Source organism: Myripristis murdjan, chromosome 1, assembly GCF_902150065.1.
Source record: "Myripristis murdjan chromosome 1, fMyrMur1.1, whole genome shotgun sequence".
NCBI classification, from domain to species: Eukaryota; Metazoa; Chordata; class Actinopteri; order Holocentriformes; family Holocentridae; genus Myripristis; species Myripristis murdjan.
The window spans coordinates 14,617,105-14,857,824 of NC_043980.1; the positions used below are offsets into that span (position 1 = coordinate 14,617,105).

The window sequence follows — 240,720 nt, forward strand, 5'->3', positions numbered from 1 at the left end:
AACTCTGTGTGTTATTGTAGGATTCCTTCCCAGAGTGGGCAGAGCACACACAGAAAATGCTTGTTTTCCCTCATCGATTCAAACACAATCTATCTCAATGGGGCTAATTCTGTTGAGCTTCAGGAGATGATTTCTCCTGAGGATATGAAAGGAGAGAGAAAGAGAGAGAGAGAGTATTTTAGAGAAAGTATTTTACATGACACGCCGCTTACATCCCCTGTTGTAGTGCAGGGGGGACTAACCACAACTGTTACCAATTGGCCCTGGTGTGACTGTGTATAGAGGGGAGTGCTTGGTTGCCAACCAAAACACACACAACTCTGGACGTAACTGGAACTTCACTTGGCATTCACCGCGGCACTCTGCATGATGATACAACTCAGGGCAATTATGGTATTTACAAGAAGTTGCGCAGTCTTGGAAGAGTTTCTTTAACTTTTTTTTCCCTATTTCTTTCTCGTCTCACCCACTTATTGTAAACAAACTAAACCCGGGGGTCTGTGGGGAGTGAGGATTAGAGAGAGTCTCACTTAAAACCTCAAAGTTTTACCAGTTTATAAACTGAGCGCAAAATCTAGTGAGTCCAGTTGAATATCTGCCAATAAAAAGAAACAAAGACAAATAAAAACACTGAAATGTGCAATTTCTGTATCAAAAAGATGAGCCTGAGCATAGAAACAAAGCTAAAAATGTGTTTGGTCAATCAGGCAAGCAAAGAGAGAGAAGAAATAAACACAGCCACTTTCTTTTGCTAACAACCCTTGAACATGGCGATAAAAAATGAGGTGTCAGTTTATTTGTTCATAATGGGCTTTCTGTTATTGTTTAAATATTCACATTGGTGATGAATAGTTAATGACCGATTTCTACTGTGGGGTCCAACACCAACAGTTCACGGACAACCACTGCATTTTTCACCCATTGCCCAACCAGCCACAATATGATACATCAGCAACAGATGAGTAATGAGCCACATTTCTCTTAAATGCATTAGCAATATGATACACAGAAAGCCTACGGAAGCAAACAAAATGGGCAATGCTGCCATCAGTGGGGAGCACTGGGGATTAAATCAATGTGGGTAACAATTGTCCCGTTTCCACTGAAAAGCTCCAGGGCCAAAGTTCCTGGTGTTCTAAGAGGGTTCTGATGGCAAAACCGGTAGGCTAAGCTCTTCAGCGTTTGTAATTTCTCCGCACCCAAAGAAAAGCAGCCAATCAGTAAACATGAAAGCTTTAATTGTCAGAGGCGTCGGTTTGAGATTTAAGAAGTCTGATCGCACTAAAACAAAATCTGTAGCAAAAGTTGCTTTTTATTTCTATGCATGGTCAAGTTCCTGAGGCTGCAGCTCCTGAGTTGGTATTTGTCGGCCGGGAAAAGGTGCAGAGGGGCCTGCCTGGGTAAGATGAGCAGCTGCACTCTCTGTTTATGCATGGCTCCAGCAGCGTTTAGCAAGGAGCCAGAGATTCTTGTCAATACCCCTTGGAAGCCCTGAGCCACGTCCAGAGGTGTCCAGCAACCCTGGCTCTCAGCTGTACAACATACTGGCTGTTGATGAGTTATAACTGAAGAGAAGATACACCCATCTGGTTTACGCATGGTAGGACAGGGACATCCATGTCCCAAGGCGGGAAGCACTGAACATGCTGCACAGCTTCCAGGTTTCAACTGGACCGTCACTTGGAATTTACATTTTTATAACACAAACTTAGAAACAAAAAACGAATATCCAAACATGCCTGGATGAAATGAGAAACCAAGTAAGCAGTCTGCTGCCACTTTAAGTTTCTTTGTTTCTTTAACAAAACAAGAATCTATTTGAGTCCATGTGGCTCATTGTTTGTTTTCCAAAACCAAAAAAATCAACAAAAATCAAACAAAAATCAAATGACTAATGGTACATTCAGCAAAAACTGGGACTGGTTCCTCTGATGCAACATGAGTAAGGGACCAATACCCAAGTTTCACCAGAGGAACATGAGTAAGAGTTCATGTTCTATCGTGTGCTACCAGAGGGACTGGTAGAACCGGAGCATGAAAACACTTACATGGGTAAGGGTTTTTGTGGACAGTTCCTGTGGTGGCAAAGGGGTAAAACTTGGCACAGTACATATAATAATACATAGCGCTGGGGAAACTTGCTGCTAGACTTGTCCCTTGCCCCTGTGTCAAAGCAGCAATGACCCAAGAGCCCAATGGATTGATGGCAGAGTATGAGCATGCATGAAATCCTTTCAGACTTCTGTGAATACTTCAAGTGAGTAATAGCATAACCCTATGGAAAATCTGTGAGTGAATCCATCTCCATGCATTTGCCCATTTATGTGCACATGTGCTGATATGGTCTGAAGTGAGGGCATTGCTATACACATAATTTGCACTTCCAGCATCTGGTTCCCTGACGTGCCGGGCCACATTTGTACAGATTAGTCTCACTGCTGGACATCATTGGCCCCCCGGCCCCAATGAATCTATCGACCCCACCAACTGGACTGACAGGGTCCCCCAGTCACTTTTACAGGATGAAGTTACCTTTCACTGGGTGATTAGAGATCTCCCTAGAGTAGCTCTGAGTATTGTTAGCTCTAAGGAACATGTTTTCTTACCTGGCATCTACTGTCTACCGACCTATCAACCACAAAGCCCCTGAGCCTGAACCATTTTGACAGTCTATGCAACATGACCAAATCTTCACAGTGTGGTCAAATTATTTGGCCAAAAAAGGTGGTCAGCAATCTTGAATTACTCAGTGCGACAGAATGGCAGACAGGCATTTAGAAGACCCTGTGTTGAAATACGTGCTCCAAAGAATTTCTGGCAGTGTCAGAAATTTTGTGGCATAATCATTCAGTGTTGCCAGGATTACAATGTGTTTACAACTCAGGTCTACTGAGAGACCACTTAGAACACACCATGACAAATGTAAACAACCAACATGTTGACGGTAGGCAGATGCAGATTGCAGACTGCACAATGGGCTGCCTCTCAAAGTCAAGATTCTGTACTTGTGTTATGTCATAGTCACCCACGCAAGAGTAAACGGCAACTAAAACTGCACTGTCTATGGGAAACTTTAAGTTTAATACTTCCACATCCCAACCCTTTGTGAGCAAATCTGAAAACCAAAAACAAGTTCGATGTCCATGGGCAGTTTCACCTCTTTCCTACAACAAAAGTCTTCTACATTCATCCCGAGATCCATCATCATATATGATGGACACCAAGAAGAATCACCAGCTGATGAATGACTTTCCCAAAGTTCAACCTTGGTTTGAAAGATGATATATCAGATGAAAGGGGAGCTGGAACTACAGACTGGGAGGCTGATATGCTGTTGTTCACTTCTTTACTTGTACTCTGTATATAACACTTGTAAGTAGAAAACTTAAATAAAAAAATTGGGACTGCTAAATTCAAATAGAAGAAGGGGTCTAAATGACAATATGCATTAATAGGTGGTTTGGAGGCACTTGAACTGCAAGTCCGCTGTCACTGACTTGTATGGTGTCATGTCAACACTGGACCACATATCTGTTGTTAGTGAGAAGAGCCCTGCACCACTGACCAAGTGTCTTCCCTTCTAAGTTGACTATATATGTTGGGGATGGCGTCTTGCTGAAATATTATTGGCTAGGAGGCTCATACTTGTGATCTATCGTTTCAATCATTTCCTTGAATTAACTTTTTTCCACTGTGTGAAGTGGCATCAAACCTTCAGCGAGGGTCGCAGCAGTGGTGCATTTTTTCAGCCTTGCACTGTTTCTTTTATATTTTGATGATTTGGCAAATGCACCAATAACTGTTGACTGGTGGTGGCTGGTGTCGGTGCTGGTGGCTGTTCTCTCCCCCAGCTGATACCGAGTCAAGCCGAGCAAACTGTGCGGGGTGATGGACTCTGAGGTCCTTAGTCATCACTTGCTTGCAGGAAAGACAACATATGGTCTCATTTGAATCCTTTGGCTTCCATTTTCTCTAACTTTAAAGCCAAAATATTGCCAATCTGGCGAGCTAGCATTCTTCTTAGAAAGTAAATCCTCCATTTCTGCATATTACAGAGCTGCATGCATGTCTACATCATGCTGCCAGTTCCACGTGCATTTCCTTTCAAAATAAGTCCAAAAATACCGTAACAGCTGTTCAATATTTGATACTGTGAAAATATTGCAAATGATGGCAAATATTGCGATATTTGATAATATCTAACATCTGCTCAAGCCTAGCCTGAGTGGCTGCATTATGATGAATCCCCCAACTTTCTCTGCAAGATGTGCCCATAAGCACTGTGATTGGTCAAAAAAGCCCTCAACCAACTATAATTCTAAATGTATTATATATTTCTGTGCCCACTAGCAAGAGCAGATCCGTTTAATCATCTAGCCGACTAGTCATGCACATCCCTACTATTACTTTCTGCTTTGTGAAATATTGATGCTACCACACAGTACTGGGTCAGAGAGAATGTATCCCTGAATAGAGGAAATCTGGGCCTTTACAGGAGCACTGCGTGACTAAAATACCACTTGTGCTTTTCAAACACTCTGGGTTTCGGATTCTGCAAAGACTGGAAATGATCAGCATGCTGCACACAAACAAAAAACAAGCGAGTCACACTGTCATCTCATGATGCAGGCTTAATAAAAACAAAACCTCATCAGCAGCAAGAGATGTCATCAAGACCACTAGGCATGTGTTAACTGTAATTCAATAGGTTTTCACAAATGTGGGCTTGGGCTGTTCAGGATGGCTGGAACCTATCAGTGCATTTAAGATAGTTCATTAAAATCGTCTCGCAATGTCATCCACAGACAAATGAAAAACAAAACCTTAAAAATGACAAAACAATATTAAGAGCAATGTGAAGAATTTACACCACTTTATCTGATCTTCAGTTTCCAAACAGCTATTCCTGCCCTGGGTTGCCAGATTCACCAGCATCCTCCCTCCCATGGCCAGCTGCCACTGAACAATGAGAGTGATGAGCATGAATTGAAGCTGGAAGTCTACTGCATGCAATTAATAAACAACTTGCTTACGATATCATCCTGGGATGAATGAAAACAATTAAAGAAATACTTAAAATTAATCCAATTAAAAAGGCCACGTCAAAAAAGGCCAACACCAATGACAATATTCAGTCTGGTTGTTCTTTCTCCATTAGTTTGCCAGGGCTAGCCGGCATCACGTCTCTTATGGCCAGGTGCCACTGAACAATGTGTGCATGATGAGCATGAGGGTGCCAGCAGCAGCCACGTGAGGCAGGGACCACCCTGTCACTGGCACGGCACCTCCAAACCAGCCGCTGTTACACTTCATCACTAACATCACACTTCATTAGCAGGGACACCCAGGAGAGGGGGGACATATTGAGAAACCAGTAACTTTAAAAAAAGTACAAGTTTGAATTAAAAGTAGTCAAGCTCCTATGCAATGTAAAAACATCACTAATTAGTTCAATTATTAGTTCAAGTACTATTTAGTTTTAAATTTAACCTAGACTTGCAAGATCAAGTTGCTAAATTTTCACAGTTCTTGTAAATGTAAAAGTACAACTTGCATAAATATAGTACATTTACTGATTAAAAAACTGAATCACCATTGACTTTTTTTTGTTTGTTTTTTTGTTTTTTTTGTAGGAATTATATGCTTTTGGTACACTGACTAGATCTCAGTTACATAATTTGGTTATATGTTGTACATGTGGATTATTCTTTTCCCTAAAGATTAATCAGCAGTGACATTACTAGAGACCTGAGCTCTTACTGAGCTCTTACAGCTCTCACTGTCTATAGCAGAATCCTGGCAAGGTCTCAAGCCAAAAATAGCAACTCATTTCTGAGACTGAACATGGCAATAGCATATTATTAGAAGACAGATGAACACTGTCCCTAGTGCCCTATGCATATCTATAAGCCTGTTTCAATATCTTTCTCTAAAAATGTTCCAGCCTGTAAGAGATCACAGTCATTGTACACTCTTAAATCAAGCGTGTTTTTTCAAACATAGATACCCCACTGGGCCCGTTGGTGGTGCTACAGCGAAGGTCATGGGGTCACGAAAATTGCCCGGTTTCATCCTCTAAGCAACATGAATGTTCGGTGAATCGCCGAATTTCATGGCGATTCACCAGACTGATTTTGAGATATGCTGCTCTGGACCTAACTGCTGGCCGACCAAGCCTCCTTCCAAGCAGGGCAAAAAGAAAATTTATAAAAGAAGTGCAAGATGGTGAATTTCTCACTAACTAAGCAACTCAGCTCAACTGGTCTAATTGAAATGATCTGAGCCTAATAACCGAACATCCCCCGTGGAGAGAGTGGAGCTTCCCGGCAGAATCCTGGCTGGCTGAGTGACTGCAAGGAGTTATGGGGGGACTTTGATCTGCACGCCAGACCCTGTTTCACTCACAATGCACTCACACGCACGCAGACGCATATGCTCCCATGCACAGACACTGACACAAAGACACATGTGTATGCACACACAGGCACACCCTGACACGCAAGCACATAGACACAGGCACACACACGCGTACGCACACACACTTCCCGGATGTGACATGCTTCCGACAGGCGCTTGGGTCCCAGACTGGAGAGGAGTCATCCCCAAGCTGACTGTTAACCCACAGTGGTGTTCAAGGGAGAACAGGAGTAGTGAGAAATGCAGAGCCGTAACACCCATGAAGGAGATGTTTTATTGTGGAAAACTGAGTCCACAGCCAGCTGTTATTTATCTACTCAAGAGTACTGTTGGGATGTGGAACATCAAGATTCAAGATTCAAGGTTTATTTGTCACATGCATGAATGTACAGGTACAGCAGCAGTGAAATGTAATTGCAACAACTCCGGCACTGTGCAAGTAAAAAATAAAATAAAATAAAATAAAAATACAAATAATAATAATAACGGTAATAATATAAAAAATAAAGAAAATAGATAGAATAAAGATAAAATAGAAAGAATATATACATTCCTATATACAATGACCGACTATATACAATCTGAACAATATACAAAAGGTACAAAAGTACAAAAGTACAAATAAGTAGAGGGTAAGTACAAATGAGTAGAAAACTGAGTTGCAAAACCCTGAAGAACATCAACATCAACTCACTGTGCTGTTGTTCAGCATGGAAACTGTCAGATAAGGTAGGATCAGATTTTAGTTGATATTACTGGGATTGTGGCTCTCAGTGGACTTTACTATTGTGATCATGCGCTTTGCATGAGTGCCCTTTGAGTTTCCCTTTCAAGCATGTAGTCCCAGTAGTATAGTAGCACCAAAATGCAGAGTGTTTCCAGTATGTGTCAGAGGATCAAAGTCTTGATATGTGGCAGCTCTGATAGAGAAGCCTATCAGTAGCATGAAAACAATAAGAGGCAGTTAATGAGAGATAACAACAAACAGGTCAAATAATTAAACCTCCGACTTCAAACCACATTCAAGTGCTATGTTATCTTTGAACTCTGCTTGAGCACAAATTTATTCATGGCAAAACAAATTTATGGCGGTATTAAACTGTTGTTTAGATGCCATGTAGGTCGGCAACATTTGCGGCTAACCACATAAACATCTGATACATACACATGGTGCGAGCAACTTTCAAATGCCATGTCCAATTTTGGCATAGCGCATAACAAGAAGCCTAAATGTGATTAAATGCTTTATTTTTATGGCGTATGTGTATCTAACAGAGAGGGAGAGAGAGAGAGAGAGAGAGAGAGAGAGAGAGAGAAAGGGATGGTAGATGAGAGATGAACAGTGATACAGGCAGATATGGGAATGTTTGTCATACCAGGGTGGCACATGAATTGCTCTGCCCTAATTGCTGAAAATCTAGGCAGTGTGTATGTGGTGGATTTGGGCTAAATGTGCTCTGCCAGCGGAGGCCAGAATAAATGTTTGGCCAACAGTGCGGCTGAAACAACTTCCCATCCTGAGAGGAAACAGCCTCCCACATAGCTTGTGGACAGCTAGGAGTGGTGCAGGGCACTAAGCAAACAGCAAAAATATGACGCAACAAGACCACATGCTACAGCGTGGGCCACAAAGCACTCAAAAACATGGCCTGCCACACACACTACACACACACACACACACAGAGTAAAAACACATGCACATACATTCACAAACATACACAAACACACACACACACACACACACACACACACACACACACACGTACCAGTGTGAATATGCAAGCACATTTCTAGTCTCTTTCTCACGCACACAAGATACACAAGACACATGAGTGACACAGACCAACACTAACAGTACAAATCTCATAATCACACAGTGAGGAAGTCTCACTGAGATCTCTACACGCTGCAGTCATTTCCACTGCAGCTGCACCTACAGCTGTTGTGTCATTACCCAGCATACCCAGCTGATGAGGGGAATGAGGAGGTGCTGATTACTGGTGGAGAAGAAGAAACCTCCTCAGAGGGATTAAGCAAATTAACAAACTCTCAGTGAGATCCTGGGACTTCCTCCCAGTCCACCCTAACTCGGGTCACTCCATCACCGCAGCACATCCATCCCACACAAGGGAGCACACAGAGTTAAAATGAATCACTTCAGTTGGTAGGTGTGAACGCCGGGAGTTTGACTGAGGCCGCAAACTCTACTGCCCACTAGTGGGCTTATGTGTGATCTGCAAGGAGCAGCAGAGCCAGGAGACCACTGATTTTAATTTATGTGACTTTGTATTTTAATTGCTTTAAGACCGTGAAAGAGCACGACACAAATACATGAATCACTACAACAGCAGTAGCTAGAAGAAGAGCTAGATAAAGAAAAAGGAGAAGGAGAAGAAATGAGTTATTGCTTTTCCTTTAGTGTTACGGCTATTATTATCTGAATTGTACTGGGTGTAATTGTACAGAAATTCTACATATTGTAGATATTAATAACATCTGGAATATTTCTATCTTTCAGATGGTCAGAAAAAAATCATTAGGCAGGCCACCTAAAGATTTTATATATTGGTGTGGCTGCTTGTATCTCCTCAGTTGTTCTGCCACTCTTCTTGCTTGAATCAAGTAAAAAAAAAAAAATAGATGGCAGGCACTCAAAAGAAGGGAATTCGTTACAGCTTCACTTAAGCTTTTCACAAGGCAGAGATTATAAATACAGTATATAATGGCAGATAATCAATATACAGATGCTTAATGAACACACCGTCTGATGCAGCTTCTCTCACACACATAAAGGTAAACCTAGTGCAGTAAGGACACTGGTTGAACTGGTCATACTACTAAGCACATTTTTTTTGACACATTGTGGATCCTCTCTGGTCCACCAAAAAAAAAAAAAAAAGAAAAAGAAAAAAAAAAAAAACAAGGGTCTCATCTCTATTTAATTTCTAAGATGTTTCATCCGCCCTGTATGATATCGTTCAGGTCTGTGCCCACATTAAAAGGCTTATAGCACAGGCCGACTGAATCGTGGAACAATAGCAGCCTGGAAACAAAATGGGAGGCTGGTATTACGCCAAGAGTGTAACAGATGAGAATGATTAGATAACAGATCAAAAGCCTCTTTTAGGGGCACGTGTCTGTTCAAGCGGCACGGTCTGTGTAGCACTCGTAATACATAAAATGGACTTCAGCACTGTACATAAAAAAAGGCCAATAAAGGGCCTCTCACTTCATTTGTGAGGCAAAACGGGGGTTTGAAGACAGTTTTTGTAACACTATTATCCCGGGCTTGCCCCTCGTGTTCAGTAAAGCCTGTGAGTTGTGTCTGATTACACATGCAGGGTTATCAGATAACAGATCAAATGGATGGGAGACAAAGGATTTCCTCTTTGTTCTAGAAAACAGATAGGTAGCACATTTTACCGATTGATTAAAGCCTTCTAACAATTGTTTCTTTTGGAACAGACTGATTGTAATCAGTGGTGATGTGTCGCTTTGAATGTGATATGATAGGTATCTGTAAATGTTTTCAAGACCTGTTTGGACAAATGAATCATCCTCATCAAACACCTATTGAAACACAAAAATGAAAGGGAGGGACATTCATTATTTTGCACTTCATACAGTACTGAAAGTGCCTGCCTCCTCAGAAATGCATTTCCACAGTACAATAAGACATACTGTCGTTCTATGGAAGTTGACATTCACAAAAAAAAAAAAAAAAAAAAAAAAAAAGTTCTTAAAAAGTCTAATGTGTGCTCAGTTCAGAGTAAGCAAAGCAATCAAGACAGCCCTCACTGACGCAGAAAACGCAGACAAATTGTCTTCAGAAATGTGTTCTGAGGGCTTTGACAGCACAAACAATTCCACGATGGAGTGTAGACCATGTGTGAACTGCATGCTGGGCCTGTTTCAGCGGTTCAGACTAACGTGTATACACACATATGCACATACACACACATACATTCAAAAAAACATTTACACATATATGAACATGACTCGTTCCTCACATCCTCCACATGTTCGCTTTGGTGACTAAAGACGCCGTTCAAAGAGCTCACCAAGGACGCTAATGCTAATGAGCCAGCACTCAGTGAAAACATGAGGAGTCTCGTCCACCCTCTCCTTCTTCCCTCTCTTACTTTAATCCTCCCTCCCCCCTGCCTCTTTCCCTCCTTTTCTCTGCATCAGCAGTGATGAATGGCTTTAAATGAGTCCCTGATGTGTGATTCCAACAGGCCGAGTTCTTCCAAAGCCACTAAGGGAATAATCTCTCTTTCTCCCTTTTTTATCCCACTCTCTTTTTCTCTCTTGTCCCATTTCTCATTCTCTCCCTTTCCAGTCCCCAAACTCCTTCTTTCACCCTCTTCCTCCCTCTATCTCACCGCCTCACTCCCTGCATGAAATCCTGGACTCCCTCGCCTCACTGCCTTTGCACTGTGCATCTGTAAGATTAGCCCACCCTGAGTTCTACCGTGTTCTATGTTTGTGTATGTGTGTGTGTGTGTGTGTGTGTGTGTGTGTGTAGCTCCTGCTGTGACACCTACCTCAAACTCCATCCCATCTCTAACTGGTCAATGGCCTCAGAGGCCCTCATGCTGATATCAGCCTGGCCTGTGTGCCAATCACAACCTGACAACATGTGCTGGACATGTGGTGCTCACTTGCAGCACAAACACAGGAATTTACATTCACACATCCACGAACACAGACTGCAGGCCGCTAAAGAACAGATGTACATATATGTGCACTTACACACAAATGTGCTTGTACGCATAAACACTTAAAAATGTCCCACAGACGAAGGTGCAATCTCTCCCCCATGCTGAAATGGGAACCACGTGCTGGCTTTGGGTTGAGGAGGAGTTTGTAAAGTAAGTCCTTCCACTCATTATGTGGGATGACCCATGCTACCCTGAGGCTGAGGGGAAGGCGAAGCAGCCCTTCGCTCGTCGGCCCTTTGAATGTGGCTTCCAAACCAGAGCGGTTAGCAATTAAATAAACAGAGGGGGAGATTTGTTCCCGCTGTCACTTGCGTTAGCCAAAAGGAACCTGCCGGGCCAAGCCTGACTCAAGCCAAGGTACCATTAAATGGCGGGGAATCCTTTGCCCCGAGCCAAAGAAACTGGCAGCTGAAATTGCAGAGGTTCCTAACCACGAGCACCACCAACACATATGGCTAATGCGCTTCCTCTGGACAAGTTGGTTGCAAAAGCTCTCTTGGGAAAAATTACAGCACAATATCAATACCAGTTTGCCGTTAAATTGTACACATACCACACACGCTAGGCAATTCTCCTCAAAAAGCCACAGCAGTGACCTGGCTGTGTGAGTAAAATAGTCAGATCATAACTTCCTAAGACTGTGAGCAGGTAAGCCAGCAAGTTAATGCTAACTGGGAGACACTGGAATATCCCTAAAATGACTGACTCCATGATACATCCCACCACACACCAAGAACAGCGAACTCTCTGCATGACTGACAACAGCAAAGCAGTGAATGTAAAAGATGCTGAAGCTGTCATTACATTCATGACTATTGTTATTATTAGTATTATCTTTTTTTTCTTAAATATTATTTTTTGGGCATTTTTGCTTTATTTGATAGTTACCGTAGGAAGGCACAGGAAAGGCAGGGGAGAGAGAGGGGATGATATGCAGCAAAGGGCCTGGGTTTGGATTCGAGTGAGCTACCGGGCACCCCATGATTTTTTATTACTGGGTTGTTTTGATGTTGAGTTTGATTTGGAGAAAAGGTGTGCGGTGGTCGAAAACGAAATCATGATGCTAGAGAATAAAGAGCTGAAAAGAGTATACTGCTTTTATGTACCGTAATGGAGATCAAGTGTGTCATGGCACAAAGTTGTGAAGAGACACAAATGGTATGTTTTTATCAAAATGACGAGTCAAACAATCTTGTGATGGAATGATTGTGCTTGCGGTCACTTGCTATGATGTAAAAACAGTGGAGTGATACTTTTTCTCTGTTTGCATTACCAATCAGGTATGCTCAGCACTGAATCTCCACCGTGACAGAACCAAGGACTTGGAGAGTGCTACCTCAGTTGCAAAGCCAGACACTCAGTCCCTGGGGAAAAAAGAGCAGGGGTAAGGGTTTTTGGTTCCTCAAAAAAGTTCATGTGTTCCAGGAACAGTTCCTCCAGTGGAAAAGGGGCATTTTGTACAGTAAGGTGTAGGATTTTCTAATTTCACTAATTCCTTGTTGGGAAGAGCAATAGTGTAATACAAGTGAATCCTGCATGTCAAAAAGAAGTACTAATACTTATATTGGCTGCATGTGTATGGAATATCAATCATTCTAGTCTGGAGATGCTACAGAACAAAACTCAAGAAGGGCAATGTTGGAACTGCACTCAAGCTTGTCGGTGTTATAGTGAGAGGTGTTGCTGTAAATTAAATTGCTGCAATGAATGGCCAACTGTGGCCAACAGAAGAAAGCTGTGGTTGCACGGAGCAGCTCCTAGGTGCAAATTGTGTTTAACTATGTTAAGTGTCAACCGTGGCGTTACTGAAACGGTCAGTAATATCTGAAACAACTGATGAATTTTTTTGTCCTAGGCAAAACATAGATTGATTCAAAGGCCCAAATGAGACTAAGCAAACTTTATGATGCGAATAAAATCATGCCTCTTGAAACAGCCATCTAGCTGATGTGTGGATTGTTAACAAATTCAACAGCACAGACAATCTGTGATCAGAAAGCATCACTGTGAAACACATAATGCCAGCTACACGCCCTTTAATGTCTACAAAGACTGTTTAAAAGAGATGGATTACTCAAAGACCTGGTAATGAGACCAAACCCTTCAAAGCACACACACACACAGCCTGAAAAACATTTGTTTCCAAGTGTTGTGTCATCCTCGGCTTTAAAGATGGTGGTGGGAAAGAACCGGTGAAATCATGCCTCCCTACATATTTTCCTTCCTTGTTAGTGCACGTATTTTCAGGGATAAAATGCACAATTGATAGTTTGAGAAAGAGTCTGTGACTGCCAGGCCTAGTGGCTGAGCTTGTTGCGGAGGATGGATAGAAGTACTGAGTGGAGGGGAGACAACCTCGCCCAGTCTCTGAGCACACTTGCTAGTGGACATCTGGATGTGATTCAGGTCTGGGCTCAGGAACCCGCCGGACCACAGCAGATGAGCTGAGCCGGGCCCGCCACACCTCCGTCCTGCACCATACTGTATATTGGGCTGTCCTGGGTGCCTGTCTCCACTAGATACCAACTGTGGCGTGTGAATATATGTCTGTGCATGTGAGTAAGAGAGTGACAGACAGAGAGCAGAGATGGGGGAAAGTTTGAGGGGGAATCATAGCTGTAGTCTGCAACTCCCCATCATCTTCAAAATCAAACACAGAAGCTATCAAATGCCTGTGTCTTCTCTGTTCAAAATCAGATACCAAAAGGATTCAAAGAAATCACCCACCACACATCTGAAACAGCACAATGCAAACCTATCAGCACACATTTCAGCAGCCAAACGTGCGCTCGACTTTGTTTGTTAGAGGGCTGCTGGAACCAATGTTGTGCTAAAGGGGCAATACTGTTCAACAGCCATAACTTGCCATTTCACGCAAAATAGCCACATAAAAGTGTTGGCGCCCATTATCACGCAGATGAATGTTCATTTGATCCAGAGTGTTTTGGGGCAGCCAGATTTTAATGTACTTAATGTAGTTTAGGACAGAGAAGAACCTTTAACTGCTGCCACGCTTGAAGCCCTTTCATGGTGAAGAGAACCAAATCATTAATGCACACTTCTTAAAATTTAATTATACGAGGCACATACCATTGCGCTCCATTTATGTTGTGTGTTTTCAAAATAACATGCTTTTTATCTGCCATTGTGTTCATCGACAGCAACAAATAACCACAATATTCAATGTGTCAACACCTGCATGCTTGTCTGGGGTTCATGACATTATCCGCACTGAAAAAAAAAATGGTTGTGGGAAAGAAAATGTCACAAAAGGAATGTGACTTAATGAGAATTGTAAAAGTCACCTATTACTTTTGCAGCTCGCTCTCCTCTGCTATTGCCATACATCAGCTTTCTCATCCTGGAGTCTGGGAATTTCTGCCACTGGGTTTTTAATGCAGGACCTTTCCTGCTAACAGTTGTCACCAGCGTACATTTATTCCAGATGGACTGAGGCAAATCAAAGCCATGATCTACTAAGTGAGCCTGCAGCCGAATAAGCAGAAAATACCTCCTGCATGCTTTACAGCATCTATTAAAAATGCAATTAAAAAAGAAAACCTGCCTATATACTATAGACAGAAATTTTTAAAGATGCTCAATTTTTTACCTTCTCTTTACTTGTTACCAGTTTTTCAGACATCCAAGCCTCTCCAGGATGCAGGATGCTCTATTACTAATACAGGTTACCAAAGCTATCTTGTACAACTTGTAGTGCCTGATAATAAGGCCAAAAACCCCAAACTGTGCAAAGTACTAAGCAGCTCTAAAATGCATTATACCAACAATGAATCCATCAAAATGCAGGCTTAATTTCTGTAACATATGGGGGTGTCTTAATCATTCCCAGGTATGACCACTTTTTCTCCAGTGTCACTGAATAACACTTCTGAGTGTGTGACGGGGAATGACCGATTGGCACTGAGCCACCGAGCCCGCAAAACCACATACGGAAACGTTCAGACAATAATTTTTGTGGGGCTTTTCACGCAAACCACCACAGGCAAAAGTCCCAGAGGACTCACATACTCAGTGTCTTTTACATTTACATCAGTTGCTGGTTATGATGCTACTACACGACCATGAAGAAATTCTACAGCTTGGAACCCAATGAGAGGAATATAACATCATCATCAATTCTGAACATGTCAGAGAGGAGTATGGCATAATCTCCAAACCAGCTGCTGCTGAGCCTTTTCTCTTAGGTTTTAGCTGTGCTCTTGCAATCAAATACCTGCTCTTCTCTAATCTCCATTAGAAATCAGATGTGAAGGAAGCAAAAGACAATCACCGTCATAAAAAAAAGAAAGTACAACAGATTGCAGACAGTAAATAAAGCCAAACTTAAAAGAAAAACACTTTCTGGGTAAAAAAAAGGAGCATCAATCCACTGAGGGAAAGCTGAAAAAGCGTGATTGATGAAACCACCTTCAGATGTTTTTCTTTGGAGTCTCAGCATGCTAATTTCCTCATGGTGCCTAAACCGGCTCATTCATCACTCAGCCGTCGCTAGTGTGACCCAAGTCCCTCGTGTCATTGTCAGCCTCCTCCCCTCCACGACTCCATCAGTGTGACACCACCAGGCCTCAGACAGAGATGGATGCCAGGATGGATAGATGTAGAGAGGAGGAGACGAGGATTCATGATTGATTATACCCTGGATAGGATGTGTAGCACAACAGGTTGGCCTGGTGACTAGTGTTTTATCCTCTCATCCACTGGCAATCTTTTGCCATTCAATCACAGAGCAACCCATCAATGTTATGTTGGAATTTCCATTCACAATCCCTCGAGCAAGGTCTATCTGTTCAGTAGGTATAGACTGTTGCTTGAATGTCTTTCAATTTAAAGAGTATAAATACAAAAAAAGTTGAATCTACAGGATGACAATTTTAAGGTATAATATGATTGTAGTAAGTCTGTGGTGAGCATAATAAGTGATAATGAATATACATGGATGACTAGTATCATACTTTACTGTCTTAAATCTGTCCACCTGGCAATATACCAGGATCTCTCGACTACAGAGTTTCCATATGAGTCACGACCTGGAAAGTGACTGAATCTTTCCCATTAACCGGCTATGACAATCGCTGAGAACTGTACATGTTGTACGTTACCAACATCATTAAACTGGGAACATCTCATCAGAGGTGACCAAATATGGGCTCAGGGCTTTCTGAAGTTATACTGGATGATAATGGGAAAACATGCACACCTGGATTGTACTGCACAGGAAACAGAAGTCCCTGAAGAAATTAAAGCTTAGCTCATCATTTGAGACCTGAGCCTCACAAACTCTGGATGACTGGTTTAAGAGTCACTCGGCCTGGAAACTACCAGAGGCATGATTCACCATAAAGAAGAGCATTTTCATTTCCAGTTCATTTCCATACCTATATTGCTGGGACTTAACAGTGGTGAGACAATTACCACTTTACTATCCATACGGAGAGCATATTGAAATTAACAAAAATGCTTGTCTTAAGGGTACATATGCACACATTTTACCTGCCTCAGAAAGGAAAAAAAAATCCACATCATTTCTCAGAGGTGTTTCAAGAGCCTGCTAAACATGAAAGATATGTGGAAAAGGCTTCTACAAAATTACATACAGCAATACTGCATAGTGTGTGTCAAACATTATCTACCCTTCATATACAGTTCTCAATCAATCACAAAGACAAGCACCAGTAAGTCAATCTGGTGGTTAAACAAGATGATGCTCGCTTTCATGGCTCATTGCAAGCCTGACATTCCTCTGATGACAACACTTCTTAATATCACATCATGACTCTTGCTGCATTTCCACCCGTTTGGAAAACACTACTCACTGCCACCACCCTCACTCCCAAAAGGAGTGAATCAAACAAACAATAAATCAATCTGCAACCCTTACCACATTCTGACTTTCTGCTGAGTGCCATCATTAGGATGGTTTATTTGCTCACCGAGCGGTTTCTAAAAGCAGGGCCTAGCGGAGGGCTGTGTTCTCTGGGGTGGCTGCTGATGTCACTGTCCTCCAGCAGTAAGAGCCTCTCTCCTCTCACTCAGCTGTTTATTTGGAAGACATTACTGCTGCCCAACTTGGACCTTCTACATACTCTGCTGGTGTAGGAGCAAATCAATGATCTAATTACTAGCCAAACTGAAGTCCATCATAGGAGCAAAGCCATTTCTACTGGTTTAGTTGCTGGCTTACAAAGAGAAACAAGATTTAGTTCATAGTGCACTCATACACATCAGGTGTGTCAGCAGGGCTGGGCTGGATCTCTTTTATGGAGGTTTTTTTGTGAAAGCACCATCCCTACTGTATCATCCCGGTATTGATTTCGAGCTATTCGGTCATAGACATCTCGATACTTCATTTTGTCCATATCACCCAGCACTGTGTTAGGGTGTCTTGCTGTGAGAGCCGATTCTGAGCACCAAAAGGTCACAGGCTGAGCCACTGCAACCGACATGAGTCCAATTACAGCATGTGGACAAAATAATTTAAACACCATATGAAAAGGGACTTGGGTTTTTGAAAAATAATTGAACATTTACAGAAAGATCTGGAGCACCAAGTGTCAAGATTTCTACCTCGTTTATACATCAAAAGCTGTTACTGAATGCTTCCCTCTGTCTACAGTGAATTCAAGATTTATACTTCATCATTTCAAGACAATGGAAGCCATCCTGAAGGCAAAATGACCTCATTAGTCCATCATTTTAATATACTGTCAGGTGTTTCTGTCATTAAGTCTGCTCCTTGTAAATCATGTGCTGACTCACTTTTGATAAGATCAAAATGAAATTAACTTCGCTTGCAAATACTTGTACACAGACAACACAAAGACTAAGTCACTACCAAGTCATGCAATAAAAGCAACCTTTTTTTTTTTTTAGTCTCCATGTCTCAGACATACCAACAGTGCACATGTGGTCAGACTGGTTATAGCTAGTACTTAAAGGCACATATCTTTAAGATCCAACTAAATTTGTTCCAGAAGGCCTCAATCTAAATGAGGGTTTGTTTTTTGACTTGGATATACACACTTGGTAATTCTGTGTTCTGTGTAAATTCTGAGAGGAGCTGCCTAGCACTGCCATGAGTACTATTATCAAACAGAAAAAGACTGGACATGGTAAGGGCATGGCTAGGATATTCAAAGTGAGAACACGTCTGCTAGAGCTGTCGCAGGTTTGGGGTCTATTTATAAAGGTCTGGAGGTGGAGGAAAAAATACCTACCAAATGGCAGTGACTTAATTCATTTGAATGGTTCATGTGTGGTGAACTCTGAGGGCCAGATTTAGCTTAGCTGGAAACTCCCGCTGATGATATAACTTTGAACAGCCTGAGAGGGGTTGGAAAATAAATGAACTCATCATCCATGCATTTGATTAGCCTAAATATATTATGGCTGACCTTGATGAAACTGTACGCAAGAAATAAGCAGGCAGATACACCTGAAAATGAAGGTGTATTTCTCTGTTTGGCTACATCACTATATATACAGTACATATGGCCCCTGGACATACCAAGATATACCAATGAACAACAGAGCGGGAGTTTTTACAGTGCATAGCCAACTCCGAAGTTGCAGCATCTAACCGCCAGTGAGCTTGACAACACAATCTAGGAGAATCCATTCAAAGCCTGGCAAGTGAGGCAATTCTTACCCTCTTAAAAAAAAAAGACATAATTTTAACAAGCTAGCCACTGTCTGTCACTCACAACCACAAGGCATTGACATGGACTGATGTCATTGTTCCAGGCCCCAATCTGAGAAATATCAACACCAATAAAGTCAAACTATGTTGCTTTTAGGATGGGGAAAAAAGAAAAAAAAAAAAAGTTTCTGCTGATGTGAGCTATTTTATTTAGTATGTGCTGGACAGTTTTCTACCACAATGAATTTGGAAATGAAAATAGACTAGTCTTTTCTCACATCATGTTAGAGATATAAAAAAAAAACCTGATGATAGCACAATTTATAAGTAATTTTAGCACCCCCCAACAATTGACTTTCTTTCTTTATTGTGTTTGGTGAGTAAGATCAACTGGAACAATCTACTGTTTGGATTGTTAGATGCCATAATACAGAGCTTGAGAACTACAGTAGTCAGCCTGCTCACTCAGTTCTGCATCACAGTCCATTTTGATCCACTTGAAGCAGAGAGGGGAGCAACTGGGGGCTTTGGGTTCATGTCTAACCCTCTGAAAAGGGTCATCTTCCCAATTGACCTTAGTGGGAATTGTTACCTGAAAAGGAAATGACTGAAACCACCACTGCGCTTGGGTCATGAGCTAGGCTTGAGCAGCCAAACTACAAAGAGCTTAATCTATTTATAGCAAAACACTGCTACAGTACAGTGATCAGGGGGGAAAAAGGAACCCTACAAGACGGAAAGACAGTCGGACGCCAAGGTTACGTGCCAATTGTCAGGATCAACAAAGAGTCTTGCCTTTCCCTCGCTTTATAACTTAAATCCATTTTCCTGCCTCTCTGAAAGCATTAAACTATCCCCTTACTTTTTACATTGTCGATTTTGTCATTTAATACAAGCAAGAAATGCAGCACCTACAAAGCTGTCCAAAGCAATAACCCAAGTAATTTAAGTACAAGTCTGAAGGAAAAACATTCCAGTGATTTTTCTTCCGTATGCAGAAAACATTCATTGAGCCTCAGTGTCTCATATTAAGTCACGCCGTGCCTTAACGAACTGTATTTTACACATTGTATATTTCAGTGTAGACATAAGGCCTTACATAAGGATATAAAACGTAAGAACACATCAGCTATATTCTGCACATACCAAGTTAAATACCAATGTGAGTAAAGGCTGAGTGGCATAGCCTAAAGAGATAGAGTGGAACATCATCGTTTCAAAGAACATACTGTGGGTTATAACACACCGAGTTAAATTTGATATCCTAATAAAAGCACATTACACAGTAAGCATGACCACACTGATTTCTTGCTTGAAACGTTGCGAAATAAGAAAAGACAACATTTTAAAGATTTTAACTGCATTTTTACTGGACTAGAACATGGGGCCAAAGCAAGCCAGACAAACCCCAAGAACAATTACAACACATCCTTTCAACACAGCAACACTCACACTGTAGTAGCTTAAACTTTTAAACTGTTGCAAATGAACAAATATCACATTTCAGTTAAAACAGTCAATTCGATACTCTTTTAGTGGTGCTCATATACTTGCGTGTGTATCTTGCTCGCTGCTGGTGCTATGCTGCATTCACGTCATGTGGAGTCATTATTGCTTCAGTTTGAAAGTGTAAATATAACTGACAACTGTGACATTTCATACTTTGAACCTCCGGCACTGGTGGATTTGCTGTTAAATCTACTGCTTGTCCTGACACACTTCCACAATTTGTGATGCAATTGCGATCCCAAATTCCTGCATATCATACTTGTAATTACTGCTAGGAGGTTCATGTTAAGAGTTTTTACCCAGTCGGCTGCTTGTATTTACAGATCATCAAACAAGTAGTCAGTTTGCAGTGAACTTACACTGGGCTCTCATATTTAACACCACAATATATACAAGTAACAGGTGATCGATAGACACTTGATGTAGGATGGTCCCAATGCACTGTGAGTGTTACTGTACTGAAAGGACATGTTATTATCGTGTTTTGGATTCAAATGTCAGAGAATACCTGTTGGTTTTGTGTGTGTGTGTGTGTGTATTTGACACCGATGGCAAACTGGCGGTGTGAAAGCTTTGCAGTGAAATAAGTGATGAAATTTTGAGTTCAATAAATTGTCATGATGGTAAAAACTAGGAAAATAATGTGCAGGATGAAAATAAATGAAGTATCCTTTAACGCCTTACCATACATTGTGCAATTTCAGATGTTTAAAAAGACTTCAAGGACCTACAGAAAGCCTTACCAGAAAAAACATGGCATTTTAATGATATGGACATTCAGTTCCATACTATGAGTAGAGGTCTTTATGGATTCATATGCTGAATCATAATCTCCCTTACTAAGAACACACAATAACATTGACAACATTGTTTTTTTATAACATGCGATGAATAAATGAATGAAAACCTTTATTGCACCTAGGGTAATTCTGAATATGATATGATTCCAGTATGATTAAAATTACAGTAGACCAACCAGTGACCCCACAAAAATTACTCTATGAAGCATAGGCATAATAAACCTAAATTCAACCAAAAATAAAATCTGCCATAAATAATATTTAAATAAATTAATCAATATTTTAAAAAAATACTCACAAAGACAAATCGATATATAAAAAAAAATACTCTCTGAGACTGAATAGAAAAGAATAATGCTCATATCTGTGGTTTATTCTGGGCATTGTTTCAGCAAAAACTGATCTTTTCCAGGCATACTTGTACTATAACTCTAAGACGTCAGTGATATCAGCCCTGCAGGACACACCAGTGCAGTGACTCTCACCTATAGCATGGCTGGTGGGATGCCCCAGAGACCTCTAAATCAGGCTTGGGGAACCCTGGAACGCGCCCAGCAGTGAGCAGGCAACTTCTTTTCAAGTCCTACCGCAGTTTCAGAATCTATGTCGATGAGGTATATTCTCATTTTTCAACCTGTCTAATACTTTAAGGAACCACGAGCTGTCCCATAAGTCACCGTGAGGGGATGGTGACATGACACACAGTGCGGACTGATGATGGGAGTCAAACAAAGAGGGGAGTGGGAGACAAGATGGAGGGGCGACAAAGTAGACAAAAAAGGAAAGAAACAGAGGGAGGTACAGAAGAGCCACAGAAGGCCAGAGGGCCTTCAGGCCCTGTTAATCACTGTCTGGTGTCAGTGGGCCTTGTGAACTTCAAGCCTGGCTGTAAATTTGGAGAGAGATCCAGTAGAGACTGTGAGGTTCTGGGAATGGTCCATAAGGAGATCCCTGTCTACAGACTATCTATCATGCATACGGTTGCCCCCAGGGACCAATTACATCGCATGTGACTTGAGTATTCTCTGAAATAAAGACCAAAAAGTGTACGTATTAGGTATTATTTGTCTGATATCATGTTAAGGTGTTTGACTATAGAGGGCAGGTGGAATTACATGAGGACTCTTGCAAACATGCAAGCTTTGAGTTTCAACAGATGGAGCCGATTACAAGACCCACAGGCGACAAAGGAGAGATACATTGGGCCATTACAGAAATAGAGAGTTCCCGCCAAACTCATAGTGAAATGTACTTTGGGGACTAAGACACAGGAATAGTGAAAGGCAATTTTTAATCGGGGCCAAAGCTCATTTGCCCTTTTGCTCACATGTAGTGGAGCCGATGTGATTCTCAGTTACAGTTCTCCCATCCCCTGTTCAGGTTCATATTATTGGAAACACTGACGCAAGCTGAAAAAAAAAAAAAAGACAAGAAAAACATACCGGTCACAGCATTAAAGCAATGATCCGTCCCTAGTTCAATAAGGTAAGAGGAGAGCAGGCTAAAACAATCAGCTTTGCCTCTCTCTTTCTGTCTCTGTCTCTTCCCCTCTCTCATCAGTGTCAACCAAAATCAGCCAAACATCTGCCACTCCTTCCCAGCAGAAGGGAGGCTCATTTGTTTCCAAGATCATTCGATTATACAACCTCTGGAGTTGTTTGGGTACATCTGCTCAGACAGGATATTACAATGACTTCTTTCCCAATGTGAAACTGGTCATCAGAATAAAAACAGACAATGAGCAAAGGCTGTCTGTATTGTGGGTGTCTGAGGCGCCTCCAGAACAAATATGAATGATTGGCTAGAGGTTTCTCACAGGAATATCAAGTCAATCAGACGATCAGTCACACTTAAGGAGAACCAATATATTCATTATGACTTTGTGTCTGACATGGTCCATTCATTTTATAAAACCAATCGCACTGTTGCACTCCACACTAGATATCAGCGACTCCATCTGTCGTCTATCTCTCACATGCAATTCGTCCAGGCCCGTGCTTTTTAGCATCAAACACAAATCATGGTCTTGAGAAAGGTTACATATTGACCGAAACATTGGCCAAATAAATCAATGCAGTGGTGATATTGTGCATGTAGAAATTCTAATCATGACTGGGTTTTTCAAGCAGACTGACTGACTGATCCTGCACCACAGAAAAGACTGCAAGTAGTGTGTGTGATGCTCTTTATGAATTTCAAGCACCATGTCATCACTTTCAACTGAAGAAAAGGAGTTGCTCTACCTTGTAAATGCTGAAAGAATGAATGAAAAAAAGAAAGAATGAAAGAATGGAGTCACTCAAAATAAAGTCCAAGGCTATTAATACAAAGTTATTTGTTTTGAGTGACAGAATTATTCAGACAATATAATCTTTTGTTACTTTGTTTAACTGAGGTTGATCTCACCTTGTTTAAAAAAAAAAAAAAAAAAACTGCAGATATCTCTCACTAATGAGTACAATGTCAATACAACTGAATTTCTGGTTCTTGTATGGTGTCCTAGTTCACTTAGGCCAAACTGCCAATCAGAAAACTCTCTCCCTCCACCGCAATACGCTGCCAGTTCAAATCGCTGAATCAGCCGGGAAGCTGCTGAGGAGCATCAATTGGGTGTACTCTGTGCAGGACACAGCACACAGACTAAAGGAGACCTCCGGCCACAGATGGCCCTTGACAGCCAGACAGAAGCCGAGGAGTGACCATCGGCTTGATGTGTCAGACGCTTAAAGTGACATTTGGCCTCGATGAACTAGACCTTGAAGGAGAAATACCAGGTCTGTGTGACAGCCTGGATGCTGAATGCAGGTTTTCCTTGCTTGCTAATAAAGCCCATTCTTGTTATGACGATAAGTAACAGAGGAAAAAGCTTTGGGCTGGTAGATTAACACACATTCTGGAGTACTACTGGTAGCAGAAGTAGTTGTAGTGCTAATCATAGTACTAGTAATGGTGGTAATATATCCAACGTGTGATATATGGAACCGTGAGTACATACATTTTTTACCTTGAGTGGCCCTAGCAGGAATAGAACAGAAAGTTACTCTACTCCCATGTTCTACCCATTGCACTTTAATGTACTACAGTAACTGGACTCACTAGAGAAAGGCTATACTCAGAGAATGACACCTCACCTGTGAAACCAGGCAGACTGACAACATCCTCATACCATTCTCTCCCCAATGAGAAGGACTAGTCCAACTTGCTGCAAAAAAAAAAAATTCTGAAGAAAAAAAATCTGAACAAGGAATGGCTGAAACTCCAAAAGGACAAGAAAACATGGAGTCTTGTGTGTCTGCAGCAAACAGCGTCCTGCGTCTGTGAAATAACACTCTCAGGTCTTGGCCCACTCACTGCTATGGTCTTCTGAGAGCAATGCATTAACGGATCTGATTGTTCTGTGGTTGACAGATGATCATCCCCAAGTCTTCTTGTCTCAAGTACCACTCTGGAGAGAAACAGTCTAGAGCAATGCACTCCATTTCAAACAATCCATTGTACCTGTGACAGAAGCTATTTATGGGCTGAGGAGAGGCAGTTAGCCAACAATAATTCAAAGCGCCATTAGTGCAGAGAAGATTTGATTCCACAGCACAGTGCTCTGACAGTGTCTTCAATGCATTAAAGCAGCACTGGGAACCAGTTTGCTCTCCCCTGTGAGGAGTATGACATGAATCCCAACAGGGTTTAACTAAAAAAATAACAATAATCAGCTAAACATGGTCAAGACCTCAGTACATGGTGCGTTGCAACCATATGTGTGTGTTTGGTATTAATGCTGGCAGTGTTGGTGGGGAAGCAGGATTACTATCCAGCAAGTCACATAACTGAGTCATTCCACTGTGGAACAAGTATGTCTGATTAACTTGGTATGCAACGTGTCTGGAATTTTATGAACCAAAATGCACAGACACGCACACCCAACACACCAACACACAAGCAAATAACTTTACCATTATGTTGATCAAGCTCGTTGCCAATTTCCTGGCCCATTGTCTTCTGCCGGCTGATGACTTCTGCTAGTGCGTCCAAACCAGCATCCTGGGCTGAAAGACAGAGGAGAGGATACCTCTTTACTATACATCTGAACAAAAGACAGAAAGAGAAAAGAGAAAGAAGCAAGAAGCAAGATTGAACACTGCAAGAGAAAACAACATTTGGTGTGACCAGCACTACACGTATGTGCACAAGAATGTGTGTCAAATTTAGCAGTGGGGTAGGAAAAACAATAAAGACATGCTACAATCCCTTTTCAATAAACCAATTGTAAGGAGGGAGCAATTTACTGCACTTGTGATTTCACAGGGCAACCATTTGGGGAATAGGAATGACAGGCTATTGGGGTCCAGCTCAGTGGATACAGTGCCACATGTGAGTCATTCAGTACTTTACCCCACTCAGCCTTACTCCTGTTATTACAACTGCACCAGGCCAGGGTGGAGAGGCGAAACAGTGAGGCTGATCGGCAAGAAACATTTAAATAACTGAGAAGAGAAGAGAAGAGAAGAGAAGAGAAGAGAAGAGAAGAGAAGAGAAGAGAAGAAAAGAGAAGAGAAGAGAAGAGAAGAGAAGGCCTCTGTAGGTCTCTATGTTTGACACACTCACTGCCACAGGAATTTGTTATGACCGCAGGTTCAGGCGCTCACCATTACCCAGCTCCACCAGAAATACCACTGGGGAATAAAAACCTCTATGTGGTTTGGTTTCTCTGTCTTAACAGGAATCTCTCATCCCAGATTGACAATAGCCAGAGCTGTAATGGAGACGTAGCAGAGAAGTGTCATATGGAGTCAGGTGAACTGCTGTCTGGGTGTCCGGGCCATGTGGGAGCCATTCAGGAAACAGGAAAAGCAACGAGGGGTCAGCTTATAACGGCTAGATATAAATTATGTCACCTTCCAAGTGCGTACATTGTTATGGTCAGTACCATGCGGTCAGTGTCCTGTTGTATTATCTTTTTGTTGCACCTTCCAAACTATATAACCACTATTATTTGACTGTGTTTAGTTAGTACCCTTCACATATAGATATATACAGTTCATGCATACAAAAATACATACATACAAACAAAGTGATGTTATACACATAAATTTGCCTTTTGATACTGCATGTAGTGCAGACCCCAACCAAGGATATCTGGTATTTGCCTGATGTGACTGACATGCAATTTTACTCAACTCCTCCTGAGCTCGGGACCAAACTTTGGTCCTTTATGATGGGAGTGTAACTTTAATGATACTCTGCACAGCTCCTTTAACTCTGCATAATCCTGGCCAGTTTTTTCAGTCAAGTGTGCTGACCTTCAATGATGCGCTGCTGTTGCTGTTTGATCTCTCCGAAACTCAGACCCTTGGTCTCCTCAGATTCATTGATCAGCCAGGGGTTAGTCGTCCCACCTCCACTTGCTCCCGCTCCTCTATCCATCAGTGTTGACCTGTAAAATGTCGGCTTATAAGTGCTCGATTTCCAAAACCTTTCACTGTATTTCTTCAACTCAGGAGTTCTTTGGAAATCATCACATGGACAAGATGGCCATCACAAGAAATGGGAATTTGTTGTGTAAATGTGTCAGTTTTCATCAGTTGCTGTTAGCAATAATTCAACCCAAAAACAGTGTATCAACTGTTGAAGCATCAGCGAAAAATAACACACACTCCACACACAATAGTATCAGATGGTATGTATGGAGCAAAAGTGCCCCTTTTGTCTGTCAATCATCATCCCAGCACACAAGTCTGAAACACTCATCATGCATCAGTGACTTTTGGCTACATAAGTAAACACAGGCAGTATGCCTGGTTGGGATATGAGCACAATGCACATGTGTACAGTCCCTGCAGCAATCACATCTGTACCACGCATGTTCCTTTTCAAATATCTATACTGTAAGCTTTTGGACATTTATGACAACACATAACATCACAAAAGCCTTTTAGATCAGGCACAAGGTATTTATTTACACATTTTGCCGTTTCTTTTAAGTATTTTTGGAAGTTGAGAAAATGCCAGGTTAGCTTATTCAGCATGTACACAGTGTATGTTAATCTGGCACAGGCCTGTAGGTTGTTGTGGGGGTTTTGCTCTAGCATAGTGACAGACCAGAGAGCCTTGTTGTTGTACTGTGCTAAACACTGCTGTGTGGTTTCGAGCTTTTCTTCTGTTAATGGCTTAAAGCTGTGTCTCAGACCCCCGGAGCTGTCTTGTGGTGATGGGTTCAGGGTCTCTGTGTGAGGCTGGATTTAACCATGTCTGCTGAGAGCAAGTCGTCTGCTGGTCAAGCCCAGGAGAAGTGACCAGAGCCACATGTAAGCCCATGTATGACTCAGGAAATGACAATACTGAGACAGCTGTAACTGAATGTTGTGGTTTTCCTGTCCAACTAAAATATTTCAGTCTCTCACTGACTTATTTGAACCTGCATATTCAAATGCAGAAAAAAAACACAACTTCTTAAAGTGATGGAAGGGCATGAACTGTAACTTTAATCAGTGTGAAACCTAACAGTAATGGGTCAAAGTTTTGGTTTATCTCTTCTTTTGTATGACCAAATGTCTATGCGTAGATCCAGTTTCTGTGCACTTATTTCGTTATGCAATGACTATTTAAAGCTGCTCTTGATGTGGTCAGTAAAGCCTTACGAGACCATTTGCAGTTGCGTCTCCTTGCCATGGCCAGAGGCTGATACCATCAGGAGAGTAGGTGAGACAAAGCATTTGACATAATCTCTCTGACATGTTTGATTACTATGTGACTGTGTGGCAGCCCTCCACTTCCTTCATGCTGGTGCCCAGTGTGTGAAGATCCAATTAACCAGTCAGTGGGAGCGCCAAAATCAGTCAGGCACATCTCTTGGCAGCTACAAAACACTAGACTGCCGCCGGTGGGGCCTGAACACCAAGGCCCTGACTGAGTGACTTGGACAGGAGAGATTTAACTAATTACAACTATTTCCAGGGCAATCAAATATAAAGGAGAGGTTACTGAGTAGTGGAGGAGAGGTGGGTCCAAAAGGTGACAGGGTGAACTAAGCCTTCAAATCAAGGCGCCATGTTCTCTTTTGCCTTGTCTGAAATAGAGATGCTTAAAGCACACTGTTTGAGGGACAGATTCAACCCCTCGGCAACCCCCAGTCCCTTTCCTTTAGCTGTCACTAAAAAAAAAAAAAAAAAAAAATGACCGGCTTAGGCTGCCCAAGCATGGCCAATCCACCCCCTCCCATATTCTGTCCACAAAGACCACACAGTGGGAAGGGGTGCTACTCACAATCCCAACTTGCCCACCACACATCACTGTTAAAATTCGGTCTCATTGAGCAAACTGTACAACCACATGATTGTGGTTTGCCAATTTGATTTTTTTTTTTTTTTTTTTTACAGCTTCTTTAATGTGTGGTCTATACAAGATTAAAGCCTGTTTAAAGCACTGCTAAGTAGCTCAATCCCAACATGAAAGCCTGCGGAAGATATCAAAAGGAAACTGTCTCAGATTGAGCTTTAAATAAAACTGCGCCTCCCATCTCATAATGTGCTGCAAAGAAATTCAATCGTTCTGTAGTTCCTGCGCAGTGAAAATGTCAGGGTAACAAAGGTGTGCCCGCTGAAAAACACCCTCATTCACAAAACACACAAGAAAAGATGAAAGAAGTCAACAACACTAATTCCTTTTTCTGTCCCACACTACTTCCTCTTTCTGTCCAAATAAATATCACCTGGGCCTTGGAAGGTCCGACCTTACACAAAGTAATGACTGCCTGTTATAAAAATTTTCCTAAGATGTCACATCGATTTGAAATCATTTGCTGAGGGGGATATAAGTTGTGGCATCCGGTCCTACCATTATTAGAAAAAGTGCTCAGCGGAGAGCTCTAAACTGTAAACTCATTCTTTTCAACCTTGTTAATCAAGCACACTCAATATATGTATGTATGTGTGTGTGTGTGTGTGTGTGATTACAGGAGGTGCCAAACGTGTGATCACCAGTGCGAGGCGAGCAAAGCTCTTAATGAAAAAGAATTAGAAAAAAAGTCAACTGCCCCGCTAAAATGGCAGACAGACTTCCTTCCAACTGATAGCAGAGGGAGAGGTCAAGGTGCATGGGTCAAACCGGATGTCCAAAGATTTTGCACAAAAAGTTAGTGACCGGTGACTTATCCTCAAAGGGGAGCACAGAGCCTGCAACCCCCCTGGTCTGGGACATAGTTAAGAGGGTGAGGATTCATTATTTTTAATTGGACAACTGGCGCCAGATATTACGAAAAACGGCTTCAGAGAAAAATCACAAAATGAAAGTTAGGGTCTTGTGACTGAGATGGGCATGGAAGTGGTACTCTTATCACCAAGGGATGATGTTGAGTTTGGCTCTACTGACACTGACCTGCAGAGACAGAAATAGATTCAGTGTGGACAAATACTCCCATGATTTGTTGAACTAATTAAGCAACAATTTTGCTCTCCCAACTTTTTTTTTTTCCAAAACCATAGAGCCCCAAGAAAGCCGCCACTTATGACAATGATGTTGTGAGTGGGCTATTAAGGGCAGCAGTGTGGTCTTGTGGTTAAAGAAACAATCCGTCAAACAGATGGCGTGTTCAAACCCTGCATCAATAAATATCCACCCCGCTGCGGTGTTCTTGAGCATGTCACTGAATACCGACTGGCTGGGAAATGTCAAAAAAAATGATTTCCCCTTAGGCGATTAATTAAGTATCGCATTACACATACATACTCGAAGCCTCCCAAATCTTCCATATTTGCATCCAGTGGCCTACTGGAGGTAGATGTAGCTCAAGTCTTGTAGCATGAGCCAGCCCTTAATATTAAGCAATGCTTTATGAGATTTGTAAAACATTTTTTTTTTCATCTTTTGCACTTATTAGACATTCTGGACAACATCAGCCCACTTTTTAATACCTTGAAGGATCAGGCTCTGTGATATCGCCCCTGAAGGTGGCATTGAGGTGCTTCTCCCTGGTGACCAAGTCATCGATTAAGTTCTGCCTCCTATCAGCCTCTGACTGCATTCTGATGAGGCCAAGTTAAGGTCAGGATAACACTTCAGTAACAGTGGAAGGGTGATGCTGCCAACACTGATCTAAGGTGAGTTTGGTATGAATCTGTTAACAGTCAAAGTTTGTTGAAGGGGAACGCTTCAATGGAAAGGGTGCAACTTTCAAAAGACTCTCATGCCCTCTATAGGAACAAAATTGTCACTACAACCTAAGGCTAGTTACTGCAGTAAAATCTTGTAGTGCACTATGTAATCCAGTCTCATGACTTTCAGGACTTGTGATGTGGTCAGAGGAAGGATACATGCGTCGAGATGATGATGATCGCAGCAAACTCTCTCTGAGCTGGGCAATGTTCTGCTTCAGTTTCTGCAGCGACGCACGAAGGGTCATATTGATCTAAGAAGACAGAACAAAAACAAGAAAAAGAAAAAGAAATCCACACCAGTTGTTCTTGAGTCAGTGGAATAACATGTTACTTATAGCAGCTTAATTGTGGATGTAACTGCGGACAATATCCTTACCTTTGCAGGGTTCCCCCCGGTTCTCTGTTGCCTGTTCCGCTCATGGATGTTCTCTGCTATTTCTTGCGCCAGGCGACATGTGGCATCATAATTCTGTAACCTGTAGGATAATTTAGAATAATTATAGAATAATAAGACTAGAATGATTTTTGGATTAGATTTATCATGACAGTTGACTTGGCATTTTCATCCCCACATAAAGATAGCACTGTCACAGAAAAAAAAACACGTCAACATGTTAGCTTATTGACAATAGATCTGATCAGAATCAGAAATACTTTACTGATCCCAGAGGAGATTCAAGCAAAAGTTAAATTAAAAGACACAGAAAAGGAAATACAAAATAGAAAAAATATGCGCATTGCAGTAATCCTACTTTGTGCATAAATCCTAATATGTACCCAAAAAAGGATGCATTATATAACAATAAAAATATCTGCTTTAATTCTACAATAACATTACAACAATACATACGGAAATATGTACACAATATCTCAGTAACAACAATTAAAAACTTCATCATGTCTTCAAACCACATTGAACAACGCTGACACTATCTGATTTTGGATCATTTTAGCTGTTTCTGACCGAAATATATGTGCTGTGGTGATTTCTAGTATCATGCCAAGTGTCTTAAATCACAGCTCGTCATGTTTAACTTCAGTTCCCCGTTCCATCAAGCCTGACAGTCATCATGTGACATTTTTGGCTTTGGCTTTTCCTGATGCTAACATTACAAAGCTCCTATCTGGTCGGCGCACAGGAGGGTCTCAAACACTAAAAAAAACTTCAGAGAGAGTCAAATAAAATAGTTTTTGTTGGAAATGGAGTCAGAATATCAGGGTGCTGTTAGCTTGTTTATCGCAGGTGTGCAGACAGGAAGAGCTAGCAAATTAGCTAGCATGATAAATACTGCGGCTGTCCCGGTTTAGCTGAGTAACTATTTGGTCGCATTAATTATCCAATATCCATTATCGAGGCTCTGGACCGGGTGACTTACCACGGATCTTGAGACATTGTGGACAGAAACGGCTACGATAAAAACCCAGTTTGAACCATGGAAACTTCTCTGCTAATGATCAGCAAACTGCTTCTTGTTTGGGTGTGACGTCAGTACGGCAAGCTGCGAGGAACAAGTCGAGCCAGCATTAAAAACATTATGACAGGTACAGTTAACTCATCAACACATGTTTATCCTCTGCATTCATTCATTCGTTTATTTACGATAATTTTTTACCTTCTTTTACATAAAAAAAATACCTTATAATATAGGTTTCTATTGGACATGGCAGGCAACAACCTGATCAACGTTATACAATGGAGGGACTTGTGAGCAAATTACCATAAATAAATGCTTTTTTTGCTGATTTATGATGTTGGCTCAAGGTGGTAGGTGTTCACCATATTATAATGATCACTGTGAGGTCATAGTTCAGTCTCCTGTTTGTTTACCACCGTGTCACTGCCTCAGAGGAATAATCAGCTCCTGTAACCTGCTCACGTCAAAATGCCACTTATTCTTAAAAACTGAGAGGATCTTGACTCTGAGGATGGCTAAGGGCTCATGCCACTTTCTGTCCCTGCTTAATTAAGGTGAAAAGGAGGTGGCTTGGTAGGAGAAAGACTGCGGGGCATCTGTCTTCTAATGATATAAATAAACAATTAATGAAACACTCCACTCCAGAGCATTAAGTCTTTTTATGTTTTTTTTTTTTTCCTCCCAAGATCAAGAACTTAATTGTCATTCTGCAGGTACAACATAACAGCAGTTGCCAGTCTCAAATGGTGCATTTATCCTTTTGGAACGGTTTTATGCTGTCAAGACATTTAAAATTAGATGGATGTTGAATGGATTCAGTCCCAGACTGTTGCGTAGAGTCTGGGCCTTAGTCAAGTGAGCTAACAGGATGCTTACTGATCTCAGCATTTTTAAAAATACATAATGGATATCAAAGTTAGAACATCATTAAGTTGTTCTTAGTGTGAAAAATGAAGTACAAAAAAGGAAATAAATGTTTAACACCAAAGTTTTCGATAGCACACCAACACCTGTAATGGTATTGTATTTAAATGCAAGGGGACAGAAAATGATGCAGCAAAACAAAAAATGTATACTCACTCATCTGATCCCAAAGGTCCATGACATCTGATCTCATTTAACAAGTGACCTGACATGACCCCTACCCTCATGACACCACCATCTCACCAAGCCAGTCACCTTCCAAAAAGTGCAAACTCACTAAAAGTAAGATTAGCAACAACAAACCTGGAGAAGACACCATAGACACAACAAAGATCAAAGAAGCACCTATGACCAACCTACGTCACCTCTGTAACCTTTTAACTTCCTATGTCACCAGTGACCTCTTCACCTCACTCAAAACCACACCGCAAAAAATCTCTACCTTTAGTCAATTAGCCTTAGTCTTCAAATCTTGATTTTCCTTAAAATGTGGGGGGAAAAAAATGACAGTGGGATGAGATAATCCCACGTTTCCAGCGCTGATCAACTTGTGTCCAGAATTTTCTTGGATCAAATATTATTTTCTTGACCTCAATGGGCCTCCGTAATCTGCCTTATTCTGCTGTGTTTCAACATATTCATACTCATTCCCAGAAGATTATTGGTCAGAATACTGTTGTCATGTCTCACCAGCCACATGGAATCAATGGACATCCTGAAATTTCACCCACACAGTTTAAGGAAACAACAACAACAGCAACCAACTAATGGATTTTCAGCCTCAAAACCCCCAGTCCACCCAGTTCATGACCAAGAGCTTTCTTATTTATTCAAATCAAAGCAGAAGTTATTGTCCATTTAAATATACGTATTTGATACTGTCCACTCAGACAACTCAGGGTTTGCGAATGAATCCCAATTCCCAACATCCATCATTTTCTACCCAGATCCTTTCCACCTGTATTCAGTAAATAAACAATGTTACAATATGTGGCAAAAAGAAATTAACACCAAAACAACATGTCCTGATCAATAAGATCCCATAAAGCACTAGAAAACCCAGTCACCTTTTACTATTTAAACAACAAAGCAGCAGTAGCAAAGCCAAATCCGCCAGAGTAAAATCTCACCACAGTATGTTATCGATCAAACACACCACCCAGTTTCACAGAGGAAATATCAGACTCACCCTTCTGCGCTTGGCATGGCACATCACTTTGAACGGCCATCAAAGTTCACCTGCCAAACATCAGACGTCTTTTTTGAACATCCCCCAGCACGGCTAACTGCTGATCATCACGTATGGCTGCACACAATTTAGAACAAAGCAATAACAATGGGCCGCAGACTCCCATTCTCCACCAAAGACTGGTACATCTATAGTATAGCAGAAATCAAACCCATCACACTGTCATCACACAGTAACACTGAAACAGAGCAGTGAGCAGAGCTTTGATCGTTCATCATGGAAGAACAGAATAAAAGACACAAAATGGTAAACTTTTATCTGTTGTGTCCACTGCCAATAGTTGGACTGACCTTATGTGTTCACCCTATTTCATCTGTTTGTCAGTTTGCCTATTAGCAGGATATTTCAGAAAGTTAGCAGTGGATTTGCGTGAATCTTTATTGAATGGTTGGTCGTGCATCAAGGAAAAACTGATTGCACTGCTATTTCAGTTTATTTTCCATGTATCCAAACTAAAGGCGCTTTGGCCATGGTGCATTACTTTAAAGTAAACAAAAGAAAAATGCTATTAAGTTCTGTAGCGTGAAATGAAACACACATTTACAAATTAAGTTATGCATCCAAACTGCTATTAAACCATTTTAACATCTTTTAAAAATTAAATTGTGCAAAAAGAAGGTGGATAAACTGAGTTTTAAGTGGGTTTGCCTCAAGGAAGAAATCAGCTCCCTGCCAGCCAACAGATCCTGTGGCACCATCAGTTTATGAAACTGTATAATTTCCTATTGACTTTTACAGAAATGGAAGCTATGAGAAACACAGTTCCCTCAAGAGTATTTGAGCTGGTTACAAACCACACTGCCTCTGGAGCACATTTCATAAGAAAATCTAATAGGCTGTAAGCTCAAATGGAGTCTCTCTACTTGACAAATAATGTAATAATAAAGATATCAGTGGTTTTATTCCAATGAAAAACAGAATGACACCAAAAGGTAAACGTAACTTGGGCCCAGATAAATTATTAAATTAAATGATCTGTGATTTCCGTTTTGCATGGCCTTTCTATTTCTGGGAAAAGAGCAGGGTTTGTTATAGCTCCTCTATTATCCAATACACCTGACTTTCTGTTTCACAAACGCTTCTTCTCTTTTTTCTCTCTCTCTGTTTTTGTTTCTGTAGATGTTTATTCTTGCGTACCAGTATGTAACATTCTTGTCATTGCTCCTCACCACCCCGCTGGAGCTTTTGTGGAGTTGCACAATCTTCTTTTGCATAACCTTGTTTACTACAGCTGTCATTGTAGGGGTGTCGGCCTGGTGCGTGTGGACCGCTAGAGTCTCAGTCTTACAGTAACAGGTGTAATCATCATCAGTATCCTTTCAAGCCAAACCTGCATCACTCTCTAAGATAAGACTGATAAGACTCTTATTGATGTCATTTTATGATTCCACATTCAGCCTCTCTCACTCAGTTGTGTTGATATCCTTCTCCAGTGGTGTTTTAATATCTGATGATGATGCTTGCATTAAACTCACTTTCATCCCAGTTTCATTAATGGCTTTTTTTTTTTTTTTTTTTTTTTTTTTTTTAATATTTCTTACATTAAAATAATCAATAGGAAGAAAACAGCATTGTGGAGGGATCATATCTCTCAGTGTTTTGCTCTACAAGATTCTCTTCTCTCTTACAAATCAGCCCTCGTACTAAGGCAATTATTTTTTTTATTCCATTTTCATGTAGTAATTGGTGAATAAATGTGATTTTGATTACATTCTGGTGAATCTGATTATTGTTCAGCCGGGGCTGCACATAGTTTAGTTGAATCAATTCTTTGTTCAAACTGCACTGGTAACACTGCCAAAAACTCTCGGTCTGTCTCCTTTTCCAACTCTTTTCATCTCTAATCATTTAGCAGAACCTTTTATTTAGACAAAAAACACAGTTTATAGTCTGGTAAACTTAACCAGATTAGAAAAGGCTACATCAATGTGACTCTATCTATTGAAGAAACAATGACAACAAAGTCTAATATTCCACTGCTTATCTCATCAGATAGTCAATCATATGCTCTTTCACTCCCCAAAATGAACAATATTCAAAGCACATCTGCAGTGTCACAACTATAAGTAATGCTAGGAAAATCAAGAAGTTGTGCAAATAAAATTAAGTGTTTAACTGCACTTGTTTCCTGACTGTCTGTGGATCTATCCATAAGGCAAGAATAGTCACTTTTTTGCTTGTTTCTGTGTGTAGGAGTACAAATTCTGCCACCATATAGTGATGGAGGACCGCCATGATTATTTTATATTATGGTATTTGTCATAATATCAAGTGACCTTGCCCCAGACAAGAAAATCAGATAAAAACAGTGCCTGAAAAACAGTTACGGGAAGAAGCTTTTGCTTGTGTGTCTGTTATTTCAACCATGCTGTTTATGTTTTCTGTGAATTGTGCTCAACCATTGCATTCATTTCTCTTTGTCATCATGCTATTTGTTTTTATAATTCTTACTTTAATGCAGGGCCAGTGCAGACCTGGCTAAAGGATACATGTTACATCACCTTACAGTTCCAAAAACAGAAGCAAATGTTGTCCCGTCACAGTGATGATTAACACTTCCTTAATGATTAATAACAAGCCGTGACCCGCATCATCTGCCAAGGGTCATGAACTCGAGGATCAAGTTTACATTGGGTATCAGTGGTTAGAATAATTTGTATGTTTACTGTGAGTATCCACAACCCAGGCATGCAGGGGGAGAATTTATAGAAACAAGTGAAATGAAAATGGCAGGCAGGGCAGCCCCAGGAGGAGGAAGTACTGAATTCTTTTGTTTCCCTGAATATGAGGGATGCACATTTGACAGATGAGGATGAGGGAAATGTGCCTCAAGTGGTGTCACAAAAAGCAGTAAAATATTTGCCAAATGAGAGAGCTGTTTAATTAAAAAGCTAAGGAAAGGCTGGCAGGTCACACAGAAAATGAGGGTGCCAACGAGTTCACAGTGGTCATCTTTGTAGTGGTAAATATCTGTCAGTACTTTCCAGTCAATATGCTGACACTCACAGTTTTTACGTACAAGAATATATATGTCATCCCTGCCTTCATGGAAGTCTATATGTAGGATCAAAATCCTGCCCATAATAGTACTTTTCTTCACTCAAGGGGCTAAAGAGTTTGTTTTTCCACTCCATTACATGGGGAGCCCACATATGAGATAAAGAACTTGTAGAGGTTTTCTGTTTCATACCAAAACAATGCCTGTGTTTAGATCAAAACATATACCTGTTGTGTGCAATAATAACCTTTGGCAGAATTCTTGGAAAAGACTCATCTGGCATTTGGATACTACGCATGAAGCCGTTTCACAGAACCACTGGAGGGCGGTTCTCAGAGATCAAGACCAATATCAACTGCATCATTTTCTTTGTATTTGCTGGTGCCCCTATAAGACTGAAAACTGAAGCTAAGAACCCCTGAAAAAAGTGAAAAAGTGAAAAACTGAAACTGCTATATTTATTTAAAGTGCAGCAGCCATGAACGGCATGGGAATGTATTTCTCTATTTTTATGATGACATTTATTTAGCCTATTGTACCAAATGTATGTGTATCTATTTTTGTTTGTGTATGTATGCATGCGCATGTATGTGTGTGTGAAAGGGTGACAAAGTTTAGATACACACATAAACACTCTGTATGTGTGTGCGTGTGTGTATATGTATGTAAAATATAAACCCAGCAGTTAACATGTAGTGTGTCATAGTTCACCCAAATGTCAGTGAGGAGAATTCTTTGAAGGATGCTTGATCAAGTCACGTGTTTGAAATCATTTTAGTCTGTCATGTGATTTGGATATTTTTATTCCAGGTATTTTTATTCTGATTACAGTGACATTTTGGAAGATGTCCATAGATAGGTTACTTATTTCTGAGAAGGAGACACTTCATGTTGCCAGAGTATAGAGACAGAGAAAACAGTGGAATTTTCCACTTGCAACACCTAAAATGACCACAAACAAGCCATACCACTATGATCTGCTCACATGGCCACAGAACACGGCCTTATATAAAACCCCCATGCTCAGGACGGTCAGCTAGTAAACAGTACGACAGACGAGACGCTATATGCTCTAATTTCTTTGACGAATACAAGTTATCATGATCCATGTCCCAAGAATGCCGGAGTTTTCTAACTGTGGGACTATGAATTTAGACTCTATGGACACAACAACTGACCAAGACCTGAGCTCTGCAGCAGGAAGCCGAGGCAGGCAGAGGTCTCACTCCTATTATAGCCCAGAGGATGCAAAGAACTACGGTCTGCAGACTAAGACAGAGGAAAACTTCCTTAGGCCTCGCTCCAGGTATGTTTTCAGTTAAACGTGAGACTTTAAAGGACCTTGAAGGCTCTCTTTTCTTTGCATTGTTTTCACTTGATCATGTGACACTGGTTAAGACTTATGTATGTCATATGGTAGCATGCATTATATATAACACAGGTTTGTAGATTTACATTTCAATACTGTAACAAATTTGGATGATTGACCCTTCCCTGCACAAAGAAAGGGACTGTCAACAAGCAAGCAATACTGAACCAACTGGTCTGCAGGTCCTTCTATAGCTATGAGACATCAGAGCTGTACTCCGACTGTGCAGAGGGAAACTCAAACAGGTCCGGAGTCCCGGAGCCGAGGGCCAGCTCCCTGCAACAGTATGAAGCAACCAAAAAGGACAAGAGGGACGGAGATGGGATGATTATTCGGCTCACCTCCAAGAAGTCCAAGCCTAAATCCAACAGGCAACTGGCCTCCAGAGACCTTAATGGTATTGAAATCACATCTGAAAGGACATAATGTACATTTTATGCTCTCCAAAGGAAAACGATTTTTGGAAATTTCAGACTATGTTTACCCTTCTGGAAAAAAGGATCTACTAATGCATGAACATATGCTGATTTTATATGTCATAACAACCGTTATTATCTTCCTGTGCTCAGGCAGTAGAGGCAGCCTGAAGTCAGTTTCCATGATGACCATCTCAGAGTCAGACAACTGGGAGATCAGCTCCAATTCGGGGATGAAGTATGGACAGTTTGTGGACTGGGAGAAGATTGACCCTGAGGCTGCTGAGAAATACCAGCGACTCCTGAAGAGTGAGCACCAAGAGATGAAGATTATGGGCCGTCAGGGCTTCTGGGCTATGCCCCATACATTGCGGGCAAAAGCGTACTACCACATCATCCATCACATCCACTCCAGGTTAAGATTGTAAATTTTGAATTTAGTCAAATCAATATTTGAAAATGAATTAAAATTAGTTTTATAACTGTGCATTCACATGTTGCGACCCTAGACATGGCAATTTTGAAAATATAACTTTTTCACCATGTTATTTTGTATAAATTTATATTTAGTCATTCAAATGATCTAAATGTGAATTTATTTGTTAGGTGTGCAGCTCCAGACAGAGATGTCTACCAAGAAGTTACCAAGAAGCTCTTTGGAGAACAGAAAGTCAGCACCCACCCTGTCCCGGAATACATGGAGGGTGGAGAAATACCCAGGTACTGGCTATGGGACTATACTGGCTCCTATACCATCCACATGCCACTATATGGAAAATTAGGGTATCAGGAGGGTTAAACACTGAGTCAAATTCATGATAGTGATCACAGCTGGCCAAGTCCAGCCTGCTGATAAATGTTGTGAACCTTGTATTTTCTGGGAAAAGTAACAAAAGCATTCAAAACAAAACACAACAAAAGCATGAAAAGAATAAAACACTCTCTGCTAATAATGTATTGTTAATTGAAAGCTCACTCTGGGAGCACGTTTGCTCAGTGGTTAGCACTGGCGCATCATAGCAAGACGTTCCTGGGATCAAATCCCAGCCAGCCCGGGCCCTTTCTGTGTAGAGTTTGAATGTTCTCCCCGTGTTTGTATGGGCTTCCACCAGGTGCTCTGGCTTCCCCCTGCCATCAAAAGACAGGCCCAATTTGTAGTTTTGATTGATTGCTGATATTTTTACATAAAAGCAAGCATTGAGCAAGACATTTCCTACTCTTTCCACATCCAGATACTGTCTCAACAAAGCGGGCCTGAACTCTGTCAAAAAGATCCTTCTTTGCCTTGGCAAGTACTTCCCAGACATGAACTTCTGTCCCATCCTCCCTGCCTTGGTCTCCCTCATCCTCCACTTCAGCGAGGATGAAGCTGAGTGTTTCTACAGCATTAGTCGACTTATTTCCTACAAAGACCCCAACAAGCGCTACATTGACCAGACCTTCCTCACCTACCGTGCATCTTGTATGACCTTTGGAGACCTGGCTAACAAGTACTGCCGTGGCATCCGCAAGCTGATTGCCAGCTCCGATCAAAACCTTTTTGAGTTTTACTCTGACTGGATCATGTGGATCTTTGCTGACCTTCCCTTCACCTACGCCATCAGAGTGCTGGATGTCTACCTATTGGAGGGCTACAAGGTCCTCTACAGGTTTGTTGATGCTTCTCAATATGTAGGTCAATATGTAAAAACTCTAAACTATGAATGTATAATTTCAAGGCCGTTTCATATGAATGACAAACAGTAAAAACAATACATGTATCCTCTGTAGGGTAGCCCTGGCTTTGCTCAGCCTCTACAAAGTGTCTGTGTCATCGCGGGTGGCAGATGTGGAGGACTTCAGAAGAGATATGAAGAGCTTTGTGCAGAATGTAGCGCGCCACTGCACAGCCGAGAAGCTTCTGGAAAAGGCCTTTATGATCCAAATGGCCACACGGAGAGAGCTCAACCTCCTTTTCAATGCTAACATGGACTCACTCATGCAAAAAGGTGTCCACATCCAACAGAAGAGGTGGGTGTCAAGAAAAGATGTAACAAAGCAATCAGTGAGCGGCGTTTTCTCCAGCAAAACTGGGCCTTAAATTAGTGCATATGTGCAGTTTCACCTGCTGCAGTAGTGGAGGTAAAGCAGAGTAGAGGAGAAATGAACTAGATGAACTAGAAAGAAAATACATTTCTCTACAGTCATTATGGTCTTGTGCAGGTTACCTTAGGCACAAATGGCTGGAGCAGTTATGGCTAATAAGGCTTACATGCCTATCACTCAAACACTGCAATAATGTGATATCGATCCTCACAGCTTAAAACTGTAATTAACTTGATCTACAGTGTTTTTTTTTTTTAATGAGGAATGGCAAAGTTTTGAAAACTGCTGTCATTAATAAAAAAAAAAAGTGTTCACATTTCTCCTATCTGAATCCCATAATTTACATCATATTTGTTGTTTTGTGTTCCTCCAGGCAGGCGGTGCAGATGGTGGACTTCAGCACCTTCAGCTCCAGTGTTGTCACGAGGACAGAGATGAGAGTCGTCTGGGCTTGGATACCTGAGCGCTTTGCCCTGTTCAGTCCCATTAGGCTGTTTAGCACAACTGAACACAACAGAAGCCTGGACTCGTAAGTGACAATTTTTAGTCACTGAAATCCTTCTGACAAAGCATGGGATTGAATTATGGTTACAGATATTGGTTCCTCCCTATATTCCAGGCCCTCATATCTTTCATTCTGGTTTCATGTTTGTCTTTTGTGAATTAGGCCAGTTTTAGTGACCATTAACTACTGAAAGCAGCATCTTCCATCAGTGAAACACTGACCCTCAGGTTCAGTTACAACACAGAAAAAAGACTAGCAACATATTTGATTATGTAGAATAATATCTGAAGTTGAAAGTTGCATCTCCCCACTGCAGTCATTTACCATTCTTTTGTTTATTTCATCAAACATTTACCTCAAAATCACCACATAAATTTTCTTTTCTTTTATTTTCTTATAATGCCAGAGAATTATCATTAAAATGTCAAGTTGTGGCATGTTAGTGAATTATCACATGGGCATGGTTTTCCTCTTTCTTACAAAATGTTTTTTTTTCTCTCTCTCTCTCTCTCTCATAAAGATTCTACTCTCATGTGGAGGGACATGAACCAACGGTCTTAATTCTCAAAACTGTGGATGAAGAGGTAGCTTAATTTTAGATCAGAAATTGTAATCATTGGATACAGCTAATTTTTGTTAACCAGTTCAATGTTTTCCCTTTCTCCCTTGCTAAAGATGATGATGATGATGATGGTGGTGGTGGTAGTACTATATGACTGAAAATGTTTTGTTGCCCATTTTGCAGGTGTGTGGTGCCTTCCTGTCAACAGATGTGATAGAAAGAAGAAAGCATGACTCTGAGGGACTCACATATTTTGGAACTGGGGAGAGTTTTGTTTTCACGGTGAGAGATATTCAGTCATGTTCAATTTAGCTGAAACAAGTCAGTGCACGTCTAAACACTGGGATGTACATTAATGTAACGTGTTGCACATTGTGTGAGTTTCAGGACTCTGAATAAAATTCCAGTGAGCATTGAACAACAAATCTAACTCTTTCAGCTTCGCCCCAGCATGGAGCGCTACCAGCAGACTATGGTCAACATCATGACCAGGAGACTTTCGCCTCAGCAGGTCCGGGTCAGCAGCCGTGTCTCCAATGGTGACAAGTCCCCCATCGCCTCCACCACAGTCAGCACCCTGACCTGTCCAGCTGGGACCCCGCAGGACCCCAGCTACCTAACCATCCCCTTCACTGCCCCCTCAGAGGAACCCCTGTGTGCCAAAGAGCCCAAGAGACCCAAAGAACAAGGACCTTCCATGTTCATAGCAGGCAGTGACAGTCGGCTTGTTATCGGTGAGTTAAGTGAACATCATGCAAATTGTGTCATGCAAATGATGAGAGAGTTCTATAGAATAAAATGGAGAAATAACCCTGACTGCTCATAAAACCACAGGTGTATGAATATTTGGAGGCGTACTCCCTCTCTATTTTTAGTTCTTTACTTTCTTATTTTATAATACAGTTATCATTTTATTAATATTTTAATACATTTTATTTAAATTAATTTTATCTCATTTCCCTTTATTTAATTCCTTGGTATTTATCTATACCAGAGTTTGTTCAGTCACAAGAATGTTGAGCTATATAGGCATAGACAGGCATTCCTCCACTGAAATATGATCAATATCAAGTAGAGACATGTTTCTGTACTTGTTTTATTGTTTTGTTTTTTTTTTCTTTTTAAAAGTTGAATGAGTAGGATTTGTCGGTTACAGTTTGTAAACATTCAAAGTTGGCCCCTCCTCCCTGACTAAGCTATCCGCCGGTAGCGAGTTTTCATGTCCTAGGATGGCAATGGAATGAAATGACAGCCAACCCTACATTCACTTTCACTGTCTTTCACTGCTTTATCTACCTGGCGTTTCGCCTGCTATAATTCCTTTTTTCCGTGGTCCACATCCGCGATTTTCATGGCTTTCTACAGGATGTTGTGCTGTTGATCTGGCACAGCGTGTTTTTATTGGCTGGCAGCAACACACCCACTGCCTTTCCAAAGGCTGACGCTTGAGCTCAGGAAAACAAGAACATCCAGGCAAAGGGCAGGGTCTCAGCAGATAGACACGCCAACACACACTTCTAGTGGGTCATGAATCATGAGTGATGATAGAAAGGCATTGTTTTTGCGTGAATCTATGCATTATTTTTTTTAGGAAAATGCTGCTCTTTCTGCCTTTAATGTCTTCTTCATCTTCATCTTCACTTTCTGACACACGGAACTGGGACCGAGTGGCAGAAATAGCCAACCGCCACCTCTAATGTCCTATTTTGTCTAATTATAAAACATATCACATTGCATTTTTCTGTACAAAATGTGCAATATGAATAAAGACTGACTAATTGGTAATTGTGTACAGTGATGTCAAATGGCAAGAGGATTGTGTGAGTGCAGTGTTGACATGGTGTTTTTCCTGTGTGTTTCCCGTCCTCTCAGGTGGTGATGGAGGCCACGCTCTCTGCCTACATGCAGACCTTGAGGGAGGATCCACTGAACCCTGTGACACGTTCAAGAGCATTCCGCTCTGCAGAGGACAATTCAAAATCCAGTCCCTTGAAGTATGGGGCATCCAGAACTCTATCTCCTTCTCTCACTGCTTCTCCTCTCAATAAGAGAGAGAACAACTCACCCACCTTTGAGTTCAAGGTCAAGAGTATTTTAATTTTTCTTGATCTATATTCCCTGAACTTGATTTTTTCTTGATGTTCAAATATTTATTTTCCAAAATGCATATTACACACACATTATGGAGCACTTGAGTGAGACTTGACCTGTTGACTAATTAGATGAATCCGTTTAGTCTCATTATGTAGGGACAAAGATATTGATACAAAATATAAAGGATGCAGATTTTTTATGATTTGTTTTATATACCTTGCACTGTATTGTCTGCAATTTATCAGCATTTGATAATTAAAATAATTAGTTTCATGCACATTATATGATGAATGAATGCAGGTTCTGTTTTCTTGTCTGATTCACAACAACTTTATATCTTTTAGTGTATGCACAACACAGACAAAAGCAAAACAATCCCTAGAATTCGCATTGATATTAGGAACAGCCATCAGGTCAAAATCATTAATATCACATTATCAAGACAGAATATGTAAAACGAGTATAGTATACAGGGTATTTATGTGTAATTACCTGCTCACTTGTAGCTATGTGTTATTTTATGAACAGTATATGCACTTTATTTTGTGTGATTACAGAAAAAGGCTTGGGTACATGAGTTATTCATCTTCCTTTATTCTTCCAGATCGATAAATGTCACTTAAGCAAGTTCATATTTTATTAGTAGGATACTGTTAATAATTCATTTGTTTACATGGTTTGAATTGTGCTTTGTTACATTAAGAGATCTATAATATTAGGTTATTGCATGCTTGGCAATCTTCACTAATATAGCTGCTCAATTATTGAAGCTGTTATTTTCCTAATTTTGACAATCGAACAAGTGACAACACATTAGCCAAGACTGTAAGGGCTCTGACTGGTGGTAGTTGTTGTCGATTTTGTTTAAATACACCAGGTTGAAATTGGGTTATTGTTGTTCAGATGATTAAAATAAGCTTGATAATCTATGCTGACGTCAGCTGTTACTTGTTGCCACTTGCCATAAAAAAAGTAAATATTCCAGTATGGGCTGAGGGCATGTGAACAGAGTGCAGAATAAAGCTGAACTGTAAATACATATGAGATTCATTTTATTTAGCACAGAATGCATGATTTAGCAGGTTAGTAAACCTTTAGAAAATGTTAGTACCTTTAGAAAAATAATTAGTTTAATTTGTAATACCACTGAATTTAAGAATTACTTTAATTTGTAATACCATTGAATTTTATTATAATCTTTGGGGGCATTTATTGTTTTCTATAAAAAAAAAAAAAAAAAAAAAAAAAAAATATATATATATATATATATATATATATATATATATATATATATATATATATATATATATATACTAGTCATAAGAATTGTAGATCAGAGAAAGATATATATATATATATATATATATGTATATACTAGTCATAAGAATTGTAGATCAGAGAAAGAGTTTTACCACTTGAGATATTAGAAATAACAACTGCTATTACTTATTTGTATAACCATATTTAGTGTTAACTGGAATTCTGACAGTTTATTGATTTTTAAATGGAATTATATACAGAATATATTATTATTTTGTGATACTGTGATTTTGATGCAATATTATGATTGTTATTGGACATTATCTGAACCAGTTCAGCTGGCAGCTACATCACTGTTCATCTTCCTTTATCGTTGCAGAAAAAAACAATCCTCTCTTTTCTCAAAATATGTTAATACTGAATCTGAATAGTGATTTGTGGGTGCAAAATGTGTGTGTAATCATGCTCACTCTGGCAAATGCACACACAATTTGACCCATTTTAGACATTTTATTTTCAATTGCCCCTGAGGCACAGACGATGGGGACCCACCTTAAACAAGACTCTCGACCCATTTTGGGTCCCTGATTTATGAAACTGCCTTCAGGTGGTGTCGAAAATATTGCAATCATGAGTTGTGAGCGCATTTGAACTGATAAATCTCAGTTTCTCATTATTCCCAAGATGAGACATACAGTTGGTAGAGCTTAGTAACAAGGTACTAGTACACCTGAACCTTGTACTCAATTCTTCTTCACCACGGCTACTGCTGCTCTAATGGCACTGCAGGGTGGGAAAAGTGGGACCAGACCAGATCTAATAGCGGATATTTTGACTGTGTGAAACTGAGAATCTAAGTTGGGAGTACAGGGGAATGAAGAGGCTGATAAGACAGCAAAAAGGACCATCAACTGGAGGGACCTCTGAAAGTACTGTATGGAAGGATTGAGTTTCAGAGCTTAATGCAACATGGAATTGCACAGTTACGGCATAAAGAATGGCAGAACAGAAACAAAGGCAGAGTTTATTTTTCAAAATTACCAACACTGAAACACGTGTCAAATACAAGAACAGGGAGGAGAGACAATGCAACTAGGCTGAGACGGTTCAGTGTGCACTGTAACATGGGCTGGCACCGGTTGGTGGGCACCCGGATGAAAAATGCATCTGTGGAGAAACTGTGAATCCTGCTTTGATGGCATGCACCAAAATCACACAGAAAAGACAGATCACAGTTCACAAAAATCAATACTCAGCACGCAACATCAACCACAAGAATTGTTTAATTTTTTGCCCATTGCACTAGACTCTAACAGAGGGATTTTGCTCATTTAATGAAGTTCTACACAGGACCTACGGATGACAGCAAAAGGCCTTTGCACCCTGTGATCTGCCGCAAATTTCATCATCAGAAGAAGAATCACCCTTGGCGTAGAGGCGACAGATGCACCGCTGGCGATTTGTTTTACTAGGATGGCGAAGGCACGATCCAATTGACTTTCATTCATTATCTACAGCCTTTACTGAATCTTAGCCATGACCAACTTATACTCAGATATAACCATAACCTAACACTAACCCTAACCTTAACGCTAACGTTAACCAACAAGGCGAAATGACCATTCAAAATGTAAACAACTAACTTCGGCATCCTGGGGAAAAAAATTAGCGCACCGCTGTCCGAGTCTGACGAACACTGGAAGGAGAACGAACATCGATGCGAGTCCCATCGGCTTGTTAGCACGCTGCTACTTGCTAGCCACAGGTAAGACACTGATTTCACGAAAACAAGTCACGCTGTGGATAAAAGACGACAGTGTCACCGCTATCAACGATTACCACAATCGTGAAATTCGGCCTCTTTCACAACCGATGAAGATAAAAGCTAGGCTAACTTAGCCAACGCATTAGCTACCTATAAGTTAGCGAGGTGTGTGTAACGTTATCCAGCTAGCTAATGGGCTTCAGTGTGGAAAGCCCTATCTGCAACTTAGCTAGCTAACCTTTTGGCTACAGTAGGTTTCGGTGCAGAGAGATCATACCAAAGTCCTTTGATACCGGTTGTATTGATTATCGGCTATCGATAGCGTTACGTGTCTAATAAAAATGAATAAGGATGTTATTACGAGCCGCTCCTCGGTTCGGCGCTGAATACAACATTCATTGCTTATTAGTGGTTAAATAAAAGTAAACTTTCAACATTGGTCCACCCACCATCTCCTTCCACCAAAACACACCGTGGTGGGAGGTGAAAACCACCAAAAACTAATAATAAAGCGCAGCTCCTTGGATTATGTGAATGCCGATTGAAACACAAGACCATAACAACATGTATCATTAAAAATAATTTTGTTCAACCGGGCATATGTGTTTGTCTTTTAGTAAGACAACATAAAACTGATGGATTTTTGAATGGATTTCTGACTTTATCCACAGAGGAGAAAATGGATCGTATGGGGGCTGATCCTAACTTGGACTGGGTGGAAGACTATCACACAGATTTGCCACTAACGTTGACAGTGTTTAAATAGTTTCAGTATACGCATTATTTAAGGTTATTGCGGTAAGATGTGGTTATTCAGGACAGCTAACATAAACATGATGTAGTCCATATGCTCTGGAAAGACGAAATAGACTCTTTGAAGCACAAGCTTGAACCCAGTGAGCTAAACAGCTAACATTAGCCGTTTTGTTTACAGTACATTAGGTCTCCTTCACAGTGATTTGTTAGTACTGGAGATGGAAATATTTCAGAGTAACGTCAATGATTAGCGGTTGTTTTCAGCAAATGCTAAGTCATACAAAAAGTTGAAACATCACTGAAGGAGCAAATTGATACAGTGATGCTATTGTGTGTTTACTTTTAGTTTTATTCATCAAAATGTGTACTTAAATTGAGAATATTTTACACCTCAAATGGTCTTTCATGAGTTTTAATGTTGGTTTTACTTTTCCTTCCTTCCATTATAACACATCTATTTTACAGTCATATTTTATATTTTGTTTACTGCTTAACTGGATGTTTCATCTCTTTGTGGTCACTTTGTATAAACTGTTTCTTCATCTAACTTACATGAACTGTGCTATATTTTGATAAGTATCATGATCAGGATATGAAATGACCTATATTAGGATATGAGATGTAGGTCATATCACAGTGCTAAGTGTGACCATTATCTTTCAGGCAGTAGTGCATATTTTTCCACTATGGGCTGAGCAGCAGTAGTACAAAGAAGTGACTTAAATGCTGAGATGCAGTGACAGTCCTTTCATGAGCATAGTTCCAGTTATTTTCAACCCAGCTCCTCTTTTTCTAGTTTTTGCCATCATGTTGATCGACCCTTACAGCACTAAGCACTTCTGGTCTGTCATCACACTACCTTAAAACTGGGTGAGAAATAACACACACTTACTTTTGAAATGTATTTGGCCAATCTGTCATGTCAAATAGTTAATCTTATGTTGATCCTGTAGGATTACTTGATGGTTTGTTTCCTAATGACTTGTGTCACTGTAGCCATGATTAAAATGATTGGTCTACCAATGCCAGTAAAATCTCATTTTTGTATCAAACTTGGCAGATTAATCTGTAGGCTGACATTCCACCATGTTTTGTAGAGCTGGGGAAAAAAAAAAAAAAAAAAAAAAAAGCATACAGTTTCTTCTCCATTTTGGACCAGGTGCTGTGATGTGTAGCCTTATGTTACTGTCCCTGGCTGCTCTCTCAGAAGTCAGCGTAGGACAGGGTCAAAGTTCAACAAATTTGACCTTTGAGCACAGCACTCTAGCGGTCTAAGTTCAAATGGATGGGAGAGACATGCGCGAAAGGCATTTTCTGCAAACAGTGTGAATGCCCCATTAGACTTTAAATAACTGTGGTTACAATAAGCAGCCTAATGAGTTATTACAGTGCATCACAGAGACAAGATGGTAAAATCAGGCAAAACAGAGGGTAGAAAATAGTTTGTTGCTTCAGCTTGGAAATGTTGATGTTTTTAACAAGATGGAACATTCACATACAAAACCACTCCCATTTACAAATGTAAACTCTTGCTTGTCTTAAGATGATTCTCTTCCTGTGGCTGTAACTGATGATTTAGATCTTTATGCAGGACTGACAACATTGGTGGTTTCCTTGTCATTTTCACCAGTTGCCATACTTCTGCCATGATTCCAGCCGTGAGATAAGGGAGATCACAAAACTTCACACACATCCTGCCACTAGGAGATTGTCATTAATGTTGTTTTTTTTTTTTTTTTTCTCCAGTTGGCAGCTCATATTTCTGATAAAGCTGGTGTGACCTGAACACAGCATCACAGAACTTATGTGCTTTACCTACTGATGATGGTTAAAATAACATATTTAATACTATAATACACTCAAGTGTCAGCCCATGGATAAATGCAAAATTAAATGTAGGCAAGCCTCATTGCAGTGTTATTGTGTTGAAAAGGATTTAGGGTTAGAGTTAGTGAGTTTCCAGTGGCCCCCTTCAATTGTATTGGGCCGCAAGTTAGACGTATAGACCTCTAGAGTTAATAGTTGACGTTCTTATCCATATAGTCATATCTGTTGGTCTGTTCGAGTGTAATACACCCACCAAGTTGGGGCCACTAAACACTTCCCAGAACAAGAGCTTCATTGGGAGTGTACTGCTCCAAAATGAATGAAACAGATATAGACCTTTCAACGTTGTGTCACCGCTCAAAAATGTGTTGTTTACTGGTCTAGTTCCACTCTACTAGTTCTATTACAGGGAAGGATTTATGGATCAAACTTGCTGCATGTATTGAAACAATAAATATTATAGTATATATACTATATTATTATCTCTGTATTATCTCCCCTGCCTTCCGCCCAATGAGCGCTGGGATAGGCTCCAGCAACCCCCACAACCCTTGTGAGGATAAGCGGTTTGGAAAATGAATGAATGAATGAATAATACTATATGGTTTAGGATCAAACTACCTCTTAATGGTATTTTAATCAAAATTTGTCAGCATGATGGCAAAAAGTAACAAAATAAAAAAAAAAAGCATAATTCTGCTTTAAAGTTTTAGTTATCCATTCTAAGGCCTCTAACTGTGTTACCTCTGTTTTAAAAGACCACCCCTGAATCATCCACACTAATGTTATTTTCCAATTTGTGTGTGTGTGTGTGTGTGTGTGTGTGTGTGTGTGTGTGTGTGTGTGTGTGTGTGTGTAGGCTACATTCAAAGAACCATGGGCCCAGATACTTCATCTGTGCTTAAAACAGAGTCTTCAGAGGAAAGTAAGTATTGACAATACTATTACATTTTAACATTTACCTCTTAGACATTTACCCAGCAATAACCAATATTCTAAAAAAACAGTAGCAAATAGTGGATGGATGTGAACCATAGTGTCTTAAATTTTTCCTATAACCACAGAATGATCATGTGCAAAAGACAGGTAGCGCTTGGTTCAGACTGGATGCGGATCTGCCACAAAGCGTAAAGTTACATGGATGCAGGAGCTTGGCTGTTCACAGCAGCACCGTATTTCTCAGCACTGGTTACACGCAAATCCTCTCCCTCTGTCCCTCCCTATCTCTCTTACTGTGTGCTTTGTCTCTCTTGCTTTCACTCTCTCTATTTCTCCTTTCTCTTTTCAGCTTTCTCTCAGTTCTAGACACAACACTCCAGTGTGTGGAAGAAGTACGTAATTTAATGATTGAGTCTGCATGGTTCTTATAGTTGGACTGAGTTTTAAGAACAATTTCAGTTGTTGCTTTAGACATACAGTAATGCTGTTGTGTCTCAGACAGAAAACAATGTGTTTTCAGTGGAGATGGAACTAATTTGAAAAGAGACATAATAACCATGCAGACTGTATTTTCTAATGTATTCTCTTCAGAAACAGCAGTGGTACAGTGTCCAACAAATACAGTTGATGGGCAGATTCTGAAATTTCATTAAAAGGCGTGAGAAAATCAGGGGAAAAGAAAATAGACTCGGCGCTGTAACTGGCGCATCAGATCACATCTGGTCTGAACCGTCTAATTGGTTAACATTAGCACTGACAGGAAGTGGGCTTCGCTTTGCAGCACTTCCGCGTCCCATCTGAATCAACTGTAACAAATGATAACGGGTTTTTTTGGGCAATTTTAATGAAAAGAGGTCAACGGATAACATTTAGTGGGGAGAGAGTGACATGAAGTAAATTAGCTCTTAAAAAGAAATGGAAGAAGCTATGGAAGAGAAGAGACTGCTATCCTGGCTGTAGTGAGGTCAACATCAAGGAAACAGGAGGGTAAAGAGGAGAAATGACTAGGTTCCTGGGAGGCTTGGGTCCCACTTTTCCTCATAGCTCACTTTATCTGAATCATGTTGGTAGTAGCTGATAATTATGTCCTACTCATTGCATTCAGGCAGTGTGATTAAAGAAAATCTGATCTTATTTTCTGATTGTTCCTCAGGTACTGGTGAAGTTGTCGTGAAGGTTATCTCCGATTCAGAGTCTAATGATGCTCCAACTCGCTCTGCATCCAAGAACCCAAAGCAGCCAGAGAGCAGCATTTCAGACAGATGCTACCCCTGCTCCGTCTGTGGCAAGACATTTGACAGACCATCAAAGCTGGAGAGACACAAACCAGTGCACACAAGGAAGCCCAAGACTCTACATCAGTGTCAACATTGTGACAAGAGTTTCACACAGCTGGAGAAGCTTATCCGACACCAGAACAACCACAATAGGACAAACAAGCACCCTTGTCCTGACTGTGGAAAAATTTTCAACAGGCCATCAAAACTAGAGAGGCACAAGCGCACACACTCAAAGAAACCCAAGGTGCCTCATCAGTGTTCATACTGCATGAAGACGTTCAGCAAACTGAACAAACTTGTCCGCCATGAGCGGATGCACACTGGGGAGAAGCCTTTCCCTTGCTCAGTCTGCGGGAAACGATTCTCTGACTCAGGTCACTGCAAAGCGCACGAGAAGACGCATGACGAGCAGCCGGAAAAACCTCACTGCTGCCCAGACTGCGGGATGTGCTTCTTCAAAGCCTCGGAGCTCCGTCGGCATTTCCGCTCCCACACAGGAGAGAAACCTTTCAGCTGCACCCTGTGCGACAGCTGCTTCTCCCGCTCAGAGGGGCTCAAGAGACACATGCGGAGCCACACAGGGGAAAGACCGTACAAATGCCTTATCTGTGGGAAAGGATTTTATTCCCGACAAGATCTGAACATTCATGGCTTAACGCACTCAGGAGAGAAACCGCATCTTTGCCCGGTGTGCGGTAAAGGCTTCTCGCAGCTGGGCAATATGAAGGAACATGAGCAAAATGTCCATGTTAAGTCAGAGAAGTATATTTGCAATGAGTGCGGTGCAACTTTCACACGGTACAAGTCATTGACAAAGCATCAGCGCACCCACACAGGAGAAAGACCTTACCTGTGCCTCACCTGTGGTCGCAGGTTTTCATGGAGTCATTCTCTCAGTAGACACCGGAGGACGCACACACACAGGCAGATGTCTATGGACACATCCAAAGACTTGTTAAGCTTTGAAGGGCCTTCTGAGACGCCCACTAGTTAAAACGAACAGAGATGAAAATCCATATGAAAGGTGATGATAAAAATTTTTTCTGCAAGTAATTTTACTGGAGCAGAAGCCGAGATAAGATTTGCTTGTTGTTTAGCAGTAAGATCAGGACTAATCTGAAGCTAAGTGACTTTTACTTTTTGCATTTCTTTGTTCATTGTAAACAAAATATTAGTGAGAAATGATTAGCACAGGTCTCAACACTAACCTTTGTTTCCACCAAGATTTTTTGTTATTGGCACCAGCGGACAATATTGTGAAAACAACTTTGTGGCCCAGAGACTCTTACGCTGTCTGTTGATATGTCAGCTGTTGAAATTATGTGCCTAGATTGTCATCGTGTTGTATCAACTGATAAACATAAATCATTTGCCCAAATAAATACTGAAATAGGCTATGTTAGACAGCTTTGTTCACATCCTTTTGTACCAGAATTTTGCTAGAACTGCACAATTTAAACCTTTTTCGTAAAGATAAATTAATTATCTATTCCTGATAATGAAAAGGTATATCCCAAACAACCACAGGAGAGCGAGTCTGCTTCCTGACAGACCTGAAAACCTTCACATTTCACATGCAGCCAAACAACTGACAATAGGTAAAGCTAGGTCAAATCTGTGCAAGTGTATCATTAATGGCGAAGCAGGGCCATAGCTTAAAGTAAATCTGAATAATTGTCTAATTGACAATACTGGTTAACGTTAACATCCAATATCCTACCTCACTTTGTCTATACTGTCCTGTCTGATAACACTAACTCCTGAAACAAGCTCAATTTGGGGGATAACTTAACATGTCATTCAGAAATCAACAATATGTGTGTGCCTTGAATCAGAAATTGATCCAGAAATAGTTAATAGAGCTGCATGGGGGCATGGGGGCTCACTTGGCCAAGGTGCATATGAGTGCAGAGCAAGGCCAAAGTGAAATGTAAATGATTTCTGCTTGGGTTAATGTAATACACTGGCTTACTGGAACATCAGCTTGAGTTAGCAAATACCAGCCAAAATCCAAAACATGGCTTTACCTTTCCTCCTTGGGAAATTATGACAAAGAAAGTCACATTCAGATTTGATTGAATTTTGCTACTGGCCATGCTAGGAAAACACCACCACCACAAACAACAACAACAACAACATCAGAACAACAGCTGCTGGAAAAAATAAAATTTGACCAAACGGTTGCACTCCGGAGTCCTGTCAGTAACAATTTTCTGAGTGCATATCAAGAAGTAGGCTATAAAACGAACTACCATTTTGGTTTCTGTGTTTGTAGCAGTTCAAGTGAATGTGGGACTGTCTGGGGCCCTTAATGTTTTAATGATGTTTTGTAGACAGACAGATATGAATGATTCTATATGATCTGATTGTGTTCTTTAAAAGGACTTAACAATACGCAGTCACATTTTTTATATACTGAACTGTATTACACATTATAGAGGTACAATTATTTAACCCTATCAGTTCTCTGTGTGATATATTACGTACATTGTAGCCCACTATTAATAGACATCCAGACACAGTGCATTCTCCTAAGGTTTACTCACATTAGTTACACCAAACAAAGGATACTTAACTGTAACAGGCACCCTAGATTATCAAACAAGTATTCAAGTATCACTGTGGTCACCTGTATTTTCATTTGTGCTGGTAAGTTGCATCCTGCATTAGATAAATACATTTGCATAGAGGTGGTGCACAAGTACTGTCAGAAGTTAGTTTAAGAGAAAACACGTACTTCAGTTGCCAATAAAGTAATTTCATACAAAAGTTTCTGCCATCACAGCATTTATTTTGAACTGTTGACACTGTCCTGGTTTATGATGACAGATAGCATTACCTTTTTCATTTTGAGTTTTCTTCAGTGGCCACTGCAAAGTTGAGTTATTGTTCACACACAGGCTCTGAAAATGAGTTCTATGCCCGGACCCTATCACAACCACAACCAGCAAAAATTACCTCATTAACAGCCCCATGATACACGTTGCTGAAGTAGCCTATAATATCAATTAGTAACGGGAAGTCAGGGAATCTATAGTACAACAGTGTTTAAATGATGAAAGTGACTTCACAGCTTTTTTTGACAAAAGACTTGATAGTGTTAAGTACTATTAAGTTTAAAAGAACCAACTATTAAACATCCTCAGATAAATGTAGGTCTGTGTTGCATACTTAACACACTTATCTCTTTTTCCACCACATTATACATGGTAAATTTACAAGAAAGAACTCAAATTTATGAGAAAGAAACAAGAAAATCCTGAGATTATAAAGTCACAAATTTGTGAGAAAAAAAACTCTGAAATTATGAAATTAATGTAAATTTATGAGAAAAAACAAGTTTATGTGAAAAAAGAGATTGTAAAATAAAATCAAATCACAGTCACAAATTTACGAGAAAAAATGTTTCTCATAAATTTGTTACATAAATTTGAGGGTTTTTTTTCTCATAAATTTACCACTTTCATCTTAGAAATTCCCCCCATTATTCCCCTGCCTCAGCTCCATATTTCTCTCCCTACAATGGCCCTAATACACCGTCGTAAGTTCATTGGATTTCCATGGTCAGATTGTTTTCTCCATCATCACGGGAGAACGCTGCCTTCAAATGCCCTCTCTAAGCTCTCAACCTGACCAGTAGTAAACGACTTTCTGCAGGTTCAAGAACTATTTATTGAAAATAAAATCGACCATGTAACAAAGGTCGCTTTTGATGGCTGATGTATAATGTAGAAAAGAAGCATCACGGGGCTAATTTGCACTACAGCAGAATGAAGGGGTGAAATGTGGACCACGTGTAGTTGGTGTCATTAGCCAAGAAAAAAAAAAAAAAAGGTTTATATATAATTTAACATTACATTACTTTGCAACTGGGCAAAGGCAATAAAAGACAATAATAATAATAATAATAATAATGATAAAAAAGCCTGCTGACAGTTTTATGTGACCCTTAGAAACTGAAATAATTTCTATGATGTGACCTCATGTGCTTTCATGCGCTTCAAAACTGATATTTCCGAAAGTACGGGAAGGCAGCGTGATGCGGGTCAATCGGCCAACAGGCCCTAGTCTGTTGCTAGGAGACGTTTGTTTGTTTACTGTTTGAGAGGTGCTAGCCCGGTTCGGCGAAAAATTCAACGTGTAACTTGCATATTTTAAAATCGAAACAACTGATTCAAGAAAGTGGAGATAGATATTTATCTGAACCATGGCCACTGATGCCAAGGAAATTTCAAAACTTGAGCTGGAGGCTGTCATCGGGTTCAACGGTGAGTTTCAAATTACCGTCACTTGTAACTGAAGAAAAACCTGTGCAAAAAAATATATGCGAGAGATAACGTTAGACCTGTAACGCTAATTAACTTGTGTGGGTTGTGCAAAATGTCTGGTTTTCTTGTGTATGTTGACCAATGTGTTGACTAACTGTTCATGACTTTAAAATTAGTTAGCTATCAGCTCTCTGTGCTCTGTTCGGCTAGCTAAGTCGCCCATTCTTTCATGCTTCTTTATCTCTGCTATCACAACAGCATCATGATCACAGTGTTTTACCTTTCCGCATCTTAAAACATGGTACACTACATGTTATATTGTGCTGCCTTTGGTTTGATCAGGGTATTTGCCTTCTGGCCTGAGCGTCCATCCAGACAGAGAGCACCTGGTCTATCCTCTGGGCTGCACTGTCATACTGAAGAAGATCAAAGATGGCAAACAGGAGTTCCTGGACGGACACACGAACAATGTATCCTGTGTGTCAGTGTCCAAAAGTGGATGCTACATTGCGTCCGGACAGGTCATCTATATGGGCTTTAAGGTAAGCTTTTTCCCTTATGTGAACTTTTTGATATGGTCTAGATCCACTCTTCAGCTTCAAATCCACATTATCAGTTCTAGTCCGCCCTTTTAAAGTGGACTGACAGGTAGAAAAGCAGCTATTAGTTTTGGCAAGCAGGCCTTTTTTGCCATTCAAGGGATGGGAGAAAAGTAATTGCAAGTCTGTATCAATCCTTGTCACCCTTATCACTTGTCATGCTGTGATTAAATCTGTTTTTGTGCAGGCTGATATAATAATCTGGGACTATGCACAGCGATCAATCTATGCCAGACTGCAGCTCCACAAAGCCAAGGTGGAGGCACTTTCCTTCTCTCCGAATGAGAAGTACCTGGTGTCGCTTGGGGGTCAGGATGATGGCGGGTAAACATCTCGTCTTGCTTGTGCCTCCCTCCCTGATAATCAAAAGATAATTGAATGCTTGTCAGACAGAGACAAGGAATGGACATGGGTTATGAATTGAAATGCAGGCCACCAGTTTCAAATGAATCATGCTATATCTCGGCACTCGCTCTAAATTACAGTGTTGCCAACTTAATCTTAAAAAACAAGATTTCAATAGCAGGGTGTTTGTCAGAGTAAACAGAACATTACCATACACAGTCACTTTATTGAATGCTCTTTTTTTTCCACAGTAAAGCATATATAGTGTTTTGCATCAGTGTTTCTGCTGGAGTGAAAATTTAACTTTAATTATGGATATTCACACCTTAGCTTCACACAACAACAACCACGATCTGCATCTTGCATTATGAGATAACACTAAAGAGTAAGGGATTGGGAGCATTGCACCGGGTCAATCATGAAATGAAAATGATTGCAGTGAAGAGAAAAAAAAGGAAATGAATGTGAAAAACAATCAGGTGCTCTTCCAGGATGAGGGCAAACAATTCTAGATAATAAAAAAAATGACTGTTTAACTCTCTTATGAATGAAGTCCACCTGTTCAAACAGTCCAAAAATCCAAGGCACTCTGATTGTGACTAAAAGTAAAATCGACGAAGATAGAGCGACGAAGATGTGAGATGATGAGATCATGAGTTTAGGTGTAATGAAGACCCTGATGAAGACAATGTAGTCAGAATGAATTGGTTAGTATCCCATGCTGAATAAAGGATTTTTTTTTTTTTTTTCACAATCAGACTGCCTCGGATTTTTGGACTATTCCTGAGAGGTGGATTTCATTCATGAGACAGTTTAACTGTAATTTTTCATTGTTGGTGATAACATTAATTGCCACAAATTAGCTGCATAGCAGTACAGATATTACACTTGCTGATAATGTTAAGTGTTGTATCTCCGTGTGTATTCAGTATAGTTGTATGGAACATTGAGACCAAGCAGGCTATCTGTGGGAGCCCAGCCTCGTCTACCAGTGCCGGTCACTGCCTCACCGTACAGTACTCCAACACAAACGACAACATCTTCGTCTCTGCCGGAAAGTGAGTGTGTGGCGTCTTCTGGCATGCAGTAAATCTAATTTAACTTAGTTATGAATACATATTTCACTCGGCTCAGAGGGCTGATGAATAAATGTAACCTTCACTTACTCCAGTATAGAATCACAAGACCTTCAGTCAGCAATCTCAATAACAGAGCATAAAAGCTGAACGCCATATACCTTAAAATCTCTTTCTCATGAATCATCTTCCCTTGCCATAGTTGCTGTCGTTTTCCTTTTGCTCTCTCTGTAAACTTTGTTGTGGTTGTGGTTTTTGAAATCATTGTTGTGGTTTTGGGCAGTGGTACACTGCGAGTCTGGGAGCTGGACGTCCCCAAACGAAAAATCAGACCGACTGAGTGTCAGACTGGCAAACTGAAGAGGTCTTTCAAATGCATCAAGGTGAGGCTTCTTTCACATCATTTTGTCTCCCCTGTTGGTTATACTGATTTTCATTTTCTGGTCCATTCTGATACAAAATGGCAAATGCAACTTGGGTTTAAATCTTGGTTGTAACCATTGATTTATAACAAACAATAAGAGTAAAAGAGTATTTACAAAAAAGTATATAAGTAAAAGTATATAAGAAGATGTAATAGATCAGTGGTTGTAGCAATAGACTAAGTATATTGAAGGACTGGTGGTACAGATCACATGGTGAATCCTCTGTGAGCAATCATCTGTGATCAGCTTGGGGTCATTGGTTTGTGGTTTGCTGATAGCCCAGCACGTTTTCGCAGGCTCCAGCACAATGGGATATTGTATCTTTCATTTTGAATTGTTCCTAACTTATTGCACATTAGGTCTGGTAAGACAACATAGTGCTGCTTATGTTGACCCTTTGATATTATTACACAGATCTCAGAGGATGATCAGTTCATTTTCTGTGGCACGACCAGTGGAGACATAATGAAAGTCAACCTGAAGACGGGGCTCCTGAACAGCTGTGGGCCAGTTAAAAAGAAATACAGCCTGGTAGGTCAGCGTGCACAGACACTGTGCTCTAAATTGGGTTCTGAGAAGGTAATTTCCGCAGTTGCTCATTCTCGTTTTCTCTGATAATTTGATCTCAGTGGGACCTTTTACTGCAGACACAGACCTGATTGAACTGCACTGCTGCTGTACTGTTCTTTGGGGAACATACAGTTTCTCATATCATGTCATATTATACAGTAGATCTCATATCATCTGGGAAAGTAACTTCTTGTAATCTGTGAATTGTTTAATATGATAAACAGCATCCACTAGCGAAAAAACACAATTATCCTCTTCCATTTATGAGATTAGTCCTTTTGTAAGTATACAATTCATTTGCTTATTAGTTAGTTTGTTAGCATCCAAAGTCCATTAAGTGTTTGACTTTCAGGATTTTGGAACTGCTGCTGACTTAGTGTTCACTTCCTGGAACCCTTTTCTTCCACTCAGCTGCATTATCCAAAAGCACTCACTGAATGACAACAGTAGTTTGGCTGGCAACACCAGCTGATTAAACTCTTTCAGGGTTGATGGGTCAGGTAATGCGCAATGCATCTAGTGACCTAAACATTAGAGCCAGGAGTATGAATCCAGAGAGGAGTGCACTCCCATGTTCACTGTGAACTCACAGCTTTTTTTGGAGCCATATCTTTAAACGCTGTGCTTGTGCCTCTGTTTTTGCAGGGTGTCAGCAGCCTAACAACGCTGAAATCTGGGGACCTTCTTGTGGGCTCTGGAGCTGGGCTCCTCACTCTCTGCTCTGTAGATAACTTCAAAATTCTGAAGTGAGTTTTGAAATTATCCTGTGCGTCATCCTCATAGCTGAAAATAATCTGGCAGCACCTGGTGAACCAAGCCATTTTTCCCTCTAACTACTTCTGCTTCTTTTTTTCCTTCTCCTCCACATCAGGGAAGTCCAGCTGGAAAAAGGAGTGACCTCTATTACTTTGAGAGGAGAGGGCCAGGAGTTCTTTGTTGGGACAGAGGCTGCTCAGATCTACCGCTTCAGCTTCAAGGATTTCAAGGCTGAACTCATCTTCACCAGCCACAACAGCGCTGTCAGGGATGTGGCCATCCCTTTGTGAGTGTGAGACAGACACCTCAGGCTGGAGACAGGAAAAAAATCAGTCATTTACTATTTTATTTATTTATTATTTATTTTGATCCCCATTAATCACTACCAAGGTAGCAACTACTCTTCCTAGGGTCCACACAAGTAAACATTACATCATACCACAAAACATTACATCCTAAGGAAGCAATATATAATCGGTTAAACATTTAATACAGCTCCAAAATAATATAGTATCACTAAGTGTATACAGCACCTGAAAAGATAAAATGACAAAAATGAAGTTCCTCGTTAATTATCATATAATCTGATAATATGCATGAATGCATATGATGAAAGCATATTTACCTACTATTGCTATTGTAGTCGGGACCATAAACCAACCAGAGAGAACATTATGGGCTATTATGATGCTTTTTTCCCCCCTTCAGTTTCATTATCACACTATGAAAGATGATGATATTGCTGTAGAGTTTGCAGGAGGATATAATTTTTGTCTCAGTTTGAAACTAGTTACCTTAATCACTGCCTAATGGTGAAGCTTTTCGGGGGAGATAATATAAAGCGCACCTGTATCTCCTACAGTGATTCATGAATTTAGTATCCCATTCTCCTCACTAGAGGGCGATGTATGCATGCTTCATCCATAATGTTATCCATGTCAGTAAAACAGTTCCTATTGTCTATGCAGAAATGGGTTAACTTCTCCTTTCTTCCTCAGTTTTTATATTGTGTGCATTATGTATTGAATAGAACTGAGTCACGTCACGGATGCATAAAGAGATAATTTGTCAATATGCTCTCAAATTATGACTTGCATGCAGAGTGTCTTAAGGGCTACACAGATGAATAAGCCATATCCCTGTGCCTCCTTTTAGTTAACTGTAATTCCACAATGCGCCCTCTCTCCCTCTCTCCCTCTTTTCTCCCTCCTCTGTTTCTCTGCCAGTGGTACGTCTGAGTTGTTTGGAACCTGTTCCCAGGATGACATCAGGGTTTGGTACAAAGACAAGCCCAAGGAGCTGTTGCGCATCACTGTGCCCAACGTGACCTGCAATGCCCTGGACTTCATGGTTGATGGACGGAGCATCATTAGTGGTGAGTACTAAGGAGAGGCGGCTGTAGACAAGGCATGGGCCTGTGTGGGATATTATGTTTTGAGTTAATAATAGTCCCAATTCACTAATTCACTCACTCACGGGCTCAAGATCAGCTATAGGTGCTATTTGGACATGCTGGCTTACTGCTTCTTATGTAGCAGCACGGGTGGAAAGCTTAATCCGACACGCATCTAAAATACAGCTAAAATTGAGCTATTAAGCCGCGTGCACAGGTGGTCAGTCATCTCACCGGTTATCTTTTGAGTTATTTATTCATCTGGTCATTTTGCTTTGATTATGAATCGTATTGCATGAGGATTCCCAGTGGAGGTTTGTGCTTGTCACTGTGCTTCCCAGTGCACATATCTCAGATGGCAGCATCACTGTTTGGTGTTCCATAAAGGTGCCTTGACTCACTTCACTTTTCAGCACACATGGCCAAATAAATAGTAGATGCTTCACATCTATGACTCCTTGTTGATAACATATGATAAGCGATATAATTCACTCTGGGTTTCCCAGCATGGAATGATGGCAAGATCCGTGTGTTTGCCCCGGAAAGTGGCCGACCGATGTTGATCATCCACAATGCCCACAGCATGGGTGTGACTGCTATTGCTGGCACCAGTGACTGCAAGAAGATCATCAGTGGAGGGGGAGAAGGACAGGTCAGTAGGTATTACAGTGATGTGCACATCATGTGTTAACTGGGGGCAGCTCATTTTTTTCTAAGGAAATGTTCATTCATTTTAGGGAACGTCTCTATGCTCTCTGCAACTCTGCACAGAGATTCATCCTGTTACAGCAACATACTGACTGCTCACTTTTTCACAGTACATACTAACATACATGGTGCAAGGACAACAGGATCTGACATACAGTGCTGTGGAGTGGAGAAAATTGCACCATACACAGCCTACATTCTCAGTACATTGCGCATCTGACCAGTGTGGCATGCAGTATGGCTGCAGTTTGACAGACTGAAATGTGCAATAACTGACCAATAAACATTGATCTTCTGTGCCCAGATCTTTAAAATGGCTTATAGGAGTCAATGATGGGAATCAGTTTAATTATTTTGGTTGAATTACTGATTATGCAAAAAAGTGCATTTTGATCAAAATGCAGCATATGGTGTGAAATGGATCTCCTGTGAAGTTATACGAGTTCTCCTTTTGCTTTTTTTTTTTTTTTTTTTTTTTTACATAGATCCGTGTTTGGGAGTTGCAGCCACATGGCCACCGGCTGCTGGAGACTATGAAAGAGCACAAGGCCACTGTCACCTGCATCAAGATCAAGAGCGACAACAAAGAGTGTGTCACTGCCAGCTCTGACGGTGCCTGTATCATCTGGGACTTGGTGTGAGTAACCCAGCTGCAAGGACACACACTCGCGTTAATACCTGGTGTATAAATACATACACCAGCGTGAACGTTTATCCTTTATAGGAATTCATTCCTGTTTTTTGAATGCATAATTTGCTCTCTTTGGCATCACACGTTCATTTTCGGTGGTAGACTGATATGACATACTCCACCGGAAAGCTGAAACTATCTCCACTACCTACGTGCTGTAATTAATTAACTCTGGATTTACGCCACAAACTCATAAAATGGATGACTCATAAAGTTGATCTTGCTGAACTCATCCGAGTTTGTTTTGCTGGGAGCACATGAGTTGACTTAGTGGAGGAAAAGGCATGTTATTGTGGTTTTAAACACTGACTCACATTATCATGTAGAAAATACTTCTAACATCATACATAGCTGGAAGAAAGAAAGCATGACAGTGGGAAGTGTTGCCTTTAGGTTTCTATGAATCAAGTTAAAAAGCCTGAAATCCTTGGGCTTTTTTAGAGAGGAGGATAAAAAGTTTAAAAACTCTGATGAATGTCCATGTTTTTGCTACATGTATCCTTTTTAATGAACAAGGCCATTCTTCCTGGCTCTATTCATCAAGTGTGCCATGGATTTCCTTTGCACACTACCTAACAAGCTGATACTGAGAAGAGCACCAGACAGACAAGAGTCCAAATGAATGTGGATTGGCACCTTGTCCGGTCAAGCACACCGTGACTGTGAATACTTCTCCATAAAGAAAACAGCATATGTGATTGTGAATGACAGATTTTCAATCACTAGGAAGCTTACTATCAATGTGTGGATTTTCAGTGCCACCTCCAGACCCTCTTATACTAGCAGCTCACACTGGAAAATTGGATGCCTTAGGAGTATGAGCCTTCCTTTTTGGTTAATGATGCAAGCTAAATCTTGCATGCTGTTTTTTTTTTTCTTCGATTCATTAACGAAATGAATTCACAAGATTATCTGGTTTGTGCGGTTCTTTTCTCGTTCGCTTGAAAAAAACAGTGTGAGACCACCTCTGCCACACGTGATTTTTCTACACCACCACCATACAGATGATACTCACTCCTCCTCCTTCCTCCTCTCTTTCTATCCCCACCTTCCCTCCCAATCCCTCTGCTCCTGCTTGGTCTCTTGTAGGCGATTTGTGAGAAATCAGATGGTGCTCGCCAACACGCTGTTCCGGACTGTGTGCTACCACCCAGAGGAATACCAGATCATTACCAGTGGCACTGACAGAAAGGTGTGTTTTGGAGATGCTCAACTCTCATTCACTACTCATTGCAGTAAATGTCAAACATTGGCTATGATACAGTGGCCTGCATTTCCAGGTGGTTCCAAAAGGCGGTTTTGCCAAAGAGTATGACAAACCTCATTTTTTTCACTTAAACCTTTCTTATTTAAACCCCACTGTGGCACCCACATCCATTTGGTCCCATTTCCAATTCCCTAACCATGCTGAAAACAGAGTATCCCCTCCTCTCAAAAAACTGCCCATGTATCTTTGCCTTATAATTTGTTTTGGCTGGTTTCATACACCCTGGCAGGTAAGAGCCACATTTAATATTTCATAAAAAGGTTTGTTGTGGAAAGACTTGGAGCCCTCACTTGGCCAGATGCTCTCTGGAGTTCAAAACTCGCCAGTAATGTCTTAGAGAAAAGAAAATGTTTCTGTACTTGATTCAGGATCCCTCAGGGTGCAGTGAGACTGGCACTTTACAGTCATAATCTTGATCTCTCATTATGTTTTTTTTTTTGTTATTATAATCTCTACTCAGTGAGCACAAGAGAGAAGCTTGCCGCTGTGTTAAAATCAGCACGGGCCGATGTAGTGAAGCCTTTCACAATCATGCATGCATGCATATCCACAGATTAGTTTGAAAAGCTTGTAATCTGTTTCTCAGCTCAAGGTAATTAAGGCTTTGTGTTAGCCGGCAGTCACTCTGGCAAAAGCACTCAGCGTTTAACGCCTGTTGTTTTGTTCATAATTGGTGATTGTTTGTGATTAACTCTGTAGCACTCATTTACGAGGTCAGAGGTTGACAATGGCAGAATGTTAGATTTCTTGAATGTGCACTTCATCCACACCGTGAGAACCCAGCCACACACTAGACCCATATTGTTAGCCCAACTGCATGCTGAGACGTAAGGACAAGTTGTACTGATTAACACTGTGGATGTGTTGAGTGAGTGGAGGAATGGCGAGAGAGACAGAGTCAGAGAAGGAGAGAGAGTGAGAGAGAGAGAGAGAGAGAGAGAGAGAGAGAAGAGAGCACGCTGGCGTTCGTGTCTTCCTGCGGATGCGCTTATGCCACCCAAGTGCCAGCGTGCCAGATTCACCATCTGCTCATCCCAGGACACAGGCACTCTGTCTGGGAGAACAAATATCAACGCTTCCATCACTTTCCACCTCACCCCATCCTTTCATCCCCACCTCGTGCCTTTATGACTAAACTCACATTAAGTAATTCAACAGATCCTGCAGAGCTGAGACAAAGACAGCAATAGAGGCTAAAACAAACAACCAAAAAAAAAAAAAAATAGACAAAGGAGGGAGGTTGTTTATAATGAGAGATGAGACAGTATACTATACCTGTGTGAAGGATGAATCAGTTCTTTGAAGGTGTGCTGAGTGGAGGGCTCTAAAGGCAGAGACTGAACTCTGCTCCAACACTGGGAAGTATGGAGACAGAACAATGTGGCGCTGCTTCTGAGGTCGGCCTCTCTCTCCTGTGTTGGCAAGCCTTTGTAACTTTGTTTTCCCCCTGCTTTTTCATGGCCACTCATAATGGTTGAGCGCATTGTATTGTTTCCAGTCCTGTTCCAGTTATTGTAACGGTGTTTTAATTTGCCTTGAGCTTAATGTGGCCCTGACAACTAATATGGTTGAATTGCAAAGTAGTACCCTTACCGGACAATAGGAACTTTGCAACATATTCAGAACCACAGTTTGAACTCTGTTTTTACAACAGAGCAGTTGCCCACTGAAACTGTTAGCATAACATAATCATTTTGCCTTTGTTTTGATAATGTCCTTGAGAGACTCAATTAGAAAAAAGGATTATTTTCTCCCAAGAGGTACATAAAGAGATTAGTGTGGTAAAATACTCTGTGAGTCGTAGAAACAGGAAAAATGGAAGCTTGCACAAACACAGGCGTAATAGTATTATGTAAACAGTATAAATATAATCCAGGACAGATTAATAACAAAAGGTACGGTTACAGATTATACCTTATATTATATGTGGCCTATTGACATTAATAGAAACTTGCTAGCTTGTAATGATGGCAACAAAGATGAAATCTTGTGAAACAAAGTGTGCAGTAGAGGTGACTCTCCCCCTCTGCTTGTTGATGCTCTGTTCCCTGGTTGTAAGGTGAGCAATGCTAACAGTAGGCCTGACATTGCAGACTTGCTACCCTCACTTGCTACATGTAATTAATTTCTTGGTGGTCCTTGCTGTGGCTGTGGGCCAGTTTCCAAGGATGGGGTGGACGAAACACAGATGGGCCAAGGTAACTCACACAGGTGGGAGTCTCTAATAAGCTGCAGAAATGAGATGAGGAGGGAGAGGTCGTGACTGTGGTGAAGAAGAAGAGACTGAGGAGGATGAGGGGAAGAGCAAGAGGTGAAAAAGAGGATATACACAGTATATGTGTAACGAAAATTCCTTCTCCCATATGGGCGGTGCGTCAGTCTTCCTCATTCTGAAGTCATCCACCAGAGACGTGGTAGGTAAGGGTTCAGGTCTCAGTGTCCTCGAACTGCATGCAGGCCAAGAGGTCCCAGTGGTGCAGTGCCTTCACTTTCCTCTTTCAGGAACTTGGTAACTCTCCAGCTTCTCATTTTCCGTCTTGGTGTCTTTGTCACTTGGAATCACTACATCATTCTGTTCTGTTCCTTGTACAATGTCTGGTTGGATGGCCAGTACACATTTTTCTGCCAGGCCATGTAAGTCCTACTTGATCCACTACTATCCTCAACCTATCATTCTCAACCTGGGACCACCTGGGCTTTAGAGTCCAGCCCTCAGATGTTCCTGGACAGATGTTCATGATCCCCACACCCTGGTTGTACCACTCAGTGTGTGCTGTTCCCACTTGCATTTTGCACCTTTTTCTCAGTAAGTCATGTATTGACACACATGCACCTTGGTCTGCTGTTGGTGCTCTTGAAACGTTTCTCATGACCTGTTTATCTGGTCAATCTCTTTGGACATAAGCCCTTGTTCAGCAGCATCAAGGACTGCAGCTAAGGACATCCTACCATCTCTGATCACTATGAACTTCCTCCTAAGTCGTCATTACCTTCAGACTTAGGAGGTGGCTTGCTGTGACTTGTCTTCCTGATCTTGTAGGATCACTGCACCTGTGGCATATACAAGCTCATGGGTTTCAGTTATGGTGGTAATGGGAACTGTGGATAAATACCTTCTGAAGAGGTGCGTCATTCTGGATTCAAACCTTATTCTGATATATGGCAACCCATATCCGGCAACGTGATATATATATTTAATACATAGTATACATTAATTACACAAAGAAATCTAAGAAGTAAATGGTAAATATTACTTTAGATAAATGAATTGGCATATGGTACAGCAGTAGAACATGAAGCCCTATGTTCTTATGTAACACTGAGTTAAGTAAGGAAGATTTAAAAATGATCCTAAGGTTTTCCACTTGGTGATCAGAATGAATTATTCCTTCCTCTGGTAGCTGCTCTCTTTTTCTAAATGATGTTTTACACAAAACATTTTGTGGGAACTTCAAAAATATCAGCAAGCCACTGCATTCCATTTGAACCATTCCAAGGAAGGAAAATGTATTCGAACAGCCCAGACAGAAATGTTACTGTGTCTTGTAGGGACAGCTTATTGCTTTGAGAGTCATTCTGCAATTCCGAAACTATAAATAAGACGCTTTTTTCGCTGAGCCTTTTGTTTCTCTTCCATTCCATTATAACAAACTATATTTGATATGTCTGCGTGAGATTACATTTCCCCTTCTATAATGCATTATAGCTATGGTGTTGTGCTGAGAAATGAAATCCAGTCTCAAAGGCTATTCTCATAAATGGTGGCTTACCCTGAACAGCTTCATGTAATGTGAACTCTTTGTTGCTTTCACAATGAGCCAGTGTAGTTCTGTTTCATTTAGCTTAGTCACATTCAATACCTGTAGGAACTGCTGCCATTTGTATATAGGCAGACTATTCTGTTGAACATTACGGTCAGACTATATAAAGATTCTCCTGTAATTAAATTTTAACTTTGCTGTGTAATTGCCTTCAAGAATGGAGTAAGTTTGAAGCGCATTCTGTTAAGCCGCAGTTTCACTAACTTTGAAATGACTTCAGGACTTTGAACACACAGAGGGACTCAGAGCACTGTCAAGGTGTGCCACTGAAACTTCCACCAGACACTCCTTCACACAGGGTGACTCATAAGCTGTATTTTAATGATCTTAATGATCCATCTGTCCCTTCATTTACCGTACTGTGTTGATGATCTGTCCTATAAATAACAAGAAAGGACCTCTTGGTGTGTGGTATTGTGATGTTACCGCTACTTGTGCTATAAATACCTTCAACTAAAAGTTACCTTTTGAGAGCCTTGATATTTTGACAGCTAGAGAAGCCCAGGGGACCATTAAATCTCATTTAGATCAGCAAACATGGCGTTAAAAGTGGTGTATGACAAGCTGATAGACTCTAACCATAGGTCCTCTCGTTTGCATAGAGAATAATAAGGATAAACTGTGAAGGTACTGGTGTGAGGACAAAGACAAGCGACTGCATATAGTACCAAAATGGTAAATAGGTTAGTATGTGATTAGTGAACGGAGTGGTGTCAACACAGAATCGTTGCTACATGTGTTGTCTGTAAAGTAAGTTTATAGTAGTGAAATGGTTTCTCCACACAAATTTATTTAAACTCTCAATGGCAATAATACTGCGCTACAAACTGTAGCAAAAATAACAAAAGGATTGTGTATCATTTGTGATGCATAGTTGATTTTCCCTCATTGCCATGTTCCTTTATTCTTATTTAGATGAGGTATTACGCCTCAAACACTAAAGCAAAGAGACTGCATAATATCACTGTATGCACATATTTTATTTTTCATCAACGTGGGCTTGTATCGCCCACCCTCTTGGGTACTGAGTCTTCCTCAAACAACACCGACTGACGCACAAATACAGTATGTATAATGTATGATGCCTGTGAATGTTTCTGACGGTTTCTCTCTGATGTGGTGTGTTATTCTTCCCTCCTCAGATTGGCTACTGGGACATTTTTGACGGCTCGGCCATCAGAGAGCTGGAGGGTTCCCAGTCTGGGGCCATCAACGGCATGCACATCTCACAGGATGGCAAACATTTTGTCACGGGTACGAGCAGCTAACTAAATATCATGTGCAGGCTGCCTTATGTTTACCACTCTGCTCCACTGTGTGACCTTCAGCATGATACACTTTATCTAGTTAGGATATATTTTACTAATCTGTAAATTCTCATGGGCACATGGGTACTCATAAATATGCAGTCCTTTCTTACTTGCCATTGCTTCATCGCTGATTATGTTGAGTGAATTCAAAATGTGTCTGGCCTTTTTGTAAAGATTGTCTCGATTTTTTTTTTTTTTTTTGTTATGGCACTATGTCTTAAAATGAACATATTTCTCTTGATCTTAGCATTCTTGCATTGTTTGCATGAGCGTTTTTATCCTCATGTATAGTGCTCTCATTTTCATCTGTACTTACAAGGGGACGAATACTTTCCAAACATTTTCTTCAGCTTACTGGTATCTTTTGACCCTTCCGTATCAGGTGGAGATGATAAGCTGGTGAAGGTGTGGAACTACCAGGACGGTGACGTGACCCATGTGGGGGTGGGCCATGGTGGCAGTATCACCAGTGTCAAGATCTGCACCAACAGCCGCACTTTAGTCAGTACCAGCGCAGACGGAGCCATTCTTCAGTGGAAGTTCCCCCATCACTCCTCTTCCTCCTCCTAACAGGATGCATGGAGCCCTGGAGGACAGAGACTTTTGAACCAAACACACCACCAAACCTCTCCCAAACACAGCTGACCCCATTCTTACACTAATATTGCAGAGCAAATTTTTACATCAAGGACCAAAGGAGATAAATGTCATTTTAACTAAGAGGCAATGGCTGTAGTGGATCATGTTTTTCCACCTACAAAAGAACATGATATGCAGACGTGATAATATCATGCTTCTTTTGCAGTGTGATCTTAACAGTGGCGATTCCCCACAGGTGCTGAATAGATGGGAATTCGCATAGTGCCATCATGAATATGAATTGATGCTTCAAGGCACTAGAACCTAGTCTTCAAATCAAAGTGTCTCTACTGTACTCCTCTAGACCTTTTGAGAACAACACAATTGATATGAGTTCTACATGCTTCCTCAATCCCCATACATCTGAATATGTAAAGAAGAAAGGCTATATTATGCAGTACATTAAATGCATATTTCACTCGGATATGATTCCACCCCGTTTGCTGCAGCAGAAAGAAAGGAGATGAGGAGGAGGCCCAGATTCCTGGCCACTTGAGCACTCCGCTGCTGTCAGCTAATCTATCACCGGCGGCTCCCTGGGGGACTCCAGTTAAAGAGGGAACGTACAGGAGACAGACTCTGAATGTCTCTGCTCCAAACCCATTCCCCTCACTATTGTTCAGAATGACTACCTTAAATAATTAATAGCTCACCTCTGCTACCCCCCAAAAATGGCAAACCTGCAGTATATACCCAATTTCCCCTCAGGAATCAATAAAGTATTTCTGATTCTGATAAACCAAGTCAGCAAAAACAACACGGGTTTAGTAAAATAGGGCATCTCTGTGCACCCCGTTTCTGCCCTGGTTATCAACAGAGGGTAATTGTAAGTGTGTGTTGTCCTTATAAGCAAGAGACCCATAAGTCACAGAATGTCACAGAATTATGTGTCTAAATGCATTGGTTATGGCAGTGTACCATGTGTGCATGTTTCCCTTCCATGGTGGTATAAGGAATATTGGATGGGGTACTGACCATATATTTCAATAAATTAGAACATCTAGCCCTCTAAATTCAATCTTTGGTTCTGGTGAGGTGTGAAATTAAGCTTGAGCTGATAGAATCTGAGTAGTACAAAAGCAGAAGTTGAATCCCCATTGAAAAACAAAACAGCACATACCATGGCCGGCCCACTGGTTTTCCAACATTCATTTTACTCCGTCTTTAGAGCTTCTATGGTGCAGGTAGCAGTGTCTATGTGTGTGAAGAATGTAGCTAGGCTATTTTAGGTTACATCTGTTTGGGAGTGGTGATATATTAAGTAGGCATGCTATTTCAGCAGAAGGTGCATATAACTGTGTTCAACAACCATGCCTAGATTACCAACAGTGGAGCATACCCTGGGGCCACAGACCACCAAGGGACCTGAAAGCCCCTGGTTTGCATATTGATACATTTGTAAATTTGCAATGTGATACAATATGTACTTTATATATTGCAGTATCTCAGCTACCTGTAATACATGTTCATTGGGCAAGCTTAGGATCCTAAACACTGCAATGTATTGGGCACTTGACTGCTCATGCACTACATACAGCGCGGAGTGGTGTCTGCTGCCCACAGTGAAGCAATGAGCCGACAGTTGTCATTAATGTTTCCCCTGGCTACCAGTGAATACAGTACATAGCCTGATCCCTTTCCGCGGCTGTTTGGGCAGGTGATGTTATGATTGGTCATACAGTAGGGGGCGGCTGAAGGCTAGAATTTGTGACACTTTGAAATGACCACGACTTCCTTGTTGCGCTCTCAGTTAACCCTCACTGAAGCGAAATGAAAAAAAAAAATAAGGACTGAACAAAGTGGTTAATGTATACATTTCACCATTTCACTACATTCTTGTGCGCTGTGTAGCTGTCGTTTCATTATAAGAAACTTCTAATTTAGGTTAATTAAATTCATCGTGGGAGGGCGGGCGTTACACAGTCCGCCAAATAGAAACTTACTCAACCCAGAAGGACTGACTGGAGAGGAGAAATGGAAGGAGGGAGGACGGGAGGGAGAGAGAGTGAAAGATCGCCAGCTACAGCGCACGATCCAGCGCTGAGAGCCATCGATGAGTGAGTGTAACTGAGCTTATGGGAAGGGAAGGAAGCAGCTCATCTCTGTAGTTCCTGGTGAGCGCGTCACCATTAAAATACGGGGATCGAAGACCATTACGCACTGGGAATTGCGGGAATGTCAAGGGAATTATATTAGTGATTATGTGCCTTATTGGCACCAAGTCGGTGCCACCTCAGTAGTAGGTCTCCAGAGAGAGGGAAAAAGGAGGAGGGGTAGACAGTCTGGCAGACAGGTGCGACTCTACTCCACAGCCGCTGTCTCATTTTCTCCTGGTCCCGCTCAGTTAAATAGCCATGGATACCCGCAAGGAGAACAAGGTAAGAAAACAGCCAATGAAGCCCAAATCGACGAAGCGTAAAGAGAAGAAATACAAAACCGCGAGGCTTTTCAGGAGGAAATCGTTGAGGTCTGTCGGGAATTTTATGAGCAGGATCCTGAAAACTTTGGGCACTTTGGCGCACTTTGGCGACGCGGAGCCGCCGGACGCAGAGGACGACGACGGCGGCTTCGGGCAAAGCGCCTCCTCGGGGGGGTTCAAAGACGACTTTCCGCAGATCTCCAGGGAGGGTACGGTGAAGAAGAGCTCCACCGTGTCCTCATCTCACGGCTCGGTGAAAGACAGGCTGTCGTGGTGCTATGGCGACAAGACGCCCGGGGTGCTGGGGCTGAAGAACCACGGCAACACCTGTTTCATGAACGCCGTGGTCCAGTGCCTCAGCAACACGGACCTGCTGGCGGAGTACCTCGGGCTGGAGCAGTACAAGTCGGATTTGTGTCTCAGGAAGGTGAACGGGGTGGTGAGAGGCGAGGAGCCGCAGACCACCAGGGGAGAGGTGACCGAGCAGTTGGCGTCGCTGGTTCGAGCGCTGTGGACGCTGGAGTACACACCGCAGCTGTCTGTGGAGTTCAAGGTGAGGACACAGACGGCACTAGTTGTTTTTCTATTAAATTTATTGCTGACAACTCTGCTGTTTATTGTTTATGTTTGTTTGTTTCACCATTAGTCATCTGTCGGTGCACAATAGCCCCCCAGTTGACAAGCGACTGTACTGCTTTGGCAACATTTCTTCGCTGCCATCCCCGTAATGCACAGTCGGACTGACCTGAATTGAACTTCATTTCACATCGGCCTCTCTACATTTTTTGTTTTTCCTTTGGGAACTGTAGCTGGTAAGGTTATAAGGCACAATCTTGTAAGTTATAGAGCCAGAAGGTCCTTGCTTCTTGTTATGATGAGCGAAAGCAGCGCTCAGAAAAAGTACCCTATGCCTCTGGATACTACTTCTGGATAAATTACAGCTATGCACACAGCACTTTACTTGATGGGTGAAGACATCAATTAAGGAATGACTTGACCTTTTTTGCACTATAACTGGGCCATGGGGCAAAATATGACGCTTTCCAATTGTGAAACCAAAATTAGCATTTGACTGATGAATCACACCCCTTCAGAAACGTTATTCACTGTACCAACAGAAGCGGGCCAACGTTTACACGTGGGGCTTTAGAGCACGCTCACCATGTATCACTATATTTAGGCTATTTATATATTTTTCCTCACAATCCCCCAGCTACAAGTAGGCCGATTTACCTCAATTGTTACAGTACATAGTCATTAATGCTTTGGCACATGGCCTGCGTCCTGCGCACTCCTACTGCTCAGCTGTATGGTTTCCAGCGCAGCACTCACGTTTAGAGGATTTGGGGGATTTGCGAGCAATATTACAAACCGACATTGTCTCAGTTTGTCAGTGAAACAGATATTTGAATGAACACAGAAGCACGGGCGACTTGTGTATGAATGTAGCTCACAAGACAGCGGTCTATTTCCGTGAATTAAAGCGCACAGGTAGCATTTCTCCACTCAGGGGGAGGAGCCGGCCAGTGGTCAAATAGGTGAGGCAGACCTGCAGTAATAAAAAAACAAAGCTCACCTCTGTTGCGACACTTTGCCTCATGTATGTTCACCAGCAATGGTAATGCGTGTGTGTGTGTGTGTGATTCTGGCTACATCTGTATGCAGGCTACCATGGCCTTGCTTGGTTAGCCTGCCCTACATGCAGCACTTCAAGGTGGCTGGTCTGCATTCCCTGGCTGCCTATACCTGGGATTATTTCACATGCCAGAGGGCGTGCACCTCCTCTCTCTTTGCCCTGGGCTAACAGCATGTCAATGAAACCCTGCAGCCAACCAGCCAATGGAACAGGCAAACTGCAGATACTTTTGAAAGTGGTTTCATATGGACACACATGTAAATTATGTGAGATCAAGCACCACTCATTTTATTTTGTTCATTCATTCATTCATTCATTCATTCATTCACTGTAGTCTCAGTCTTCACAAACATACATATTGAGTGTATAATTCATGCGTGCGTGGAGGGGTTGAGAGCTTATGGTGGCCGTGTGCATGTGTGTGTGTGTGTGTGCGTGTGCGTGCGTGCGTGTGTGCAAGAGTGTGTGTGTCTGTCAGGCATTCCTCTTCCTAACACAAATTGTGAAATGCATGCCCCAAAACTACATTACCTCCACACCATTACACTTGTCAAATCTAAATAAATCAAATCAGCCAGTGAGTGGAGAGTGCGTGCTCATGCTCACATGCACAGAGACACACTTACACGCACACACATACACAGTTAAGACCTCCTGATACTTCAGCCAGCCAGGTGTGGTGCCAGGCTCAGGCCCTGTGTCAGGGCTACAGGGTCCAGAGCCTTCCCTCTGGGCTTATTGAATGACACTCGAGCAGTAGGCTGACTGAGTGGTGACTGCTCTGTTGCATCAACAGCCTGGGGGACGTTGTAGGGGAGTATGGGATGTGCATGCACACACATGCACTAACAAACAATCACACAGGCGCACACACATACTCACTGCCTCTTATTTTTGGCCACTCAGTACCTCTTTTAGCAAGATGGGTTAGTGGGAATGAGTGTACAGTGGAAACAGAAGATATTTGTGTGAATTTTTTAGCAGTGACTTAATAGCACATGTGTGAAAGATAGAGCAGCATACTCCAAACCTATAAGGAAAAGGGAGTACTTCATACTTTAATAATTCAAACTATTCATGTTTTGAGAATACAGCGCCAGTTTCTTCAGAAAAAGCCAGCACACACACCATCCTTTTGAAAAATGAGCACCTTAATTCCAAGGTTGATAGTTGTGTCTTCTGAGAAATTAAGGGGGCCATGCTGAATGTCCCCTCAGGAAAATTCAAAGATGAACAGCAGATTTCTAGTGTGAAGTGCAGTGAAGAAGAGCTCTGCAGTGTCTTGTCCCCGATCTGTTAAAGACAAAGAGTCTTGGTTCAGTGGATCATTAAAACTGAGTACCTGCATACATGTAAGATTTAAGAAGCAGAGATCACTCTTGTCATCCTCAGTGAGCTTACAGGAGTGCCTGCTGACTCTGAAAATCATTCAAGACTTGAAAAGGAAAATAGAACAAGGCCTTGAAAACTTTGTGAATATGGATTAAAGACCTTGAATGTAGAGATCGGGAATTAATGAATTTATTATTTATCGGCCTTCAGTTGGTGTTTGCACAAAAATATGGAATTTATTCCTTTTGATTTCAGGACATAGGTTATGCATACAATGCAAAAGATGTGAAGCAAATGTTCCCTTGCGGGCCTTACAAACCTCCATCATCTCACTCTCATTCATTTAATAACCATGTAGTAATTCCGGGCCTCACCTTGGCTGCATGTCTCTTGCAGTGAGACAACAGTCCTCGAACTTTCACAGCTACTTTACAAGTGACAGAATGTGTGATTTCATCTCCGTCTCTCCTATTAAGGCCATGTGCAACGAGTTGAGTTTCACACAGTGGCTGGTATTAGTCAACCAAATTCTCATCCGTTAAACTGAAATGCTTCTTAGCCCTTGAATTTAATATTTGAATGGGTCACTCTGTTTTGAACAGAGGTTATCACTCCCTCTTTTATTTTCCTCTAATACCTCTCATCTCTGTTGGCAGCGATAAAAGGAAAACTTGTCCTTCACTCCCACTTTTCGCCTCGCCCCATCACATCAATGCAGTGATTTCTGTCTGGCTGCTCATCCCAGGGTGAAGCTACAGAGAGGATGTTTACTGTAGCAAAAATAATTCTAGTGCATTTAGTGTGGAAAAGGAAGACCCCCCTCCCCTCCGCCGAGACAGCTCCAGTGGTGCGCACTGGGAGAGAGAGAGAGAGAGAGCGAGGGAGAGAGTGTTTCTAGAAAACAACACAATCTTCCCACCTGTGATACACAAAAGAAAAGACCCCCCCCTTAGCCTGCGATCAGAAAAGGGACAGACAACTTTGACAACTGATCATTATCGCCAATTCTCTCGGTACTTTAAAAAAAGGCAAAGTGCTGCCTTTACTCAGGCGGAAAAGCATTTCTCTGAGGTGGGGGCTCTCTTCATACTTCAGCTGCTTACTTTTCCTTGTTTGTTCAGCGTCTTCTAAACTTTTGTTATTTTTGAGATTGAGATTAGGAGTGAGTAGGAGCCATGAGCCTGTGAGTAGGAGTCACAACAGTGTCTCCACTTTAGCATGAAGATAGTAGCGTGACTTAAGGCGTTTTACAAAGATACAGCGGGGAATTCAGTCAGCATCTAAAGTTTGGGTGTACTCACATATCTCCCGGAAGAGTCTGACTTGAAGATGGGAAATAGGTTTTCCTCTATTTTCTTAGCGTGCTATGTTTCACTCCAGAGTTTACAAACATCACAAGCAAAAATACTTGTGAAATCATACTGAGCTGTTACATAATGCCAGTTTTTGGATCAAAAGTGTAGACATTGTGTTTCGTAGTGTAAACAAATTCTTCAATCCGGTAAATTAAATTATTAGATTAATCTATTAATTAATCTAAAAGCCATTCACTCCCACAGGTAGTTTATTCCCGTGGACAGTGTTAATGATGAGAGAAAGGTCCTGTGGGAATCAGTCTTAGGGCAGCAGGGTTACATGGAGAAAAATGGAAGTGTCACCTCAACACCATCTTTGGGCATATGGCCTCACAGTAACACCGCACTCTGACCTTTCACCAAACATTCAACCCTGACCTGGCTTCCTTCAACCACGACACACATACTTGCACATGACCATCTCACCACCGATAACATGCTGTTCAACTGTAGGACAGGGAAGACGTATCAATTTGGCTCTATAGTGATCATAAGGGGTCACATATACCCTCTGTATTCCATGCTATTCATTGCCATACAGTTTTTCTTCTTGCGTAGGTCTATGGTAGGACTGGGTGATATGGCCAAAGAAAATAAAATCTCAGTTTTTTTCAAACACTTCTTGATTCATAATTTTAATCCTGAGTTTTTCTTGTTTTTTTTTTTTTTTTTTCGGTAATTGCTACTACTAACTGCTGGGAATCATTGCAGGCATGATTATAAGACTAGTGAGTCACCCATGATTTTCTGGGCATGCATGTTCTGTGTACCTGAGTGAAGTGGGGCTGATTTGATAGCGTGCTCAGCAGCTATTTTAACATTGTAACTTACATAAATCTCAATTTTATGATTCAGCCAGTTTTTGCATCAATTTAAAATGTACACTTTTTTATCGCCCAGCCATAGTCAAGGGTCGAGTGGCATATTGATGTATCAATATTGGGATATAAGATAAGATATCGTTTGGGATTTTGGATACCATAATATTGTGATATGGCATTCATGTTGTCTTTTCCTGGTTTAAAGGCTACATTACAGTAAAATGATGCAATTTTCTGAATTTATTTGACTTTTCTGGCTGTTCTCCCCAACAATGTCTTTATTGATTTTCGTAATGACTTAACACACACACACACACACACACACATGCAAACACACAATGTCTCTGCCTGTGTGACTCTCTCTGCACAGTCAGTAATGTCTTTCCTCAGATTTAGCTGTTCTATTATTTTTTTTCTACCTGTTAGGTCATCATTTCCACATTCCTAATGATTGTTTATCAAAAATCTCTGGTGTGTAAATACCTTATGAAAGCACCAATAGTCATCCTTTCAATATTGTCACAGTAGTGTGATAGCAAGATATTCAGTCACAAGTAATGTTATATTTGATGTTCATGCTCAGATATTTCTCACAGCCTTATGTAAAATAAATAAAATAAAATGCATCCCATCAGACAGTACCCAGCCTACCCGCTTAAGGTAGTATTGCTGAACTGCATGACCTGAAAGGGTTCTTTTGTTTACAAATTAACATTTATTACCTTGAAAGGCCCCATACACAAGACAGACTGACGTGGAACTTGTTATATAAATCCAACTGTACTTGCAAATTTGACACATTGGCCTGACGGGGATGTTACAATTAGAGATTAAAGGCTGCATCATTCATGGGTGCTGGCATGTTTACTTGTTTACAGAGGGAACTTTGTCCTTTTACAGTATTCACCAATGGAAGGCTTACTGAGCATGTATGCCTTCTCTCAGCTATGCCTTCCTTTGCGCTCCAGGCCTATAAAGGATTTAACAACACGGTAATGATACAGAAACTACTTCAAGAAGTTGTCCAAGTCACGGTAGCGCAGAGGAGCCTGAATTCTCACTTTTTACGCTTGACAGGATGCAGCTCTTTGAGGCCAGAGGAGCTCATCTCAGGCAGCAGGGAAGAAGAGGCCTGGTGTTTTAAGTCGGCTTGTTTGTTCTGGGAGTGCAGGAAGTGTGTGACAGCCAAGCAGGGCAGAGAGACGGATGGTTTGTTTGCCTTTTCTTGTCTCTGCTCTCCTTCAAGAGCCACTCTCATTCTCACTCTCAGTGGCGAAGATGTATACATTGTTTGTAGAAATACACATGCACACACACTCACGCTGGTGGGGATGTGTACCACCTGGACTGTCTGTGCCACATTTGTACACTCAGCCTGCCTTCCATTTTAGATTGATTGTCACTGCAAAAGAAAAAAAAAAAAATGTAACAAGTCATTTAGTCTCATGTTCAGTCAAAAAATTCAATCCCACTTGTTTCCTCTGCAGTTAAACATTTTTTTTTAGGATATTTTTTTTTCTGTGAACAAAAACAAATATGTTGAAATAAGTTAAAATTAAGCAGATAAGTGCCCTTGTGTCAAGAAAATGACAATTCTGGAAACAAGTTCATAGTCCACAGACAGATTTTTCAGTTTTAAGAAAAATAAGTTTACAACACCAATTTGCGATGAACTGACTTGTTAAGATGAAGATTGCAGCAGGGTAAACAGCACCAGGCCTAAAACAGGCAGGAGTTGATAAGGTTGTTTTGTCTCTCAATCATAAGCGTAGCAATCAGGCCATTCATATGAAGGAAGTGGATCAGAGATATGTAACGACAGCGATATATGTAATGTGGCAGTTGTTTATGTGAGCTGGGCAGTGAATATATTTTCTCGCACACTTGTAAAACACGAAGTTTGGCAGCATATGGCTGACAGATCCACTGTGTGTGTTTGGAAACAGCATGCTTTTCCACGACTCGGTGAGCACTACCTGCATCACTGTGACAAAAAGCAATAAAGCAAAAGAGAAGTGTCTACACTGTATTTATGTAAGCACAGCAGTACGAGAGCGTTTTCCACAGATTTATTGCCCCCCAAACCCATGATTTATGCACCCAGCGAGAAGCGACATGCTGTAGAAAGCCATGGGAATAAATCAATCCTCATAAGTCTGGTCTGCAAGACCACGATCACCCAATCATGGAAGAGGGTCTGGGACGACCTTCCTACTTTATCTTAGTGAAGGAAAGTGCATGGATATGGCACATAACTATACATACCCGTATATATTCCTGCTGCTCTTGACAGATACAGCTTCCTACCCTCCGCTGTGCACACAACAGCATATTTACAGCCTGAGCCGCGAGTCCTCAGTGTATCAATTTCTCAGTTTCAGCAGAGCCCGGGGAGCCTTTCCCAGGCTGTAAACCATTCAGAGGCGATTATTTTCATCGCATCTCATCCCCTCTTATTTCTTCCTGATCGCCAGTAAATCCCACATTGGGGACGAGTGCGGACGCCAGGCTTTGCTCAGTCTCAGCTGGCTGGCACCACTATTGCAGGATATCCAAGCTTCTCAGGGTCCTGGACCGAATGAGTCTCTGAGTCCAAGATGCTGAGTTCCTTGTGTCATCAGAAATACGTACCTGGGTTTGTTTTCTTCTGGAGGTGAATCCTAGGATGGCACAGGAAGGAGCAGGCTGATTAGTTTGGAGCGGGTGTGGTGGGAGGGTTTGTCTGAGGAGCACGAGAAGCAGACAAGTACAGGTGCTACATTGCCTGCATGTATCATCTGTATATACACACACTCAGTTGCCACTTTATTAGGTCCACCTGTACAATCTAATGCAGTTCAGTGCAACAGCTCTGCCATAAATTCTACCTTTTAAGAAAGTTTATAAAGTCAAGTTTTTGCTGACATTGTGGGGAATGTGTGAATTTAATTCTGTGTTTATTATTGAGGTTTTAGTTCGCAGAGGTCTTGTACTGGACTCCATAATATTTAGAGGTGTTTCTAATTTTTATTTATAGACATGATGGGGACAGAATATTAGAAACACATCTCAGTAAAATGCACTCCAGTACAACAGCACCACAAACTGTGAGTTCAATACCAAACACAGAATTGGATGAACACCTCTGTTACTGGGACAAAGGAAAACCAGAACATTATGGGCATTGTAAAAGTAAACTTTATGGCAGAACAGTTGTATTGGATTGTATTAGATCGTGCAGGTGGACCTAATAAAGTGGCCGCTGAGTGTATATGTGTGTGTGTGTGTATGTGTGTGTGTCCTCCAGGGGTGGCAGGGGTGGTTGGAGCTTAGCTGGGATTGATTAGTGGAGTGAATGGATGGCTTGGGATTGATAGAGAGGAAAGAAAAAGAGAGAGAGAGAGAGAGACAAAAACAGAGGTGGAGGGGTGAGAGAGGGGAGAGCTTCAGACAGAGAAATGATGGAGGAAAAACAGAAAGATGGAGAGAGAGAGAGAGGTAGAGGCGGTAAGTGATGACTGCCCTGCGTCTGGTCTGGTCAGACAGCAGAGGAGAGCTGGCAACACCAGGCCGCTGAAAAATGAAACAGCAAATGGATCAGCCAGTAATGATAGATTCTATCCAGCCTCATTCCAGCCACACCTGTAGGGGGAATGGGTAGTGTGTGTGTGTGTGTGTGTGTGTACCTGTGCACTGCCTCTAAAGGTTCTGCCCCGTCATAATTTGTCAGCAACACTCTCAGTCCGTCACTGAGGAATCCAGCCGGGCCTGTTTGGCAGGCTGGAGCACGATGAGGTGAGGTGGCGCAAATGGGTTTTTGAGGGAGCGACGGAGGGTCATTTGCTTGATGTATGTTTATGGTAAATTCCCCGTCCTGCCAGCACTCTGCTGCAGATCCATCACTGTTTACAGAGTGGGAAGATGGACGGGGGAGTTGGGGGTTAATGGTGTGAGGTGAGGCAAGGTTAGCGAGACGGGACACTGAAACAGACATCCGAGTCTGGAGGCAGGCCGGCATCTGCTGAGTACCAGGAGGTCGTGAACCCTGTTGTGGAGACTGTGCCGCCTAATGGCTGTGTTCTATTTTCTGTCTTTCTTTCTTTCTTTCTTTCTTTTGATGGGAAAACAGAGGATTAAAAAAAACTAAAAAAAAAAAAAAAAACCTTGACACACCCAGGAGTCAAACTCGATTTTACTTCCTGGAGTGATTTGTACCTTTGTTCACCAATTTCATGCCCTGCAGACTGGTCAATAGTTCAGTGTTGATGCTCCGTGCTCCCTCGGACTGACCCTCAGCTCACCTTTATCTCTACCTTTACCAGCACCCAAGTGTTTGCTTGTCAAACAAGATCTCGCCAGAGCAGCGGCCGGGCCAACTTTGAACATCGCTGGAGTGTTTACAGAGAGACCTGATATGTCAGCTATTCTTACTTTGCCCTCTTGTCTTCCTCATTGTTCTCCTCTTTGGTCATTTTTAATTTTTTTTTAGTTTTTGCCTTACACTGCAAAAAAAAAAGAAAAAAAAAATCTCCATCTTAACAAGTCATTTAGTCTCAGTTGTAATAATTGTATTTGTTTCCAAGCAGTTTCTCTGTTTTCAGGAACTCTCTCTCTCTCTATTTATCATCTATATCGGTGTGTGTGTGTGTGTGTGTGTGTGTGTGTGTGTGTGTGTGTGTGTGTTGAAACAAGGCAGAATCAGGCGATAATAACATAATACTTGTTAAGCCAGCTTTGCCAATTCACTCTAAACTTCACTCTAAACACGGAGGCAACATGGTGCGTTTCAGCATTAAGACTCCTGAAGACAACATGAAGCGCAGTAAAACCTAAGTGAACCTGATATGTGCCACACACACACACACACACACACACACACACACAAACACACACATACACCCAAACAGAGAGAAAAGTGAGAGGGAGAAAACAAGAGAGAGGGACAGAGATAGACGAAGCAGAAAAGTCATCCTAATGAAGTCATGACCTTTTGATGTCATCAGGCATCTGTTCCTGGACACAGCAAGACGACGGCAACCTTGGCAACTCTCTCTCTCTCTCTCTCTCTCTCTCTCTCTCTCTCTCTCTCTCTCTCTCTCTCTCTCTCTCTCTCTCTCCCTCTCTGTTATTCAGTCCACAGCTTTGAAAAGCTCTGCTGCCTCGGTTTTCCGCTCTCTCTTTCTGAGGCTGACCACAACTGAGTTGTCCTTTTGAAAGGCAGACAGACGAATGCTTGTGGATCTGTTGAAGCTTGGCCAGCTTCGCTCTCCTCCCTCCTCCCGTAACTTACTCCATCAGTCCCTCTCTCTCTCTCCCTCTCTCTCCCGCCATCCATCCATCCCTCCATCCCTCTGTCAGTGCTGCCTCATTGTGATGAAGCTCATTAATGGGCTGTCTCTGTCAGGTAAAAAGGGAGGGGGGCTCCCTCCTGTGTTTATATTTAGATACAGGGATACTGGAGGTATGATGTGGTGATTTTTAATGAGGTAAGGAGCAGTGCCTGGATCCTGTCAGTCACACACAGGGAAGGGGGGATGCGTTTGGGCAGTGCGGCGCTAATGCTGTGATTAGTTTTGTGTGTCACTTTCTCTGTCCGACTTATAAACTGCAAACTCCCTCCTCATAATTGAATGAGACAGAGTCTGTGTTTTTTTTTCCTGTTTAACACCTGTCAGCCTCCAGACATCTCCCGTGTGATTCATCTCCTGGGTTGTAACATATTACAGGAGGAATGATTTCTCAGACTATGGTCGGGTACCCCAAGAGTAGATTTTTATTATTCACATGAGCCAGGCCTCTCTGCTGCCTGTAATAGCTCTCTCAAGAGATTATACAAGACAGTACAGGGTCTTAAAATCTTACTTTTCTTAAAAGAAAGAAAAGATTAAAAAAACATCACTGGGGTGAGTGAAATAAATCAATTTGTTCAAAGAATGTTCTTGAATCAAGTGTCATTCTTCTTGATGTTTATTGAGTGATCTACCTTATTATGACTTTTTACAAAAAAAAGTCTCTTTTTTCAAGAAATGTGTTGAGAGAAATGAAGCTGAATTGGATACAATCAGAATTATCTCACCCACTGGTTCAATCTTTCATGGTTTTAAGAAGAAAAAAAAGACAAGCTTATGAATGGCTCATTGAACTTCTATTTTTTTTTGAATGTGTAGGAAATGAATTTTTTTGCTCATTTCTTTTCCTGCCTCAAAGTGTTCAAGACCCTGGGGTTTAGAGTTGAAGAAGTGGCCATGAGCTTCGTTTCCCCACAGGTGACCACATGTACCAATCAGATGTAATCTGATGCAGATTATTGTACGATTGCTTCATGTATCCATAGTGATCTGGTGTGTCCTCACGTGACAGTGTTTTGCCCGACTGTGAAAATGACCAATGTGAATATGACCTTATGAGAACTTCACATATCAACAGTGTTGGGACCAATTACTCACAAAACTAATAAGTTACAATTACTAATTACTTCTGTAAAAAAGTAATTTTGATTACTACTCAATTACTGCTGCAGAAGAGTAATTCAATTACTGGGGAAAGTAATTTTTATGATTACTTTTTTTCTTTTCTTAAATCCTCTTATTAATGCACATATTTTTGCGTTGCTGTTGCAGTGTGGACATTGCTGTCAAATTTCATCTATCATTGTCTGTTGGGCACGTTACTTTGAAAAAGTAATACATTATAGTTTAAAGTAGTGACGCCAGCTTGTCCAGGTAGGGAATTGAACCCCCGGTCATCTGTATGGCAGGCGGGGATACGATCCGCTCTTCCATCGGGAACACATACGCTTCTTGTAATTTGTGCTCAGTCATTCTCCATGCATGTTGATAAGTTACGAAAAACTGCAAAGTCCGACCGGTTTGAAAATTGACACACCGCTTTTTCTCCACAAGACGCACATTTTTTGAATAGGATAATAAAATAATAATAATTATTAGTAGTAAGTAACGGCTAGTAACGGCGCATTTTATTGTCAGTAACTGTAACGGCGTTGTAACGGGGGAAACAGTAATTTCTTTGATTACTCGTTACTGATAAAAGTAACGGCGTTAGTAACACCGTTTCTTTGTAACACCGTTACTCCCATCACTGCATATCAATATGAAGTGACGTTGTACTGAAAACTGCAATGATCTTTTCTCACGAAGAGCTCTTCTTTTCTCCCTGGCAACACGTCTGTCGTCTGAGTAAATTTTCTTTATTATATGATCTTCTCACAGCAAAATCTCTTCCAACAGGTGCTGCATTAAGTGACTCTGCATTATGTGATGACGAGGGAGAACTAAATTATTGCCTAGTCGTTACCTCTCTAGTTTCTTCCCTCCACTTCCAAGCTAAAGTGTAACTCTTACATTACAGATGAAAGTGTGCATTCCTCTTTCAGGCAACCCAATCGTTTTGTTCATTTTTTTATGTATCTTTTCATCACTGTGGCGCGCACACTACACAAGTGATTGCAGAAAAGGTACACTAATTACATCATCTGTCTCCTGGGAGGACGCGGCCGAAGTTGAAGCACAGCGGCTACTGTTGTTGTTGATGATAAAAGTGGACCTTAGCCTGCTGTTCTTACCACGTGTGCACTGTTTTGTGCCAGATAGAACAAAAAATGTGGACCAACGGTGGGCAGCATTGATTGCATATTTTGCAGAGAGAGTTGTTCTTTACCTTCCTCTCGCACTCTCATTGGCTTTTGCTCACTGCCGCTTCAGGGGCTTGTCGTAGACTGCTTTGAGAGCGCTCCAACTACAGGAGCACTGTGATTTTTTTTGGCAGCTTAAGACAGCTCTAAGACGGGTCTGGGACGTGTCATTGAACTGCTCAGACTGCAGGAGCCTCGGTGACCAGCATGAACACCGATTTGTCTCCAGAGTTTCTCTGTGACTGGAAAATCATGGCTAAAATCTTGTAGTCTGAGCCCGGCATTAGCTAGATGGTCCAGCAGGATGCCCTGGCTGTGCTTAGTGAATGACTCTTTAAATCGCCCTAAGTGACAGATTAATTTTGACGTCTCTTTTCTCCTCAGAGTATAGTGTCCAAGTATGGCTCTCAGTTTCGGGGAAACTCTCAGCATGACGCCCTGGAGTTCCTCCTGTGGCTCTTGGACAGAGTCCATGAAGACGCCAATCCCAATCCCAACAACCACAGCAGCAGCAGCAAGACCAAAGCCGCCGCCAAGGTAAGGCCACATCAGCCACATGTAATCAAAATCATCAGTGTTAGGACAGTGAGCGGGCCTGTTTTTACTGTTGTGGCTGTGACATGGTCTTACGTGCTAAACACAGCAAATAATGTTCATATAATGCAAAAAAGGCAAAAAAGGCAAAACCTACCTAGGGCCCACAGTCCTGATATGATTGTGCTAAAGGAAGAAAAGTGTTGTCTTATGCATGTGCCTTTTAAAATGTAGAGAGACAATCAAGCACACAAGTCAGAGGAACTCAAAGGCATAATATTACAAAGAGCTCACAAGAGTGAATCTGTGCCAGATGCAATTGTCATGATCAGCATTGTGGGACGAATAAGCACAGGGAAGGTTTACCCATAATGCAGGTGATATTTTATTACTATGTTATCACATTTTGCTCTGAATCCTAAATTGGACTGCACAGCCACACACACAGTAAGTCACGAAATGCTCCTGCGTCTGCCTCACTCTCCCAGCTCGGAAAATAGATTTTTACATCAAGTTCATCATCGTTTTATGAACATTTTATGTGGATTTTTGCCTCATCAGTATTACATGTGGGCGAAGCTGAGGCGAAAGATGTTCTCTGATGAATTTAACTGTCTCCTATAAAACTGAGTTACATGTCCTTAAACATGACTGATGAGCTCACTAGAAGGAGGAGAAGGAGAAGTAAGTAATTTTTTAATGCTGTGAACTGATTATCTTTTAGAACATTTCTGCTTGGTATTGGAATCATATTGTAGAAACTTTAGTGACAAAAAAAAACAGAGGAAAGTCTGGAGAAAGTGGTAATAACATGCCTCAAAAGTCAACAGCAAGACTCAAAGTAATACAGCTTGACAGCACGGGCTCATGGCACATACCTTAGCCGTTCGTCCTTGGCACTGCCCTGAATAATTTGTTCAAATTCAATGGGTGAAAAGAGCCCGAATAGCTTTAAACAGACACAGTAAGAGAGGCATTCTGTAACAGAAGTGCACCATGATCCCTGCCTGTTAAGATCAATTGACAATTGCCTTTTCAAGTCAAGGCGGCTATCATCTTAACAGGCTTAATAATTTGAACTTGTTATCAAAAGCTCAGGAATGCTGACCTCACCGGTGGCAAACTCTATTGCTGTCCTCCTGTTACATGAATAGAATAGCACCGGGCTAGTTTGTTTCATCCTTGTCAAAGAAATCAATTAACACACATTCACAAAAGCAGAGTGATTTTCTATGGGAGAGTCTGAAGCCTCTTTGAATCCCTGCAACCCCAAAGGTCCCCGAACTGCGCTTGGAACGGAGCTTTTGCTATGAAGAGCCAGGCTTACAGCGCCCTGAGTGCTGTTGTGGTTCTTATACCTGCAGGTTTCAGTGGTCACCCATTGGCCCTCGGTCTGAAATGAGCCTTTGTGTGGAGTGGCACTTCTCCTGTGAGATGTAAAAGGAGAGGCTTGCTGAAGTGGCAGGCAGCAGCCTCTCCCCCATGTCTTTCCCTCTCGCTGTCACCCTCCTTTCCTTTCTCCCTCGCTCTGTGATGTGGGATGTTCACCTTACAACCTAACCCTGGGAAAAGAGCCAGGACTGGACCGGATACAGTGAGACAAACTGAAAGGCAGACATGAGATGACTGAGCTGAGAAGTTACTCTTTTTCATGTTCAGGATCTGAAATTAACATCCGCCAAGCTCCAAATGTTGGTAAAATATGTGTTTGGTGGATAAATCAATAAATAAAGTTCTCCTCACACGCTGGCTGGTGATTTTTTGAGACGAGTGTCACTGCTGGCCGCCGCACACTCTGTGTGATGGTGAGCCAGTCAAATCACAGCAAAACAGTGGCTCTGCATCAAACAGGCTTCAGATTGGCTTTTTGTTACGCTGCACTACTCAACCCAGTGGTGTCTAAGCTTCTGTTTCTCCCCTAGTCGGATGGTTAACTAGCTTGATGCAAGTCGAAACACTTTGTTCTTCTGGCAGCACGAGGCAGATGTGATGCCACCAAATGAAATAACAAATACAAAAGACATCCACTTTATAAGCGAGCGAGCAAATTTTAAGTTAATCCTCTCAATCTGCTCCTCTGTTTTTATTAAATGTCTCACTCAGTAGGTGATTTTATACACAGGATAAAGTAGCCTTGAAAATGTGCAGACGGTATTTCTCTATGAACATTTTTGCCAGTAAAATTATCCTTCTGGCAAGCCACAGAGTAAATTTTGGACACGGATCACAACTCAATCATTGCCTGATTATTTCTCAGCTGTAGTTAGGAATTAGATCTCCAGTGCTTATCCACAGATTGATTTTTGGACACTTAATCTATGGCTTTAAAACTTAAGAAAAATGTAATCCATGGCCTGACCTATGTGTGTGTGTGTGTGTGTGTGTGTGTGTGTGTGTGTGTGTGTGTGCAGTGTGATTAAATGCTGGGCTTGAAGGCCTACTCTGATCCAACACTCACTATGACAAACCCCTAGTGTTTAATTACATTTACCAAGTGCCATCCTGTTGCTCCCATTGGGTGTCGAATTTGGCAATAGTGCAGTTTGTTGTGCCTCAACTATGGGACCAACGCTGCCAAAGGACCTCCAGTGCTATTAGTAAATGAATGCTCTTATGAACTGTCACTATGTTGCCACCCAATGCCCACCCTCCCTCTCGCACAATAGCACTAATAGAGGCAGTCTTTATGCTACATAAACAGCTTAGGGCCGTCTCTCTCATTAGGCTGCCAGTGAATCACAGCATCATAAAGCGGGTCTTTCCTCTGCTGCTGCCACGAGGCAGAGGAGAAGAAAAAGAGGGGCTTTTACACACCAGGAGGGAACATCTCTGATTTTCCAAAATGAAATCCTCTTCTCCCTCCCTGTCTCCCCTTCTCTGTAAATGGATTTTATTCATTTAGCCAAGCACACTTTGGCAAATACATACCACTCTTGTCACGTCAAAATCCCCTAACTCCATTTGTAGTGATTTTCATGTTTTAACTTGAAGGATTACATGACCCTCTGTGGGTTCCTCTGTGAGGAAATGTGACACTTTCAGAACTCCGTTGAACAAAATGAAAAAAATACCTCATTTTCAAGCTGCAAATGAAACATTTTTTTCCTGCTCCATTCTTAAAAGTTAGACTTTTTGAGGAACCAGGGGTTTCGCCTGACAGTGAAGATATACAATGAATAGACAAAATATTAGTGACATCTTCCAGATACCATGCTGCAGCCTCCTTTGCACAATCTGCATCTCAGCTGACTCAGAGCTTAAAAATCCTTCTCTGACTTGTCTGCTTTCTCTTTATCTGCCTCTCTTCTTTTATCATTGGTGTGTATATACATTCAGTGTATGCATACACATAAATATGCATTCAAGTGTGTGTGCATTGATATATACAATACTTGTGCACATATAACCACCCACTCACCCACACACACACATACATGCACACACACTACTGATGGTGGTTGCATGCAGAAGCATTGCAGTGTAAGGGAGCTTTCACACTTACCCTGTTTGGTCTGTTTCAGTCAGACCATGTTGGGTTTACTCTGATAGTTTGGTTTGTTTGGAGAGGTGAGAACATTCATTTGAACTCTGGTTTGGACCAAGCAAGCAAACCGTAGTCTACCCAAAAGGTTTGGACTTGGTCTGGTTACAGTTGAACCATGGTGTGGTTTGTTTCAAGTGAAAGTGTAATATTAGACCAAAACTATAGGAAGTGACTGTAATCTAGCACGTCTACAGACCAGTCCTTCGTTCACACGTGGTCTCGACAAGAGTTCATATTCCTCATACTGAACCTTGACATCACAATATGTCTCTGATCGTTTGTTCTGCTTTTGGTCTGTTGTTGCAGTACGCTGTTGTGTCTGGACCTGGAGTTTCCCTCCTAGAAATTCTGTGCAATAGATAAAGGACCTGCATGACCGCTTGGCATTTGTTTGCAAATTCTGGTCCATTTAAATCAGGGCCATCTGAACATTAACTGGACTTAATGCAAAACGCCACAAAGTAACAACTTGATGCCTCAATTGGACCAAGGAAGTGGACTGTTTGGTGTCGACGCACCAATATACACTGGGCTAAAATAATGTGTAAGTGATAGAAGTGCAGCAGTTCTCATTATCTCTGCCAAACGGTAGTCTGCAGGCGATATTACATTTGGTGTGTGTGTTTTGTATCTGTCAGCAGCTAATCTCACATACTACTGGGCCTATCAGCCTGATACTCAACACCTTTGAAAAACGAGGACCAGAGAAGGCAGGCAGAGCCCCTTTATTTTCACATCTTCCTTCTTCTCCTGTTAGGTGAAAAAAATTGTGTTTTTTTGTTTTCATTCTCTGTGCTTTTAGGGTTAGGGTTGCTGTCCTACTGTGCCTGTGTTTGCTCCGATCATTGGTGAAGGAATCCAGGACGTACGTGACGTATGCGATGTTATTTTAATTTGTGCTCTTCTTGTTTCTGTCACTATGACCTTTGCCAAAAGAAAAAATGGTTCATGAGCCATAGGCACCTGACCTGCGGTTTAGGAAAAAGCGAAACTCGAGAGACGCTGGGAGTTTTGCTCAGCACATAGGGTAGCCTATAGTCCTATACGCAGCCTGTAGCCTGTATGCAGGCAGTGCCTCCGTATTTTCTCTTCTCCTGTTACACAAAAAAACAATGTGTTTTTGCCTAGATCTGAGCAGCAGAGAGGTGGACATACATATGGCAGAGATCTGTGCTGTACTCAGTTCACTCCTCTAGTTCATTCTTTTTTACCAGAAGCAGTTTCTTTGATCCACTGGTGTTCGTTTGCTAGAATGTTCAATAATTACTTTTTTGTCAGGCAATGCGATACACACTGAATGTAAAAAAGTAGCATGAACATATTCCTGATATTGAGTTGCAGCCTCTTTGGCATAACTCACATCTCACCTGTCTCAACGCTGAAAAATCCTCCTTTAATTTGTCTGCTTTTCTTTTCCTATGTCTCCTCCAATGTGATTATTAGAGATTTAACTGGAGAAATCAATAAAGGATCATGGTTTTAAGTGGAATTCACCTCAGTGAACTTGTAAAAAGACTAATATTTTGTATTCAGTCTAATTCAAACAGGTAAGCTGAGACGAATTTGGTTATAACTCCAACATTTAGCTCTAAGAAGTAAAATTCGACCCAGTGGAAATTAAATAAAGTTCCTGACCTCACAAATCTGCATTTTTTTTCCTTTGGATAAAAGGCATCTTTCAAAAGGGACATATTTTTAGTGCTTTGGAAAGGTACCTTTGTTGTCTGTGTCAAGTCAGTGTCAGTTCAGTCAGAGTCGTGAGTGGATGGTTGAATGAGATCCATTGAGGGAAAAAGAAGAAGGCACATCATTTCTCGGAGCCTCAGAAGTCAGATGATAATTGAAGTCCCCTGGCAGAGCAGAAGGACAGAGAGAGAGAGAGGGAGGGAGGAGAGAGAGAGAGAGAGAGAGAGAGAGAGGGAGAGAGAGAGAGAGAGAGAGAGAGAGAGAGAGAGAGAGAGAGAGAGGAGAGAGAGAGAGAGAGAGAGAGAGAGAGAGAGAGAGATGGAGCGATGGCCGGGTTGAGCAGCTGAAGGAGAGGGAGTCAGGAGGTGACTTTGATTGCTTTGTCTGTCACCAGAGCCTGGGAAACAGGCGTCTGCGACGACACAGGTCCTGCTGAGCCGACAGAAACTTAGCAGAGTGTCAACACTCTCCCTGTCTGCTTCACGGACATTTGCTGAATGGCACCTTGTCCTCCAGCTCTCCCATGACACATCTTATGGGCTAATGACCGCTTGCTCCTTATGTGTCCTGTGTCCTGCATGTTTAAATTTTTGAACGTACCACCTCATTGCATGTCTGCTGGACAGGATGCAGTGGAGAGGAAGATGATGATGGTGATCAGAGAGCACTACATCATATCCTGCAGTCATGTGGTGTCAGATTTATTGGGTATACAATTTTCTCACACATCAACTTGCCCATTTGGGTCATTTGCTCTCTTGTGCTTATAGTCACATTATTTGTGACGCTGACCATAGCAGAGCCAGAAAACAGCGCTCGGCTTTTTCACTGGACAGTCATATAAATACCTCAGGAAACTGAATGCTGCCACTCCATATTTATTAAGCAATGTCCTTGTCTTGTAAATTTGTCATTGTGGTCCATTTTCAGCTTTATTATATGCAAGGTTCTTATAATTTTTATTTTCATTTCATTTTGACTTTTTGTTTTCAATTTAGTTTATTTTTAATCAGTTTTCAAGCCAGCTTGCTAGTTTAGTTCTTAATTTTTGAAAATGCTTAGTTTCAGTTTAATTTTTATTAGTTTCAATGTTAGTTCAAGTTCAAGTTTATTTAGAGCCCAATATCGCAGTTTACAGTCCCAAAGGGCTTTACATGCCCACATGTTTACAATAAACAGGACAATGCCCCTTAACTTAATCCTCATAGAGGTAAAAAAAAAAAAAACTTTTTTGTAATATGGAGTATTTGTCAGGGGTGAGATTCAAAAAGGTCTGAAAAAGTTTTTTGTAACAAAAGCTCAACAAAACATCAGACCATTTTAAAAGATATAGTCACTGAGGACAGAAGAACAACCAAATAAACTGACAAAGATGAAAACAAAAGACATTTTCTCTATAAATGTATTTTATTTTAGGTAGTTTTGTAAACACACAATACAGTCTCAGTGAGTTATCATTTTTTTGTCTCAAGTCTCATTTGGATTATTTTTATTACAGTTAAGGCAAATGTTTTTTCACACTTAGTTTTCATTATTTCTTTAATTTTTGTTAACAATAATGACCTTACACAAAACTGATTCTATGCTCCATATTGGAAAGGGAAATTACATCACAAATTAGGTGAATTGTGCTGCATCTGGAGTCCTGTTTTCTATGACTTGCACTATAAACATCATGTGAGAGGGTGCAGATGCTTCCTGGTTGGAAACTAAATCCAAAATCTAAATCCAACATCTCGTGAATGTACGGTTAGCGAGCTGAGCTGCAACCATCCACCATTCTCCTGATCTTGCCCTGTTTTGTGATGTTTAGCTAACTTTTCTCTGACTCTTCATTAGCCAGGGCAAACCTGTGAGTAAACATGAAGAGCTTAATAAACATCTTATTTCTTTATAGCCAGTGATCGATTTGGTCAAGGCACTTTAACAAGGAGAACGGGATGCATGTCAAATAGTGGGACACATTAATTAAGTTTGCCAACAAGAGGACAGCTCTTCAACATTGTGAAAGGCGTGCTTGGAGCGAATGGCTCTTTGCTTTGTACTTCCTCAACTTTCTCCTGACAGAGTGTGCCTTTCCTGCATGTTTGTCACATCCTTTGACAGCCTGCTCATATTGTGACATTTTTGAGGTCTCATTATTATTGCAGTCATGATCTATTCTCCAGGGAAGTGTTGGAATAGTCGGGGAACAAGTATAATGAGTGCCTTTTAATACAAGCACATTTTCATGGTTGTGTTTCCCCACTCTACAGTGTTCAAGGTTATACATCAACTTCCCTGTAACATATAGAGCAAACTCCCACACTGCTCCCATGGAGCAGACTCCAGCCTTCCTTTATGGAGAGAGCTATTGTATCTGTGATACATACTGTTCAGCTGGGACCTACCCTGTGGCACAAGTATTGTAATTTTCTCCTACATTATAATACTGATACATACTGGGGAATGTGCAGTAATACACATGAGAGAATCCACCAGAGTCACTCTGTAGAACACACTCAGGCCTCGTTATGAACTGTGCACTGTGGTTTTCAGTGGGTGATGTAAATTTGGGCATGAAAGAGGGTGGCATCCCCTCTGGTTAGCTCATCATCCCTCTTGTTAACCACATTAGAAAAGTATGTGGTAGAGGAAAATAATGATGCATCAATCTTTAATGACCTTTGTTGAATTTGAACCTACATCATGTCTCAGGTTGCACGCTTGCTGTTGTTTCCTCGGTGTGGATCTAGCTAAATAAGTCAGTACAATTATGGGAATTTGTCTTGAGGACACTGGTGCATCGATATATTGACAACTCCCATAGCAGCAGAAGTACATTCTGGCACACATGGTGCAAAGACAGCAGGACCTTAAGTTATATAGCTGACTGAATTAATATGTAGCTTTCCACAGGACTGGAAAGAGAAATAAAACATCCTACTTAAAGAGATACTTCACAGAGCATGGGTGGGATTTATATCAAATACAAAATGCCTTCAGTCCCTGATTAAGAAAGTTTGACCCACAGTTGTAGGAGTTTTAATCATGGTAAATTTATATTCCAAAAACACCAGCTATCTCTGATCCACTGGGAAAAAATGGGTCCATAATTTATGATATTACAACAGCAAAATGCTATCAGTGCTATCAAAATTCTATCCAGCTCACACTTTTCATGCTTTGTAAAAAAAAAAAAAAAAAAGTCTCCAGTATCCAGCTGTTGTAAAATAATGGGCCCAATTTTTTCCACTTTTTCCATGAGTTGTTCCCAAACTTTTGTTGAATCAGGTGTCATTTTCTTGGCTCCAGTGGGGGAGGGTGAGAGGTTTGCCCTCTAGGGTGCCCCCTCTATCAATAAATAGAAATGATACATTTATATTAAATTAGATAAAAAATAATAAATTATAATAAATTGTAATAAACTGGAGGCAAACTTCTCCTCTAATGGAGAAGTGCCCTTCCAATGGATAAAATGTGATGCAGAGCTGTAAAGGCTGTCTCTACATGTGTGAGGATGTGGGAAGTTTTTTAATGGATGAGCCTCCAGTGGAGAGAATGTGATGTGCTGCTACAGGACAGGTGGCCTTACAATGGGAGAAATGTGAGGTTCGCCAGGTGCCTTATTGATGAAGAAGACTCAGAAGGTGCCTTTCCAAGTGAGAAAACACGATGAAGTGCCCTTGCAATAGAGAGGAAGAAATACCAGTGGGGAAAAAAGAGATGCAAGGTGTCCTGTAGGGCAGCTTTCCCAAAATGAGGCTGTGACGACAGTCTAGGGCTGCCAACAAATAGTTTACAAAGTATTTGGCATACGTTTTTGTAAAGGCCCAATAAGTTAGGCTAATATCTTGCAAGTTGTAAAGTTTTACCAATTATCAAAGACAAATGTATGTACACTGCAAATGCTTTAATAGAGAGCTCTATCACATTTTTAGCCTTGATGCTTGGCTAAGGAGCTAGGCAACTTACCTTGCTTTGTTAAGTCTATGCTAACCTCAATTTGGAAATCAAGCGGAAATGTAAAAATCCTTCCTTAAGGGAATTATTTGAGAGTAATTTGAACAAAAGCCTGTAGGATTTTTGTCATGGTTTTGTGTTTCTTGTGTTTTGGTTGGACTCATGTTTCTGTTTTCCTGTGTGTTTCCTTTGCCCAGTTCCCTTCATTGATTTCACCTGTGTCTTGTTTGCCCCTCCCAGTTCCCACACCTGTCCTGAGTCTGTTAATCATCACTGATTGTTCTGTTCCCTCCCAGTGTTTCCCTCGGCCTATCCTCTGTGTTCTCCTGTCTTGTGCTCCAGCCCCTTCCCCAGGTGTGTCTTGTTAGCTTATTAGTCCTTGTGTATTTAAGTCCTGTTTTCAGTTCTGTTCCTTGTCTGGTCATTGCCTTTGCTGTCATGTGTTCCCAGTATTCCCTGCATTTCCAGAGTTTCCCTAGAGTTCATTAAATATTTTGTTTTCTTCTGAGCTTCGTGCCTGCTTGCTCCTGCGTCTGGGTCCGACCAAACCTCCACACGTTTCAAAGTTTGGTGTGACTTGCTTTTTCGCTTAATTTAGGAGTAGGTTTAGCATTGAACTTGGAGCCCGAGGCAGCTTGTGTTTGACAGGACGGCTCCAGAGCTGCAGCAGTATCGGTGGAGGTAAAGATAAAGGATGTACGGCTGTACGTCCTCTCACTGCTGGCTGTGTATTGGCTTGTGTTTCAGAGCCTTAGTTTAGATTATCACTGGGAGTCTGGTGCATCTGTATCAGTAACATAGTCAAGAATGCTCATTAAAAAGTGCCTGAAACATTTAAAGACATTGCCTAGTTTTTATATTTGGGTTTTATAATTGGAATAATAATTAAAAAAACAAACAAACCCTATCCTGTTAAATTGAAGAACAATATATCTTGTTTGCATGATGTTGAGGAGGGTTAATGCCATTCAAGGCAAAAGGGCCGCTGGTGCTGTGTTCTTTTGTAATACAGTTATTACATAACATTAGATACAGTACGATTATACTCTTTTTGTTCCCTTTTTGTTCTGGATGTAGATTATTTCATTATAAGTGATGCCTCATAGCTTTTTGTGTGCTGGTGGGACCGCCTGTTGTGCAGTAGGTGCCCTTTTTTAATTTTTCGTCCCAGCCCTTCAAACAGCCTGAGTGTGCCACTGTCTCTCAGTATATGAGACTACGGTACTATAAACCTTTGTTTGTGCAGCATACCTGCCGTACCAGCTGTGTGACCAGCCAAGCAGCTTCACTCAAGGAACGTTACATAACACAAAACTGTGAACACAAACTAAGGCAGCTCAGTAATGTTAATCCTCCTTCCAACGGGAGCTCGCTCCACTCGCCCGGTCAGTCGCTCGCTTCACTGACGCCACATCAGCTCTGCTCCTGGTGGGATAACAAAGGGGGGAAAGAGAAATCATGGTTTTCTGCACAATGCCTCTTCAAATCAACCTTTTTTCTTTCCGTCACATGTGATGGACAATTTAAATTATTTAAACAGAAAAACAAACTAGATTTCAAGTATGCAAAAAAATCATCTCAGTGCTATCTTGGCTCACGTATGGCCAGAAAAAAAAAAAAAAAGGAAACTCGGGTATGGAATGGCAGCCAGCAGTTTGTCTTTCAGCAAGTGTTAGAAAAGATGTAGGAACGGATTTAGTGGCTACAAGTGGGAGAAGCTTTCTCTTAATCCAGTTGTTATAAAGCCAAACATAACCGCTGCTGCCAATGAGCCGTGGCACATAACATATCCAATATCAAAGGTCAGAGTCAGACTCAAATAACTTGTGCATTTCATTCCTCCCCTAGGCTTCAGCAGTACCTCTCACAATATGAGAAAGATTAGCTAAGCTACTCTGGATATCTCGGGTGAAAAAACCGAAATACCTCAAACCAATAAACTCACGCTTCAGATTATCAAAGAGTGGCATAAATTTCCCAGTGTTCATGGAGTTAGCACACAGAGAGCAGTTACATTCAGCCCGAGGCCTTCTGTGAGTGGGTTTTGGAGCGAGTGCTTTTAAAAAACCTATCCATCTCCCCCAGTGGATGGTAGCGGGGTTCCAGGTTTGCCAGTGCAACAGTGCCAGAGCATTATGTATGCATTATTCCATCTTAAATGTCAATAATGGTTGGCCTTTCTGCCCTGGGAGAGATGATTGTGGAGGGAGGGAGAGAGAAAAATCCCCCGGCTTTGGAGCAAACTGCTTAGACTTGGAAATTCGGTCGGCCGAAGTGGTGAAGCGAGCCAGCCCTCGTATCGACAGGGACGGAAATAGTGGGTTTGATAGCCCTTCATGCAAGTTTGGCTCGTGGTCTCAGGGGTGGGGCAGAGAGCAGGCGATTGGTGATTGAGATGAATCAGCTGACAGGTGGGGCGACGGGAGGGGGTTGATGGGTCCTCGTCCATGGCTGTCATCAGGGCATTAATGCGCCGATGTCACATCCACCTCCCTGGTTTCTGACAAAAAAATATCATTGCCAGTGCTCAAGATGTCAGAGCAAGATGTATTTGGTGTAAAAAGTTGAAACAGGCATAGAAGAATAAAGAAATAAGCCACAAGTTGATCCTGCGTGACTCCTAGTTACTCTGAAATCACTGTAAAACACTCTCAAGTGGCTCATTGCCATACACAACAGCAGTAACTCAGCATCACAAGGAAAGAATGCACAAGTTCAATGAATAAAAAAAAATTATTAAAAATATATCTGTAATAAATCAATCACCAAGAAATATAGTTGTTGAACAGCCGCCGAACAAGGAGGTTGCTAAGCGATACCTACGCACTGGTGTATTAATTTGCAGTTACAGGGCCACGTTGTTCATTTGCCGGGTGTTTTACAGCAGCTCTTTACTCCATCTGTGTTTGGCTTTGTTGCTGCTGCACCATTTATTATTGTGTTATGCTGTTACATTTACATTTTCCACCACGTTTTCTCTGTGTGTAACACTGATCTATGTGTATTTGTATCTGTTTATATGAGCATGTGTCAACCGTGGACACGATTCTCCCCTTGGGACAAAAAACATACGGACAAACTAATTTCAAAAGTAACTCTGTCAGAAAAGCAGGCTGGACCTATCTGTTTGATAAAAGCCTTTATTTCACAGACAGTTCAATAATCCATAAGAATATCCATAAGAACAAAAGAGTTCAGTACAGTCTCGTGGACACTGCCCCCTAATCACAGCAGATTGTACGCGGTCAATGTGGCTAAACGCTATAAAATGATCAGTGCATTTGACTGCAAACATTCATGAGTACCTGGAGTATTACTGTCTTTGTTATGTGGCCTGATATTTAGAATGACGACATAATTACAAGCTGGCAGGAAATCAATGTTTGCAAATTTATGGCATTTTCAGAATATTTCCACTAGCACTCAGGCTATGTTGTGTTGACAGGTTGCCTAACCACAGGGGGAAAAAAATGTCCAAAATGAGAAAATGTTTCAGATTTGAGTCATTTAAGCATATCAAAATCTTGTTAAACATTATTTGATCACCAATATATAATAAGTGACTCTTGAGACAGGTGCAGAGAGGGGATGTGGAGTGGATTAAAAGCTGCAAACAGACTCCCACATGCTGTCTCACTTGCAGCGATACATTTATTTGTGACGTTTCGGTGCTAGACCTTCATCATAATAATAATTACATACATGCATACATATTTACATACATACATGCATACATAAATGCAGAGTAAAACAAACAAACAAACAAAAAAACATAATTTAGAGAGCTGATTTTATGGAAAAGAGCCGTTTATTTTACTGTTGATCCCAGCTTAATGCTCTACATCGCCCCCTGGAGCTGGCCTCATCTGTTCTTGCAGGTGGAATATCTCTCTATATAGACAGCCTCTGCTGTAACTCTAACCCCACATTGTTTATTGAGCTAAAAGTTTAGCAATGCCACTCAAGGACTGATCGAAGTGAACCTCTCCACACGCAGCAGAAGCCCCCAGCTGCTGCCAGATGGCACTTCCAGCCCCGCGTCTTGTGTTAGCATCACGTCCACGGTGTGTTGTTGTGTTGCGAGGCCTTCAGACACCGTCCAGCTGCCCTGCCGTTGCACTCGGCTCACCTCTGCCCTGCCTCCAATCTCACACAGGTTACATCAAAGAATCCTAACCCCCACCAGCACCACCGCATGCCGGCCAGCAGCTCGATTTTAACGACAAGTGACATTTCTGAGATGCCACAAATTCCACCTGACTGAGAGAGGTGCAGAGGGAGAGGGAGGGGGAGCGTTTTCTTGAAAGAGATATGTCCTGGATTTCTGTGACAGGCCGTTCTTTTTGGTGCCTTTTTTAAAAAGAGGATCTTGAAGCACATTGCCGGTGTGTTGGCTTTTGTTGAGCGCTTATTACCCTTTAGAGCGCCCACAATCATTTCATCTCTTATTTTACGGCTTACATACCCAACCAAGATCGAGAATACCTGTGTTGTAGGAGCGATTGAGAGGTTTTAAAATCTTTATCAGTGCAAAACAGTCTGCACAGAGGGGACTGGGTCAGCTAATCCCCCTCTACTACACTACTGTCTAACAGGTTTTGTACTGGAGGGAGGGGTTCAGCAAAAATCTCAGCTTTCTGAAACATTTCTCAGCATATATTTCTCCCTCCTCTTTCCTGACATGCCTTCATTCATAATTCACTTAGTCTGTTCAAGTGTATTTTTTAAAGCCTCTTTCCTGATGCAATGTCTTGATCTATCAGCTAGTGAGGGAGGAATGACTGAGTGGGTCCTCTCATCCTGTCCTGCCCTTCCCCATCCACTCCCTTGCAACTCTATTAGGCTTTCATTGGGATGAAAGGTGGTTTCCTTGTTGGGGTTTGTGGTGCTGCATATCGAGGAAAAAAAAAAAAAGAGAGAGAGATGTTGTTGACTTTGTGGTTTCCGTGCCCTGTGAATGAATTTGTCCAACTCCGGCAGCCATTTGTATTCCTTTGTGTCACCTTCTGAATTGATGCCATCTGCATGCCGCCAATAGATTGCTCCCTCTGAAAAGGCTCCTGCTCACTTGGAAATTAAGATGTCTGTTTTTTTTTCCTCTTGACTTTTTAGCCGTGATTTAACTTTCTATCTCTTCAGAAATTCATGGAAGCAAATAAACGCAAAGAGACAAAGGTAAAAAAAATAATAAAGAGTCAGAGAATAAGGAAGAGGAAAAGACAGGTGGGGTTTTTGTGCTTCAGTGTGACAGCACACTTCTACAGTAGTGGCACGTTGTTACTGTACTGCATGAGTTCAAATCCCAGCCTATGCTTTGCTGACACACTGCTCTGCTTTTTCTGTTGTTGTTTTTTTCACAGTTTTATCTCCAGAGAAAAATCAAACAGTACATTTAAAAGGGATGATTCCTTTTAAGAGAGAAATAAGTACACAATTCTAATGTTTAAAGCGGCAGTAGCAGAACAATGGGTGATTGCGTGAGAGGTTTTTTCATAGGTGAGAGGAGAGGATCTGCAAAGGGTGCACATGGCTGATTGCAGTGCACTTTCATGGGGTGTGTGTGCATGTGTGTGTCTGTGTACGAGTGTCTTCGCACACCAATTATCTCTCTCGAAAACGGGATGGGTTACAGAGTCACAATCATAACTTTGAAATCTCTACCACAGGATTCCCAGGCTCTTCATCCGGGCTCTTCACAACTCCAGGACCTAGAAACAGTTATGAATATCATAACCCCGGTCGGGAAGCACTTCTAAATCATCCCTGCTCGACAGGAGTGTCATTTTGAGGCGAATGGAAATTGTGCACAAATATTATTGTGAGGGGAACTGAATATTCTTTATTTACCCTTCTTAGCCCTGTAGATATTTGATTGGGCCTGAGAAATTGGACGTGACTCAAAGAGTGTGCATTTTCTGAGCCTGAATCTGAAAAGAAAGCCCAAATTCTTGTCACGATTTTGTCATGAATCAGCTGAATAGGTGGCAGCAGTCTAACCTGATGTTTCTCTAAGTAACAGCACGGTGGATCAGTGGTCAGCGATGTGGCCTCCTGGGTTCAATTCCTGGCCGGCTGACCAGGATCCTCTCTGTGTGGCGTTTGCATGTTCTCCCCGTGTCTGCATGGGTTTCCACTGGGAGCTCTGGTTTTCTCCCACAGTCCAAACAAACACATGCAGGGTAGCTGACAAATTGGACACTCTAAATTGCACCTGGGTGTGAATGTGAGTGTGAGTGTGTTTGTCTGTCTGTGTCTGCCTTTCAGTGGACTGGCGTTGTGCTGGGATCGGCTCCCGCCCCTGCAACCCTAAAAAAGATCAGTGGTTTGAAGTTGAATGAATGAATGATTATCCAAATAAATATCACTTCCAACAAACTGCATACTGATATTCTCTTGATAAATCAAATTTCATACATTGCTACTTTTGAGGTGCTAGTCCCGAACAGTTACAATTGTACAATTGTATCTATAGCGTCCCCCTTCCCCACATACATACACATAGACAGACACAGCCTTACTCACACAGACAGACACACTGACAGACACACACTAATACACACGGAGATTTACAAAAAGGACAAAGAAGAGACAAAGACAAAAAAGACAGGGTTCCTTAAATTTAATGGGCACTGGGTGGTTTTGCGGCTTTTCTTCTCTGCAAAGCTTCATAAATTGGGCTCCAATTTTTGTTGAATTATTTCTCTTTGTTGCTGTTCTTGGACATTGTCTTTTCAATACCCAAATAATTTTTCATCAAATAAGTATCATTTCCATGGTGTGCCTGTGTGTTTTTTGATCAGTGAGTCTATTTTCTTATTTGTGAAATCTAGAACCAAATCTTCCTTAAACCTCAAATCGGCTCTACAAACCAAGAATGACAGCTCAGTTAAAAAAAAAAAAAAAAAAAAAAAAAAAAAAAAAATCGACCAGCCCGGATCCATCAGGACCCATCATCAGTTTGGGCTCATGATTCTTCTGATGAGTCTTCCCCGTAGTAGTAACCAGGCTCGCCAGATAGACTCGCGGTATAGACCCCCCCCACACACACCCCGTCCCAGCCTGCTCTGGGATGGGCCTTACAGAAAACCATTGCGACTGAAACGCTGTGCCCCGGGAGGCGATGAATAATTAAACGTGTTCTCTCAGGGGGCAAAACAGCACCTCAAAGGGAAAGACAGAGGTGATCCATAAATGGCAGCAACATTAGCCCGGGGATTGATTGATGCTCAGGGAGGGCAGTGGGTACATGCTAGTTGACCGCCTCCTGTCCTCTCCACTTCCCTGTGTCCTACTGCTGTCCCTTGTGTGTGTGTGTATGTGTGTGTGGTCATGTGTGTGACAACGGCTGGAAGAACTTTGTCAAAGCATCCAGGATGTGCGCTGAGCTTTCAAGCCTTCTTTTAACATGTTTGACCAGAAAAAAAAAAAAAAAAAAAAACAGACAGCGATGCCCTTGCGTGCTCTTTGTCTTCCTGTCTCTCTTTCTCGTCTCTTACTTTTCCTTCCCAGTTTCCCTTTTAGTGTGCTTCATTCCCCTTTTGGGTGGATAATGTTGCTTCTGCCCTCGTTCCATGTACTTTCAGCTCCCCAGCCCTTGTGCACGCATGCACACACACACACACACACACACACACACACACACAAGCGCCTTAGATCAAGGTACAGTAACTCAGAGGTGGGCATCACACACACGCTGCCACCAACCTTCAAGTCGACATTTACTGTAAAAGGCCTCTAATGGATCCTACTATGCAGATTAAATATTCACAACGTTTCTTGGGAAACATTTGATTAAATACATTCATATTTCAAAAGATGTCCTTTAAATAGTTTGGGAACATTTGAAAGATAACCCTCTTAGAGAGAGAGAGAGAGAGAGAGAGAGAGGGAGGGAGGGAGGGAAAGAGAGAGAGAGAAATAGGTATAATGGAGGTGAGGGTAAATTGCGAAGCATGGGCAATGGAAACAGGAGCCTTTTCAAAATGAGCTCTGCTTAAGTCTTTGAAGCACACATCTTTTGAATTTAACGACCAGCGCGCTCCATAATTTTATATCCTTTTTTATTTGGACAGTATTGAAAGAGGTGAAAGCAAAGTCTCGGTCCCCTAATAGGCTCGACAGGTGTGTCCTTGATAGGATATGAGGAATTTAAGTGGTCTCTTTGCCTCTCTCTCTCTCTCTCTCTCTCTCTCTCTCTCACACACACACACACACACACACACACACACAAATACAGACAGAGCAATATAGCTGAATTTGTGTGCTAGTAGGAGACATGTTTGCATTTGCTAAGATGGGTGACTCATACATCTTTATATAGTTATTTATATAATGTGATATTTAATCCATAACCATTGTTTTTGGTCAGTGGCTGTAAAACAAATCTAATCAATCCAATATAACATAATAATAATATAATTGGTTTTCCATCAGCCTTTTATATCAGGAATAAACTCTGATGCTGGTTTCTTCTTTGTGAACACTGCGTAAAAATTAGTCACTGAAAACTGAGCAAAAGGGATTTTTAATGACACAATGTGCTACAGTGTTACATAACAATGGACTATCCAACGTGATATGATACACAATAAGACAGTAGCCTATATGGTACAATATTTGAGACGTCTTTCCCTCCCTGTGAAGTTATTGATCGTGTAACTATGTGTACAACGGCTGTGGCTGCATGGCAACACAGACTCAGGTTTTTCCTCAGTTAAATGATCAAACACAGCATGTTGTTAAGATGGAGAAATACAATTCAGAGAAATCAGTCTATATCTAAATGCAGTTTATGGAAATGTATGTAGATTGCGTAGTTGTGAATGAATGTAAAGCTCTTTGAATTGAATTGATTCGAACAATGCAATGTGAGAGCAAAATTGCCACAGCCACTGTTAATTTATACAGTGGAAACAAATTGGTCACTGTAAGCAGATTATAATGATTATTATAACTGTTTTTTTCTTTACTATTCTTGCAGCTGACCACTTAATTGACCTATGTATAATTATCACATGAATATAAAACAATGAAACAGACAGTGTTGCTATAAACTGAATTTTAGTGACTGAAACACTCACTGAGATTACACAGATAACACTCAGATTACAAATTAAATTACTGTATAATTCAAATAGAACACACTACAGAAACTAAAACGTACCATAAAATTCCCAGAGGCTCTCGACTTTAGCTTTTTCATGTTCTCCTCTGCATGTCGGCTATTTCACTGTATTACACGTAGACTTACACTGACTTACACTAATTAGACCCAAACTCTGGAAGCGTGTGACCTCGGTGTCGAGCGAGAGCCCGCCTGCCTGCCGGAGCCCGACCGCTCATACCTGCTGGAATAATCACGTAATCCAAGCCTGATGGGATTCAGACTAGCGGTGGTTAACCAGCCTCATGCACCACAACAACTTTTAGCTTTGATTTGAATGTTTGATGTAACCACATCGGCCAATGAAAGGGACTCTGTGTTTCATTGGGACCCGGCCAGTAATTCATGTTTTACGGTAGCTCAAATGATGTAGACTAAAAGGCTGTAGACTAAAACAGTACAAACCCAGTAATGTCAGTGATACAAATAGTAAGTAACAGCTTGGTGGTGGTTTATGTCCACCTAAAATGAACACTGTAAGTACTTGATTACAATAAGCGAATTATTTAAACATCATTTGTATAGGAATGATTCTTTCCCAAGCTTTTCGATCCGTATAATCGATTAATCACTGGAACTGTGATCGCTATAAGCAGTTTCTACTGTACTTGCGTCATCACCTGCAGGAAAGACGTCTCTCGAGAGATGGATCCTCTGTAAGGAACTGATTTTTTTCTGCGTATTGACCCTGGCTTGGCTCTCTTCTGTGAGACTAGCGAGACACGTGAAGAGGTGGCAGAGCATGGCTCGTAGGCAGTTTCCCCTCTCGAAAATCAGCTGGAAGTCTAATACATGGTGATCAGTCGAACTTTTACCTGCCCCACTTTCTCTGCTCCAAAAAAAGGTATTGACTCAACTGCAGCCCACGTTCACTACTGTGCTAACATCCCTGTAGGGTGTTGAATTTGCATAGCCGTTTTATGATAAGGTAGATTAGATGATATATCTGGAATTAGGTCTCTGGATTTCGGAATAAGATCTCCAGGTTTAGGAGTAATTAACGCTGGGATAATGATACCTGATGGCTATTAATAGCCGAAGTTGTCAACTTGTTTAAGCCTGACAGGCAGGTAGCGAGGAAAACAGCCAATCTGCCGCGTACTCCCAGAGGGCTCTGTCTCTGCAACATTGCTTTTTCATACTCGTAACCGTCTGCTGTCTTCTGGGTAATCAGCGTTTGGTAGTGAGAACCCGGCCCACTGACGTGCCGGAGACTGAAAGGAGATGCGCAGGTGCTTTTTTGTTGGTGTAATTCAGGTAGACTATGTCTGACCTGCAGGTTTATTGTTCAGTGTCACTTCCACCACACCCACTGTTATGAGCTTTACCTCCATATAGGGCCGTGTCCTTCCGGCACCCGCGGACCCGTGGAACAGGAATGGTGGCTGCAGTGTGGTCATACCTGTTCCTGTCACATGTTCACTGTTGTTTATCCTCCTTATCCTCCTTATGAGACTGAAACACACAAAAAAATGTCCAACTGATTCAAGTCAAAGTCATTTTGTTTCCTATTCAGTCTTCAAGTCCTATTTTTATTAAAACAAGTGAACAGTTCTGCTGTAACTTCAGATTATTCCACTTTCCACAAGTGTTGAATCCTTTTTTTCTTCTGGGACGGTGTAAAGAGAGCTGTTCATTTTTTGAAACAAGGCAGATCGCTCCAGTCCTATCAAGAAAATGACATTTGATTCAAGACAGTTTTTGAAAGAACCTGATTTTCTTTGGATGATGAAAAGTGAATTAAAAAAAAAATTAGGAATCAGTGTTGGATTAATGATCTTATTAAGTTTATTTATTTAGTTTTTTTTGCAGTGTAGCACTTTGGATTTTGATCTAATGTGAATGTGTGCATGTTAGCATGTGTCTTTTATATGCTTCTGTATGTGTGTATTTGCATGAGTGCATGTGCATTCATGTGTAGGTGTGTGTTTTACGTGTCAGTGTGTGTTTTTCCTTGGTTTTAGTGAAGCTCGGGTGTTGAGTGTGACTTTGGGTGAAGACAGAGGGTTGAATCACTCAACAACCCATGGGAACAAACAGAGGTTGTGTTACCAAACCAGAACACAGGAAAGGAAGTATTATAACTTGATAAATGCCTTATGCAAGGAACAGTTACAAAACAGGTTCCACATTACAAAGCTTTTGTTAAAGTGGTCATAAAACATCTAGTAGGGTGAACCTAACAGTCAAAATAATTTGTTTGTGCTCTTTGTGGTTTTCTTCTTTTATCTCCCTTGAATAACCATTAAATAAACATTTGAGTTGTCCTCTAGCACTATATTTGGCCATTGACTTTCAGGCTTTCAGATGTCTTGAACTCTCTTGAATTCGCAAGGTGAGGTTGCAAAAATAGCCATGTTTTTAAAATTATTTTTGTCTGTGACTGTGCTATTTAGAATTTGTTTCTGTCTTGTCAAGTATCTTGGTGAAGCCTAGTGAATTTACAGCTTCTATTGCTCTTGCCTTAAACTGAACTTTTTAAATCTAAAGTTTTCTTCACTTGGTGCCGAGGTATCCAGGTAACAGCCTTCCCAAACTGGCCATGAGCGAACATCTGCGTCAGATGAGTGCAGGACAGCAATACAGAGTCAATAAAAAGAGTAATTCTTCCCAGGTGTGTAGTGGTGTTGAAATCCATCCATAAAATCAACCTAAGGCAGATTTGATAACTCCAGTGAAGGAGATTCAGTGGATCTTGGTATTGAGCCTTTTGAAACTTCTCAGAGACCGAGGAAAGAGAGTCCGAGGGCATCAACATGTCTTGAGGGCTGATCGTGTTTCACTTTTGAAGTTTTCTGTTTGTCCTTCGGTGTGGGATCTCTCCCTCTCTCTCTGCTGGAATGCCAACAATGGAGCAACAATATTGCTTTATCTTTTGCAGACCTGAGGCTCGCTCGCCCAGAATCTCAAAGCTCAACTTCTGTCAAAGCGAGAGCTCCCTTACAGGACCTGTCCTCTTTAGAAGCTAATGAATTCCCTTCATCTTGATGGTCATGCTAGTTCATTTAAATCAATATTGGCCGGGGAGTAAACATTTCCAGTGTGCAGATGAGAGACACAGCGTGAGAGACAGTAGACGGAGACAGTAGACGGAGACAGAGCGAGCGAGGGAGCGAGCGAGATAGCTCTAGCCTCTGCTGCCAAGCCAGATTTGGCTGTCAGAGCTCTGCCAGGAGCTCTTGTCTGAGGCTGCTTATTTTCTGCTCTGTCTTTGTTTTGGCCCGGCCGCCATCTCCATAGTAACAGCCAGAGAGTGGCGGGTTTGGCTGCACTCAGTGCCATCTGAGAGGGAGCGGGTACATGCAGTGCGCCTCAGATAGGGATAGGCCTGCGATCACAGAACAAGAGACAGAGAGAGAGAGAGAGAGAGGCAGAGTGAAACAGAGAGGCAGAGTGCAGGGCTCGGTTGGCAAGTGACACCAAGGAAGGGCTCCAGCACGAATTCTGTCGCATTATCTGCTACTAATCGCATGCACCTGCAGGAGTAGCCCATGGTGAAGCTATTTGTTTATGGTCTCGACAACTGGTGACTCATCAAAGAGTGATAATCTTGTCAACAGAAACACATGTGCCGGCTTAGACACATTTTTTTTTTTTTTTTTGGCATTGAGAGATCCAGAGTTAATCCAGCGAGCAAAGTCGGTAAAAAGGGGGAGTGACAGTCGAGGACATAGAGCGCCTGAGAAGGGGGTTTGCTGGCTGCACGATGTGGGAGGAGAGGAAGGGAAAGCAGCGGAGCGGAGGAAGAGAGGGGGAAGAGGGGGGTTAAAAATGCCTGTGGTTTCCACCGTTATCTCCCAGACTGCCTTGTTACCGTAAGCCGCCGTTGAATAGGCCGAATTAGTGGCGGCCGTCCGGGGCTGAAAGAATAGGGGTGAGTCAGCCGGTTTACTGCACGGACAGCATTTCATTCATTCCTCCCTTCCTCTGGACCACTGCTTGCCCCTCCTCTCTCTCAAAGTCTTTCTTTATGTCTCCCTGGCATCACTGTTTCTTCATATTATGCCTGTACTCTCTTCAAAGATATGACTCAAAATGTTTCTATTGGTTAATTCTGACCATAATCATGCTTTTTTTTTTTTTTTTTTTTTTGGTTTTGGTTCAAGTATCCCGACCTGCTCTCTGCTGAAGAATTCACAAAAATTTGCACTGATGTCATGTGTACTACCTCTCGTGGTTAGGGTTAGGCTAACCTTATCCCCAACCCTAAGCCTAACCCAGGAGTAAAGAAGAGGCAAGAATGCAGAAACTGAGGTAGACGGGTAAAATGTAATCTTGCAAACTGGCTTTTGGTTTTTCAAGATAGTGCTTTTTTTTGTTTTTCGTGGGAAGGCTCTAAAAATCAGTTCCTAGTCAATGCTGTAATTTAATAAATAGTCTAACAAATTACTATTCCCAGGGCATAATAAGTAAAGCAATAATACTTCTGAAATGAGTAAGAGGTCATGAGCAACATGCTTGGTGTTTGAGTAAAGAGCTCAACACTGCGGGTCACACTTGTTTTCCTCAACATTGCCCTGCCACAATGCATTTATCTCTCCTTGACCTTTCTCTTCTTTTGTTTTTCCTCTGTCATTGTTAGAATCTCTCTTTGTCTGTCTCTCTCTCTCACACTCTCTCTCTCAGAAAATAAGAGTTTTTACAAAGTCAGCCTTGTTACTAGGAGCCTCTTGATTAAAGCTGCAGTAAATATTTGACCACTACAATGAGCTGAGAGCTCAAACCCCATCCGGTAAACAGACAGTCAGTCTAGCTTCCGGGGTCACGGTAGATCGCATGTGCAAAATCGAAAGTTAATGCGAACAGATATGTTTTTTGGATGGAAGTGAGGTGTACATTTCACTCTCACAATGCTCTTGATGGATTACTCGGATTGTTTTGTCTCTGACCTCCAATTCAAACATGTGGTGAGGCTGCAGGCTTTCAATTACAAGGTAAACAGCTGCTTTGAGTGAACTTTTTCTGTCGCCGCACTGCCGATTGCAGAGACAGAGGCACTCATGCAACTGATCTGAAATTCAGATACGTTTGTCTGCATAATGTGAGGTTTTATTCTGTTGGAGGAAGAGGGGGCACAGCTACAATTCGGGCCCGGAATCTGACAACAAAGAAAGAAAATAGGTGAAAAACAGCTGTATGGGCCTAGTGACTTGGTATTGTTTTTTATAATTAGATGTACAAAAGTCTCCATAAAGAACAGGTTAGTCTCAGGATTGTTAATAGGCTCTGAAATCACTTAGTGCAGGTTTAAGAGGAGAGCTGAAATGAACCAACTTCCACACCTCACACACTGTCAACAAACTCTGAGATGCCCATGCACACAGACACACCACCCACACCATGCACACCCTCTGTTCTATTAAATCCCGGTCTGTGCTGATATGACTGCCTCCAGCTCACATGCTCTGGTGGAGGGCTCTTTCTAAAAGGCAGGAGTGGATCCGGCTGTCTCCTGAAGCAGCCAATAGCTGTGTCAACACCGGCTCATCTCATTCGCACGCACAGCGGGAGCGAGCATCGTCTCCTCCTGCAGGAGACCAAAAGCATGGAGCTGATACCAGCGGCATACAGCGTGGGCTCCTCTAGCTCCTCTGGAATGTTCCCAAGTAAAACTTACTGAGCACACACACACACACACACACACACACACACACACAGAAACAGTGCAGTCACCTCACCTACACACACTCACATCCATAAAGGATCACATACAGGCAAACAGAGACAATACGTAAAGCACATTTAACATAGAGACTTAATTAATTATAAATTTACTTGAATGTGATTTCTGTAAAGTGAGGCTACCTGGCTGAACCACTAGCAAAAATGTCTGTTTCTCAGCTTTTACAACACTGTCAGAATATTTATTGTCCTACACCCACAAACTATTACAAATATAGTTAAACTCATCCTAATAATGTCCAAAGCAGTGTGGAAAAAAGTCAACAACAACAAGAGAGATTTGTTTATATGTAGAGATAAGGTAGAGCTCCTACTCAATGTTACACATGAATACAAAGTGTTGTCAGTAACACAGAATGTTGAAAGATTCAGCTGAAGTCAGCGTCTCTCTGTGGGTAAGCAAAAGAAGCAAAGGTAACCAAAGCTGAAATGTGGTAATGATGCCAGCGTTGTTAAATTGTACCATTTTCACTATCCAAACAACAAAAAGGAGAGTGTTTTCCAAAAGCTGCATTTCTAGTGGCCAAAAGCAATGTTTCTGTGCAGGCAGGAAGCCAAAATGGAAAGAATAAGTTGCATTTTCAAAATTTGGTCACTTTGTGGACGTATTCTTGCAGCTAACAGGAGACCACCAGTATAGGATCAGCATAATCAAAATATAAAGATTCACGTTGCATTGTGACAGAACTGAATCAGATCATACCGAATCATTAGCTACTTAAAATGTATTTAGATGCATTGCATCACTGAACATGTATCCTCATCTGGAACTCGGATCCTGTCTGATGTGGCAGATGGTGCAGCTTTTTCCAGCCTCTGGTAGGATTTCCTCAAAATCAGCCACTTCTGCTGGAGGGGCTTGGCTCGGCTCACCAGGGAACCTCCTCTACGTTGCTGTCTGAGACGCTCTCCTAGCACTGTACCTAAGAGAGCACGGAGAGATTTGTTTTCTGGTCTGTGTGTGCTTCATTCATTTTGGAGCAGTATGTTCCTGGTGAAGCTCTCATTCTTGCAACAGGGAAGGAGCTAATAGACCGAACTTGGTGGATGTATTATACTCACATGCACTTCATAAGTAAGAATCTGAACTATCACTTCAGTTAAATTTTCACAATAGCACTTTTTTTTTTAGAAACAGCTCAGTAATGAATAAGTGTAATTGCATGAAACACCTTTCACTACCATGCCAATATTGCACACCGACCATGAAGTGATGTTGGCCTCAGGTGTCTCACTAAAAGGAACACCTCATAAATGTTACACATTCGCCTCTAACAATGGAGATCTGCAGAAATGAAACACAGCAGGTGGTGAAAGGTCAACAAGCCACATCTGATTTGTGAATGCGTGGTCACTTATTTACTGCTGAATAGAAAGTGAGTGATGCTGCTATGAGCCTTTAAATGAAAACGATTGCTGATTAATCAATAGTGTGGACAGTTACTATCCTAACAGGGTGATTTCTCCAACAGCCGCAACTTACTTATGAGTTTCAGAGGGGAAGATTCTGCTTGGTCATGACTTTAGGGGCAATTTTGTCTTCATTTTATGCGGCGCTTGTGGTTTTAGAAACAAATGTTGCAGCTATAGAAACAAATATCTCTCTCCCATGTAATGCATTATGGGCAGTCGACCAAGTTTGATTAATCAGATTTTTACCGTAGCCTGTAGGAGAAAACTCCCTTACATCCCTGTTGTTCAGCGGAGTCTTCAAGCTGAGAAGCTGTTAGGCTTCATCGACTCCATCTGGTGTAATGAGCACACTTCTGGCAAAACATCTTGATTCAAAATGTTCATCCATTTTTATCTCACTCGTTTAATTTACCCAGAGTTTGTATAAGTGGCTTTGTAGGAAAGTTTACAATGCTAAGTTGTTTTACCTGAGCATAAAAACTGAAATACCATTCCTAGGGGCTTGTGGGAGAAGCTTGTTTCAACCTCAGATTGAGCCAATCAGTGCCGCCTATGGATCAGAAATGTCTCATTATCGTATGCTTTATGGCAACAATTTCTTTAGAGTACACACTTCTGGCTGCCCTGGCTGAATTTGTCTGTTGTAGATAAATCAAGGGTGCCGTGGAGGCTGCATTGTAGTGAAAACACATAACTGGAGGACCATGGCAGCGTCTCAAATTCATTCTCACAAGCACTTCAGTTTCTCTCCCGCTCTCCTGTCACAATTTGTTTTATCACCTCAGTGACTGTTGTCACTCAAGCATCCTGACCCACAGATCCACAGGGACATTTAATTACATTCTTTAAAGGAATAGATGCTATTATGATTCTGACTGTGTACTGTCTGTCTGACTATCTGGAGCTGAAAGGATGTGTGTGCAGGCATATGTATGTGTGTGTATGTATGTGTGTGTGTGTGTGTGTGTGTGAGAGAGAGAGAGAGACAGAGAGAGGGGGGGTAGAAAGACAAAGCGAGCATGGGTCCATACATACATGATAGTCCATTGGAGTGCATTGGAGTGTGCACATTTGTGGCTGTGTGAATGCCTTGTGTGTGTGTGTGTGTGTGTGTGTGTGTGTGTGTGTGTGTCGGGATGACTCAGAGCTGTTACTGGCAGCTAAGGTGAATGTGTTAAGCCCCCTGAGTCAGCCAGTTGATTAGAAGTGTGGTTTGAGACGATAACTGAATCAGCGTCTTTCCTTGGTCGGACACCATTTATTTTTTCAGAGATTATTTTTAGTCTCTATAAAAGCTGTGTTTTTCTCCCCATCTGCTGCCTAGTTGGCTGACTACATCGACACTGTCTCATGTCGCTATAGCATTTTTAAAATTTACATTAATTGGTCTTACAAATGCATTAGCATACACATTGGCCCTGTTCCCACCGGGTATTAACAACTATCCTGAGAAATCCGGATACAAGCTGAATACAGGTGTAAACAGCAGCAATGTGTCCTCAATGCGTCCTGAGTGATCAGATCTCAGGACACATTTGGAGGTTGCCTGGGACACTGGCGAGTCTGCATCACACTGGAGGTGTAAATAGACACATGTCCCAGGACAGATTGAAGGACCGCCTGCTAACCTGACGTCCTCTGTCTTGTCTAGCCCAACACCCCAGACACCGGCCAGACCGTCATTTTTCAAAAAATATATATCTTAAAATATCTTACCTGACTCTGCCTAGCGCAACTGAACCGTCAGCTGATGGGCCAAATACACACTGAGGTGCAGGTCGGCCCTAAAGCAGCTGGTTAATGAAAAAAAACACAAACTGTCTACCTGCATGGTGGGAACTACAGGGGAGCCAGGAGGAGCTCAGCTGCCCTTAATAAGAGATGAGCTCCCCTAAAAACATGATGCAAGAAATTTGGGAGGGGGCGTCTCTAAAATGTGCAGGGTTTTTGTCTTCTATATCGAATACAGAGGCGGTGGCTGTTCTCAAATTTTGTACCCTGGCGTAATTACCCACATTCTCTCTAATCCTAGATGCAATAGAGTTACAATAGGAACACTTCAGAATACTTCATCTGCGTGTTGCAATTACTGCAGGTACAGCACAGAAACATTACAGGTTGTTTTATCCACCTAAGCGGAGAACCTGATCCTCTCAGGAATAATTAAATAATCTGAGCCCGAATGTGATCAGGTCGAGCCTCTAACAGATGTGAAATAGATCTTCAGTGATTGACAAAACATTTGAAATGATGCTGGAGTGAGCAAGGAGGTCCCCTTTTGTTAAATACCTGCTGCCTGTTAAACCAATTTATTTTGTTTTTTTACGTGGAAGGAGGACTGGCAAAGTAAGAATTTCTTTTTATGGTCTCTCTCTCTCTCTCTCTCTCTCTCTCTCTTTCTCTCTCTCTCTCTCTCTCTCTCTCTCTCTCTCTCTCTGTGGGATCCGATCACAAGTGGGCAGGCGAGACGCATGTGGAGATGCATTTTAATGCCAGGTGTGAACGGACAGATTGAGAGCTGTCTACTTGTGTTCGGATCACCAAGACACATTTTAATACCAGATGGGAACATTGGCCATTGACTTTATTTACCTTTCTTCTCAGAGGTCAGAGCGTTGGCTTGAGTGCAGCACAATGCGCTCAGTACACTCAGGTTACTTCAGTAACCATGTTGGGCATGGCAGATTTAATGATGGCTACCCTACAGATGTCAGTTGATAACAGGAATTAGGGCAGTGCAGTTAATCTTAGAGAACTGCACATCTCAATGTTATGTTTCTGTGATTAATAATTTAGTGTCATTTAGTGACACATTTACATTTTTAATTCCCTTACAAGTCCTCATGTGGTGAAGCACTATGAAACACTTCCAGCACATATGACCAATCAAAATGTTTGAATAAGAATCACAGCAAAAATAAGACAGTACAACTTTCAGCAAGCTTTTGCAAGCTGAATTTCAATTTTTTAATTAATTAATTAATTAATTAATTAATTAATTTATTTATTTATTCAGTCCTTCATCACAAATATGTCTTGAAGGATTTTACAAAAAATAGCCTATCTAAAATTAACTAGTCAACAATGAGTCAGACAAAACAAAGACAGGAAAAAACAGAGGCACACACACGACACACAATAGCCAGGTCACAGCAGGCCCTCTGTAACTATCCTACATAGCCTTGCCTGCACAGCTGCACCAGCCTTAGACCCTCAACAGCATAGATGGGAAATCCCCCAAGAAAACCTTATTAGTAAAACAAATAAATAAATAAACACATAATTGAATGAATAAATAAATAAATAAATAAATGGAAGAGGCATTGGGTGAGCCAAAGGCAGAGAGGGATTCCTCACCAGGGAATGACTTAGCATGCAGTAGGTGCTCAGAGAAGCAGCCAAATAAAAGGTAACATGGACAAAAACAAGAGAACATACCACACATCCTTTGATATTTCTGTTTTCTTTACAGCTGCTGCTACTTTATTTATATTGCATTGAAAAAAAGTGAAAACATACTCTAAAGAGTGGTGTAAAAGCGCAATAGAGCAATGGATTTGCAGCTTTTTGGTTGTGAGTCATCCTCTGTACCTTCAGACCAACCTGCCACTTGTGGTTTCTTGCAGCGATGCTTTGCAGCTCCCCCAACTCACCCATCCAGACGCACACCCAACATGCACCAAACTCCTACTCGCTCCCATTGTTTCAGTGATTTAAGGTTCTTTTGCTTGCTTTGAAACTACAGGCTCCCATACACACAAACACTCATGGAAACAGACAGACAGACACACACACACACACACACACGCACGTACACAATAGACCAGACTCCCACTCAGTCGCCAGCACGCTGTAGAGGAACGCCTCAATAACGTCTCGCATGAATGCATGCCACATTGCGGCGTACAGGGAATCAGCGGGACTTTTATAACAACATATGTTTTCATGTAGGGCTTGGAGTGTGAAGATCTCTGGAGGGAAGCTGTGCCTCTGCCAGTAGACAAAGAGGGCACAGGGCCAAAGAGATTTACAGTTGTTGCACTGGAGAAATGTTTGTCTCGATGATCACAAAGAATTGAGTCCCAAACTGAGGTGAGAGCACCACGAAGCAGAGGCCGTTACTCCTGGAGTCGGAGAAAATAGGAATAGAAAAGACTCTCACTCATGACAAGTCACAGATATGAATATGTAACAAAAGTCATTATGTCACTGTTATATTTCTTAGCCCATTTTAGCCTAATGGTCACTAGTTCAGTCGCCAAAATGTGTGCATGAGCAACTGTGGCTTTGAACAAGACACTGAACCACTATCTGCTCACTTGTTGTAAAGAGACAGAAAAAGAGACAGTTCACTGGTGAATGTCATTGCATGTGAAATAAAGCATTTTGCATGTTCACATATGAAAACCAATGTGTGTCCATATGTGTTGAATTCCCATATGGGTTTTCGGATTACTTTTTTTGGGTCAGGAATCGCATGCTAGTAATACAACTCGTCAAGGTTTTTATTTTCCACACATCCTTGTTGACATGTCATACGTTCTGTTCTGACCACATTGGACTGCAAAATAACATTTTTTCTTTTTAAGTATAATAATGAAATGTCGACTCATCCGTCCGACACATGTGCAGCATAAAGCAGGAAGGTGATTGTTTCAGGATTTGAAAGAGTTGTTGTCTCTCTGATCACATCTGTAAGCACTTTTATTCCCCGGAGAGAAGATTAGGTAATTTGAGTGTGCTTGCAATAGCCCAATATTCCTTTCTTCTTATAACACATTGTCAGAAGAGGGATACACCACAATTTCTATGTCTCTATGTTCCCTGTTCTCTTGCAATTCCCATATCCCTTCAGGAAGACATTTTAATCTCATCTTCTATTGTGCTGTACGGGATCCCTGCTGGGACACAGATATTGGTTGCCCCATCCAAATGAAACTTCCACTATGCCGGTGGCTTTACCACCAAGACTGCTCTAAAAGACAGGGAAACCCTGGATGATGAGATCTCTTGCAGTGGTAGGGAATGAGGATCCTAGGACAACCACAGAAGCAGTCTGCTCATGTTTTTATCTTAGCTGCGAGCATATGGTGAGCCTATAGTGCTGAGCCGAAACACACACACACACAAACACACACACACACACACACACACACACACACACACACAAACACACGCACACTCCTAGGGTCTCGGCAGGGGAGAGATGCTGACAGGCGGCATAAGCTTTTGTAGAGATACTCAGCTGCTGGTTACTTTGATGTAAGCACAATGTTTCCTAAGGTTTTGCCAAGATCATTTACGCAATTCTGTATGCATTGCATCAAATTGTCTCAAAAGGCTAGCCAACAGTCTTTGTGTGTCCTGTGACATCACCACAATGTGGAGTCAGCACATGGGAGAGGTGATTGCGGCTTAGTGAAGTGCTGGAATGACTTGTCTCCAGTTTGACAATGCAGTGGTTGTGGCTGATTGCCCTTGGGGTTTATGTGACATATATGTGTGTGTGTGTGTTTATGTCTTTGTTTGTCTATGCATGTGTGCTCAGGCATTTGGGAGCCTGTGTCCAAGTGAATGCAGAAAGAATGTGTGATGCTCTCACTGATAGACAATATGCACGAGTCCTTGTGGGTTTTGCTGCCCCTGTAATGTCGTGATGTGAGTTCTGCTGATGGAGGTGATATGCACCCATTTGACCTCTCATTGTTCAATGCAGGAGTAAACAGAAAGGAAAATAGAGGCCAAAAAAGTTGGTGGACCCAATGTTCTTTTCAAAGTGACCCTCTTTATTTTTCCACTCCCGTAATGCTCAAAAAGTTCAGCAAAGCTGAGAATTGTTGTGTTGCTAAAGCTAGAAAAGTAGTTTAGAGCACAAGCTTAAGAACAGAAACAGGCAGGGCACCAGAGCTGCTATCAGCACTCATCACAAATAATTCAGTTCTATTTCTCAAAGGTATGTATGACCAAGTCTCAGTGCCCATTGCTTTCAGTCCTACGGGCTTTTGGAGCACAAGCTAAATTAGATCAGTTCCTCTTTTTGCTGTAATTGCCCAACACCTGGCTGTTGAGGCAAAATTTGTTTTTGGCTGTAAACTCAAAAGCAAGAACAAAATCCCATCCAGCTCTGCCTGCATGGCTGTGCAGAACAAGACTCACCCACTCACTCACTCCAGACCCTGAATTTAACTCTGCTCATTTTTCTGTTAACCTCCCTGTAACTTTGCTCCTTGCTCTTCTACCTTTTTTATGTTCAAGTGAAAATGAGGGGCTTATTTTCACTTTGACACCACAGTCATTTAGAGAACAAAGGACATACAGCTGTTGCATAGTGAGCTCTGAAATCATGGCCTCCATCTAAATCCTAGAAATCAATTACAGCGCCTAGGGCATGTAGATGCCAGCGGTAATTTTGTCCCCAAGCAACAGGAGGCAGCTGAATATAGCCTAGATCTGTTAGCGTTGAGACTTTTTTGGATTACACCCAGCATGACAATTGAACAGCTTAGTGCCTCTTGGATATTAGTATTCACTTGTTTTTGCTGTGGCCGGCCCCCGCATCTATTTTTGGCAGACAATGGCAGCGCTGGAACAACATTCTGGTGGCATTCATTTTTCTCTGGGTCCTAGATAAAGAGGCACAGTACACACAGGGCTCGCTCTCTCTCTCTCTCTCTCTCTCTCTCTCTCTCTCTCTCTCTCCCTCCATATTTCTTTCGTTCTTAGACACACACACACACACACACACACACACACACACACTCCATTTCTCTTTCTCTGCCCCTGTAAATTTCTGATTCTCCCTTTCTCTCCCACTGTAGGCATCTATTCTTTGTTCTAAGGTCCAGCTAAGTGCTTGTTGACCTACTTGTGGTGGAAGGTGCTCTTTCAAGTGTGCAGTGAAAAGCAGTGGTTTGGATTTGGTATGCATAGAGAATGAAGTAGCAAAGCCCATGTGGGTCTGTAGTATTTTTCTGTTTACCATACCTCAATTTCTGTTCCTACTATTACTACTGACTTCACTGAAAACACATGTTCTACGCAGATGGCTTGAGTTCATTCGTGGCATTTTGTTTCCTCAATCAAATAAAATGCATATGAAGAGGAATTCAAAATTTATGGCTGTATTAGAGAAACAAAGATTGCAGTTTATCTGTGCTCTACTGTGACCAAAATAAATCATGTGAATTAACTCACAGTGTCCCCCACTCATAGTGTCCCAAATTCCCACATTTTGAATGTAACATATACGACATTACAGTGGCAGTACATGCACATATGCAAAGGTGCTACACTTAGCTCAAAGTGAATGTGAGGGCACTGTCTGTCGCTGCAGTGCTCAATGTGCATGTCCTCTCATAGGTAAACATACACTTTCTGTAGCACAGCTCACATTGCCAGATTTAAGTTCATCCTGTTGCTATTCCTTGCTGTGGTGCACTTGCTTTGAAATGCAGGCTTGCTGGCAGGTCTGCTAGGGATAAAAATATGTCATATCCGCAACATGGAGTCCATAGAAGAAATGTGACACTATTTGTTTCGGATAAATATGTATGAGGGAAATTGTTGTGCTGGTGGTTAACCTTTTGCTTCATTTTCAGGCTGTGCCTTGACTAATGAAAAAGTTCCCTATTCCCACATGTTGATTGGGGGAATGAGGCCAGGGTTTCCATGGTGACGCTTGTAACCTAGTCTGCCTCGGAGGGTCTCGGGAGTGTTCTCCATTGTCCTCTAGAAGAGAGATAGAGAAGAGAGAGTCAGAGAGAGACAGAACGGGTCTGACACAGCTCTGCTCAAGATATGCAAGTGAGACATTATATACATGTGTGAAATGACAAAACATAAAAAAAAACATTAAAAAAAACAAAACAAACAAAAACAAAACCCTTTTTGTGTGTCATTGGTCTAGGGGATATTTACAACTCCATGCCACAATAATGAAATTACTACTGTCTTATTTTCTAAAGCAGTACTGTCTGAAAGAAATTCCCATATTCTAAATGTGTCCCTTGCTAAAAGCTCTAATATACCACTACTCCCCAGAATGTCTGTGCCCTACATGTCTGCATTTAAAGTTTAATTGTGTTAGTCCAGACAGAAAATGCTTTTGGGAGTTCATGGTTTTAAAGAACATCTTGTTCATTAGACTCATGATGATGATGATGATCGTTAGGCAGAGTTGGCTCTTGACGGTAAAGAAGTCACAGAAAGAGACAGTGTTGAGTTGGCAGTGTGGGTTTGGCTCTGCACTGTAAGGAGCCTGTTTTACAGCAGATCCACTGTAGTTTAGATGACAGGTTATTTCCCAAGGATATTAGTGGAGCATTTTCACGGTTGTCAGGTATGCACATTTTCATGACTTGCTTGCTTCTCATTTTGTATTGTAGTGTCATGTTTCCAATTTGGTCAGTGACAGTCATACTTACCACTGGGCAAACTTCAGGTTGTTCTGTTCTAAACTTGGAGAGAAGAGCAGAGTAAAGGAAGGACAATGGAAAAGGAGATGACTTAAACCAGTTGAGTTACTTAAAAAGTTTTTCTGTCTGAATATAAAATACTTTAGATTTTTACCTGAGTGTGACTGAGGAGAATATGTTCATAGCATGACATTTCAAAAGCTTTTGAGAGTTTTATTCATGGAAGTTTAATTTACAAGTGGTCTCACCCAGATTTCATGTTTAAACATATACTGTAGTTGGCTTCACAGTTACATTATTGGAAGACATTTGTACTTGCAAATGGATAGACATCAATCATGATAGCACGCGGTGTCCCACAGGGTTCCATTCTTGGGCCTTGTCAATTCTGACCTGGCTGCAGCAGCTCTCTTTTGAGAGGCCAATGTGTTTTAATAGCTGTCTTTCTATTTCATTGTGAATTTTTGTATAGCATGTTGTATGTGTTGTCTTTTCATTTGTTGTGATTTTGTATGGCTGCTACCTTGACCAGATCTCTCTTATAAAAACAAAAAACGTTCAGTTGGACTTTCAGGTAAAATAAATAAAATAAAAATACTCATCATTGCATACTGTTTTTCCTCTTTTGCTCCCCCTAACAATTCTCCAAGCTTATAATTAAAACAAACGCTGAAAAAAGGGAAAAAAGAAAAAATAATAAATTCCATTGACACAAACCCATGAAATAAAATTCTGTATTTATTACTTTCATCTTTTTCACAACAAAATAGGAAATTTATTTTTGAGGCAGAATCAGCCATTTATATTCACATTGTACAACAGCAGGCACTCTTCCCATTCTGGAATCTCACAGTCAGTTTATTAAAACATATTTGGGATCTTGACTGTACTATAGCTCATCAGATACCATGCAAATGAATTAATATCTCATATTGTGTTTGTTTTTTCTTTGCTTGTTTGTTTGTTTGTTTTTTGGTCTTGCTGGATTTTGTAATCCTTGTACCTTTTGCCTGTTCTTGTTCTTTAATAAACCACGTTCTAGAACATTGTTCCTCATAGTTTCATAGTTTTATTACGGTTAGAATTCACTTTCATGTATACTGATACCAATACTGTTGTAATACATAATGCAGTAGCTGAGACAGCTGAACATGGAACATTTGCATTTACATGTATCAAATCATTGACAAAGCCCAAATCAAACGCAATCCTGCCCAGACTCAGAAGCTCTGCATGTCAGGTATTCAAAAATAACTTTTGTGTAATCCTCTTTCTTCATCCTGGCACCCAACTCTCTATACCCTGAGTGGAACTGATGCTCACCACCACAAAATGGAAATTGGAGTTGACTTCAAATAGCCCCAGCTACGTAGCATAGTCCCCAGGTGCCAGTGAATCATTTTCCCAATCTCTGTAGCTCATGCAGGGTGTCTAAACTGTCCATCACCTTCCAGAAAGGAAACATGTGCTATGCTGCTAAAAGGTTGCTCTGGGGCATAGCTAGCTTGCTCTTTTTTATTTACACATCCCTTTCTATTTGTTATTTCCTATAACTGTACTGTTCTCTCTGGAAGATCTCTGTATTGTTTATAGTGTATGGTTATGTCACTGTAGTTCTGCAGTGTTTTTAAAACTGCAGTTATACAGATGGCCAGTGTGCAAGCATGTGGAAATACAGCTACTTAGTGAACAGCAGTTGTAACTAATTTACTTTTTCTAGTCTCCATTGTGTTGTGTCTTGGTTTCCTCGCCAGATGTAGCAGCACTAATTGAAAATCTTGTCTTCTGCCTTCTCCTGGCAGTATGCTATTCTAAAGATAAGGCTATTAATTTTGCATTTTACAGTTATTTAAAGGATAATGAGCTTTTATTATTATGTTTTACTGGCTTAGTAGAGGTAAACATTAAAATAAAGACGTGGTAGGGAGGGCCAAGTCTGGAAATAGGCTGTGGTGGAGTTTGAATAGACTGACACCCGTGCTTAATTTGCTTTGTGCTTCGCTTCATTATTCATTGTGATAAAAGCTATCCTTGGAGAAGTGTTCAAAGATGCCACAAAAACAGTGCCTTGTTCAAAGTGATTCAAGAAGTGATTGGATTTTGTTTGAACAATGGGAATGCTCCTCCAAAGTGGGAATGTCATTATTTCTGAAGACACAACATTGGACCAGCAGAGAAATACCATATATCCCTTAGAAGACAGTGAAGCCAGACCTTGGTATGCAGAGAAACAATGATTTTGCTAGGGTTTTTAAGGTTTGAGCCCAGTGTAGACCACGGATGTTATGTGTAGGTTGGAGGTCTTGGCCAAATCCAAGTCCAAGTCTAAGTTTCCTTTAATTCCATATGTCCATCCATTCATTTTCTGACATATCTGGGTAGCAGGATGAGCAGGGCAGCGCCAGCCACATCAACCAGCTCCTCCTGGGGATCCCAAGGGGTCCTCAGGGCACATCATGGGATATATAGTGCCCCCGGCATGCCCTGGGTCCTGCTCCATGGACTCCTCCCAGTCAGATGTGCTCAAAACACCTCCATTGGAAATTGGCTTAATTCCATATGTGGCACTAAGATATATCCTTTTGTCCATGACTTTGGAGGACAGGTGGAAGGGTTCCACATATTTAAACAAACACGTCTGCAGTTAATGCAATGTAATATTTACGCGCTTTGATTATGATCAGACTGGTGTTGCTACATAATTAAAGTGTTTATCTAAAACCCCAAAGTGTAATGATTCACACTTGGTAATTCACTCTGCTCATTGGTATGCTGCATAGGAGGAAGCTACAAAGACTCAAAGACACAAAACTAGGTAAAATCCTTAAACTTAAAATTTGGATGAAAGATGTAATAAACATGAAATTTGAGGTGCTGCATTGTGCTTTACCCATGTAGTGCAACAATCTGAAATTGTCCAAAGTTGTCATTTTCGACTTTTGGAAATCATTGTCCTGAAATTCAGGGGGGGTTGAAACCGTTGCACTAGAAATTACAGTTTAATTCTGAGTTCAGAATTGTAATTGGCGTCTCAAAATTTATCTGGGTGGGGCGCTCCACTTAGTCCAAGTCTAACACAGGAAACACTGATGTTCCATCGTTCATAACAGCTTCCCTTTTCCCCTTGACAGATGAAATCCCCTCTTGCTTTTAAGTTTGAGTCTCCTGTATCCCCTCTAATAAGCCTATACATTGTATACCCTTTGATTCACTGTCACCTGCGGTGCACTGAATGGAAAAACACTTCAGTATGAAATCACAGTGGGCCGTGTAGACACGCGGAGAGGAAGAGAGCAATTTAAAGATGATGTCTCTCTCTCTCCCTTCCTCCCTTCCTCTCTCTCTGTCCTTCTCCCTCTCTCTCTCTCTCTCTCTCTCTCTCTCTCCCTCCCCACCCTCCTCTCTGTGTCCCCCAAGGAGCCCTTTGATCATCTAGTCCATTAAAAGGACACAAGTGTCTTTTAGTGACTTAAAGTGCTGATGCACCTGTCCTGCAGATCATACCTCTCCTGTGGCTTCACTCCAGTTTATAGCCACCCACCTCATTGCTTCAGTTTTCGTTATTGATTATTGTCTATATATCACAAACTGCAAGTGTAACAGGGTAGTCACGCTTTTATTTCACGTATTATTAATTTGCTCAACTCTGGACAAAGCTTCAACAGAACACTTTACGCTTTGGCGGTCTCAAGTGGCTACCAGAGGAAAGTCTGAAGGACTGGGTTACCCAGAAATCATGGATTATGATGGTGGTGGTGACAAAGTTCAGATATTGTGAGGAATTAATTTTACTGGATTGAGCGCCCGCTTGCTGTTGTTTTAGGAGAGTGTTTTAGATTTCACTGCGAAGTAGGGCTGGGTAATATGGACTGAACACCTCAGTATCGCTATTGTGGCAATACTGCAGGGATCACTGTTGGTGCTGTCATAAGATATTTAAACACAATAGATTTTTTGCTAAACAATAATTAATAATGTGGATATGACTGATATAAATTGACTTTTATATCAAGATATTAGCATAATATTGATATATTTCCTAGCGGTACTGCAAAGTTTTGATTTGTCATTTTGTGTGAATCGAGATTTCCAACCAGTGACAGACCAACTGTGGAACTTAGTTTGGCAAAAAGTATGAATATGGATGGGATGCTCTTTTCCCTTGTAGCCCTAAATTGTGATTTGGCTGTTGTGTATTTTAACATAGTGTTTTGGCTGCAAGAATTTAATTAAATTGATGATGATTTGCTAGGGACAAACATTTCAAATTAACTTACAATTTACTTACAACAATTAGGACATTTCAATATATATGTATCTGTCCATATTAAATAAATATAAATTAAACTAAAATAAACAAAAGTTGTCACCTCTCCTCTCCTAACATTGTAAGTAAAGGGTGCTTTTAAATGAAAAATCTCTCTTTCTTCCTGTGTCTCTCTCCCTCCAGGGACCCAGTGCTTTGGAGGATCTCCCCAGTCCCAGTCCAGCCAGCACACAGCAGCCTGGAGGTCGACACAGCTTTGTCCAAGAACACTTCCAGGCGCAGTACAGGTGAGCAGCAAGGACACAAACAGGAGGTTCACATTTTTCAAACTGTCAAAGACCTTGTTTTATTTGACTGCTTGGATTGTTTTGTTTTTTTTTTACTCTTTTGAGGGTGTTTGAGTTGCAGGAGAAGTGAAATCCAGTGATTTACACTACATTTTGTAATGTTTAAGAATTTTCTGTCAAGAGGCTATAACTCTAACCTCTTAGTCAAAAAATAGGACCAGAATAAGATATGGAAACTAGCTCAAGTATATTCTCAATTATGCAGTGTGTAGGCTGGAATCCACCAGGCGCTCGATCTCTTGTCCTGAGGTTGTGTTTGGATAAACAGAGTGTATTACATACCATTAGATAGAACAGGTATGCGGCACAGGTGAGGATGTATTTTTCTCTCCTGCGGATAGGAAGCCAGTAGCTTGAGAAAGTAGGTCAGACAGACCTGCGAAGGATTCGGGGGGATTTATCTTTAGTACTGGCTTCTGGCTCCCTGTGCTTCAGACACAGCAGAAAGTCAAAGACACAGGTTCGCTGCTTTTACAGACCCTATGATGGAACAGACTCCAGACCTCTCTGTAACCTTGTCAGCACATTTGGCTGTCTTTGTTCACTTCACTTCTTGCCTTTGTCTTTCTCTTGATTCCAGCACCATGCACGAGAGGGTACACATTCAGAAACATACATTCAAATATAGCTTTAAAACGCTAGAGTGATTGTTCATTTAAACCTAGTCTTGCTTTTATGTTCCTTTTCGTTCCCAATGCTAAAAGAAACATAGTCATGTACAGACTAAGGCCTTACTTGTTAGAATTTGATGTCGAAAACAAGTGAGAAGAACATGAGGTAAGGTATAATGAAATGAGATGCTTGTGCAACATTTGGCTCTGATGCTGTGGCATGAAGTCAGCTCTTGATTGTAGTTCAAGATTGAGCTGAAACGTGCCCACTGGACTGTATTTGATATAACTCGAGTGGAGCCTAGGGATGTGATGAGTGCACAGCAAAAAATCTCTGTCTTAATAACAAGTCTTGTACTGCACTGTAGTCTTGTGCTGCACTGTAGTCTTGTGTTAAAATCTTGTCTGTCTTAAAACAAGTGAAGAAATCTGCCTGTGGGATAAGAAAGAAGTGGGATTATCTCGTTCCACTGGCAGATTTTTTTTTTTGCACAAGAAAAACAAGATTTTTTGTTTTGGCATTTCTGCTTTATTGGACAGTCACAGTAGAGAGAGACAGGACAGGCAGCAGAGAGAGATAGGGGATGGCTCAGATTTGAACCCAGGACGCTGCAATCGGGACTCGGCCTTAACAGGTGGCTCGTACTTTACCATCTGAGCTACTGATTTATTCTCTGAAAACAGATTAATTCTCTTTTTCCTTCTCTCTCTCTGTCTCTCTCTCTCTCTCTCTCTCTCTCCATATATATATATATATATATATATATAGATAGATATATATATATATAGATAGATAGATAGATATAGCTATAGATATACAGTCCGTGTGAGGAGTGAAAGCAGTCAAACGCATTGGCAGAAATGTCCTCTGGATATAAAACACCTACAAAAACTATCAGTTTTTGTGTATAGAAACAGAAACGTCTCCAGTTTGTTTCCAGCTACACTGGAAAACCTGAAAAATTGTCCGTCAGCCCTAGAGGCTAAATTGTTGTCAGACGAATGGTGATAGGTTTGGAGATTATATCAGACTTAAATGAGTTGTTCATTTGTTGTTTTTTGTTGTGTGACATGACAATGAGGAGATGGTAGGATGCAAAAGAGGATCAAGCTGACGTAAAGATGCGTTACATACCCAAACAGGGAGCACCATGATTGGCTAATTGAATGATTGGGCACGGGTAACCTTTGAGAACCATGGAAGAAAAAAGATTTTGGAAAATGTGTAATACCACTCATTGCTGTGAGAAAAATAAATGAGCAGCGTATGAGAATCTGTCCCTGGGAACCTTTGTCATGAAATCAAATGCAGTGCACAGCCGCTGTTGGCAGAAGTTTGACGATGAATACAGATATGGTATAAACCACCGTTGTGCAGGAAGGGTTACTAATGCTTCCTCTAAAGAGACGGGCCTCCAGGTTTACTGTTTTAACGTGCAAGGTCAGTCCGTATTGTACCAGACAGAGTATGGTGTTATTCCCAGTGACAAAAGCCAGTCTGTGCATTGTCTCTGTAACTAATCAGTGATACACAAAGAGATGTACTCACTTCTCTTGAATTATGTCTGGAACAAAGTAATGATTATAGCACCCAGCTTTCACACGGCATGTGACTTGCTTGATGCGTGGCTCTGCTGTCGCTGATTGTGGGCAGTGAGGGCAGAGCGGCTCTGGTCTCATTAAGGTAGAAGTCTATACAAGGTCTTGAACAGGCAAATCATGTATTTTTGTGCTCTGGCTTTGACTTTCATGATGCTTTTTGTTTGAAGCGGTTAGTTACTTAGGTGACATGAAAAAAAAAAAAATCAACAAAATTATTTTTTGGCGAACTATGCATCCCCCGTAATGGATGCAGCCATTCTCCAGGTGTCATTTTTGAAATGCTTTGTCCACTGGTGGGGAAACAAGTAGTGTTGCGGAGTAGTTTCATTACATGTGATAAACAATTGTAATTTAACTACATTTTGTAGTGCCTTGCTGGTTGTTCAATTAATATTTGTTCACTTAATAGTTCAAGTACTTTGACATACAGTATTTGGTGTAGCGAAGCATTGAGACTACAAACAGTCCATAAATGCAAATAAAGAAAATTATTATTATTATTATTATTATTATTATTATTATTATTATTATTTGTTTTAAACTATTGCTTCTCAACTGTTATTCAACCAACCAAACCAAGTTGTTGCATGATGTTTTTGAACTCACCTGGCTAACTGAGCAGGTGTATGAACGATAGATATTGCATATAAAACTAGCTCCTTTCCCTTTCTCATGACTAGTGTGTGACTGAGACTGAGAGTCCACTTTCCTGCCCATTCTCATTCTGCAGCTTGGCCATGCCCTTCCATGGCCCAAGGCACCCTTTGGTGTCAATATGAAACCACACCAACAATACAAAATGTTACATTCCAACAGCGAGACCTGAACATTTTTTGGTAATAACAAAACAGCTAAAGATCATATGTAATCACTAATCAAAGCCATAAAGTGCACATCTCTTGCTAGAAATGTTACCAAAACTGTCGTGAAATATTGAATTTCTGTGAATAAAAGAAATGCCAGCCATTTTTTAGTTTTTGCAGAAACAAACTTGGCAGACGTGACGTGGACGCAGGCCAATAGAAAAGAATAGGCCAAAAAAAAAAAAAAAAATGTAGGCATTTTTCAATTTTAGAGCCATTATTGTGAAACTAACATGTTTTGTGCTGTGGACCAAGTGCAGCTGTTACATATTTTTATGTGAGACGGGGTTGGTGTGGACTCTTAGCTCTCTATAGCAACCGGATGGACTTCCACTGACTTATTGATCGTGTTGCTCACAATGTGAACACAGCGTCGGAGAGACAGAGTCGCACACAGGCAGACTTTTTCAGATGCAGGCCTGACACTGGAGACCTAGTCCTGTCATGTTTGGATAAGCCAACGCACTGAAGCCACAGCAGATCAGTGTGCAAGCGAATCAATAAAAAGGTCAACCTTTGACACTTGTACAGTATTGACAACTACAGCATGAAGCTAACCAGCCATTCAGTTGTAGGATTATCCTGTTCCCTCATCAGCGGATGATGGATTAAACGCTTAAAGCAGTGCTGTGTCCCTGCGGAGCCTCGTCTGCTGCGCTGCTCTCAGCCTGGCTAATTGAAAATTGTTTCTATTCTGACCACTTAGAGTCAGTTCTGGGAGAGGAGGAGGCTGTGATGCTGAGGGTGTTTTGATTCAGCTCCCTCCCTCGAGGTGGTTAGGTCGAGTTTGTGTGTGTGTGCGTGTGTGTGTGTGTGTGTGTGTGTGTGTGTGTGTGTGTGTGTGCGGGCAAACTCTTGCATGCAAATCTCACACACGCTCTTTCTCATACACACATTTTCAACAGGCACACACACAGAGCAGTGCAGTGAATAAGGAGATGTTAAAAGGAAAACCTGGCATCAAACCTTTGTGACAGCCAGCATCCGTCCTGCTGAAGTGTCCTTGAGCAAGACACTGGGACTGTGCTTTTACCCGAAAAATGCCACCTGCTTCCCTTCACGAACTCCTGCTTTCCCTTTTGTGACTCGGAAACTGATTTTGCTAGATATCCCAATACGGTACGGTAGCCATTACAACTTCTACAATTTTGATGCTCCCATTGGTGGGTTAGTCGTCGCTGCATGACCAAAGCTTTGTTCAAACCCACAGAACGTTACTTGAAATTCTAGTGGAGATCCTAGGGTTTTCCAAAGATCTCAAAGACGTGCTGCTGCATTACTGGGAAATGTGTATAAAATGATGCACAAGTCATCTAGATATTTTCTGTTTCTGTCAATCTTGTGTTTGACTATTTCACTCAATCACACAAGCGCTTCAACCAGCAGACTCAGAATATGTATGTACCAATATGGAAGAAAACGTTGTATCTAACTTGGAAGAGGGGAAATTTAAGGGAAAGTCTTAGTTCAAGGGGTTAAGCATCTGTGGAGTCTCCTTTTAGGGAGAATATCCCATCAGGTAGTGATTGCCATTGCCACAACCATTATGAAAATACGCCCACATCAATCATCTGTAATGGACATGGATTTTGATGATGATATGAGGACTGGATTCTGTTTCCCTCTCCTTCTTCTCTCAATCATTTTCCTCCTTTCCTTTCCTTGCATCCTTAAGTGACTCCCTGGTAGAAAACAAGTGATAGTGGGGTAAGAGGGGAAAGACAAATGGGACAGACAGACTGGTGCACTTTAGGCGACCCCTGACCTCTGATCTCCTCCTTGTGGAAATGAGACAACCTAAAAGGTGCATCAGGAGAGTATCACACAGAAGGAAAGGGGTGAATCAATCTGTATTTCTCTCTCTCTCTCTCTCTCTCTCTCGCTCTCTTACACACACACACACACACACACACACACACACACACACCTGAGTGTTTAAGTGACAGATTAGCTGCCAATTCATTAGCTGATTAGGGTAACAGCACTGCAAGAAATTTCACAAGTCCCTGGAAAGTCCCACTGCATCTTCAAACAGCTTTCTATTAATCCGCCCCCTACCCCACCCTCCCCCCAAAAAACAAACAAACACACATACACACACACACACAAGTAAACATCCTTCTTCCTCCTCCTTTTTTCGTTCTTTTAGGGACAACTCAAGCTATATTTAGATGGGGCATTTCTTCATGGCTCTTCAAGTGCAGCTAATGGTTTCCACTTGTACACTTTAATTAGCCGTATAGCCTGATGTCACACACACATTAACACATACGCACAGACACTCACCAAGCACTCTCGAGTGGGTATAATTGACTATATGTGGTACAATGGTACAGACACACACATACACACACATGCTTAGTATTGAATTGGTGCTATTTGCCATACATGTCATTGTATCCTGGCACTGGGTTTTCCTGTGGGACAGGGGCAACAGACATTAAAGCATGATTCCTTGTGAGGTTGGAGAGGCTTTGTAATGATGTTGGTTACCTGTTTGCTCTTCTGCCATCATGATTATTGGCTTCTGCATTAAAGCTGGTAGATACCAGTGTTTGTACTGTATATTGCACCAACATTCACCCTCCGGCATGGGCTTGGGCGATCGAACGAATATATCGGCCAATCCCAGAGGGGGATTGGCTGAGACTCAAGACTCAAGACTCAGCCATTCCCTCCCAGGGATTGGCTGAGACTATCAATGGCCTTTTTTGTGTGATACATGTACCACAGCTCCTTTAAGAGATAGTTCAGCGTGTAAGTTGTGTGTATAGCAAGTGTGCAGTCGAGAGACAGAAAGACAGAGGGACAGAAGGTATGAAGTTAGCAGTGTAGTTGTGAACGTAGACCCAAAGAAGTTCCTGTGTTTCTTGCTTAAAGGTTAGCCCCAAAGTTTGTGGCAATGTGTAAGCTTAACGTGACTAGGCTCACTACTAGGCAGCACAGTGCAGTATGCCACCCTCAGATGCTTTTTCCACCGGCACTTTTGGCCCAGCCGAGTTGAACCGGGGCACACTGATATGCATTTCCATCACCAGTTTAAGCGCGCCGAGTTCTGCTGAGCAGCACTGGAGATGGCCTGTCTCCAGAGCAGGGCCAAAATGTGCCAGATCTGCCCTCAAGCAGGCTGTAGGCACATCAGAGGGCTTCAGTGAAGCTCTTAGTTATACCAGTGTTGCCCATGTGAAGCAGCCTTGCTGTTTTTTTTTTTTTTTTTTTTAATAAAACACTCATGTGGGGCTCTGGGAGAGAAGGAAGGAAAAACTAGTCACCACGCCCACAAGTGACTAGCAGGGCATCCCCGTTAGTTAAAGACGCACCTTGAAGCTGGTAGGCCTATTGTAATGGAAATGCAAATCCCGTGAGTCAAACTGAGTGGAGCCAGACCACCACATGTGTACGGATAAAGGCTAAAAGTAGAGTGTGCATTTTATTTCCACTGGAGTGGCCCACATGTCAACAAACGTACTTGTGCACACACACATTCAAACACACACCTAGACGCAGACACAGAGTAATTATACCTTTGGTTCACACCTCACCCCTAAGTAGACGGCTCAGTACTGCATGCAGTGCATTCACACTTTCCGCGGTCGACTGCTACGTAACAGCCTGTTATTATGGCTGTTTCCTCCTGGTACTTCTGTGTGTCATCAGTCGCTGTGGCATCTGAACTAGCAAAGCTTATCATGTAGCTGCAAACCACAAAATGTTAGTTGACGAAACGCTGTGGGATTCAGTTGAGAGGGTCTGGGGGAGAGAAAAACAAAACACACAGAGAGAGAAAGGATGAGAGAGCAGAAGATGTGATATTTCACTGCAGGGTGCCTGCCTCTTCAGTGCAGTTGTGTGGGTGTGTGTCTGTGTCTCAAACTCCGGATGAGATGGTTTAAAGAACAGATTTTGGCAGAAAAGTGCCTGTGACTTATGTTTGGTAAAGTGGCTATCAGTGCTTGTCACAGGTAAAATGATTATTAAGCAACCCATGTGAACACAAACACATTTTTGCACATCATACACTATATATGTTATCATTTTCATATTTAGTTCTCCATGCCCTCGTATTCATCTGTATATTTATGCACATTGATTTCTACTGCTTCTACTCCTTCTTAAATGCTGTAATTTACTGTATGTCTTGATACCTTGACCCACACATTTTTTATTAACTTGTCCTTTTGGGCATATTTACACAACCTTTTGCTCTATTCTCACTGATGTTTTCCTTTGCTCTGTCCTAATACTGGTTGATGCTGCAGTTGCCCATTTTTTCTGCAATGCGACTGTCATATTATCCTGTGTCATCCTGATAAAACTTCATAAATAGGGTCAATTTGACATATTTTTCATTTATCTTCGTTCATGTTTGATGTCCTAAATGTTAACTTACAGTTAAGTTTCTACAGTCTAAAACAGACCAGTGACCAATCATGTTCAGGGTGTGTAAATCATGGCATTCTTTTGTGTGAGGCTTCCTCACGCACAATAGTTCATGTTATGTATCCATTCTGATTCTGGGGAGATTAAATCACATCAGATTCATCATACAATATCTGTAAACTAGAGAGAATCAGTTTGTGGAAGTGTTAGTATTTTTATTATTTTATTAACTAAGGCCTTATGTGACCCACTATCCTGAAGTAGTACCATAGTTATCTTATTTTGTGTGGGATGGATCACTTTATTTTATCGGATGCTTTAGTTAATTTCATTGTTTTATTAACTAAGACCTTAAGTGACCTACTATCCTCAAAATGTACCATAGCTAGGTTATATTGTGTGGGATGGATCACTTTATTTTATTGGATCATTTAATTTATTTTATTCATTTATTAACTAAGGCCTTAAGTGACCTACTACCCTCAGAAAGTACCACTGTTAGATTATATTGGGTGGGATGGATCATTTTGTAAAAGCAGGCATAGCTTTTTTCAAATTGTGGTTATGTCATTTTGGAGCAAATCTTCAAATGTAGAAATCCCCTTTATATGATCAAACCACAAGTTCATCCTTTCTTAATTTTCTTACTAAGTTATTTCTCTTCTTCCATCTTTTACAGCCTTGATCTGCTGTCGGCAGCCCCTCTCGCCTGTCCTCAGTCTAGCGCAGAAAATATCTTCCAGTTTTTCTTCTCTTTTCCCTCCTGTTACTTGACACATGGATTTCCAGTACTTAAAATCCTGCTACTAGATTACCACGTTCTCATTCCTAGATCTAAATTAAGTGTTGGCTGTTACACTACAAAATGCACATTATATACACATTTTAGGCTCTTACTGAAACCACTGACAGTGCTGATTTGTTTTCAAACTCTGAGGAAATACTTGTGTCCCTGATGGCTCACTCCCATCTGTTAAATAACTGACAAAGACGATTGCATGCTGGGATATTTAGCTCAAAATGTGAATTTGACCAGGCCTACCACCATGTAGGTAACTTCAATTTATTCTTCACTATCCAGCACCTGCTCTGTGGGAGTGTGAAGGGGAATATATGTCTTTGGATGTATGTGCACTTTTTTACTCATCTTCTCTTCCATCTGTTCTCAATTCACGAGGTGGGCAGACTCAGCTGGTTTCGGGCTGATGAGTTTGGAGGGTTACTTCTTCCTCTATTTTCCCTCCCTGTTTCCACCTGCTTTTCCCTTTTTACCTCATGTAATCACTGGTGAATTGGAGTCACTGTGGCACTTGGCCTCTGAATGCGCCATAACAAAAGAGCAATCACTCCCTCGCAAACTCGCATTCTGTTATTGTTGTTTCTTTATGTTTCTGGCTGTCTCTGCTTCTTTGTGTCTCTGTCTGGTCTACCCTTCTCCCTCTGTATCTCTTAGTTGCTCTCTCTCTCTCTCTCTCTTTCTCTTTCTTGCTCTCCCCCTTCCTCCCACATCTTCCTTCCTAATTCTTTTTATATCTCACAGAGATGCTCCTCAGAGGCATTTGGTGGAGTTGTCTGATCTGAATAAATGTTTGCGATTAGAGATGGGGCTGTCTGACAGTTTGGGCTGCCGATGTGGGAGTCGGTGCTCCAGTCACTCCGTTGTGCCGCGGCCCTTAAATGAGTCTTTGTCAAACCCCCCCTGTCTCCATCTGTCACTCTCAGTTTGTGGCTTTTATTTTTTAATGTCCTGGGAGACGTGTGGAAAGCCCCGGCCCGTATCTCTATCTAGACAAACAAGATAGTTGAAAATGGTTTGTTGTTGGTTTTTTTTTTTTTTTTTTTTTTTTTTTTTTTTTGGTTTGTTATAGTTTTTTTTTTTTTTCTACTGTGGTGGCAACGGTAAGTTTTATTCAGATTTCAATCTGAAAATGTATTATGGAGGGATAAAATGATTCACTCATCTCATTGATGAATCAATCAGAAAATTTGTCAATTCAACTGCATCGATCTGTTAAAGGAAATAAATAAATTGCTGTGACTTCAGCCTGAACTGATGTGAGAAGTTTTGAAACAAATCACTCAAGTCATTGTGGTGTTACAATTTTTCTCCTAGGTTGACTGACTTAAGACAATTAATAACAATATTATAGAACATTTGCACCTGAACAAACAAACAGTTAAAGGAGATATATCTTACAATGCAGATATTTTGGCATGAATTTCAGATGTTTGGGGTTGACATCTGGCCATTTTTGGTTTTAGACAGATTACATTAATAAATTAGTCTTCTGGGAAGCCTTTATTGCACTTACAGTAACATAGCTAACTGGAGACACATGAAGTTAGTTATAATTTCATCTCATTTATTGTTTGATGTGTACGTTTGCTTGTACAATATGTAGAGATGACAGAATTTATGGCATTTATATAATTTATAGTTGAAGACAGTCAAGTCAGACCAAAAGAAAAAAAAAAAACACAGTCATGAAAAAACCAGCATTTGTGTAAAAACTCACAAATGGTTGATAATTATGTTGGTGTACCTCAGGGTTCAAATTTGGGTCCTCTGTTATTTAGTATGTATAAACCTACCTGAAGTATGTCCACCTACTGTTACTTGTCAGTTGTATGCTGATGATACTGTTATCAGCAGAAGAACTATCAGCTTCAATGGTCAGTATCTCTAATTGGTTAACAAACATGTGTTTACACCTTAATGTCAGCAAAAACTTTATGCACATTTTTTTTCAAAGTCTCCAAGTTGAGATCCAGACCAGATGTCATAATAGCAGGGAGAAAACAATCAGCAGTGCATGAATTTAAATATTTATGTTAGATTCCCAATAATAGATGCACAACTCACATTCATAACACAGGATAAAAAAAAATTGTGAACAGAATCAAATTAAGATATGTTAGGAACAAGTTCATTTCTGTGGCCTCACAATTGTACATCAATGACATGATACTCTCACACATGAACCACTGTGTTACCAACAGCACACAGACATGCACGACCACTTCAAGACCACTTAAAATCAGTAGAAACACTTTATAAGCAGGCTTTGAAAACACTGGATAAAAAGTCAAATTCATATCATCATTCTAAAATCTTTTACTAAATATGTTCAAATTTGCAGATATTTTTACTTGGATGTAAAAATTTTCATGGTCTGGCTCTCGCTGCACTCAATGACTTCATTAAACAAAATCAAAACTCATCTACCAGAGCTGCTGCCAGAGGGGATTGTCAAATACCACATAGAAAAAGTACCCTTGGGCAGTCAGCCCTTTCCTATCGAGCAGCACATACCTGGAACACGAAGGAACATCACATCTCTCTACTCTTTCTCCAGATCTATAGAACAGAGGTTACTGGACAATCAGATGCTCGTGGTTGTGTCATTGTAATGTTGTCCTATTAAGTGTTTGATATAATTTATGTCTTAATACTTTATCGGACGTTATATATGTGGCTATAAGTAATCTGATATTGAGGTGTATAACTTACATGTTTATGCTGTGCTTTGTGTGTTGCTATGCTACAAGCTTGTGTGTTGCCATGCAAAGTGATTTCCTCTATGCTATGAACGTTGGATTGCTGGGTGCTAGGGTGTCTACTTCTGCTTTAATGTGCTCTTATGCACTAATGGCTGCTTGTTGTCTGCTAATTCTTGCACAGTCTTACTCTTTGTCTGTGCTTGTGTGCTTTTGTTTGTTTGTTTATATATAGATATATCTATCTATCTATCTATCTATATATATAGATAGATAGATATATAGGGCAGCACGGTGGTGCAGTGGTTAGCACTGTCGCCTCACAGTGAGAAGGTCCTGGGTTCGATTCCCACCCAAGGTCCTTTCTGTGTGGAGTTTGCATGTTCTCCCCGTGTCTGCATGGGTTTCCTCCAGGCACTCCGGTTTCCTCCCACCGTCCAAAGACATGCAGGTCAGGTGAATTGGAGAAGCTAAATTGCCCCTAGGTATGACTGTGTGTGTGAATGTCAGTGTTTGTCTGTCTGCCCTGCGATGGACTGGCAACCTGTCCAGGGTGTTTCACTGCCTTCGCCCTATGAGCGCTGGGATAGGCTCCAGCACCCCCCCGCAACCCTAGTGAGGATAAGCGGTTTAGAAGATGAATGAATATAGAGCCATCAACCTGCCAGGGACCACAGATGAAATTAAAACTTTATAGCTTAATCTGGCCATTTACATGATGGACCTAAGTGCTGTTGTTAATTAATGTACATTATCCCTTCTTAAACAAACAAAGTGATCAGACCATCAGACCTTAGTTGACATTGCCACTGCACCATGCTTGATCCTGTGACATTTTGCGCTGGTGTAGGTGAATGCAAGCAGACAAGTTAAGAACATGAAATAGCAGAGTAGAAATTGTCCAGATTCAGTGATTCAAGCTGCAGTGGCAATGTAGCTTCAACTAGGAATAGTCCCACATTATTGTATGCATTTATTTAATGAATAAAAGCATTTGGCTAAAAGTCCTGAACTGAGTCATTGAGTCATATCATGGTTTACAAACTTGAATTGAATTGTTCCAAAAAAGAGAAACAAATGTTCTGAAAACAAACTGCCAACTCATGAATCATGGATTGAATTGAATCTCTGTTAGGCCATAGATTGACACCGCAAGTATTAAGAGGTTTGTATCGTAAAAATTGATATTGCACGGACTACAGATCAAAAGCCTCCGAAGAACTAATGCAACAAAGTAAACTAAACTGGTATTGGTCCAACATGAGATATTCTCTCCACCAGTTGCATGTTTTTACACCATATCCTTTGAAGGCTAAGTGCTCCGTAAAAGAGCACACACTTAATCTTCATAGATGGTCCACAGGGGCTCAACGTCTCCCCAAGGATGCTCCCAGTTTGGGTTATGCTCCAGCAGACCCCTTGTAGGCATCTGTCTGGTCGTACCACAACTCGGAGAGGAAAACATGGCCAGGGTTTGACCTCGCTGTTTTGATTTTGATACTTTGACTACCGACAGTGAGTTCTGTGAGCACAGCCTAACGCACCACATCACCTCCTGCTGATATTACCCAGCTTCCTCCAGTGCCCCGCTTTGAAGTGAGAGCGTGCCAGTTAGTTCTGGGCATTATGAAATAGGAGCGCTTCTTTGATCTCTTTTTTTGTTTTGTTTTGCAAACTCCTGAGTCATCTGTGCACAGTCATCTTTATTAGTTTCATGTACTATCTGGATGCATCTCCTGAGTGCGTATATGAACACATTCAAGTGTTGAGTGGACAGCACAGGACCCAGGCAGACAGGCAAAAACCCTCACATACACACCTGCTTCTCCTGCACCACCACTTCCACCAATTACCTCTGTAATGGTTGTGTTTACTTAACCTTGAGTGCCCTGCACCGCTAAACAAACACCATTACAATTAAATTGACCCAGCACTGCAAAACAGAGCAAAGCAGCTCAACTGAGGCCAGTTAATTCTGCCTGTCTGATGCCGCTGCCTGACACTGTGTGCTGCTGAGGTCCATGCTTTGCAAATAAATAATACACTAACAGTCTGATACAAAGTGATATAGTATGATACAATAACATGTGAAATAGTTTGGTTTCTCAGGAACTGATTACTGTGTTTACACGCACTATAGTTATTAGGGTCTTCACCTCGCAGTTATCTGACTTCTCAAACGTCATGTAAACGAGACAGCCAAAATTGCAGTGGGGGATTAAGAGAAATCTGGTGAACACATGTAGATTTCCACAGGAGGAACCCGGTTATTGGGCCATGAATACCCTTTTTGGATTTCAAAATGGGCAGCGGATAAGGAAACTGACATGATAAACACAATGAACAGAAAGTGAAACCTCTCCACTCTACATCATTGTCAAAGAGTGCTCTCAGGAGCTGGGACAAGGAGGCTGGAAGAAGCCCCAGCAGGTCAGTGGCTCTGGCAAGGAGACAACTGCACAGCCCTCTGTCTAGCACGCACGCAGTCACTGCTGATGAGATCTTACTGTCCTTTAGGGAGGTGGCTGAGGACCAGAAAAGCTGTTTTGTGGGCTTAAATAAAAGTGAGCAGATCACAGGAAATAACACCCCTGCCTCATGCTCGATCTCAACTAATTTGGTGCTAGTGCACATACACACAAACACACACCAGGAAGATGGAATTGCAGACATGAAAATGTTCAGTTTCAGTGAGGAGCATTGTAGTGGTGTCCCAGCTAAACTAGGCTTGCCGTGTCTTATTACTGTCTATATTGGACAGTAATAAGTGAAATACTGTGAAATTGAAACTTGTCTAACCTTTTTCTGGAGTGTGTCATTAATACAGCTGTAAAATTAGCAACCACATAAAACTAACATGGTCTTTTATTTAATTAAAATAACTCTCTTAATTAGTTTGTATGTCTGAAGAGGTATGTCTGAAAAGCTCATCCTGTTGAAAAGCACATGTGTTTGTGCTTATGTATCGGTATCAGTAATTACGATTGGGAAAATATTGAATATCATGTGTGTGTTTGTGTGTCTATGTGTCAGTGTGTGCATGTTTGCATGGTATGTAATATGTATGCATGGTGGTGAGTTTGTGAGCTACTTGGATGGTCTACAGGTCTCCATATGAGTGTGTGTTGACTTGCTGCCTGTGTGTACAACTTTACATTCTATGGAGATGAGGAAAGTGTTTTCTTGGTAAATAATGATGAATGAGCCACATTACCCCTCAGAGTTAACCAAGTGTTAACAGAACCAGAGCGGCCTCCCAGAAAAGATGACAGCCTCGTGCACAAACTCCCATCTCCCCTTCTAGACACAGTGCATTGCTCCACTGGCTCCACTGTTCAGGGGTGTGTGGGTGCGTGTGATTGTGTGGCTGTGGTTTGTGTGTTTTCTGGTAAATAATGAGTTGTCTGAGTCATATTAGTCCCCGGAGCAAGCCTAATACCAGGGGTTATGTTCTTAAACTTTTCCTGTCCGGAACACTGTGTACATTTGGTTTTTGCCTGAGGGATCTAGACTCATTAAAACACACAAATGGCGACCCATCAGAAACAGACCTGTGACGCCCATCCCTCTTGTGATTGTGATTGTGTGTGTGTGTATGTGCATGGTCAGAGCAGATAGTGAAGAGTAATTCTTTGTCTGGAGAATCAATTCCACCTCACATCTGTACACTGTGTCCTGCAGTCCAACTCTTTAGTCCAAAGATGAAAGCGTGTGTGTGTCTCTCTCTCTGTGTTTGTTTGTGTGTGTCTTTCAGTGTTTGTGAGACAGAGGGTGCCAGGGTAAGAGACGAGCCACCTCATATCACTATACCTCCCTCTCTCTCTCCCTCTCTCTCTCTCACACACACACACACACTCGTTTGCTTGTCATTCCACAAGCACATTGAATCATAATCATCACTACTACATATATATTCATACGATACACACACCTTGGGTATCAAAAAGTCATCCAATACTGTTTACTTAGACAGATCACACTGGTCATCAAAGCAGAGAACACTTGGTGACTAGGGCAGGGCAATAAATTGATTAAATTGAATAATTCAAGTTTATGTTTTAAATCCATGTAAAAAACAGCTGAATTGAAAAATCCAGATTTTGTCTATATAAACGTTGTCTGACGTGAGAATTTCTTCGAGGCCTACCGATAGTCCTCCTCCATGGCCTCACCGAACTCCTCCCAGCTCCGAGTTTTTGCCTCCGCCACTGCCCGAGCCACGGCACGCCTGGCCTGCTGGTACCCGTCAGCTGCCTCAGGAGTCCCACAGGCCAACATGGACCTATAGGACTCCTTCTTCATCTTGACGGCAGAGATCCAACAGTGCAAAATGTAAATTCTTGCAATTTTTCAACTGGTCTTAAAATTTTGATCAGGAGTGTATGTAAGTCACAAAGTTATAATAGTTGCTGAGTGCTCTGTCAAATAAGCCCCAGTTCACTCATGCACACAGAACATGCATCCTATGATCACGCCTGCAAAGATTCCCATCAGTTAGTTGTAGCAGTTAGTGAAAAATGAGAAATGTCTGGATTAAAATCGGGAATTATGAAATGTTTGTTTTTCATTTTGGCCATATCACTTCACCCTCTTGGTGACTTTGCAAGAACACATTTTCATTTCTCGCCACTCCTCTCTATTGTACCCAATTCTCCAAAGTATCGAGAAAGTGGGCTCGAATTGGCCTTTGTTGCTGTGTGTTTTAGCAGGGTTTAACATGGAGGCAGATCTGATCCTTTTAAGCTGCTTTGCTTTTAAAGATTCTACACTCGTACTCCATAGATGCCTCATTCAGTCTCATATAATATCTCCTAAGACTCCTGGCAAGGACACTTAATAAGGTCTTCAATCTGTAGACACTCCCTTTATAAACAGGGGCAGTGAGGTCAGAGGAGCCGGCAGCAGATTTCTGTCTGAAGGCAGAAATACAAGTTGAGATTGAAGTTGTAGTGTTTGTGAAATGCATCATTCATCAGTCCTGCTGCTGAGCTGTTTCTCCATGCAAGCATCAAGAAACAGAGACACAAAGCAGCAAACATGAGTTGAAATTGTTGCCTTAAAGCAAATAGCTGCCTTGTGGTAGAGGGCCTAGCGTGCTGGTTTGTGCCCAGTGATGCTGCCTTCAAGTGAACCTTGTAACTTGTGAATACAAGTTGGCATGCATTCAAGTACTTTTGGTTGCAAATAATAAAAATAGATCAATAAAATCCTTGTACCCTCAGTTGTTGACAAAAATATCATGCTCTCTGACATTTTTCCCACAAGACACACTGCCTGAATGTCACATCTTGGCCACTTTGGAATCAGAGAGAAGTTCAACTTACATACTGTTGTATTTATCATTTTGAGTCATAAGAGAGAGAGTAGGCTGTGGTCTAAAATAGTAGTATCAAAGTCTGAAATAGTGGTATTGTTACAGTTTGGGACGATCACGATATAATACAGGAAACATGAGTCACCAGCAGCTGTTGGTGCAACATTGAAATTTACAGATGCAAATTATATGTATAATCATGTGCATATGTTTTCTCTAATGGCAGTAAGATGGCAAATATGTCTGTTTCACACTTCTTTGGGTTCAAACCACACGAGTGATCAGTGTTGTTGCACAGTAGGAAGACAGTGATCCGTAACGACAGCCATATAACCAGCATGTGCCTGACCTCGGGCATTTTGGACAATTTGCACTTAAATCTTTGAATTGGTCATGGAATTTTCACTGGTGATGGATCCAGACCAACACCAATCCATGTGCGGTGAGGTCTGCAAAGCTGCCTCCACCGCTGGAAACCGACAGTGTGCAGTAATGTGTGCTGTAGCATCATGTATAATTATGTGTGCTAACCAAAGTAATAATAACACCTTTATACTATTGGATTGAAATGAAACATTAGGCATGAAGTAGGAAAAGCCACATTCAGTGCAAAGGCCGTTTGAGTAAGAGTCATATGTAGCAGTTGTCTGTGCTTCTTTTCTTTTTGCATCAGTGACGTTGTATATTGTTATCATGATCAAAGGAACATTGTCAGTAGGTAAATTTTGATCACACCCACGCCTGAGTGAGAGTGTATGTTTATGATTGTATGTGTGTGAGAGAGAAAGTGAGAGTTAGAGTCACAACTTATAGTGTGTCTGTGTGCTCGTGTGTGTGCGTGTGTGTGTGAGAGAGAGAGAGAGAGAGAGAAAGAGACTTGAACAGCCCCTTCTTCTCTACGTAGCTTGAGTTAATTTCCCCCGACAGGAGCCTGCTAGAGGTCTCAACACGTACTCTGTGATAGAGAGAGATGAGTGCCCTCCAATCCACCACCAGTGACTCATGACTGACTGACTGACTGATAGACTGACAGACAGACAGACAGGGGAAATTAACTCCCTCTGCACTCCCTATTTTACTCCCATGAAGGGCAGCGGCACTGAACTTTGGAGGAGTGTAAAGTCTGAGGCACTCCAAGTTTGCAGCGGTTGTTTCACTGATGTTGCTCCACCATGTTTCAAGGAGCTACCCCGCATCGTGCAATAAAGGACGATGCTGACTGTCTGATGAGAGGACTGGCATCAAAATCATCTGTCTGCTAGATTTCTGTACTGTGTGCATATTAACATTTTAGCATATGGTATGTTAAACATCTAAACATCCACTAAATTAAGTTATGCTTTTTGTTCATACATATAAATCAAATTAATTCTTTTTTATGGCCTGTAAATTCAGAACTTCTTTAAATAAAGCCTCAGTCTTCATTGTCATCGTCAGTGAACTCCTTTAGAAATTAACTGCAAAAGTCGTCATTGAAACCGCTTACACTTTAACCCTTTCCCGATTTTCACACACTTATTCTGTATCTGTTGGTTGCAACACTTCACTGCAGCTACATCACGCTTACACTGAGTGAAATGTTCAAATCAAAGATGGCATTGTTTTTTGGCTGCACCATTACATTTTATAGAAAATGTCAAGATGTCTTTTGCATCATTTCTCACATTGCAGGAAATATGTGGTCTGTGTCTATGGAAACCTCAGCATCTACAGTAAAATTTTAAATTCTGCAAAACTTTGCCACACACAGCGATGACAAACCCACCGATGGGACTTGCAGAGAAAGAGGTTTACAGAAAAAGAGGTTATATGCCTCACAGGAAAATTTTCTGCCATTGAAAGTGCAATCTTTATGTCAGATTTTGTCTGTTTTACCAATCCATTATGCATTATGGCACAATGGACAGTTCATTAATGACAATTACATGATTGTTGGTGATGGGCATATGATGAGTGTGTTGGTAGCTGATTATAATGTGTAAAACAAAGCATTTCTATGATTCTGGGTGTATTCTTAAGGTAAATACCTGCTTTAGTATGGTGTTTAACTCGCAGGAGACATATGTATCTACAGTCTGGTGATGTTTCGCCATGAGATAATCTGACCTGGGCCATGAATATTTATATGGCACTCCAAACTTTATCACTTATCATTTTCATATTGTGGCTTGGAGGATATCAGGCGTTTACTCACTTTTCTTTCGTCGCTGATGCATGGATATGCCATGTGCTGCTGTATGCCAGGTGTGGTTTTTCTGTCTTGCTTTTCTTGGCTGCAAAACATGTTTATATCCTTAATGAAAATTTCTCTGTGGTTTGAGAAAAAGATGAGCTATTTGGCACCAGCGACAGAAACTGATCTAAGGTGTCATGTCATTCTGGAAACTTATTTTTCAGAGTCTGACTCAGGACCCTGTTGGGTTGAGAGATGATTAAAATGAGTCCCTGTAGTATTTTGCAAAGATATAGCTGATGATTTGTGACAGGAAACTTTTGATTTTCTGTGGAGCAACTAAATGTGTCAGAGTCTGAGCACAAAAGATGGTCTAAATTTGTTTACGTCGATCACAACAAAAGCCCTTAAAATCAGGTAAGGACATGAAAAAAACTCTTAAATTGGGCTTTGAGGAAGTTGCTGAATGAAGCTGAAGTTGCATTTCTGCAGAATGGAGAGAAGTACATGGTTTGTCCATGTGCAGATTGAGTTAATTTGCATGACTCATGCCTTCATCTTGCAATCATAATGAATGTATGCAAGATGTGTGTAGTCAATGGGACTGGAGGATGTGGAAGTTCGGCCTATTCAGGTGGAGTGTCATGGTTGAGTAAACCTGATCAGTAAGGCTGGGGAATAAGGACAAAATCAAATATCACAATATATTTCACCCAGTGCCACTTATACTGTGGCAATATTTTGGGAATGACTATTGGTGCTTTCACATAATATTTACACAATGAGATTTTTGATAGAAAAGAATTACTAATGTAGATATGATGTCCAAATAGGCATCTATAGGCATCTAGGTAGAGACAAATAATAGAACAACTAGAATACTTAATAGACTGTTCTAGTTGTTCTAGAAATTGGCATCGTTTTACTGTGATGCAGCCTTTAATACCAGGAAAAGACAACATGTATGCCATATCACACTACTACAATATCCAGAAATCCCAGGCAATATTTTGTCTTCTATCACAATATTGATATAATATCAATATGTTTCCCAGCTGTACTGACCACCTTGGTTCCTTGGTACGTGCAAACAATTCATAGAAGCCCTGACCTTAATCAGTGAGTAGCAACAACTCATCTCCAGACTTATGTGTTAGCAACAGCAGTGTGAAGCTGGTTGACAGACACTTTTCATCTGCAATCGTACACGTATTCAGCGCAGATTTTATTTTGGTCGCACATGTTCCACTTATTTTGGTATTTTTCTTTATTTACTACTTTCTTGGTCTTGCTCTCTTTCCCATTGTTTTATTTTCTCCAAGTGTTACCACTGGTGACAGACTCTATCTTGAAACTATGAGCTGTGTCTGCACCTAAGCCCAGGCCTCCATCCATCATTGTCTGAGGAGCTGACGGCTGATAATGTTTATACCTTAAATAAGGTCGAGACTGTAGTGACTAAACAATCAGGTGTCTTTGACAGGAACATTTAAGTTTGATGACTCCTGGAGTGGTGCTGTGACCGGGATTACTTTTGTTGGGAACAACAAAACTTTTTAAATTCAAAAACAGAAGAAAACGCATCAACACAAAAGGAGGCTGCAGCACTTACCAAAACTTGACGAAAGCTTTTATCGTCAGCCTAGCAGAGTCATGGCTTATGGAGTTATGTGACTGCATAACTCCATAAGCCATGGAGTTATGCAGTCACTAGGTACAACTGGAGCTCCAGCCGTCTTGAATAACAACTCAGTGGTTGTTCCAACTCCTGCAAAGTTGTACTTTTGCTTTTTATTCGGGACTTTTTATTTTTGATTAACTGAACTGTGAAAAGAGGAGCATTGTTCTATGGCAGAGAGAGAGAGGGAGAGGGAGGAAGAGAGAGTGAGAGAGAGGAAGAGGTAGGAAGAAAGAGAGGGAGAGGGATGAAGAGAGAGTAAGAGAGAGAGGGAGAGGGAGTAGCTCAGGGTCCAAGGTTGCATAAGTGTACTAATGTAAATTCAAAGTTAATTATACTTACCAGTATGCACTCTATGGATACCAGTATTGGAACACCTACACATTACACCTACAGGAGCTTTAATGACATCCCATTCTAAATCCGTAAGCATTAATATGGAGTTGGCTCCTCCTTTGCAGCTAGAACAGTTTCCACTCTCCTGGGAAGGCTTTCCACAAGATTTTGGAGTGTGTCTGTGGGAATTATTGCCTGTTCATCCGGAAGAACATTTGTGATGTCAGACACTGATGTTGAGGGCCCGGCTCGCAATCTCCGTTTTAGTTCATCCCAAAGGTGTTGGATGGGGTTGAGGTTGGGGCTCTGTCGAGTTCTTGAGCACCAAACTCACCCAACAATGCCTTGCATGCTGGAACAGAAAAGGGCCTTCCCCAAACTGTCACAAAATTGGAAACAGAGAATTGTCCAAAATGTCTTGATAAGCTGAAGCACTAAGACTTCCCTTCACTGGAACAGTAACTGGAAAAACAGGCCCATGGCATTATCCCTCCTCCACCAAACTTTACCGTTGGCACAATGCAGTCAGGCAGGGAGCGTTCTCCTGTCACTCTGCAGAACACGTTTCCACTGCTCCGTAGTCCAGTGGTGGCGTGTTTTACACCGCTCCATCCGATGCTTGGTGATGTAAAGCTGGCGTGCGGCTGCTCGGCCATGGAAACCCATGCCATGAAGCTCCCAGCACACAGTTTTTGTGCTGATGTTGATGCCAAAGGAGGTCTGGAGCTCTGCAGTTATTGAGTCAGCAGAGCGTTGGCCACTTTTACGTGCTATGAGCCTCAGCACGTGGCGACCCCACTCATACTTCTTACAGTAAATGGAGTAATATCTAGGAGGGAGGAAATTTCATGAACTGACTTGTTGCAACGGTGGCATCCTTTTCGATTACTATTACAGCACCAAGCTGAAATACAGTGAGCTCTAGAACGAGCCGTTCTTTCACATGATGTTTGTAAAGGCAGACTGCATGACTAGGTGCTTGATTTTATACACCTGTGGCAACGGGACAGAATGAAACACTTCAGTTAAATGATTAAGAGATGTGTCCCAATACTTTTGTCCATATAGTGTATGTATATACATCCTGACCTGTTTTAGGCTCTGTAGTAGAAGTTGCATCATCAACATTGTGCCCTGTATTGTGCCGCTATGCGTCAGAATTTGCGACCGCAGGATGAAAAGTGCTGTAGTCAGGCGGCGTGATGCAGCATAATGTTCAGTAATGCTGCTGGAGGAGGGACGCTGAACACCTCGTCTCTTTATATGATAAATAAGGTGTACCTTGCTGCATGGATGTGTGTGTGTGTGTGTGTGTGTGTGTGTGTGTGTGTGTGTGTGTGTGTGTGTGTGTGTGTGTTTGTATGCGCATGTGGTGCAGCTCTTGCAATTTGGTTCAAGCTAAAGAGTTGTGGTCTGTTAGTTTGCACAGTTAAAAGTTGTACACTCAGTACAACTCTTGCTCTTTTTACCTCCCTCTCTCTGTCACACACACACACACACACACACACACACACACGCAGAGGGAGCATCACTTAAAACGCTTGTGGTGAGGCTGACAGTGTTTCCAGTCTGGTGCAGAATTTGAGATAAACATTCCTGCTGTTTTGTGAGTGTGTGTGTGTGTGTGTGTGTGTGTGTTTATGTATGTGTGTGTATGTGTGTGTGTGTGTGTGTGTGTGTGTGTGTGTGTGTGCATTTCAATGCAAGTGCTGTACGTAAGGAGTACAGAATGTGCATACAGTTGTGTGTATTTCTGTGTGTGTGTGTGTGTGTGTGTGTGTGTGTGTGTGTGTGTGTGTGTGTGTGTGTAACACAACCTGTCAGTCTGCTTTAGTGAGTACAAACTGGCATCATTAACAAGCCTGCAGCTGACTGCTGCTGCAGACCAAGTGAAACACTGACAGCCGGGAAATCTGGAGTTTGAAAACTGTTGCATTATTTCTGACTTATTTGTACGTTTGACATGTTTGCATCTTTACATTCTGAGATGCAGCTCCACTGACAGAAGTTATAGTTTGACACAGGGATGAAACAAGCACCCTGCAACACGCATACACACACACACACACACACACACACACACACACTTCCACACACAGACACATGCAGTGTTGCAGGTGGCAACATTGCACCTCTTTTCCTTCTATGAATCAAACAAAAATGAGACCATAAATAAATGTTAATATTCATCCCAAATAAAACAGCTGTTCAATTTTCAAGGCAATACAAACAGCCAACACTTTCAGGCAGGCTTTCACACCTACCCTGTGTGGTCCATTTTATAAAACCATGGTGCATTAACTCTGTTGGTTTGTTTTAAGAGCTTGTGAATATGCATTTAAAATCTGTTGAAAAGTCAGGGCTCAGTCAAGTTCCCACTGAACCATGGTGCATTTTTTTTTTTGTTTTTTGAAAGAGTCTGATCAGATCTAGGCTAACAATAGGAAGCAAAACAAATCACACTGCACTGTGGGCTTTAAACAGATGTTGACACCTGGAGACAGAGTCGCTAGTGCTTCCTAAATGAGTCGGGGACAAATGTTGACTAATGATGTGGCGAGGGCTCTTTTAGAAATCTGGGCTGACAACAACATTTCACAACTGCTTGTGGAAACAAACACCGATGTGCTCGTCGTTACGTTGCTGTTGCTCCATTATTGCAGTATTGCTCTGTTGTTGCAATCCGATGTTGTCTGCGTTGTAAAATTCCTGTCCCACAGATAAACAGCCTACCTGACCGTGTCCTGTTTGTTTACACATTTTGGTTCATTTAACACAGGGCCGCGTGAGCACTAATGGAATCTAATCACACAGTAAATGCAACTAAGTAGGAAGTGAACGCCTGAATTGGGAAGCCCCAAGAGAATAGTACTGAACAACTGAAGAGTCTCTTCAATTGAAAAAAGCTATATCAAGAACCATATTCAACTTCAGAAACCAAGGCAAGGTGATTTTCAGATTTTTTCATACAAATGGAGGATGATAGTTCTCTCTAATGGTGACAAATGGGTTGTATCTCTACCATTTTTTTTGTCCAGTGAGTCTAAACTAATGGAAATCGATATTGTTCTGGAAGTGTAATGGTTTTGATCACTCCGTGATATCAGCTGATATACAACACGTCTCACAGTTTTTTTTGTGAAATGATAAAAAAAAGCATATTATGTGTTGTGGGCACAAATAATGTTGGTATTCCTCCCCCATATAAGGATTATGTGACAACAGCACAATCTGGACACGCTGTTTTTAGTATTTGGAAAATTAAAAAGTTACCCAACACTTAAACGTGCACTATGTAATATTATCCGACTATTAGATGGTATCGAGGGCACCACTAACTTTGCATGTAAACTCTTTCCAAAGCTACTCCTTTCTCTTCCCTCCCTGTCTCTCTCCATCTCCAAAAGTGCATGTCACGGTGGTACGGAGGCCAGCCTAGGACAAACTTTGCTCAGCTCTGATCCTGCGGGCTAACAGCTAAGCTCATCCATCCATGCGTGTTTGGTAACATTTCTGATCATACTCTCTTTTAGACTCTGAACGTGGCCTTTTCGGCTTAGTGCCACCGCTTGCCTCGGTTGTTGCTCTCACTCGCTGACTGACTTGGCCTTGGGAGGAGCTTGAGTCTGGCTTTGATTTTGGTTTTGGCAACAAAGAGGTGAAGAGAGCAACATGATTGGTCAGCACTAGCTGGTATTTTTATTTTATTTTATTTTTTTTTTTTATCACTATGGCACACATTACTTTCAGGATCATTAATGGATTCCGAAATTGCATAGCGTGGGTTTGTCAAGGCTAGGGAAAGGTTTTGGTCATGGTTAATCAAGAGAAACTTTAGTTGAAAATATTAAAAACAAATTACAAAACATTGTTTGAGTTTGGAACAGAATCGGGGTCATTGGATTGGATAGTGACTGTATCCACCACTGTGCTATTTTAAAATCAGACTGCTGCCTTTTTCCAGTCATGTCTCTTTCACATAATCTTTGGAGGATTGCGGTTGAGAAAATGCATTTCTCTCACTTGTTGCGCATTATTTGCAATTAAGACATTGTGATCATTTCATGAAATTTCGTGAGAGCAGGCTGCATGGGCATCAGACGATTCTTGGGAACTGGTTGTTGAAATTCCCCATATCAAAAAGCGTGACAAAACCAATCACACTAACCACAGTTGGTGTGGCGCACCAGCAATTCTCCAAAACGTCTCTGTGCTCACTAGCTGCAGGCTTTGCTGGAATTTCCATCTCATTTTCAGTCATAAATCTGTACGAATGCGTCTTTGTATTAGTATGTTTTTCTCTCGGCTGTCGGGAAGTCATTGAGAGCTGTCGGCCTTTGAGAAGTCTTTGGCTTCAGAGGCTGTATGAATTTGGGTCAAAGTTGGGAATGCTCCATCTTTCAACCCACCTGTTGTTCCTCCGTAATCGTGAGTCATCTGCAGGGTGTGGAGCAACATCATGGCGCAGTCCTTGATGAATTTGTTGAGTGTTGTGACCAGCCTGTCCTTCAAATAAATGTGGCTAAGACCAAAGAAATGTTTCTTGATTTTTGGAGGAGGCCCCTTCCCCCCCGCCTCTGCACCATGTGTGATAAAGGGTGAGCCAGTGGCAGTGCAGCAATGTAAGTCTGTGGGCACTGTCCTAGACAAGAGGCTTAATCTTGATGCAAATATAGATGCTGTTTGTTAAAAGGTAAACAACAGTTGCTCTTTTTAAAGAAGTCACAAAGTTTAAATGTGGACATGACACTGATGAAAATGTTTTTTTCTTCTTTTACTGAGTCTGCCCGTTCCTTTTCTATGATTTGCTGGTTTGGCAGTCTGGAAAAAATGGTCAAGCTGTGCCATAAGATTACGTGACCTTCAGCACCTGTATGAAGTGCGGGTCATCTTAAAGGCACAGACCACAGTTTCAGACCCTCCGCATCTTTTGCATGTTGAGTTCCAGATGCCTCCATCAGGGCAGAGGTTATTTGTGACTCCAGTCTGTAAAGCAAATCACCCCTGAGGGACATTTAAGTTTTACTCTACCACTCTGCTCTGATTGACTCCATTCATGCTGGCCCCAGAGACTTGACAGGTTCTCTCCCTGCCTTTTGCTCAGTCCACTTTTCCTTCTACTTTCTGTCAGCCTGGCTGTCCTCCCTCCGCCTTCCCCTCCATTTTGAATACATCCTCCCTCTGAGCCCCGCATCTTCTTCTCTTCCTCCTCATCTCTTTCCCCTTGCTCTCCACCCTCCACTCCCAGTTCTGTCCTTCATTTTGGTTTCAAGTCGTCTTTGTTGCTTTTTTTGGCTTTAGCTTTTTTTTTTTTTCCATTTTCTTTTATGCCTCTAAACTTTTTTTCTCCTTCCATACCTCCATCTCCTCTGTAGGATACAGGCTCTCTTATACTTTATTTTCACTGTCAGACCTGCGCTATGAAGGGCTGACCCAGTAACGCCCTTTGTGGCCCCAATACGTTTCCACTATATATGGATCTAGCCAGGCTCTGCTTCACTAGTGTTCTGTTGCAAGTGTTGTTTAGTTACGTCGCGGCGGCCCGCCCACACAGCCCAGTCCTTTCTGGGCCAACACCAGATGTCAAACTGAGCCGAAATCTTTAACCATTTGGACCCCGAACCAAGAAGGCAGGTGTAGTGGAAGTCAATGCAAAATGATGAATTTCACGGCACCACACGTCCTGGCATTTTAATTGAAAAATGCCAGTAGCTGCTAGCAATATCTCAGTTGTCCAAATCCTGTTTTGTATTAACACATTAGCATTATCCCGCCACCAGTGCTTTAGTGCACCATCCTCTACAGCCGGTCCACTCCAGATGGCCTGTTTCAGTGCTAATTACTAACCTTTGTGCACATGGGAAATTACTTTTTTTCGGCTGTCACGATCACATTTACATGGAGCTCAATGGGAAGTAGCCATTACATGCTCAGAAAGCGGCTGCTCTGAAAAAAAAAAGCCACTTAAAAAATGCCTCTCAGAAAAACAGCCAGAGTCAGTGACATCAAGTGCTTTTTTTTTTTTTTTTTTTTTTTTTTATCAGCCAGCCAATCGTGACTTGATTATCAGATTCTGCACTCAGTTACAGTGTGTCAGCAAAGTTACAGGTCAAGTATTTATTTATTTATTTATTTATTTATTTATTTTTATGTTGGCTCAAAAAGCACTTTTGGCAGCACTTTAAAAAAATTATTAAGGAAAAGACTGTGACAGCGTTCTTAGCAGTGAGTTATTTTTTACTCAGTTTTTTCAGTTTCTCTCATTTTGTAGCACTCGTTAAAATATTAAATGTTCTGCAACTTGACTTTCCTCTGTTTTTGTCACTCTCATAGATGTATAAACTTATATGCCAGGTGTGTGTGTGTGTGTGTGCATGCGTGCGTGTCTGTGTGTGTGTGTGTGTGTGTGTGTGGTGTGTGTGTGTATGTATGTACAATATATAATATATGATTGGAATAGTCAGGATATGCTCTCATAGTTGTGCGGCCAAATGCATTTTCTCTGTCAGCCACCTTGTCAATAATGAATACACTATACATACAGCGCATACATACACTACTGTATGAATAAAAAAAGATAACGCCGCTGCTCTCCTCTCCCACTCCCTCCTTCCTCTGCTCTACTCCGGACTCGAGTCCTCCTCCATATCAGACAAAACACTTAGTGTGATGGGAAAGTCAGAGTAACAAAGTTGAAATGGCTTCCTTCTTTCTTCTAATGGCCGTTGTCTGTGGACTGTCTGGGGGAAGTGAACACTGGGACTTCAGGCACGTTGGTGTGAAAATAGACCAACATGAGCGGCCGCAGCACAGTGCAGTGAGAGGATCACGTTAGAGAGAGCGAGTAAATTTTTCACAATGATACCTTTGGACTGATGTTTCTTCAGACACCATCAAAAGTCTAAATATAATTGTGCGCTCGGGTTATGTTTGATGAAGAATGAAGAACTTTTGAGATGACATCAGGGACAGTTCAAAGGCAATGTTTTTTACCCTGATGTGTTCTTCTCTCTCTCTCTCTCCCTCTCTCTCTCTCTCTCTCTCGCTCTCTCCAGGTCTTCTCTGACGTGCCCTCATTGCCTTAAGCAGAGTAACACCTTTGACCCGTTCTTGTGCATCTCCTTGCCCATCCCCCTCCGGCAAACCAGGTACAGTCACATCCAACACACATAACAAGCAGTGTGTAAATCAAAATCAATAGGAAAGCTACCTCAAAGGAATGCTTCACCCCAAAGCTATTCATTTTATAACATGTACTAACCCCGACTAGTCTTGAAAGTGAAAAAAAAAAAAAACAGTTTTTAGGCCCATGCCTCTTGGAGAACAAAGGTGCCAAAGCTGCATCCATTTTCATTAATACAGAGTGACTTTGACAAAAAGCAGCAAAACAGATATAAAAATGCTTCTTTCAAAAAGATGACATGTGGAATGGGACTACAAATTGTGTTCAAGAATACCCCAGTTGAGTTCATGATGCAAAACTGATTTTGGGTGAATGTCCCTCCCTTTAGATCTGTATTTCTTGTTAACTTGTAAACTGTTTCATTTTCATTTTATATATCAATAAATGAAGGTGAAACACTTTTGATTTTGAGTTTTGTGTGACTTGTAAAATTATGTCAAAACAATGACTCAAGCAAAAGTGACCTATTTCACCTGACTGTCCCAATATGTGCTGTTTGTATTCCCTGGAGTATGCTTCCTATAAATAATGTATATAAATGTGCACTATCCTGTTTAGCATGCCAGGTTGAATCCACATGTTCCAATAAAATGCTGAATAAACCTTTTTGCTGTAGTTTCTTGGGGTTGCCAATCAACTCCATCCTAAGATAACATTTGATATCGTTCTCCATGAGGCATTGGACTAAAAACTGATATTTCCTATACATTTTATGCATGAATGTGCTGTAGCCTACCTATTTAGCATGCCAGGGTGACTCTACCTCCATGAAAAAGACTGATGCCCTGTACAAAGGCAACTCTCAAGATGGCACCTGTCAAATAACATTGCACCCATACCCACACACTCACACATTCAGTCTCTCCAGTACCGCGCTTTTGTCCATGGTCATATCAAACTGATAAATGCTGGCCATCAAAAGTCCCTGACCAAACACTTTTCTCTGCCATTTTAATTTTCCCCAGCACATGGGAAGTACATCAGCAAGATCCGACTACAAGACATTACGGCTCTCTCAGATTTCTGATCTCTCAGATGGTACAAAAGACTCCCCCTCATTTTGACTTAAAAAAAAAATAGACATTAGATTAAATCAGCATTTGCGGGGAGCCGTTATGGCCATCAGGAGCGCTAGATGTCTCGTGGCTCTAGTGCAGCTTATGGTTTCTTTTAAAGTCAGTTGAATTTGTCCGCGTTGCATCCAATCGCATCCGATTTCAAGATGTGTCTCGCTGAATCCTGCTATCTTCAAACGCGCAGACACGGCCGCTGTGCATTCTGTCTGATGTGTGTGACTCTGAGCACAATATTACGGTGTGTGAGTTCCCTGACTGTGTGTGGTCTGTCCTCGCAGTTGCCAGAGTCCAGCACAGAGGGAAATACAATCAAGTTCAGTGTAGACTCGCTGCCGGCCAGGGCCCCCACTGACCCGACACACACAGCCATTCATACATGCACGCGCAAACACACTCTCTCACACAAACACACGCACACACTGCCCTCGTTGCACCCTCCTGCTGCAGCGATATCCCAGCAGAATGCCTGATAAGTCTGAGGCCCCCAGAGACACAGCAGAGTTTGGCCGGCAGTGTGGCATTGTGGCCTGGGTGCCGGAGATAATGCCAGTTTGGCAGCGACAAAAGGAGGACAGCTGAATCTCTAAATATTTCCTTCAGATTAAACTTTGCAGAGTCAGTAGTAACACCTATTTTTCCAAAGCAATTATTTCTAAAGCTGTATGAAATAGAAAAGCTCGCTAAACAAGTAAGGCGCTTCATGGGAAATGCTTGTTAGCTGCTGATTAGGGGAAAACTCTGTAATGTGAAATAGGGCAGCTACACTATATGGACAAAAGTATGGGACACACCTCTTAATCACTGAATTCAGGTGTTTCATTCAGTCCCATACTGTATCAAATCAAGCAGCTAGCCATGCAGTCTGCCTTTACAAACATCATATGTAAGAATGGCTCGTTCTAAAGAGCTCACTGAATTCCAGCGTGGTGCTGTAATAGTAATGTATTAGGAGGCCACTGTTACAACAAGTCAGTTTGTGAAATGTCTTCTCTCCTAGATATTCATCCATCAACTCTAAGTGGTATTACAGTGGTCCCTCGTTTATCGCGAGAGTTAGGTTCTAAAAATAACCCGCAATAGGCGAAATCCGCGAAGTAGTCAGCTTTATTTTTTACAATTATTATAGATGTTTTAAGGCTGTAAAACCCCTCACTACACACTTTATACACTTTTCTCAGACAGGCATTAACATTTTCTCACTTTTCTCTCTTGTTTAAACACTCTCAAAGTTCAAGCCTTCGTAGAAAAATAAGTCCAGTATTATAGAATGAAACCAAAGTTCAAAACCTCCCACGGAGGAGATTGATTGACAATGGTCTACAGTCCCTTAGCCAATCAGGACGCAGAACACAATGCGCTGTAAAAAAAAAAAAAAAAAAAAAAAAGCATGCAAAATTGCACTAAAAAAATCCGCGAAACTGCTGCGAAAGGTGAACCGCGTTATAGCGAGGGACAACTGTATTGGAAAATCGAAGCATTTAGGAACCACAGCAACTCAAGTGGCAGACCACATAAAGTTACAGAGCGGGGTCACCGAGCGTTGAGGTGCATAGTGTGTAGAAGTGGCAAACGCTCTGCTGACTCAGTAACTGCAGAGCTCCAAACCTCCTCTGGCATCAACATCAGCACAAAAACTGTGCCCTGGGAGCTTCATGGCATGGGTTTCCATGGCCAAGCAGCCACATGCAAGCCTTACATCACCAAACACAACGCCAAGCATCGGATGGAGCGGTGTAAGGCTCGCCGCCACTGGCCACAGCGGTGGAAATGTGTTCTGTGGAGTGACAAATCACACTTCGTGCTTCTCTATCTGGCAGTCTGGGTTTGGTGAATGCCAGGTGAACGTTCCCTGCCTGACTGCATTGTGTGAATTGTAAAGTTTGGTGGAGGATGGATAATGCTATGGGCTTGTTTTTCTGGGGTTGGCCTCGGCCCCTTAGTCCCACCATAGTGTCACAATGTGATTCTACTGAAAAATAAATGGTAATATTGAATCATCGCCCAGCCACTGCCTCATGTCGGGTGCAGGTCAGATATTCAAACCACTTTTCAAATGTATTTTTGCTCTGGTATTTTATTGGTTTAGTCACTGCTCCCTTCTTGAAGATACATATTTTATCTGTGTTTGTCTGAATTTTTTTTCCCCCCTTGAATTAAAGAATATGTCATGATTATGGTTAGAGTTTGTGGCTAATTCTTTCTTCCTCCTACATGTTAAGCAAACATGATCAATCCTAATCCTAAAAAAAAAAAAAAAAAAAAATCAACTAGAAAGTATGTGCAAAACATAAATGAATACACCGACCACACAAGGTGCTTCCAGCATAAACAGCACAGAGTATGGGATTAAGATCACATGCTGGGATTTGCAAGCATGATGCTGTGACTTTGTACCATGCTTCACTTCATCAAGCTCTGAACATGTGACTCCAGACAAATTTAGTGCCGTTGTGGTTTTCCAAGTAGTGTTTAGGAATCTCTAAAAGCTGAATCCACCAAGACTGTACAGCCTCTGGGAACATATTAGAAATGTTCCCACACGGACAACCTTTTTAAAAGTGATGATCAGACTCTTAACCAGTGTATGTGTGTGTGTGTGTGTATTTGTGTGACTGCAAAAAAGGACGACATCTCCATTTCGTATCCCTCTCGAGTGTCATCCCACGCCTCTCATCCGCCGTTTCATTTCCCATCTCAGTGTCTCATCTCGGCACATCTAACAACGTAAACAAAACCACCGCTTAGATCCTCTCCCGTCTGCCCTGTCAGCCTCCCCACTGCTAACACATTACTCACCTGAATAATGCATGATGGGAAACAGGAAGTGGAGGTGTCAGCGATTACACCGTCTCCGTCCCAGATGAGAAGATGTGACCTTACTCTGTCTCCTAGTTTTCTCTTGTCTCGTCTTGTCTTCTTGTTTTCTTTTCCTTCCACTCGCCTATCTGCTCTCTTTTCCGCTCTCTCATCCTCTCATCACACGCTGTCTTTGATTGCAGTTAATATATTCCTCCTCAAATCCCTCTATCATAGGGTGACCATATTTTCAAACCCCCCAAACTGGCACACCTACTGAGTGCACCTTTCAACACCATGAACAGGGCCTCAGCATATGAAAATTTGCTTTGTCTCCCAAAACCAGAATCAGAATCAGAATCAGAATCAGAATGCCCTTTATTGTCATTTAACAGATAGTAGAATGAAATTGCAGCAACTCCATTTTCAGTGCAAGACAATATAACAACAACAATACAAAATATAAAATATATAAGAATATACAAGGTACCAGATTCACAAAATCATTACAGTATAAAAGTAAAAAAAAATATAGCTGAAAACTGTATAATAACACTAGTAAGCACAAAACACAAAGCATAGCATTGATAAATAAATGTAATAAAATGTACTGAATGTCAATACCTCAAGGTACTTTTCAGTGTGCACATGCGCAGGCTGCTGGCTAAACGGCTGACTGTCACACGTTCCCTGCCAGCTAATCTGTGTTGAACATGGCGTCACGGGCTTCAAAGGGTCGCAGCATCAAAAGTAGAGGTCAGATTGCTTCGACTCTGGCACCGTTAGATTCAGCTGGTATATATTCGCATATTACGGGTGTACATTCGTTTTGAGTAGTGGGTATGAATGGTGAAAAACTGGGACGATTTGGTAGTGAATGTTGAAAACTGCGACATGTTGGTGTTGAACAGATATTTGTCAGGATGCTTGAAACTGGGACAGTCCTGGACAAACCGGGACGTCTGGTCACCGTAATCACTTCACACTCCATCGTCTCCATCTTCCGCCATCCATGCCTCAGTTCAGGAAGTGTTTAAATTAAATCAGATGTTAAATCCAATGTGTCTCCACACACAGCACTGTCCTGTGGGACTTTCACCAATGTGCTGATTTAGCCAGACATGCCTAGCCATGCATGAGGCTACACATACACACACATAAAGACACACACACACACATGCATATATTCCCAGCACGCAGAAGAACAGATGAGAAATGAAACACTACAAAATGACATCTGAAGATGGTCAATTCACTTCAGATATTGCCACACATAGTTAGACACATTGGATGAATTATGCTCCTACAAATTAGATTTGTGCAACAGCGTGTATTGTCACAGGAAATAAATCAAGTCCCAAAATTATTAGACACAAAACAAAGGCTGCGCCAGCTCAACAGCCCCGTTCAAAGTCCCTGTTTATCTAACATTTTGTGTTTTTCGTGTCGTGCGGAGCTACTGAATACGTTATGACTGAGCCAACCTCGATGCAGCTCTCGAAACAAATTGAGAACTCACAATTCACTTCACCTTCATTGACCTTGGCATCTGTGAACGAGTGTGTGTTTGTCTGCATGCCAATGTGTCCGTAACTCTTGGATGTGTTGGGAGACCGTGCAGTCGCGTTGTCAGTGTGCAAAATGAGGACGCAAAACAATTTGTCCCCCTCAAGAGAATTCGAGCATTTCATGTTTTCTCTCCCCCTCTCGACGTCTCTCTGCAGGCCGATGTGTGTGACTCTGGTGTTCAGTACGAAGGGTCAGAGGTATCTGCGGGTGGGACTGGCCGTGCCTCTCTTTGGCTCCATGGCCTGCCTGAGAGCCATGGTGGCAGAGGAGGGCAACATCTCCCCAGACCAGGTACACACACACACACACACACACACACACACACACACACACCAGTGCTTTCTTCTTAGCAGGACACCAAAGCCTCTGAAACAGCGTTTAGATCACTGGAGACTACGAGTTTAACTATATTTTGGAGTAGCCTCCTGGTAGTCATATTTAAGCAAATTCATGACACCGACCCGCTCCACCGGCAAAACCACTGTTTTCCCTGTGAGCCATGCTTGGTGCAGTATCCCAGTGGACTGTAATTTCTGGAAGGAAGGTGTCTGAATGATCGGCATTGCATACAAAACCAAGGCTGCCATTCCTTTCACCTTCCCATGAGTATTGTGTTGTTTTTATTTATTTATTTGTTTATTTATTTGTGTGCGACCAAGCAGCGAGACTTACCTACGTGTCATACCGCTTGCAGGGAGCACGTTTTGCAATAAACAGGCTCTTCTTTGCAAAAAAAAACTCCACTGAATGATACTCTTTGCTTGCATGTGATTTAATTTTAGAAGACATTTTATTACAATTGGGTGTTACGTTGTCAATTTGATTGTTTCTTTTACAAAATATTTTGAACTACTTTTTCTCGTAGAAGCTTTAGTTACACAAACACAAGTAGTTCTGCTGTAATTCCAGTTTCTGCAGTGTGAGGTAATTGGTAGTTTGCCGTCTATGTTTTCAAAGTAGCTTCCCCAGCACCGTTACACACAGGCACACAAAACAAACACATGCACGAGTATGACTTTGCAAACACGTGCGAACACATGCAGAGGTGTTAAAATGCAAACACACAGATATGGATACACACACATGAGGCATGCGACTCTACATCATGAGCCTTATGCAGTTTGGACGCCAATACATCTGAAGCTACTACCAATGCGATACGATACAATTCACCCCTTTTTTGATCCGGTGCGATTCAATATGATTTTATTCAACACGGTGTGATGCAATGTCACAATGTGTGTTTATGCTGATTCTGTTTATGTTGTAGTTCAAGTAGAAGTTCCAAGAGCAAATCCTGAGAAGTGGACATTTCAGTGGTGTTAAAATAACTTACTAGGGGTCTCATTTGTAAATACTGTAAATGAGAATCTGTTAGCAATTTTTAAAAACAGTTTTTAATGCATTTTTACAGTGAGATGTGACCATAAATGCCGGGGTTAGGGTTAGAGTGCTGGGTCACTGGTAATAGAGTCTGTGTGGGGAAAGTGAGTGAACATTTCGATGCTGCCTTTTCCCTGCTTGAAGCTTCAGGTGATGTCGCTCGCTCTCCCAAAGTGACTCCATCATGTTCCTGGATGTGGCTCGGGAGATTAGTGGTGCTACGTAAACGAAAAGTTTCCTATAAAATGCAAAGTTATTCCACACTTGCATGTTACAAATGTTTGACAGTGCAACATAAATTTCCTCACTACATTTCCTCAGAGGGAAGAAAGGAGAGGCTGGGGAGTGCTTGTTTTCTTTGAGTGAGGGGAGCAGGGGTCATGTGACCTGATGTGACCCTTCACCATCATCGAGAGAGAGACGGGGCAGAGGGAGAGAGAATAGGAAACAAACTCATGCAGTGAGAAATTAATGACAATGGCAGTTAGTTGATGTCAAAAACAAAACTTACAAGTGTTACATAGATTTTTCCGCAATTAACTTCCAGCTTTGTATCAATACAGCCCGACTGAATTGATGTAGCTGCATCTTATACATGAAGTGAGAGCCGGAAGAACCACAGAATGGAAACAGTGAACTCTCTGCCTTTCAGAGGACTTTCAGCATGGATTCAAACAAATCCAAACAAGTAACCAAAGCTGTTGTTCATAGCAAAGGATGTGCAGATTTCACCATTTGGTGAAAAAGCTAGCGCTGTGTTATGCTGTGTCCTCCCACCTGCACTTTACTAACAAAGTAATCCCTGAGCTCTATGAACAAACACGTGAGGGAACTGAGAACCAACTGGCCAAAATACCCTACACAGCTCTCAGCGGTGATGATTGGACCTCTAGGGTGACTAAGACTTACCAGCCTGTGACTGTTCATTATATTTCAAACTGGAGAAAGAAAAGTGCAGCGTTACAAATACATCTCCTGCATGAAAGCCATGCAAACACACAGTTAGCTGATGAACTGATGAATGCAGTGCCTGAGTGGAAGCTGGCTACGCTCAACATCACATCACAGTGACCACAGACAACATGCACACACTGCACGAACAGACACACAAAGGACACACATACACAAATTACTCAAATACAGTACAGACACACACAAACACACACACTATCTCTCCATTCACACTTGGTGGGTGTATTGCTGAAAACCCAAGGAAGTGCAGTGTCGAGTGTGAAGTTGTTTGGATGAGTTGCGAGCAGCAATGCCGAAGGCCTTTCAATTGGCCCGCTGTGAACAGGCACTGCACCCGTTTATGTTTGTGCTGGAAAAAAAGTTAGTTTTGCAAATCAGCAAAAACACAAAGAATGAATGTTTTTTGTTTGTTTGTTTTAAATAGGCTAAGTAGGCTAGCCCTTTTGCTTTTGAAAAAAATACTCGCTGATTTCCTCCAATGACACGCACTGATTAGCTCACTGAAATTTGCATAACCTCAGCCAGTTAGCTGTATGATGGATTTGTCAACCTGGATGTGCTCCATCCTGCACCAGTCAACATTTCTGGTGCCAGTAACAGTGGTGTGATTGGAGGAGAGTATTACCCAAAGCGTCCAGTAGAGGGCTCTGCCTGTGCTTATAGAACTAGGGTTACAATATTGTAACCTTCATCTTTTTTCTCGTACAAAATGTAAAAAACAAACTGAACGAAACACACACACACACACACACACACACACACACACACACACACACACACACACAATTTTCATTTGAAATGAAAATTTACTTTGTCCTTTGTGGTAAATATGTCCCCAGACTATAAGCCCTATAAAATCCATTCCAAACGCACTGTATTATAAAATGCGTGGGCAGCAGTGTGGGTATCTGGTAGAACAGGAAAGAGAGATAAACAGACAGCCAAAAACTGAGAAACAAAACTAGAGGGAAAAAGGTACTGCAGGGAGACAGAGTGGCAGGCACACGGATAAAGCCTGAATAACATATTCATTCTCATGACCACCACTGGGTGCAATAACCGCTCCCTGCTGGGAGAGGGATGAGATGGTCTTTATTTGTCTGTCTCTTTTTTGGCTTGTCTTTATATTCCAACAGTTTTTCTGTCAGCTACCCATGCACCCGCCTGAAATTTTGAATGTCTTTACCTGTTTGCCTAGCTGCAATGGCATCCCTGTGTGTGAGTTTTCTTTTTTGTATTTACCAAATCAACCAGCATATAAATGTGTAAGATTTTCATGAGGTCCTTGATGAAACATGCACATCTCAAAGGCCATTGGTTGTAACTTTTACAGACCAGCTGATGGCTGATGACCAGCTCTGTAGTCGCTACAGTTGCAGAAGTGTTTTTTTATTTTTTTATTTTTTTTGTGCACAGACATCTGCCAAGGAGGGAGATCAGGTGTTGTGTCACGTTCAAAGAAAACTTGATTAAAAATGGGAAAGAACTGCTTTGTAATCGCCTGCACAAACAAAATCCACTACAATCTGCAGCTACCTTTTTCCATATAACCAAAACCAAAAGAGAAAAGAAAAGAAAAAATCAAACAGTGTTCACGTAGCTTGTCCTCACAAATAGACGAGCACGACCTACTTACTACATCATCTTTAAGATCTCATAAAACTGTCAATAAAGAACACAAAAATAGCTGAATCCACAGAATGTTGTCTAACATGCTAAGAAACATTTTCAAAGTCTAAACCCTTCTAATAATAACATCCTGCATGACAGTCAATGCATCCTGTCTTCATCACACTGAGATATTTCTCATATCAAAAATCGCAGATGAGCTGATGGCAGCAATGCGCAAAATCAGTGTTCATTTTGTCAATTAATTTTTGGATGATAAATAGCTGTTGACGACTCTTTTGTTTCATGATGATGATGAAACAATGGTGTTAATGATTAATCCCCAGTAATGCACTGGGGAGTTTAGTTCAGTAATGCACAGTCACATCCATTAAGAAGAGAGCATGTCCTAGTGTTTATTGATGAGCTTTAATGTTGTCATACTTGAGGTATAGTTTAGCGTTTGCTCGTTTGTATTATTTCAGGTGTGAAGTTATTTGAAGAGCTTCTGACTAAAACTTGATTAAAACTGTAAAAGTCAAAACATGGCCAAGCCTAAACCTAAAGTTCGTATACCTGTCAAAATTAATTAGCACTGTGCAAAACTTGGCGGACTGACGATGAGATGATTGGCTGGTGAGTGGTGCTGCGGGCGTGCAGGTGGGCGTGGCCGGCGTTTTGAAGGGAGCCGTTGGCGGCAGATGACAGCTGAAAAGACAGGAGGGTGTGGAGGTATGGATCCTGTGCAGGGACACACAGAGCTGGAGGAGAAGGCGAGACAGACCTGGAGGTTTTGGAGTCCATGATGAAGACGGTGTAAAGTGTGAAAGGAAGCCTGTTGTCATTTTAGTTCTGTATTTAGCGTTAACAGGGATGCTCTTGCCTTTAATTTGACGACCACTCTTGTTTGCCAGGTTGCAGTCTCCAGTTTGGTGCTTTGTTAAATATTCTCTTTACACTGATTTGTTGCAGCTATAGCCAGAGTTCACGTTGATTTCCTTCGGCCACTTACATTATGTTTTACCTGGGATTACTGGCTTCATGTATTTCCCTCAACATAGTGTACCTTTTGTAGACTCTAATTGCATTTTCATGACAAGTTGATCCACAGGGTCAGTACTGGTAGCATTGCAGCTTTTTTTTAACGTTCTAATAAATGAGTTGATTTTTAACAGCTAATGGTAAATGTCTTGGTTTGGCTTTGCTTGAATCACTTCTGGCAGAGCTCATTATGAACGGCCCCGACGTCCCCCTCTCTCTCTCTCTCTCTCTCTCTCTCTCTCGCTCTCTCTCTGCAGGTCATCCTATCAGAGCTCTACTCCACGGGTTTCCAGCGCTCCTTCTCCGATGAGGACGACTTGACAGCCATTGCCGACAGTGACGTGGTCTACGCCTTCCAGGCTCCGCCCCTCTACAGCCGCGGAGGCTCTGCGCCGCTCTCAGGTAACCATGGCAACAGGCTGTCCGTCAAACCCCGCTGGCGCCGAGCCACAGCGTCAATTTGCCAGTTTTGCTCATTCCTCATTTCCCAGTTTCACATGTTCAGTCTCTCTCTGTCCGCCAGGCTTTCTCTGTCTTTCTGACACACACACACACACACACACACACACACACACACACACACACAGAGGACTTGCACACAGTTTATCTCATCCATATTGTGACTGAAAGAAGATTTTAACAATTCACATTCACACTACATGTTACTTTCTTTTCACTCCCTTTTCATGTTCAGAAAGCCACATCTTTTCATTTAAGACAGGCTGATACATGGTAGTGAAGGGAAATGTGAGCAAAGTCTGCCATTTTCAGCATTACACTGATAATCCCAAGAAGGCTGCTATATTGACAAGTCAAACAACATGACATAATTGTTACTGAATGCTGCAATATTCACTGAGTACGACATGTTAACTGTTGCATTTGATGGGGAATACTAGGGTTTAGTGCTTCACATAACCCCAAAAACTAAAAAAAAAAAATGTATATACTTAGGCAACAGCAAATACAACTTGGCAGGCTGCCCAATTAAAATCATTATATGGGAAATAGTGGCAAAAATTAGTCACACATTAGTCCTTCACTGAAAGTTTGTTGACTCCTGTTCTGTCACCGCTCTCATTTATCCAATGAGGGAAGAGCCCTGTCTCTTCACACTAGACAGAGAGACAGGAACAGATGGAGTCAGCCTTGCATCATCATCACCCTTTAAAAAAGCCTACCTTCCATGCACGACACTGTCAAATGTGCTATTGGCATGAGAGACAGGCGGGTGTAGGGAGACAGATATAAAGATATGTATAGAAATGCACACACACGCAGAGACATGCCTCTCTGTGTGGCAAAGTGTCTGACTGAAAACTGACTCATGTTACGATCTCTGAGCCCATTATCACCATCAGCTGCCACTGCTGTTAGGCTGCGCTCACCAACCTGCTGCTAAATGACGCCTTTACGGGGGTGTGCGACGTTTTGTTATCCTGAAAAGGTGTGACATCAATAATTCACTCGTGCTCAAAGAGGTCATGAAAAATTAAGACTCCTCACTTTCTCAAAAGGAGCCATTTCATTGTCACCTCCGAGAGTGAAAACACTGTCACGGTGCTTATGGAGGGAGAGCAGACAGCTGCACACTCATGCTCGTTCGTACACACACACACACACACACGTACACATACACGTTGCATGCATGAGCACAAACATGAACATGCACTCCCATTGTGTAAGTCAAGTACATAATGAAACCATTAGTATTACACTGGAGAGTTTGATAAATACATTGGCCTCAAGGGGACACCTTGCACAGGACACACACACACACACACACACACACACACACACACACAGAGTAATGCACTTGTAATGAATCACACTTAAGTGCTCGTTGACAGATGTGACTTCCTTTCTCATGAGCAATCTGTTGAAAGTGATGAGTGGTCTTTACCTTGGAATAATTCATGAAATCACCGCAGAATAGATTGCAGAATATCATAACGTCACTCAATGGGATTTCTGTCATGTCTCATAAAGTTAAGCGTGTGAATTCACACCCTCATTACTGCTAAGATGACAGCGTGGCACTCGGAAGATAGATTATAATGCAGGGCCTGGACGTACGCTTTCTGCTGGAGGGATGGACAGTAAAGCAGCATTTGGATCTACAGTGTGTTTGCTTCGCTCCAAAATAATGGTGAAAAAAAGCTTATTCTGCTGCATTTTTGAGTTTGGTTTATGTTTATGTTCACACCGCCGAATTAAAAGCAAACCAGGGCTTGTAAACAGAAGTTGCATGTATATCCCCCCTTTACATTTGGTGTCAGCGTGTGTCTTGTGCCATTTCGACTACATCTCATGTAGCTTCATCATATTTACACTAGTGCACACATTCAGATCTGATTTCTCTGCTTCACCACATGTTCATGCACGTTACTTCTTTTCATGAAATCTACATCCTGTAAACTGTGCAGTAAGTGCCTTTTCTCTCTTGTTTGCGATCCATGAGTTACCTGACAATCCATTTTGTCATGGACAGAGTTTTGATAACCTGTTCATAACACCGGTTAGGGATTTTGGGGTGAAACGAATCCGATTCCAGTCCCACTAGCTTTGAGGTAAACTCGGTAAATGGACTTGCTCTTTGCTATAGTTTACCTTCTTGGAGCTCGTACCACTTAAAACCACATCAGCATCAGTTTACACTTCTTGCCCTCAGTTTATTTTGTCATGTTAGCTTTTGCAAACGTGGTTAACCACTCTCAACATCCATCTCTATTTGCTGCAGCAGGTTTTGATTACACTCTCACTCCTATGAAGTCAGTGCTGCAGGTTTCTGATTTGGTGCTACCTGAGTTCAAATAGTATTGTTCTCACCTGGCCAAACACAAACCAGATGAAAGGAGTAAAAGTAAACACTGAAAAGGTAAGCTGAACTGAATTAGGTTTTCTTTCAAATTTAAAATGTGTACATTGGTTCCTCACTATGACAGTGTTTTTAAAAAAAAAAACCCACCAGGATCTTGCTTTGAATTGAATTAAAAGTGATTGACAGCCTAATGTAAAGAGCAGAACGTCTTTGGGTATAATTATCGTTATGATTTTATAAAACTGAAAACCAGTCCTTCCTTGTTTTTTCAGTGCAAACGCCTTGGTGTGAATGGGCCCAACTGAACCAACTGAGAAAGAGCGCAGGTCTCCATTTCAGTTGTTAGGAGAGTTTTTTTTTTTTTTTTTTTTTTTTTTTTTTTTTTTTAATTTATCAGTGACAATGAATGTAAATATGTATGTCCTACATTACAGCAGAGGGACTATATATTATGGATGCAGAGGTAAAGGGAGTCATTCCACTCTGATCTGATCTCACGGTGGCTGTAAATAATGTCCGAAACCATAGTAACGTTTATGGCTGAGACCAATTTTGCTGTTGCATTGTGGGTAGAGTTTTCACTTCACTTGAAAATAACAGTAACTGGAGGCGTCAGCTCAGCTGTCACATTTTGATAAACCGCCACCGACAGTGCCATTGGATTTCTTTCCCAAGCCTGAATGCAATATTTGGGCTGCTCCTAATAATTTTATGTAATATAACCCGTGTTTCACCTCACATCCCCAGCTAACAGACAGCTGTCTTGTGTGGTACGTAACACCCAGACTAACTGATCTGCACTCAAAGTTATGACTTAATACCTGAACGTGGTTGCCATGTCCTGACATACTGACACATCCGTTTTTAGAGAGCTGAAGATCAAAAACATATTCAAAGGTATGAGTTTGTTCACATATGTCTATCGACTGCTTATCTTGCTGTCATTCATATTTGATCAGTTCTCACTATAGGATTTAGGAGCAGCAGAAAAAGACCTGCGTGATCTCAAAACTTTGCATAGATTTAAATCAGAACGAGCTTTTTTAAATTTTAGGGAACCAATTCTTGACAAGAGGATGTTTTGAAGATAGGATACATAAAAGCTTCCGAGATCTGATCCATCACCAGAGATAAAATATTGTTAGCTCATTGTTTGGTAATTGGCCTGCTTGTTCTTAATTGTACTAATTTCTCCAATTACTGGAGAATTAACTCTCCAATTAACTCAAACAGATGATGAAATATACACCACACAAGTATCCCATCCCCTATGGAAAAGGCTTATGGAAGTGTTTTAGCATGATTAGAGATGAAACATGAATCTGAGGATGGATAATCTCAGGTAATGAGATTCTGTTAGACACATTTGGAAGGCAAATTATGCTCATTAAATTTAATTTGTTTGACAATAATTATTGTCACCGCATAAGTGATAAATCTTAGTCCCGTAAGTATTAGTAATGAAACAAAGGAAGCCCCACCTGACCAGGTGTTTCAAAGTAGCTGTTCTATTTAACATTTTCTGTTTTGTCTTTTGTTAGTGTCACATGATTACTGATGGCGCTTTTTGATTGTCATGAGTGAAGCAGGAACTTAACTTAACTTGGGACACGATGACCCAATGAAGTTCAGGGGCTGCCTTCTGTTTGCTTTTCCACTGCAGCGGCAAAGGATAGGAGGAGCTTCAGGCTTAATCTTTTTTATAGTCATACATTTTTCTCCACTGTTCGGCTGTGCAATGGATGCCCTGCTCTCCCAAATGCAGTGATTTTTTTATTTATTTATTTATTTCATTTAAAAACACTGATCTGAAGTATTTTATTCCAGATCAATTTTTTTTTTTTATTATAGATCAGTGAAGTCAAGGGGCCGCCGACCCTGATCACCAGCCACATAGGCACACAGAGTTTGCCGTGCCCCGAAATGTGTATGTAACATGTGTTCTTCACGTAACTTACTTGAACTGAATTTATTATTATTCAATAAAGAAAAGAGAGAGAGAGAAAAAAGCATTTGCCATGTCCACAGCGCTGCGATTCGAACAGCAATTCAATGGAGCTCACTGGCTTGGTTAGAAAAAAAGAATAGATCAGTGGACACACTTGTCTTATAATGCTGCGGAAAAAAAAATAATGCACAACAGTAAGGGAAGAGACACCCTGTGTCTGTTTGATGGACCCAGTTGTTGTGATCATCTGTCAGTATCTGCATTTTGCATTGTTACATGGGAAGCAGCTAAATGAATATAGCCACAATGGCTACTGAAATAATGTTTTGTTTCTTGGTTTGGAATAAAGCAACAATCAGTGCAGGGTCGCATAACCCTACATATCACACTGTATCTTTAAATGCATGTAGTTCAGACTGAAGTGCATCTAAAATCATCTGTGTGTGCTTGATGAAAAGTTACTGTGTTGATTTCAATTTAAAAATCACAACAATGCATTTGACTAAAATGAGACTAAAACTTCTGTAGATTTCATCGACTAAAACTGGACTAACACTAACAATGATTCAGAGGACTAAAATGTGACTAAAACTAATACACACACACACACACACACACACACACCTCTCTCTCACACACACAAATACATGCACATAAATACATGCACACGTGAATATTTGCAGCCAGCACAACGGCTGTCATAAATGCAGTCTGCAGAACAGATAAAGTAGAACCTGAAACAGGGAATTTTACCTGCATGGAATGAATACGATGTCTCATGCAGGTTTAAAGAGGTGAGCTTAGCATGCGACAGAGAATAATAGTCATCTCAGTCCGAAGGTAGGCGGCCATCACACACCGGAGTCCTCCCAGCGTTACATTTCTCTCATTATAAGGCTACAACAGCACAACAGTTTGGGGGTCACTTGACAGCTTGATGGTGTCTTCAAAACAACGAAGTGGAGTCGCATGGCAAAAAATGCTCCCTTTCCACTCCAAATTGGTGTGGAGACAAGGCCGAGTGTCCTGTAGATGTGTTTTAATAGGAGGGAATGATGTGGAGGAATGACGTAAACCAGGCCAATTGCGATGATTTAGTGCTGTGACATGATGCTGTCGTAGAGATGGATGCATGGGAATACGGAGGGATAATACACTACAAAAATATCTCCATTTATTATAAATTATTGTCAGAATTGAGTCTTAAAATCTTTTTTTTTTTTTTTCTGAAAACAAGTGAAAAAAAAATTGCCCATGTGACAAGATCCCACTTGTTTTCAATGCAGTTTCACTTGTTTCTGGAGTTTTTCTGGGAACAAGTATAAATATGTTGAAACAAGGCAAAATAAGGCAGATCAGCCCACTAGCATCAAGAAAATTCTATCTAAAAAAAAAAAAAGGCTATCTATCTAAAAAAACAAAAAAAAACAAAAACAAAATGAGAATCAATAAAGTATATCTATCTATCTATCTATCTATCTATCTATCTAAAATTCAGATTATTTGCCACTGGGATTATCTCATCCCACTGTCAGATTTTTGATTTTTGATTTTTTTTTTAATAAAAACAAGATTTTAAGACTGAATGTAATACTATGTGACTTGTTGAGATGGAGATTTTTTTTTTTTTTTGCAGTGTATGAAGCAATGAATGAATGAACCAGAGAATCATTTGCATGCAGAATTCAAACCACTGTGCAGTAAAACATCAACTAAACTGAAGTGTCGTCATGTTCTGTGATGTCTGCACTGAGCCGGGGGGATTCACTGTTTTTAGGGAATTCCTCCACCATCATGAACTGCTGCTGAATTTGATTGTGGGAGTGGGATTTCTCAGTCCTCACTGGTAAATGTTCTTGGGGATATTGGATCAGTGCGGCTCTCAGGTACAATAATGAGGTTTTGGATTCAGAGGAAACAGCACGTGGAGGTCTCATGATGGAAAACACTGAAAAATCAATTAGGCCCCGTAAGCGCCACAACAGCGTCCTGTTTCACCCTCAACAAACCAGGCAATTTGCACATAAATAGAGCGATAAAGCTCAGTAAGGCTGTGCAAAGAAAAGGACTGAATTCCAGCAGAATGGCAGCTCAGAGAAGCACGGGGGGCTAAGTGTGTGTGTGTGTGTGTGTGTGTGTGTGAGTGATGCTCACCTGGTACTCTTTAAATAAATAAATAAAAAAGGCCAAGTGTCTCCTGGGTAATGGAGAGGTCTATCAAAATTTAAGTAGACTGGATTGTGGGCGTTGTCTGTGCAGAGAGGCCAGCTAGGTCAGGCTGAAAGAGAGAGAGGGAGTGTGTGTGTGTGTGTGTGTGTGTGAGAGAGAGAGAGAGAGAGAAAGAAAGAGAGAGAGAGAGAGACAGTAGAGGCTCCTCTTGGGACAGGTGGCAAAATAGGGACATCTCAGCCGAGATAAAGGGATGTGTCACGACTTGACTCATCCCTGTCCACACACACACACACACACACACAAACACACACAAACACACACACATACACACCAACATCCATATAGAGACAGCAAGACAGAACAGAGGAATCTCACCATATCTCCAACTCTAACATCTCTGTTTCTTTTTCTCTCATCCCTCCTTCTCTCTCACACACTGCACCAACACACACACATATCCACACACACACACACACACACACACACACACAGCAAGCAGGGCGACTACAAAACCCCCTCTCCAGCAGGTTATTAAGTGTTCAGCTCCTGTCACGGCAAACAGCGGAGTCGAAGGGAAGTCTGCAGGCTGACAGAGTGAAGTCGGCGTGTCGTTCCCATCAAAACACTAAGAGCTGCGGGCTGATGGTGGAAAGGCAGGAATTTCAACATTACTCTAAGGTGTTTATCTGAACAGTCACACAACTCAGTCAGCCACTCGCACTGGAAGCATTAGCTCTGCGCGAGTGAACACACACACAGACTCCCTTCATTTGACTGGCCAAAAGCCACATGCATTTTGAGGATGTTTTTTTTTTTTTTTTTTTTTTTTTTTTTTGTAACTGCTGTTATTCCTGTGGGAACAATTGGAGCCCACAGGATATGGACACGTACTGTACAGACGTGCTTTAGCATGTGCTCGCTCACCACACACTCACACAAAACACAGGGACACACACATGTGCATACACAAAAATACACACATACTAAACTCTGCAAAGAACACCTCCTTTTCAATCCCATTATGGCAGTTAAAGGCTGCCTAAAGGAGGCTCAGTGCAGCGAAGCAAAAATATTCCCCAAGATCCTCCACGGGGGGCCTCTTGTCCCACCTCTGCGTACAGTAGGATCCATCATTTAAAATAGCCTAAAGATTATGGAGGCAGAGGCAATTTGATGTGTCTATAGTTAGTGTTCTGATTACCATGAATGCCTGTGGTGTGCGTTCTCAAACCATCTGGGACGAAACAGCTCCATCAACTCAGCCGCCTCATTAAGAACAACAGAGAGGGTGCATAAATACCTACTTGAAAGTGCCTACTTGAAAGTGTCTTCTTCCTACGAGCCTGTTACAGCACACATGACTCACAACATGACTCACTGTGCACAGACGACCCAGCAAGAAGAGCAGAAGACACTGGATCACGTCTGCACACAGTTCCTCCTGTGTGCACTCTTGGGTTTGTCCGGCCTCGCCGTGACCTCGTGTGGAGACTCCCCCTGCTGCTCAACACCGCCGCGCCGTCAGCTCCACATTGGGTGTCTGGGGTTTCATCCCAGCAGTCGCACGGCTTTGAGGTTCTGCGGCATTGTGGCCGCATTTTAACAAACAAATACAGCATTCTTGGTGTGGCTGAGCAGTTAATTGAAATATTATTGAAATCACAGTGTAGCTAAGGGCAATATCCAAGTGGTAGGATGCAAGTGGTAGGGTAAAATGTGTGGCAAAACACCATTAGAAATTAAGTATTGTCTTATAAATCTCACTCTCCAGATGTATAAAAGCCATATTTGTTTTGGTGCATCATGATTTTAAGTCTTTTTCAGTAAAAAAAAATCTAAATTAGGATAAAAACAAATGAGCATACCCGCAAACATAATAAATCAGGTCGAAATAGCAGCATTAAGTCAAAGGATGTTGACCCCTTGACTTGAATGTCTCAAAATAATTAAAATATGATTTTCATTTTTATTTCTTTTTCTTTTAGCGTATTGTTCAGCCCTAGTTCAATGGCTCTTTTTATGGACACATGTAAACAACTAACATATACCGCGCAGCCATGTGGATTGTAGTGCAGCATGTTGTTGGACTGATTGGTGTAGATACTGCAGCACGACAAGTGGGATTATCTCATCCCTCTGGCAGATTGTTTTTTTTTTTCACTTGCTTCAAGGAAAACAAGATTTTAAGACTGAATATGAGACTAAACTTTGCCGTGAATACTTGCAGCTTTGTCACTCCTCTGAACAGGTTATTGTGTCTACTGTGATATGCCATTATATGGTGCCTTAAATCAGTGTTTATGGCCGGGACTTAGCAAGGACTGATTGTTGCATTGATGCATTGTATGGCTGGAGATGCGGTCTCAGGGGGACGAAGGGAGGACTCAGGTGGAGCTGGCAGAAGAGAGAGAGAGAGAGAAGCAGAAAGAACGGTGGAGCGGGCGGAAAGAAAAGGGCAGCATCAGGTGTATTTGTTTCTTCCCCTGCCATTTGCCTCATCTGTCTTTTTGCTGCTGTGGACAGCTCAGGTGTTTTGCTGCTTTCAGGGGCGACCGCGGTCAGATGACTGGTCGCTGTCAGGACCTCTGATTCGTCCACCCGCTAAGCCCATGGCCCTATGGGTATTTTTAGCCGGCTGTGTGGATTGCCTTGACGGGGGTCATTTCCTTGGTTGTGAATCACTTGAGCGATTCGTCATTTCAAGTCCAGTCCATGTGGCCAAACCCAGTCACATAACTCATGGGATCTTTTAGCCAGGGTTGGAAAAAGTGCTAAAATATCACAGTAAAACATAGGACTGGGCGATCTGGACAAAACTGAATATCATGATATTTTGATGAAATACCTCTATATCAACATTGTGGCAATATTGGAGGTTAGGAGGTTAGTGATAATCACTCATTAGTAATGTGGATATGAGGACGAATCAGGTCGAGGCAAATAACCAAAAACTGCACTTCTTAGCTGTAATGCAGCCTTTAAATCCAGGAGGAAACAACACTACACCATATCACAATATTGTGATATCCAGATTCCCAGATAGTAATCTCTTTTCGTATCACAATATTAAATATATAATAATACAAATCACTTTCCACCATAAGTGCAATATCACTAACATGCGTGTTTAGCACTCATTAGCTAATTTCAGCACTGTCTGTAACAGTTCCTGAATCCCAGTACCGGGCGTCGGGTTCTGTCACTTGGTCCACTTTCTATTCATATACACTGTTTATATTATATATATATATAGGCTGTTTATATTTATTCATACATACTGCTTATAGTGATACATACTGTTTATACTTATACATAGTGTTTATATTCATATATACTGTTTATACTTATATATCTTATTTTTTTTATATTTACACTTCTTTTTTTTTTTTTTTACCTTGCTTTATTTATTTATTTAGGCTTATACCGGGACCTGAGTCCTAATTTCATACCACTAACATGTAAATGTGAGCTGGTATGACAATAAAGTGCCTTGAATCCTTGAATCCTTGAATATATTGATATATTGCCCAACCGTACTGAAGCAGTTTTATTACTCTGCTGAAGTGGATGTAAATGCTGCTGTAAAATCGCCTTAAAAGTAAAAGTAAGGAGTAGCCTATTTAAAATGTAATCAGAGTAAAGACTTCTTACTGTGAATGGCTCCACATTTGGTCGGTTATGACTGGCCAGTTTATGATGGGATACATGGGGTTTTCTGTTATTTACCGTGCAGCAACGTGCAGTGCTGACATCAAAGGAGCGTCCACAGAAACTCTTCTCTGTTGCAATCACAAGCCTTATTATAATTGGATATTTCCACAATTTATTGCTTTGCTTTGCTGCACAGATGTCACTACCACAGTCCTGTTTAGAAAATTTGGCATCCGTGTTAACAGGCACGTGCCTTTAATGCAACAGTGGGCTATTATTACCCACCTAAACTAAAGCCTCTCTGTGTGTGTGAGCGGATGCCTGCAGGGTAATGGAGCCATCACTAGCAAATTTTTTGACTGATCTTAAAATCTATGGATATTAACAAAGACACTGTGGGACTTTATTTCTTAAGACTGCCAGCTCAAAGAGTCAAAGAGTCTTTGAATCAATAGCTGCTAGTCATACAGAGCCACTGGTGCCTTTCCATCAGCGAGCTAATACTCCTCTCCCACTGCTCAGAATAATAGAGTGGTTATTCAGTGTGGAGTTTCTTTAATGGGCCTTGTTTTAAAAAATCCCCAATGTTAAAAGCTGCTCTGAGAGGCGAGACTAAGCTAGCAAAAGGCTGTGCAGCCGTGTTTGTGCCTGTGAGAAAGCAGGGGCATTACTGTAGCCTGGGCTGTGTTAAAATGTTGTTAAGGTGTAACGGCATAGATAAGAGCACACTTCGTCTTCCAAGACAAGGAATGCGAGGTTTCGACTCGTAGCGCGGCTCGCAGACCCGAGACGTGCCTTGAAATTCTCTCTGTTGTTCCAATTATTATTCCAAGATATAGATTTTTTTTTTCCTCTCTCATTTCCTGACCACTTCTGTCGAGGCTGAGGGCTGAAACTGCCAGGATTCATCACAAATGGCCAGATCGCGCAGGAATAGAGAGGAGGAAAATAGATAGTGGCAGTGATAAGTGGAGTAGCAGCGAGCGAGGGAGAGAAAGAGATAATTCAGGGAGAGGAAAAGGAGGAGGAGGAGAGGAGAGGGGAGCGAGTGCCAGAGGAGGCGTCGGGTCTTCTGGAGGGCTGAGCTGTTTAATTAAGGCTGTCATTCTCAGCACGTTCAATCTCAAAAACAATTTCTTTATCTCTCCTCTTTCTCTTTTTTACTCCCAACACCCACTCGCCCTGTTTTCTCTCCCTTCTCTCTCTGCCACTCTCACCCCTCCTGTCTCTCTTTCCCACCTTCTTCTCCATTTCTGTCACAGTCCAGTTTACTTCACTTCAGCTCAAAGGTGCTTTTTGGATACACGGCTGTTCTCACTCGCATCTAACACTTTTCTTATTGGACATTAATCGTGAGTGATGGATTCAGCATTTAATGTCAAAAATAATGACAGATGCTAAGGGAAGTTAGCAGTTCTCAAAGTGATGTCGCCAAATTGCTTCCCTAGTCTGAGCCGCAGCCAAAAAACAAACAAAAAAAAAACAAAAAAAAAACAAAGTACTCATTTTGTGATATGAACAGAGAAAAGTAAGTGCCTCAGTGTCTTAGTGATCTTAGTGAAACTGTAGCGATTTTTTCCTGCATTTTTAATACTTGATAAATGACAAAAACATTAACCAGTTATTAATAGTATAATCAATAATTTATCAATCAATATAATCAGTATTGTGTTTCTGGATCGACTAATCGATTAATCGACTGTTTGTTTCAGCACGAGTACTTACAAATGAGACAATTTTAGTAAAGCACACACAATACGCAGGTTTTTTTTCCCCCTCATAATACATAGTACATATTTTGCTGCATGTGTGGCACACTCTCTGGGAAAGTATCATTTTTGTTTGTGTTTGTTTGTTTGTTTTGTTTATATTTATGTACGTATTTAGTTAGTCAGTCAGTTCTTTGGTTATTTATTTGGGAGAAGCTGTGGGAAATCTCCATTTTTCTTGGAAAACTCTTTGTCTCTCTCTCTCTTTCTCTCTCTCTCCCTCTCTCTCTCGCCGACACCTCCCTCTGTCTGTAGCCGTCCTCTGTCCGTCTTGGCGAGCGAGGGAAGAGGAGGTGAGAATGAGAGTCTGGCAGGAGGCTCTGCCACCACACCCGGGAGATGTGGGTGAAGTCACGCCGTGTTACTCTCTGCTCACCGTCTGAAAGCCTTTTAAGGTTTTAAAGTTGCATGACAACGGTGATGCAATTATCGAAAAATGAGGGTGGCCTCTACATTGCTAATAGACTTGTGACGGGAAAGGAAAAGACAGGAGACGAACAGCCCATCTAAAGGTCAGACGATGTGCAGAAAATGGTGCTGAGAGAGTTGGCTTTCTTCTCGAAAACACTCTCTCTGTGATTCCGTGTCACTTTAGTGAAAAATGAGGCTCACGACGCCCAAAGCGACTTAAACTTTTCTCCTCTTGTTTTAGCAATCAGCCCTTTTTTCTGTTCCTCAGATCTCACATGTTAAATCAACAAGGTATATCTAATTATTTGAAATCCCATTAAATTCCCATTTCACGGCAAAACTAGTGGCCTTTTCTGGCCTTTTCCATCTGCTGTTTGTCTTTGAGGCAACAAGAAATGATTTGATAGAGCACCTCCTTTGTGTCTCAAACTGCGCTTTGTGTGTGTGTGTGTGTGTGTGTGCGTGCGTGCACGTGTGAGATTCATCTGTGTGCATATGCTTTTTTGAGTGCGAGTGGGTGTTGGAGAGAGGGTGTCGACATCTAAGGCTTGTGTCTCTGCACACTCATGCTTTCCTGAGTGTGTGTTTATTTAAGTTTGTTGTGTGTGTGTGTGTGTGTGTGTGTGTGTGTGATGCTTGACCTTGGCAATGATTAATTGCACGGAGGGGATTGAACAAGCATTGTTTAATTAAATCCACTGATAATGTCAAAGTTTATGTTTTCTGGGAGACAAAAGGTTCGGGCCTTTGTATCCCCTTCGGCTATTACCCACCATTAATCAAAGCATGTTTGTGTGTGTGTTCCTGTGTGTGTGTGTGTGTGTATGTGTGTGCACAGAGAAAGCAGACCGCGTGTGGTAGCGAACGTCATTCTTTTTACATTTCCTCAGGGGCTTAACAATCAAAGCAATTCTGCTTTAATGGGAATTTGAAAGCATTTTCAGGCTCTCATTGTAAAAGTGTCACATTAGATGCTGCTCCTTGCTCGGCTGTTTTTTAGTTTGTGTTTTATAACCCCGGTCCGTTTTAGTCGTGTCTCCCACCTCTGTATGAGTAAGACCGACCTATCTTTATCGAAGAAATACTGGAATAGATGCAACATCGCCTCTGCCAATAATTTCATTTTCGTTTTCTGGCTAAGGTGTAATGCCAGAATCTGTCATGCTGACGTCTTCTTTTAGCTAAAAAGGGGTTATGAAATTAACCCTTGGCTTGCCATTAGCACTGAATCAGGTATCAGTGGATTGCTTGAATAGGATAAAATATAATTTTAGATACGTTCTCTAATGCAATTTGAAAAATTTGACAATACCAGTTTGTACAGAAAAGGGGTCTTTTCATGTGGAGATATTTTCAAACCTGTGATATTTCAATTTAAGATTCAGACAGCTCTCAACTAACAGCAGCACGGCCTTTCTAGTGGAAACTTGGTTTGTCCAATGAACATGTCCTTCGGTTTGTCCCCACGTCTTTAGTTTTGTTTTGTGTTGTTTTTCATTGTTTTGTTTTGTTTTGTCAGTTGGGTGTGATGGTTTTTTTTTTAACCTCTTGGAATTCTCTTGTCTCAAGCACCTTTTTTTATTTCTTCTCTTCCCTCATTCAAATTCCATGTTTTGCGTATACAAATCAACCTTAATCTTGACCTAAATGTAGTTCACTGATTTTCTTCAAGGATGTGCGCAGAAAGTGAAAATACAAACACTTTTCTCCTCTCCTCTCATCAACTATCATAACTAACATGCCACAGGGGCTTATAGTTGCACATCTGGACTATGTGCTATAAAGTCAAACTCTTCATTCTTCTCTCTTTCTCTTCCTTTGTCTTCTGCAACAGCCTCCTGTCCCCTGTTTAAACACAGATATCAGAGCCTACAAAAAGCGACAATGGTTATTGAACTGTCCGATGAGTCTCCCTGTTGCCCCGCTCTTTCCGGTGCACCCGCATGGCCTCTCCTCCCTCTAAAGTTCAGTGTCGACTACATGAACACTTGCAGGTTGAACCAAACGTGGCAACTTGAAGCCTTTCTTCCTCCCTCGCCACTCCTCCTAGAGAACCAACACATCCTTTCCTCTTCTTCTTCAAACTCTGGAGTGTTTCCTTCTTTAGTTATGTTTGTTTGTCCAGGTAACAATTACAGTTAGAGGAAACAACCCTGAAATGCAAGGGTGTGTGGGTAGAAGGAGTTGGATGTTGATGTGGTTGCTCGTGTTTGGAAAGTCTAGCAGAATGATGCACTGAGGGAAAATTTGGAGAGTATGTGGCTGAAATTAAAAGGTCTGAAACTGGCTTCGTTCTGATCCCCTAACCAGATGGGATTTACCGAAACTCTGTTCCATAAACGAGCTGCTGCACCCGTGAGTCCATGTGAGTTTTATTTAAGAGCCCTGGTTTGCTTGTAATTGGGTTGCATAAACCTCAGTGAAACATATTTTTAAAGAGACAAAACAGGTTGTTGAGATGGGGTTAACCACGACACTTATTTCTCAAATTTAAACCAACAGGTGATCTTTTAGGCGACGACAGGAAGATTGAAGGCGCAAACAGTGGTGTTTTCATTAGTTAAATTTTTTCGGTCATGCCTACTGGTTCAGCATGATGTCACCGCTGCAGATGCAATTTTCCAGGCTGTAGAGGCAATTGCAATTAAGTATAAAAATCCCAAAGCAAAAATAAAAATCGCGTTAATTCTTTGCAGCTTATTGTTAAATGGGTGACTATTCAGACATGGGAAATTAGTTGAAAAACTCATTTTCATTTTCACTGTGGCTTTGAGAGTGCCAGAGATAGGGCTCAGGTTATACTAGAGCTTTCACTAAAATGTTTTCTCCCCTCTGCTCCTCTCAGGGTATCACCACAGCCTCCCCTCCTCTCCCTACACCTCCACCGCGGGGCCCGACGGCCAGCGGTTGCCACCCTCGGGCACCCTCTCCTCTGAATTCCTCAATCAGGGTGGCTCCACTAAGGTCCTCCTTCTCATCTGCAACACGGCAGGATCCGGCCAGCAGGCGGTCAGGTGAGCTGCACTCGGCCGAGTCTCAGGTTGTTTTTGTTGTTGGTATAATTTGACTTGATGAGCTGCAGTTGAAAGGATATTATATATTCAATTTATTCAGCTGGGGTTTGCTGTGGTCTACTCTGAATTCCTCCATTGCATTTAGAGGGATATCTTATATTCAGTTTATTCAGCTGTGTAATAGCTTTGTAAAATAGTTTTTTTTTTTTTTTTCAGAGCACACAACAGCAAAGGGTTAGTTACACAGTAGCCCCAAGATTCATTATCCCTAATAACTACATTAACTTAGATTATGTGTATGCAAATGCATTGTGCTCTCCTGTGCCCGCCGTCTTAAATGAAATCCATCATTTATCCTTTTACACAAAGTCATCATCTAATGTTCCTTCAATGTCATCATCTAAGTCCTGTTAATCTTTTTATTTGTATTGCATCAATTCCCCAGTCTGAGCTGGTTTTATTTAACCTCGCGAGTTAGACGTCTCGTCGTTCTGCCGCTGGAGGGTGACAGTCTAGGAACCTGAGACGGAGCCACTCAAAACAAGAATAAGCAACAGGATTGATTTGCCCAGCACAGAGAATTTAACTGATGTATACCATGGCAAACGTAAATATTGTCGCCCATCCTCAAGACCAAGCTGTGGTTGTAGCGGTTGGTGTGCGATGCGAAATCTGGCTCCCACTGAGGATAATGACATTTCATGGACTGAAATCTCTGAATGACAAATAAAATCATAAAGAAAGTGCTCTGATCACAACAACACCTGCTTCCTCAATAATGACAAAATCACTGTGACCAACAACAAAGAAATTCCCCAGATTCTTGGGGTCAAAGAGTCCATGGGTCAGAATCGGACCAGGCAAAGTTTACTTTGGTTTTATGACTGCATCAGCATTTTGGGGACTTTTTAAAGATTTTGTCCAGTGGCCAGTGCTCAATAGAAGGCCCTCACTATGATAATAAGACAACTCTGTGTGTTGTTTCATTTATACATAGACTACATGTGGTAGATGTGTTCAAAATGCGCATTTTGTTAGGTACACATAGCCTTCGTGCATCCGCCAATTTTTCTTCAGAGCACCCTCAGTTTTTTTTAGCCATGTATTCAAAAGGAGAACAGTCATGCTGCAAACACCCTGCCCCAACTCATCCTGAAGCTGCTGTTGAAAGCTTGAGGGACTCCAGGTCAGTGAAGTAAACTGAAGTAAACCAAAGTCGCTGTCATGTTCCAGTACCTATCGGCAGACAGTACACGCTTCTTGACATGGGCCTGTAATCCTGCTGAAAATATCCATATAACAGAAAATGGACATGGATGGATTCCTGCTTTGTGGCTATGAACAGATGTAACTGTTTAGCCGCAATGTTTAGATATGTTGTGACCTTCAAAAGATCATCAGGGGCTTGACATTTGCAAAGAACATCTTTCCCTACACCATTACAGCACCACCTCCGGCCTACGCTGCTGACATCAAGCAGGATGTATGGATCTATGGATATGATTTATCCCAAATTCTGATCCTGCCATTAACACTCTACAGCAAGAAACCAGAAATCGTTTGAAGAAAGTGGGTGATTGTAGTTTGATCTTATTGTTGTTAGCTGACAGGATTCGAACGCAGGATGATCTTCTGCTGCTGTAGTTCACCATGAGTGAGCTGCTTACACAAACGGAGAGTTGTCCCTAATAAAATGGCCGCTGTATGTAAACACTTGTGTGCTCTGTGTGCACGCTAGCACATGGTTTGGATGGGAACAGATTACAGGCATTCCCGTGAAAGGCCTGTTAATGTCAGGATGTGACATTTGAGTGCTACTCTGGGCCCATGGGCGCCCCACAGTAATGCAACACATCTCTCTGTGTAGCCATCTAGCCACAACATTATGGTGGATGGCGAGGCCAGCTCCTGGTGTAACATGGTAACTCCTTGGTACAATAAAGGAGGCTGACAGACTATTTTTAATCGTCATCGTGGAAATACAAATTTTCAAGTACAGTGCACAGGCAGTATCCTGATTAATGTAGCACTGGTACAAAAAAAAAAAACAAAAAACATTTATCAGGGTATAGTAGAACAAAAAGCCACGCAGTGACTGTTATTTTTAATGTCTTTAAATAAAATCAACCATCATTTCTAGAGGCACAAGTGAAGATTGTTCGCAGTTATGCCTGTAGGATCTAGCACCTCCTGTGGTGTGGTGATTCAGCACCTTTGAAAAAAGGTGTTGAAACCCAATTGAGTGCAAACTCTTCACTGCTCTTTACTAGCTGGTAGAGGCCACAAGTGATGCAACAACCGCCTTAAAGCCCGTTTCCACCGCAGGAACTTCGGGGTAATTTTACGGGGCCGTGGCCGTTGATGTGTCTCCACCGTCGGAACCACCCCCCGAAGGAGAGAGTTCCTGAACCTTTACAGGGGCTAAAAAAAAAGGCCCTGCCTCGGGGTAGGGACTCTGGGCGGCCCTGAAAAACTCCTGGGTTTACTCACGGCGCGATGTGACGTCAACAGAAAGCAGGCGTCCCTAGCAACACGGCCAACACTACCAAGCTAATGCTAACGTGCTAGCTAACGTTAAAAACACACTTTTTAGCTGGCATTTTTAGGGGCGCTAACATTAGTTTTAGCGGACGTGAGCTAACGCTAACAACACGCTTTTTTAACAACACGCATTTTGATGCCCCGGTCGTGGTCGTGCAGCCGCCCGGTAACTTTACAGGAACCTTCCTCCTACTCGGCCCTCTCAGTGGAGACACGGCAGCTGAGAGGGCAGAGCGAGAGGACATTCCTGTAGTAGCTCCTGCCCCCCAAATACTACCAGGAACATTTTGGTGGAAACCTTTAGTCTTTTTTTTTTTTCATTAATTTCCTAGAAAAATCACATCTTGTTTCCACAGATTCAATCACAGTTACAGATCTGTCTTCTTGCCAGAGATTCAATAGTTAACGATTAGTTGGCAGTTAATTTTGCTGGCATTTTCACTTTGAAACTGACATTTTACATTGCTGGTCTTTTGGAATTGTTCCTGTCCAGATCTGCATGCCAATGTAAGCCAATTATGGCTTGTATTTATTCAAACAAACATTACAGCATTTCTCATTATAACTGTGGTCCAATATTGCTGTTCAAATTCTGCCCTGGTTTCTGGATACCCAAAAATCTACCTGCGTAAGGGAATCTACGGCTTTTTTAACTACAAGTCTCTGTGTGTGTGTGTGTGTGTGTGTGTGTGTGTGTGTGTGTGTGTGTTTGGTTTCTGTGAAAGTTAGAACAGTCAGTTCACTCACTCACCCACACACTCTCTCTAACACACTCAATCATTTGAATTCAGTAACTTAGGTGATTGTTCCCTGCTGACTTAGCTGGGAACTATCATCCTGAGGCAAGTATCTCAGTAGTGCAGTGGCTCTACAGGGTGGTCTGTGAAAATTCCTGAAATGACAAGCTTGTCTGTCCAGACACATCCAATTGATTTTGTCCGATTAACCTTGTGCATAATAGACTCTGACAGCAGTCAGCCACTGCTGTCTAGTTGGAGGGAGCACGAGCCTTGACACAGAGCACTGATAATCAGGCACTGATGCGCTGATGATAAGCAGACTTGTTCCTCAACTTCCTCTGGCTCCTGATCACATCTCCTGTCATTTCAAGCTGTCAGCACAAGAGACAAGACACCAACAGTGACTCACTGATGCACTCTACACCTGACAGCCTGAAAGATGCAGTGATGGTACAACAAGTTGGACAAGGATCTTTACCGACACACTCTGAGCAACAGTTTGCCCCACCTCTCAGTCACTTGTTATTATTCCAAGTATAACCAGCTGTGCCAAGGGCTTGATTATAAAATTAATAGGTTGGAAAATAAGTAAATGAAAATAATTTCTATTAGGTTTTCTCAGGTGCATCACTAACCAAGATCCCCACACCCAAAATAAAATGTTAAATTCTATTACTAATTTCAAAAACAGTGTTTGAGAAAAAAAATAAATAAATAAAAATGTGAAAAGTTTTGCATGCCTGAGTTATTTCCACAGCGGTGCGACAATGAAATAGTACCAGGCTGTCGTCTTGTGGTCCTTTGACTGAAAAATAGGCTTTGCATTGAAGTCACTCTTGAATAACCAGGTTTTCCATGGATAAAGAAGCAACGGGGATGTATGCAAATTGGAATGCCTTTCAGTGCCTCAAACTTCCTGTCCTCTTTGCCTCTATACATCATTTCCTTCTGTCTCATCTCTTTCCCTTTCTCTCACTCTTCCTTCATCCTACTGTTCTCTCCATCTTTCCTCTCTCCTCCCGCTCTCTCTTTCTCCTCTCCTTTCCTCTCATCTCAGGTTTGGACCTCCATTTCTGATGCGTGAGGACAGGAGTATCTCCTGGGACCAGCTGCAGCAGAGCATCCTCAGCAAGCTCTATTACCTGATGCTGAATGGCTCCCAGGCTCAGGTACTGCAGACCAGCAGCACCAGCAACATATAACTCAGACTCTGTATCACGGACCCTTCAGCTCAGGGTTTCCCAGGCCATCTTTACACACACGGAGCCAAATTAAGATGCTGGCACAGAGCAGGAACAAAGGCCAGCATGACTGATTTCCTTTAACGTCATTTTGTTAGTGAGTTAGCCTGTTTGTTGTTTCAAATTAAAAGGCTGGTCCCTATCGTCTGCTTTTACTGGCTGGGTCACATGTGAAGCTTCTGTAAAATATCCATTAAATTCACACATTTCTAGCAGTGGAACGAAAGTACTACGAATTGCTACTCAAGCAGAGATATTGTTACTTTGCTCATATTTGACTTTAGTAAAAGTAGAAGCACTGCTGTAAAAGTCTACTTAAGTAAAAGTAAAAAGTAGCTCATTTAAAATGTGCTTGGAGTAAAAGTTTAAAGGTGCATTGTGCATGATTCCCATGGCTTGATTGAAGTGAGGACCCTGTAGACTCAACTCACAAATGTGGGGTCTACATGACTCTCTTTGTCAGGCCAACTCGATGAGATTATTGTTCCTTATTCAACTTTTTTTTTTGTTTTTGTTTTTTTTTTTTGAGTTGAGTTGAGTCTAAACAGTTATCCTCAATTTTATCCTCAATAGTGCACATCTTATTGGAAATTTGGAAAGGACAAACAACAAACTAAGCAGAACCAACAAAGTAGATTCCTCTTCTCATCTTTCCTGACTGAGCTTTTATTGTGAAAGGTTTCAAAATCTGTTATTGATCATTTGTTCTCTGTAATGGATATGATTTACAATGTAGTGAAGTACAATACTCAAGCAAAAATGAACTTAAGTAAAAGTAAAATTACTGATTTCAAAAAATACTGCAAAAGGTACACATAGACAGAGGAAACATGACTGGATGTAATTAGTTACTTCCACCTCTGCACGTTTCACAGCATAAAAATAAGTTGCAAGTGATAATTACAGTAACAAGGCTGTTTTTTTTCTTGATTTTGGCACAGTGTCAGAGACACTTAGACATGACAGGACTGACAGCAGCTTCCACATGTCCAAACAAACAAGCATGAGCTGTTCCACTGAGAGCAGCGAAACAGCTAATTATAACATAACAGGATTTGAGCCAGAGCCATGTCTGCAGGGACCGTAATGTCTTAAAACGATGATTTTGAAAGTTAACAATAGAGGAATATGATACGAGGAAAGAAACAGAGGAAAGGGGAAAGAATGGAAAGTTATTTTTATTTTTTAAATAAGTATTTATTCAAAATAAAAGAGCATCTGAGTTTTTTGACATTAACGTGTTGCAGAACACTGCGTCATGACTGGCGTCTTGTAGCTCGTACAACAACAAATATCGTTCTTGTGAACTGTCATATTGATAAATTGCTAAATTCTTTTCTGTTTTCCTCGCTACTGTTTTTAGAAAAGAACCTGTCAATGGATGATAACTGTGTTCTCTGTTGACTAATACTAGCCACCTATTGCTCACATTGCTCAGATTTGGTTCCAAAAATTTAGTTTTCACGTATTTCACTGTTTCCAGCTGCCAGGTAAATAATCACCTCTCCCACAGCTGGTGGATTATGTATGCAGAATGGTTACCATGGCATTTGCCCTGGCAATTAACTCAACAAGGAGACTCACCAGGTCTGAGTGGGCTTTTCTATTAGGTTGAAAAGACAGCCGGTACAGGGGAAAGTTACCAGCTTGTCATCTGAACACACAAAATGCTGCTGGTTCGGAGCTGTGTTTTTCATGGAACAGGTGCTCTGTGTGAAGTTGGCCTCAGAGACTCAGTTAGGGCTTGAATTAGCACAGGCCCCGAAATTGTTCTGGGGGGGAGAGCTGATGCTGTATTATGCTTAAACAGCGTTCCTTAGTTTCTGCAACACAGGATGAGCAATATTATGATAAACTATAAAAAATGTAGGCTGGCATATTAGGAGCCAAAGTGCTGAACACTTTTTTGTCAGAGAGCCAACACACCTGGAGTAGCCGGTAGCCTGTAGTTTTAAAAATTTAAAATTTCTGACAAATATGTCGGTGGCCAGAGAAAGAAAATCAGGGAGGTTTGAAATCCACTTCCAGAGTTTGACAGATCCTAGATGGCAGTGATCCACGCTCGCTATCACTGTATGTGTGCTGTAAAGGTGGGTGTCCATTTTTCCCCCGAGCAGTTTTCAGAAAAAAATAAATTTTATATATTGTATACAAGATAATTATGCAAATAAATAGAATGTTATGCATCCCTGTGCTCAAGTGCCTCTTTGGGAAGCTGCCCAGCGACTTTCATCAGCTGATCTGTCCTCCTGTGACAGCAGCGACACCCCTGTGGGTCATACTGAAGTGTGAAAAACCCTAATTTATTCAGAAAAAACTATTATGTGAGTTTGGAGGCCACCATTAATCAGAAAATTGGAGACATCCAATTAACTGTAGTGGCTCAGAGAACAACTCAGGTCATTGTTAAACCAAGGGACACACAAGCGCGCACACACACACACATTAACACAGACTGATTAAAAAGATAATGTTGTGGCCAGTCCAAGCCTTATATTATAGTAATTATGGGTTCATGCACAGATTTTAATTAGGTCAATATCGACTTCAAACCATAATAAGTCAAAGCTGTTTTTATGCTGCCTCTTTATTCCACCAATGGGAGATAATCTATAATTTAGACAAAAGAATAAGAGGAGGAATAAACATGAAATAGTTTGTAGTTGTGAATTATGTTTCATTACTTATTTACTGTATGTTCAGAGTTAAGATTTGCATGAAATACCCTGTGGTTATAAAGTGTTGATTCTCTGGCCAGCCGTTCCCATATGTGAAGATTCATCTTTTCAATCAATATGCACTGTGAGCTTTGACGATAGCCCATGACAAGCATGTCTATACCTCAGCTTAATCTGCTCCTCCATATACTGTTTCAGTGATCTCTGCACCAGTAAGCCCAGCACCTTAGCTCGACTCCTGCACACACACACACACACACACGCTGTCCCCACTGCTGGTCTTCGAGTTGCCATGGGCAACACCATGGTGACAGGCAGTATTTGAGGAGTTCTTATCCAGAGCAAACAGCCCTCAGATTTATAGCAGGAGAACTAAAGAGGAGAGCAGAAAAAGAAAATATCTGCCTGTTGTTTACTGATCACAATCTCAGTTACTTAGTTACCTCCTCAAAGCCTGTCTGGTCAGATATGCACTCAATCAACCCTCCCTTACCCTCCCGTTCCTTCTCCTCCCATTTAAAACAATCGGCAGCCTCCATCAGCTGTAGATTGCACAGATATTTTTGCCCAGGGAGAGCATTCATATGCTGTGGCCTCAGGGGTCCAGATTTGTTGTTTTGCTTGTCTTTTACTTTTCATCTTCAATATGTGAAAAAGTGAAAACATGCTACAGTCTGTTTGGTAAACAGTTTTGTGACTCACCAGTACTGTATATCACTGTGTAATATGGGCATAAGTAATCCATCTGTTGCAAGAGATTTTCACAGTTTGCATTCCATTGATAGACAGCGAGCCTGTGAGTGTTTTGCTTCCATTAATTTTCTGAGGTCATCGCGGCTCCCTCATGATGAGATGTTTTGGCGCCCTCCAGAGGTCTAGATAGCAATGCACAGCAGCAGGTTCAAGGTATGAAAGAGGAGAATCCCAAGGCCACTATCAAGACGGTATTAGCTAATTACTTAGTAAGTAAAATTAAGTTCTATGGAAGGAAAAATGATCAAAAATGAAAATTTGACTCACTCAGAAATGCACTGAATTTCAGACCGTGGGGTTCATGCACTATATTGTATGCCATATGGCTGGCCAGAGGATTTTATGGCATGAAATATATATCTGCAGTTTTAAATTTTAGGGGTGAAATAGTGCAGTTTTCAGAATGATCCTTCATGAGATTTCCTAGAATAATTTTCTGTACAAAGTAATGATGTTAGATTTTCAAAACCACACAGGGAAATATTACTTTTAATTCTATTCACAATTAATGGCTTGTTTGGTTCCACTTAGACCCCTCCCCAAAAAATCCATTAGTCACTCTGGTTTTAACCTTGGAATTGAACCGAGTCATTGGTGATAGGCTGTAAAATGTAGTAAAATAAAATAAAATAAAAATTTATAGGCATACACGAATAATATTACTGGATTTTCATAATTCCTAAAAGCTGACATTTTGGCCAGAGTGCATCCTTGTCCTCTCTACCCTTGAGTCTTCCGTCAAAAAATTATTTAAAAAATCACCAAACTCTTGGGTGACTACTCATTAGTGTGAAGTGTCTGGTCCGCTCCGCTTCATTATAGTCCGACTTGAGATAAGTCCAAGCTGCATGTGTATGCTTGCCCAGACCCTCAAAAACAGAAATGTGAGGCTGTGTCTTTTTCATTTGCTGCTTTAGGCCCCTATTAACTAAGTAATTTATTTCTCTTTATGCTCGGCTGCAGCTCCTATTCTCCAACGGCGTCCTGTTCAGAATGAACACATTAGCAATCCGATTCTGCTCTCTGCTCTCTAATAACTCAGCCCTCTTGTCTTTGCCGCTGAGGCAGCGGCCTTATAATCCATCTCTGAATGCACCTCTCCATTCGAGGGTGAAGGCGGCAAGACTAGTTGCCAGACATAAATAAGGGAGTTTTCAGCAATTATTGTGATGTTGTGTATAGATCCTGCAGGATTCAACCCCAAAAGAGAGAAATGTTGGCCTCATCCAGCAAGTAATTTCATGAGTTGTGTGCAAGTTGAAAGTTTGTTGAAGTAAGACATTCCTCCTAATTCTGAATCACTTCTGCAAAGCCTTATTTTCACTGGCTTTACTGAATTTCATGCTTCAGAGAATAAATACATCTTCCCAAAAGCCATGCCTCTCTAAAGCCCAAGATGTATTGTCTCTCATTATCTGTTGCATCCTGTATCCCTTGCAGAATTGCTCTCTTGATTTTACCAGTGTAATCATTTTGATTATGGACTAAAATAACCTCATGGCTTCATTATTAAGTTGGCAGCTTTACTGTCTCCCATCAGAACATAGTCATATTTCTAACTTTAGATTCTTTCTCACCTTGAAAAGTTAGATGTTGCACCTGACCTCAGAGTGAGTCAGGCTTACAGAACCATAGAGGTGATATTTATACTAGTGGTGTCTGTCTCTCTACTTACCTGTGATATTTACTGTATTCACGCCTTTCTCAATTCTGAAGCAGGGACTCTTCAGTTCACTGTGTCTGTCTTATAATAAAACCAAGGGCGATCATGCATAGAGGAGAGAGCAAAGAATTTGAAGCTGCAAGCCAATGAACTAAGTGCATTAACTTTTTGGAATAACTGCTGTCTGTTTTAGTTTGATTATAAGGTATTGCAGTCTTTTTGCAGTACTACTTTATTATTAACTAGTGTGTTAAAGGTCACCTGCGTATACACACCACTGCTGATCGGCACATTGCCTGAGTGTAGTTGCTGAAAATCAGTGCTTTATGTATCAGTGGTTTTTATTCTTGCCAGAATAGTAAAACAGCATTCAGGTCACAGGACACCAAAACTGTACACCGACACCCATCCAAACAGAAATGTTTTAGGTGTGTTAGCAGCAGCCCCTGAAGGCGGTGTGACCCTCCCCACCTACTCGCCTCGGCGTGAGCGGGAAACTCTCGGATCAGTTGTAGCGGTGTGTTTGTTTTTCTCCCTGCAGAATGCCGGGGCGCTGTTTAAGATCAGAGTGGTGGGAGGATCGGCTGCCTACAGCTACCTGTCATCACAGGACAGCAGGCCACTGTACCATCCTGCGGTTGACAGGTAAGACACACACACATCACACACAGATATACACACATGCAAAAAATGCACATAAACATAGAGAAAAATACATACAATTAGGGCTGCAACAAGCAATTATTAAATTAATCTATTGCATTTAAAGTGATGTCATAATTAAAAATGCTTACATGATCATAAATGGAGGTTTAAGACAAGTTTAAGACAGGATGAGTAAATATCTCGATTACACTGTCTAATAAACTCGGCTCCACCCCACACACAATCTTACACTTCACAAACATGCAAATGTGCAAATAGAACATAAGTAACAACACAAGATAGCAGACGTGGAAAAAATAACATAAAAGCAAGACTGTAAAACTGCCAGAAAATGATGTTCCACATTTTTGGGGCATTGATGGGAAATGTACCTTTAGCCGTACACCAACATAAATCACTGTATCAGCAAAGAAAATTAGCACAATGATGAAACTGGATCTACCTCAAGGGCTTCCTTGTCATGCAGAGGCATTGTTGACAGGGTGTCTGGCCTGAGACTTTGTGGTTGACTGCAAAAAAGTGGACGACAGTGCTTTTTTTTTTGAAAGACCATTAGAGGATTAAAGAGGAAGAGGGTGTAATGATATCACTGAACGGCTGGCAGATAAGGTCTTATTTCCTGTTTGACAAAGAGTACCAAGGGGTTTTCGGATAGCTATAGAGCTTAGCACCGATCTCTGCTGTCGTGCAATGTGCTAGAGGGAAGAGGTCAGGCCTTCCACAAAAGAGCCGGGAAATGAGGTCATCTTCCAGATTAGACCACACATTCAACAGCCTGTTACTGCGTGTGCGCTGTATGTGTGGACATTTCAATCTGCATCTGTCCTTTCATGTGTTTATTTAAGCAAACACCTCAACACAGTTCACCAGTACCAAAATGATCTCTCTAGCTCTGTCCCGAGTGCATGTTAACTCTCCAGCACACAGCATGTTATCATCAGTATATCAGTAATCATATTATCCTCAGTGTGGAGATTAACCTTCTCTTAATCCAATTTTAGTATTTCTTTTCTTTATTCAAATGGCTCATCACTTCTGAAAAAGAAAAAAATGAATCAATAGAGAAAAAGCTTGTCAGACTAACTTTTCTTACAAAACAAGCTTCACAGTCTCACAGGAATAGAAATCGTTGCCATTGATTTTTTTTTTTTTTTTTTTTTTTTTTAACATATTTTTGGTGGGTGGGGGGATCAGTTTGTGTCTAATTTATCAAACAAGCTTCACTTGTTCAGATGCATCATTAAAATTAACCAACAGTCCAGCTGATGCAGTATACATACAGCACTGTTTGCCATTCAAAGCAGGTTTTCACAGTTTTTTTTAGTGGAGACAGAGATGATGTGGGTGTCAATCATCTCGTCCCATGAGAGGCGGGTAACAGAATACCTACCGTATGTGAATGGATTTCAATTTCCACTCTCCTCTCAAAGCTTTTTGTAATCATTCCACTCCAACTCCACCACTGGTTCTCTATTTTCTTCTCAGCTTGCTGCCCATCACTGATCTATAACACAGCGGTTTTCAAAGTAGGGTCCAGGTACTCCCAAGTGTCTTTGAGGGGCTGCCAGGGGGCCCTCAGCAAAACTGTTAGAACGTAAAATGTGTGAGGGATCATTTTAACTTTTATTTCTTTCAGGTTAACGTCGATATGACATACACAGAATTTACCCCTTTGAAATCTGCACAAATTTACTTGATTTCTTTGAGAGACAAGGGAAGAAAGGCTATTAGCAAATGAGGAAAAACACCAGAACATCAGAAAAAAAACAGAAGGGTGGAAATAAATAAATAAATAAATACCAGAAAATTAGCAAACACACCTCTCAAAATCTGACAAGACAACTATATTTAATAAAATTATATATTTAAAAGTCAGATCAGTGAAGTGTGTAAATGCTTGTTAAAGGACTCTGAACACATATCTCTTTGATATAAGGGTCCCTATAAGACCAAATCACTTCACTTAGGGATCTTAACTATATGGCGCAATGCAAAACTGTTCTGGGAAAAAATGTTTCTGTGGAATGTTTTTCAGTGGATACATACAACTGCATTATGGGCCATGAAGGATGGAATGCAGTGAAATGGTTTTAGAGCTATAGAGAAAGAAAAAAAAAAACATGTTGATCTCTAAAAGAAAAAAAAAATGCTCCTAGCTCCGGGCTACATGAGCCTGCTCACATATTCTGGTGGGTAAGGCGACCAGTGGGTCAGACTTCCAAAAAGCAGCTGTTGACACAATGAGAGCAGCTAAATGGACCCAAATGCAGACCAGTGGGTAAGGTTGAAATCAAAAAGTCTTTACTGGTGAAGCTGTACATGTAATCGCAAGGTAACAGGAACAAAGACAGACAACTGAACTGAAAAACAAACTTGACTAAGCAGGAAACAAAGAACAGGCAGGGAGCTGGTTGGACGGGAGAGGGCAAAGTAACAGGAACATTAAGGAGGGGCAGGGCTGTTGACGGGAAACAAGCTGGACACAGAGGATGAAGACAGTAACACAGGGAAAAAAAAGATAACTGAAACCACACGGAGTCTGGGGACGTGGATGGTTGCTGTTCTTTAAGGAAGAAGATCTCTTGATAAAACCGACACTGACATCTATTGGATGACTGGCGAATACCAAGGTGATAAATTCCTACATCATACATTACGGCAGTGGAAGAAGTCCACAGAGTTTAAAGACAATGTTACTGTCACTCATGTCCTCTTCATCACTCCACCTCTGTCATTCCTTTGAATACGCTGCAATACACTCCCAGCTCATACACGGGGGCTTTCTCCTCTGTCCAGGGCTTAGCCACACAAAAACACAACATATGGAACTAATACTGCTTTTTCTCTGGACAAGGTTGAATAAGATGTTCCTTAGACAATAATAGCTGGAGGCTCACGGTTTGACGTCCAAAGAAGATTGGATTACCAAGATGGGCCATAGCGAAGAGAGACGAGAGGAACAGAAGAGGGGTAGAACAGGAAAAAAAAAAAGGAGAGGTAGGGCAAGGTGAGGGATGCAGTGGAGAGCATGTTTTCTGAGAAGAGAGGAAATGAAGGAAAGCGGAGAAGAAATGGGAAAGAGAGTAGAAGGGTGGAGGTCTGAAGAAGGTCAGACAGACAAGTAAGGCCAAAATAAAGAGGAAATAGACAGGAGAGGATCGAGTGTGGCTTTTCTGCTGGAGAGTGTAATGAAAAGAACAAACAGGCGGATGGTCGTTTCTCACCGAACATGACAAGAGACAGCATTTATTTTGCACAGGCTCCTCATAGCAGCAAAATGATTATGTTGGATTTGGACCAAATCATTACGTTTTTCATCCCTCCGTATCCTACAGAACAGTACACACACACACACACACACACACATACACACTTTATACTGGCTGTGTATCTCTCTGCTGTCTCTTTCTCTCACAGTTCAATAGGGCATATCTGGTTTTGTGCATTTACAAGTCAGTATTTTAGCTGAGATATGGAAAGTCTTTTTGCCTGTGTCTGCTGCCGTTCTCCAAAAACAACCAGAGAAGTTTCTTTATCTACATCCCTCATTGAGTGCATTGATAACAACCAGTGCAAAACTGGTGCAACAGCGCCACTCACTGGCTAAATCCACTGAAAGCCTGTTCGAAATTCACTGAATATTTTTTTTTAACTCCATATATGATAAGCTTTGGTTCACCGACTGAGAGTATTTCTCCAGCAGCTCATGATAAAACAGAAATTTGTGTTATATTATCACACAAGTTTTGTTTTGTTTTGCCTTGTTTTTTGTTTCTGTTTTTAAATTTCATGAAACTCTATAGTTATTTTGTGTTTGCATATCTGATTGCATATATCTTTAGTCATAGGGTATGTGATCCTGCTTTAAAGAAATCAAGAAATATTGACTCAGATGTTCACACACACACACACACACACTTTTAGATTAAAAGTGCTATCAGATGACAGAATACAGGTGATATGAGATGCATCATCATATTTGTGAAATTAATTTTAGTGTGCTTTTAGTGTCATTAATAAACTGCACCGGAGAAAAAATAAATATCACCAAGCAGCAATAACCATTCAGTACAATTACCGTGGAGAAATAATAAAAGAGTTTTTGAAAGATTGAAAATTCATTAGAAATTGTCTCTAGTTTTTAGGTTTCTTTTGCCTCTCACAGTCTTTGTGGTACCCTATTTTACTGCCTATTTTCAATGTAAAATACTGGAGGATTTGCAGAAATTCGAGGCATTCAATCAGAAATATATCCAGCTATTAGTTTCTTTTGCTTTTCACAATCGGTGTGGCAAGCAAAGTGAGCAATAACAAAACAAATGTGTGAATCCCTAAATTATTGCGTTCATTAATGTTTTGGCCTCTATGGGTCGTACTCAGAAGCTGTGTGAGCCTGACACCTTGTGGTAACATGCAGAACACATTCAGCGCTGAGGCTGTTCACCGTGAACAATAACAAGACAACAATGCTTATGAGTGAGCTCTACTTTTCAGACAGAAAGGGTAACAATCAATACCCAGCCGTGCTGGAAGTCTCCAGACTCTCTACATCGACAATAGCGTAGCCTGGTAAAATCAAAGGGACCTGAATTTGGACATGACTGTGAAACAATACTCTGGCAATAGTCATCATTCATCTTCCTGGAACACAAACAACTTTTGCCATCAGCAGTCAGTGGGTGTTAAATGTGCTTTGGCCTTCTATCAACGGTGTTTGGCTGTTGAATACTGATACTGTTTCATCCTTCCAACCGAGATCAGAGCAGTGAAGTTAAAGTCTGCAATACAAACATGAAACCCCTCGGCAAGCCAGACCAGGTCTCAGCCGCAGGCTGATGGTACTGTCAGATGTCACTGTGTGTACTCCTGCTGTTGCCATAGTGTGTGTGTTTGTACATGAATGCAAAATGAAATGGAAAAAGCTCATTTTGATGTCAAAACACAAACAATCAGTGAGTCACTCACTTGGTTCTCAGGTTTCAGGATTTAGGAGGCCATGCATGTTTTTTCACTAAGATTGACCTGACTGTCAAAGCTCATGGAAGAATCATTCTGTGTCAGGATGGAGCTTTACTTTGTTTGCTTTTGTTTGCTTGATTGTAGAGCTCTGAAGTTCTGTGGCCCAGGGGGACCTCCTCATGTGAAGCTTGTCATTGAATGGGAGCACAAGATTAAAGAATGGTAAGCGCTGTGCACATTGCACTTGAATCTGACATTATGATTATGAGTCCCATCACTCCACTCCATTTGCCATTTCCTGAATACATTACATACATTACATACATCATACATTAAATGAGTCCCTCTTTGGCAAGTGGCACACACACACTTCCACACTTATTGAGACAATAATGCAGCTGCACTGTGAAAACTCTTTGGTGTGCATGTGTGTGTGTGTGTGTGTGTGTGTGTGTGTGTGTGTGTGTGTGTGTGTGTGTGTGTGTGTGTGTGTGTGTGTGTGTGTGTGTACCTCCAGTCTGTTTGGCAGCATCCAGGAGGAGGTGGTGAAGGATGCAGAGAGTGTGAGGAACCAGCAGCAGCAGCATCTGCAGCAGCACAGCTGCACCTTAGATGAATGCTTTCAGCTGTATACCAAAGAAGAGCAGGTGAGAATCAAGTCCACATCATCATCAAGTAAAGAAAAGCAATCCTTTGATTTCAGCTGCTAAATCTGTCACAGCTCCCATCTTTTGAGCCCCATGCTTACAGTCTCCCATCTCTCCTCCACTCCAAGAATCAGAAAGTCCCAATTTTCAAGAACAAACACAAAACACGCTTTATAAACACAGCTAATCTTTTCTATAATCCCCTCCTCATCCCCATCTGTGCACTGGGGTTGAATGCTGTATTGTGTAATTATAGCTTCAATATGTTTGACATATTTTAGTTAAAATAAAGTTAAGTGAAAGCAGACAATACTGATTTCTGTTTAGTGATATCTGTTTTCATCGATCTTAATGATACTGGAGTTTTATCTGATAAAAAGTTTGTTACTATTGCAGCAAGCTGAGGGCAGACTTTTGGCGCGTGGTGGCATCCGAACTCTCTACCCTTCTGACAGCAAATATATATTCTGCTGTGCGAATCTCAGTGACTTTTCTAGTATCGACATATTGCAGGCTTATAAAATTAGTACTGCCGGCCTTACCGCGGCACAGAAAATAGCCACACGGCAAAGGAAAACAACTCATTACACTGATTGCATATCGCTACTGCAAGGGGCAGAGACACTCTAATAGAAACGACTGAAAAGATGTGGGAATTTGCCTTTTGATAGCTTGTTAGAAGCTGTCCTAGAGAATGTTGTGGCGGCTCTGCCAGGCTTGAGTCTGCGGTCATTGATTGCAAAAAGCGCTTGATGAGTTGGATCACGATAAATCCATACTTTATTAAGTGTTTCAAGACATTCTTGTGCTTGTTTTTTCAGCTTTATTGTCCAGGTTAAAAAGTTGTTAGAAAGGTAATCAAATGTAGTAAGTTACATTAGTTTGATGAAGTAATTTAAGCAGTCACATTACTTAATAGATCTTTAAAGTAATTAGTAATCTGCAATCTATTTCATTTTCACAAGTAACCTTCCCAACACTGAACACATATATGCACATGCATACAATTATGTAAAGTGTTATATTGTAATACTGTACATAATAAAAAAGCCATACAGATATAAAGTGTGGGGGGCAGTAATTAAACAAGACTAGTGATCTATTAAAGCTTTTATACTGCTGGGAGACACCATAGAAACCCAGTTACAAGAAGTGTGATGCAGCTATGCAGCTGCAACAACAAGGCACCTGGCACTTCTGAATAAGGCTTCCTGTTGTGAGGCAGATGCTACGGGGCGAGCAATGAGATGCAGATCTAATCTCTACACTGTTGCAAGAACAACAGAGTGGAAGTTCTGCAGGTATTACTTAGCAACCTGTCTAAATGATGCAGAGGGACGCTTTTAAACCAGCTGGACTGTAGAGCTCTGTGCTTTGAGTGCGAATCCACAGAAAGCGCAGTTCAGAAGGCAAGGTTTACAACTTAAAAATCAATTTTGCTGTTAAATTCTCATAAATACAGATACTCGTCTTGTGGGTTGCAGTTTCTCCCAGAAATTTCGTCAGACCCAAATTCTTTCTTCCAGAGGTTTCGCATGTGTTTACGGGAAAGCAGAATCTCTGTAAGCAGTAAACACAGAATGCAATATAAAATCCTGAAATACAGATCTGTAAGCATGCTGTATTAGGAAAACACACAAAACCCAGCCAAGGCAAAATACTCGAGCTGCAGGCGTGGAGAGTAACACATTCACAGCTTTAGACCAACACTTTTTAACTGGCCAGAGATGGTTAAGTTTAGGCATGAGTCTGAGGTTAAGGTTAGTGTGAGGATCTGAGCGTGTAGCAGAGTCTTCCTCAGCTCTGTCTAAAACCGCTGGTCTAAACCCGCTGTTCCTTTTCAAAAACTAAGCACATTTTAAGAAAAAAAAAAAAAAACTTCTCCCTTCATCCTCCCCAGAAGAGTTACCCCTAGCACTTAATACAAGAACAGAAGGTGTATTCCCATTGTGTTTCTCCTCGAGGTAATATATCAAAGGCTGTCCAGCCTTTTCAGATTCTTTGATCTTGTCTCTCAGAGTACATCTAATTCTCTCCAAGTCAAGAGTTCCCAGTGGTTCATTGATCAAAAGTTTAAATGCAGGTACCTCTTCATTATAAAAATTAAGAATGAATCGCTTTGCAGTAATAAGGCCGTATGTCAACAGGCCCTTTGGACTTTTCTCAGTTTCCTTAATTGTTCTGACACCTTTAATATGTTTAAGATCACATCCATGGCTCTGGAAATATCTGTCCTCCTCTTTTCTTGAGGAGTATGTGTAGGACTCAGGACTAAATTGTGTTTAACAGTTTCACACATTAACATCTTCAACTCATCAGCTCCCTTCAGTAAAATTGTCCCTATAAATGTTTGCCGGGCAGCCAAGCTTTGTTCAAACCCACAAAACATTATTTCAAATTGTTGCAGGGATCCCACGATTTCCAAACAAGCCCAATATATCCTGCTGAATGACAGGGGAATGTGTATGAAATGATGCACAACACATCCAGATATTTCCTATTTGGATGTAATGGTGCAGCCATGAACAGGAGCATCTTGGGTTTGAATAATTTACTCGATATAATCAAACCTCAGTGAAGCATTGCAACCAGCAGATTCAAAATTTTTCGCTAACCTTGAAGCTGAGGGGGAATTTAATTGAAAATCAGACTTCAAGGGTTTAATGGAACATGTAAGAATATACTCCAGATTGTATTCCCAAATCTAATCAGCCGAGAGATGACACAATGTTTCTCTGCTCGTTGTTGTACTGTAAGAATTAGCTAATTAATCCCAGTCTGTGCCCTCACACTTGAGAAGAAAGGTTTTTAAATCATTTCCAACTCGCAGATGCCTAAAGAAATTATAATTTGCTGGTCTGTGTGTGTCCCCTGAAGATGCTGAAAAGCCTATGGAGAGAGAGAGAGCCGACCCGCCGCCAGAGCTGCTGATAGAGCGCTTGACTTTTTAAAAAAAAATTATTTGTTTCTGAGCCTCCCCTGAAACTCGCAAGGTAAAGTGTATTAAAATCAGCTCTTTGGCACACAGAGGAGCAGTGCAGAGATCTGAGCACAGGAGTGATGAGATCCACTTTCTCAGTCGTAGTTAGAAGTCAAGCAGCAGCACTCTGAATGAGCTGTGGCCGCCAGATAAGATTTTTTTTTGAGATACCTTTAAAGACATTAAAATAAGTACATGCATTTGTTTCTCTACATCTTGTTTTGACATAAAATCTTTTAATTAAGCTATAATTTTGAGGTGGTGTAAGCTGTTTTAGGAATTGTTTTGATATGTGGCTGTTGAGATTTAGATCCAAATCAATAACTACAAAACTCAGTTGCCCTTGTAAGGGATTTGAGGTGAGCACTTACTTTTAGTTCTTACTTTTTTGGCAACAAAAACAATCATTTCTTTTTTTTTTAAATCCTCATATAACTGGATGAAATTTTGGCACAGTGTAGTCCACTTTAGAGAAACCAGTCATTTCATTCAGTCTCTTACCAGCCAGACGGCATAACAGTGTCATCCAACCTGAAATCCACAGTGCAACACAGTCAGAAATTATCATTACCAAGTATTCACCTGTTTTGTGTGAGTATGTAACCTGTCATGAAACAGCCAGCTATCTCGAGCATTCATAACCTTGCACACTTTCCCAGTTTTAAACAAATTAATTTGTATTTGTAGGTTAATCCACTGTAAAACTCAAAACTAGAAAAAAGAGATTAATGAAAAGAGCCCCTCAGTGTTTCATGTTTTCATTTTTGCATTTGTTATTTCATGCTCAGATGACACGTGCCTGAACCTCTCAGTCTGTGCCAAATTAGTCAAATTATTTTTACGCTCTACAATCTTGTCTTGCACAAATGAATGCCTGCGACCGAGAAGAATGAACAGGGCTGGGAGGGGAGGATGTAAATTATTTTTGCTCTGTCATAACCATGTTCTGTATATAGTGAGAATATTGCTTAACACTTTGATCCTGCTGCAGAGAGGGCCAAAGCTCTTCATGGCAAGGATCACATTTAGTTATGCAATGAATGAGGCAACACAAAAGGAAACGGGAAAAAAAGGAGAAATCTAATCAGCGTTTTATAAAGATCATGTCTGGTTGCACATGAAAACTCTGTATCCTCAGACTACGTTCTCTTTCTAATAGTTCTGCTATTTTACCAGAGGTTAGGGTTATGTAGATCATGCAGTTATCAAAGAACAAAGTACAATTCTGCCACTGACCCTTGATGCTGTTATTAAATTATAGCCATAATAGAGGTCCTCCAGCTCGCTGTTATTTTTCTCTGGTGGAAACTGAGAGCCGTCCATGACTTTTACCTCAGCCATAGATTTGTAGTGCATCTGAGGATGATGAAAAACAGAGAGAAGTATAGGCAAACGCTCCCCTGTTCCAATAGAGCTTAACCTCACAGGATAATTATCTAAAAGAGGAGAGGTCGAGTGCTTTACACCCGGCACAAAAGACGAGTAGGTGTCTCTGTGCGCAGGTGAGCTGTCAGCCAGCACAAACCAGAGCACAGCGTGTCGGATCTTTTGGATGTATAACCTGATCAACCAGGCTCAGTGGGGAAATATTTCAAAAGTCAAAGATACAAGACACTAACCTCTTTCCTTCTTTCTTTCTTTTTCTGTTCTCCACTTGTGTTGTGAACGCAGTTTTCTCGTAGATAATCACTTTTTCAGAACTTGAAAAAATGACCCCAAAGATTAAATTAGATAAGCATTTTGTTTTCTTTTTTGTTTTTTGACTTTTTTATTGGACTTGTTAATTTCTACTGAAACATCAAAACAAAACAAAAGGCAAAGATAAAAACAAAGATTCAGCGTAGCAGCAAACCTCATGAGTTATACGGTCATGTCTCATCAAACAATCTCAAAAAACGACTCCCACACATTCAGGAAACAGTTTTGTGAATTCCCTTTGCTAAAACAAATCTGTTCCATCTTAGCAACATAAAGCTTTTTTTTTTTTTTTTTTTTTTTTTTTTTTTTTTAGCCACCTCCTGAAACACGAAGGCGATGGAGATTTCCAGGTTTCCAGGTTTATAATATAAATGTTTTAGCTGCAACAACTCCTGCCTTGAGAGCCTGTTTTTGGTGAAAGAGAAGGAGGCCTCATCCTGTCAAAGCAACCGAAAATTGCCAAATTACCATCTGACCAAATGTTTTTTTTTTTTTTTTTTTTTAAATATTATTTGGAAAACCAATCACATATGTCACACCAGAAGTTAGCTACTACTGAACAGTGTCAGAATAAATGTGATAATGATCCTTCAGCCTATACCACATCTATCACTTGCTAAGTTTAGTTTTGGAATAATGCAGTCTGTGTAAAAGTTAAAATTGAATCAATGTATATTTAGAATTGATAGCACGGCTCTGTATACTGGACAGGCCTTTTACTGGCATTTACTGGTTTCCTGAAAGCAGTGACAAAGCTGGAAATCAAAGGTTTAGAGTTTGGCTGGGAGAGAAGTAAATCATGAAAAATGTGTGTAAAAATGTGATTTAGGAAGGCGATCTTTAGTTTTGAGCTCGAGAAATGAGGCAAATCTAAAAAACAGATTTGTTCTAGTTAAAAAAGAATTGATTAGTTAGATGCATAGCGCTTCTGTCTGTCTGTCTCTCTCTAATCGCTGTCTCGCTCTTCTCTCCCTCTCGCTCTCCCCTCCTTTTTGTGTCACTGTCAGAATATTTTCCCCTTCATCTCTCTCTTTATGTCTGTCAAAAGCGCTCATGTGGCCTTTGAGCTCGATGTCAAGGGTTTGTGATGAGCGCCGTGCCAAGAAATGGCTTGTAATGAGATGAGAGCATGGATTAAATAGTGTCACTTAAGGACATTCAAGGAGAGGAAAACAGCTCCTGTGTGTTCTCACTTAACACTATGGAGAAAACCCAACTTGCACATTGACATATATGAATGTCATTTGGTAAAAGATGTAACATCAGGAAAGTTATTTATAGATAGGTGTTTAAGTATTTGGACAGTGACACAGTATTCATAATTTTGCCCTTATACACCACCACAGTGGATCTGAAATGGAGCAATCAAGATGTGATTGAAGTGCAGACTTTCAGCTTTAATTTAAGAGGAAGAACAAAAATATAGCATTAACCATTTAGGAATTACGGCCAGTTTTCTACGTTGTCACCCCATTTTCAGAGGCTCAAAAGTCATTGGACATTGGACAAGCAGTTTCTTGGCCATGTGTGGTCTTTTCTCTCATCATTCCATGAAAAATAAAGAAAGTCAAAGTTCAGGAGCTCATTTGAAGTGTTCGCATTTGCATTTGACAGCTGTTTGTCAGAACCCTCAATATGCGATCCAAAGAGGGGGCTATGCAGGTGAAGACCATCATTAGGCTCAAAAAGAAAAAACAAACAAACAAACAAACAAAAAAACTATCAGATAGATAGCAACAACTTTAGGAGTAGCCACATCTGGTATATCCTGAAAAAGAAGGAATGCACCGGTAAGCTCAGCAACACCAAAAGGCCTGGAAGACCACAGAAGACTTCTAAAGTGGATGACCAAAGAATTGTTTCCCTGGTGAATAAAAACCCATTTACAATGTCTAGGGGAGTCAGAAACACTCTGGAGAAGGAAGGCCTATCATTGTCCAAATCTAAAGTCAAGGGACATTTGCGAGAAAATAAATACAGACGGTATACCGCAAGGTGCAAACCACTGGTGTCCCTCAAGAACAGGAAGGCCAGACTAGACAAAAAGCCTGCCTGATACTGGAACAAGGTTCTTTGGACAGATGAAATGAAGATGAACTTGTACCAGAATGATGGGAGGAGAAAAGTGAGGGGAGAATGAAAGGAACAGCTCAGGATCCAAAGCAGAGCACATCATCTGTCCAGCATGGTGGAGGCAGTGTTATGGCATGGGCATGTACAGCTGCCAATGGAACCGGGTCACTGGTGTTTATTGATGATGTGACTGCTGATGGAAGCAGCAGGATGGTGTTTATAGGGCTCTACTATCTGCTCAGATTCAGCCAAATGCCACAGAACTGTTAGGACAGCGCTTCACAGTGCAGATGGACAATGACCTAAAGCAACCCAAGAGTTGCTGAAAGCAAAGAAGTGGAGTATTCTTCCATGGCCAAGTCCGTCCCCAGACCTCAATCCAACTGAGCTGCTTTTCACCTGCTGAAGAGCAAACTGAAGGCCGAAAGACCCACAAACAAACAGCGACTGGAGGCAGCTGCAGGAAAGGCTTGGCAGAGTGTCTCAAGGGAGGAAAGTGAAAATGGGGTGACAATATATAAAATTGGCTGTAATTCCTATACAGTTAATGCCATATTTTTGTTCAGCCCCCTAAATTAAAGCTGAAAGTCTGCACTTCAATCACGTCTTGATTACTCCATTTCAAATCCACTTATCCACAAATCCATGTGCTTATGGTATTGTATTGGTGGTGTTCCCTCTGTAATGTTGTTTGTGTAATCCTCGTGGCTGTACGGAAGTGAAAACAATTATCCTGAAAAAGGACAATAAATCTATCTATCTACCTATCTGTGATGGTGTGTAAGGGCAAAATTATGAATACTGTGTCACTATCAAAATGCTTACGGACCTAAGTGTATATTTGAATAATTGTTTACTTATCTTAAATGGCGAAACACATGTGTCAGTTAAAAGTGCATTTGACTGCTTTGCAAAATAAATAGAAATTGTCCAGATATGACACAAGCCATACTTTGTACCACCCAGGGCAGAGAGCCTACAAAGACTTAAAGGACCATAAAAGAATTGGATGTTTAACATTCCCCCACCCACTCCCATTCATGTTCAAAACTGTGGAAAGCTGCTTTGTGAAACTCCATTTTAGCTTTGACCTCTTGTCAACCAAAGCAAATTCTGTACAGACTTATGCAATCAATATTTGCTGAAGGAGAGTAAAGGTTTCAGGTACAACTGCACCTACTACTAAGGTGTATGGAAAAGGTAGAAAGATCAAATCTCCAGAAACACTTGTAGCATGAAGAACAGCTTTATTACAGTAATAGACCAGCAGATAAGACTGTGACTTTTGGCAAAATCAGTCAGATATGGTCCTATTCGGACATTTCTATCAACCAAAAAAACAAGTTAGTGGAGTAGCCTAATTCTATAAGGTGCAATGCTCGCACAGTAATGCTGTAGAGGCACTACTGGTGAAAGAACATACAATCAAATGTATGTGTTTTTTTTGTTTTTTGTTTTTTTTTTTTTTTTTTTTTTTTGGTTTGTTTAAATGTACTATACTATATTTTCTTCACAATATTTGATCTATTTTTGCATGTGGTACTTTTTTTTTTTATATTTTTGCTCTAGAGAATATAGCAGCCATGCAGATTACAGATTAAAGCAATTAAAATTAAATGTTCCTTTATACAAAATTGCTTCCCAGAAGTCGCTCTTCCTTACAGTGACGGAGAGGGAACCTAAGTTTTCCAAAATAAGCTTTCATGTGGTTCCAAATTTTATGGATCGGTTTGGATTAGGCTGTGATGGAGTATTTCTTTTTTTTTTTCAGAGTTAAGAACAGCATCAGGAGGTTGAGTCAAACAAAGATTATTTCTGCTATAATAATTTTCTTCCATTAGCTTTTTTCTTTTAGCTGTTATTGAATCATTTTCTATTGGAATCCAAACAATGCCAGCACTGTTATATCAACATCACCTCTTGTGATTACACCGCACTCTCAGGTGGTTAATTTAGGCCAGCAACAAATTTTGTGAATCAAGTATCCTTGGGCAGTAGAGAGACATCAGATCAACATGAGGACAAATAATAAACCAAGACAAGCCTTCCACCAACCTCAGGGACATTAAAGTATGGATATTCACCTTCCATGAACAATTTATGAAATCACCAAGGCAATGTGAGTGAGATGTTTTGGCTTTTCAAGGACTTAACTGTGTCCTCTGCTGTAACAAGATGCTTAATTTTCAACCAAGGAGGTCTGAGGCAAGGCACGGACTGTGTGTTGCAGTTTCCACTGAGGCTTGTAATGACTCTCAAATGAAGACAGATATGTTCTTCATGAGCTGAGCCTGCTGGGCCTCTGACCTGCGGTGTTATGGAGGGAAAATTTGCAGCATTTCTGTTGGTGGACTGGCCACTTGTTTAATTTGTAGAGGCAGCCGCGTTCACTGTTGCCTCTGTTTTGCAGCCAAACAGGTTGAAAGTCTTTTCGGTGTCTTAAAGATATTGTACACGCATCTTAGATACAGAAAGACAAAAGTAGAAATCACTGGATAACGTTTTGGTACACTGAGCCCCATTAGATAGGGATGCAGGAGAGTGATCTAATATATTTTACCCACAAAGAGCAATGAGGCAACACACCTCACTGATACCAATTAATTGGCAAAACTTATCAACAATATAAAACAAACCAAAACTCTATGGAGGGAGAATAAAGCCTCCGAGAGCCTCCTAGAATGCATTAAAAACAGAGCTGGAGAAATACTTAAAATGATTGGAAACAGAATAGAAGATTCAGAAGAATTCAAATCTAACCATATAAATAAATAAATAAGTAAATAAAAAATCATGAGTACAGATAATTATTTCATGCTAAGTGGAAGACTAAGAAATAATTCAGAAAACAGACATATTCATCCCGATTTTCTTATTTATTCATTTTTTTTTTTCAATAATTCAGAGCGAGTTGAATCAAAAGTCCTGCTAACCCATTCAGATGGATATTCTCACAGAGAAAATCTATGTTTTATATCACTTGCTTTCTCCATAAAATCATCTGTCAAGTGGCATACCCTTTGATGTCTTAAAAATCTGGCTTTTGCGCAGATTCCTCAAAAGGGAAGTGGCATGAAAATTCCTTGCTAAAAGGTTCTTTCTGAGTGAGTCTCAGCAATATATGGCTGAGTTATGGCTAGAGTGCTACTGGTTTATATAATGCACTTCTAAACCATGGATCTCCTCTGTAACCTGTGCTTTTTTTGGGAGGGGGGTACCATCATTTAACAAGGCTATAAAAAAAAAAAAAACGAATAACCTTGACGGACAATATCACTTCTGAGAGATGGAAAATATTAATAAATATGTTTCAATGTGTTTCACTTTTCTTAGGATTCAAGATTAAATTTCTTTAGAACGAACAAACACTTAACAGATTTGCATATTTGATTGTATATACAGAATCCACAGTTAAGTCAGAGATTTGCAAATACCAGTATCCTTTAATGGTATTAATGTTAGTATTTAGCTGCATTGTCTGGGCTTTCTGGAAGTTTCCAGCTAAGCCTCATGAGGTAGATTAGTATAGAGGCTGGCACTATAAAAAATAGGGAATAGGGAAATAGGGAATAAGCATAGGAAATTGGTTGGGGAAAATAGTGAATTAGCCTGGGCTACAATGGGATAACTTGGGAGACTAATCAATAATTTATCATCTGGATATATTCAGGTATATCAAAAGGGCGATCCAAGCAGAACTAATAGGCAAAGCTGCTTTATTTATATAGCACATGCCATACACAGAAATTAAAGGGCTTTATAGGCCAGAAAGATAGAATAAAATTGAATATGTAAAAAAAAAAAAAAAAAAGCAAGAGTGCAAAACACCTCCTGTGGAAAGAAATGGTTTGGAGTTCAGCCTCTTAAAAATGATTGTCTTCGCCAACTGGGATAACATCTAACATTTTTCTGCATCTTGAACACGTTCAATTTAACATTTTCCTGCATCTTGAACACGTCCACACTTCATCAACAAGAGCATAACCGGCTCTTAGTTTCCAAGGTAATCGTCTGTGACAAAGAAAAAAAAAACAAACATCAAAACTGTATCTGTCTATAGCACTTGAGCAAGTCCACCGTTAAGTCAAAGGCATTCATACCTCTAGACAGACAATACACCCTTATGCTGAAGAAAGATGTGGTTTCATAAGGAATTAATTGCTCTTTCTTCACACACTCCAGGTTTCTGTCCCTCTCCATTTTTACTAGTGTGCCTTTTTCTCGTCATCTCCCTTTTTTTTTTTTTTAATTATTGATCTAGAGTCTTCTATACACCTGTTACCTTGCAGAAAAGCTCTTATGTTTGAGCAAATTATTGATTTATTCATTGATTCCAGCTTGCTCCAGATGACGCCTGGAAGTGCCCCCACTGTAAGCAGCTTCAACAGGGCATGGTGAAGATGAGCCTGTGGACCCTCCCCGACATCCTCATCCTCCATCTCAAGCGCTTCAGACAGGTAGGCAAGCTGCAAACTGGCCTCTAGATGTGCGCTCTGATTTTAGTATCCCAATACCAAATCCTCTCTTATAATTTTAAAAAGTGAAATTAGCAGCAATATTGCATTTGTTTTTATGTCTATTCATTTTTCTGTGCATATTGCTCTTGTTTTATTGTCTTAAATCCACGTGAAACAATCTGAAAAAGACAGTATAGCACACCTGAGCACGGGCATAAATGAATAATACTGAAACAGGTAGGAGAGCGGAGGAATAAGCTGTCCACCCTGGTGCGTTTCCCCCTGGCTGGGCTGGACATGGCCCCCCATGTGGTGAAGAGAAGCCAGAGCATGAGGAACCTGAGTCTGGGAGCCTGGCCCCCTGCGTGGAAGCAACCGGCAGGCCAGCACCACCAACCCTCTGACATGACCCTCCCCCTCGACTATCTGTATGACCTCTACGCTGTGTGTAACCACCACGGAGGAATGCACGGAGGACATTACACTGGTGAGTAATTGGGTGGTATTCTGTAATTGCATAATTGTGAATTTGTACATGATGTGCGGTGACATCGTCTCCCTCTCTTATTCGCACATTATTTATCCAAGTCACGTTCATACTTAAGAGTCATTATGCAAAATCTCTCTGTCTCCCTCTGTGTGGCATTAGGGGGTTGATTAGGAGGCAGGAGGATATGATCAGACAGACTGTATAACTATTGGCATTCACAATGGGTGCAGAAACCCTTTGAGTTGTCGAGGAGGAAGTAAACCAGTAGAAATCTATACTATGGGTGAGCCGCTGAAATGAAGTGTGGGTTGCAAAGATTGATGAGATGTGTAAGAAATTTGTCTTTTGAGTTAAATTTCTATGATCCATTCTTGTCCACCCTCCATACCGGCTAGGTCAGGTCCCAGTCATAATCCTGCCACACTGAGGACAGCCTGTAAAGGAAACATCTTATGTGACCACAAACTTCAAAACTGAAAATATTTGTCAGAGAATATGTCTGTCTCCTTGTTGATGACTGTGTTCTTGCTCTCCTACATTTTTGCCTTGATCAAAACAGATATTGTTGCATAGCAACAGCCACTGTTTACAACAGTCTGTTTGACAAGGGGTCAAATTGATGTTCTTGCTTGTATTTTATGTTGAGACAGCCTCTCTGCACACCAAGAGTCTCAGTGGCAGGGTTGGAAATCTACAGGATGTCTACAAAGGACATTGTTGCTCGGTACAAAATTGCTTCTGTTAGACAGTTCCCCAGATGAGCTAAGTGGGGTCTGCGCCTGTTGAGAGAAATACTACTTGTAAATGAGGGGTGAATAATGAATTTAAAATGTGTTTTGAAGCTTAATTCATTATTTTTAGCTCTCAGTGAAAGTTGAAACAGTTTTAACTTGAAAGAGATTCTGAAGGTGTCTATTTGGATTATACAATCCAGAACTGAAATTCTTGAGAAATTAAGTGCCGTCTCCTGAGCTGTTACAAAGTAAAGGACCATTAAAACACGGAGTAACCTCCATGGCTGCTCTTGGGGCTAAAGAAAAATGGGAACAAGTTTTCAGACATGCCCAAATCTTTACGTTTTGATAAACTGAATTTATCAAATTCCTTTAAAAAGTTCCCTTTCACATCTTACAAAGTCACGCTCTTTGTGTTAGATCCAACATCCAGACTCTACCTTTAGAGGTCAGATTTTGACTTTGAAGCCCTTGCCATAGTTAGATGGGGCCCCTGGTTGCAGATGTTCTCAGCAATTACTCCTTCAGTTTGCCATGCTATTTAACACCGGTGCACACCAAATAACTACACAGAGATGAAGAGGCAATGCAATTACTCCTTTGTGAATGCGTGTGTGTGTGTGAGAGAGAGAGAGAGAGTGTGTGTGTGTGTGTGTGTGTGTGTGTGTGTGTGTGTGTTATATCCTGCTGTCCTCCAACAGTGACATCAAAATACCTCCCAAACCAGGCAGTTCATTCCCTCTGTGCCCTTGGATTATGAATCCATGCCCACAGATTTGTAAACCTTGTCCCTGGTGTGCAATCCATGTGCACCACGACTTTTTTTTTTTTTTTTTTTTTTTTTTTTTAAGAGAACACGGCCTGTAATTGGAGGTCATGGTTTACAAATCTGTGTGCATGCATTGTTGATTCAGAGGCACAGTTAACTAATCTGTGGGCATGGGTTTGTAATTCGGGGGCACAGATTATGAATATGTGTCATGTCAAGGAAAAAATGTTAAGTGTTTCCTGTTTTATTTTGAAATTTTACTTCCCTCTCGTTTCTGGTCACTTGCCCTTACCCTTGCCCTGCGTTCCAAATCGCATACTTATACTTTTTACTTTTAGTATGTACTGCAGCTGCCCTTACAAAGTATGTAGTTTAGTATGTATTGGGACATACTAATTCTTTTTTTCCCTACTAAATAGTATGGTAGTATGGGTATTGGAACGCAGGGTTGGTCTGATTGTCTTCCCCGCCCTGATTGTTTCCACCTGTTCCCTATTACCTGGTGTGTGTGTGTATAGTCTGCGTTTCCCTTTGTCTTGTGCCAGTTCGTCTTGTCAGGAGAACCACGCCATTCACGTCAGGTCTTCTACAGTTTCTTTGTTGCCTTTTGCCTTGTTGGATTTATTCCTTGTTTGTTACTTTGTCTTGTCATTGCTTTTGTTTTGCTATTCCTCCCTTAAGAGTGATTTTCTGTTGATACTTTGGCATTGATTCGTTGTTGCTACTTTTGTATAATTATTCCTCCTTGTTGTGTTTTTTTTTTTTTTTTTTTGGTTATGTTATCCTCCATGAGAGCGATTTTTGTGTTGATACTTTTTGCCTTATTAAAGACTATTTATTATTCTAATTCTTGTCTGGAGTCGTGCACTTGGGTTCACGTTTATGCTCGGTCTTGTCAGTATGAATATGAAGTTTACAAAAACTGTGTGCACAGATTTCTAAACCGAGAGTACAGATTTGCAAATGGGTCTTTTTAAGGATAAGATTTGATTATTCCAGTCTGTTATTCTCCAGCTGTCTTACCTCAACCCTCAAAAACCTTGAAAATATTCAAGGCTAGAACACACACACACACACACATGGTAGGAATAATGATCATAGCACCCTGTCTCTTTCCACTGGTTCCCAGTAACCACAAAATGTCAGAATCCTTCATCTGACTTTCAAAGCATTAATTAGTCTTGCTCCACAGAAGCTCTCAGGTGTATTCAGTTCCAACAAAGTTACCCTTAACACTCAACTCACAGGATTGTTGTCAGTCAGGCAAAACCTTCACCAAGGCCCCCACCCTTGGAAACCAGCTTCCTGTTTGTGCCAACCAATCACACACCATTGCTGTATTTTAGTTCAGACTCAAAAGCCCTTTATTTAGCATTGTACATGACTGTAATATCTGAATCTGAACTAGTCAGTGTGAAAATTGGCTATACAACCAACAGGCTGCTGAACACACTGGCACTTATTCACCCAACTACAAGTGCTCTTTAGGGGAAAAAAAACGTGATAAATGCGATTAAAATACTATTAATTGCATTAATTAAGTGTCCTGATTGTTGAGCAGTTTTAGAAAAGTTGTTGTAGAAAAAAAGACATTTTCATATAAAGACTAAGGTAAAACAGTTTACAATTACAACCCCTACTCCCCAACCTCGCCCCACCAGCAAGTGTTGAGGGACTGATAAAATGATGTAGATCTGTATATAATGTTGCCCAGCCCTATTGCTTTTATTGCTTTTATTTTCTTGTAACTGTATGTTTACGTTATATTCTGCTTTCCTACTGAACGGTATCACTTTTGCCACGGCAACACCATAATTTCCCCACATGGATCAATAAATTACATCCTATCTCAAATAATGAAAGCAACAGAAAATCCTGGACTGACAGAGCAATTGACAATCTTTGTGCAAGCTGTTACCCAGAATGACATAGTTTTGTTTTTTTAAAGCCAGCTATATTGTTTGTCTTTTCTTGTTTAAATAACCTCTACCAGTAAAATTGGGTTGGAGTTATGTTTTCGCCCCATTGTGTTGTTTGTTTGCAGGATATTTCCATAAAAGTTAGGAACAGATTTGCTCAAAACTTTGTGGATAGGATGGCTATGTGGTTATGTGTATCTAATTCACCTTTTACTCCAATTAGCCAAAAAGGGGTGTGGGCAGTGGGTGTGATTTCACATAAGTAGGCATATAACTTCCAAATGCATTCATGCGACACCATAAAACTTTGTGGGATTGTTTCACACCAAGCATGCTGTGGCAGTGGGCATGATGAACTTTTGATGAATAGCTAACACCTGGAATTGGCTTGTCTTACCCTCTAGTTGTTGTTATTGTGCCCATTATTACTCTAAGGCAGGGGTTGTCAACCGGTGGTCCGCGGCCCTCTGGTGGTCCGTGGCGGTATTGCAGGTGGTCCGTGAAATTGTAAATGGAAAATAGCCTAATAATAATAATTTTTAAAATGATTTATTATTTAGACTTAATTTATTTTCCATTCACAATTCATTTCTGTGAATAACTTACCCATCCAAATTATGTCAAATGAAGTTGATCGAGATTCTCCCAAGCCTCATGTCACCACTGACGTCCCATCTTGGCCGCACGGGACCACGGACCAGGGGTCCGTTTCACAAAGCAGGTTTAGTGAAAACTCTAAGTCTGTTAACCCTGAAATGAGGGAAAGTCTGAGTTTTCCGTTTCTCAAAAGGAGGTAACTCAAACGAACATGGCATGTCCTTTCGACAACGATGCCGTGGATGAAGGTGCGGTGTTACGCGCAGAGAATTAAATATTTGTCGGGAGATGGTTATAAGACCGCGCATAGATGTTTGAACAATGTTTTTATATTTCATCTTAAGCTGCTGCCAAGTGCTCTGGATTGCACCTAAATGAAATAAATTAATAGGCTACCATTCAAGCAGTTTTCCCCTGTAATATTATTGTGATTGCAACGGACTACATTTAAACTTACACATTGACCCGAGCAGCAGTGTTCTCCCACGCCGTCTCCCTCTCCTTTGCCGCTGCAGCGGTGTTGCACTTTAAAAAAAATGAATGCGGTGAAAAACGCAGCCCGACGCTTCCCCGTTGCCATGGTGACTCGTCAAATCGGGGCTGTCTTTTTATATCTGTGGTGCACGCGCTTAACTCCAGGTGAAACTACTCCGAGTTGATCAAACTAACTCAAATCAGCTGTTCTGGAACCGAAAAATATCTCAGAGTAGATCAACTCAGAGTTTGGGTTAAGACTCGGAGTTTGTTGAACCTGCTTCGTGAAACGGACCCCAGAAGCAAAAAAAAAAAAAAAAAAAAAACGGAAAAAATGGACTGTCTCTTTGCATGACTTTGAGCCGAGCCCTGCCTAACGTAAAGTTTTTCCTATTGTTGTTCATTATTAATTGACTGTTTTTCTTTTTATAACAAGATGCAAATAAATAGACACTGATGCAAATAAATAGCCTTCTTTACATATATAGGCCTATATAAGCTACTCTTTTATTTTAAGCATGGTGCAAAATAAAACAAACGTCCCCCAAAGCAGTGGTCCCGAGTTGCTTCTTGGTTATAATGGTGGTCAAAATGGGACAAAACCAGTTGAAAACCCCTGCTCTAAGGAAACAAAACTTTCTTATGAACCTGTTTTGTTCAAAGCACTCAATTATAACAATGCTCTCCAGTGAAAACCATGCATTTCCAAAGGAAAAACAAGTCTTGTTGTTTTCTTAACAACTGTTCAGTTTATCTAATTAGTTTTAAAAACTTTCATAAACCCAACGGTTGTGGAACTTTCTGAACCCAGAGAGGAAGATAATCCTCAAATTACAGCATGAAAGTCAGCAAAATTGGACATGCATGGTTTTCTCTGAACAGATAAATAGATGTGACTTGATTTGATATTTGAATATGAATATGATCAGGTTTTAATCCTGTTGTTTTTGATCATATTTACCTGGCTTATGGCTGCTGCAGGAGACAGCAAGGCGCTGCCACTGCTTGTCTGGACAGGCTCCCTTCATTTGGCGGTATTCCTTCAGATTCTGAGCATTCTGATTGGTTGTCATGTTTGAATTCTCATCCCTCTGCTTGTTATGCTATCAGCTATGATTGTGACTGTGATTCTTTAGTTTCAAACTGGTGATATCCAGTGCCCCGCCACATTAACTGTGTAAGAGCCTTACCAGATTCTAAAGAGAGTCTCTAGTCTATTATTAACCAGGGTATTGATAAATATAGTAATCAGCTACTATAATTATTAATGATTTCTCAGTGTCATATACATGTGTTTTTGTGTGAAAATGCATTGTACAAACCGCTTTACTTCATTTGACTACTCTTTCATCACACACAGGTATGTATTATTCTTCTGTGTCGCTCTCTCATCCAGCTTACTGTAGGAACTCGGTGGACGGCCTGTGGTATAGCTATGATGACAGCAGTGTAGACCTGGTGCCAGAGGAGGAAGTATGTACCAGAGGGGCCTATATCCTTTTCTACCAGAGACGCAACACCATCCCCCCCTGGTCTGCCAGTAGCTCCCTCAGAGGTATGCATACCTGCCCTGAACTGAATTAGGTCTATACAGCTTAATGGGTCAATGACTTTTTAGTTTCCCCACATGTGCTTGTTTTTATTCAAAATTATGACCACCCATTCAACCTAACTTCTAATCACATGTTATTTAGACAAATTCAAAGAAATTCTAGACACAACAAAGGCCATGATTAATCTGCGTAATTAGGATTTGACAGCTGTTAGGATTAAACCACAGCGGTATCTGCTTTTCAAAAGGCACATTTAAACAGTTTCTTTTTATGAATGTGTGCCCCACTGAGCCCTCGCTGAGTGAGTTGCTATGTTACCGGTACCCATTGTGGCTTTAAACAAGCTCAAAATCACACCGTGCTGGTACAAAGGTTTGGGACTGAATTAGTTGTTGCAAAAGTTACCGACAGACGAGAGCCCTCAGAAGAGTACAGATCAGGCATATCTTCATTTTTTTGAACTATAGGAATACCCTATGTGCTGACCACAACCCAGAAGGGTTTCAGCAGTTAACTAACACTTTTCAAATTGTGGAATAAATTACTGTGTTTAGTACGTTTTTTACAGTGTTGTGTTTCTTGTGTTTGGCTCGCTTGTCTGCAGTAGTGAACTCAAAAAACTCAATGTACATTCTGGATTTTTTTTATCTACAATTGGAGCAAACACAGCCACAATAGGCCAAGAAATAAAAAAAGCACAAGCTAGACAGTAAATTAGGTAAGACATGATGTAGTGCCCCAGTAGTATGAGCAGCTGCGTGGTAGAGCGAGGTAGACAGTGAATTGCAGTGAGGGAGCGTTGTATACAGAGAAAGATGTTTTTTTTTTTTTTTTTCTCATCACCACAGTTACAAATTGAATGCTTATTCTGTGAGCTGGCGAGCTCTAGCTCCCATCCAGCAGCAGTGGGAAGGTCACAGTGTACAAAGCAAGCCAATATTCAACAGCACAATACAAGTTTGTAGCATTTCTCAGCCATTTGCCCAGTCTGCATGTTTAAAAAAAGAGCTTCAATCAACAGCAGGTAGCACACATTAAAACTGTTTATCAATAATTAATGCAGTATACTTTTGCTCATCAAAGGCACTGAGATTCTTTCAAAAGATTCTGGAGAATGAGTGGTGGAAATGATTGCACCCACATGCCCAACACAGCTGCCCTGCAGAGCCTGAGACGGCCCGTGAATAGAAAACATTTTCACAGCCTCAACGTGGCAACACAATATTGCATCAGTGAAGAATGCCTCATCAATAAGGCACATAAGGCTTATTTACACATACCTGCAGTTTTTCCCCAGCAGTCCTCTCTGCCCCTGGCAGCTGCAATACTACTTTCGTCATTCTCATTGTTACATTATAATTTTTTTAATTTTTAATTTTTTAATTTTTTCAATGTATTTTTTTTTATTTTTTTTGTAGTGCTCTCATTTATCATATTTGGTAGTTATGATGATTATTCTTGAGAGAATGTTAGTACTATATTTCTTTCCTCTAAACCACACTTTAAACATGTTGAACTTGACAGTGTTAATCTAGTCTCATAAGTGTACTTTAATGCTTTTATCATTCTTTGATCATATTATTATATCATTTTTATTCCGTTTTAATAGTTTATTTATATTTATATTATATGGTTCTGTGGTATTATTCTGTCCTATTGTTATAATCTTTCTCATTTTCCTTATGAGTCCTGTTACACTCTGTTGCTGCAACAATCTCATTTTCTTAATACTTTATAATACTTACTTAATATAATACTTCTATAATACTTTAGATATTGAGAAAAATGTGGGATGCATAGCTCTCTACGTCAGTGCCACATCTTAAAGAACAGAAATGAAAACAATACTAAAAGTCATAATTATTCCTTGTAAACAAATAGATTTAAAGAAAAAAAAAACATCTGATGTTGCCTTCAGAGGTCAAAAAACTCAGTGATGAATACCATGCCACCATTGCTCGATAATTCACTGTTCTCTATGTTAAACTAGTTCTGCACAGACGCAACAGCAAATGACCCTGCTGAGTAGAATAATGATATCTGTCTGGAAAAAAAATGGTAGCTTTAAAAAGACCGTTAATTTATTTTATATATCTATTTTAAAGGTCTGGCCACTGTATCTGTATAAACGTTTTTAAAGCTATATTTCTCACAATATATTGTTGACATTCTCTCTATCCGAGCAATGACCGGGCAAATCAAAAAGAAAATTTCAACATCACCTGTACAGTGATGCTGTCGCCGTAGGCAACAACAGAGAACATTTTGGTCAGAGCCAAAAGGGTCTGAGTCGGATCAGACAACATTTTCTAGCCCTTGATCTTCAAAAACGCACTTTTCATAACTTTTTTTTTTTTTTAATGTGAATACAGTTACCCGAAAGGACTGTATTAAAATGAATGTGTCGGGACATCCTGGTGTCTCAATGCACATCATGTAACATCAGCGTCCTACTAGTTTACGATCATTGTCATGTCACCCGCTCCCTTGCTTCAAATAATTCAATCTTCTATATTTATCAAGTAAAAGCAAAATTATATTTAAAAAGAAATCATAGCATTGAAACACCGCTGTACTTTGGCAATCAATATTCAAAGCAACATTCAAAATAGTCAGAACTCAAAAATAATTCCAGAAAAGAGGATTTCTTATACTGACAGTGACTTACAAAAACTGATCCATGCTTCATTTCTTTCAATTACTGAACACCGTAACACATTATTGTCTGCCGGTGCCAAATCTACATTAAAAATCTATCTAAATAATCAACTTATGTAAAAGGTAGCGGACATTCTGCTGTACACTTAGCTTATATTTTGAAGGATTGAGGGAGGCTATTTGTTGTTGTTACAGTTTATGTTAGATTAGGCAGTAGTGCCACCTTTTGTTAGTATCTAAGCAGTTAGCTAGTTTATTTGCAAATGCATATTAAAGAGCACCCTGTTCAGTTAGTGTTGTGCCATATTAAGTAATGTTAGATCGTGGCTGAATGGGTCACAGTGTCCTTACTGGAGCAACAGACTCAGAAACTCTCTTGGACTCTGGGTCAAGGCGTTGTGTTTGTCTATTGTGCAAGTCCAGACAACATCCAAACATTACTAACTTACTGCTCACTGGCCAGACACTTGCAGACAGCTTAAGTGTAAACTAGTCAGTGGGATGAAGCAAAAACAGAAAAAAAATAAACTTGTCAGAAATTTCAAGATGACAGTTGACAGCCTCCTCCAAATCAAAAAGAGAAGTGAGTTTTTCACCAACACTGATTACTGACCAGTCTGACGTCATGTCCTGCTGCAGATGGAAATCATGCACTGGCAAAATATCCAATAAAAAAAACAGAAAACACAAACGCTTTATCTCAAATTGCATATACACATCAGGGATGGGACACCTGATCAGTCAAACTCCGGAAGGTTTAAGCTACTTCTTCAGTGCAGTTTGTTAATGCAGGTGAGAATGAGAGAGTGGCAGGAAGTGTCAGTGAGCTAAAAATAGTTAGAGATATAATTATGGGTTTTTTTTTAACTCACTGTAATCATTAGCTTACAAAACACACAGTTTTGTTGCATGAGCTAGGAAGAGAAATTTCATGGACAGTTTATGCTGTTTTCCAGTGGATTTGAAGAGTAGTGTTTAATATTCTGTATGATTCTGTTTACACATGGTGTGTAAACAGTGGACAGCATTAACTAAAAGTATACTTGACTGCAAAGACGCATTGTGATCTGTCAAACCGCTTGCTGAGGTGGTCTGGGATGAATTTGACCACATATATTTGTTGTGTAAATGTGAATGCATCCTGATGCGTCCCTGACAAGAATGTAGTGAATGATGTGATGTACAATAATGGAGTCTGAAGAGAAATGGTCAGATAAGACACTTTCAGGACGCATGATGAAGACAGATTGGAACAATGTTTCTCCGCCCTCCACTTGTGTTTGGGTCACCCAAAACACATGTTAAAACCAAGTGTAAACAGGGTCTGTGTGTCTTCGGTGGTATTGTAAAAATTTCACTTTGATTGTGAACTGTTTCTTTAAGCTTCATACTGTATTCTTCCTCTCGTTCTGTCCGTACCTCCTTCCCTCTCTTTCTCTATCTGTTTCACAGGCTCCACAAGTTCATCTATGTCAGACCACTGGCTTATCCGACTGACAGGGGACAGTAAGAGAGGCAGTCTGGTGTCTCGTTCCTCCACCACCTGCCCCTCCTCCATACCTGACTCCCCAGAATCTCCTGTCTTTCATGACGACTCTGCCAAAGAGGAGAAAGGTGAGGAGTAACTCCCTTGAATGGGCTTAATCAGTTTTGAAGCTTGTTGAATTGGAGGATTATTTCTGTGTCAAAGTGTTCTTTTAATGTTTGAAATGTGATATTATACTGAAACTATAATGAGTAGTCATGCTGATGTAATGTAATTAAGCAGGAAATTTGTTCTTTCTCAATTTGTCCTTTCCTGCGGCTTGAAAACCTATGAATACCTCAATCATCTGACATTTAGATGGCAAAGGTATGATGTATTTTCTTCTGTATAATTGCCAGGGGGGTTTGAAAACAGGCCATTTGTCAGAGGTCTCCAGGGACGCAGCATGAGCATGCGCACTCCTACCAAGACCAAGGACAATCTAAGCAAAGTGCTTCCACTCCGCTGGTCTTTCGGTTCCAAAGACAGACGGAAACTTGATCAGGCACCCCCACTGGTTCCAGCTCCTGCCCCTGTGGAGCTAGTGGAGTACTTGGAATCTGGCCGCCGGCCTCGCTGCACCAAGGACCCAATTGAGAGACTGATGACCGGACCAGCAAGCAGTAAGGAAGCTGCTGAGGGCCCGGCTGCAGCCCAGGTTCGATCTCCCAGCAGTGGGAGTCTGAGTTGCATAGGACGGACAGAAGAAGAGCTGGTACCCGACTCTCCACAGGTCCCAGAGGGTCAGAGGAGGCCATCAGATATGACAGCCAGCCTAAGACGCACCAAGGGGAACAAGGCAATAGATGAGGGCACTACCACCATTACCAGTAGCTCCAGCAGTAACACACTAACTAGGAGGAAGGATGCCAGGAAACAGAGCTCCTCCAAAGCTTCCCAAGATGCTGTGATGAGAAGGAGTTCCAGCACTGGAGTTCAGCCCAGCGCTAGTACTCCCAGCCTCCATGATGGGACTCTTAAAAGAGGGAAGGGGGTTAGGGGGGACAGGGCTGATAGAGTTGATGCACCAGGCGAACATCAAGTTTCACATGCCGGAGATTCTCAGCCCAGGAAAGCAGAGGCACCCAAGGCCCATGAGGGGCTGCTCTCTTTCTTCAAAGGCAACTTCCTGAAGAAGGATAAGGACTCAAGAAGGTCCAAGGAAGGTGACTCAAAGAGGGGAGGAGGTGAGGAAGTAGGCAGAAGGAACTCCTCAAGGCTGTCTCTGTCCAACGGAGCAGCAGGAGGGGGCACAGGAGTAGATGGCGGCAAGTCTAATGGCTCACAGCGTCTAGGTGATGAGCTGGCCAATGGGAAGGTGGGACGCACCACATCTGATATCAAACGCTCCCAGAGCTCCTCCAACATCCCCACTAAAGCGGAGCAGAGCATGCGAAGGACAGCATCCTTGCATCGCAACGGGATGTCTGCAGCCCCACCACCATCACGCAGCCTGACAGCAGACAAACTGTCTTACGGTACCTTGCAGAGAACTCGCTACAGCACAACCTCGCTGGGACGCAAAAGGACAGTCCCTGAATCCAGCTTCTGACACGCACACACACATGCATACACATGCACGCACAGATCACAGATCCTCTTACACCAAACAAACTGAACCTGTTAAGGTGTGGGGTCAGAACAGTAGAGCTTAATTCAAAGTGGTATGCCTTCTTGTTCCTAGGAAATTAACAGTTTCAAGAGTTGCACGCCGGACTTGAGTGATAGTCTGTAGAACAAATGAAGGATCTATTAATGCTGGGATGAAATGAGCAGAAAGAAATGATGTGACTTGTCTGTCAGATGTCAGTAAGATACCATTTCTATTCTGTTTTTTTAATGACTTTAAATAAGTGCCTGAGCAACAAATATGCAGTTTAGACCAATGAGTTTGTGTATGTCTGTTAAGCACTGGAAGCACATGTCTCTTACCAACTCACTAATAAACACACATTCAGTTACACAACCAATGAACACACGTTATTCACACTTGTGTCTTATTATCATACTATGTCAGTGTCAGAATTCATCACTTCATTTTGAATAATTATGGTTGTTTGCTTACAATCAAGACATACTGATTGTGTCCCTTTATGAGAATGTAATCTGTCTACTTAATTTTTGGTGGTGCCTGGAGGCTACTGTTATCTGTTAACATCAGTTATTCATCTTGAATCCTTTAGTTTGGAAATGTTGATTGAAAGTCTGTTATGTGTGGGGATTTTATGTGAAAATTTGATTTGTAGCCTCGTGTAACCCAGAGAGTTTTTTTTTTTTTTTTGTCCCATGTTTAAGCTGCAATGGAAAGATTAGGGCCTTTATTCTTAGTGCCTCTGAGCAGGAACGCTGGCCTGTGTTATCACTGACCTAGGTTTCTTTCATTTAATTATGAATTGGACCAGCGTGGTGGTATCGTGACAAGTGAGACGTATGGGTTTCAAATGGGTGTCCAGGGTTCAAACCCCCATGTTCACAAGCATCTGCCCTCCTGAAAAGTCTCTGAGCAAGGCACAGAACCCCTTCCAGTTCCAGAGTGCTGCTCTGTGGCTAACCCTGACCTTTGACCTCCATCTGGAGGAAGAAAATGAAAAACGTATTTACTTACTGTGATCAATAAAGTGTAATATTAAAGGGGAAATACACCTTTACATTGTCTAACATCTCGTATATGACCATATTTTCATGTTCAGTGTGGTCAGTGAGCTATTTTGAGATCAACTACTGTAATTTACCTTTTCGGTGTACCCTCTGTGTATTTGAGTTTGTGATTTCCTACTTTGCTCAAATGGCTTTCAACAAGTCAGAGGGGAAAAAAAAGATCTTGTTGTATTCAGATTTGGGCAATACATGTAGAGGAAGAGAGCAGTAGTGATAGCATAGTAAGAGCAAGAGAGCAAGAATTTGTCAAGAAAAAATTAGTTAGTGTTGTGCCTCTTCAAAATATATGTGGCTGCACTGTATTATGATCTTCTGAGCCTACTGTCTGTGAGGAATTTGGTATTTCTACAATGCACACTGCACCGCAGAGTGGTCTAAGGTGGACCTTTCCTTTCACTATTTCTAATTGGAAAGTTAAATTGCAAACCTATATGGCATGATAATCACAAATCAACACATAGGTCTTTTGAGTGCCAAAAATGTGATTTCTGTCACTCCGTATATCCAGTGTAAACCATTTTGAAAGTTTTAATGCATACCTTGTACCAACTCATAGGATTATGAGCTATGATAATAGTGTTTATGTCCTGTGAGACTGATCTATATTCTGTATATCTATATTCAAATTGTTATGCACATTCACACCCAGTAGATGCCCAGTACAGCTACACCTGAGCACTGAGCAACTTCACTGGAGCCACTGGGGGTAAAGTGCCTTGCTGAAGGACACTGTTGATAGATGGCAGAGGAAAGTGGTTTCTACAGCCAGTACAGGGATTTGAATTGTACTTTCCAGTCACAACATTGCTTCAAATTCTGTCTGTGCAGAGCAGTTTTATAATAGTATTAAGAGTCAGTTGAGGTCACTACGTTTTGTCAGACAGCTGCCAAACAACCTGCGGTGTTTTAGCATGTTGTGCGTAGTGGCCAACGTGCACTCATTGTTTGCATAATGCCTACTCAGACTTTTATGAAGGTTCTCAGTCATCCAGTCCATGGCTATCAAAGGAGAAGTGAATCGTGGGCAACTGGATTGGACTGTAGATTCTTGAAGATGTTGAGGCTTCTTCAATTCTGGTCAGAACTGAAGAAGCCTCTTGAATGAGAAGGGAAGCATCTTCAAGGATCTACAAACACATCCAGCTGCCCTAGTTTCAGCTCCCCTTGATTAACTTACACAGATTGTCACTGCAAAAAGAAAAAACAGAGCTACCAATGTGGAGCCCTATGTAGATATCTGCACAGTACAATTATAAATGGAGCTTAACACATAATGGGATGGTCTTAAGGTGTATTAATACTACTTCTACTACCTGTCAGAAGATTTTGACATTGCATGTCATGGTTATACAAAAACGTTTTTCAAACACTTTATGCAAATAGGTTCAGAGTGAGATCATTTGTAATTTATGTAATTTAAGGGTTTGATGTGGGGAAACTACTTTGACCCTTCAAAACTCCACATAATGTGGTGTGTGAACTCTGGAACTTGTATGGAATATACAGTAATTGAAATCTCAAGTGGGATTTGACATATATAGTCATGATGTTCGAGAAATCTTTCGATAGGTACAGTACTATTTAAATGAACCCTTGTCTTGTTCGGTTCCTTCTCATCGGAGCTCCACATTGGTGTGATAACTCAGAGTCAAGGTTGGAATAAACTCTCCAGTGCTCTTCATATTTAATAGGCAGAAAATGGCACTAATTGTCACTAATTTGACTTTGTAGTGTTGTGACACATTTTAATTTAATTTGAGTGTTAATTGCTGTATTTTGTTGCAAGGTTGTCACAATACCTCAGTTTAACTCCACAAAACTATACCAGACAAAGCAGCATCACAACACTCAAAAAACTCAAAAACTCAAAAAACAAAAAACACTCAGAAAATCAGGTTATGGAGCGATACAACATAATACTATATTTTCAAAGCCACAATACATAAAAATCTAATATATCACAAGTACTGTGAGGGTTTGGTATTACACTAGTTACATAGCATTTGATGTATGATGCAGCCCTACTTTATAGTGTTACGACACATTTTGGATGTTGAAGAGATACCTTGGCATTTTGAGTTTTAGTCTCACTATTTTTGCCAGAAAATATTGTCTCCCTTAATTTCCCTTAATTGGCATGTTAGTATTTTTAACATTCAAACTTATGAAAAATAAGTTACAATTCAAATGATAAGAGGGCACCTTTGAAAACACATTGCCTTTAGCTTTTTTATAGAGCAATCTAATGTTTCTGTCTTCATCCTGACACAGGCCATTAAGCTCATGTTAACATGCAGTTAGTCATCACTTTGACTCGCTGGTAGGGTTTAGAGTCTTATTTTTTAAGCCTTTATTGGAGACAGCTTCAGTGACAGTGGAAAATCAGATGCTGAGCGTATTTCCTTTTTTACGTTGCTATAAAAATATTCCGGTGTCCGTCACAAATAAGTAAACACAGATCATTTGTGCCAGTGTAAATTCAGCAGCCGAAACAATTCATCTTGATCGAACAATGCATGTAGATCAACTGATACACAATCCATAAAAGACGTCGTATTTTTTTAATGAGTGATTTTTACTAACACTTCCAACTGCTGTCTGTGACCTGTGTTTTTGAGCCAGATTCAAGTGTTTAAGCAATAATGGTTGAATGTCTTGTCACTAAGTGTCGGTGTTTTGCACATGTTTTGACTCTCAAGTGCTGTTAATAAAAGTTAATGTAACGTGCAGGATGTATGCAAAACCGGAGGATGAAGGAAGGAATCAAGCGCAGCATATCACTGGTTCACCAAACAGAAAGCCTGGCATCACACCACAAAGTCCCATGTTTTATTTAGGTAGGTGATGCCTGTGGTTTGAAAGCAGTCCTGTAATTGCTGACCCAGAACGGATTGTGGGCCAACTCTAAATAAAAGCAGGTAGAACTACTGCCATAATGAACTCCGTATCGAGCTGGACATTTATGCCCTAAAAGCCAATCTCCTATCAGCTCTAACAGTGACAAAATTATAAGTTTGGGTAGTTTTTGCCTAGATATTGGCCCATCATCCTCTCTGCATGATGAGCCAATTTTTTGATCTGTCGCGTCATTAGCCGCTTCACATCCATTGGGGGGGCTGACTCTGTGGGCTCACGGATTGCTTCTCTGAAAATGTGAGTGACCTTTGTGTTATAATGGTGCTGACAACTCATTTTGTTTTTCATAGGCACATTTTACACCTGTTTCAATTCATTGTGCAGAGAGATTTGGCCCTCATTTAGTATCCCAGATTACAGGGCAACCTCTTCACTCACAATCAGATGTAACAACTGACTTATGTTTATTGGCATTCTGCTTTTTTCTCTTCCCGAGGACAAAGCCGTTGATGGCGAATCAGTTGTGGAAGCCTATGCTGTGTTATGGTGGGGAATAGTGGAGTTTGGATGAAGATAGGGACACAAAGTCTGTATTGCTCATTCTAAATATAACGTTGTTTTTGTCAGTTTTTATTTCCATGGCTCAATCAAGATGTGGCCACATAAACATGTTTACTGTACCAAACTGAGCACTTGTATTTAAAAATTAATTTTGTGAAATATGGGTTGATGATTTTTTATATGCAACTTTTTTTACATTTTATAATTGTTGTATATATATATATATATGCAGATAGACACAGACATATCTGTGTGTGTGTGTGTGTGTGTGTGTGTGTGTGTGTGTGTGTGTGCGTGTGTCTGCAGGTGTGTGCGAGTGTGTGAGATTGAGAGAAGGGAGATGTGAATGAGTAACCTCATTGACACTGACATTATAGTACAATTATGGATCGAACTGATTTGGGTAGAAAATGTCAAGGTATCCACTTGAACCCGAGTACAATATGGGCTCTGCTTTGTATGGGGGTGTTAACAAGTCTGTTACCATTTTAAAACAACAGCAAGAGTTTTTGCCTGACTTGTCTGCTGTACATGATGGTATGCTTTTATTTTTCAATACAATAAAAAGTGAAAATGTCAGTGAGTCTTCTGCTTAAGTGATGAATTTTCCTCGCTTATAGTGTGAAAATGTCAAAGGGAAAGTCAAAAAAGCGCTGCAGTATGAAAAAGTTGTGTTGCTTTAAGCTCCTAAAACCCTGCATCATCTGTCATACTTCTGTTATAAATAATTATGGGTGAAGGAGACTATTTTTGAGCCAGACACTCAGTGTTAGAACAAAATTCAGCAGCTGACACCGAACAAGCTCGCTGGTTTATCACCCGCCAATTCAACAGTTTTCCACCACTTTTTGCACTAGTGAGCAAATTGGGTCCCTATACAACAACAAAATGCACTTATGTGGTTTTCAAGCATTACACAAAGTACGCAAAATAGCAAAAAGCCTCAAAATGATTTCCGTCCAATTGTAGAAAGATGAGACGGCAGTGTTCAAACAACTGTCTTTTAATTGATGGAGAAAAAAAAACAACAACCACTTATGTGTCATTCACCATGAATGGCTCCACAATAATTATGGCCATGTATGAAACTCCAGAATAGGATGTTATTCTGTGAAATATTGTTATGAAGCATGCATTCTTCATTGGGAAATAATAGCAGAATATTGAATAAGCCAAGAGTGAAATGTCATTTTCAAGGACCAGTCAAAAAGCCACCTTGTTCTTGCACGGTATCACTGAATATGCTGCTGTATCCATGGGAGACCCTCTTTCTTCCTCCAATCCTGTTGCTAGGCCAAAAATTAGCAAGTTAAATTCTACAATGACTTCTAACCTAACATCATCACACGTGTGTCTTACAATGCTCTGTAACCGTGTGTATGCTGTACTCACTCATGTAGACTACTGGGTTTTGGCTATGTAGCTTGAAAGAGCAAGTGTGGGTCAAGACAACAACTGAAAGACATGTTCTATGCCAGAGAATGTCTTATATATTGATTTTGATCTGCAATTTTTCCATTATATTCAGTAATGGCAGCCCACTATAGCAAAAATATTACTGCAGCTGCTATTGGCAATAAATAAATGGATACATCAGTCACCTGCTACATGGCATCCACTCAATGCCACATCAATCCTCCAAGCCTTCCACCCGAGTCAACACCTGACCCCCCCAACTAATAAACTGTCTTGCCTCAGGAATCAATCATGTATAGTGCTGAGTTGATGGGTTGCAGATGGGACCAAAGCAGGGTTTGAACCTTACAGTTACAATAAAATTTTTGTCAGTCACATATTCATGGAATGGTTTATTTTTTTTATGCATAGCTGGTGCTGAATTGCCTTTATGTGCCTGTTAAGTGACTGTTCAGTCGCTTACGCCTCTTTCATGAAATTAAAAGCTCAACTCTGCAGGCACCTCACTCTCTAAAACCATACTCTTATAGTCTGATCCATATTTTTTTCTTCTTCAGAGATGTTAGACTGACAGGCAAAGAGGGAAATTTGCTCTGACATGATGAGATACTGAAGTGCGGTCTCTTTTGTCACTCAAAAGCTGGAAGTTTGCAACCTACATGTATTTCAAGTGCAAAACTGCACTTTGATGTACTAGAAATAAAAGAAATGGAGGTGTCCGCCTTTGTTCATTATTCAATACAGTGTAGAAGTCTGGAAGTGAACTCTACTACACAGTCAACTCAATCAGCAGCATCATAGTCTTTTTAAGGCTGAATACTGTGTATTGTGTGAGTACAAAGCATACAATAGTGCAGATGTGCAAAGATTCAGCCCACACGGAGACAAATTCTAATAAGACAGGCAACAAGTTTCATTTCAACATGTGTAAATGCACTCAAGAGGCAAACAAAGAATTACAGCAGTGGACGGTGTCGTAAAATTAAATTTCTGTTGGTTTTAACAGGACTTTTGATTATCTCTGCCGACAGAACTGGACAGAGATTATGTTCTCGCCCCTTTCCATTTGTCTGTTTAGCAGGATGTCGCAAAAAGATGTCAGCAGATTTGCATGAAACTGGAGAGGCTTTCCATGGAGCAAGGAAGAACTAATTATTTTTTCACACTTACTGGCCTAAGGTGAATGTGGCACTATGGTAGATGTGATTTATTTCGGTGAATATCCAGCATGTGGGACTGTCATATCTTGACAGTTACATAGAGTTTGACGAGGTAAGTAAGTAAGTACACTTTATTAATTCCACAAGGGGAAATTCCAATTTCAGTTACATCCCGTCCAAGAGACACCAAAAAGACATGACAAATACAGGGTTACAGGATCAGGAGAACTTCGGGTCAGCCGCCGTGCGCGGTGCCCCTTACATTAGATGAGAAAGGAGGACATTAGGGAAAGAGGGGGGGAAAAAAGGTCAAATGTCAAACTGGGCTCCAAGGGGAGCACAACATGGCATTAGCAAAAAAACACACCCCAGCACAATAAGCACATAATAAACAACATGACTCAAGACATTGCACATGTGGAGGGGGGGAGGGATTTGGGAAGGGGGAGATGTCCAGCACAGACGAGGGCCGTATGCAGCCACTACGGTGCTCCGCAGCCACGAGCTGCACTGAAAACGGGAGGGAGAGGGGGTGGGGGGCCAACGAGGCGTTGAATTTCAAGGAATGTGTGCATATGTGTCCTTGTGTATGTGTATGCGTAAGTCCAGGACCATCTTCCCCATACAGACTGTAAAGGACCATATAGGCTAGATGAGATTTTGTGTTTGTTTATTTAAAATCAATAATAATATGGGATGGTTTATGGGCATGTCTATAATTTATTTTATAACATTTTGAATGTGTTTTTTTGTTTTTTGTTTTGAGTGACCTTTATGTGTGACCCGGAAGCTATTCACCTGTGCCATTTGAAATTTGTCCTGGTAGCTCCGTAGTTCACAGCTTTCAAGGCAGCCAGCAGGTGAACATCTTGCTTGGGCCTGCTGGCTTATTGTCACCTCGCACACATTTCTTGCATTGTTGAGTTTCATCTTTTGCCTGTCTCCCATACATTTATGGCTGAAAGAAGGACTACGGTATTTAATATGTGCATTCCTTGGAGAGCGCAGCGAGGTATGTTTGATTGTTATGACTACATGTGCATAAATTTTAGCGTAGCGATTTTATTTATTTACATAATATTTGTGTGCTATTTGTGGGTGCGCTATTTGGTGAAATGTTTGCATATCTTTTTCAATGCAGTTTTCACGGTGTCGTATGAATTGGAGCTTGATTAATAAAGAGAACTACGCATCAGTTGAGACTCTCAGTCGTTTTTACTCCGGGGGACTGCTACACAGACTACACATTGTATGGTATGTACTCCACTGATGCCCCTTTTCCACCAAAAAGCACCTGGTGCTAGTTTGGTGCTGGTGCTAGAGTTAGTGCTTAACTGGTTCCAACAAAGAACCGGTTTGCTTTTCCACCGGCCAAGAGCCAAGCGGAGCCAAGTCAGAGCCACGTCATTACATCATCGTAAAACATGATCACGTGGGTGTGCGATACGCTCGCTCAGAATCACAATAACAAACATGGATGACCCATCATAGCGATGCAAATACTGCTCGTGTGTTTACAAGCCTACATTGCGGTCCAGAGGTGAAAAACGCAATTATTGCTGGCTACCCATCGTATTCATGGTCAGAACGAACGACGACTACGTTATATACGCTTAATGTTTTTTGGCATTCGCTGTTCCCGCCCACCAATGATGTAGTTTGTCGTGTCATCGGTTCTTTCTCTGTCCGCTGTTTAGCCCCTGCTCAAAGTCTGTGCTTACCTGGAACCGATTTGGAACCAGTTTGGCCGGTGCTTGGGCGGTGGAAAAACAAAGAACCGGTGCTAAGTCAGGCACCGGCTCCAAACCAACGCTGGAACCGCTTTGGTGGAAAAGGGGTATGAGTGCTTCTCAGTTAGGTATGTGTTTAAGGTTATTTTCTTGCCATTTCTGCTTTATTTGACAGTCACAGTAAAGATAGACAGGAAAGGCAGATTCGAACCCCGGTCGCTGCGATCGGGACTAAGCCCTGGTACATGGTACGCGCTCTTAACCGGTGAGCCACCAGGCCGCCCAGGTGTGTGTATAAAGGACATTATAAGCAGCTGTAACACACTACAATTAGATAGTCCCTTAATATAGATGTCTTAATACAGGCGATAAATAGATGACACTGATGTCTTATGACACCAGCAATTATAGACTGTTTTGGTGATTATTACTGACTGATTAATAGGTCACACAAATAACGCCTGGTCTGGCAGACCAGATGGAGCACCAGCCTGAGCATGTGCTGTCACAAGCCTCCTCCAGCTCACCAACATTAATGGAGTAGATTCGGTGGACGTAAGTGTGAGCAACAGCCTTCAATTTACCTCCATTGAGCTCATCTTGTTTTCTATCCAGGTAGTTACAAGGTCACTATTTTGGAACCAAGGCCCTATTTATAGGTCTCGCTTCACAAATACTAAGAATTGCATGTGTTGTGCCGTCATCTGTCAGTCTAGGATTATCTGACTGTCCAAACGGCGTGTTCTATATATAAATGTGTCAATCTTATTTCACGTATGCCTTACAAAGGTCTCTGACTGAAATGATGCAGTTCCTTTGTGAATGAAATCAGGAAGGTTTGCAAGTTACAGCAGTGTGTGTGTGTCTTCATTCCACATATTACCAAAGAAAAAAAAATCCAAAAAATGCCCCCCCCCCTCCAAAAAACAGAAAAAATCACTTAAAATATATTATACAAATATTTATTTATTTGATTTGATTAATTTTACTATTTTATAAATGATTAGTCAAAAAGCCACACAGATTACAGTAACTGACAAAGAAAATATTTTTCAGTTGCAGCCCTACTATTAATTATTTAATAATAATTCATCACTAATCTAGTCGATAATGGTTTGTGTGGCACAAAAACAAAAGAACAAAACAAAAACAAGACAAAAAAAAAAAAAAAAAAAAAAAAAAAAACACCTCCACAGTATGTACATAACTTCTGCCAAATATCAGTTTTTGACATGAAAAAGTTATATTGTCTTACTATGACAGTGAAGATTCAATAAGTTGAGAAGAAACAGATAAACAGTCAGTTCTAAACATCTTAAATACATTATATCACGCATCTCACTTAATCCTGCACAGCCGTATCTCTCTGTCAGGCAACACAGGCCTGGAGACATGCTCATAGAAACACCAAATGAGACCTTGCTGAGCCAAAAGCAGTATTGACTGCCTCTGAGTTTGAAGTAAGCCTGTCCAACAAGCCTCTGAGAATAGCGTTCCTGGTTTGTTTTTCTGCCCAGGTAGAGCAAGTCAATACTTAATTTCACTGCCAAGTAAATTTGAGTCCATAAGCAGACTTCCTCAGTAAATTAAATGAGTAAAATCTAAGTCAAATTAAAATTTTGAATTTGTACATCTTGCTGGAAGTGTGCTCATTACTCCAAGTGAAGTCGATGAAGCTTTTACAGCTTCTCAGCTTGAAGACTCTGGTTAACAACAGGGATGTAATGAAGAGTATTTGTTTCCATGGTTATTACTTTATCAAACTCAGTGATAACAAAACTTCAAGCATCATGAACATAAAATGGAAACATAAATTAAAGCGCAGCCATGCAGAGCCTTCCTTTCTGTCATGCATGCGTAATATGATTATGGTTGCGATCCAAAAACTCGGGAAATTTCTGATGTGTCCACAGAAGGGATTAATCAGTGACAGTTTTCATTTAGAAGCCCACACCACTATCAAGTCAATTTTGTTTCGCCCGCTAGCTAACGGTAGCACTATGCTTGCTGTCCATAGGGAAATAACAGTACCCGAGCCAGCACCAGTACCACGCTTTGACCTAATTTGACTGGCTTCAATGGCAACACACAGGGACTGTTGCCACCATTTTCTAACTCCAGACCTCTCCAGACTGTTTTGAGACAAAGATGTGGATGTGTGGACATAAAGCTCTATAATACATTACGTTACAGTCAAAACATTCTCAGCAAAATTCTCCCATCTACCCAATGCAAGGAAGGCAGATAAAGATACCTCACTCAGTTCACATTCTACTTCAAATCTCGTTCAGTATCTCACTATAGGAGATATAGCCCACCCCCAAATTGCATGCTCCAAATCTGAAATCCTCATCTCACCAAGAGCCAACACTACATCCCCTTTGCCTGGGCTACAAGCCTCTTTGTTTATATTCCATATTAATGTATACAGCTGTATAGTCAAATGTATATGTGTATATGTTCATAAAGAACCCACACTCAGCACTGAATGAGCCACTGAGAACACCATCACATCCAGGCAGTAAAACCAAACAAATGTGTGTGGAGATGCCCAACTAGCAGTGGCACAGATGTCACTCAGAGAACACATCATCTTCCCATAGTTAGGGGGAAACTGCAAGCGGGATGCATGCACAGACAATGCATGTAATTCACTTATTAATTTGGCTGACATCAGGGCCAGCAACACGATAGTTTTGAGAGAGAGCAACTTTAAGTCAGCACACTCTCAGGCACCTGAAAGGCAGCCCTGAGAGAGCCTCCAAAACAGTTCACGAGTCCCACGACGGAGGTTTAAATGCAGGCCACAGTCGGCTGGTTCCTTTCATAAACCTCTTTATCAGAGCATGCTGTCCCACCAGTACATTCCCACATAGCAGACTGAAATTGCATCCAAACAAACCTTAATAGTGGAAAAGGCTTTGCCATTGTCCTATAAATCCTTCAGGAAGTATGACACATTCAGTACAGAACTGAAAAGAAATGTTTGCTCTAGCCTCACATGTCTCATCTCTCAAATATGCACAAGTTACCATCATGCAATGAATGCATAGATGTCATGACCTGGCTCAAGGAGTCACAACAAAGAAGGGAGACAACACCATGTTAACAAGCCAAATCATATTTTATTAAACCAGATTAAACCAAATTAGACCAAATTAAGTATTTACCAAATGAGGTGTGGACATCAGTAAAGTCAGTGGTGTGTAGTGTGCATGAGTGAGTATGTATGTGTGTGAGGGTGTTGTAAAAGTGCAAACATAACAAAAGGAAAACCCAAAACCAAACCAAAAACACGGTGTGCCTGCAAAGGTGGCCAGGAGAGAAGAGAGGGAGAACTGGCCTACTGCAGGAGCTTAAGTAACCTCAGCACACTGGGCCCAGGTGAGCAGAGTTACTAATCAGTGCTGCAGGGAGAGAACAGGTTAGACACGCCTCCCCAAGGGAAGCCAGAAACCCCATGATAGCCTACAGGGGCTTTACAATAGATGACGCTCTTGCAGTCTGAACAGTCTTGACTAAACCTGACTCAAATTTATCTTCTCACATGCCAAGCTTAAAGACCCAAACGTTTGGGATGTAGGTGAAAAATCTGACCATGCATTTGTGACACCAAGTCCTTGTGAAAAGGCTGTGAAGGAACCGCAGAAGATCAACCATCCATCATCTGCCAAGCCGATACGGGGCTTTCAGAACCAGAGATAGCCACTGCTCTCTCACTCTGAGCAGGGATGATGCATTCAGCAACACATTTGGCCATGGTTGTGCCAATGCATCTGCTTTACATAGTTCAGCTGCATGTTTACACGCCATGTGCAGGTGAACTTCACAGGGGGCAGGGGAAGGCTGATGGAGCTGCTGGGCTGAGACGCCTGAACCAGGGGAACGATGGCATCTTCATCATCCTCCTCTTCACCTCAGCTACTCAGGTGATTGGTTGGTCTTTGACAGACATGGTGTGATTGGAGCTTCTGTGAGAGCGCTTTCCATAGTGCGATACCTCACGCAGTTCTTGGATAACCAAAAATTATGTTAAGTAACAAAATGACTTAAGGGCATTATGACTATATCTTTAAATTGTATTATCGAGCTCTCAAAACAGTGGAGGACTGGAGTTAGAAAATTGTGGCAACATTCACTGTGGGCTGTCATCATTCTTCCATGATTGCTCACGCCAGAGAGCACTTCCCATGGTGAGATACCAAATGAGGTTCAAAAGAGAACCTGTGTTTTATATTAAAATATTTCCAACAGGGTGTGTTATTAAACTTTACTACCATTGTGTAAGCAAACTAAGGGACGCATAATACGCAAACTATAAAGAGTAAACCTAGAAAATACTAAACCTAGTGCTCCTGTCCTTTCCTGACATCCCGTGATTTTTCTATGCAATATCACCTGCTGATGTAAACTGCCATCTAATTTGACATGACATTGACTTCAGAGAGAGATTGAGTGCAAAACACTCTCTAAGTAGCCCTAACACCCACAGGTCACTAGAGATGCCCACTACTATTACTGCAGCAGCAGTTCACACTGCTGAGCAGAGAGAGGTGTTTCGTATCCTTTGGTATGCATGCATGCAGCTCTCCAACTGTCTGACCGATAAACAGGACAACCTTAACAAGACCGATAGTCTTGTAGACCTGTATGCGTACATTCATGTATCGTGGGTATAATCAGTGGAAAAGTGGAATAAATCTTTAGAATATCTTTAGAAAAAACAAGTAAATCCCTTGGAACAGCACAGATTTACCTTCCATATGGAGGGGATGGCTCTCATTACAGAAAACAATGTGCAGAAAAAAATATTTTTCGTGTGGGAATGTAGGATACATGTGATAAGAAATTACATAGTTTTAGAAAAGACATCCAGATCATGACCATGCACAATACTCACATGTACACAAACATACTCCACTATATCTACACAGCAGACACTCTAAAACAGGTCTCAGTTCAGTGAATTGAGAAGGACATCAGACCGTGGCCATCATAAGAAACAGGGCCAGAGCCATTCCAAAATTCAACACAATTCATGTTTGTAAAACAACAGCAACTACTACAGCATATCTGTTACAACAAAATCATCCTTCAGAGTCCAAGTTTTTAAGGTATTACAGGTATAAATCCAGCACAAAAAGAGGTTTTTTTTGTGAGAGATTTTGTCAAAATTGTCTCCTCTGGACACAAAGATGAAAACTAATTTTAAAATAGCACCATTTTAAGACAGAAAAGATGAGAAACCATATGATGTAGAAAACAAGTAATTTAGTGCTATCAATAGCACTATCAAAAATGAGCACTTCAAACCAAAAACGATGCCTGAAGATGAAAGTATCAGTGGAAAAGCACCAAATTAGAAATGTGCTGCAGCTTAGATGCTGCCACACCGAGCTTATGTTTATGCCCTTGTTTTGTGCATTTTTATAATGTCCAAACTTTTATATTGTGTGTAGTCTGACACTTTGGAAAATTGTTTTTTTCCCTCTTCTTTATTATGTGGATTATTTGACATAATTTTAATGAATTCTGATGCTGTCACTGCTCTGAGCTTTATCTTATCATCTGTTTCCCTTAAAGTGAATGGAGGAGTCCAAAAATAAATCCCACCTGTTCCTGTTCCTGTTTTTTTTTGTTTTTTTTTTGGCAGTGAGTGTTTCAGTGGGCACAGAACAATCTGTTTTGCACAGGCATTGTTACATGTTGAGGTCACTGTAGTTCTAGTGTGAGACTGACACATCAGTCATGAATGGAAATCCATGAATAGCAGTGCAACAGGTCTTTTGTTTGTTTTTCTTCTGTCATTTTATACACAGCGTCTTCTTTCACGTAGTTTGCTGCACTCCAAATACCTCAACAATGCAGAGACACCTGTTAACATATTAGGAAGCCCAGCATACCCACTTCAGAAATGGTTAATTCACAAGGGCCCTCAAAGTTGAGCCGAGGTGACCATTTGCCCAAAGAAATATTTTAAAATGTGTTTGGACCATCACTAGAAATGGTATCCAGCAACCTCTGGTATCTACTGGAAAAAGTCATGGAGCTGTGCTGATATACCTGCTCTATGTAACACACTACCTTACTCAGGCAATATTCAAGTCTGTGAAAGATGCTTTTCATACAAAATGAGAATAAATGGGAGCAAAGTGCTTCTGCAGAAGGAAGGAAATCAAAGCGTGACATGTAAAACCAAGACAGGGTGACAGAGAGAGACATTGCTGAGAATTATGTAAATGACAGAGGTAACCTAAGCCATTACTGCAAACTTTCAAAGAAAAAAAAGGTCAATATCATCTTGTAAGTGCAAAGCCTTTTGAAAAATCCAAGTCTAAAATAAATAGTTATAAAGTGTCTACACTGACAACTTTATCGCAAAGTAAAAGAGAGCAAAGGACCTAAAAAGAGAAAGACGACAGAAACTAAGAACAGAAACAATCACATCTGTCACAGTGTCTTAAAACCTGGACCTCCCCGCTGAGGTCACCTCGGGTTTCCCTGTGAGCAGCTGGGCTCCTCCACTTCGCGTGCTCATTACCCAGCTGCATCATTGCCATGCCAGCTGCATTATTTCTTGTTTTCTGGCGTGTTTAACCTCCTGTCTTTTTATGTTACATTGCTTGATCTTGTGTTTTGTGGTTTCTTTTGTGGTTTGGTTTGGCTTCTCAAAGAAGAAGACTGTTTATGTATGAACTGTTTCCTGGTTTATCCAGTGGGTTTTTGTTTTGCCATGTGGAGAAGGTGTAATGATAGCTGGTGATCTCTATCAGCCTCCCACTGTGTCTCTTTTCCTACTCTTTATGTCCTCACCTCAACTCCACCACTGTGACAGCATCACAAATTTGAATCGTATTTGTGTGTATGTATCTGTGTATGCTTCAGAGAAGATTTCAGTCTACAGCAGGGGGTGTCACAAACAGGGTTCATCCTGTGTCACCAGCATCCTGTGTTTACTTGGTGTAATTTACTGAGAATTACACTGAGAAACTTTCCTTCATAATGTTCCCGATTTTTTTTTTTTTTTTTTTTTTTTTTTTTTTTTGTTAGAGTGAAAACAGCCCTGGGTGCTTTCAGTCCTATGTTCCCTCTCCACAAAAATAATAATAATACTCATAACTGTGGTATACTAACAAAAAGGGCATAATCTAATAGTACGTGCTCAGTAAATATTAGCCTAAAATTGTGTTTATGGAAAAGCTGCTGCCGGGGATACTCAAACACACTGCTATATATCACACATTACAGTGAACAAGAAAAAAAAAACTCTGAATATAACTGAATATAGGGAGTTTAGGGCCCAAGGAACATAAATACACTTCCATCCCAGACTTACCATGACTATGCAGATGACACACAGATCTACATGGCTCTTTCAGCAAATGACTATGGTCCAACAGACTCACTGCGTAATTACAATGAGCAACTAAACAGCTTGATATAACAAAGCGTCCTTCAATCAAACACAGGCCAGACAGAGACAAATATATCTTTCAATAAAGAGCTTAGGCCTTGAAATTCATTGCTTGTAAATGTGGCTAACCTTGATAACAAAGGTGTAAAACCTAGAAGCCATGTGAGAAATCTTGCAGTCTTAAATGAATCTCTAGTAGAGCTGATTATTACAGTGGCCACCATTAGGAAGATACAACCCATTCAAAATGCTGCTTACATGCTTTGGGTTTGTAGTCCATTTTTTTCTCGTCGAAAGCTATCATATTTGCTACAACCAGGAACGGCATAATTCTAAGTGTTAGGTGTGTTTAAAGTCAGTAAACAGTGAGCAGCTGAAAAGAATGAAGTGAAAGAGCAGCCACTATCACAGATTATTCCTTTAAATGTAACTTCAAATGGTCAGTGTAGTCCTCAAAACTGTGCTCTATTCATATACAGCCTACATATCAATATCATAGAATTGTAGGATTCTGGGGGAAGGCTCTCAATTGAACCACCCAGAGTCTGTACACATAAGTCCAGTCCTGAAATCCTTACATTGGCTCCTGATAAATTACAGAACAGACTCAAAAGCTGGAACAAACTCACAGAAAAGTTGTGATGTAACCATACCAAGGCTATTTTTGAAACCAGACTAAAAACTGTCCTGTTCTCCGGGGCTTTTGATTGATTTCAGACATGCACAACATCGCAGTATGGATTTTTATCTCTTCATCTGTCTTATCTTTTGTTGTCTTTGCCACACTGGCATTTTTTTCTGTCTTTGTAAAGCACACTGAATTGGTGCTGTGTGTGAAATGTATTGAATAGCTGTCTATTTATTTATTTATGCATTTATCTATTTATTTATTCACTTACCAGGTATCTAAAAAGTATGTGCATACCTTGTTGTGCAATTGTGGAAAGGCAGATTCTGCATTGCTCTTAATGCCCCATTCAACACCCAAAGCCTGACAGCTTGCTCCCATCAACTTTTCAATTGCACAGTTAAATTAGTTGCTTTGTAATTATCTCTGCTTGTCTCACTTGCCTAATAAATGGTACAATCAGCTGTTTCTATGCTCTCCAATTTAAAACAGTTCTTGACAGATGGCTCTGCTACACATCCAGCTGCTTTCCAACAGTGTGCTACATCTACTTTAGTTGTGGACGACATTCATTTCCTTTTTTTTTTTAACCACAGTTTGCATGGGGAGAAATTAAATACATTTATTCCAGTAATGATTGACATGAGCTTTTTTGAGTGATGCAACAAATTGCATAGGTGCCTTTAATGCTGGATGTCTGGGCGTTTGACATTAGCCCAGTTTTCATTGGTAGCACACCCACGCACAATGATTTCTCTTTCTTTCAGCAACTGTCTTTTTCTTACATGCTGTGTGGCATTGCCAGTTTGCAGGATTAATGTCTGTGTTATGGATGGTGCAAACCATGTAGATCTCAACCTCGAAACCTTGTAAGGCTCAAAACAGCTTTTAACTGGTCAATTTGAAGATATGAAGCGTCACTCCCATTTCAAATGACAGGGGAAGTCATGTATGGATGAAATGAAAGCCATATATGCATCATTTTTTTTGTTTTGTTTTTTTTTTTCAATGTGGATGTTAAAACAAATGAACGCAAATGCTTTTTTTATAGCAAAAGAGGAAAAGATTACAGAAACTTCAAATGTTAGGTTTTGAAGTCAAGGACCATGGCATGATGTAAAAGATCTTCAGCAGAGGTGTCATGAGCTACACCAAACAATGTAAACATGTATTAAATTTCACGTGGTTCGCAAAAAACAACAGCAGTACCAGCAAAAGTTACCATTAGGATAGAAGTATTTTATCTATCCATCTAGGCCCTCCTTTTGATGTAGCCGAGGTCCATAGGGCTTTACAGCAATTGGATCTAAGTAAATCTGCCGGACCTGACAATCTTGAGCCTTTCTTTTTGAGGTCGGCTGCAGACTTTATAGCAGAACCTTTGTGTCATATTTTTAATTTAGCCGCTGGGTCTTTCTCTTCTTTCCTCCCTGTTCTAAAGGGCGTGCCTCAAGGATCTATATTAGGGCCATTATTGTTCACAATTTATGTGAATAATCTTTGTGATAATTTGTCTGATGCTGTGTCCCATTTTTATGCTGATGATACAATAATTTAATGTTCATCTTCTTCAGCTTTAAAATCCCTTGAGTTGTTGCAGGAAGCCTTTGACACTGTTCAGTCCCATTTGACTCAGCTCAAGTTAGTACTGAATGCAGATAAATCAAAGACCATGCTATTTTCAAATGGCAAGCACCTTCCATCTTACCTTCCGAGGTTGCAAACTGTTCATGGGGTTGAAATTGCAATGGTCACATCTTATAAATTCTTAGGCATTCTAATTGATGAGAACCTGTCCTTTAAACTGCACATCGATAAACTTGTTTCTAAGCTGAAATTGAAATTTCTTGAAGTTTCTTTTTTAGAAATAAATCATGTTTTTCATTACAAGTCAGAAAACACTTGATCACCACAACTTTTTTACCCTTGTTGGACTATGGAGACTTGCTTTTCATGAACGCTCCTGATCAGTTTTTGAAGAAACTGGATACTGTTTATCACTGTGCTTTGCATTTTATCACTGGTTGCAGCTATCATGTACATCACTGTTCTTTATATGCCTTCGCACATTGTCCATCTCTGTATGCCCGTAGACTCTCTCACTGGCTGACTTTTATTTATAAATCTATTCTTGGGTTTTTGCATACATATTTGTGTTTATACTTGTGTAGAAACCACAGCCATTATGGCCTGTTTTCTTTGAACATTATACAGATGCAGGTCCCAAGAGTCGTAACTGAACTGGGCAAAAAGGCTTTTAAATTTTCTGCTCCATCTACTTGGAATGATGTGCAGAAGGACTTGAAATTGACACATCTTATATCTCTGGGGGAAGTCAAGTCAATTATAAACGACAGGGAAATGAGCTCAATAGGATAGTGTGATTGTACTATGTGATTGTACTTTATTTGTGTCTTGTGTGCTGCCGTCTTGGCCAGGTCACATCTTGGAAAAGAGATTTTGAATCTCAATGAGTTTTTTTACCTGGTTAAATAAAGGAAAAATAAAAAAATAAAATAGGGCATGAACTGATGAGGAGTCAGCAGTGGAGGCGTACAATAGAACTGAACTCTTTTCCTATGCCTGGGTCCTCACCACAACTCCAGCCCTGTGCCAACATCACAGATGTAAATATCTTCACTGTATCAGTGTATGCTTCAAAAACAGTGAAATTTACTATGAAATGTTCCTTCAAAATATTCCCATGTTTTTTTTTTTTTCTTTTTTTTCTTTTTCTTTGTGTTTCAAGCTGAAAACAGACCAAGGTGCTTTCAGTCCTATGTCCCCTCAACATAGAAAGAAGAGTTATGCCCATACATCTGGTATACTAACAAATAAGGCATAATCAGAGAGAATATGCTCAAAAGTCAAACGTTCACTAGGTCTTTAGGTCAAGGAGCACATCCAAGGGGAAGCTGGTAGGCATAAGGTTTTACATAGACAATGAGGTAATCTCAACAACTCTAAAGAAGTAAAAAGCCTAGGAAGGTTGCATGATGTAAGAGATCTTCAACAAAGGTGTCATGAGCCATATTTAACAATGTAAACAATGTAAAATTACACACAGCGAACAAGAAACAACACCATTGTCAGCACAGGTTACCATAGCAACTTTTGCTGAAGTGTTTTAGCTATCTGTGCAGGGCATGCACTGATGAGGAGCCAGCAGTGGAGAAGTACAATGTATGCAAGAACTGAACTCTTGCATGTATGAGCTGTTTTGGTGGAGAGCAGGATTTGGATTTGTGAACCTAGCCAGCACTGGTGGACCCATATTTTGTACAGCTGCACAGATGCCAACAGAGCCCTCAATTTCCAAATGAGAAAGAGTACCCTCAGTCACATCTATGAATAGCTATGGCCTCTTCTCCACCATCACGACAGCCATCTCAGTGCCACTGTGTCTGTGGGCAAACAAGTAGCTATTGGTCTCTGGTAGTTTGCAACCCAATCCTGCCATCTTCTTCTTTTTTGAGCTGCTCATAATGATGTTTGTCCGCTGGATGTGTTTTGACATTACCTCCAGACTACAAGCAGTTCCAATCTCAGTGTGAGCTAGGCTATCACATCAAGTGGCTTGGTGAATCACAGCCCAGTGCAAACGATATCCAATTTGTTCTTGTCCAGACCTATCACTAAAGGCAGCCTACAATGGCATGACTGTGCAATAGAAGTTGCATAGAAGTCACATAAGGCAGACTAGTGTAACAGTAACCAGAGAATGAAGCTGTTGTGCATAGGAGACAATGCATCTTAGTCATTAAAAAACTTTTTTTTGCATAAAACTTCACATTGTCTAATAAATTGAGTGGTATTATCACATTTCCTGTCTTGCCCTTGTGTTTTCCCTGTGTCCCCTGGTTTTGCTTGTATTTTCTTGTCTCCCCGTCTGTCTCTCAGGCCAAATCCAAAACCACCCCCTACACCCCAGCCAGTTTCACTGTTAACACAACAGAATGGGCATCATCAGTCATAATTAGCCCCACAGATATGGGTTAATACAGCCTTACTGCACTTTCTAGTAGATCATGCCATTATCACCTATTTTTATCATTACTTGGTGTTAACTAGTCAAACAGTGAGCCAGACATGCTGTGACGTAGTGTAAAGACCGACAAAGTCAGTTACACAAAGGGGTTTTGTTAGGTTTTGTCTCGTTTATTAGGAACCCCATTTGCTATAGCATTGCAGCACGTCCACAAAAATTTTGAAATCGAAATATTGGCCTTACTTAAAAAAAATGGTCACTCATTTGTGAAAATTGTATAAAGCAATGGCCCAGGACAGCTTCCCTGGTTAACCCCACACCCTATTGTTTTAACATCTGAATAGCTTCAATTAAAAGAAATGGTTTGTGTCTTATCATTGACTCTTTGTCCATGACAAAGCAGAATGAGCAAAGCCATAACACTCATGTTTTCCTCATGAATAATTCATGATGAATAATGTCAAGTGGCTGTAAAATCATGTGGGACAGCACCCAATATTTTCTTCTCCTTCGTTTCTCAGCCAATCATCTTTTATTTAAGTCAGAGCAGTAGCTGTTGAATGCCCTTCTCTGTATGCAGGTTGAAAATCAGAGGTTAAATTATTGATTGAAAAATAGCATTTAATCAGTTCACACATTATTCTTTCCATCAACTTTCTTAAAACAGGTAATGAACTTGGATGACTATTACATTCAGAGAATGGTAATTTGGCAGTCTTCCATTCTGGTGGACATTAACTTTCAGTGAAATTCACACTTGATAATTTGCCAAATAGCAAGGGTAATTCATTTGGCAACTGGTTTCGTATCAAGGCCGTCAACACCTGATGGCTTATTTTCCTTAGCACGCCTTCAACCTTACATACTTTGTCAAATTCAAAATTTAAATTTTTATCTGTCATGATTTGTTTTTTAGTATCTATTTTTCACGTTATTCCTTAAATTGTCTATTTTACCTGTGAAATAATTATTAGGGTGGTTGGGTGGGGGATGGGTCAATCACATGGACTGTGCTGTGGGAGACCTGAGTTGGAGTCCCATGTTGACCTACAGTGGTGTTCATATTAAGCTAACATTGGTTTCCTAACATTAACCATTACCTTTACCTAACCTATCCCTTGCCCTATCCACTCTCCCCCTGTTTGCATGATCACATGGAGGGTTTGTCACATTAAGGGCTGTCCCAAACCAGTTAATAAAGACAATAAAACCCTGCGATAGAAAGTCCACATGGATGCATACTCACAGAATTCCAGTACCGTTAAACAAACCGCATACAAAAAGAAGGAGGAAACATCATGCAAACTGAGGTTCCACCTTGTAAAACATTGCTTTGTCCAATTCTGTTAGCTCCTCTCACAGCCAGGTGCCTCCTGCTTCAGGTAGCGAGTGACGAGGGCACAGGGCCGCCCCTGGCCAAATTGGGGTCCTAAGTGACATTTCATTTGGAGGCTTCCTCTTGTTTTGATTTTTTTTCCTTCTTAGTTGCTCCAGATTCAAAATGCCTCTTAGAAGCCATCTCTCTCCTCACCTGCAGCAGTGTCGGTGCAGCTGACCACTGATTGGTCAGATGCAGTTTGCTGTCCATCATTGCAGCTATGCGTGCAGTGGGGTGTCAGATTACAGGTCTCTTTTTTCTCTCCTCCTGGCTTGGGCTGACTTGGCTCTCTAGTCTCACGGGCATCGTGCGTGTACCACGCGTGTCACCATGCCCGCGGGCAAAATGCGGCCCCCCATGAATCGTGAGGCCCTACGCAGCTGCGTGTTCAGCGTGTAGGGAAGGGCGGCCCTGCGAGGGCATCTCCGAGCTTACCCCATGTTTTTATACTCTCTCTTTTACTAAGGAGTTCCCATGCGCAGTGTCACTCCCTAGTGAAGTTCAAGTAGAGAGGGATGCATTTAGGAAAGGGCCTTTTTGTGTGTGTGTGTGTGTGTGTGTGTGTGTGTGTGTGTGTGTGTGTGTATGTGTGATGTGGGGCATGTTTTCCTCTACCCCTCTTTCTCATGGTTCCTTGCTCCACCACCATACCTGCTCCTCGTCATCCGCTCACCTGCCATCCATCAGTTTGTGAACTCTCCAGTACATGGAGTACATGCTCTTTATCTGATAATATACTTAGCACAATCACATTAGTAAATGCTTCCTAAGGACATTAGTTAATTGATAAAAATGTTTGTTTTTTTTTTATACTGCATTAATCTTTTAACTATTAGGGTTTATTACTGAGATAACTGATGCCAATCAAAGTGTCTGTTTAACTAGTAATTAATCTCAGGTAACTTGAAAAACTTTAGCAAATTATAACTGTAGAGACAACTTAACTACAGGCAACTATGAAGACAAGGTAACTGGTAGAGCAGTGGTTATCTCTGTCACCTCACAGCAAGAAGATCCTGGGTTTGATTTCTGTGTGGAGTTTGCATGTCCTCCCTGTGTCTGCGTGGGTTTCCACTGGGAGCTCCAGTTTCCTCCCACTGTCCAAAGACATGCCGGTCAGATGAATTGGACATACTAACTTGCCCCAAGATGTGCATGTGTGCGAGAATGTGCTTGGTTGTCTGTCTGCCCAGTGGTTGACCGGCGGCCTGTCCAGGGTGTTACCCTCCCTTCCACCCAATGAGTGCTGGGATAGCCTCCTGAGACCCTGATGAGGATAAGCAGTTTGGAAAATGAATGAATGAATAACCCAAATTAATATTTTAGTTAACATGGGCACCATTACTAAATGATGATTACTAAGGGAATTTGATTATATTTAATTAATGTTAATTTATGTAACTTCACTGTAAAGTGTTTGTACTTGTAACATAGTAAAATTTTAACTTACTAACTTCAGAGAGTGAAAAGGTCCCAGCCTGTCCCTCCACATGC

At 41.2% G+C, this 240,720-nt stretch overlaps 5 protein-coding genes across 5 annotated transcripts in view; 4 read left to right on the top strand and 1 right to left on the bottom strand.

Annotated features, from left to right (window-relative positions):
- stx8 (syntaxin 8) overlaps window positions 1-31,754 on the bottom strand; it is a 46,770-nt gene extending 15,016 nt beyond the window's left edge. Inside the window, exons 1-6 of the mRNA XM_030061646.1 lie at window positions 31,633-31,754; window positions 30,633-30,732; window positions 30,413-30,507; window positions 30,014-30,124; window positions 26,405-26,538; window positions 25,058-25,150 (exon numbers count right to left, since the gene is read on the bottom strand). Of these exons, the coding sequence (XP_029917506.1) occupies window positions 25,058-25,150; window positions 26,405-26,538; window positions 30,014-30,124; window positions 30,413-30,507; window positions 30,633-30,732; window positions 31,633-31,649 (550 nt within the window). The 5' untranslated portion in view covers window positions 31,650-31,754. The remainder of the gene's footprint in view (window positions 1-25,057; window positions 25,151-26,404; window positions 26,539-30,013; window positions 30,125-30,412; window positions 30,508-30,632; window positions 30,733-31,632) is intronic.
- A 6,143-nt stretch (window positions 31,755-37,897) lies between these two features.
- Window positions 37,898-44,802, top strand: LOC115368862 (TBC1 domain family member 24-like). Its single transcript, XM_030065259.1, has 11 exons — window positions 37,898-38,148; window positions 38,394-38,608; window positions 38,781-39,042; window positions 39,234-39,347; window positions 39,860-40,276; window positions 40,398-40,637; window positions 41,086-41,241; window positions 41,738-41,801; window positions 41,963-42,061; window positions 42,219-42,513; window positions 43,652-44,802. Exons 1-11 carry the CDS (start codon window positions 37,943-37,945, stop codon window positions 43,825-43,827), a joined length of 2,244 nt encoding a protein of 747 aa, XP_029921119.1. The 5' UTR covers window positions 37,898-37,942; the 3' UTR covers window positions 43,828-44,802.
- A 1,513-nt stretch (window positions 44,803-46,315) lies between these two features.
- Window positions 46,316-53,104, top strand: LOC115367089 (zinc finger protein OZF-like). The gene is made up of 3 exons (XM_030062812.1): window positions 46,316-46,898; window positions 50,341-50,406; window positions 51,574-53,104. The coding sequence occupies exons 2-3, from the start codon at window positions 50,358-50,360 to the stop codon at window positions 52,692-52,694; spliced, it is 1,170 nt and encodes a 389-aa protein (XP_029918672.1). The 5' UTR covers window positions 46,316-46,898; window positions 50,341-50,357; the 3' UTR covers window positions 52,695-53,104.
- Window positions 53,105-55,907: 2,803 nt separating this feature from the next.
- On the top strand, window positions 55,908-69,613 carry cfap52 (cilia and flagella associated protein 52). The gene is made up of 14 exons (XM_030060717.1): window positions 55,908-55,968; window positions 56,311-56,510; window positions 56,755-56,891; window positions 57,842-57,970; window positions 58,272-58,371; window positions 58,828-58,944; window positions 59,629-59,729; window positions 59,855-60,025; window positions 60,966-61,114; window positions 61,639-61,784; window positions 62,326-62,477; window positions 63,621-63,723; window positions 68,762-68,873; window positions 69,312-69,613. The coding sequence occupies exons 1-14, from the start codon at window positions 55,908-55,910 to the stop codon at window positions 69,497-69,499; spliced, it is 1,866 nt and encodes a 621-aa protein (XP_029916577.1). The 3' UTR covers window positions 69,500-69,613.
- A 1,931-nt stretch (window positions 69,614-71,544) lies between these two features.
- On the top strand, window positions 71,545-217,012 carry usp43a (ubiquitin specific peptidase 43a). The gene is made up of 16 exons (XM_030062755.1): window positions 71,545-72,540; window positions 85,146-85,298; window positions 123,590-123,693; window positions 151,264-151,356; window positions 156,988-157,123; window positions 162,094-162,238; window positions 177,454-177,622; window positions 181,961-182,072; window positions 187,780-187,883; window positions 193,008-193,085; window positions 193,381-193,510; window positions 204,599-204,718; window positions 204,956-205,205; window positions 211,098-211,256; window positions 215,365-215,526; window positions 215,797-217,012. Exons 1-16 carry the CDS (start codon window positions 71,923-71,925, stop codon window positions 216,987-216,989), a joined length of 3,726 nt encoding a protein of 1,241 aa, XP_029918615.1. The 5' UTR covers window positions 71,545-71,922; the 3' UTR covers window positions 216,990-217,012.
- The last annotated feature ends 23,708 nt before the right edge of the window (window positions 217,013-240,720 follow it).

What these genes read in the sequence shown, in the direction of transcription:
- LOC115368862 (XM_030065259.1), top strand. Translation starts at nt 37,943, where the DNA reads ATGATCCATGTCCCAAGAATGCCGGAGTTTTCTAACTGTGGGACTATG. An exon ending in GGCCTCCAGAGACCTTAATG is followed by an intron (nt 38,609 to 38,780) that starts GTATTGAAATCA and finishes TCCTGTGCTCAG; the next exon opens with GCAGTAGAGGCAGCCTGAAG. An exon ending in CACAACAGAAGCCTGGACTC is followed by an intron (nt 41,242 to 41,737) that starts GTAAGTGACAAT and finishes TCTCTCATAAAG; the next exon opens with ATTCTACTCTCATGTGGAGG.
- cfap52 (XM_030060717.1), top strand. Translation starts at nt 55,908, where the DNA reads ATGGCCACTGATGCCAAGGAAATTTCAAAACTTGAGCTGGAGGCTGTC. An exon ending in TGGACGGAGCATCATTAGTG is followed by an intron (nt 61,115 to 61,638) that starts GTGAGTACTAAG and finishes TGGGTTTCCCAG; the next exon opens with CATGGAATGATGGCAAGATC. An exon ending in CCAGTGGCACTGACAGAAAG is followed by an intron (nt 63,724 to 68,761) that starts GTGTGTTTTGGA and finishes TTCCCTCCTCAG; the next exon opens with ATTGGCTACTGGGACATTTT.
- LOC115367089 (XM_030062812.1), top strand. Translation starts at nt 50,358, where the DNA reads ATGGGCCCAGATACTTCATCTGTGCTTAAAACAGAGTCTTCAGAGGAA. An exon ending in AACAGAGTCTTCAGAGGAAA is followed by an intron (nt 50,407 to 51,573) that starts GTAAGTATTGAC and finishes ATTGTTCCTCAG; the next exon opens with GTACTGGTGAAGTTGTCGTG.
- usp43a (XM_030062755.1), top strand. Translation starts at nt 71,923, where the DNA reads ATGGATACCCGCAAGGAGAACAAGGTAAGAAAACAGCCAATGAAGCCC. An exon ending in AGCTGTCTGTGGAGTTCAAG is followed by an intron (nt 72,541 to 85,145) that starts GTGAGGACACAG and finishes TTTTCTCCTCAG; the next exon opens with AGTATAGTGTCCAAGTATGG. An exon ending in TACCATCCTGCGGTTGACAG is followed by an intron (nt 187,884 to 193,007) that starts GTAAGACACACA and finishes GCTTGATTGTAG; the next exon opens with AGCTCTGAAGTTCTGTGGCC.